This window comes from Juglans microcarpa x Juglans regia, chromosome 5S (genome assembly GCF_004785595.1).
Source record: "Juglans microcarpa x Juglans regia isolate MS1-56 chromosome 5S, Jm3101_v1.0, whole genome shotgun sequence".
NCBI classification, from domain to species: Eukaryota; Viridiplantae; Streptophyta; class Magnoliopsida; order Fagales; family Juglandaceae; genus Juglans; species Juglans microcarpa x Juglans regia.
This window is the reverse complement of record NC_054603.1, coordinates 6091536-6379893: the sequence shown is the minus strand read 5'-3', so window position 1 is coordinate 6379893 and position 288358 is coordinate 6091536. Positions and strand designations below refer to the sequence as shown.

Below are 288358 nucleotides of genomic sequence, written 5' to 3'. Positions count from 1 at the left end.
TTAAATTAAGAAAAAGTTAAAACTTACTTCAAGTAGTTCTCTATCTCAGGGCAATTGTTTAGCACGTACTACTGAGCTTTCTCGAACTCTCTTCCACACAAGTCATAACCACGCACTGCACCAATTGGACGAACTTGTTGGGAAAACACAGAAAACACATTCCATTGTCTTGCTCGGTCAACGTCAAAGTTTCTTTCTGGCCGATCAAACCGAGTGTCAACTCCGTGGAAATATTTGGAACAGAAGGTATGCCACTCATCGTCAATATATGATTCTGCAATTGATCCTTCTGGAAGGGCCTTGTTACCCACTGTACGTTTCAACTTTCCAAGAAATCGTTCAATGGGATACATTCATCTATATTGAACTGGTCCTGCAAGCTGAGCCTCACGTGGCAAATGAACGGCTAGGTGAACCATGACGTCGAAAAATGATGGTGGGTAAATACTTTCTAGCTTACACAATATTATGGCAATTTCTCGTTCGATTCGATCCAAAACTTCTACATTCAACGTCCTAGCACATAAGTCTTTAAAAAATGCACCCAACTCAGGGATACCAATAGGCAAGATACGCTGTAAGAAAACATGACAATCATGACTTTTTAATCCAGTTATTTTCCAATCATTTATTCTCACACACCTTGTTAGATTCGAGGCATAACCATCCAGTAATTTTATCTTCATTAGCCACTCACAAAATGTAACCCTTTCATTCCTTGACAATGTATACCACCCAATCGGCATGTAGACAGACGAACCATTTTCTTGCAATTGCATTTCCCGTCTTATTCCCAACCGCTTCAAATCCTTCCTTGAGTTTATTGTATCCTTTGTTTTTCCTTCAATTGACATCAATGTTCCCAATACGAATTCGCATATATTTTTTTCAATATGCATAACATCAAGGCTATGCCGCAATTTTAACTTCGACCAGTACGGGAGTTCAAAAAATATACTCTTCTTTGTCCAATTCAACTCATTCGTAGCTCGTTTTCTCTTTCGTTGTTTTTTACCAAATTCTTTACATCCAACATCTATAAATTGTGCAAGTACATCTTCGCCAGACAAATATGGTGGAGGTTGGCCCTGTTCAACAGTTCCATCAAACATTCTAGAATTTCCACGCCATCTATGGTCACCAGGTAAAAATCGACGATGACCCATGAAATATAATTTCCTCCCGTACGTAAGCCATTCAGATTTGGTATGTTTGTTACAAGTTGGACATGCAATTTTCCCCTTAGTACTCCAACTTGACAAATTTCCATAAGCAGGAAAATCATTTATTGTCCACAACACTACAACATGCATCTTGAACAACTTGCCTGTTGACGAATCAAATGTGACAACCCCATTCTCCCACAAATCTTTCAATTCTACAATCAATAGCTGTAAGTGTATGTCTATATCATTTCCCGGTGACCTTAGACCTGGGATGAGCAAACTCATCATGAAATATGGATCTTTCATACACTTCCACGGTGGTAGATTATACGACATAAGTACAACTGGCCAAGTACTATGACTAGTACTCATGTTTTCAAACAGATTAAATCCATCTGTTACCAACCCATGTCTTACATTACGCGATTCTTCAGCAAATCATGGGTGTTCCTGATCAAAATCCTTCCACACCTGGGAATCAACAGGATGTGGCAAAATATCATCGTTCCTTACTCTGTCTGATGAGTGCCATGTCATGTCTATAGCCATTGCGCGTGACATAAATAATCATTGTAATCTAGGTATCAATGGAAAGTGGCGTACGACCTTTTGCAAAACATTTGCCTTGTCCGATGTCCATTTTGACTCGTGGCATATAGGACACTCGTTCAACTACTCATTCTCTCGCCAAAATAATATGCAGTCATTTTTACATGCATGTATTACGTTGTAATCAAATCCGAGTCCTCGTTTCAACTTTTTTGCTTCATAGAAGTTACGAGGTAAAGTATTGTCTGTCGGCAGTGCCTCTTTAAACAGTTCAAGTAACATATTGACTGCCTTAATAGATAATTGACACATTGATTTTATGTTAAGCAATCTTACAGTAAATGACAACTTACTGTGTCTTCTGCATCCTGGATATAGCTCACGCTGTGAATCATTTCACAAGCGTGCAAAAGTGTTATGGCCCCCATCATTTGAGCTTGATGTGTCCATGTCACCTTCATACATAAACATTCCCGCACCGATGTCACCTAACATTTGTTCCATATCCTCATCGTATTCATCTCCAACAATCTCTGGTTGTACATCTTCATTGATCTCTTCTTCTTCATGTGGAGCCTTAAATGAAGTTGGATATGGTTCGCCGTGTAAGACCCAATCAGTATAACCCTTATCAATACCTTTGACAAACAGATGCTCTCTCACCAAGTTTATCTTATGAGAACGCAAATTCTTGCATTCTCTTCATGGGCATCTAATACGCCCATCACTATCACATGTACCCAATGCAAACTCCAAGAATTTCTTAACACCTTCAGCATATACATTGTAATTCTGACCCAATCGATCGCTAACTCTCATCCAACTCTTATCCATGCCGACTATATTCATTACAAACAATCACATGTGCATCAGCAAACAACCATATATCATGTACCAATCAATGAGTATGCCACCTTTCACCGAGTAGTTGGTCCTATGCCGTTCGGGATTGTATGATCATAGTCGCCAACCTATGATCTATTATCTGTCACGTCTAATAAAATTTCGGCAGCATCTCCCCATAGTTCTCCAAATATGCTCATTTGGTTGTGTGCACTGACGATTAACACGTCGTTGCACCATCATCGAAACTGCATATCCGGAGAACAATGGATGAATCTACCAAAATCATAATATTAGACGACAACAGATATAGTTCTTTAGTTTGCGAGAATGATCTTACAATTCCAAACTGTCCACTCTGGACAATTCAAGAGTTATCAATCAAGCATTCATTAGGATTGATAACTCTAGAACGGGTCTAAAGTTTTTTTTGATGAACAAACAATGCAAGATATGCTAACATATGTCAAATAATAACAACATATTATTTATACAACAATACAACAAAAACATAATTAGTAGGTATTATTTCAAGATTTATTTCAGATTTTAATTTAAATATTAGTTTTATTAATTTAGAATTAAGTATTTAAGTATTATTAAATGTTAACTATTTGTATTTTAATTTAAAGATTTAGTAGTATTTTAATTTAGAAACTTCATTTTATTAATTTAGAATTAAGTATTTAAGTATTATTAAATCTTAACTATTTGTATTTTAATTTAACTATTTAATAGTATTTTAATTTAAATATTAATTTTATTAATTTAGAATTAACTATTTAAATGATATTAAATCCTAATTATTTGTATTTTAATTTAAAGATTTAGTAGTACATATAATTTACAACTATCCGGAAATATTTAATTCTAAATGTAAATACATTGATGTAATGTTTACGTTCGAACGATTCTAACCTATATTCGAACATAATGAATACGTTCGAACGGTAATCCTAAACCGTTCAAACGTATTCATTCCAATTTTCAGTCGTCTTCAAAAACGTCGAAAACCCCATTAATCACAAACTCACAGCAATACAAACAACAATATCAAAGCATACAAATTTCTAACATTGCAAAATATTAAGTTCAAACCATGCATGAGAATATAAAAGGTATACCTGAATTTTTGGAGATGAAAAGGGAAGGAGATGGTGATATGCGGTGCGAAAAAACTCCACTACAAATAGTAATCCGAGAATAATTGAGTGAGATGGAAATTTTTTTGAGTTTGGGGGCTAGTTTGAGGAAGAATACCTCTGGTACGCGAAGGGGGTAAACTTCGGGCGACACTGAGAGGGCGCGCGGGAGGAGAGCGACAATATTGTGAGGTTCTGTCGTGTTTTTGCAGAAGATTTCATATTCGAACGGTTATTTACTAAACGTTCGAACGTGAAAATATTTAGCTGGAGAAAATTCCCTCCTAGATTTTCACGTTCGAACTTATAAATAATATGTTCGAACGTTATTAAATTATTCCCACTCGAAAATTATCCGTTCGAACTTTTATTTTTAACTGTTCGAACGGTATTGTAAATGTTTATTAATATTTTTTTTTCATTATACCTTTGAATAAAATAACAACATTAATATATATAGATATATTAGATCATACTATAGTTTAATTAGCGGGATATTTTCCCACCACTGCAATAATCCGTTCGAATTATAACAAATTACGTTCGAACGGTAGTCCATCAGTCTTTAATTGGCGGGATGTTTTCCCACCATAGCAATAATCCGTTCGAATGTTATTTTATACATTCAAACGCCAAATATGGGTTCGAACGGTTTACGAGTGCTGTTCGAAGACATCACCTTTATGTTTAAATATAATTTTTTTATCATTAAATGAAAAGTACTATAAGATCATATTTATTAGTTATATATACTATCATATATATAATAATCTATACTAAATATCTTCTGATATAGTATAGTATACTAGAGTATACTATAAACATGTAAGATGATATCTATTAATAATATATACTATGATATATATTAGTAATATATACTATAATATATATTATACTATACTAAATTAGTATAAAGGAAAATATATTAGTAATGATTACGATATGATATATAATAATCTATACTATATATGATATATATCGTATCATATATATTATCCTATATTAAAGTATAGTGAAAAATATTAGATCATATATATTAGTAATATATCCGGAGAACATATATATAGCCTCAAATATACTAAGGTCACATAATAAATTATAAAGAAATTTATAAGATAATAGTATATTAGTAACCTATACTCTATATATTACAGTATATATAATCTACTATAATAGTATATATATTATATTAATTTATAGGATTATAAATATAATATATATTTAATATAATTTTTACTAAACTTAAAACAAATTACTTTCGAACGTGAAATATTCACGGTCGAACGGTTTTATATTACCGTTCGAACGTAAAATATTAGGTTTTATAAGAGATTTCTCTCACGCCGCTGTCCCCACCGTTTGAAAAAGCGAGAAAACGTTTGAACGCACTACAATCGCCGCCGTCTGCCGCCTTAATCAGTACCTACGTCAAACACTCTTCCTCTCAAGTGAAGGTATGCATTTTAAAACTCATTTTACTGTTTATTTTATAATTTTATGGATTTATTCGTTTTTGTTTTTAAAAAATTAGATTTTTTCATCAATAGTCACCGTAGAACATCATAAATCTACCGTAGGATGTTTAGAAATGAAGAGTACTACGTATTTTGTCAAAAAAACCACGGAATCGATGCTATTTTAGGTGTTTTCATGGCCGCTGAGTAACTGAGTTGACTCAGCCATGGCCGAGTTAGATCTAGTTTCCGTTCGAATGCGTTCGAATGATTTAACCCTTACGTTCGAACCATATATTAAGCGTTCGAACGGTGTTCAGTTTCCGTTCGACCATATATTATATTCGTTCGAACGCTTTATATTAAATTCGAACTATTTTGTTTATATTATATTATTAAATTGTTTTAATCGTTTTATTGAATTATTCTATCAATTAATTTATTAAAGTAGATAATTTTGTAAATCTTTTCATCGTAATTAGATTTTATCACTAATGTTGAATATATATTTTATTTTTAAAATTTCAGGTTCATAATAATGTCTTATCGGGGCCGTAAACGTGGTAGATCAGGAGAACCTTCCATCCAAACAGTTCGAGAGAGAACTGTTTTACTTGAGCGACAGGTAATACTGATGGAGAGTCATTCCCTTCCATCAGTATTCAATGATCGTGGTTGGGCACCAATCTTAGATCAGCGAGAAGAAGGAATGGAGCTCGTTTCCTTCATTGATATCGTTACTGAGTTCTATAAAGAGCTCGGTCCTGCCAGCCCAGACGATGGAAGGGCATATAGGATCTGTGTCCGAGGAGCTCCTCTTATATTTTTAGCGGATGGACTCGCTGCATATCTGGGTATTCCTAGGCTTCTTGATGCCTATCCAAACCTGCCGCCTAGAGAGTCTGATCCTTCAGGTGATGCAGCTATGTCTTAGGACGAGGGACCAGATTATACAAATGAGATCGATACACTTGTTGATCATGAGGTCAGGGACTTGATTGTTGGTCCAGATGCTCCAGTGTACGATGGGACGAAGAGTATTTGGCAGGCAGATTTATCTTCTTTCTTCAAGATTATGAATTTAATCATTGCCAACAATATTGACCCACGGCAGCACAAGACCGAGGTCGGTATGGATCCAGCGAGATTTATGATACGGGTTGCTCGTGGCATCCCGATCGACCTCGTTGGTTATATATTTGAGAGGACCCGATTAGAGGCACGGTTCATTACGACAGATGTACTGCCATTTGGGATCCTCATCACTTATTTTTTACTACATGCCGGGGTCGTGTCCGAACCTGCCGAGCGTTCTCGATTTTCAATGGCACCGATCAACAGCACCACCCTGTCACGGAGTACGGGACACTCGAGATTTCGTTTTCTTGGGACTGTTCCTAACAGGGCTGAGATTAAGAGAGATGCACAGCTGAGAGATACTGGAGTATCGGCTGGTGAGATATCTACACAGGCTGAGGCATCAAGCACATCTATTCGCGAGGAGATGGCTGACATATTGCGTGTTGAGCTCGGCGCACACACATCAGCAGTGATTGATGCAATGCATACTGCAGTGCATACTGCCATGTCTGAGTTGCGTACAGAGATTATGGCTGACGTATCTGGGTTACGTACAGAGGTTACTGAGTTACGTACATCGATTAATGCCAATAATGCAACTCAGGTCACGCTCAGTACTCGACTGACACAAGTAGAGACACAATTAGCTGCAGTCGAGGATGTGTGTAGAGATCTCGCATCACAATAGTTTCTATTTTTTATTTATATTTTCTTTTATTATAGTTATGAACAATATATATGATGTTTTGATAATTTGTTTTATTTGTAAATTAAATATAAAATCTTTTCTGGAGTAATTATTGATTTATATTAAGTGGTGTATGATTGATAATATTTATTTAACTAAAAAATCTTATTTAACATAAAAGAAATCATTAAAATATTTTTAAATTAATTACATAAAATTAATTAATGAATTTGTATATATGATATATATTTTTTATATTTTGACTTTCATACTGAAATTAATATTATACCTTCGAATGTATAAATGTGGTGCTTGAATATGTTCTAACTAAATATATTCCGTTCGAACGATTTAGAAACCTTCCCGCCAAGATTTGCCACCAAATATTTTCTGTTCGAACGCAACAAATAATCGTTCGAACGTTTGTGAATTTTAACCGCCATAATAAATTAATTCTCAGCCAAATTTTACTGTTCGAACGTATTTTTTGATGTTCAAACGGGAAAAAGTTTTTGAGACGATTTAATTCCTCACAAAAAATTATGTTCGAACGGTTATTGTAACGTTCGAACGGTTTTGTAAAGTCATCAATTTTTTGGGACGAAATTTAAATTTCGTCCTAAGAAATGACTTTTAGGGACGAAATTTTTTTCATCCCTAAATAATTTCGTCCCAAAATCTCAAATTTGTTATAGTGAACACATTTGATTAACACGTGCTGATACGCATAAAATCATGGAGCTCCAAGTCCAAGATTGAGCATTATTGAAGGAAATCCTAAGCATAGAGTAGACACATCATATATACATGATATAAATGATAAATTAAAGATAATCAAGGAGGCCGACAAGAAGAGGACCAGGTGTCGAGCAGCACTGCTACATATAGGCAGAAATAGTGGGCACCCTTTTTTTTTTTCCATCTTGTATGCGCACCCTTTTTTTTAAACTTCGACTTTCATTCAACAAACATCACAATGGCCTCCGGCCATTACATTGTTAAGGTTAGGAATAGACACTACATTACAAGAGTACATAAAAAATATAGTATATTATATACTATATGAAAAATATACTATATTATAATTAACATATACTAAATAGCATATGCTAATATATATAGTCCTATATACTAATATACTATACTATATATATGATAATATACTATATATATTTTAATTAATTATATATACTAATATAGATTTTTACTATATTATACTATAATATATTTTAAATAACATATACTAATTATAAGATACTATAATATATTAAATAATATAGATATTTACTAAGTTTGGAACAAATACAATTCGAGCGGAAAGTCAAAACCATTCAAACATATAATTTAACGTTCGAACAGCTTTGTACATATAAGTTAATTATTGGGGGACGAAGGTTTTTAAACGCCAATGTCCCCTTTCGTAAAAATACAGTTCTCGAATATTTGAACGCTCTTCGTGCACCGCTGTCGCCGCCGTAATCACCACCCCCGTCGAAGCCTCTTCCTCTCAAGTATCGATACACTCCTCAAGAGTTATTTTACCATTTATTTTTATCATTTTGTTTTATTATTTGTTTGAATTAGAAAAGTTGTATTTTTCCATCAATATTTAGAAATGAAGTATAGTATGTGATTTGTTGAAGAACTCAAGGAATCGATTGATTCCATAGGTTTTCATGGCCGCTGAGTTGACTAAGTCATGACTGAGTACGATTCAGTTATCGTTCAAACGCAAACTTTCGAATGATATGAACCAAACACGATGGTTACTGTTCGAACACTATTGTATCCGTTAGAACAGTATGTCAAGCTGTACTTGACAAATGTTAATGCACATTATGTTATAAGTAAATTAATATTAATATTTATCACATTTATTAAATATTAAATTAGAATAATAATTATATTCTAATTAATATTAACTTATTAATTTATTTTTATCACATTTTATAGTTCTATCAATTAAATGTTAACGCACATTATATTATCATTAAATTAATATAAATATTTATCACATTTTTAAATATTAAATTAATATTAAATTACATATTATTAATTTATAATTAATATTAACTAATTAATTTATTTTTATCACATTTTGTTGTTCAATCAATTAATTTATTAAATTGCTATTAGTATATAATTTTGTGAATACTTATTTATTACATTTTATCACTAATGTTGCATATATATTTTAATTTTTTAAATTTAAGGTTGATAATGTCTTATAGGGGACATAAGTGTGGCAGACTAGACGAACCTTCTATCCAAACAGTTTGAGAGAGGATTGTTTTACTAGAGCGGAATGTGAACATTTCTGACTTCGTGACTCTTATCAAGGAGGGTCATTCCCTGTAATCAGTCTTCAACGATCATAGTTGGGTACTAATACTAGATCGGAGGAAAGAAGCATGGGAACTCGTATTTTATATTGACATCGTTGCTAGGTTCTATAAATAGCTCGGTGGTGCCAGCCGACAATCTCTGTCAGAGGAGCTCCAATTATATTTTCAGCAGACGGACTCGGTGAATTTCTCTGTATTCCTAGACTGAGCGATGCATATCCGAATGTGGTGCCTAAAGAGTCTGATCCTTCGGGTAATGCAGAGATGACTCAAGATGAGGAATCAATTTATATAGATGAGCTTGATGCCCTCGCTGATCGACTTGGTTGTTGGTCCAGATACTCCTCTGTATGATGGGACGAAGAGTATAAAGCAGGAAGATCTATCTTCTTTCTTCAAGATCATGAATTTGATAATCGCCAATAATATTGATCATCGGTAGCACAATACAGATGTTGGCATGGATGGAGCAAAATTTATGATACGCGTCGCTTGTGGAGTTCCTATCAACCTAGTGGGGTATATATTTGATAGGATTTGATCAGAGACTCGGTACATTACGACAGATAAACTATCATTCGGGATCATGATCAACCGATTTCTTCTATATGTCGAGGTCGTGCCAGATGTTGTCGAATGTAAATGGGAGCCGATATCAGGTGTTTTGTAAATTTGATTTAATTATGAATTAATTTTTTTTTGTGTTTTTTGAATTAATTATTAATTTATATTATTCCTATTATTTAATTGATAAATTTTATATAAATTATTAGTTAATATAAGAATAATTCTACTTATCATCCCAGTACACACCACACACTTCATCTATTTTATTTTTGTATTTTTCCTATAACAAGTATGTGATATATGTATGATAAGTAGAACAATTCAATAAATTTAACAAGAATAAAATAAAATTAAAATTATAAAAAATAAAAATTAATTTTAAAATATGTAAAGTAGCATTCCTTTAATCACCGTTCAAACATGTTATTTTACATTTGAACATTAATTAACTTACTATTCAAATGGTAAGTCAATGTACCGTCAAAATTTATTGACTTAACCCGCCAATTTACAGTTCAATCATAAATAATATATGTTCGAACATTGTTTAACATTAGAGTTCAAACGTTTTTGTATGTTGTTTGAATGTTAAGTCAATGTCCCGCTACATTGTTTCACTTAACATGCCATATTAGGGAAAAATATTGTCATCCCAAAATATACCGTTCGAACAGTAAACACCTTCAGTCATTTTTAGAAACGAAATTTGAAATTCGTCCCTACATCTCAATTTTAGAACGATTTTTCATTTCGTTCCAAACAAAAATCGTACTAGTAGCTTTTTTTGTTATTATGTGTAGAATCAAAGTTCAAACTCATAACCTGATCTACTTTGATACCTTGTGAAATCATCATTCTTAACACGAGTCTAATGCTCATTGTAAATTAATTGAAGTACTTTTGCTACGTGCAATATATAAGTAATTTAAAACAGGCCGAAGTTGAAAGAGGAGATGCTCCATCATCAATCATATACTATATGAGAGAGAAGAATGTTTCAGAGAAAATGGCTCGGAAGCATATCAAAGGCACGAGGGAATGGCCTGGCAACAAAGCGCAGCAACAATCAAAGATGTCCTCATCTCTGACACAGCTATTAGGATGGCATAGGCGGCCAAGCGAGCCTGCTCGAGCCACGCTGCATTTAATGATATGGGAACGAGCACGCATGGCAAGGACATGTTGCATTCAGGCATCCTAGGGTTAGTACAGAATGGCATGTCCACCTAGGTGTCAGCAACAACCTAGGGTGGACCTGACAAGTCTGACCGGATGCAGGAAGTTGACAGAGATGTGCAATCTGATACGAATCTACACAACCATCACAACCACTTTGGGACAGACTCATTTCAGGTATAAATACCCATCTTCCTACCAAGAAGGGGGTTACTCTCTCTCTCAGACTTGAACACTATTGCTATCTCATTTTAGTATCTGTTTTTTTTTTTTTTTTCCTTTTCCACAACCTTAGACTAACTTGAGCGTCGGAGGTACCATGGCCCCCGAGCTTCCCCATTCTCCTTTTTGCAAGAAAGAGCTCTAGCGCTGTCAGTGTGGAGTGGCACAGGCACACGAAACACAACATCAACATTGGCACCGTCTATGGGATTTCCTCCTACAAGTAACGTGTCATGCATATGCCGACCATGACGCGCTCTTAAGCCTCGTGGCGGGAAGAAGAGAGACCTGAGGCGATGGAAGGAAGAATCAATGAACAAGCTGCAATAATACAAAGGCTACAGGAAGAAATGGCGGCCCTCCGTCAGGAAAATGTCGCCTTGAAAGGGTCGGAGGGAGAACCAGAGAGAGCAGCAAAGCCACAACTTCGAGACCCACTGTCCACCCGAGGTGGAGGCAGCAGAAGAAGAGCGATGCAAGGCGGACCTTAGGTTCTAGAAACTAGAAACCAAGTACAACGGGGTGGTAAAATGGGTAGGCCCACCTTCAACTGTAGACCAATTGCTCACTAGCATTGAGTTGCCGTATAGTGTCGATGTTATGGCGGTCCCTCTACCGCCGAGGTTCAAAGTCCCATTGATAGACGCATACGACTGATTGAAGGATACCCTGGAACACCTAGAAACCATCAAGGTGAACATGACCCTACACGGGTTCCTGAACGAGGTTGCATGCAGGGCATTCCCCTTCACACTGAAAGGGGAAACGAGGGCATGGTTAGGGGCCTTGCTACTCGGGACTGTTACTAGCTTCATTGAGTTGACACGCCTCTTCTTAACACAGTTCATGGCTAGCTGGAAGAGGAGACTGCCTACTGCCTATCTCCTGACCATGAAACAAAGAGATGACAAGAGCCTGAATTCCTACCTCTCTCGTTTCAATAAGGAACGAATGAAGACAGATAACTAGAATGAGAAAATCACCCTGACCACACTACTTGGGGAATTTGGCCCTGCAAACCCTTCATGGTGGAGATAGCGAGAAAAATCCCAACTTCACTAAGGGAATTCATGGACCACGCCGATGGCTTCATTAACGCTGAGGACACGCTCCAGGCTTTGACTGCCTCACGCTGAACTGAGCTGGACAGAGCAGACAGGAAAGCAGCTAGCCAGAATGGCGAGGGGAGCCGAGAAGATTAAGAAGATGCAAAGCGCAAAGAAGAATAGCCCACACGGGGAAAGGCTGTACAACGCATCCACACCAACCTGGCTGTGGAAACCTAAGGGGACTCGAGCCGGCAAGATGAACGGCGACTGGACTCTAGCCACTCTAAATATTGTACCTATCACAAAACCAGCAGCCACCGGATGGAGGACTACGTCACGAGGAAGGGGAAGCTAGAAGAGATGGAAGCTCTGATAGACCAGCGAGGTGATGAAAGGCGAGGCCCGCGGTACAACAACCGAAGGCAGCCACAAAGAAGCGAATGCCCAGACAGGAGGAGTGCTGACAGGCGTAATAGGACAAGCCCGCGACGAAGGAGCTCAGACATTGAAGAAGGACCAATGGGCAAAATACGTACAATAGCAGGAGGATACGCAGGAGGAGGCGTCACCTTGTCGGCAAGAAGGGCCCACGCCAGAAGAGCTAGATACAAGGAAGTGTTTGCCACTTACAGGGCAGCCCTGTGCACGATGAATCATGTGAGGGAACCCATCATAACTTCCAGCGAAAAAGTCGAAGAAGGAGTTCTACATCGTGACCATACAGATCGCCAACTACTTAACCAGGAAGGTCCTAATAGACAATGGCAGCTCGATAAACATTTTGTACTGGGAAGCATTTGTCTGGATGGTGATCACACCTAGCCGGTTGCGCCCAGCTCCATCCCCGCCCATGGGTTTTACCAGAGATACGAATCAAACCAATCGGATCCATCACCTTATCCATTCTGGTAGGAGCAGCCCCGAGGACGACAATAGCTATTGTGGACTTCCTTGTGGTAAAAGCCCCATCTGCCTACAACGCAATCTTTGGGCAACCAACTTTGAACCGCCTCAGAGTGGTGACATCCACATATCACCTCAGGATAAAATTCCAACCCCATGGGAGTGAGGGAGATACGCGGCGAACAGAAGCTGGCAAGGAATTGTTACGCTCAGGAGCTGAAGCCGACCCTGCTGAGGTCCAAACCCTCAAAAAAGTACACGATGCCGCAGCTCTACCCCAAAGATAGGTAGAATGAAGGACCATGAGGGCCATGAGCCACCCCAATATAAGAGGGAACATTTTGTGTAAGAAAACATGAGTCCACCCAACCATGTAACCTGCGATTATTTAAATGAACCTATCATTTTGCCCCTATTCGCTCTTGTTGTTAGAATATCAAATGCCATAAGCCCAGTCCCTTGGCTGGCCCCAATGCATTGGCTAAGCACCAGAGCCTCCCGAGCTCCCCCCGAGTCACCTAACTTACCAACCTTCTCGCAATGCATGGTCGCGAAGCATTGGCTAAGGGGCAACGCCTCCCGAGGTTATCCTTCATAGCCTGTCGAGAACAAGTTCGTGGACTTGCCAACCTTCGCGCACCACAAGCCAAGTCCCATGGCTGGCCACGATGCATTGGCTAAGGGCCAGAGCCTCCCAGCCCTGCCCCTTCATAGCCAATCAGACACGAGTCACTTGACTCACTGACCTTCGTGCAATACATGGTCGCGATACATTGGCTAAGGGCTGAAGCCTCTCAAGTTGTCCCCTTCACAGTTAGTCGAACACAAGTCCCTTGACTTGCCGACTTTCATGCACCACAAACCCAGTCCCTTAGATGGTCGTGATGCATCGGCTAAGGGCCAGAGCGCCTCGAGCTCCCCCTTTACAGCCACTCGGGCACGCATCACCTAACTCACCGACCTTCGCACAATGCATGGTTGCGATGCATTGGTTAAGGGGAAAAATTTTTTCACTGTGAATTGCTGTTAACGTTTCCATTTTGCTATTAGTGTTGGAGTTCGTTTGTAGTGACCCACACAAAGTGGTCAGGGGACCTGTCAACCCCTTTGGTCCATCTTAGGCAATTGTTGAGCTCGTTGACTCATTCTCGAAAGTAATCCGTGCTAGGCAGTTGTGGAGCTCGGAGGCACGTTAACTTCGAAGACTCATTTTTTAAAGTAACCTGCTAGCATCGTTTATGGCACAAGTGCGGACACCAGACATTTTTCTAGTGGAGATGCCATCCAGGGAGTAACGTTAGCTAGTGCGTAAGACTGAACCAACCTTGTTGACATGTCGGAGGTCTAGTAGCTTGTAAGGCTGGACTCGCCTCGTTGACCTTTGTAGAAGTGAGGGAGGGTCGAGTAGTTTGTAAGACTGGAATCGCCTCGTTGACCCTCGTACACGTGAGGGAAGTCAAGTGGAGGTCAAGCAAATCATAAGACTGAACTCGCCTCGTTGACCCTTATAGGCATGAGGGAAGTCGAACGGAGGTTAGGGAGCTTGACTATGTTGTAGAAGCTAAACCGGTTAATGTAGACAACTTCCAATCACAAGTGTGAAATTTGCGAACCTGAATCATCTTGTTGGAATGTGGCGACGGTTTGAGGATGTAGGCGAAGCCTATGGACAGCCATATTTCAGCGATGACGAAGGTCCTAGGTGCCTGTGTGCATGTTAAAGCCAAGAAATTGATTCCAATGGAGAAATGTTGGGATGTCTGACCAATGCCTGAATGGGGCTATGTGTCCGATGTTTTGCGCCATAGGATCCAGTTTTGTTAGTAGAAATGGAATTCACAAAAATTTAGAGAGAGACAAACCAGGATGTTTTAGCTAAGGGTGTAACCGGTCCGGTTTTGAACAAAATCTAGGACCGAGCCGGTATGTACCGATTTTGTATTTTTCAAAACTGATTACGCACCAGTTACCCTCCTAAACCGGTACTTTCGGTTTTACCAGTTTCCGGTCCAGTTTTTCTATTTTTTTAAAATGTAAGTTTCATAATTTGTCATTAAAAATTTGTTTATAAAAAAAATGATTTAAAAAAAATCTGTTTTATACTTTTATTAATATATTAAACTATATAATAGTATTAATATTAGACTATTGGTATAGTTATAAGTTATATATTAGTATTAGTTATAAACTTTTAGTAAAAACTTGTAGTATTAATTATAAGTATAACTATAGTCATTAGTTTATATTAGACTATTAGTATTAGTTATAAACTTTTAGTGATTTAGTATTAACATTTTATGTAAAAATTTATAAATTATAATAAGAAAATATTTCATATATGAATATATATTATATATAAAAATTTCACATAAAAATTTATAATTATACATAATATATAAAACTTATATATACAATAATACAAATATTATTTTTTATATATATTTTTTATAAAAAAGGTCCGGTCCGGTCCGAAAAATCCTAAAACCGGAACCGGCCGATTTTCACATTCTAAGAATCGGTTCCTGACCGGACCGGTTCAAAACTGGTAAAACCGGTCCGGTCCAGTCCGGACCGGTTTTCCGGTTTGAATTTACACCCCTAGTTTTAGCTGTTGTAGCCAAATTTTGTTTGACTGAAAATTGCCCGCTACTAGTTGTCATTTCTTCTCTTCCTTACTCTTCTTTTCTCCTTGTTTTCCTTTCTTTTTTTTAAACAACTTGTATGGTATACACCGTGTAGCTTTGACCTCCTAGGTTGGCCGTTGCATGGGACATGTGACCATCGCTGGATCCCCTTGGCCGTATATTTCATTAGCGGGTAGTTTCGACAATGATGCTAAAGGACTTCTTGTTTGTGCTTCATTGCTTTGGAGATGTGGCAAGAGAACTTCCGAAGCCGAGGAAGTTCTGTCCAATCGATTCCTGTTCATGAAGCTGTTGTCGAAGATGTATATGGTTGTGCAATTCGTGGCCAAGCGGCTTGTGGCTGTGAGAGAATGATGGTCAAGCAACCAGTGATGGCCAAGGTGCATGGGCACTAGTGCTAGCGGGATGGTGCTGGCCGAGATGCTTGTGCAAGGTGGGATGGTGCTGGCCGAGTCTCGATGATGCAGGTGGCCAGGACGGGATGTGCCCATGGCCGAGTTGAGATGCGTTGGTTGTGCATTGCTGAGTTGGGTTGATGCAAGCGGTCGGGACGAGATGGTTGCATGGCCAGGACACAAGTGGCCGAGACGTGCATGGTCGAGATGCCGGCCCTTCACGGGTGGCCAAAAAACGAACACTCCTGGGTGTGGGGTGTTTGCCTGCCACTAGGTGGCTGAGCAGCTCACCATGTAGTCGTGTGTGAGCAGCGGCCGGGGACCACATGTCGGCAGCAGAAAACCCCGTTGGTGGCCACATTGTGCCTGCAGCTGCTTTTCATAAGTGCTTTGTGTTAGACAGAGCACAACAACCACATTTTGCCATGGGCAGCTCCGGTGGCAAGGAGCTTTTGCGGCTAAGGAGCCCCCGTTGAAGAGGGCCACCCTTGCTTAAACAGAAAACTCCGATGGACTATCTGGTGGCTGCCATTGGTCCTCTTGGCCAGTGCTTGGCCATCGCGGGATCAGAATTGTGCGCCAGCGGTTTTGCCTTGCATGACATACACATTTCTCGGCGGTGGATGGACTATGGATCACCTCGGGGGGAGGATAGAAACTACTGGTGAACCACATGGTGGTTGCTGGTGCTTCTCGCTGGCCCACGGTGGGGAAGCTGTGAGCCTCTCATATGCACTTTAAGTGCACGGGCTACATGGCTGAAGGCCACCGCGTGCCCACTGTGGTAGTCGAGGACCACAACGGTGGAGATAGATGACACTGGAGGGCTCTCCTGGTTGCGCCACGATTGGACAGAGCTATTGTCCCGTGTGCATATGGGTGCAGTGTTCATGACCCCTGCAGACAGAGGGCCTAACGGTGGCCATCAGGAACTGCTGGTAGGACGCCACAAGCCTTTGGGTGCATTGTAACGTGCACCCGTGGTGCATTGTGGTGGGACGTGCATGGCATTATTCAAGCCATGCACAGCCACCATGTTCCCCTTATGCACACTTGGTCTGTGCCCACGTGTGCATTCAAAGTGTATCCCGCCCTTGCTTTAAGTGTACAGTGTATTCAGAATGTATTTAAGTGTACACTATTCATCCATGTCCTCTTCCCTCTTTTTGCACAATGCAGTAAAAGTGCACTGAGCATTTTGAAACTCAAGTGGCTAAGAAACTTGGGTTCCCGACCTTACACGTTGGGTGCATAAAAAGCATGTACAGTGCACTTAGCAGCCTCGATGAGGGAAGGTTTAGTCGCCCAATTTTTATTAAAAATGTTATTCATAAAAAGACAAAAGGGGAGAAGCTGATAATACTTATATGGAGAAAACTTTATCTGCTCAGTTCGAGATGAATTTTCAAGCCAGAAAATAGTCATTCTCCCACTTTCGATGTAGAAAATTAGTCAAATCCCATAGACAGCGCCAACTGTTAACGCCTAAGAATGGAACAACAAGAAAGAATGGGAGAAAGAGACAATCTCGGCCAGCTAAGACTATTCAGGCCTTGATAGGTGTGGTTTGGAGCCCTCGACGGTAGTCCGATGTGGTTGTACGGTGTTAGTGGGTACATCTATGGTATTAAAGGGAAAATAAATGCAGGAAAAATAAAAGAGAGGGAGACACATAGATTTACGTGATTCGGCACTGGGCCTACGTCCACAGATTTTTTAGAAAGGAAAATCTAGTATAATATGAGTATTTTATAGTCTCTCGTCCTCACTGTACAATAGAGATCGAAACTCTATCTTCTGGAGGAGATGTAATAGCTGGAGTCCTTGCCGAGAGATTGAAGAACCTCCCTTGAGAAAGTTGAAGTCTAAACCCAAAGTCCTCTGGAAACCCACCTAAAGTCGTCTAGCTGTCCCCTTTATCCTCTACTCCTCCCTTACTTTATGTCACATCTTCCATTTTCTTCCTAATATCATTTTCCTTCCTTAGCCTTCTGTCCCCTCCCCCTTCCTTCCCTCTCTCTTCCCTCCTAAAGAGACCCGCCCCATCTTGTATTGGGCCTAGAATCCATTATGGACCAGAGATATTTTATCACCTCCACTTGCATAAAATCTTATAATATATATATATATATATATATATATTTGTACAAAAAACCAGTATCCATGGAGATATTAAGTGTTTCAATAGAGATAATGGACGATGTTTATGCACTCTATAACTGCAAATATCATTTCTTTTTATTTTATTATATGACCGCTTTGGGCTTACATTTTTCGACCTGATCGAGCAACTTATATATAACTGATCATCATCACGAATTTCAATTATTTTTTTTCTTTTGGGTTTGAAATAATTAACCCAAAGACCCAATTAATACTAGGTTATGTTTGGATATTTAGATAAGATATCACGATGAACTCATCTCATCTCAAAACTTTTCATAATTTCTTTCCTAAATATTACTCAAATACAAAACACTTTTCATTTTCAAAATTTTAACCTTTTAATTTAATCATTATATGATCTTTTCCAAACTTTTAAACAAAACATAAAAAATAATACAACTTTTTCAAATTTTAAAACGAAAATTATATTAAAAAATTATATTTAAATTTTTCTTAACTTTATAATATTTTTATTTAATTTTTTTCTCATTTCTCAAAATCTAATAAAATATCTCAACTCAAATTATTTCATTATTATTTACAAACTGTTTTACTTCTATTTACATAATTATCGTATCACCTTATTATCCAAACAATATGCCCTAAAAATCTGATAGGAAGAACAAAATAATTATGGGGTTTCACGCTCCCTATTGTCTAAGCTATTATTTGTGAAGTTTTAAATCGATCATTTGTTTTTCAACGCCCTCTTGTTAGTTGACCTCGATATCTCTATCTCTCTCTCACACACGCACAGACAGATAGACATATATATATATATATATATATATATATATATATATATATATATATATATCACCACCCAAAAATGTACAATACTCATGTATATCTAGATCATTAAGTAAGAGCTAGGCTTCCCATATATATGTAAAAATTGAATGAAGTTGATCATGGGAATTGGTCACCAAAGACAACTTGAATCTTCGGTCCTGCTTCTTATTTCAAACTTTGTTTTCTTTACCTATATATAAATAGAGAGCCTAGCCTATCACAATAATAAGATTTTGCATTATTGAATAATATAAAGTTAGAGATTACACAATACTGTCTTTACCGCGTAATCTATGATTACAAATAATTTTATTATTATTATTATTATTATTATTATATGGCCGCTTTGGGCTGACATTTTTCGAGTTGATCGAGCAGCTTATATATAACACAAAGTTAGAGATATAGAAACTGAGAAATATTATTTTACTTTTCTTCGATTTAGATCCCTTAAAATTTTTGTCCGAGCTCTAAAATAGGAGAGAAAAACAAATACACTATGCATATTTATCTCTAGCTCTTTCTCCAAGAGATCCAAATCCATTTTTTTCTTATATGCTAATTAATTAAGGGGAGACTCCAGATTCATTCATGCCGGCCGCCCATAAACGTAGACAATTTTATTGAACCAAAGTACTGAACTATTTTGAGGTCTAGTCTTTGACTTTTCTTAATTCGTTATTATATTATTAATGTGTGCGCGTTCAGAATTCTAACACAAAGTGAGAGAAAGAAACTCGGCCTCTTACGGTCAAGAAAAAAGTGCTCCTGAAATATTTTAAAATATGGTACGCGAATTAGGAAATTCTCGATCTGGATAGATTAGTTGGTTTACCTTTGAACATTCTTCAAGTTCAACTACATCACAATGTATTAACGAGTTCATAAGGCAATAAGACGTTGAACTCAAAAGGGATTTTCCTAACTAATGCAAGATGCTATATATCCAATATTATGTGTCTGTCAAAAATATATATATATATATATATTGGGATCGAGGTGGTGGGCGGGAGGGGGCACAAGTAAGAAATTTGCAGACTAATGAGAAATGCTTTAGTCACCAAAATATTATACAAAAATAACTTTATAAATTAACATAATTTGAAATGATATGTTAGATTTTAATTTGAGCCATGGCACCCCGTCCCTTTGACAAAATGAAAAACTGGAAAAAGAAAACTATATAATAGTTTGCATCCCTATTTTCGGACCTAGATAAGTTATGAACACGTTTTAAAAATGAGTTTTGCTACTCATCATTTTTAGTACACACAACATTTATTTTACTTTTATTTTAATTTTTTTGTTTAATTTTTTTAAAATTAATTAAATTCTTCTACTCATCATCCATACGTACAATACACATTTTGTAAGAAAAATAAAATAAAATGTAACGTGTTGTGTATCGAGATGATAAGTAAAATTTTACTTTAAAAATTACTTTTTTCTAGTATCAACACACACACACACACACACATATATATATATATATATAATATATCTACTTATATATAAAGTGCGAATGCTTGAAGAACAGTATTTTCGTCTAACATTTTCTCTTCCCATTTTACCCCTGCTTCTATCCTAAATTTTCATTCAGCCTAGATGTACTCCCTCCCTAGACGACAACCCCTCTCCCACCCAAAATAGCTTCCCTCTCTCATGGATTCACCCTCATCAACCCCGTGCCGCCGTGAGGTACCAGCGTCATCACGGACCACCACGGCAGCTCCCCCTCACGCCAGCAACACCATCCCACCGAACCCAGTCCCTCACGGCAGTCCCTCTTCCCCATGCAAGGCCCTCTCTCCTCTCGGGTTCCTCACTTTGCACTACCGTGGAGCCGCCGTCGTTAGCCTCCAGCTCCACCGAGCACCGCCACAGGTCTCCCCTGATCTTCCCCTTCCTCCTCCCCTTGACCCGGAGCCCGTAGCTCCTCCTTAGGCCACGCACGAAACCCACGGGTTTCTCCCCCAAGCGCCGCCCTCAGCCGTTCCCACGGCCACCGCACCACCACCAGAAGCTCCTCCTCCCACTGACGACTTCCCCTAGCCACCCCCATGCCTAGCCGAGCCACCCAGCTCCTCCACGCTCTCTCACTCTCTCATGGGTGTCCTCCACCTCCCAGCCATATCCAAAGTAAATGAATTTCGAAGTTTTTTTTTTTTTTTTTTAATTTGATCTATTATTTGACCAATAATAGATCAAATAAAGATAAATAATTTGCATGCATCTATCTTTCTCTTCTTCTAATGTCAATAATAGATCAAATAGAATAATTAAATTTGCAGTTTTAATGGATTTTTTTTCCATCTTTTAAGATATATTATCAAAATTTATTTATTTATTTTATTTATTAATTTTTACAATATACTATATATCAATTTATCTATTTTTTCCTCATATCATTTAAATATTATATTTTTTTAATAAAAAATCAATAATAAAAGAGAGAAATTAATTTAAAAATTTTATAATGATGAATAATTTCCTCTCCATAATTCATGTAAAAAATACAAAATAAGGAATCAAATATATATAAAAAAAAAAAAAGGTACATTTGAAGGAATCTCTTTATATTTTAAAAAAAATTACATTATAGAGGAGTGCTAAATTACACCATATCTAATACTTTATGAAAAATGCTAAACTCACCGAATGTGGGTCTCGAATTTCTGTTCCAATTCATTTTTTTTTACTTAGTGATTAAAGAAATATTTTTTAGTAATGTTGTGAATTTTTTCATTTTCAAAAAAATATTTTAGAATATAAAAAAATGAATAAAAAAATAAAAAAAAGATTAAAAAACTTTTTTCTAGCTTTCTCGGTTGGTTCTCGAGTTACATCCCTCGGGATGTACCACTACTCTTACTTTATTGGATTCATTTTTTTGGTTACCCAATTTTATCGAATGGTGAGTCCAAGACTTAGAGTTATTGGAATCATTTTCGTTTTTTATTTTTTTAAAAAAAAGAAATATCTGCTCCAAATCTTATATTCTTCACTTTGATTTTAATTCAACCTAAACATGCATACCCACATTAATTATTTCATACACTTAATTCATTTCAACGTATATTAGAAACTATTGTGATTTTGCTTCTTTTTTTTTCTTAAAAGAAATATAAGAAAAGAAAAGAAAAATAGAAAAATAGAATATATATATATATATATATATATATCTTTTAATTGTATTCGATGATTCATAATTTCATACAATAGAAGTGAAAAACCCCACCAGTTAACTTAAATAACATCTTAAGAAGTTGAGGGAAAGTATTTCCAAATGATTTATAAATATATATATACTTTTTTATTTTTTTATTTTTAAATAATAAATTTAACTTATTATATAAATTTATAAATTTATTTTTAAAAAACTTTCTACATGGTTGTCTTACTTCTCAGGAGCTATCATTTCTACGGCATAATCCCACCTACTTTAAGCAATTATGTATTGTAAAAAATAAAAAAATCATACCAAATAATACAATAAATACCCTAAAATAAATTTGACATATTAATATATCTGATTAAAGTCTGTAGAAATAATGGAATGTTATTTTCAATTTTTCAGCACGCAGACATTGAAGAGAGGGAGGGACAAAAAAATCAATAATAATTCATTTCTTTATTGAATTATTTGATTTTTGAGTGATAGCGATAATTTTTTTTAGCAGTGAGCAGGAAATTGATAATTGATAAATTTATTTGTATAAGTAAATAAATAAATAAAGCATGCAGGATTCAGGAGGGATTTGAGCTTTGATATAAAAGAGATAACTCACAGGACAACCCGCATTTGAAATTTAAGATACACAGTGAGCCACCGATGCATGTAGTCAATCTCAAGAGACGCCGGAGGCCTCCCGCAACCCAAATCGGCAACATCTCCTTCACCTTGAAGTTCCACTACATGTCCTGTGCAAATTGTAATAAAGCAACTAGATATGACTACAACGAAAAATTTGTGTGCTATAATTGTAAAAACATGAGCTTCTCATAGCCACGGTAAATCATTTTATCTCATCATTTTAAATGATCATTCCTTACATGATAAATATAACATAGTAATTGTTAAAATTATGCAATTACTAATATTCTCATTAATTTTAGCTAACGAGTCTATTTAGAAGTAGAGGAAGATACTGGATGTATATCGATTGTTATCTTTGCACTGATAGCAAAAGAAATATTGAATTGTACAACTATTGATCTTTTCAAACAAACAGGAGAGGTAGAATGTTTAATACATTATGTCTTTATATTTTTTCATTATTATAGGAGCACCTAACATATTTAGCAAATATTGTAGGTACAGTTTCAGAAAATGAATAGATTATGTACTTGCGTACAGAAATGAATCAACATGGACAACTGCGCTAGAATAAACTCAACGTATTCTCTGTCCATCCAATAAATCAAACTATGTCATAAACACTCAAAATCTCTTCTTCTTAAACTTCTCACTGTTGTAATTATATACGTAAATAATTAAGACACTAAATTGTATGTAAAGTCTATACTTCTTTATTTACTTTATATGTTTTGTTCAATTTTTGTTAAAAAAAAAAAAAAATTCACATTCTCATTTACTATTTTGTATTTTTTTTAATTTTTTCTTTATATTTATCAAGTGGGCATACGTTCAGCGCACGTTGCCCTTGCTAGTATATATAAAAGCGGCAATGCAAAAAGCAACAGTATTTTTTTGTCTCACTTTTTTTTTCCAATTTTGTCCTCTTTTTTTGCTGTTTTTCCGTTTTATCACTTTTTTTTAATATTTTCTTTGCGCTTTTACAGTTTTACCCCTCTTTTTTGTTTGTTTGCTTTTTTAGTCCCTCGGTTTATTTATTTCTTCTATTCGTGGTTTTACGTTTTTGCCAGTCAGTTCCATTAACAATGGCTTCTCAACCATTTTTCCTTCCCGTTCAAATGTAAAGAAAAAAAAACCCCGTTTAGAGGATTCGAGATATAAAAAGGATAGATATAATATCATACACATACATTAAATTAAATCAAACTCAAAACAATCTTCAAAAAATATGTTCAAATCTAAAAAAAGTTAATTCGTTCTGCAAATCCAAACAAAATGCCTTCAAATTTCTATAAATTCAGTAAATAAATCATACCCACACAGATTTGTACAAAAAAACCAATACAAAAAATATCACTCGGACCTTTCTCACACCATTACAAAAAATATCACTCGGATTTGTACAAAAATAAACAAACTCAGAAAGGAAATGATACCCATTTTGTCCCTTCTCTAATATTCCTTCGATGGGCTGTCATGAAAATGCCTATTTACAATATTAACGATAAATAAATAAATCCCTGCCATGAAAAGATTCAAATAAAAATGAAGAAGAATTAGGAGAAGGAGGAAGAAGAGAGCTTCTGATTATTCAAATTTCAAGTTAACAAACCAATGGTAGGCCGTGTGGCAGACAATCAAAAGTGCCATGTTCTCCAAGACAGCAAATTTCCATAATTTCTAGCCACCCAACAAAGCCTTTCACCGAAAAAACAAAGGAAAAAAAAACCCAAAAACCACTCCACAAGGCCACCATAGTCTCCCTTCCAACCAACTCATCTTGCCGAAATCAATCACCGAAGACACCAAGGAGAAGTCGGAACACCACTTGACAACTTCGAAATTATCGACTTTGAATCCAGCCAACCAGATCCACCACGCACGGTATCCCTTTCTTCTTCGTAAGACCTCGCCGATTCCTCCCTCTCTTTTCTTTATTGTGTTTCCTCAACCAAATGAGGAAAAAAAATTTGATATTTTTTTCACTAGAAACTGCTATCGCCATCGATCTCGGCTCAGCCACCAGGAATTCGCCATTCTCTGCCCATTCTCTGCCAGCCACCCACATCTGTCGTCACACCTCCATTTTCCCCTGGTGAGCTTTAAATCCCATTGTCGCACAACTTTCTCTTCTCTAGTCAAGGTGTTTTGGTTCTTTTAGTTTTTTGTCCCTTATATTTCGGATTTCCCTTTTTGATTTTCAGCTTTTCTAAAATGTGCATGCATGCTTTTTGTTATTACAAAAACACCCTTCAACCCATGGCTCTTAGAATTTCGTAAAAGCCTCTTGAAGAATCATTTTGTGTAATTATGTTTGTACCCTTAGGTGTACATGCAGGTCGTATGTTCTAACCCTGGGTCATTTACATGGGATGTGCTTAGATTTTAAATGGGACTTGTGTTTTTAAATTAGGTTTGGCCTTGATGTATGTTCATAAAACCGCTATGATATAGTTTATTATGGCTTTGTTAATTGAATAAATATTTAGCCTATGTATCTGTTTTTTTGCAGAAAATACGCAAGGGATTTAAAGTATATTTGAAAGTATAGTACTAAGCATTAAATTTATGATTAGCCTATAGTATTATGGAGTCTGTTTAATTCCATTGTTTATTTTTTCAGATTTTTGATAAAATTATTATGTTACACCTTAAATAGAAAATCAATGAATATGTTATGAACTTTAGATAATATTAGTATCTATTAATCTTAGTATAATTAAATATTTATTAGATTATTTCTATGGTATGATTTTAATTACTTAGAAAACCACGAAGCGCTTTCTTAGAAAGTAACAAACTGTGTTTAGTGTTTCGTATAAATTTAGAAACACTTCCTTATTTTCATGGTATGAATTTAGTGTTTCGTATAAATAACAAACTACGAAATGAAATTTTAGAAGCAGAGCTACGAGTTAAGTAATTTGCTTATCCACCAAACTTGTATGGACTGTCACTTCTCTTAATTTTGTATTAGGTTTATTTTAATTTATATAAATCTTTGATGTGTTTCAACTTTGTATGAATTTCAATTCTCATTTTGTTGTTCATTGTGGAGTGACAAATAACCACTTTATTCACTTTGATTAAGGATAACTCAATTTATCTCAAACTAATAATTGATAAAACTTAGGTCTTGTTTGGATAATAAGTTGATCTCATTTCATCTTATCTAATTCTTACAATTTTTCCTAACTTCCAAACAAAATATAATAAAAAATAAATTTTTATTTTTTAACCAAGTGCTATGTGCAAGGGGCATCTCCTCACTAGTGTGTGTGTGTGTATATATATAATTTTAATAGTTATCTTAAGAAACTAGGATTCGATATATCAACCACATATGAGACACCATATAACAGTACCAACGGATAAAAGAAGAACGCCGCTTATGGAACTGTAACACCCCGCTCCTCACGGTTAATAACAAAATCATTTTTAAAAATTCTAGGAAGCTAAAGTGCTACTACTAACCTTGACTTAAAAATATTTTCTTATACTTGTGCCAGATACAAAAATTCTATATAATAAATAAAGTTGTTTCGTATTAAAATATTGAAATTATAAATGAGAGTGCGCTGAAGTATTTATTAAAATTTCTCAAAGCCTGTGTTACAAAAATCATTATTTAAAATCGTTATACATGATCTAGGCCACTGTCACGCTTTCCTGGACTAAGTCTCGTCCTGCAATTCTACTCGAACAGTGAAATTATATGCTAAATTAATCTATTATTATTCATTATTATAATAATTCGCTATTATTATACTTGTTATTTATATTATTTATTATTATTTACAAATAATTCATTATTATTTAGTATTAACTTTTATTATTATTTACAAATTATTTTAGATAACTTCATCATCTAAACATAACTTAATTATATGCTAAATTAATCTCACTCGAACAGTAAAATTGGGTATCCTTTACTCTAGAGCCAGAGATATATATCTCTCCTGTGTTCTTTAAACGTTTCGAATAGATTCCAGCTTTAATGGAAGGTTTAGCACAAAATTGAGATGGGATAAGTTGAGATAAAAATTAAAAATTAAATAAAATATTAATAAAATATTATTTTTTAATATTATTATTATTTAAAATTTTTAAAAAAATTAAATTATTTATTATATTTTATATAAATAATTAAAAAATATATAATAGTAAAATAAAATAAAATAATTTTTGTATCAAACGTAACCTTATACAAAAAAAAAAAAAAGGGCCACTAATTAAATCGGGTTGACAAATAAACCCATGACATCATAAGTTGCCTACTTGATGGCTTTGTGTCTGTCCAAGCTGGGCGGAGACTTTGATTTTGGATGGCTGAAGCCTTCGTTTGATCATAAATTATTTTTAACTCATCTCAATTTATTATTATAATTTTTTCAAATTTTAATATAATATATAATAAATAATTCAACTTTTTTAAATTTTAAAATAATAATATTAAAAATTAATATTCTAACAATATTTTATCATATCAACTCAATTCAATTCAATTCATTTTAACATCCAAACTCAATCCTTAATTAAAAGAGTATTGGTAGAGAACGGTCCCGGTTCAGTAGCCCCGCGGCGCACCATTGATTTGACGTCCCTTTTTATTTTTTTTTCTTCTGACTTTGCATAGTCATGTTTTTTAGGAAAAATTTCTAATCCATACATTTAATGCAAAGTTATGTAAAGTTTCTAATTCTTTCAATTTTAGGAAAAAATTTAATTTTTTGTTTTATAACAACCTCTCTCTTTTATCTGATTTCCTGTTTTAGGAAAATGTTTTAGAATATGAACAGTAACTCTTTAAATATGAAGAGTTACTATTCATCTCTAAATCATTTATTTATAGATATTTTATTCTAATAAATAAAATAATTTTTTTCTTCCAATCATCTACATCACTTTCTTATCTCATGCTCATATTTATTATAGTTGTAAGTATTAATTTTAAAAATAATTTAAATAATTACAAAAATGTAAAAATAATTTTAAAAATATTATCGTACTAGCAAAAAATGAATTTAAATTTTTGTTTAAAATATTCGCTATATAGAGAGTAATAGTTCAAAAATAAGAAAAAATATATAATAGTAAATAGCTAAATTTGTAAATGAAAGTGAGAGAAAAAAGTAATAAAAAAATATTATTTTAATAGAATAGAGAAATGATAGGGAATGAGATGTAGAATGCTTTTGAAAGATGAATAAAATTTAAGAAAAAAATTAAAAATGTATTTTTTAGCTATATTTTCGAAAAATTTATAAAGAACTCAATATGAATAATCTAATAGCGCCAATTACATGAGTTAACGCCAAAACAAAATCTAATTCCATTATCCAAGTTGAACTTTACCATAAAAAGTAAGAGAATTGTCCAGTTGCACCAAAACAAAATCGTTTGCTCTTTCTTCCAAAAAGGCCCCTGAGTTTATCTCCAATAAAGACATCATTTTTTACTTCAAACTTGACATTTTTAGGTGCATCCCGTGCTAGCGTAACCGGTGCCGTTTCCCAGAGTTAATTCTAATTAAAAATTCTGGGAGATTTTGGCCGTGTTGGCCTATATAAAGCAGCTGGGCGAATTATTCGACCAAGTCCATCGTCAACTCAGCATTGCTTAAGCTAAACTCTCTCCATTATAAATAATATAAGCATTTCCTTCTGAAGCGTCAATTCATCTTCCCATTGATCCAGATATCATGAAGTCTGCAGCTTTTAATAAAATGCATCATGAGAGACGGTCTGCCAATTATAAGCCAAATATTTGGAAATACGATTTCCTGGAATCTCTTAATAGCATTTACGATGTGAGCATCATTCCCAGCCATATTTAATTTTATGCTAACAGTTCTTGTTACTATATAGTCTTAATTAACGTGCTTGTATAATTTGATGGTAGTTTCAGCAATTTCCATATTTGGAACGATAATGTTTTGCAGGGACCAGAACATAAAAGACGGGCAGAGAAGTTGATAGAGGACGTAAGAATTATATTTGGGGTAGCGGTTGACTCAGAGGCAAAGTTGGAGCTGATTGACAGCGTGCAGAAGTTAGGGTTAGCCACCCACTTTGACATGGAAATCAAGGCGGCGCTAGACACCATGGCATCCATCAACAAGAACAATCAGAGTCCAGGAGAAGAGGGTCCTTTATACGTTACTGCTCTGTGTTTTAAGCTTCTCCGGCAGCATGGCTATGGTGTTTCACAAGGTAATTATAAATGGTTATAATATTTTAGGTATGCAACTTCCACACATTTATTTAAAAAAATATGTAAAAATAGAGTCCACAGTAAAAATGTGATCAGTCTTCTCGTGTGGATACCAAATGCATTCCCAATTACTAATTATTATTCATTGAACTCCGATGCATTACGTGGAACCCACATCAGATATGTTTAGCGGCTTCATGGATGAAAAGACGGGAACGTTCAGGAAAAGCAAACACGAAGATATCAAAGGAATGCTGGAGCTTTTGGAGGCCTCGCATCTAGCTTTAGAAGGTGAGGACATTCTGGATGAGGCTAGAGAATTCTCAACCACAACTCTCGAAGAAGCCATTCCCAATTTAGACGGTCACCGTGCGAAGCAGGTGGCTCATGCTTTGGAGCTTCCCTCACAAAGGAGGGTGCAGTGGTTTGACGTCAAATGGCACATCTACGTCAAGGAGAAAGACCGGCACACGAACGCTATTTTACTTGAACTTGCTAAACTAAATTTCAACGTAAATCAAGCCACACTCCAAAAAGATCTGAAGGAATTGTCTAGGTAATTACAAAAGATATATACTTATATTAATGTACCAATTAAGGATTAGAACTTATTTGTTGGTTTTTTTTTTTTTTTTTGTCATTTAGGTGGTGGAGGAATCTGGGCCTCAGAGAGAGCTTGAGTTTTGCAAGAGACAGGCTGGTCGAAACGTTCATCTGCTCAGTGGGGTTTGCTTTTGAGCCTGAGAACAGATGTTTCAGAAAATGGCTTACTAAAGTCCTCATTCTAGTTGCGATAATTGATGATGTTTATGACGTTTATGGCACGTTGGAAGAATTAACACACTTCACCAATGCAGTAACTAGGTTAGTATCAATTAATGCAATCATGCATGCATGGTTGTTCTATAATCATGTAAAGAATTCTAATCTCAACATGTTAAATTCAGGTGGGATGTCAGGGAAACTCAACAGCTTCCAGAGTGCATGAAGACTTGCTTCCTAGCACTCTACAATACAGTCAATGAATTCGTTAATGAAGTTCGAAGAGAGAAGGGTTGGGACCCATTATTACCTCATCTAAAGAAAGTGGTACGTACTCACCTGTTCATTTCCTATACTTTGAACATCTTCCATGGATAATTTATTAAGATCATCGATATTGGAACAAGAATTTAAATCTCTTAATTAATATTCTTGCGTTTAATAGTGGGCAGGTTTTTGTAACGCATTATTTGTGGAAGCAAAGTGGTACAACACGGGCTACACTCCATCTCTAGAGGAATATCTTAGCAACGCATGGATTTCATCATCCGGCTCTGTGCTTTTGGCCCATGCTTTTTTCTGTCTAGAGCACAAGGTAACTGAGGAGTACGAAAACTTTATGGAGAAAAAGAAAGAACTTCTGTATAATTTGTCCATGATAATTCGGCTCTGCAATGATCTTGGAACATCATCGGTACGTAAGATCAACTGTTTCAATCCATTAAATTAAGGTTAAAGAGAAACTTAGAAATATATATGACTCCTTTCCTAATTGTTCATTCATTATTCTTTGGTACAATCTATGACTTTGGGACCAGGCTGAAGTGGAAAGAGGCGATGCTCCTTCATCAATCCTGTGTTATATGAGAGAAGAGAATGTTTTAGAAGAAATAGCTCGGAAGCATATCGAAGGAATGATAAACAGAACTTGGAAGAGATTAAATGGGCAATGCTTCACCCAATTGCCCACTTTGCAACCATTTATCAATATGGCAACGAATATTGCTCGTGTGGTGCACGGCCTTTATCGCCACGGAGATGGGTTTGGAGTTCAAGATGGAGAGACTCGGAACAACATCCAATCTTTACTTGTTGAGCCTCTACTCATGCTCTATTGAGTTGAGATTGCTTTAATTTTGAAAAGAATAATTCTACTTATCATCCTCAAACACCACACGCTACATTTATTTTAATTTTTTTTATTTATTTTTCTTATAATAAATATGTAGTGTATGGATGATAAGTAGAACAACTCAATTAGTTTAACAAGAATAAAATAAAATAAAAAATAATTTTAAAATATATAAATGTGTGGTGTGGGATGATGTATAGCATCCCTCTTTTGAAAAACATTAGTGGATCAACGAATAGCATTACCCCAAGAAAAATTTTACTTATCACCTTTTACACCACATATCAATATGTAATTTGTTATTTTTGTCATTTTATGTAAATACACATATATTGATATGTAAACATATATATTAATAAAGAAAAGATATTTACAATCGTGAATTATACAATCGAGACGTAATCACTTTAAAAAAAGTGAATAAAATATGAGATCTATGTAAAAAAATTTAATTTTTTAATATTAAATCTCACTCTTTTTTAAAATGATTACTCGTCGTTTATATAATTTATAATTATATAAAAAATTACTCATATTAATATATAATGTAAAAATGCTCATGAGTAGCATCTCTGTACCCCAAACCTCTAAAATTTTCTGTGAAGTACTCTACAATGTTTATTTAAAGTTTAATTAATGCTAGACGAAAAACAATAATTAATGCTACGGTTGACTTTGCCTTATCTCCCTACTATTTGAACTGCGATTTATACCGGCGAAGTGTAATGGGTCGATTCGCTCTGAGCGTAGAGAAGTTTTGGAACTTTAGGACTTTATCATTTTATCTAATTATTATAATTTTTTTAAATTTTACATAAAATAAAATATATAATTTAATTTTTTTTAATTTTAAAATAAAAATAATTTCAAAAAAAATATTTTAATAATATTTTATTTAAATTTTAATTTTAATTTCAACTCATATCATCTCATTTCATTTCATTTGTTAAAATAAACGAGACATTAATCGGTATAAATCAATTTTAAAAATTTAATAAACGATAGGAAACAATTCATCATCAAAATTAAAATTTTTAGTTGTTTCAATTTCAGTTCAATCCGATTTGAGTTTTCCGGTTTACTATTTACACATACATAAGATTAGTCTTATAATTTTTTTTCTAAATTTAATTATTAGAATTTAATATTTATTATTAACAATTAATAAACTCATAGTATCTAATTATATAACTAGTATGGTATAAGTACTTTCTAACTTATTAGTTATAAGATTAATAGACATTAATAATAAGATTTTTATCTTATATTAATTAGTAATTAGTATATAATATATAATATAACATAATATAAAAACCTATATAAATTTTTTTAAATATAATATAAAACATTAAAAGAATATATATATCCATTCAATTCAAACCGATTTTCAAGATATAAAAAGGGATACCAAACTGATTTAGTACCCATTTCAAACAGGTTTATTCAGCCGAATTTCAAGATTTTGTTATAAGTAATGTTAGATATAATCGTGGAATGCGTAAACGCTATACAATCTTTTTGAAAAAAAACATGGTCTACTATATTTAAAAAATTAGTTTTTGAGTAATACTAGATACAGTCGTAAGTTGTGCAAGCGCTGCACCCCCTTTTGAAAATGAGTAGAGTGCACTATTAAAAAATTAATTTTTTTCATGTGAATCTGATATTTATTCACTATTTTTAAAATGAGTGCATGACGTTTGCGCATTCTATAACTGTAAATATAATTTCTTTTAATTTTTTATGTCAATCCCATATTTAATCACTAATTTTTAAAAAAAATTTATAATATTTACATACTTCACAATTATAAATATCATTTCTTTCTTTTATATCCCAAATCTTGGGGAAATGGTGGGTCTCAAGAAATGCATTGTAATAGAAAGGGACATATGGAAAATGGGGACCATGACAATGAGCTGCCACATGACAGCAATGTGGAAATGCATGGCACAAAAGAGAAGCTGCATTGCAGCAGGCCACTCACAGTGGCAGTACAACCTATTCACAGCAACACTACATGATAGAGGAATTGATATGATTCACTACACACCTATAACATTCACACACATGTACATGAATTTATATATATATTCATGTATGTATATATATATATATATATATATTCATGTATGTATATATATATATACACTACTCCTTTGTATGTCGGGTACCTTGAATGAGAATCAGGACATCCTTTGCATTTCTTCTTCATTTCAGCTTCTTGTTTCTCTTCTAACATGGTCAGGGGTGTAACCGGTCTAGTTTGTTCTAATTTTATATTTTTAAGAACCAATTCTGCATCGATTATTCCCTTAAACCGATACTTTCAATTTTACTGGTTTAGGTCTAATTCGGTCCAATTTTTCAATTTTAATATACTATATTATATAATATATATATATATATATATAATAGTATATTATAGTATATAATACTATAGTGATAATATATTGTAATTGTTAAGAGCATCCCCATTAGGTTTCCTAAAACCACTTTTTTCCTATAATTTGAAGAAAAATCTAGAAAATACTCTCAAAACCTCTCTCCATCCGGATCCCTATTTTAGGGAAAAGATTAGGGAATGAATAGTGGTTCCCCAAATCACTATAGAGAACCACTATTCATTCTCTAAATCACTTTTATCAATATTTTATTCATTTCAATTAAATTAATTCTTCTTCCAATCATCTACACTTTCTCTCATACTTATATTTGTTATAGTTTTAAATAATAGTTTTAAAAATAATTTAAATAACTACGAAAATATAAAAAAAATTAAAAATATTAAAAATAATTTAAATTTTTATTTAAAATATTCACTAGAGTAATAGTTCAAAACATAAAAAAAAAAATATTAAGTAGTTAAATTTGTAAATGAAAGTGAGAGAAAAAAGTAATAAAGAAAGAATAGAGAAATATTATTTTAATAGAATAGGGAATGGATAGTGAATGAGATGTAGAAGGTTTTTGAAAGATGAGTAAAATTTAGGAAAAAATTTTAGGGAATGTACTTTTTAACTAAATTATAGGAAATTTTATAGGGAACCCAATGTGAATGCTCTTATAGACTATAGTGATATATTATATTATAGACTATAGTAATATATTATAATATATAATATAGTCTAGAAGATTTTAAAATTTAATATTATATTAATTAGTAATTTATTATATAATACAAAACTAATTTATATATAATTATATATTATATATAAAAATTATATACAATATAAAAAATTATAATATATATATATATGAACCGGTCCAATTCGGTTCAATTCAATTTTAGAAAAGGAAAAACCCACCGGTTCACTATTTTTTTTTACACCCCTAAACATGGTATCAGAGTAGGAATAGTTTACTACTATTCTTCTTCTCCTCTTCCTCTTCTTCTATAAGCCATGACCTCCTCTTCTTCCTCTTCTTCAATCTATAAGCCATAACCTCCTCTTCTTCCTCTTCCTCTTCTTCTTCTCCTACGTACTGAAGATCCAAACAGCCCATTCTTCTTGCATCACAGTGAAAATGCAAACAATGTCATTGTTTCACCACCCTTAACTGGCTCTAACTATATTTCTTGGAGCAGATCTTTTCCACTCTCTATTTCAATAAAAAACAAATTAGGTTTCTTGGATGGAACCATTCCCACTCCTAACCTATCAGACCCCTCATATGTGTCATGGTTGCGATGCAACAACATCCTCCTTGCTTGGATTTTAAATTCTGTTTCCAATGACATTGCCTCTAATGTGTTTTTCCTGACCTCAGCTAAACAGATATGGGACAAACTCAAGAAGCGTTTTGCACAACCTGATGAAGGTAGGATATATCACCTTCAACACAAGCTTAGTGGCATTGTTCAAGGGCATCTCTCAGTAAGTGACTACTTCACACAGCTTAATGTCATTTGGGAAGAACTGCATACCTATAGACCTCTCCCTTGTTGCTCTTGTGGTTTATGTACCTGTGATCAATGTTTTGAAATCGTACCGGTGACTAATTTGGTCAAGACATTAAACGAGATATTTGGGAACCGGTATAGTTTTAAATACTATTTCAGAATAGTCTATATATGAATAAATTATATATATAAATTATATTTCAAAATAAAAGTCTATATATGAATAAATTATATATAAATATATATAAATTATAAATAGTTTAGTATGAATTAGGGGTCAAAAAATGAGCTAGCAGTTTGAAGAAATGAAAAAAAAAAAAAAAGTAAAGGCCGAAATATAGGCCAGTACGGGCAGAAACGGCCGAAATTTTGACCAATACAAAACTATACCCTTCTCTGTACCAGCTATGCCACAGAAATGACATATTTCGACCGTATCGGTCGGTACATTACGAAATTCAAAACTTTGCCTGTGATGCTTTAAAGAATGTTGGTGAAGTTCAAAAAAAGGATTATGTGTTTAAGTTTTTGATAGGTTTAAACGATAACTATAATGTTGTTAGAGGACAAATTATTTTGTTGAGTCCCTTACCCTTTCTAGACAACATTTTCACTGATTTTACAAGAGGATAGGCAGAGGGAAGCAAGAAACATAGTCTTACCTACCACAGAACCCTCTACCCTACTTGTTTATCAAACTCCCTCAAAGAAAAATGAGAAAACATATTTAGTTTGTAACCATTGTGGGAAGATAGGACACACAAAGGATAAATGTTACAAACTAATAGGGTTCCCACCCAATTTCAAATTTACCAAATCCAAGTTTGGAAATGTTTCTGGAATTCCAGCTGCACCTTATTCTGCAAACCAGGCTGCTCTTAGTGGTTCTTGTGTGGTTCAAATTGCTGCTTCAGGTCATGAAACACCTGCTCCAAGTGCTTCTCAGTTGACCCTCTCTCAAGCACAAGCACAACACCTTATGGCTCTTGTCAATGCTCAATTCCCTCAACTAAACTTGGGACAGAGTAAACCACTGCTGCATACCCTTGCACCTCCTTCACCAGCCATTTCTGAACCTAATCCTCCAATTACATCTTACTCAAACTTAGCAGGAAATCATCACTGTTTCTCTAGTTTTAGCATACCTCATAACCCTTCTCTTTTCAATGTCAAAAATCATGACAAACTCACTTCATTTTCACAACATCAGCATGCTAATTTTCATAACACACCATGGATCATGGACACAGGAGCCACTAATCACATGGTGTAACACCCAAGCCCAACAACGAAACACGTGTTTGAATTTTTTTGGAGGAAAAGCCCATTTGAGTTTTAGCGAGCTTTAAAAAAAAAAAAAAAGGTTACGGGCCAAGATTTATATTGATGGAATATGGACTTTATTAGGTTTGATATTTAGGTTTAATTCAGTTAATATTTTATGGAACAAGTGAGATTCTTATTTTATTTGGTAACGAGCCCGACATAGTTATAGAGCGAATTAGACTAGTTTGAATGTTAAGTCAAGCCCAAATACTTTGAAACGAGCCCTAAAGCTCAAGCCGGTGAGATCACGCCATGCACGCTTCTTCCTTTTTTTATTTTTTTTCTCTAGGATTTCAACCACCTATTTAGGCATCATCTCATGCACTTAGAATCTCCCTCAACTAGGGTTACTCTTGTCGTCAGTTTTCTCCACGACATGCATGTTCCTATCCCCACGATATTCACGGAAATAGCGAGATTTACATTCAAGATTATGCAGTTTTTCTCCCTCACTTTTCCTCTAGGATTTTTCTTTTAATCAGCTATAAATATGCATGTTTTCCTCCCATGCATTGGTGAAACCACCACTGCCATAAACCACAGACCCACGTTGTCGTGACTTAAAGCCTCCCGCCGCTGCATCTGGACGGATAGAGAGAAAAGGGAGCAAAGCCACGGTTCACTACACGCGGTAGTCCACTGCCCAACCCCATGAAGGAACTACAACCACCACGTTATCTCTATTTCCACCCCAAAACTGCCAGCCTCCATCTCATGTAACTACCCTCTCCCCACCGCGAACCACCCCAGTGCATAGCTTCTCCTCCTACGGATCCCGTGAACCAACCACTCCCCACGCACGTTCAACGACTTTTAACCACCACGTCGCAGCCTCCTCCCTTTGATCAGCCATCGTGCAATGAAAACATCCTCCACAAAGTTCCCCACGCCTCTGTGCTTAGCCACCGAAAGGAAAATTTGGACTGTTGTGCTCTGCTTTTGCACACCCAAAACAGTGGAAGTGTTCCTCCCACCTTAAACCACTGCACTCACCCTCCACCGAGAGCTCCATCACGTTGAGGCCCACAGAAATCACCGTGGCCACTCATTTTCCGTCGCATGCCTATCGGTAAGCCACCAACAACACCTCCATGTCACTCTCTCTCGGCTTACTCTCTATCTCCCTCACGTTTTACTCTCTCACCGTGTTACTCTCTCCCTCTCTCTCTATCTCCCTCACTGTGTTACTCTCTATCTGATCTGGAAAAGATTGAATATGAGTTTTTTTCTTGAAAGTTTTGATGAAATAAAAATGTTCTGATGCATGAAATCTAAAAGTTTTTGTTGTGAATAAATGAAGATGTTTTGATTATGTTTATTCCGAACATGTGAAATTATCTGAAACTGTTCAGTATTTGGTTTTTTATATGATGTGGCATTAGAAAACTTGGCATGAGATTCTGATTAATTCTGATTCTGATGTTTCTATTCTATTCTGATATGGCCCAACCACGAGTGATAATAGTGGATACGGCTCAACCACGGGTTATAATAATGAGTATAGCTATTGCACAAGTTATAATTGTGGTTTATAACCCTATCACGGGGGTTAAACATGGTATATGTCCCGCTATGATACTCTGATATGATAAAGATGAGGTCTTAGATTCTGATATGCCAAAAGATTTTTGAATAAAAATGTTTTTTCTGAAAGTTTTGTTTTGATGTTTTCCTAATATGTTTTGATATTTGCATTCTGAAAGTAAATGTTTCTGTTTTTACATTCTGATAGTGAATATTTTGTTCCGCATTCTGAATTCTGAAAATGATAATGTTTACACACTGATATATATTCTCTGCTTACTGAGTTGTTGATAACTCACCCCTTATCTCCATAATATTTTTCAGATAATTTTGATGCCTCAGCTGGAAGTCAAGAGTAGGAAATATTAGCATGGTTTGATGATCATAAAGGAATAAATGCCAGAGGGTACAAGTTTTTATTGGAGAATCTTATTTAATAGGTTGATGATTTTATGTTATTTGGTATTTGGAGTTATGGATATTTCTGAATCTTTATGGAGTTTTTTTTAAATTATTTCATTGAATTACTTATTTGGTATTCTGGTGGAAGAACATATATATTTGGTTTGAATAAATGGATTTGTATTTTAATAGAGAATTTGGAGTTTATAAACATGTTATGAGAGATGGTTTTAGGTTACAAAAGCTAACTCTCCTGACTTCCGGAAACGGAACGTTACACATGGTGTGCTCTACATCATTCTTTACTAACTTTTCCTGTTGCATTCAAGCCTTTGTACAACTTCTTAATGGCACAAAGGCTCAAGTCACACACATAGGCACTATTAAGATTCCCTATTTCTTAATGATGTCCTATGTGTTGTTCTCTCATTCACATTCAATCTCATCTCAGCCAATAAACTCACTCAAAGACTAGATACATGTCTATTTTGCCTAAATGATCTTTGCTTCAATCAGGTCCTCTCTTCATGGATGACGATTAAACTTGCTAAATTTCATGCTGGTCTCTATTACCTACTGCATTCACCACCTGCCAGCACCAACATCCCATCTTCAAGTCTATCTAGTCCAACTCGAATCAATCAAGCTGTTGTACATCAAGATTTCAACCTATGGCACTTTAGATTAGGACATTTATCTTCACAAAGAATGAATTTAATTCATTCCCATGTACCTAATGTAAAGTCCAAGGACCAATCTCATTGTACAGTTTGTCATTTAGCTAAACAAAAACATCTTTCCTTTCCTTCAAGTGTTTTCAACAACTCATTTCTTTTTTATTTAATACATTGTGATATATGGGGCCCATACTCTCAAGTTTCCCTTCAAGGATTTCATTACTTTTTAACTATTGTTAATGACTATTCTAGAGTTACTTGGATTTTTTTAATGAAACTGAAATCATGCACAAGATCTCTCTTGCAATCTTTTTTTTATCTCATACAAACTCAATTCAATAGCAAGATTAAGAAAATCAGAACTGATAATGGACTTGAGTTTGATATGGCTGATTTTTACAAAACACATGGCATCATTCACCAAAAATCATGTGTATACCCCTCAACAAAATGGTGTTGTCGAGAGGAAACACCAACATCTCTTGAATGTTGCCCGAACTCTCCTTTTTCAAGCATCATTACCCACCCAATTCTAGGGAGATGCCATCTTAACTGTAACTTATATCATTAACAAAATTCCCACACCCCTCCTTTCCAACAAATCCCTATATGAAATGTTTTTTTCATCACCAACTTCCTACACTCACCTTAGGGTATTTGGCTGTCTATGTTATGCTAGCACTTCCAAACAAAACAGAAGCAAGTTTGAACCTAGAGCTAGACCTTGCCTTTTCTTGGGTTACCCTGCTAATGTCAAGGTTACAAACTCTATGACATTGAGACTCATTCCACCTTCATCTCTAGAAATGTCCTCTTTCATGAATCTGTTTTTCCTTTCAAATCTTCCACCTCTACTCCCTCTTCAGATAATAATATTCTTTCCTCCTTTCCGCTAAATTTGGTCCTACCTCCTGCACCACCAGATGACTTCTTTTCCACAAAATCTCCCCACATTCACTCCCCCACAATCTGAAACACCCTCTTCACCTGCTACCTCATCCACTCCTTCATCTCCTTCACCTAATCATAATATCATTGCTAATCCTCTCCCTCTTCAAAGGTCCACCTGAAATAGAAACCAACCTACTTATCTCCATCAATATCACTACCAAATTGCAGAATCTCAACCCTCACTCCCTCTTCAACAATTCATCCCCTCAATGATTACTTAACTTACACAAATCTCTCTCCATCTTACAAATCATTTTCTGTTTCCCTATCATTGCTCCATGAACCCAAGTCCTATAGTGAAGTTGTAAGATTTAAGCATTGGCAAGATGCCATGAAAGATGAACTCAATGCTTTAGAGGAAAACAACACTTGGACTATCACCAACTTATCCCCAACAAAACTACAATTGGTTGCAAATATGTCTACAAAGTCAAACTCAAATCAGATGGATCTTTTGGAAGGAACAAAGCAAGACTTGTGGCTAAAGGGTACACTCAAAAAGAAGATTTTGACTTCCAAGAAACTTTCAGTCCAGTTGCCAAACTCACCACAGTTCGTGTCTTCCTGCCCTAGTAGCTATGCAAAACTGGTCACTATTTCAAATAGATGTCCACAATGCTTTTCTACATAGAGATCTTGATGAGGATATTTATATGGAATTACCTCCAGGTTACCACATCAAGAGTGAGTAGATTGAGGGGGGAAACTGGTCTGCAAATTAAATAAGTCTTTCTATGGACTTAAACAAGCATCTAGGCAATGGTTCTCAAGATTTTCCAATTCACTCAATACCATTGGATTCTATCAATCCAAATTTGACTATTCTTTATTTACTAAAGTTAGTCACAGTGGATTTATAGCACTCTTAGTCTATGTAGATGACATCATAGTTGGTAGTGACTCTCAAGAAGAAGTTGATTCACTCAAGGCTTACATTCATAGCAAGTTCAAAATCAAAAACCTTGGACCTCTTAAGTATTTCCTAGGATTAGAGGTTGCTAGGTTCTCATCTGGAATTAATCTTTGCCGAAGGAAATACACCCTCGAAATACTAGAAGATGCAAGGTTACTTGGCACAAAGACAACTTCTACACCCATTGAACTGAACCACAAATTGAGCCACACCACAGATGAACTTCTCCAAGACCCTACAACTTATAAAAGACTCATTGGAGGGTTAATTTACTTAACCATCACTAGACCAGACATCACCTATGCTGTAAATGTTCTAAGCCAGTTCATGGACAGACCCTCACAATCTCATTTGCATTCAGCCTATAGGATTCTCAAGTACCTCAAAGAATCTATAGGTCAAGGCATTTTCTTGTCATCCAAATCATCTCTACATCTAAAGGCATATAGTGACTCTGATTGGGCTGCTTGCCCCAAGACTAGGAGATCTGTTACAGATTTTTGCATATTTATTGGAGACTCACTAATAAGTCGGAAATCTGAGAAACAAGTAACAGTTTCTAGATCTTCAGCTGGGGCAGAGTACAGGGCACTATCTTCTACAAGTTGTGAAATCATATGGCTCTTTGGTTTGTTAAAGGAATTCAATGTTGATCATGCACAATCTGCTCTCCTATTCTATGATAACCAGGCAGCCATTCACATTACAAAGAACCTAATTTTTCATGAGAGAATTAAGCATATAGAACTAGACTGCCATTTTGTTAGAGAGAAAGTCCTAGTTGGGATCATCACACCTATGCACACATCCTCAAAATTCCTGTTGGTAGATATCTTTACTAAGGCCTTACCAGTTTCTAATTTCTAATTTTTGTTCTCAAAATGAAAATTGTTAATATCTATGCCCATTTTAAAGGGGAGTCTCACGGAATGCTATATAATGGAGAGGGACATATGGAAAATGGGGACCATGATAGTGTGCTGCCACATGACAGCAATGTGGAAATGCATGGCACAAAAGAGAAGCTGCACTGCAGCAGGCCACTCAGAGCGGCAGTACAACCTATTAACAACAGCACTACATGATAGAGGAATAGATACAATGCACTACACACTTGTAACATTCATAAACGTGTACATGAATATTATTTGTAATTCTCTAGAGGATAAAACTAGCTAGCTTTCTGTTTATTTTCTGCAGTATGTATATATATACACTAGTCTTTTGTATGTAGGGTACCTTGAATGAGAATCAAAAAATCTGCTGCATTTCTTCTTCATTTTAGCTTCTTGTTCCTCTTCTAACAGGTGTCAAGCAGCACTGCTGCATACGGGCAGAAATAGTGCCTAAATGCGCATCCCTTTGTCATCAATCATTTACTTTATCTAAAAAAAATAAAGTTGGAAGGAAGACGAAGAAAGGAAAACACCCCAGACTTACCATTTTTCTCTTGGCTTCGTTTCTCTCTTGGTGTTGTCTCTCTTGGTTTCGTTTCTCTCCCGCTCTTATCGTAGCAGAGTCTCAGATCTGTGTAGCTCCATCATTGTTGATTAGTTGTAGCAACCCATGCCATCTTCGGCTGCTACCCACATTTTGGCTTCGAATCTGGTAAGAAGTTTAGAAGCTTCTTTTTTTTTTTATCTTTCTTTTCTCTGACTATGGGACTGTGTGAGTGTGAGTTGTGAAATTTGTCAAACGATTGGGTCCCCACCATGGGGTAGAGACGTAAGAAATTGGATACTGGGCATGGAGCTTGAAGCCCTGTTAACTTCTCCTTTTTGGTTGTTGAATGCATTCGAGCCCCTGAGAAAAAGCCAATTCATTGCAGGATTTTTGTTGATTATATACATATTACAATAAGAGAAAACAAATTCAACTCCGAACGGTTTGAAGTGAAAAGAGTGAAAAAATATAAAAGGAGAGAGCTTTTGGGCAACAAAAAAAGATAGAGACGAAATCGTTATCCCTTTTATTTGACTTCTCTTTTTTGGTTGTTGTACTCTTTGAGGATAAAATTGGATTGTATTGAATGCCTGCGTCTAGAATTCTTTATTAAAGAAAGACTTTTTGCTATATGAATAATTGCCCAACAATATTAAATGCAATATGGGGTTATAACTTATTAATCAAAAAGAAAAAAGAAAAAAGAGGATCATGGATGGGACACAATATTTTGCTAAAAATTTATGGGAAGTCAGGTAAAAGCTTGGTTGAGGATTGTCAACTACTTAGATCTAAGTGGACAATGCAAAATGTACAGGCTAGAGAAGACTGAGAATACAAGATGGTGATCAGACTTTGAGAAGGTTGAGACAAAAGGGTGAAAGTTTAGAGCAATGTGGATACATATATATACAAAGATTATGGATAGATAGATAGAGACTGAAAGAAATGTGGCATCTTTATTGGGATTTTTTTTTTTTTTTTAAATTGGCCTGCACTTCTACACTTTCAATTGCAATTTTAGGAAAAATCAGTGTATACCTACTGCTTGTACCCAAATTTTATCTCCTCTTAAAATAATTTATAGCTACATTTCTAGCAATGAATTTGAGGTGTTTCGAAATCCTTTTTTATTGGACATGATATTAATGAGATGATCTTAGATATACTCTCTGTAATTTGTTGAAGATAACAATGGAGACGTGAGATTGTTAAAATTGGTTTCTATGAGTTAATGAGCTGATCTTGAAGAAAGCTCAAAGGAAATTCATTTATGATACATTCGGATAGATGGATTGGGAAGGGTTTCATTTGATTTGAGCATTTAAAATCAAAATCTCTCCTTTGGTACATAAACTAAATAGTGGGTTTGGATTTCCAAGCAGGATTTTAATCACCCAAAATCTTGGATTTCAAATTCTATTTATTGAAAAGGAATTTCAAATCATTCTAAAAAATAAGTTACATTGAATTTCAAATCCAGTCATTTCTAAAATCCATCCAAACAAAGAATTTTAAAATCAAATAGATTTGGATATACAATTATTTGCCCTGTAGTTTGGTTTGTTTGTTCTTGTATTTGGTTTTTGGGTGGTGAGGAACAAGATGCTGGAGAGAATTATGGTTATAAAATTATATGTGCCTTTGCAATTGGGTTACCTTGTGTTTTGTTATATGGATGCAGGCTGAAATTGTTTTGACCAAATTTTGTGTGCCTTTGCAATCAGTCCAGCTGATGATGCTCACCACTACAAGTTCAAGACATGTGGAAGAAATAATAGAGGTCACGCCAAATTTGAGAGAAGTTTAATTGTTGTCTATTTGTGCACTTTGAGTGTCATTCTTGATGCTATGTACTGGTCCTTGTGTTAATTTAGGATACTGTTACTTTCGTGTATTTTTGTACTTTGGGTGTCATTCTTGATGCCATGTACAAGGAACTTATGTTAATTTGGGATACTGTTACTTTGATGTATTTGTACACTTTGGGTGTCATTGTTGATGCTATGTACAAGGAACAATGTGTGGATTGTTGTGTAATCTGAGTTAGATATAATTTGAATGCCCTGATTTATTTCTAAGTCTTGTATTTCTGCCTCTTTGTTGGGAAATAATAGAGCAGGTTGGTGGATGGTGAGGCACATGAATGTTCTTTTCTTGAAGTCACAAGTGCAAGTGTTCGTCAGTGGGAGTCTGGGACAAGTGGATCCAGATATGGTGGAACTTGTCAAAGCTGGTAGTCAAAAATGAGGATCCAGATATATAAATACATATTATTGTAGTTTTACATGCATCACCTCAATTGGAGGTCTCAACTTACAGGAGTTTTTTCTTTTTCGGGTAGCTTGGCAATCTGAAGTTTATTCTCTTTGGGAAATGGTTCTAGAGTAGTAACAAATAAAAAATCATAAAATAAAGTCTGCATTAGAAACTCAATAATCCCTGCCAAACATTCGACATTCCAAATTTAACACCAAGTCTATATCAATATACATAAAGTCCCTAACAACAAAGTCCCAATAATTGGCCCCCATTACAAAAACTAGGTCCCTGGCAACAAAGTGAGCGACTGTTGGTCAAGATTATATATAACAAAGTTCCCATTAATTGGGGCTTCACTTTGATCGTATTAAGTACAACGGTTGACAAATATGCAATGATCCTAATACCCATGAAGTAGTGTGCGTGAACGCCGCAGGTCTACTTCTTGCCTTCGCATCTCGACTTAATTGTTGTGGAGTCCCAACTCCCTCTTCCCAATTCCTTCCTCTTGTTTGAAGCTCTTCTTCATTCCTTAACAATTCAATCTCTCTGTCTTCACTACTATCCGTCCATTTGAATCAGTAACTTGACATGCTGCAAAAGCTGGATTAGTATTATCCAACACATTTATTAAAACAATAAATACTTTATTCTCATAGAAATTTAGAAGATATAGTGGAACACCATTATTCTAAAATAAGCCATTGTTGTAGGAAATAAAAACTTTACCAATGATTGGGAATGCATGGTATAGATGTAATAATCACCACATTCCAATAAGTCACAACTACAAGTACAAGCCAATACATTGCGATTATTAATATGCAAAAGTACCCTAGCAAAAACAACCAAGGCATGTATATACATCATGTTCATGAACAGGGTGTCAACAGGTAACATACAAGCCAAATAACAATTTGCTTCAGTCCAGATCCTATCATTCTCTCAGGATCTCACTGTTTCGGTTACTAAGCAAGACCCACCACACTGCTAGTTATTGCTTCCCATCCTTGTGCTTCAGCTCATGATGTTGATATCCCAATTCAATAAATAAAAATGAACAAGACATAGAACAACTACACCTCCTTTCCAGCAAAAGAACACTACTAGCATTCACAACAGAGCATGTATCAGTAAAACCCAAACTTTCCACATGCCCAAGTTCAGGACTAGACTCACTGAAAGGCAAGATGAGTTCAATATTCTTCAAGATTCAACTTTTATAAGTTTAAACCCCACAATCAAAAATAAATTAGTCAATCAACAAGAATATGATGCAGTGGCACAAAATAGTTGCAAATTTCCAACTACTTTTATCATTACAATACAACTACATAATCAGTATTGTTGGGAAAACTTTTCGAAAAGGAATAAAATGGAAGTAATACATAAGTTTATTAGAACCAAGTTTATCCTTTGTGATCCTCATAGTATTTTCATCACCAACATCCCATCATCCACATTTACGTTTTTCAGCTTGCAAGTATTTTGCAAGAGCTACAAACAAGAATAAATAAACCAAAAAAATGCCACCACCAGGAACGTGAAATCCACCAATGTATCAACCCAATGATTTAGATTCCTCTCTCTTTCAATCTGTTGCACATCATCGTCCTTGTCTTCACTCTATTACATTATATTGCCTAAGAGAATCACACGAAAGTGTTCAATCATATTACCCTGGCAGTCTCCTTCTACCCAAAAAACAAAAAAATGAAAAAAAAAAAATCATAGATTGCTTTTTAGGTACCTGAGATTTGAATGGGAAATAACAAAATCGTGCCCCATGCAACATATAATGGGTAAAACCCAAATCTGAGTCATGACAAGATAACTATCGGGAAATCAAAGTGTTACAGGGAAATCAAACTCATGAATGGTTTAAGACAGCCGAGATACCACATACATGGAAGAACAGGAACTAGGTAAACAAAGGGAAACATAAATCCACAATGAAGAAGGACCGTCTGTCACATGGAACAAGGAGGAGGGACTCACCGTGAGCTTTGTGAAATGGACTGGCAAGAGAAAAAAAGTCGAGCAGAGAAGAGGGGAGGGGAGTTAGGAACAAGGAAACGCACTTTTCATGGCTTGCGATTTTTTCATTCTTACCCATCCCAAATGTCGCGTTTCATTTAAGCCACGTGGGCTGTCGTGCACGAGGCCTGCACCCTTGTGATTGAGTTTAGAATTTTTCATATATTATATATTATACAATAATGTCTTGTATGGGGAGGAAAGACTGCTACTTTTGGTCATGTTGGTACCACCAACGGGAAATTCAATGGCTTTTTTTTTAAACAAACAATCTCGTATTATTGATAAAAGTTTGTCAAGCTATACATAATTTCTCTCTCAAGACAGTATTTAAGATTACATTAGGTTCTGCTTCCATCCAGACCCTTTCCCCCTCCCTTTCAAAGCTTAAAGCATACTTTGCTAATAACTATGTCGCTATATTACCCTCTCTAGGAATATAAACCACCTTCCAATCTTTCCTTCGATCTATATAAAACTTGATATCTTCTATAATATGTCCAAACCAAGATAAATCTTCAACATCTCTATATACAGCATTGACAATTGTTAAAGCATCTCCTTCTATAATCACCTTCCTTGTGTCTAACTCATTGCATACCTCTTATCGCCTTTTATAATGCATAGCTTTCAGCAAGAGTAGGTTACAAAACATGCTTCTTTTGGGCACAAATGGTGACTAAAACCTCTCTTCCTTCGTCTCTGATTATGATACCAATCCTCATTCTCTTGATTTTTGAATATAAACCTGCATCTCAATTTGCCTTCACAAATTCACTAGGTGGTTTCCTCCAGTTCTTTGTCAATCTCCCAATCACGTTGTGCTTTGAATCCCTTTCTTCTTTCATTTGATGATTGAAACTCTTCCATACTTATTCTTGCTAGTTCAGCCAGCTTACTTGGACTCTAGAATATAGCTTCATAAATGAACTCATTCCTTCTTAACCATATCCTGCACATGGTAGTAGCAACTCACTCCATCCCAGCCTTGCTTAACCTACCCATCAGCTTCACCCATAACTTCATAAAGTCTTCTTCATCATTGGACCAATTCTAGACTGGGCTCTGCTCCTCTACCCACACATCATTTGCTGTTGAGTAGTTCCCCAAAATATGGATCATAGTTTCCTCCCTGTTTTGACAAATAGGGCAGTAAGAGTTATCAACAATTTTCTTGTTAAAAAGGATTTTTCTTATAGGTAGGATGTTAGTTCCTACTTTCCAGAAAAAAAATTTTAACCACCCATTGAACTTTCATTCCCCATATAAATTTCCATATGTCGTCTTGTTCAGTTTCCTTTGGCTCTCCTTCTTCTGTTTAGATCCACATATTAAGCACTCCACACTGAAAACATCCCATCCTTTGTAAAGTCCCAGATTAATTTATCCCCAACCCCTAGCATGCTAATTGGGATACTACAAATTACATATGCTTCTTCCTCCACAAACAATTATTTAACTCTAACTTCTTTCCATTCCCTGGACTGATAGTTGATGAGATCACAAACCATAGATTCCCCATTAATAGCCTTACTAGGTGATTGTACACAGAAAGAAATAGGTGATGGGATCCTCCTATCTCACCATATTCTTATTTTATCCCATTCCCTACTCTTCATTTAAGACCTTTGAGAAGTCCAATCCCATTCCATACACTCCTCCATATCAGTTATGGTGCCCCCTAGCTTGGCCTTTAGTATATGTTGTTGCTTGAAATATTTATCTCTATAGACTTGAGTAGCAATCGAGCTTGGGTTTTTCAACATCCTCCAGCCTTGTTTTGCAAACAAGGCTAAATCGAAACTCTCCAAGTCTCTAAAGCTCAACTCTCATCTTGTTTTTTATACTCTCATCTTTTTCCAGCTTTTTCATTGTATTTTCTTGTCCCCATCTTTGTTCCCCCACCAGAATCTGAAAAATATTGAGTTTAGTTCCTTACATATCCTTTTCGGGAGCTTGACAACACTCATGATATGAGTTGGGATTGCATGTAGTGCTGCCTTTATGAGAACCTTTTTCCTAGCTTGAGATAAGAACTTATTCTTCCAGTTGTTTATTTTTTGCCACACTCTTTCCTTAACACACCTAAAGGTGTTATACTTTGATTTTCCTACATTATTGGTAAACCCAGGCCGTACCTCTCATAGCTGCCACAAGCTTTTGTCCCTGCTGCTCTCAACATGCATCTCCGTTCTGCTTCCCCAGTGTTTGAGCTAAAAAATATGGAGGTTTTAGCTTTATTAAGAACCTGGCTTGAAGCTCTTTCATAAGTATATAGAATGGACTGCAATCTCTCTCATTCATCCCCAGTTGCCCTTCCGAACAGCACACAGCTATCCGCAAACAACAAATAATTTATTCTAATACCACCCCTAGCCATGGACACTCCTCTTACCTCCTCCCTTCTGTCAACATTAGTAAGCATTGTACTAAGGCCCTCAACACACAACATAAATAGATAAGGAGATAGTAGGTCCCCTTGTCTCAAGCCTCTTAAATGTGCAAATTTTTTTCTCCTAAATTTTCATCGATCAATGCAGAGTAAGTAACTGAGGTAACACACCCCATTAGCATAGCAATCCATCTCTCGTTGAAGCCTATCTTCTTCATGACAGCTTCTAAGTAAGCCCATTCTATATGATCATAGGCTTTAGATATGTCTAAATTTAGAGCCATGCTTCCTTTTTTTCCTCTCTATCTAGTCTTCATTGTGTGGAGTGCTTCATAAGCTACCATTATGTTGTCTGAAATGAGCCTCCCAAGGATGAATGCACTCTGATTTAAAAACATTATGGCATCTAGCACACCCTTTAGCCTGTTAGCAATTACTTTTGAAACGATCTTCTACAAAACATTACATAGACTTATTAGTCGAAAGCCACTAACATATACAGGAGATTTAACTTTTGGAATCAAAACAATATAAGTGTAGTTTAGAGAATGAGATAATATACCACCATTTTAGAATACTCAGAACTGCATGACAAACCTCCTCTCCCACGATGCTTTAATGATTTTAGTAGAAACATGCCCCAAACTCATCTGGGCTGATGATTTTAGTGGGGCCATCTATTTTAATGTTTCTTCCACTTCCATTCTATTGAAAGGCTTGGAGATGCTCATTCATTTCTGTAGTTACTTTACTCTCCATGTTCTTCAAACACCTTGGAATTTCAACTGTGGTTGGCTTTGTTGTGGCAAACAAATCATTAAAGTAAGCCTTATACGCTTCCTCTATCTCCTTTGGCTTGTCTAAAGATCTGTTATTAAAGTCATTAATCTGTTGTATGGTGTTCTTCCTCCTCCTCTAGTAGGCACACGCATGGCAATATTTGGTGTTTCTATCTCCATGTTGATACCAGTTATTCTTTGCCCTTTGTCTCTATTTTAAGTCTTCCTTCTCCATAAGTTGTCCCAACTCCCTTTGTATCCTTTTGATCTCCTCTATGTTGTGACTCGCTTCCTCTAATTGTAACCTGTGAAGGCTTGTTGGTTTTTTTTTTTTTTTTTTTATATCTCTTTCTCCTTATCCTTCTCAAAATTTCTGCTCCACCTAATTAAAGCCCCACTACATTGACTGAGCATGTCTTGCACTTTTGAAACTGGATCCAACACCTCTGGCCATTTATTCCATTCTTCCTCTATTATGTTCTCACACTCTCCGTCAACTGCCCAACCTACTTCATATTTAAAGCCTTTCTTCCCGTGTAGAGTTCCTTTCTTGAATTTATCCATGGTTAATAGAATGGGTCTATGGTCTGAACTTCTAACTGTCAGGACCTCCAGGCTTCTTTCTCTATCAGTGTTAGACCAATATGTGTTGGCCACAACCTTATCTAATCATTCCTTTGTGAAAGTTTCATCAATGTGCCTATTACTCTAGGTAAATCTATCTCCCTTCCAGCCAATGTCATGCAACTCCCCCTTCTCCAAAACATCTCTAAAATTTGACATTAAGTATTCTTTCCTAAGCCAGCCCCTCTCCTTTTCTTTGTTTGTTACTATTTCATTAAAATCTCCCGAAACACATCATCCATAGGGAATAGTAGGTTTAAATGATAATAATATATCTGAGACTTATTTCCTTTTATTAGCATTTGGTTGTCCATAGAAACACATTAACAACCATTTGCCTTTTATTTCATAATCAAATATCCATACATTTATATAGTTTTATGAGTAGTTAATAAGTTCCACTTGCATCTCCATATTCCAAAAAAGTGCTAATCCTCCACCCCTGCCAGTTGGTTCTACCACAACACAATTTTTGAACCCCACATTCCTCTTTAACACCTCATACTTCTCAGCTTTTAACTTAGTCTCCATAACAAAAACTAGGTTAGGTCTCTTTTCCTTTACTAGTAAGCAAAGGTCTCAAACTGTTCGAGAGTTCCCAAGCCCCCAACAGTTCCAGTATAGGATTTTTATTGCAATAGGTGGGGTTGATTTACAGCCACCGCCAATTCCTTTGTCAGATTGTCCCCATCTTTCCTACTATCTGTTTTGCCTTTTTTCAACTTCCCCTTTTGTAAATCATTATTGTCTTCATCATTTATTCTTCGTTTGGAACTAGCCCAGTTAGACATCTCCTTAGGTGCTTTACCCATTCCCCTAGCTCCCTCATCTTCCATGTACCCCATTCCTTCTTCTGCCCTCTCCGTTTCTCCTCAGACTTCTTTAGTATACCTTTTGTTGAGATAATAGTAGATTCTAAACAAATAGGCCCCTGTATTTTTCCTTCAGTCATCACTAGTTTTTTACTCTACTCTCCTCTACCGCTCCTCTCAACCTCTATACTCTCTGCAGAATTCACAAATACTTTCTCCCGGGCACCATTATTACTTCTTTGCTTCTCCCCTCATTTTCATTTCTTCCATCTTCTCTCATCCCTTGTCATTCTTCTGTTTTTTATTCTCATCATCACACAAATTTTCTTTCATATTTGTGCCCTGTAACAGATCTGGACTAATAACCCTTAAACCTCCAACTACTGATTTACCTCCATAATCCTCCTTTGATGAATTTCCAGAGTTGGTATTGCTCTTGTATTTGGGTCTTCCTCCTCCCATTCTCCTTATAGTTGTTTCAACTCTAAGTCAAGGCCCAAATTGCTCTACCTTGTCTGTCCGTTTCTCCATTTATTTTTCACTAGCCATACAACCTTGGGAGCTATGGATTATTCTTCCACAAGTAAAACAACTACAAGGAAGTTTTTCGTACTTGAGGGAAACCCACTCATTCTGTTCTTGCACTGTTAATGTTCTTCCTCTTGCAACTGGCTTGGTTAAGTCCAGAATAATCTGCACCCTTAAGTAGTTCCCCCAACTACTCTCATCCTCTTGGACCACCACGTTTGTCACCCTTCCGATCGTATTGTCAATTTGTTCCCCACAGTTAAGGACTAAAAGGGTGTTATCGAATAACCAAGGCTTCACATCCCATAGTCTCTCTTTATCTTCCTTATTTGTAAAGGTAATCACAAAAGTGTTTCTCCTCAGTTCTTGGAATGATGCTTGTTTGCTTACTCTTCAAACCTTTGCCATGGTTGATCCAATAGCCTCCTGCCCGATCTTCTTGTCCGTAATTATCTTTCCCACCAAGCTCCCATCCCCCTTTTGTTTCACCTCCTCTAAAATACCATCGTCCACCTTGATGGACGTATATTCCTACTCCATCAATTGCAATCTGTCCCACTTATCACCTAGCTCCTCCATCTTGTCACCGCAGCCTGCCATATTGACTGATAACTTAAGGCGCCCTCACCCAAAAGGATAGGAAGTAACCACTTCCTTCAGCTCTGCCTTCTCATAGAGATGGTAGAGAGAAGAGAGATTATTTAATAGAAAGACTCATCTATGACTTTTCTTGATGTCATTAATTCATAGGTTCATGATTTTTGTTTTTCTTTTTTTTTTTTTTTTTTTTTTTGGGTATGATCATGATTCTATTTTTTTTTTCTTTTGTCGGCGTGGATCTTACCTTGAAAACAAAATATATGGTCCGGTACTTAATTTTAGTACTTTTGTTTCCACATTAAAAAAAAAAAAAAAAAGTTCATTCCATTATAAATCCGTTAGTATTACAAGCTTGTTTAATATTAACACACTACTTTATATTAAAAATATTAGTATTTTGAGTTTATTATACATATAATAGATTCCACGTTAACTAGTATGTTACACACTTGTATATAATAGAGCTAAAAAATAGGATTGACGTTTGAAGTGATGTCACATGTGGAGTAGTATCACGTATAAAAAGCTACAGAAAATTCTAAATAATAATAAATTAAAATAATTCTAAATAGGATAAATTAATTAAAAAAATAAAAAATTTTAAAAAAGGAAGTAGTATAATAGAAAAAATTTAAATAATATATCCTCAAGGACACATATATAGGTGTTGAAATTAAGCATTTCATAATTACTACATGAAGAAAACATGCAATAATTAAATGCATGGATCAAATCTATCGCCTTCATTAGCATATATGTAATCATATTCTGTGAGAAGAATGTTAAATTAAATACGTTGTTGATCAAATTTATATCATGTGTCTATCTATAGCTAGTTTAAATAAAAATTTCAAATAATGTTGATTTCTGATACAAAATTATCATCAAATTAAGTACTTTAATTATATATTTCTTTTTTTATTATTATTATTGTAATAAGTACCTATATATCTCGTTAGGTCTTTTAAAGTTGATTAAATGGAGAGTAATATGGTCAAGATTTTTTAGACTAAATGACATAAGTTCTGGTCGTATGAAATGCATATTTTCAAAATTTGACCCAGTTGCATGGCTATATATGTCTCGTGGCAATATAATGCTAATTTATTCATGCAGTAATTGCATGCCACGTACACAAGACGAAGATCTCGTGGTGAATTAATTAAACAAAGAGGCCCCATAAATCTTGAAAAATTGCCCACATATCCCGTGAATAAATGCGTCTTCGATAGTCACGAGGGGTCGCCATCCAAACGAGAAATAATATTATATATGCTTCCTAACGAGTAATGTTATTTATCATTTTAACTTCTATCATCTTTTTATTATCTTATACTATGGTATTAAGTGATTAAAAATTATTTATTATATTTTACTTATGAACTTATCATTTAATGACACATCATGAGATGATGAATAGATTTTTTCTTATAAAAATACTCCACTATTATTCATTATTTTATTATTATTTTTTATCTATTTTTTGCTATTATTTACTACTATTCAATATTCTATCATTATTTTTTTATTACTATTCAAAGAATATCTAAGATCACCTCACTATCTAAACGTAACCTAACGGAGAATATACATTTCATACTATTAATATTTAATTTTATATGAGAAATATATAAGTTCTAATTGTAGGAATTAAACAATGTTGATAGCGTATTTTTTTATACAAACTTGCCAATAGAATAATTGAAGATTTAGGCGTAGTTAGGAAAGTGAGGTAAATAACATTTGAGTTTGAAATAAGATTTGAGTTATTTGAGTTAGTATGTAGGATGAAGTTTTAATTTTCCAAAATTAGTGGGTCCGGCGCCGCCGGCCAGTGGCTAAGAACATTCACATGTTCCAAATTTCCTAGTCTTCTCAGACTCGTACCATTGATTGATTCTTTTGGTTGTAGAACATGGGTTAACCAAATTAAGCATCTTTTCAGCCACTTTAATAACCATGACAATATATATATATATATATATATATATATATATATATATATGATCGTGTTTTGTCCATATATACATATATATCTAACCCTTGACTTCCTGACTTTTCAATGATCTGATCTTTATAATGTTTAGACTTTTACAATAATGTTTTACTTTGTATGATTGTATTACATGATTAGGGTTTGCAATTACATATATGAAATATGTAAATCTTTCATAGGATGTTGCAGGTCATGATGATCGGGGTCAAGACGCAAGTCCTCCTCATAGTCATCGACCATGTTCTTTATGGCAAGAACCGGGTCCAGACATGTTGAAAAAACACTTTTTAATTAATGGAGAATGGCTTCAACAGTTTGAAAAAACATAGGAACCATTTTCTTGGCCTCATCGTTCATGTTTTTCCTTCGTCCCATTCTATTTCTTTTCATAGTTTGGCAAAATAAATATAAAAAGTTAAATCTATGTCCTTTTATCAATTTAAATTTTTTAAACAAAAAATGATTTTGGATTCTAAAAATTGATTTAGTTTATTTTTACAGATGAGATAAAATAATTTGAAACTAAAGTTAAAAAAGTACAATAAAATATTAATGTTAAAATATATTTTTTTAATATTATTTTTATTTTAAAATTTAAAAAAATTAAATTTTATTTTATTTTATTTAAAAATTTTAAAAAAATTATAAGGATGAGACGATAATAATTATAAAACAAACGATTTGTTAGTACTCAGTTCTCTTATTTAATGGTGAAGCTTTACAAACTCTCTTCCCTTTTCTCCAAAACCAAAGTCCAATATTTCATTACCAAGAAATGGCTTCCTTACAAGAACTGCTCGCCGAGGAAGGACTTGAGCTCCAACGCAGGAAACTTCCCAAGACTCGAAAGCCTGTGAATCCTAGCAAGAGAGCACAACCACACGAGTCAGTACCTGCGCTGCGTATGTACATCTGCCATGACCGAAATTCTCTGCATATCTCGAAACAGAAGATCGAGAAGACTAGTTCAAAAAAAGGGTCTTCGGTATTCTCGTCTCAAAGGGTGCTGTCGGAATCAGAGGGATCAAATGCCAAGTCATGGATGCCAGAGGGTTCAAGAAGAGATGATCTTGCAATTGATGAAGCAGCCATTAGAGCTGTGATTTCTATTCTCAGCGGATACATTGGAAGGTACGTAAAAGATGTGAAATTCCGGGAAACAGTTCGGGTGAAGTGCAAGTCTTGCTTGGTGAGAAAAAAGATGGAATCTGATAATGGAATTTTTATGAACATGGAACTCGGTATTGAGAGCGTACAGAAGTTGGTAGAAGATCAAGCGACCAGGAAGGAACTAAGGATGAAGACATTAAGAAACTCCATTCGGCTTCTAAGCATCGTCGATTCCTTAAATTCTAGAAAGTCAAAGAATGGTTCAACATGCGGAACACCCAATTCTCACATTTCTGCGTGTGCTCAGCTATACTTGGCAATTGTCTACAAGTTTGAGAAAAACAATCGGATTTCTGCTAGGCACCTACTTCAAGTTTTCTGCGATTCGCCCTTTTTAGCTCGAACCCACTTGCTTCCTGATCTTTGGGAGCATTTCTTTCTTCCCCATCTTCTCCATCTCAAGATATGGTACACTACCGAAGTCGAAACTCACTCGAACTTGGACTATGTTAAGAAGGAGAAGGTAATCACGGCCTTGAGCAAAGCATACAATGAACAAATGGACAAGGGAACTGCTGTCTTTGCTCTTTACTATAAAGAGTGGCTTAAAGTTGGGGTTATGGCCCCTCCAGTTCCTATTGTGCCTTTGCCATCAAAACCCAGCTATGGATCATCGAAAAGAAGATCATCAGATTCTTACACTTCACAGTCTTCCATGAACAGGAACTTGTAAGTTAATGAAGGAGATGGTTTAATCATTTCTATAAAATGTAAAAAAATTTGACATTTAGTTTTTTGCTAATAGTGAATTTTGCTTCCTGATTTCCTAATCAACGAAGATACCGAGATGTGCTCGTCCCAACACTTGAACGGAGATCTATGGACCTGGTTGATCCAGATGGACCTTCAATGGATACTTGGGATTTGAAGGAAGAGGTGAAACTTTGCACACACGAAGATAACTGCAGTTTTGTTAATGTGGGTTACTTTATTAATGTTTTAATTTAAAGTTGCATAAATAGTGACTGTTACGTTGCAGATGATCGCCTTTTTTCTGTTTTGTACAGAAAGGAGATAGGACTCATCGAAGGTCATCAAGCCAAAACTTAAGAGATTCGAGAGTTGAATTATGCACTGAGCCTAAAAATGCAGATTATATCCAATTCTCTGCTTGCCGAAGTCTGCCAACAGAACGCAATCACACGGCCAAGATAGGTTCGGTCAGAAATGAAGAAAATACCCATTCAAGTGAATTAAGCAGAGCCATTTACACTGTTTGCTCCTCGGATTCTCTATGCGAGTGTGAAATTTCCCTTCGTATAATCTGCAAAGCCTGGTTGGACTCACATGGTGATCCTGTCGTTGAAGCTGCATTATCAGAAGCCTCCATTATTGAGGGGATGCTAGAGGTTTTATTTGCTTCTAAAGATGATGAAATTTTAGAACTCATAATATCGATTTTTGCTGAATTTGTAGGAAGGAAGGAGGTGTTTAGGCAGATTATACTGAATTCAGATCCACGGCTAGACATTTTCTTGAGACTTCTGAGGAGCAGCAGTCTATTTTTAAAGGCTGCTGTTCTGCTTTACCTATTAAAGCCCAAGGCAAAACAGATGATATCATTTGAATGGGTGCCACTACTCCTTCGAGTATTAGAATTTGGAGATCATATGCAGATCCTATTTACAGTACGGTGCAGTCCTCAAGTGGCAGCAATATACCTTTTACACCAACTCCTTACAGGTTTTGATGAAGATAGAAACTTAGAGAATGCTAGACAGTTGGTTTCTCTGGGGCGAATAAACCTTCTGGCTCAAGGAATTGAGAGAGGGGATTCTCATGACAGGAGCAATGCTGCTTTGCTCATGTCGAGATGCATTCGAGCTGATGGAAGCTGCCGAAATTATTTGGCTGAAAATTTGAACAAAGCATCTCTCCTTGAACTTCTTGTTCTCGAGTGCAAGAATTCTAATAGCTGTGCTTTTGCTTTACTAACCGAGTTACTCTGCCTCAGTAGGTATGAATTTTTTACCTTTTGCAGTCTTTTCTCTTTCAGAAGCTCAATCCATTTTCTAATAATTCGAGGGGTTTTTACCAGAAGAACCCAGATGATAAAGTTCTTATGCGGACTGAAAGAAGCATGGAGTGGTATGAACGCCATGAACATTTTATTAGCCTATCTCAAGAGAGCCCCACCAGAAGAATATCCACTGGTCGCAGCAATGTTATTGCAGCTTCATCTTCTGGTAATTCTATACCATTCACTTTTGTTTTCAGAGTTTTATGATTCCCAAGAATTCAAAAGAGAATCTCTCCACCGTTTGTTACTCCATCTTCTGAGAATCCAAACTGGCCATTTGTATAAAAGAAGTTGGTTGTGCAGTCTTGAGCAGTAAGCATAACAAGTAGCACTCATGTGGCAGGGTGATACTATGAAGTACAGTGTATATAGAGAAGAAGCTGTTGAGGCAGTGATAACTTCTTTGGACTGTCGACTATGTAACAATAAGGTTCAAGAACAATCAGCGAGGGCTCTTCTGATGTTGGGAGGCCATTTTTTCTATAGTGGAGAGGCATCAGCAGAAAGTTGGCTTTTACAACGAGCAGGTTTCCATGAGAATGCAGGGGATTCATTTCGTAGCAAGGAAATTGTTATTGATGGTTTCATGCACTCAGTAAGCTTGCATACATTAAACTCGCAAATTATATAAAAATGAAATATTCAAGAGGAATAGAGATTGACAGTAATTTTTCTTGTATTCATATGTCCTAATCTAAACTTCTCTGTCCTAGTGGTTGGTTGATTTTTGTGGTTTCGGTTACTTGATTAGAATGAAGAGGAAGAGGCAACAGAAGATTGGCAAAGGAAAGCAGCCACTGTCTTGATCCGAAGTGGGAATAAGAGATTATTGGCTGCCCTTTCAGAATCCATAGCCAATGGCATCCCGAGTTTAGCACGAGCAAGTATCATTACTGTCACTTGGGTGACCAGCTTTCTCCATTCAGTTGGAGATGAAGATTTGCAGTCCATGGCATGCTCAATTCTCATGCCACAATTGCTTGAATCTCTGGATTGCAGGAAAGATCCCGAGGAAAGAGTGCTAGCTTCATACTCACTACTGAATCTCTTTAAGAACTCAGGTATAATGAAATCTTTCACCGTCTTCTGAAGTATTTCTATAAAGGATGACAGAATGGTATCTAAAAATACTGCTTAAAAATGTTGTTCTTCTAGAAAGCTCAGAGAAGATGCTTTCTCCGCACTAGAAAATACCGTCTTCTGATATCTGATGAGCTGAGTAGTTTCAGCTGTTTGCCTCTCTCTATACCAAAATTTTTCGTCTATTTTGTCTACAGAATGTGTTTCTATGCTCTCATCATGGGATAAAGAATTGCTGGGCAATCTCCAGAATATATCGCTAGTGACATGGACAGCTAGGGAGCTTTTTTCGATCATCACATGCAGCAGCTCGAGGCAATAGCTGGGAAATGGAAGCAAATCATCAACTTTAAACTCCTTTTTTTCTCGCTATTAACAGACCAGTGTTGGAATCTCTTTACCTGCAAGTTAAGGAAAGAATATCTGGAGAATGTTGTTAGGGTTGAGTGTATGTGTAATATTTCCTCCGTCGATTTTTTTTTCTTTTTCTTTTCCCTCCGTTTTTAAAGAGAATATATTTAGTGAAACATACTGATGAGTATAGTTTTAACGTATGCATGTTTCGTGTATTCGATTTAAAAAAATAACTAAATATGAAATATTTTTATTTTTAATGGTGAGCCTCCTTTCTTTCAAAGGGAGTACACGATATACCTTATAACTATATCTAATATTATTATAAAAAAAAATAAAAAATAAATAAATGTAAATACTCTTATCTTAATAAGTTTGCTTCTCATATTTCCTTCCAAAAACTAATGTCTTTGGTATAACTGAAACCGCCTAAGTTCATAACTGAAACCGCCTAAGTTGTGGCGCCTTCACCAACATTGGTAACTGTCCTCTGAAGTTTCCATTTGCAGAAGAGTAAGAAGTAATGATTGAGGGGTGATTAAGATCAGAAGATGGGTTTGAACAGCTATAGTTTCTTGATCCAATGATTTCTTTGATTCTTTGCTTTGTAGAGGTTAAAAGAACATATATTATTCACATAATCTTCTGGGGTTGCATCAGATATCAGACTGGGAACTAGTGGTCTGTTAGGATCAATGTGACCTGCTCCCATGGACAGGGGTGAACAAGTTTGGAAACCTATGTTGTACTCCCTTATCTGAGTGTCCAGTGTTGTCCCAGATGGCGGTTATATTGGTAGACATAATAGCAGTGGTTATAATGGTAAAAATGAAACATGAAGAACCCTCTATTCGGAGCATTTTGGTGTAAGTGCTCGTTCATGCAATGAGTTTCTTCGAGTAGCACCTCGAGTTATTTTGAAAATGAAAATAAAATAAAAAGTTTCTAAGACGACACCAGTTCTCAACTAGATCTTCAAATTGTGCTATCGAAGCCGTGACCCATTCCCACACATTTTAGATTACCAGATATTATTTGTTTTTTTAATCTAAATTTGAGAGCTCAAGTTCTTATTTTATAGAAGAGGACAATATCTCAATTTAATTGAAACTCTTGTGGCGAAGAACACCTTGGGATTACAAATCCATGTCGTCAACACACAAAAGCTTAACATAAGAGAGAATGAGATGGCAAGCACAGACAAGGAGAACGTAAGCAAAACACACCTATAAATAGACAGGGTCCGGTCCAGTCCACACAATCCCTGATTCTTTACAGCAAAACACAAGACACACAAGAGCATAACATTCAACCATCACAACTGTAAGAGCAAAAGAAACATGAACAAAATACTCTCAGACAAACTGAGACAGAACCCATTAGATTCACGCACAAACTCCTTCATCAATCCACACGAGAAAGGAGGACGTCGGGCATTGTCAACAAAAGTCGTCTATTTCTTACCCCTTTCTAAAAAGAGGAGAGAACAAATGGCAAACCATGCAGGCAGCCTTCTAAACAAAAAACATGATATTTTCCAAGGAAGCATGTAACTTGAAGAAATTCTGATCAAAAGATGCAAGTGACGATGATGACGACGACGATGATGCCGATGATGTTGAAACTGGAGACCGCCCCTCTATCATTGCCTCATAATAAAGTCGTCCCCTATAAGCAACAAGGTCAGCGTAGTACACTGGTGGGACTAGCGACACAGGTTTAGTGCACCGAGCAAAGGTAAAACACAGTTCGTATATGAGCTTTTGCAATTGGTCAGAAGTAAACCTATGGTCATCCCACAGGACATGGTAGTGCGTGGGCTTGCTTGTCCCAAGGCTTCCAAAGTGGCTACAGAGATAGAAGTCAAATTCAAAAGGGTGAACTATTATTGTGTCCACAACTGTGCCCGGAGACACATTTCCAGTAGAACACCCATCCCTTGCACTCTCCGGAAAGAAACGAGTCTGATGCCTCTTTTGGGCAACAATAAGTGTGATGCTTGGAGAGTATTTTATAGCTTGGAGTGCCCTCTTGAGATCTTGCAACTCTTCATTGAGAACCATATCAAATTGGCTCTCACTTACTCCATCACGGAAGATCACAATCTTGTCTGGCCTAACATTATTGAGCTGAGCATATCGTTCAACTAGTTCCAAACACATGTCTCCAAAATTCAGAATCGTCTCCTTCCTATGAACTTGTGGGCGGACACGTGCTACATAACGATTTGCAGCAGGCCAGTTCATGGTTGCAACAACAGCTGCTATGGATGGACTTATAGTGTTCCGTGCAGCAGGATGATTAACATCAGCCCCCACAAACATAACATGCCCTTTCCCTTCAAAACGGGGCAACGGATTATTGAGCTCTACATTGCTACCTCCAAGCTTGGCATTTATCTTGATAGCAAGATTTGCAAGATACTGGTCATTTGCTTTGTTGGCACAAGTGGACAGACAACACTGTGTCACAATACCAAGTTGGGTCTCGGAGATCCACTTGAGATATTTGTAACCAGGATCCCTCCTAGACATAACACAAAGAAGAATTTGTAGATTACCTTTACAAATCCTATAAGCCTCTTTCTTAATACTTTCAAGTAGTTCACACAGCATGTTAAGCCTTGAAAATTTCCACATTGTTGTGCACTCATATATAAGAGGCTCCTCCATGCGGATTCCCAGATTTCCACACCGGTTAATAAGCTTTGGAATGAAAAAATCAGGATTTAGTCCAGATCTTTCAGAAGAGCTGAAGTCGATAACACCCCACCTGTCAATTCTCTTGCCTTCCACCACTGACTTTCCGACAAGGTTCCACTGACATTTCTCTTTCTCAACCGTTACCTTGATCACTTTACCATTCGAAGCACCAAGCTTCAACTCAGGTGGCCCAATAATGCGTCCTGTAACTTTGGTCATGTTCATGTTCACTGCCATTCCAAAATTTTGAGCGATGCCTCCACTGCCAATAGATCAAGGACCAATTTAATAATTTTCAGATTGATATAATCTGTTAATGAATACAAAACCATGCGAAGTTATGTTAAGTTATCAAAAAAATTTACTTATAAAAAAAATTATGTATCATGAATTTGACAAACCAAAACTATCTACATCATAAGGTGAAGAATCAAAATGTCTCAGGTTCTTCTACATTTTATCTATGGACAACCAAATCAGCAAGATACAGGAGATGCAAGGTCTATATGTCCAACATTAGTTGATCAGCTATATAATCATAGCAGGATCCTACTAATGCCATGTAGCTAAAATAAAACATTTATGTTTCATGAATTTGACAAACCAAAACTATCTGCATCATAAGGTGAAGAATCAAAATTTCTAAGGTTATTCTACATTCTATCTATGGACAACCAAATCAGCAGGATACAGGAGATGCAAGGTCTACATGTCCAACATTAGTTGATCAGCTATATAATCATAACAGGCTCCTACATGTAACTAAAATCTTAGTTCTCTGGCCCTCAAATTTCATTATTTTTGCATGGCTATCATAGACATTGCAGTGACAACGTCAATGCCAAAAGAAAGTGATGCTGCTCATTGCATAGTGGTTACCGGAGGTGAAGAATTTCACAAATCATAAAGCATGAAATCCAAGTACACTATAATGAGATTTTTAGCATTTGTTTTCATAGACAAGCTACGGCCGATTGCAGCTACCAACAATATATACTCAATTTTCTGTAAGCAACATAAAGAACAATATTACTAAAACAGTTTAGCATGTATTTTCAAGTGCTTTCCTAAAAATTCATATAATTTTATTTTGATAGGAAAAATTCATAAAACAAATTATTAAACCAAAGAACTGTCTTTGCAGTAAGTGAGACAACCACCTGCAAATACTATCAGCACTCAATGACCAATTTGTTATTTCATGAAACAGTGAGAAGAAAAAATATAAGAAAGCAACAAAAGAACCAGCACAGGATAATTACATATTATTCTATAAATAGACTGAAGTGTCATATTTACATACCCCAGAGGTCCATCTTTTGAGCGTACCATACTGCATATCTCCCTCTCCCTATCATTTGGCCGTACAAGTGACATGTTCTTCAACATTATGGCTGCATTTCTATCCAAGTCTTCCTTAGGAAACCTTTGGCCCTCAAATAAGATACAGAACTCCATTGGCACATAGTTTTTCTTTTTTCCTTTCCCTAAATCCAAGCAGGGAATATCCTTATACCTAATATCTTTGCCATATTTGTCCAAAAAATAATCAACAATGCTCACTTTCTTGGTTGGATTCTTGCCCTCTGGGTCTTCCTCATCAAATGATATACGTCGTGTATTCTCAGAAGTTAAACCCTTGATGATGTATTTTTGTTTGGTTTTTCGGTGAGTCACAGTAACTTTCAGATCCTTCAATGCACCAACTACATCCGCCCTAAACTTTTGGAAATTAAGGATATCAAATTTATAGATATGCTCCCTGAGGAAATCTATAACCGGCAATCGCTTTCGAAATGCCAAAACCGAGTAGTCCAGACACATGGCCAAACCCTGGGAGGTTTGCTTCAGGCTATGTTGAAACCCTCTAGATGCCATGATGCCGCAACCAAGATCATCTCCTTCCCTAGGTTCTCTGGGGAAAAAACTTCGGCCAACTGAGATCATGTTCCTAGCTGGATTCTCCTTCATTACGAGATCCAATCCTTGTAATATATCTCGGGGGATTGATGAGAGATGCCCGCGTAAGTAATCCTCCAACTTGCAAAGCTTGAGCTCATTTACAAGCTTGATAGTAACTACATATGAACCACCCTTAGTGTCTTCTCCCTCAGCGATTTTCACATTAAATTTTCCTGTGGGCAATGATACCGCGCTGAAAATATTCTTCTCGCCATCATATGCAGTCTTTGTCATGGGAAATCGTACAGGATCATCAGAAGATAATTTGTTCCTGACCACAGAGAGATCAGCTTTTGATATTCTCACAGGCCGACGATTCTTGAGGGGCACCTCCAGTTTCACATCGAGATCATAGTGCATTATAACAGTCTCTGGAGTGAAGTTGACAGGAAAGTGATTGACACGGAGCCTACTCGTTCGGATAGCAAGTGCGCCCCCTTTATCGGGTCGTTTAACAGGAAGAATTCTGTTTGAATCTTCTGGAGGAGTTGTCAATTTTTCTGAAATACTCATTGCTTGCAGTTCTGAAACAACAGGATCTGTGAAGAAAAAAAGTTGTTAATCACTGAAGCTGCTCAAAATATAAATTAATATGGTTCTCTTTTATGCAACCACGGTAATTTCCCGGATTCCTCCCCCCCCCCCCCCCCCCCCCCCCCCGGCCTGGGAAAAAAATCGTAATCTCCATCGAAATCTGACTGTCGCGACGTATGTTTACGAAGAAAATGGAGGCAGAAAAATAAATAAATAAATAAAGCCTGATGAATAAATTTGATTATGCCGATCAACTCCGGCAAAAGCAACAGATATAGTCATTCAGGAATCCATATTCCCTCTCCTCTCCGTTTCCCCCTTATTATCAACAACCAATCAAAAAACATAGAGTGAAGAGATCAAATACCGGGGATAGGTTCAGGAGAAATCTGAGGCGGACGCTGAACGGGTGGAGCAGCAGCAGTAGGAGTAGTGGATCCTACTTCCCACTGAATCTGACCCGCCCCACCCCTCCAAGCTGGTCCTCTAACACCACGACCAGCCGCGCTGCTCGAACCCTCACCGGAACCGCCCAACGAAGCGGATTCCACCACCTGACCCATGGGAGGACCAGAAGCAACAATGTCATCGCCTTGCGGCTGTCGCGGTTGTCGATCCCACGGCCCCCCAGGCCGCGAACCCCTCCACTGCTGATGTTGTTGACGACCACCACGACCACCCCTTCCTCCTCCGTCTCTGCCTCTTCCTCTCCCTCTGTTCCCACCTCCTCTCTCCATTGGATCTCGGGAGCAAACTCTCAAGGACGCAGAACAATCAGACACGAAACAAAGTAGTAGAATTCAACAAGCAAAATTAGAGCAGAGGCAGAGCATGTGTTTGTTTGCGGGAGGAGGCCGGATGGGAGCTCAGCTAAATAAATAAATAAGAAAAATGACGAATCTTTCTTTTGCTTAGTACCCAAGGGCAAGTAAAGTCGAGCTAGGGAAATCGTCGTTCCAAGACCAGTCCGCTCCACTGCGAGTCAAAGAAGGCAAAGGTGCATGGGTGTGGTGATGGGCGAGGACAAAGGAGTTGGTGAAGCATCCGAGGAGGTTCCACTGTTCCAGAAGCTTCGATGTAACCGATACAAAGAAGATTTTTGTACCCGACAACGCTGTCTGTGGAATGATCTACCAAAAGCATGACTTTACTATATATTTTATTGAGACTAGTCAAGTTAACGTTATTCGTTTCAAAAGGATCATAATTTCTAGACCCTGAATAACGTATTGTCTAAAGAATACTGTCATGTATATATATCATTTTAAGCAAAATAGTACATTTATTGAATACTACAATATTATATGTATTGAGTTATAATTTTATTTTTTAATTTTTAATTTAATGTTTTCATCCTTTTAAGTAACTTACACATCATAACTAAAATTACAAGTATAGATAATTGTTTTTTAGAAAAATCAAAGTTATGTATAATATGAGATTTTATTCACTACATTCTTTATTTTGATTCAAAATAAATTTCACAAATTAATGTAATTAGATATAGTACACCATATTGTAAAACTCAAAACAAAAATATGTAACATATCACATTTAATTACCTCATTTTATCAGTTTTATTAAAAAGATTTACGTGTAAATCTAACTTATATTTAAAATTAGTGGATTGATCTCATTTTAAATTCTTATATCATTTATTTTTTAAATTTCATCCTAAATAATTAAAATCAAGAATTTTGCACTTTTCACCTCCCTTTAAGAATAGATAAATGTGATGAAACCTTAATTTTTTTGAGTGGATTATTTAAATATCATTGCTTAAAGCTTAAGTTAAAAAAAAAAAAAACACAAATAAAAAATAATTCTATAAAAATATTAACGATACAAAGAAAGAAAAAAAAGGCCACGGTCTCCCTCGACGGTGCTCACCGAAAGAGGCAACCTTGAACACTTATACAAAATTAAGAGGAAAAGAAAAAGGGCCACCGTCCCCTTACCGTGCCACGCACTGAGGCCATCTCTCTCTTCTTCTTTTTTCATTTTTTTTTTTTTAAGATTTTAATAATATTGTAAGTTTGCATCTTTAATGTCATCAAATGCCATGAAAATAATACAAATAGTCGTTGAGTAGATTCGTGTCTACTCCGACCCAACATGCTCATATAAACTACTTGTATATTTTTAATTTCCTCGATCCCCACTTTTGTTGACTCTATGAACTAATATTCTTATTCATCTTAGTAGGAGCTTCCCAAATAAATATATTAATGGATAACCAAAACGTGGAAGATGGGTGATTATCTTACTTATTTTTTAAAATCTGCTAATTATTAAAACACGATTTTTAAGGGAGATTTGGATAGTGAGTTAAGACGAAATGAGTTGATACAAAAGTTAAAAATTAAATAAAATATTATTAAAATATTATTTTTTTAATATTATTATTCTTTTGAGATTTAAACAAATTAAATTATTTATTATATTTTGTATAGTATTAAAAAAAGTTATAATAATTAAATGAGATAAATTTTGAGACTTTTATATCCAAACCGAAGCCATATTGGCACTACAAGAAACAGGGTTTTTTGCGGCGTTAAAATTCGATGCAAATAATCTCCAAAATCGCTGCAAATAACCTTTTGCAGCGATTCATCGCACTTTCATCGCAATTATTAACTCACTTAAAAGTTCAACCAGCGAAACCCAAAATTTTTTTAGAAAATTGTTTATTTACAACGATTTTTTTCACTACTAATATTGTAAAATACGCCGCAAATAACTAAAAATGCCGTGAATATTGTAAAATACGATGCAAAAGGTAAAACTAAAAACGTGCAGGTTCGAAGCCACATCGACCAAGAAAATCGCCGTGAATAATGACTTATTGCGGCAATATTATTTCTATCAGACAATAAATTGCCGCAATAAATCGCCTTAATAGAGCCATTTTCTTGTAGTGTGGGAGAAACAAAACTACGTTGTATTTTTAGTAACTTCTTATACATCATGAATCAGAAGCATATCAATTATCTCGTAGTTTTTATACAATTATTTATTATTTCATAATTCAAATCCATTCGAATTTAAATAAATCTAAAACTTAATATTTTGTTAAATGGTTTTGAATAAATTCTGTATATAATTCATATAGGAGATGGAAAGTGCCGCCTCCAAGACTCATGGAAAGTCCTTAGAAAAAAGAACATTATTATTTATTTATTTATTTATTAAAGTCAGGTAGTGCCACAACAGCTCACATAGGAACATTATTATTATTATTATTATTATTATTTATTTTGATAAGAAATAAAATAACTAAAAATTATTTGCAGGTATTCGGTGGTGTCTGTCTCCACAGTTAACGGAGGATAGTACGTTTGAAGATGATTCCATACATCAGTTAATATTCATTTTCAAACTTTATATTTATAATTTTTTTTCATAAAATGTGAATGTATTTTTCATAAGATGTTGAATATTTTTTATAAAAAAACTCTACTTGCAACCGGCTGGGAGAACCCTGTGCAATTGGTTGCATAAAAATTTTTATTTTTTCCCACTCTCTCATTTCGCTCCCTCTCTCTCACTCTTATCAGTGTTTTTTTGTTCACTCATAGCCAAGGAGACCGCCAAGGACTGGAAGGGCCTTCGCGTAACGGTCCAAAACCGTCAGGCCAACGTCTCTGTTGTTCCCTCCGTTGCCGCTCTCGTTATCAAAGCCTTTAAGGAGCCCGAGCGTGACCGTAAGAAGATGAAGAATATCAAGCACACTGAGAACATCTCCCTCGACGACGTCATCAAGATTGCGAAGGTCATGCGGCACAGGTCCATGGCCAAGGACCTCTTTGGGACCGTCAAGGAGATCCTCGGTATGTGCATGTCCATCGGTTGTATGGTCGATGGGAAAGACCCAAAGAACTTGCAGCAGGAGATCACCGATTTTGATGTCGAAATCCCTCTAGACTTAGTTCCCCATTGAGGATTTTTTTTTTCAAATATAGTTTTAATTTTTTTTTTTTTTGGGATAATTTGGAGATTGTATGGTTTCCTATGTTTTAGAAATTAGAATATTTGCAGGGATTTATATGCTAATTTAATTATGTTGATGGAGTTATGGTATTAGTGTGATTTCTTTCGCTGGGTGATTGATTATTGTTAAAAAAAAAAAAAAAAAATTTACTTGAATTTCACTACGATGGAGGTCAGCAGCAGGGTTGGGTCTTTTGTGAGTGACGACCTGCCATGGCTTGAGGCTGGCTGGTGGCGACAATGGAAGGGAAGAAATCAAGAGAGCGAGAGTAAGTGTTTGAAATTTGAGAAAATTTTGCTTCTATTCCAAGTAAAATTCTGAGAATATTGAAACAGGTTGCTAAACGGTAGGGGAATCGGTGGTTATAGAGAGTCAAAGGAAGATAGAGATGAAGGTGGCACAGTGTGGTTACGAAGGACTTGACCACAGAGAGAGAGAGAGAGGCTCGTGGAATTACCGCTAAACATTGATCAAGTTTTTAAGTTTTATTGACTGACGGAAAAAGGAAAAAGGGTGAGAAAGAAATAAGAGGAAGGAAGGGCTGAAGTGGGACCCAATTTGTCAATCGGTTATATAAAGGTTGTATGTAATATTTCTGTTTTTTATAAAATGTGAAATGTCGAATAATAAATAATTATTAATGAGATTATTTTTTAGAGAACTGGATTCGCTGTTGAAAGTCAATTATTCCTCGTTGAAGGGCTGTTGTCTTTTTCTTCCATCTGGTTGGATAGTGCAACCCATCCATCTCTTCTCTGTACATTTCTGATCTCAGACTCATTTTCACCCACTTTTAGGTTTTATTCTAGGAACCCAGAATCCTCACCGAAAGGCAAAACGTTCCTTTTTTCTTTTTCTTTTTTTCAATCATTTTTTTAAACACTTTAAATATTTTAAAAAAATATAAAAAATCATAAATTCATTTAAAAATATTTTCTTAATTATTAAGTAAAAATAAATAAAATGCAATTTGGTAAAATTTTTCGATAGAAAGTTTACGTGGAAATAGTATTTTCCTTTATTCTATTCTATCAAACTGTTCACAGCAGGTTCTACTTCCTTTATTTCCTTTCGGTTCTCCTTGTGCCTGTCTTCTTTGTCGTGTTTTCCTTTTCTTTTACATTTTTTAGTTTTTTTTGTTTTTTACAAGTAAAGCTGTCTTGATGTCGATGGTTTGGTCTCGTTGCTTTAATTGGCTTGCTGGAATTCAGACTTTTGTGATTGCTTTCCATCAAGCATGATCATCATCTTTCTTTTTTGGAAAAGGCTATTCCGCCGCTGAGGTGCATCGACGAAGTTGCTTCATAAGGTTGAACACGTAACGGTTCCGCGTTTTTTATTTTCTACTTTTCAAGAAAATAGTTTTGACGTGGCTGTCATCAAGATCATGTCAATGGTATAACTTCACCGATACACTTCGAGTAGCCCCATCTTTCTTGCTTGTTCCTTTGTGGGTTCTCTGCTCGGAAGACCCTTCGACTAGCAAGACCCATGGAGTCCGTGTCATTCATATAGTTTTCTATGTTAGAATTTTTTAATGTAACATGATTGTACGACGACGTCATTAATATGGTGTGTAGTTTGGACAGTGGTATCATTAATACGGTGTGATTTTCCGATTTCCTTCTCCCTACCAGTATCTTTAGTAGTCTGTCGATATCCTTCCTGTCAAAAGATCAAGAATTTTCCGTACATTACGTGCGCCCACTAAGCGGGCGAGCACTCGAGAGCAAGGCATTACCCGAGGGCCCTCCAAACTGACGAGTCTTATCTCTTACAACACACTTCCTCCTACAAGTTGCATCCAGAGGAGCCTACTCATAGACCGAGTTGGAGAATTTGTCCGTTCTGGACTAGGCCTTTGGTCTTAATTTCCTTAGTTGTTATTTTCAGGCCCGCTATGTCTGAAGGGAAGGAACATTAGATTGAGTTTGAAGAAATGTAATAAGCTGTTTACATTGCTCTGGAGAAAATGGAAAGTTTTAAGTTACAACTAAATCAGAAACAAATTGGCTAGCAGTGGCCTGATTGACCTTAGTGGATACATATAAATCTTGTAACATTTATCAACAATATGCCCTAATAAGCCACAGTGTGTACAGTTGGGTCGATCTTTCCAAGGAATAAAAGGCTTGTAGTTTCTTGATCCAGTAGATCCACAATTAGAATCACAACTAGGATTACGAGTAGAATCAAGATTAGAAAACATAGCATTAGAAGACAGAGTCAGTAACGATTAGAGGTGGGCAACGAGGCCCCGCACCCCACTGCACCGCCCCCTTCGCCTCTATTAAGGGTGGGCAGCGGGGCAGATTACCCCGTCCGCCAGATGCAAGGGCCAGTGGCTCTGCCTGCATCTGGCACAGCGGCGGCGGGATAGGGGTGACCCTTGCCCTGCAAATCCCCCCCTCCCCGTATACATAATATATAATTATATATATAAGTATATATATATATATATATGTAAAGGCATGAAATGACGTCGTTTCATGCCTGGGTTTGTTTACTTAATAACAAATAACGAAACGATACGGTGTTGTCAATGAAAAAATGGCATTGTTTCGTTATTTTTTAAGATCCCCCCCCCCCCCCGGCGAGCTCAGTTCACCCAATATCCACTTTGAATCTCTCTCTTTCTCTCTCTTTGAGTCTCGCTCCCTCTCTGCAATCTGCATCTCCGTCGCTGTCACGATAGTCTTCCGTGACTCCGTTTTCATCTCCGTCACCGTAGGTAAGAAACCCTAAATTAAGGTTTTATTTTTTGTTATTTATATTTTATGGAATGGAGATTGAAAGAATGATGGGGTTTAATCAGAGATGAAGGATGAGATTTTGTGAATTGTGTACTGTGAGACTTGATTGTGCATGTGGTTTGAATCGTTGATGATTGATGAACGATGTGTGACTGTGTGAATCTGTCCGTGTGTTTTTTATTTTTTTGAGTTTGTATTATGTAATGTGTGTGAATTTTGATCTTTGATGACTTGATTTGTGGCTAATTAATTCGGATTGGAACCCTAATTAATTTAGGATTCCAATCTGAAACCCTAAATTAATTTAAGGGTTTCAATATTTGAAACCCCTAAAATAATTTAGTATTTCAAAATACCCTAAATCTAATTTGGATTAAGTTTGAAAAATTTGCTTAAAAAGAAAAAAAGTGAAACCATACAAGCTGGCTTTTATGTTTAATGTTTTTAATTTGGGTATTTCATTTTTTTATGTTTGATGTTTGATGTTTTAACTGTTTCTTTTTTCTTTTCTTTTTTATCACAAAGCTTATTAATTTAGGGTATTTCGAAATACTCTAAATTTAATTTGGATTGAGTTTGAAAACTTTGCTTTAAAAAAAAAAAGTGAAATCATATAATCTGGCTCTTATGTTTGATGTTTTTAATTTGGGTATTTCATTATTTTATGTTTGATGTTTGAACTGTTTTTTTTCCTTTTTTTTCATTACAAAGCTGATTAATTTAGGGTATTTCGAAATACCCTAAATTTAATTTGGATTAAATTTGAAAACTTTGCTTAAAAAGAAAAAAAGTGAAACCATACAAGCTATCTGTTATGTTTGATGTTTTTAATTTGGGTATTTCATATTTTTATGTTTGATCTTTGATCTTTGATATTCCAACTTCCAATATATATGTTAATGTTTGGATATTAATTGTAATTTTCATAATTAATGTTTGGATGTTAATTATTTAGCATGTTGATATGTTTGTTATAATTTCATATTTCTTGTTTGCTTAAGTTCATGGATATGCCGGCAGATTCTAGTGCGAGCTCTCCTTTCTAGGCCCAGGGTACCCCTACCCCTACCCCTACACCAACCCCTACTCCTACTCCTACTCCTACCCCTAGCTCAACACCTACCCCTACGGCACATTGCCTCGCCCCCAAGCCCAGCAAGAAACCTACTTCCATAGTTTGGGTTCATTTCTCCAAACTAGAGGGTGGTGACGCCAATTACCCCCAAACCAAATGTAACTACTATAAAAAAATTTATGGATGCCACTAGAGGAAACATGGCATCTTACAATTAAAGATGTGCTTAGAAGAGCAATGCAAAAAAAATCTAATATTAAGATCATTACAATAGAAGAACCAATCTAGGCTAAAAATTGGACTTCAAAAAATGACGGATGGAACTTGTGGGGGTGTAACTTTGAGGGAGTATACTAAATATGATCCCAATGAGTGTAGAAGACACCTAACTCGTATGATCATCATGGATAAGCTACCTTTTCAAGTTGTTGATGGGAAAAGGTTCCAAGCGTATTCTCGCTACTTGGAACCAATGTTTAATATTCATTCTCGTCACACTGTGGCAAATGATGTAAAAAATTATTTTTTGGTTTGAAAAAGAGAAGTTGATGGGTCAATTTGGCAGGTTAATTTGTTTGCCTCACACTGATAGTTGGACATCAGTCCAAAATTTTAATTATATGTCTTTGATTGTGCATTTTGTTGATTGTCATTGGACATTACATAAGAAAATTATAAAATTTTGTCAAACCATAGATCACAAGAATGAGACAATTGGGAAGGTCATGGAGGCCGCAATAAAGGAGTGGGGGTTGACCCGAGTTGTTACAGTCACAGTTAATAATATCTCGTCTAATGATGTCATATTGTGACATCTGAATACCTATCTTAAAGAGACAAATGAGACATTCATGGGTAGTGAGTGTCTGCATGTGAGATGTGCGGCACTATTCTGAATCTTATTGTCACTAATAGTTTGAGGAATTTTCATGACGTGATTGCTCGAGTCAAGACTGCTGTGAGATTAGTGAGATCTTCTCCTTCGAGGTTAGAGAAATTCAAGGTTGCTGCGAGGTCTACGAGCCTAACATCCAAAAAGGGCTTTTGTACTAATATGCCTATACGATAGAACTCAACATTTTTTATGTTGAAGGCAGCCCAAGAATATAAGCTAGCATTTGTATTATTGAGTGACGAAGCCATCCAATATGTTAAATATTTTGATGATCACGAGAGATTGGAGAAACTCGTAGATGATAATTGGAAAATGTATCTATTTTTGTAAAGTCTTTTAGGCTTTTTTATGAGATCACCACGACTTTATCTGGAACTTTGTACCCTACATCTCATCTATTATGTCAGCAAATATGTAAGGGTAAAAGAATAATTAGATGACATGGTCGCAGATGATCACATTAGGTTGCAGGAGATGACATTGGTTATGAGGACAAAGTACAACAAGTATTGAGGAGATTTTACTAGGGCTAATATTTTGTTATATGTAGTTATCATCTTTAACCCTCGGTTTAAGGTAGATGGCATGGTATTTAGATTGGACATTGCGTACGGGCAAGCATGGGCGAAGCTTATTGCAACAAAGGTTTGGGAAACCCATAGTAGATTATTTGATGAGTTTATCGTCCTGCGGGGTGGTAATATTGCGGCACCTATACCTACCCCCTCCCAAAAGTTCCAGAAGCCGAGGTTGGGAAAAGACGTAGATTGGACTAAAGTGAGAGATTGGAGTAAACCCCCTTCATCTGGAGTTCAGTAGAGGCTCAATCAGAGACACAGATATTTAGTAGTAGAGCTTCTACTATTTTCACAAGACTTCGATATATTACGTTGGTGAAAGGTGAATACAGTGAAGTATCTCATTCTTGGAGAGATAGCCCGCAGTCTTTTGGCCATCCCTGTTAGCACCGTAGCCTCAGAGTCGGCATTTAGCACTGGAGGGCGTGTATTGGATTCATTTCGGAATTCATTAGCTCCCACCACTGTAAAAGCTTTGATTTGCACGCAAAAATTGATTAAGAAACTCCAATTCATGTTCCAGATGTTCTTAAATATAAGGGCCCGACATCAAGGAGGAAGGTGGTGGCCAGCCTGGATATGGTATTTATTTTAATTTTATTTTTTAATTTTTAATTTTAATTTATTTATTTTCATTTAATCGGTATTCATTAATTTCATTTCAAATTTAATTGTTATAATGATACATGAGACAGTGTCTACGGTTATCTCCAATGCAGTATGACTTTGTGTGTATTGGACTCATCATTGCCATGATTTGCACAATTTATCCCTTAATTTGTTTTTGTATTTATAATTTTATATAATATTTTAGTATCTAATTATTTTTCCAGTATGTTTTTTAACTTTTATATTCTCAATATACATATGTCGAATCCTAATGACTAATCTATGCTCATTTGCCTCATCTTCATCCCAAATTTCAATGGCCCAATCCCAATCTCATCTCGATTAGTACTTTTAATATTTTGTATTTTAAATTTTTGTTTCATCATTATAACTTTATAATTCTAATTTGTTTTATTTTTAACTTATTAATATTTCAAGTTTTATAACTTATTAACTTTTATGATCTTGATTTTCAGTCTCACAGCAGTCGACACAACTCACCACCACTCAGTCAACTCACCGCCATGGCACCACCCCAAATTGATCGAATTGAAATGTTATGATTTTATTAATTTACAATTAATTGTAATTTTGCTACAATAGTTAATAGTACAATTTGTAATATTTAATATTTTTAGAAGAGTTTGTAATATTGTAATAATTTATTAGTTTTCATAATTTGTATAATTATAAATTGTAATAGCTTAGTGTCTTACTGATAATTATTACTTAATTAGTTAATACTTAATAGTATTAGTTAAAACTTAGTATAGAGTTAATAGTTCTATCTATATATTTTTTTTCATTTTTTAAATATATATATTTTTTAGTTAAATTTTGGGCCCAAAGTGGCCCAAAAACATATTCTAGGCCATTTAAGGCCTAGATAACTGAACTGGGTTGAAGGCCCAGTAGGGGAGCGGACGGATGGAGGTCCACCCCAGCATCGTGGCAAGCGGACGGGGTACCCCGCCCCGCATAGATGGGGGCGGGGGGCGGGTAGCACCCATATGCCCCTCGCCCCCACCTCTGGAGGCCAGCAGAGGCGGGGGACGGAAGGTGCTAAGCCCCGCTCCGCTTTTCCTTGCCCCGCATAATCATTAAATTATAATTAATATTTAAATTATATATATATTAAAAAAAGTCCAAAAATGTAACGGCGTCGTTTCATTTTATCTTAAATCCCCCTCCCCGCGTCTTTTCGAACTCTCATCTCTCTCTCAGACTCACTCTCTTGTGCTCTCTCAGTCTTTCTCTCTTGATCTCTTCTCTCTCTCGCTCTCTCTCTCTCTCGTGCACGACTGCACAAGCACCACCATAGTTTGTTGCGCCAAACTCCAAAGGTAAGACTCCTAGTCCTTAATTCGGACCTAATTTTTATTTTTATTTTTAGTTTTGGATTGGAGATTGGATGAAGGATTGGTTGAATCGGAGATGGAGGATGGGAAGGATTGTGAATTTGTGTGCTGTGGATTCTGATTTGTGCATGTGTTTGAAATTGATGTTGCCTCCATCACTGTGTTTGATTTTTATTTTTATTTTTTGTAGTTTGTATTTTTTGGGTTTTCATATTTGGAACCCTAAATTAGTTTAGAGCCCAAATCCGAAACCCAAAATAAATTGATTTAGGGGTTTCAATTGAAACCCCTGAAATTTCAATCAATTTAGGGTTTCAATTGAAACCCCTAAATCAATTTATTTAGGGGTTTTGGATTGAATCCCTAAATTGATTTAGAGGTTCAATCTGAGACCCCTAAATAAATTGTTTTAGGGGTTTCAATTGAAACCTCTAAATCAAAAGGCTAAATCAATTTATTTATGGGTTTTGGATTGAACCTCTAAATCAATTTAGGGGTTCAATCCGAACCCTTAAATTGATTTAGGAGTTTCTAAATTGTGTTGGTTTTGCACTTTGCCTTATTTTTTCATGTGTGTTATCTTATTATGATTTTTTTATGTCTTGTATTGATTGATTTTATAATTTTTTATTGTGTTGTGGAATTATGAATGTCTTCTCAAAGAGATTTCAGTGATAGCTCTCCAACCCTTACCAGTACCCCTGCCCCTACCAGTACCGCCGCCCCTACCAGTACCCCTACCCCAGAACCTAACCCTACTCCAACCCCTGAGAGTGGGAGTACACCTTGCTCCGCCCCTAAACCCACATAGGGCAAGAAACAAGTTTCCATAGTTTGGTTTCACTTTACCAAACTAGAGGGTAATGACCCCAATAACCTCAAGCTAAATGTAATTATTGTGAGAAAATATATGGATGTCACTATAGGAAACATGGTATATCCCAGTTAGAGGTCCATTTAGAGGAACAATGCAAGAAGAGTCTAATATTAAGATTTTTACTGGAGAATAGTTAATTTAGACTAGATATTGGACTAATAAAATGACGGATGGGAGTAGTGGGGGTCCAATGTTGAATGGGTATACGAAGTATAATGTCGATAAGTGTAGAAGGAAGTTAACTCGTATGGTTATCATAAACGAGCTACCTTTTTAGTTTGTAAAGAGAAGAGGGTTCCAAGAACTTGTCCAAGAATTGGAACTAGATTTACATTTCATTCTCGTCGCACTGTGGCAAAGGATATTAAAAAGATGTACAGAAAAGATAAAGATGTTTTGAAGGGCCAATTGGTGGGTTTGGTAGTTTGCCTCACTACCGATACTTGGACTTCTGTCCAAAATTTCAATTACATATCTTTGACTGTTCATTTTGTTGATTCTGATTGAATTTTTCATAAAAAAATTTATTAAGTTTTGTCAAATAACTGATCATAAGGGTGAGACGATTGGGAAGGCTTTCGAGGCCTCAATAAATTTGTGGGGGTTGGCACGGGTTTTGACAATTTCGGTTGATAATGCCTCGTCTAATGATGTCGCTTTGAGATATCTGAAAACTTATTTTAGAGAGGCAAATAAGATATTTTTGGGTGGTAAATATTTGCATGTTAAATGTGCTGCACATATCTTGAATATAATTGTGACTGAAGAGTTAAAAGATGTTGATGACTCGATTACACGAGTTAGAATTTCTGTGAAATTTGTTAGGTCTTCTCCTTCTAGATTAGATAAATTCAAGGTTGCTGCGAAAATTGTGGACATAACATCGAAGAATGGTATTTGTACGGATGTTCGTACTGGATGGAACTCCTCAACCTTTTTTATGTTGGAGGCAGCCCAAGAGTATAAGGCGGCCTTTCAATTATTGGGTGATGAAGACATTCAATATATCAAATATTTTGATGAGCACAAGGGATTAGGAAAGCCTAATGATGATGATTGGGAGGTAGTTTCTACTTTTGTTGATTTTCTCGGACTTTTTTACGATATCACGTTGAAGTTATCTGGTTGTTTGTATCCTACATCTCATGAATTTTGTCTACAAATATGTAGGGTAAAAGAAGAATTAGACGACATATGTAGGAGTTCCAATCTAAGGATGAAAAGGATGACATTGACTATGAGGGTCAAATATGACAAGTATTGGGGAGATTTGAATATATTAAATATTTTGTTATATGCGGTTGTTATTCTTGATCCCAATCTGAAAATTTTAAGCATGTTATATGGTTTGGGACTTGCACACGATCAGGCACGGTTGATCTTATTGGTGATATGGCCCAAGATACTTTGGCTAAATTGTATGATGAGTTTAATGCTATTAAGGATAGTACTGCATCTACTACACCTACACCTATCTCAATGCCTCCTTTAGATACCGGGGCAACAAAGAAGTGTAGATTGGGGTGGACTAAGACCCTGGCATAGAATCTCACACTAGTCCGTCAATCTACAAATGTAGTTTTGGAGTTAGACAACTAATTGTCAGCGGATCTTATTGAAGATGATGATGATTTCGATATATTAGGATGGTGAAAAGCGGCAGCAAAGAAATATCACATCCTTTCTGAGATAGCCCGCTGTATTTTGGTCATCCTTATTAGCACCGTTGCCCGGAGTCAGCCTTTAGTACTGGAGGGCGTATATTGGATCATTTTCGTAGTTCATTATCTCCTACAACTATAGAGGCATTGATATGCACACAGAGTTAGACGATGGGAAATGATATTTATGTTCTGGATGTTTTAGATTTTAAGGAGACCGATGAAGAGAGCGGTGATCAGTCTGGATATGAACCATCTGGTAATTATTGTTTTTAGTTTATTATTTTGATTTATTTATATTCATTTCAATTTTATCGGTATTAATTTTAGTATTCATTGTTGTAGAAACACATGAGACGACTCAGACGACGTCTACCTCCACTGCAATATGAATATGTGCTCAAGCCTTAAAAGACTACATGCCCAGGCCACCCCAAATATCACAGTCAAAGACTCAAACAACTCTATCTTTAGATTCTCAGAATATTGAAATTTGAATCATTTGTACATATTATGTATTTAATGATTTGTAATGTTGATACAATCATACAATGTCCCTTGGACACTTTTATATTTGTAATTTTGTAATTGTTTAGCCTTTAATTTTTATTTTTGTAAATACCTTAGTTATTATTATTAGTTTATTAGATAGTAGACTTGTAGTATGTAATAGTACTTCATTTGCTCTAAATTAGTAAATTTGTATCATGTATATATTATTTTTATTCATGTGACTTTTTTTTTTAATCTAGTTTTTTAACTTCTAATTTATGGGCCCAAAATGGCCCAGAAGAAATGGGCAGAAAATGACCCAGAAATCGCTTCTGGATTGGCCCCCCCACCCGCGCCTCGTTATCCGGGACGAGGTACCCCACCCCCGCACTTCGAGGGCGGAGGATGAGGAGAAAAATGAATCTCCCGCCCATGCAGGGGCGAGGGGGGGTGGGGCTACCTCGCCTCGTAGAGGGCGGGTAGCACCCCTAGAAACGATTTCTCTCTGTTTTTCTTCTTGGAGAATGAGAGAAAAAACTTTATTAATTGGGAGAAACAAATCAGAAAGTAAGATCTAACTAAGTGTGCATACGTCTCATTGAGACCCATCAAAAACTATATAACATAATCTTCCTATTGAAAATCAATCATTTTCTTTATAGCTCCACATAAACATGGAGGCATAGGACAGAAATGAACCAATTCTTCCAGCAACTTTTCAAATGGGTAAAATAAAAACTTACGAATGAATTTCTTGAGTCAAAAAGGCAATATTATTTTGGATTTGAAAGATTCAGGGTCGTTTGCTCTAAGCAAACCTCTCGTTCAGGTCATTCCACATCTCCTCGGCAGAATCAATGTATATAACAGAGGCAGCTATCTCCTTCGACATGTCGTTAAGCAACCATGATAAAACAATCGTATTACACCGGATCCATGCGTTGTGCATTGGATCAGAGGTGGGAGGTGGTGGCAGAGCACCATTTACAAAGCAGAGTTTGTTCTTGGCAATAAGTGTCATAGACATGGATCGGTTCCACGTGAGGTAGTTGTCTCCGTTGAGCAATTGGGAGACAAGAATTGCTCCTAGATGATCACCATGCTGGAGATAGAACAGATTGGAATAATCCTCAAATGGATGGCGATGAGCAGCGGAAGAAGTGGAAGGTAAAGCATTGGAGGCATTAGCCATGAGAAACAGCGCTGAGAATGCTTAGGGTTAGGGTTTCTTTTCATCTAATACCATGATGAGAGAAAGAGAGTACTCGATGTAGAAGAATCCAGAAGAATAAAATATGTTATTGTATTTCATAAAAAAAGTAAAAGTATTGTATATATTACAATATGTAACACCTAAACTATGGTGCACGTGCTACAGGTGATCAAGAAGATTAAAAATAATCTTTATACACGAATACCAAGTTTCTGCATGGGCTGCCATTTCAATTCCATAGCATGTAAATGTGTTGTTTTGGTCGTGATTGCATTGGTTATTAGAGCTGTTCTGCTTCCTTCATTCTCTGGCTTTGGTGGGATTGAGGTGCAAAACTATGTCTTCATCCAGAACCGTTCTGTGTCATTCAATTCTGAATATGGAATTTGGAAAGATATATTCTTGGAGATTCCTCAAATTGCAAGAGGTCATTTTCTTTGTCCTTTGATAAGGTGTTCCAAATCTAGAAGTTCGATTCACTTTGCAATGGATTTGTACAATTGGGTCATTACTCCGATCTTTTGAATCAGACAGAGGTGTTTGGGCTTCAAAAAGGAAGTAGACAGTTGAGAGAGATATAGATCAACTGAGACAGCATATAAAGGACCTCAATATTGATGGCTAAGAGATAGATTTTATTATTTGTATTATAACTTTCACACTCTCCTTACGTGTGGGTCAATTTCTTCCTCAATGAGTAGGCCCAACACGTGAAATATTTAATTAAATAAAAAAAGGGTAGAGTCAGGGTTTGAACTGTTTAAACTAATGAAAAGAGGTAGATTTTATTATTTATATTCTTAACAGATATTAAACACAAACCAGATTTATAGCAGCAAAGAGAAGATACTATTGGCCCGAAAACTCCAACTGTTTACCTGGACGTGGCAAATGATCTATTTTTTTAAGGAAGGTGCTAGCGGACGACGAGCGTTTATGCTAGTTGAATTTTGGTGTTCTTTTTTTTATTCATTTTTTTTAAATATGTTTTTAACCTTAGGCCTCTGTTTTCACAAATGAGATTAGATGAGTTGATATTAAAGTAAAAAGTTGAATAAAATATTGTTAGAATATATTTTTTTAATATATATATTTTTTTAGAATTTAAAAAAGTAGAATTATTTATTTTATTTTATGTAGGAATTTAAGAAAATTGTAATGATTAGATAAGATGAGATAAGTTGAGAGGAGTTGTGGAAACAAACGAGGCTTTAGTTATTAAATAAATAAAAAATATATATATATAAATTCACTAATAGTCACTTTCTTAATCAATAAGTAAAAAAATAAAAAAAATTAAAATACTCGAGTGATAACTTTTAACAATAACATTGAAGAGATTAAGTAATAGTTTTTTTAATAGTTAAGAAATTAACTTTAGTAAATTTGTATATTTTTTAAAAAATATATTAAAAAAAATTACAAATGGTGATCAGTCTATTCTTGGAACCATCCAATGAACTGATGAAGTTATACTGTTATAGTGCAGGGGGATATGTACCATCTAGATATGTAACCATTCAAGATAGGAGCTGAAGATTTGACATTTATTTTATTGAGTTTTGTAATAAATTAAAAATTATTCACATCACACATTTTAAAGTGTGTAAATAGTAATTAATAAAAAGAATTTTTTAAAGATAAGAAGTTCAGATTAAAAAAATGTGTGACATATATTAATAGTGCTATTTGTCCCGACAAATAGATTTCGACATGGATTTCGATAATTTTATTTTTATTTTTTATTTAAGAATTAAAAAAATATTTTAATAATATTGTAAAATTTTAAAATATATATATAATGAAAAAAAAAAAGTCAAATATTCTTATCCTGACCGACCCTCGAGCTACACTGTCTCCAATTGAATGGACAGCTGCTGCGAAGTTGGGACTGCCAATTTTGTCTCTCACGAACTTCATGCTAACCATATATCTCCGCGTTATTGTTCTTCCCCCTGCTTTAAGTGCGGAAATAAAAAGTTGTCCTTTATTTTCTTGGTAAAAAATTAAAGAGAACCATTGCGTTAATTCAAGTATTAGTTTAACAAAATAAAATTAACTCGAAAATTATTTTTATAGATATCTATACAGACACGAAGTAGCTTCTCAAAAATAAATAACATCCCAAGAAAAAGTATAGTATTGCTATGACATACGAAAAATGTTAGATATAGTCCGTTTTAAAACTCTTAATACAATTGTGTTATGAGATATTTTTATATCTAACATTTTTATAAAAATATCTCATAACACAATTGTATTAAGAGTTTTAAAACGGAGTATATCTAACATTTTTATAAAAATAAAAATTAAAAATATTCTCAATTAAAAATATTGTTATATGGAAAAACTATAAAAATTGTGAGCATACAGATTTTCTAAGAACAGAAATTTAGTGGAATCTAGGGCAAACAAAATGTTGAATAAAACACCTCCAATCATCATAAAACAAAATGGGTAACGATACTTTTATAATTATTTTATTATCTAGTTTTTATTTTTCTTTTGGATTAAAAATCTCAGAACATAGTATACTTGCATAATTTAGAAGAAAATAAATTCAATCATTTTACATAATTATATATTTTAATTAAAAATAAATTTAATTTTATAAAAATAAATATTCTTTTGCTTTTTGAGTTAATTTGTATAAAATTAAATTTATTTTTAATTAAATTATATGATTTTGAATTTTTTTTTTTTAAATTATATTGAAAATTCATATTTTAAAATTTTTAATTTAAATTTAAATAAAAAAGATAACTAAATAATAAAAAAAAAAGAGTGGAATGATTATCCAAACAAAATAAAACAAATAGCATGCATGCCAAAAGAATCTTTGAATGTTACAGGTGCCGACACGGCGGCATATGAAAAGTAAGTGGGGAACATATATTATTCATTCATGATTGTATTTAGTTTGGAGGTGACAAGTGCGGGGACTGACTACACTTTATCTTATTCAGTTTGAAGAAAAGGGTAAAAATAAATAAATAAAAAGGAGACAGAAAAGGATAAGAAAGTGTCATGGCGTTATCTAGAACTTGAAACCAGTTCGGCGTTGCTTTCACGAAGGGCAAAGGGGGTGTTAATGACGGACTTTGAAAACTCATCTCGCTGCATAAGTATCATATTTAAGTTCTATATAATCACCCGGGGGCTTCTTTTACAGGACCCAAGAACAAAAAAGAGGGTGGAAGTAAAATCACATTCTCTCTTTTTAGAGAAGAGAGTGTAACCTAAAAACAGTTTTAGTAACATTCTCTAGTCGCATTCTGATTTAATGGTAGTCCGATTTCAAATTGAGTTTAGAAAAAATCTTGACTTCATAGAGTTCATCCATCAACTCATCCGCCACCAAAGTAGGATATTTATCCTTAATAGTAACATTGTTCAACGCCCTATGATCCACACATAATTGTCATGTCTCATCGGCCTTTCTCACCAAAAGGCATAGGGATTAGTCGAGGCTTTGGGTAGGGCGATGAACGCCTGATTCCATGAGTTCTTTCACATTTCTTTCAATTTCTTCATTTTGAAAATATGAGTAACAGTATGGCCTCATAGAAATGGGTTTTGTTCCTGGCTGTAATGTGATAAAGTAGTCATATGTACAGGTAGGAGATAGGCCTTTTGGGGTGGAGAAGATATCTTGGTAGAAAAATTCTTCTCATCAGCCACTTTTTACCACCTCATACCCTATGAAAAATATCTCTACACCCTATGAAAAATACATCTACACCCCATGAAATAAATAAATTTTCACATCATGTGTGGGGTGTATGATGTGAACAATGGCTGATTTGTAAAAAAAACTCATCTTGGTAATTGTTGAGTAGGTATTGTATAGGTTCAGGAATAAGGTGAGGTTAGTTTGTAGGTGAGTCTTCAATTAATTGCAATAACAGCAGCCCCTTAGTCTCCATATTATTAGCCCTGTGCATCGACCCTTCCTCAAGCAAGTGATGAGCGGTCCATTCCTGGAAGTTCCAAAGAATGGATCCTAATTTTTGCAGCCATTGGACCTCTAAAACCATGTCAGATCTAGCTAGGTCCAGCAAATATATGTTGACCTAGAACACAACTCCTTGAATGTTAACATTGACCCCCATCACCTTCCTTTCACTCTCAAGCTGATCTCCATTTGCTACTTTTACCTTCACTTTTTCATCAAATGAAACTGACAATGTAAGACGTAATATGATAGCAGCATCTAGGAAGTTGTGTACTTCTGGAGTCAATTAGGATAGTTACCTTGTGGCTGCCAATCCTTTAACCCTAATGGTCTTAGGATTAATGGAGCCAATAATGGCATGGAGTGATATTTTAGGCTCCTTCTCAGTTTTGGACAAATCTAAACATTCTGCCTATGATGTAAGACTATCTGGTGGTTCCTTCCGTAAAGTGTCATCCTCTAACACTTTCTCAATGAGATAGAGTTTAGGACTTTGGAATTTGGCACCTAGGGCCTGGGTGCTATTTGGAGTCACAATTATGGCATAGGCCTTTTTCACGCCTATCCATCATTTGGGTTGGGCTAATTTTGTGAACAAGTACAATAGCTTTGGGATTGTGTTTCTGCTGGTCATGTTGGGTGGGTTGGGTGGGGTTGAATTTTAAGGAGGCTGGTTCAAAGTGGTGGGGAGTATGGAATCTAGGAGTGAATTTTTTGTGTAAGGAGACCTTTTCCTCTTGAATCTTTGCAAGGCCATATGTAGATATTAGATTGTTTGGGTTAAACATACAAATTGTCAATCTTATATCATCTCGCAAACCACTCAAAAGAAGTTTAGTTTGTACTGTTCTGAGATTCCTCTTAATCTGTTTGATAAGGCCTCAAACTTAGCCTTATATTCCTCAATTGATCCTACTTGTCTGAGCCTAGTGAGTTGCTCCAAGGGGTCATCATAGCTACTTGGCCCAAATCGAAGGAATAAAAATTTGACAAATTCATCCCAAGATGTTAACAAGCCAAACTCATCAAGGTCTTGGAACTATACAAAGCCCCTGCCCTCCATATGGAATGAGGCAAATCTCAATGATGCTGCTATAATGTGTTATGAAATGAGAAAAACTGGCTCACCTTGTATAGTTGTCCATGTGGGTCTTCTCCCCTGAATGTGGGGAAATCCAACCTTATAGCTCTCAGGTGCACTTCCCTCGTGTGTAACACCACCTGCTCATTGTTACTAGAATTTCTATTATGAATTGCGCCTATTGATTTATGGGTATTCATGTTTTGCAAATCTAAGGCCATAGCAGCAAACTGGTTCATTATGGCCTCCATTTGGCGCCTTACAACCTACATTTCCACTCCGATAGTAGTAAACTGGGATTCAATTTGCTTCATGTGATTCTCAGTCAATTTCTTGAAGGAGTGAAATCCTTCCTGGAGCTGTGTGAACCGTGTGCCTTTCGCCATTGTAAAGAGAGGATCCTGGGCTCTGGATACCACCTTGGAACAACTAGATTAGGGTTGATGAATGTAATGAAGAAGATGATTGAGAAATGATACAGAAATTGTATAAATTTGTATATTGATAGTAATAAACTGAGGCCTGCTTCGAGGGAGTCACCTCCAAATTCAGAAAGCACAAGAATATTCTGGAAATTTTTCATAACTAACTCTATGTGTTAGAGACAAATCCTTAATACTACTAAAAGTAAAAGACTAAATTGCCCTTTTAAAAGTCTATGGGCTTCTAAACTATTACATCAGGGAAATGAAGACACAAATGAGCCTAGCTTGTTTGAAGTCCACGCCCACGTTCCTTGCTTTCTTCTATACGTAAGGCCCATGAGGGTCCAAACCAGTACTTAGTCACCTAGGGTTCCCTAGAACACATTTCTTCCCCAGTTCCCTTCTGCACTTCACATCCTTTCAACCGAACACCTTCACGCCGTTACCCTTCTTTCCCCTTCCAACCGTGGTCACCTACCACGTCGTGTAACAGAGAGGGAGGAAGGGTACCCCATTCTTTTATTAAAGGCCATCACTTCACTTGTGGCAGATGAAAACTGTGCTAGGATTTTCAAGCATGCATGGTCCTATCCCCTTGGTAACCATGACTGTATCATCCCCAAATTTACCAAAGCAGACTTACGGTCTTACACCACCAGTACCATCGGCATCATCCTCTTCTTAATCATCAATACATTGCTAATTTCTGTATCTGTTTTCTAGCCAAACAAAAGATTAGCAGAATGCACACCATCTGTAAATAAGCGAAGTATCATGGTTGAACAGATGGACGGACACAGAGAATTATCCCCCACACGAGATTGAAATCAGAACCCCACCCTTGACATCTGGAGAATTGGGGAGTAAAATGCCATTTGGTCTGAACATTGGCAATAACAAGCAGAATATCATATATTTGAACATTGCTCATGCCATTTACAGTGGGAAGAAGATATATTTCATTGGCTTAGCTTTAAGTGACATGGTAAAATGTTCTTTGAATATACTGATATAAGAATCTCTCTCCATTCTCTTTCCTTTTTTATAGAGAAGAAAGAAACTAACTGATCAAGTATGAATTCTTCCCCTCAATCTAATGCAACGACCATCGGGATCACAATTTCCCAGAGTGTCAAAGCTATAGTAGAATTACATAGAAGAAAAGAAGCCAATTTCTGAATGTTTTGCTGTAAATGAAAATGCGAGTGAATAGAGTGAGAGACTCTTTCCCTCCCTTGGAGCACTTTTGGGGAGAAAGCAACTTTATTTGCTGTGGAATCCTGTATTTGCTTTCATTGGATATAGTCTTCATAATAATTGTCGCTTATCACAGAAACAAACCTTTCAAGCCAAGGAAGCTGATGAAGATCCTTCATTGCGTCTACATAGGAGTCTGTACAGCGAGGTGGGGATTGGTAAGGGGGATGGTCACTCAGACTGAATCCTCCAGCAAGGAACCTTTGGATCAAAGCCAGCTGAGATCTTTCTTGGTCTGAGTACGCATCCATAATCATAGGGAGTGAATTGAAAGTCTCCCATGCCCATTGTTCCGACTCTTGCATGGAGTGGGTAAAATCTTCAGAGTTGTCCTCATCCCAAAAGGCACACTGACAGGTCTGTTGGCCATCCCTATATTCTGCTCCACAAGAATAACAGAACTCATGCCCACACCTGTAAATGAGTCATGTAAGCCAAAAATTGTCACAAGGAACTTAAAATCAACAGCCAAAGCCGAATATAAACCATTGAACTCTGCATATTGAGCATTGAAATCTGGTACACATTAGAAGAGCATAATATAGGGCTAAGCAAAAATCCAATAATCTGACTCCGAATCCGACTCCGCTCCAGCTTCGCACCAGCTCCGCTCCGACTCCCATTAGTTGGAGTTGGAGTCGGAGTTGGAGTTTTTTTCCTCTTGGAAGTCAGAGTCGGAGTCATTGATGAACCGACTCCGCTCCGATCCGACTCCAACCCTCCACCTCCGAATCCGACTCCGCCTCCGCCTCCGACTTGGCCCTCCGACTCCACCTCCGCCTCCGCCTCCGATTTTATACATATTTTATAAAAAAATGTGTTTTTCTATATATTAATCATTTAAATTTTATACAACTATATCTTATATAGTTAGTTAAACTCAATAATATACTAGTTAAATAATATATTTATACTATAATATATAGACTAAATTGACTAATAATAGTTTAGTATATGACTATATGTAAATATCATACTATTACAAATTTACAATATTACTAATTTACTACCATGTAACACTAAATTACTAATGTATAAATATAATAGCATGTAATACTAATGTATATATAATATACTATAAACACAAAGATGCATAATAACATCAACATGTAATACTAATGGATAAACACTAATCTATAAATTTATAATAACATATAATACTAATGTATAAACTATAATAACTGAAGTATTGTTCATATAAATTTTATATAACAATATCTTGTATTAATTATATTTTTTGACCTAATAAATTCTCAATATATTCCTTTTGATAAATATATTAGTAATACTATATTAGCAATACTAATACACACTATACATTAGTATAATAATTAGATTTATGGCCTAATACTAATACTATTAGTAATCCACTTTAAGTCTATATATAAATTACTATATAAATCACTATAGTATTACTTACTAATACTATATTACTATATGATACTATTAACTATAGTGAATCAGTGATATACTAGTATTAGACTATTAGTATACTAATACTATCAATGATATAGTTAGTATAATATTTATACTAATACTATTATATAGTTATACTAAATTAAAATCACTATAGCAAATACTAATATATAGTTATGCTAATCACTATAACTAATACTAATACTAATATAGACTATAGTTATAACTTATAATATTATACCTATACTAAATCACTATAACTTATACTAATATATTATATTAAATTTATATAGTTATACTAAATCACTAGAACTAATACTAATATAGTTATACTAATCACTATAACTATATATAGTATTAATATCACTATTAATATAATATATAGTATTAATATATATTACTTGTTTTATTTAGTTGTATTTTTTGTTATAATCAAAAGTTTAATAAGTTTAGATTGTAATTTTGAGAAAATTGAAATTTGAAAGCCAACAATTTTTTTTTTTTTAAAAAAAGTGGGTCAAATATGAAGTTAGAAAAGACAAAAAAAAAAAAAAAAAAAAAGAGTCCAAAAATCCGACTCCGCTCCGACAAGTCGGAGTCGGAGCGGATTCAGCACAGTTCGGAGTCGGAGTCAAAGGTCGGATTCGACCTCCGACACAGTCGGAGTCGGAGTCGGAGGATGGGCCCTCCGACTCCGAAAGGGTCGGTGCTCAGCCCTAGCATAATACAACAATACCAGGAACAAAGTGAAATAGCAATGGCAAGTCAGTCGTACAGCAAGAGAATCGAGTAAAAAAAAAAATTTGCTTTTACTCTTTTATCTCATCCTAAATTAAAGTAAGATTGAACTTTATCTTGCATCTAAAAATATTATTTTTTTGATAGGTACATCTAAAAGTATTATCAAAAGCTCACTCTCATATTAATCAAATTATCTAATGCAGACACTGAATGCACAGAAAATTTGATTATATTCTCCAAGAGCAAGAGTCTAAAGATGAAGGAAATTCAAAATATGTACACCACAATTTCAACTGCTCTGCTTACCCATAAAATATATCATAAGTAAGAGACTCTAATTCACTTATCCTTTTCATACACAATTAGATTAATCAATCTTTCAAAAATCCTCACCCCCAACTCCAAAAAACAATTGATCTTGGTTGTGTATGTAGAAATTAAGAAATGTTGTGTGTTTTTTTCGTGGAAAAATATCAGATGCACATAAACACAATTTAATTTAGAATCTAAATTTAATTAGTGCATTTGTGGATGACTAATTTAATTTTATACTTCTCATAGAATGCAACCATTCTGAAGAAAAAGTCTCCTCCAACAGTTAAACAGTTAGGCATATAGAAAATCCAACATAATGTATAGATAGTGCTATAGCAAAAACGTTATGATTACATGTGATCACATCATCTTCCATTAGTGTTGGACGTGGGCACAGAATCATCTGATTGGTCATCCAGTAATGTTTATATGGATAAATGGATTTGGACAGGTGAGTCTAATGGAACTTTCAGTGTTAAAAGTGCCCATCGTATGATCCAAAACTCAATTGTTAGTTGTGAGGGAGAAAGCTCAACTTGTATGCTTGATAAGAGACTGTGGAAGAGATAATGGCAGATGAAGGTTCCAAGAAAGATTAAGATCTTTGCTTGGAAAGCATGTAAAGATATTTTGCCTACTTTAAATAACTTGAGAAAGAAAAATATGGAAGTTGAAAATGCTAGCTGTTTTTGTAAAGATGCCAAGGAGGATGTGGCTCGTGCTTTATTCTTTTGTTCTCATGTGAGTAGTATATGGAAGAAGTTTTTACCTGATTTGCAGCAGGTCCATTCTGACATGAACTTTATGGACATTGTAAAATTTGTTTTGATTCAAGCAAATGAAACAGATTTTACTTCGTTGTTTGTGATAGGCTGGAGCTTATGGTTTAGGCGAAACAAGATGCAAATGGAGAAACTCTTGGTGGAACCATTACAGGCCGTGAATCATGCATTGTCTATCTATAAGGTGTTCAATGATTTAAGGTTTTCACATGCTACTGACAGAAGGAACATATGTGTATGGCACTTACCACCAACAGGGTTTTTCTAAAACTCAATGTGGATGGGGCAGTTTTTGTGGATAACAGAAAAGCGGGGGTTGGATTGGTTTTAAGAGATTATACCGGCAAGGTTGTTATGGCTGCTGGTAAAATAGAAGAGGAAGTGGATGGGGCTGCAACTATTGAGTTATTGGCTGTTTTAAGAGGTTTACAGCTTTGCATTCCTCTTGGGATACCAAAATTGATCATAGAGTCAGATTGCTTATTGCTAGTACAGGATCTGCAAGCTACACAGGAGTCATCTTCATGGAAAGGCAACTTGATTAAAGATGCAAAAGAATTGATGCAAAGGTTTTCAGAGGTCAAAATTCAACATGTACCTCGAGATGGAAATAGGGTGGCTCATAGTTTAGCTAGGTATGCTTGGAATGTAGTAGACATTCAAATGTGGTGGCATTATGTACCTGCTTGTGCTGATCAAGCTCTTTGGTTTGATCAAGCTGCTTTGTAATGTTTCTCTTCAATGAAAGTTTGGTTATCAAAAAAAAAAAAAAAAATCACAAGAATAATTTCTAAAGAAGGATGCACCAATACAATATTCGAAATCACTTCATATATCATAACATGCTCACTTTATATCATTCAATAAATGAGCCATGCTCAAAGAGAAAAGCAATATGTACAAAAAAGGTCTCTTACCAGCAGGTCATGTGATAGCAACCTTGAGTAAGCTCAATCATTCTACGGCACTGCTGACAACGCCTCCACCTTTTATTTTGTGCCAAGCGATGTAAAGTAATGTCTGCCGCATCCCTCTCCTCCAAAGGGAGGTTCTGGTACTCTTCACAACTAATTGAAGAATGCCAAGGAACGCCACATTCCACACAGATAAACCTCTGGCAGACTGGGCACTCAACGCAGCTATTATCTGATTGACTTGATGAGCTTGCTCCAGTTGACAAACATTCATGGGGTTCAAACAGGACAGAACAATTTGGGAATGGGCAGTAGATTCCATCGGAGTGGAGGACATTTGCTTCTTCAAGTGCTCTCTCTAAAGATTCATAGGAAGTAAATGGAAGAAAAGATTTGCACTCGGCGGTGGAGATGAAATATTTGCATCTCAACTGAGGGCATCTTATTGGAACTTGATAGGACTGCACTTTTCCATCAACATAGATTCTCATACAATTCGAGCAAAACTTGTGAGAACATTTCATAGTAACCATCATCAGTGATAACTTGTCCTCGCAACAGATGGAACAGTTTTCAAGTGATTTATCATCCTGGGAAGGAAAAGAGACAACCCCGATTGCCACTTGGGCTAATTGCAAAGGCCGTTCCAGATCAGCACTGGGGATAAGCTTCAAAACAAAAGCTTCAAGATTACTGGCATATTCTAGAATCCTTTCCCTAAGTGCTATCAGAAGTGGGACTTCAAGCTTTGCATCATGGGTTATCTGCGACAATTCACATCACATCACTAAAACACACTTGAACTCAAAACAACAAAAACATCCATTATTTCTTCTGCAAGAAGAACAGACACATGAAAAACAATAAAAATCATGCTATAAATATTAAATCCATTATAGTCATATTGTATTACTCACCATAACTATGGAGTTTTTTAAATGCTGAGGAGTTTTTTAATGCTTTACCTTCTTACATCAAAGTGTGAACCTAATACATTAATACACTTATCTTTTGATAGGTACATTAATACAATTATCATTGCATAAAAATATACTCCCATTTTCTGAAACTAAAAGCACCATAAAAAAAGTTGGTGCACCGTCTTCAACTATGTATTGATACAATTCCTTCTGTTTTCTTTTTCTTGATTACACATACCCACCAACTTCATATCCAGAGCAAATTAAAGAAACACTGGTTTAACACCAAAATTAATGACAGATTCCTGATTCATGTATCCAAGTCAGTCCAGAGAGAAATCACTTTTGATTATCAACTGTCATGGTTCTACAGGTTCAATTTTGCCTTCTCCACGAAAAATGATTTTTCCAGCTCAAATTTAATAATTGATTCAATTCTTTAAGCCACAAGGATATTTGAATACTTTTTATGAAAATCCTAGTCACCAAATTCCAAGCCCTTCTACGGGCTAATGCTGAGCTTCAATGGGAATCAAGTTGACCATACTATTTGTGCTCTCTGCTGCACCAAGCACAGGAGCTATGAAATAACAGAGCGTTTGACAACACTGCCATCTCTCCAGCAAACTAAACCCTTTGTTTTAACAAGGAAAAGAACAAAACTCAACCTTTAAGAATGAAAGAGATGAGAAAGACCACTTTTTCATAGTGAATAGAAAAAGAAAAGCTTTGATTCTGTTGTGTTGTCTTCTCTTTGTACTTTATCTTGGTATAAATCTTCATACTTGGCCTTCCTTTTAAAAATACTCAAAAGCTTAGACCAGAGGATTACTTGCTGAAAAGCCCAATGGCATGCTAGAGTTGAGAATTGATCCCAATCATTACATAACCAAAATATGAATTTTAAAGATCCATTTAGCCTTGTCATAATGAAAATCCATGAATACTAAACGTTTCTTTTACAAGTAATCGATTTTTGGGGGGGGGGGGGGGGGGGGAGGGAGTCTGTGCTTCCCGCAATTTTGAAAAGGAGATAGAACGCTTTAAGTTAAGGGGCAGCATCACTTGATGCTCACGCATGGGTTCTATCCTTATTGTTATGAATCTCCGTTTAACTGTTCCTTGTTAACTACCAAATACAATTACAGCATTACTGTCAGTTGATTCCACAAAAGGAAAAAAAGAAACTAATTCCTATTTATCACACCTCTTAAAGACCCCTTTTTTTTGGGGGGTCACCTTACCCTTAACCTCAGCGAAATATCCCTGATGACTTTTTTATGCATAAATATAAATTTGGAAAGCCACTGAACAGTAAAAAGAAGATAGGAAAATCTTGTGTTTTGCATCTAGAAAATCTTCAAAACTGACATACCATATAAAAGATGAAAAGAATGCAGCCTATTCAATTAAAAAATGACAATTACTATGACACGGCAAATTACCATCGTGGAGTTTATTCATTTTGTGGGAAGGAAATTACATGTAAAACCTTAAGCAAGGCTTATATCACGAGATTATTAGATGAAGAATTATCAAATGCTTTAGAATGGACGACTCACCTGGTCATACAACAGCTCAGAATCGGTGAACGCATATACCCGACGGATGCTATTTTGTGTAGCCTCCACCAGACCATCCATCAAAGCTAAGTAATCAGCGACAGATGCTTCAACATGAAAGTCGAGTTTTTTCTGCACCTGAATGAGAGGATTATTGGTTGATCTTTCCATAACCACCCCAATTCCAGAAAGCCCAGAACCAGATTCCCCAGCATCAGCTATTGAAATACCCTTGAAGAACATCTTCACTGAAAATTCATCAAGATCGTCTTTTGACTCTTCCTTCGCAAATTCTTCAGTCTCCTTCCAGACTTCCTCATCCTCGCAACAACTCCTGAAATCTTCCTCATCTTCTTCCCTGACCAAATTCGCAGAAGATCCGTCACCAAGAACTGTCCGATGCTCCATTTCCAATTCCACTTTCTCGAGTATCCCACAACAGCTCTGCAAGTCAAATACTCCGATATGTAATTTATATCAAAATCTACGCATGACCCACAAGAGAATCGATCTCAAACCCTGTGTTTCGGCGACTATACACCACAAAGTGACAAAAAAATCCATATCAAAAAGTGATCTTTCAGCCCTTATTTCTGGATCAGAATACCAGGAAAATCCACCATGGAGTTCATCCAAAACAATAAAATTGTTGCATCAACTCCTAAAAGCATAAAAGAAGGTTCATATCAAAACAGTGATCTTTAAGCTCCTGGTAAAAAATCAACATCTGAGAAAACAAACCCATCGAGGGATCAATTCAAAATTCCGTCTTCAAGCCTATATATTCCCAAAAAAAGCACAAAACGGACTAACAGAGATTTAAGGAGAAAAAAAACGACATAAAACAAAAAAATTAAATTATTTTGGATCTTTCACATAATCAAATTGAACCACAATTTACCAACAAAAAAAAAAAAAAAAAAAAAAAATTACAAGAAAATAATAATGTATATACAAGAGGAACAAATAGACAGACAGGGGTAGTCAATAGAAAGCCAAGAAGTGAAGCTTCCATACCAAGGCGGTTTTCACGCAATGTGGAAGGGGAATCAGATAAAATTGTCTTTCGGGTGGGGTGTTCTGAAAGACTGTCCGTAAGTGAGGGAGGGTATTTGTAAATAAAACCCTAATCTGACAACTGCTCCCTTTGTTCTCCTCACTATAACAGGGATGTGGAGAGAGAGTAATCCTTTACTATTGCTGTTTATTTAGACGTAAGGAACATCAACCTCTATCTCTGCTTTGCTGGCATTCTTCTGTTCTCTGAGTTCCATTGCATACAGTTGGGTTTGAACAATTTTCCAGATTCCAATAAATTAATGCCAATTAAAAAAAATTAATACCTCTGTTGCCTTAGGAAAATGAGAATATAGGACAAAAAAGAAGCAAATTTCAAGTTTTACCCTTTAGATAATATGACCTTCGGCAGGCCCCAACCTTTTTTATTGGATTTTTCTTTATTTATCTTTTAGGTCTTCGCTTTATAAATTTATTTTTATAAAAATTTTACATGCATTTATCATTTTTAATATAAAGAAAATCTATACATTTATCATTTATCACATTTTTATCTAAGATTTTTGGGTAATCTGCCCTACAAAAGAAATTAGAATTTAGATATTTTTACAGTTTTATAAGTTTTAAAGCCAGAGAAATATTGTAAAAGCAAGAGTAAAATAATTTTTCTTTTAAAAAATTCATTTATAAATATTATAGACTTATTTTATATAACTATCTCTTGTTGACTTTAGATCTTAAACCTTGGATAAAAGTTCTCTAACGCATGAATTAAAGAACTAAACTTGAAAGTTTTATTTTAAAAATAAAAAATAAAAACTAAATTTGAAAGAATATATTGGTAAGATGTGACTTGGGAGTTGGAACTAACTTTTCTACCGTGGAATCTAATTGTGAAGTACCATGATAACTTTAATAAACGAGCATTTCATTGACTTGCAAGGACATGTTGCATTAAGCTTCAATATAAAATAATGAAAAATGATAAGCGTTCCACTTCCGGCTCCCGTTGAGAGTTATCCCTTAGCATTTTTATGTATTTTTTTATATGTTTTTTTTAGTTTTTTTTATATAGATTTTTTAATAATTTTAAATATTTAAAAAATAAAAAAAATTATAATTTCATTAAAAAATACTTTTTTTAATTATTTTACTTCGTGATTAAAGAAATATTTTTTAATATTTTTTTATTTTATGATTAAAGAAGTATTTTTTAATAATATTTTTATTTTTTTTATTTTTTTTAAATATTTACAAGTATTAAAAAAATTTTATAAAAAATAATTAAAAAAAAACATCAAAAAACACATATTAAAATCAGTAATGACTCCCGTCACCAGCGGTTACTCTAGCAGTACTCTAAAATCATTATTCAAAATAATATTCTACTATATATATTGAGTCAGAAGGAGCTTGGTTTTAAGATTAGGTACCTATGCACATGCCAAAACAAAAAACTGTGCACATGATGGGATCTTTGTCAGTTCAATGAAGAAAATTGAGAGAAATAATGCATGATTACCCACGCACCTCGGCCTCCTATATTATGCAAGTGTTAGGAAAACAAGGGTATGAAATATATATACTGTGTTTAATTTAGGTTTTTCTCAGCCCTGTGAAGTGAACAAGCTGCTACATTTTCTCTCTCTGATTTTTTCTCCAACAAAACAACAAGACCACGATGGCATTAGCAGCTAGATTGCGACCATTTCGATCCATTTGTAAGTTAATTAATCGTTTACTTCGTAATTAAGTCTTTCGTTGAAACTTGCACGCAACTTTAATGAAATTAAAGAATATATTTGTTAATGTGTAGTGTGTACAATATTCTATTAATTGGAACTCATGAACATGAGAGAAATTATATTCCCTAATGATCCAAATTTCCTACTTCTATTTCTTTTATGTTTATCCAATTAACTGATAAATCTGTTAATTAATTGGATAAAGAAAAATTTGTTCTTTATTTCTTTTATGTTTATGCCACAGCTGGCACAGTGTAATTGGATTCACCTTCGAAAGGTAAACATTGAACTCCCTTCTCCGTGTATATATGTTGTACGTAGCTTGTCCTTTGGCAAATGAAGACATGAATTGCTACAATACTGAACATGCATGGCAAGTAAGGGAACAAAATACATATCTAATTTCTAAGTTTAATAGCTAGCTCCAAGAATATTGTGAATGCAGCTAGAGGAGTTTCGAATTCAGAGCATTCAGTTTTTTTTTTTAACTTATTCCAGGACCACTATGCCACTTCATAGGGTTGAAAGTACATCTTTCTTAGTGGGAATGAATGTCTAGTCTTTCACTTGTGAAAACTCGTTGAAGAAGGCCATCTCAAAGCTTCAAACAGATTGTTAGATCGACAGTTGATCAACATTCAGTTAGAGCGGGACCCTTATAGAGAGTTCGCTCGACTCTCACTCGATAGTCGGCTCGAGTGAGATCCAGGTAGAAAGTTCACTCAAGCGAGTTCCAGCCCTAATGTTCGCTTGAGCCTCGCTTGATATTTCGTTCGAGCGGATGTCCATAATTAGGGTTTCTACCCGTTTCAATATAAATACATGCTTAATTACATTGTATTTGACTTTTGAGCAGCCAAAATACATAAAGAGAGAGAAAAGTTATTTTCTGAGATTCCTGAGAGTTCATTGGATGTATTGGAGCTATGAGATTGATGATTTTGTGAATTTTGTGATTGATCTCTTGTACTCTACCTTTGTTGATAGTGAATTCATTGAAACTGACCCTGCCAATGGACATAGGCTTATTCTGAGCTGAACCACTTAAATTTTAGTGTTCCATATGTGATTGATGTTCTTTTCTTTTATTTTACTTCCACTTTTATACTTCAAATTAATTGTTGATAACCAGTTAATCCCAACACTTCCTCCTATTGGTTTGTTTTTAAGACTCCAAGTGATCATGATAGAGTCGCAAGATTTTTGGTACATCATATTATGCATTTACTATTCGCAGGACGGGAATATTGTCATTTATAGTTCTAAAACATGTATGCATGATTTACCACCTATAAGGTACGTAATAACTTGTAGTCATATTAGACAAAACTGTCATCCAAGGTGACTCTCCCTTTGATTGGACCAAGATCCATGGGAGTAGGCCGAGAGAACCCAAATTACATTTTTTGGTTTTGTTTTACCATACACTGTATTAACTATAGGAAAATGCTATGTCCACAGAAATTTTTTACTGAAACCCTCTACCGATTTTTTTTTTTTTACTTAATGATTAAAGAAGTATTTTTAAATAATATTGTAAATTTTTTAAAATATATATATATTTAAATATATGAAAAAAAAAACAAATTTACTCTTTTCAATGGCCACCTTCGGTGGAAGTCATCTGTGGACCTAGCAGCGTTCTTAACTATAATCTAATGGTGTTTGTTGAGACTAGCACCCAACTCTGACATCAATATAATACTTACGGAAAATGCTAGACCTCCCGCTGGAGCTTCTAGCTAGGAGCTTCCGCTGGGTCTAGCAGTATATTTTAATGTATTTTTTTAAGTTATTTTTTTATATAATTTTTTTAATAATTTTAAATATTTTAAAAAAATAAAAAAATATTATAATATTATTAAAAAATATTTTCTTAATCATGAAGTAAAATAAAAAATTATAAAAAAATATTTTTTATAATTTTTTATTTTACTTCGTGATTAAGGGAGTATTTTTTAATAATTTTTTTTTTTACTTTCTGACTAAGGAAATATTTTTTTAATGATGTTCTAAATTTATTTTATTTTTTTTAAATATTTAAAAATATTAAAAAAATCTATATAAAAAATTACTTTAAATAAACACATAAAATAATACTACACCCCCAGCGGGAAGCTCCAGCGAGGGCTGTAGCATGATCCAATACTTACATATTATAAAAAAGTTGTCTTTTTATTGTCAGTTATTTTTTATTAAAATGATTATTTATTGTCAAAATGAATATATTATCCTCACAAATAATTTTTTTAATCATAAATAATTTGTTATAAATGATTTTTTTGCAAGTGATATAAAAAAAAATATATATATATATAGATATATAGTGGGGGATTACAAACGTACGGTCGCTTTTAGGGAATGATTAATAATTTGAAGATTGGGGTGGGTGGGTGGGACGTGGATTGTGATGTTCCAATCTCTTATAAAAGCAACCGACACCCATCCTATAAGTAAGAGCAATAAAATTTGAAGAAAAAGGCAAACATGGTTAGTATAGTTGGTGATGCTATTTATCTCGCTTTTTTGGGCAGGGTGAGTATGGTTGGTAGTGTGGTTGGAACATCTTGAAATTCATAGAGATTTTAAGTATGGTGAAGAAGACAGAGACATGAGGATAGGACTCTATGATTGCCATGATCATCTTTATCTTTCATGACATTAAGGGGATCTTTGTTTTTAGTTGGATGTGGATAACCACCCAACATTTATGCAGAGAATGAGCAGATGCAAGACATTTAATATATTGAAAAGGAGATCGATGTGGTACGTTGTTGTGTAGCTAGCGGAATTAATGCCCATGATTATGGTCATTTGGCTGAATCATTAGCTGCTCTTAAAGCTGTTATTCTGTGTCAACAGCTGGGTTGTGTTGGATCTTAATGGTTCAAACCAGAAGTGGAACTCACAGCTGGGATGATTCTCAATGATGTCAAAGCTTTTTTTTGTTGAAAATGGAGCAGTGGTCAGTTCACTATGTCCCTAGCACTTTAAATACTGAGGCTCATGTATTAGCCAAAGATGCACATAAACTCTCTCTTTAATATGGCTTCATTAAATTTAAAAATAAAAAAATGGAGCAAGATTAAGATATTCATCAAATGAAAAACAGAAAATGTGCAAAAGAAAAAAAAAACCCGAAGGCAAATCAGATATATAGTTTATTTAAACAATCCTATACATGATCAGTCGTGACAACAAACAAAACATCATGGTTTATTCTACAAAGTCCAAAGTAGTTAACTTTCCAGTTTAATTATTACATTAATTAATTCCAAGATCCATATATAATTAATTACTAGCTAGCTGAGCTAGCTGGATAACTATGTTTCGATCATCAAGCCCATTTTGCCATCACAGACATGCCCCCAGCACCCAAAAGAACCGCCACGTAAGACTTAAGTTGGAGCTTGATGTTAGCCTGCATCTTTGGACCCATAAAATCTGCAGCAAGAAGATCGACCAAAGCCATGTAGATCAAGAGGCCAGCCGATGATGCATTCAGGAGCCCCACCGTGACCAAAGCGTTGGGGCTATTCTCTTTGTACGTCTTCGACAGCGCCATCCCCAAGCCAATTCCGAATGGAGTTGTCACGGAGAAGAAGAACACCATTAAAGCCTTTTTCAACAACTTGTACTCTGCCTGTTTCACAAAACAAACACATGTTAATTAAATAAGCTGATACTGATTTTGGATGTATAAAGTACGTGGGAGCTGCATGCATGCATGAAATTCGTGTTGTTATTGACCTGGAGAATGCAGCCCCCGAGACCCATCCCTTCAAACATTTGATGGAAGCAAAGGGCAGCCACGAGACCTTTTATTGAGCAGGTGTTGTTTGAGGCACCCAGTGATAGCCCTATCACTACTGAATGAACAACTATTCCCAATTCTAGTACCTGCCGGCCAGTATGTAGTGGTCAGAGTTTAAAAACACAACAGTACTACTATAATCAAATCGGAGATGCAATTATTCATGTAGGATCAATTAGTCTCACAACTCTAAACTTTTTTATATATATGATAAATGATTTAAATAGATAAATTTCACACAATTCTTTTGTAAAAGAGTAGACTCGATTCACCTTAAAAAATTATTAAAAAATTATTTTTTATTAGTAGAATCTACTTTTTAACAAAAGATTTACATGAGACTTGTTTATTTTTTTTCCTCCCTTTTTTCAAAATCTTATCATAACTAGTGGAAAGTTTGCAAAATGTGTAGAAAATAGCTAAAAGAGAAATTCTCTACACGTAACTAATTATAAGGATAGTGCTTTGAAACATTATGCAATAAATAAAATCATTATAAGATCAGTGTCAGTACTAGCGTTTTGATATCTATATATATATAATACTTTTGATTAAAAACTTGATCTAATTTTGCTTGAGTCATGATCAAGATATAGACAAAAAAGCATGTGTTAGAAAAATTGAAAGAGTACTACTGATTTAAAATTAGTAATTTAATCAAATATATTATCTTTTATCTTTCAAGTTTGACTCACTGAGATATATTGTTTAAAAAAGCACACAATTTAAGAAGTGGATGATGGTTCATGTGCTACTTGATCACTAGTTGTTATCTAATAATAATATATAGTACTATAGTAATAATACAGATTGAAGATATCTTAATTAATTAAATATCTGCTTGCTTATATATAGTGCTCAATATCCTTTTGTTTTTTTTCGAAAAAACAAAAAATCATCGTGACGTGGCATGATCTTACTGGGTCTCCAACATGTATAATACGCCAAAACCAAGCTATGAATGAAGATTTTTGGCAATACTGGACATGATGACACTAACAACAATTTAGAAAATAAAATTGCAATCGTATTTTAAATTCAATCACAACTGATCTATTATATATATATATATATATATATATATATATATATATATATGTCGTCATCTTATGATAAAGGACAAGTCTATTTTTTGGTAAATGTAAGTACGTACGGAACGTACGTGTACATAAAATTATAGATATATAAATATGCAAATCTGAAATATAAATATATATATATATATACACACACACACACACACACGTACACAAATATATTTCTATTGCACATCAATATATATCAAATTAAGCTTGAACAAATCCATGGATTTGAAGCCAAAAACTCATACCATGGCAACAACACGATAACGTAAAAGTTGAGAGTTATCTCCACTTTCAGCCTTCAGTACTCCATGATGAAGCTGGTGAGAATGGACATGCTGGCCGGAGCTCACCGCAGCCTGCATCTCTTGGTCTCCCTCGACAGAAATACTGCCATCCGGGATAACTCCGGTGTTACATTTCCTGGTGTAAAGACTGGTGGCGAGTGAATCCACCATGAGAGTCGCTATTGCAGACAACATAGCCAGAAAGCCTGAAAAAGGGAACTTATGCCATGGGTTTTCTTTCAAACAATCAGACCATAACATATCGAAAGAATCAGGTAAAACGTGCATGAACCCGGTAGCAAGTATGATGCCGGCAGCAAAGGACTTGACGATCAAAAACAGATTTCGATCGGGCTGTAAGGCTGGGATTGAACGTGTAAAAAGGGGTAAGCAGACGCCAATCATGCTGGTAACAAGGATGGAGACAATAGCTATGATCTTGAGGGGCAAGGCTTTTGCCTTGTCATTGCAAGAGCTGGACTGTGACAACTTGCATTCGTCGGAGGCTGAAAGAGCATGGGGTATGATGGTTGAAAGGAGGATGAAGCAGACGAAGATGAGCTTGAGATCAGTTGAAGTACTGGCCATTTGACTAGTCTGATCAGGATTGGGTCTTAGGTTTGGCTTAGAATTCCGTGGAGCTTGATGTACCTTCATATAGAGATACATAGATGATGTCACTTATGCTAATGTTAAAAAATAGTGGCAGTGTCTCTTTGTTTATATCCTGCATGGCTTAATTAATTTCTTCCTCTAACTTTTGAAACATTCAACCCTAAAAACTAAACTAATGGTATCTATCCATTGTCATCATCATCATATATTATAGCGACAAACAAACGAAGAAAAAAATAATACGATCTTAGTATTATTATACATTAGACATAATATTAAATTATTGATCGTCAAGAGCTTAAGATAAATATGAGAAATGGTGAATTTAATCATTCGCATAATATATATGTCAATGCTCAGCATGGCTTAAATATTATCTAACAAATTATTCAATAAATATTAATGATCATCCTCTTAGTCATCATTTTTTTTATATGTTATCAAAATGAAATCAGGTTAATAACATTTAACCGATAAACAAGATATATATTTAAGAAGCTGAGAATTCCTGTAAGTTAAGATAGTAAGTTCATATTCACAGATCATCTAAAATCACTTTAATATCTAAACATAGTCTTAGAGATCTTGGGAACTCTACTCGCGTATATATGAACAATCTTCAACCACTAGCTAGCTAGTTTCAGATTAAATAGTTTAGGATTTTTTATTTATGACTGCAACATTTTATCATAATCATCCTCTAGCACAGAAGGGACCAGACAACAATATTAATAAAGTAAGGAAAACAAAACACACCGTATTTATGAGATATGCCTCTTTAGTCTTTTATTTGGGAGGGAGCCACGGCTGGGCAAATTCCTAGTAAGGGGAAAAAAACAAAAAAAAAAAAACGAGGGAGTCGGTGGGAAACTTTTAAAAAAAAAATCTGTAAAATAAAAAATTTCAAGTTGTTTTCTTAATTCATTAATTTTGTGTTTCACAGAAAATCTCGACTCCGAATAATATTCTTTGGATCCAATTTCTAACTTTTTTTTTTGGGGGGGGGGGGGTTTTATTTAAGTTATACCATGCATATACCTTATGCTCATGTGTTGTATTTTTATTTTTATTTTTTGAAACCCATAATATGGTCCATAGAAAATTATGAGAGCTTCTAGATTTATCCAGAGATGCTACAATAATAAATTTACAAAATAATATGATTTTATGCACATCAGATTTTTTTTGCACAGCACTAAAAGTTTTAGATTAATTCCCAACAATACCAAAAATCTGTAGCCTGATTGACATAAACCCTCAAACTTCAAAATGGAGATCTTGGATTCGAGCGAAAGTATATATCCAAATCTATAAAGTAATTAGTAATAAGATGCCTATAATTATAAAACTTTTATAATTAAGAGAGATGGTTTAATAAGTAAATGGTGATCTTCAAATTATTACTTTTTAAATGTGCAAGATTTACACGACTCGAAATTACAAATATAATTTTTCATGTGAAAATGTAATTTAATTTGATTAAAAAAACAAAATATTATATTGTAAAATCACAAATTAATTAAGGATTCGTTTGGATAGTGAGATAAAATAAGATGATTTTAGATAAAAATTAACAGTTAAATAAAATATTATTAAAATATTATATTTTAAAATTATTATTTTAAAATTTAAAAAAATTAAATTATTTATTATATTTTATATAAAATTTTAAAAAAATTATAATAATAAGATAAAATAAAACCTTTTTTTATCATCAAATCTGTGTTAAAAAAAAAAAAAAAAAAAAAAAAAAAACGTCACACAAACACATTTGTCAATGCCTAAAATCCGTACGACTTGGGCAAACTGAAATATTTCAAATTAGAATATCATCAATGATCAAACCCATGCCACAATGCCAGCTTCTAATTCAGCCGTTGAATTGCAAATAAATTATACGTACGGCCATGTGCGGCAGACTCGCAGAGCCATGGATTTTGCCGTTCGATCAAAGTGCGTGTCTTATTCGTGTCTGTGCATGTGTTAAACGCAATTTAATGGATTATTAATAAGAAAAATGAATACTTGATCCTACGAATTTGTTCCCATAAATTTATGGTTCGGATATTTTATTTTATTTTCTATTTATTATTAACGGGTTAAGGAAATAATTATTAGTGAAATGTTTTATTTTTTTATTTTTAAAAAATATTTAAAGATATTTATAAAACCTTTTAAAAAATATCATGAATTTGAGAGGAGGGCTAAGCATCCTATTAATAATTACTCTCTTGCATGCATGCCATTTTAGAAATTAGTGGCATGGGAGATCATGCTGCAAAAATCCTTTTCTTTTTAGGTTTTATTGTTTTGGTTTGCTGAGAAAAGGTTGGTTTGGCATCTACATGAGTTAAACGGACACTATAATAAATAAAAATAAATAAAAAACTTTGTGACTAGTTATTTGTAATAAAAATAGCTATTTGTTATGGGAATATAATATTCATTTGCCAAGAAATTATTATTTTATAAAAAATAACTGACAACAATTAAATAATTTTCTTATAATAATACGGTAGGAAGAATAACTTTGTAAATTATGATAACTAAGTTTTGACTTGTGATAAAAAAAAAAAAAAAAAAAAGGATAGTGCTTGATACTGTATTTGCAATGCATGCATGTATCTATGTAATATGTACTATGTGGTGAGACAGAGACATTAATATTAAGTAATACTATATAAAGTTGTAAGATGTGCTGATGTCTTATAATTTTTTAAAAAGTGAATGGAATTTATGATTAAATAAATTTTATATTTATTTTTTTAAAAAAAAAAATTACGCCTTGCGCAGACTTCACAACGCAAATACCATTTTTTTTTTTAAATATTATAAATGGGGTTGTTAAAAAAGTGACATAATATTTGTCAACATCAATGTACCTGAAATTGTTAATGTTAAGTACTCTATAGGCCTTTCCAAATCAGTACGTGGTACTGCGTTATATACGGATTTGACTTTAAATCCCATGAATATTCCCATTAGCATCCATCAGCAAGGTCTCTCTCTCGCTCTCAAGGATTTTTTTTTTTTTTTTTTTTTTAAGTCTCTCTCTCAAGTTGATATTAAATATTCCATTATAAATCAATTAATTATGTTACATCATTTTAATTTAGTTGTGAATTTTATGTCTCTTCTCATGCCTCAAACATGCCCGACTCTTATATTTTTCTAAAGAGTTTCGAATATCTTGCAAAATGTTCACAAAATTCTAAGCCAATAATGTTCTATTGATATATATGACTCGTTGAGAGGCACAGAATTTTCTTGGTTGGCTAGGAAAGGCTTCCTTACCAAAAGGTTTTCTTACCGTGTGAATGTATTGATTGCCATGGCCCACAACTAGCAATGTTCACTCGACCTGACCCGAATTTCATTATTTCGACCCGATCTGATCTCATTGCTATTCTGTTACCAGATTACTCGATTTGGCCGATACCAATTACCCTACCCGAACATGATTTTCGGAATACCCGATTACCCGATTTTTTTTTTTTAATTTTAATTCTAGATAAATAGATTTGCTAGTCTCTTATAAGACTCTGAGTCCAAGAATTTACAAAAAATCTGTTTGTAAATATCCTAGCTACATCAATATCCTAATTTAAGTACCAATTGTAAAAATCTCTTGAACTTGCTTGATTTTCCTTTGTTGCACTACATTATTTGCTTCTGCAACTGTCGCTGTGGAGGAGGCTGCTATTGTTGCTTCCCCTTCATGGCTTCTTCTACTTTGGACACCATCTCTTCTTATTATTTTCCCTGAAATTTTTTATTAAAAATGGGATTTTTGATGTGCAGGTATTAATATAAAGGAATTTTCATCATATATATATATATATATATAGATCATGATCATAATAACTAGTAGAACTTGTCAGAACAATAAACAATTGATTTATGCCAAACTAAATTGTCTAATCCGGGAGAGTCATGAGAGTGATGCCAAGTACTCTAGTTGACATTTTTTTAATTAAAGATAAACTTCAAGAGTAACTTGGGCAAGGGATAAAACAGGAATATTCTTACCGGTTTAAAATAGCATAAGTACTTCAAGTAATCTTCAATCGACTTCATTTAAAATATTCTTTAAAGTTATCTCTACGTGAAAAAAAATTATGTTAAATATATAATTAATTGAAAAGACTATATGAAAATAATTTTCAAATGTGAATCTTACCGGTTTATAACTTGTAGCTTTCAGCCTCTTCCATTACATCTTGGGAGTCATAATTAATGGATTGAGCCATTAACCAGTTTTGTGTGTAGATAAGAGATTCAACTGTTGTTGGGAGTAATGAGCTATGAAATGAATCTAAGACACGACCTCCAACGGTAAATGCTGACTCAGAAGCAACAGTAGATATGGGAATAACTAACACATCTCGAGCCATATTAGCAAGGATTGGATATCTGATTGAGTTCACCTTCCGCCATAGTAGAATATCAAAGTCGGGTGTCGATCCTTCAACACTTTCCATGAAAAACTTATCCAATTCTGATTTAGACTCTACCACATCCTTTGATGCTTGATATTGTTCAAACATACTTAATATACCATCCACATTATCATAAGAAGTGTTGCTTTGGGTCTCACCAACACTTGATTGGCCCCTACTTGAACCTACACTGTATTTTGAATATTGCTTATACATCCATTCAATCATCCTCCTTAACCAATCAACAAGTTTAGACGCTCGCTCATTTCCAAGAAAATTTCTAAAACAAAATTCCAAAACTTCCAACTTGAAGCGCGGATCAAGCATAGATGCAATAAACAACATTTTGTTCAATTTCTCAAAATCTCCCCAATACTTGTCATATTTCAACAACATCCTCTCCGACATGGTTTTCAGCATATTACTCTCACTCATAGAAAATTTTTTCAAATAATTATAAATTGTAAATATTTCTCTAATGAACAAATTTGAAGTTGCATAAACTGAGCCTGAAACCCGCAAAGTCGTATCATATAAAAGCTTCAAAAATTGTACAAAAACCTTGATGGTTTCCCAATCATGTAAAGTTGGTATTCCTTGTCCAACCTCACGTAAATATGGGCCAAACTCGTTGTCTTCATCTTGCATCACCTCAAACGCTGGATAATATTTGAGAGCTGCACTCAACATTAGATATGTTGAGTTCCACCTAGTTGGAACGTCAAGACAAAGAAGCCCACCACCCAAAATATTTTGCTTCTCTGCGCATGACTTGAACTTATTAAGTCTTGCAAGGGAAGACTTCACATATTTAACTGCATTTCGAATCTTGACAATTGATTTATCAACTTCTTTCAATCCTTCCTGGACAATGAGATTCAAAATATGTGTACAACATCTTATATACATAAGTTCATTCTCTAATACCATACAATCCTTATGTTTGGCAATTTTCCTCAAATAATCGATGGCCGTAGTATTTGAGGATGCATTGTTGACTGTGATTGTAAATATCTTCTTTATGCCCCATCCAAGTACAGATAACTCAATCTCTTTTTCTATTGTTATTCCTTTGTGATCAGAAACTTTCTTAAAATCTATAATCCTCTTATGCAAGATCCAATTATCATCAATAAAATGGGTTGTTATGCACATATAGTTAAGATTTTGAATTGATATCCACATGTCAGTAGTGATGCAAATCTTATAATAAGATGCCATGAACATGTTTTTCAACTTATCTTTTTCTAACATGTATATCTTTATACAATCTCACATAACAGTAATGCGAGAGGGGATTGGAAATCTAGACTCAACTACGGCCATAAAGTCTTTAAAACCTTGTTTTTCTACAAATCTAAACGGTAGCTCGTCTATGATTATCATTTTAGCTACCGCCGATTGTATTTTCTATTCATTGTACTTAGCAAGTCTAATACTAGGACTGCTAGTTGTACCATCCACCCCCGTCTTCCTAGTCCCGATCATTTTTTATTGGGGGTTATCCCTTCCAACTCAATAGCATTAAAGACTATACATGTCTCATGATGGTACTTCAAAGATAAAGTACCTTGTTTTTTAGGATGATATAACAAAATTTTCTCACAATAATCGCACGTGGCTTTGGGCTCATTGGGATCATCGACATTATCAATCCTTGTAAAGTGTTGCCATACATATTATCTTCCCCGTTTTCTTGTGATAGGAGGGTGAACTTGAGGACTAGTTGTTGGGAGAGAGCTATCCAAAGTTTGAGACAGAGTACTATCTAAATGAATCGCATTGGGCATTGATTTAGACCCAGATGAAGGCATAGTAGCACTATGTTCCATAAAATTCAACTACAATTTGAGATAAATTATGTTACAGGTATACCAATATATTTAGATTAAAAAACTAATGAAAGCATAAGTCAATCAGTATCAAGAAACACAATTTTTTTTTAAGTAATACCTTGAATAGAAATAAAGAATTAGGTTGGTGGCAAATCAGCACCCAGATCACGCTGTAATTCTTCTTATCAAGCATCATTGAAGAAGTTTTTAATGGCTTTTGCAGGCCAAAAAGCAAAAAGTCATAAGCTTATACGAGTCCCAAGTGATGCCTTATCGTTTTACGTTCTTAGAAGAGTTGTTAGCATTATATATATATAGCATAAACCAAAAGTAGCGGAATAGTTTGCATTTCTTTAACATCAAAGAAAAATTTTGTGCCCCGAATAATCATGGCTTAAATTCCTGTTTAACTCAAGTCTCACTATTCTCTATATTTGAAACTTATAGATGGCAAAAAAAATAAGAAAAAGTATTTTCAAAAAATGGAAGCTTTCAAGTATAAGAATGATGAAGAAGATGTCAACCTCAAAAAGGAAGTGGAAGAGCGTATAAAACTTTAGAAGCATGAGGCCTTTCAGCTTCTGAAGAAAAAGGAGAAAACTGAGAATATAATCAAGGTACATTACCAAACAATCGTAAAAGTTTTTTTATATCTTTACATGTGAAGACATTTACTGTTGCAAATATAGTTCTCCAATGTGCATAAAATGAAAGAAAATTGGTAGAAGAAGTAGCAGCAGAAGGAAGACAAGAAGTCTAACACTGATTATATTTAATGAGATTTTCTCTAATGTTTTGTAGTTTTTAGGATTGATGCAAAGCACTTGTCTCTTTTATGTGGGCCACAACAAAGCTGGTTTATAGCATCACATTCCATACTCTAAAACACTACTTTTCTTATAATTTGAAGTTTATTTTAGGATTTTAATCAAAATACTCTCTACATTCCAATCCTCATTTTAGAGAAAAGGTTTGGAGGATGAACAGTGGTTCTCCAAATATAGGGAATCATTAATTATCCCTTAAACCATTTCTTATCAATATTTTATTCTAATACATAAAATAAATTCTTCTTCTAATCATCTATACTTTCTCTCATATTCATATTTGTTATAATTTTAAATAATAATTTTAAATAATAATTTAATTAATTACGAAAGTATAAAAAAATAATTTTAAAAATATTATCATATCCACAAAAAAATAATATAAATTTTTGTTTAAAATATTCAGAGTAATAGTTCAAAATATAAGAAAAAAATATTGAGTAGTTAAGTTTGTAAATGGAAGTGAGAGAAAAGTAATAAATAAAAAATAGAAAAATATTATTTTAATAAAATAAAAAAAATGATAGAAAATGAGATGTATGAGATTTTTTAAATATGAGTAAAATTTTAAAAAAAAAAATTAAGGAATGTACTTTTTAACTAAATTATTGGGAGTTTTATAGGAAATAGGATGTGAATGCTCTTAGTACGTACGTTGGTAAATGAGATCACCATTTGAAAAATTTTCATAATTTTTTTTAAATATCACTTAAATATAAAATATTTTTTAATTTCAAATTTTTAATTTTTTTATATGATTATTACCTAATCATTACAATTTTTATAAATTTCAAAACAAAACAAAAAAAATCAATACAACTTTTTTAAACTTCAGTAAAAAATAATATTAAAGAATTTTTCTGTTGTTTTCAAAAAATCAATATAAGATTTTAATTCAAATTGTTTTATAATTATTCAAAAATCATTTAATTACTGTTCATAAAATTAAAAAATACTTCAAGTCTCTGTACGTGTAGATTCTGTTTCCAACTAATAGAAAGCCTACTTCAAGACTCAACCAAAATGGGATTATTTTATTGCATGGACTGAGTTTATCTTCTTCAAGTCGGAGTTTGACGATCTTTCGCAAGCTACAGATGAAGTGGCCCCTAGTTTGAGCATTTGCAATGGTCTAGTTATTATTAAGTCTAAAGTTTGGCTAGAATCTTAACTTTTGGTTATAATATCAACTTTTGACTAGGTAAGTTCACATTAGACTAACCATTATAAAGTTAAAATAATAATATAATATAATTTTTTTTATTTTTATTTTTTACAAATACAATTTATATATTTTTTAGATCCTCATGTTTTGTAAAAATAATATGTCTACTCTATCAATCAGTAGAAATAATGTGCATACCATGTATGTTTTACCATTCAAACAGAGAGAGAAGTGATGAAATAATTAAATATTGCTTTCCATTGTGAATAGTAGCTAGCCATGTTTAGAGAGGATTTAAGATTTATCATTCATCAAGTTTTAAGCTTTGGACTATTGGCTAATCCAATGTGGAGGCTTTTTCTCATATCTAGCTAAAGTTTAGACTTGCATTGACATTTGACTAGTCCATTGCCAATGCTCTAATTATTGACAGAGTCTGTTGTCTCTGCAGATGGATAATTGAACAATAATTACAATACAATGATCTTGAACTTTGTGCGCTCATGGAATAAGAGAGTTTGCATAATCAGAGGAGATATGTTAAGATAGTCGAAATAATTTATAAATAGTAATAAAATTATTAATTAAAATTAGATGAGATGAGATGAAATAATGAATAAATATTACTGTAAGAAAACTATTTATTAATTTGTATCAATTATTTTTGGTTAAAATACTTATTTTAAAAAAAAAAATTGAGTCCATTCTCATTACAAATAATCATTTTTATAATAAATGGCTTATCATAAATATTCATTTATTTTTAGTGATATATATACCCTCCTCCCTCACATACTAGTTTTTGTTCTTTCTCCTTCAACGTCATTCCTTTCCTACCCTTAGAGCATTGGCAATGGGTTATGCAAATGTAAAGTCATAATTTACATAATATTACATGATTTTATTTTGGTTATTCCACTTAAAATCTATTCTCACATTGGATTATCCATATATTAGTTAAAATAATAATAAAATATTATTAATTTAATAATATTTTTTTTTTTCTAAATTATTTTCACTATTGACAAGAAATGCTCTACAATAGGATTCTAGTCTTTCTTTGAATAATTTTGTTAGTGATTATTTTTAACACCGTTAGAAAGAGGATTTTATTCGTGATAATAAAAACACTAACAATTACCCTTTTTTAACAAGATGATTTTATTAGTGATCAGACGTGGATTATTGAATTACAAGAGACTTGGAGCATATATCAGAATGATCAGAACGTTCCTGGGAGTATACATCAATATACATTGAGGAAGAGAGAGAGAGTTCACAGCTAAGAAAATATTTTTTTTCAAATTGATCTAGCTACCGTGACTACCGAATATGACCCACAACACTAATTTACTATAGCTATAAGTCATCTTCTTTTGTATTTGTGTAATGAATTCTATTGGCCAAACTCTTCATTTTATTTACATTTACATAATCGATCCGTTGCCAATACTCTTAGCCACTACCATTAATTCACCTATACTCACCTTTTTTGGCCGTAAGCCATTTTTGATGTTTTTTTCCATCTTTCTATATATGGAGTTTTAGCTTTTATTTTTCAAGGACTTTAGAGTTTAGATATATGTACAACGACCAAGAACCATCTACCATCTACATGCCGTGCTAAAGAACTACTCTGGCATGCCAAGCCAAAATCCATTTTGACCCATTGGTGGCCGGCCTCCATGCGGCGCCAAGCTCTAATGCAATTAATTGTCACACATCTGTAATAGAGATAGGAAGAACCAAAGTCATAGTAGGCTTGGGTTAAGTAATAAGAGTTTAGTAGTTGAATTTATTTGCATGAGTCTTGTTGAGTCAGGCCATGACCCATTTATTGTTAGTTATATTTTGATTGTGGTTTTATGTTACCGTTGGAGTAAGTGGCCTATGGCCCAAGAGAGAAGTGATATATGTAGTAGAACGAGGAACTTGTGAGGATATCCAGAATCATTAAAGAAAATATTTTCTTATTCTCTTTTCTCACTTTTTTCTTAGAGGCTAGGTCAACCTCGAATTTGACCTTTTTTTTTTGCATTTTCTCTTATATTTTCTAGTCATCCAAATACTATAAATCAGGTGTGTTGCAAGTGGTATCCAAAGCCAATCTTTCCATGGATCGGCTTCATCAATCAATGGAAATAGAAAAAATTATTTCATCATTACTCAACATCATTGACCAAGTCGAACAATCACAACAACGTTTAGATGTGATTTTACAGACATTTAAAGATGTCAAGAACAACCTTGAAGATTTTCAGAACAACTTCAATGAAGAGTTCTCAAGTCTAAAAAGGCAACTCTATACTCTACAAGAAGAAGAAAAATATACAGCAACGATGGAAGAAAATGAGGTATTCAACACCGCTCAGCTTACTCTTTCTCATGTTGCCCTAAATCCCGTTAAAAATCAGAAACTTTTTCCACCATTCTGAGATCATCCCTTCTAAATCTCGTGTCCCTTTCTTCCGCTCAGAAATTATTTTTCCTTTTTTTTTTTGTTCATTCGGTCATATCTAGCACCACCTATTCACTAATCGTCAGATGGGAGTTTGATCCCGATGGAATCATTGTTTTGATTCCTGACGCCTCACCCTTAACCAGAAAACCCAGCCAAACAATATTTCCACGCCTACCGATCTACACCCTCCCTCTCCATGCAAACCATTCTTCATTTTGGTAGAAGTTTTTGGACACAAGAAACTCTAGATTTTCTTATCTTCCAACCTTTTTTGGTCCTGCAATGGTCACCGAAGAGCAATCCACTATTCCTCTCAAGTCTGCTCCATAGCTGGAGTCCACCGAATCGGCAGAGGGTAAACCTGCCCCCAACAAAGTTAGCAAGTCGAGGAAACCAAAGGAACCCAAAGCCAAATAACCTCCATTTCATCCTCTATATGAAATGATGATTAAGGAAGCGATTGTGACGCTTCAGGAAAAGACCGGTTCGAGTTAGTACGCGATCGCAAAGCTCGAGGGCAAGCACAAGCAACTTCTGCAGAAATTCAAAAAGCTCGGGTTGTTTCATTTGAAGAAACTTGTGGCTTTTGGCAAGCTCTTCCATCTCCAAAGCCAACTGCAGCGGCAATCGAGAAGAAGAAACCGGCGAGGACTGTGAAACCAAAGCTGAAAGCTAGAGAGGTAGGTGCAAATGAAGCTCTGGTTGTTGCTATTACTAAAGTTTCAGAGTTTCAGCAGAAAGTTGTGATTGAAGAAAATGTTACAGAAGTAGAGGAATCCCAACACTGAGTTTTTTCTCTTAGGAGAGAATCGATGGGAAGAACCCACTAGAATAGTTGGGAGGAACAAACAAGTTGGTAATAGCGAGACAAAAGATGCCACAACAAAGTGCCATACCTGTCGTGGAGACGGCTGCTTATTGTGCACAGAAATGCAAGAGGCATCTAACGAAGGAACAGCTAAGGTCACAGTCCTTATTCCAATTACTTCTTTCGGAGGAAACACAAAACTATGTGCCAAACAAGTTGTTTCAATTCTAGAAGGTAAGAAGTTTCTCGCTTACCTTATGTTTGATATATTGCCCCTGAGGGATATTGAAATAGATGGTGGAGGAAATAGTGGGGTCCTGTGGGAAGTTTCTCATCATTCATCTATTGAGCATATTGATATTCGTCTATCGAGCGAGAAAATCACTTGGCAGTGGCTTCTTTGTACAAGTTCTTCTCGAAATGGTAGTTTGCTACTCTATCACTGGGTCCGAGTTGTAAATGTGAAAGAGTTGAGTGTAGCCCATAAAGTGTTTGAGGTAATGCCGATAAGAGATTTGCTCTCTTGGAGTGTCCTGATAACGGAACTGACATATGTTGCAGGCACTATGTGGTGGCTTGTGATTTTTATAAACATTCCTCTGTTGGTGGAAACTGACTGTGTAATTAGTGTTGCCATATTTTCTATCTTGGCCTCATGGGCTACACACCCTCTAACTAAGGAATTTAAGGTCTTGGGATTGCTATTTGTTGCAACTACAAGAGTTAATCTAGTCTTGGAGCTTTTGCAATGGATTGCCTGTGTCATTAAAGCCAACCTTGAAATTATTAATGAAGATTCATTGCGGAAAAATTTGGTGCTTTATACTGGACCAATTGTAACTAAGGATGGAAAGGAGAAGAAGGTCACAATCGATTTTGAGCCATTCAGGCCCACTAATGTGTCTTTTTATCTTTGTAACCAGATCTGGTTGTGTCTCCCTGGTTAATCGAATGTCAATTTTTTCCAGCTTGCAGGTGGAGCAGACATGTTTGGGGCAGACATGTTTGGGTCCACTTCAATGAGTGGCGTGGAGATACAAATGGGTGGCAATCATGAAAGAGCTAGTGTAGATGTTGCCCGAGAGATGTTTGATAAAATGCTTGGGATGGGTTTGGGGTATGCAGCAACACCCATTGATGGGATTCTTATTGTGAAACATGAAGTGGCTCTTGGTAAAAATAAAAATAAAATCTTATTTTTGACCCAGGTGGAGGGACAATGGTAGGCAAAGATAGCGCACCTTGTGGATGGTTTGTCGCACGTCTACAATAGAAATGGGAATGACCAAAGTCATAGTAGGCTTGGATTAAGTAATAAGAGTTTAGTAATTGAATTTATTTGCATGAGTCTTGTTGAGTCGGGCCATAGCCCATTTATTGTTAGTTATATTTTGATTGTGGCTTTATGTTACCGTTAGAGTAAGTGGCCTATGGCCCAAGAGAAAAGTGATATATGTAGTAGAATGAGGAACTTGTGAGGATATCCATAATTATTAATGAAAATATTTTCTTATTCTCTTTTCTCTCTTTTTCTTGGAGGCTAGGTCAACCTTGAATTTGACCTATTTTCTTGCATTTTCTCTTATATTTTTTATTCATCCAAACACTACCAATAAGGTGTGTTACATTAATATGCCTTTTTTGGTCTCGCGTTTCTAGAGGCTTTACTTTTCTTCCTTTGAAAGCATGAGACGAGATCAGGTCATGATGTCCATGCTACCGAGCATGGGGCGGCCTAATTTAAATTGAGGTATAAGGCAAAAGTTTTAGAAGATTTTTTTTTTTAATTCTGATATAATAGTATAATAAAATATAATACTACAAATTTTTACTTTATCTTCATAATTACACACTAACTATTGTAATTGCTTCCGTTCATAATTATCTACATTTAGTTTTTTAAACTAATAAGATTAATAATTAATAATTAATAATTAGAAGTTCTTATATCTTAATAGTTTTTCTATCTAATTTCTTTAATTTTTTAGAGAATTCGTTTTTTGGAGCCTTTTAATATTATCTCTTAAATAATTTTAATATGACTATAATATATATATATATAATTTTAATATGACTATAATATATATATATATATATATATTTTTAATGCAATCCATAGTTGGACTAGCAAGAGCTAGCAGGAGCGCTCTAGCTATATAAACACTGTCGAAACGGATGCTGCAGAAAACTCTACGACCATGCTACTGAGTACTGATCAAGAGTCCAGGCTAGGCGATGATTGATAGATCGTGGTATCAGGGCGAAGAGGCGCTACTGCAGGTGCATGCCGCGCGAGCGTTCAAATAGTAGTGGCAGGCACACGTACGTACACCAGTCACGGTACACGTACATTGTGACTTAAAATGGCACCATGCATGGCAATGAATCATGAGTATGAGCTCTAGCACTTTTAACTTTTAACTAATTAGAGTCTTGGCCTTTGACTTGGCAACCCCTGGCCTGATGATTTCTGTCTCCCCTCGTTTGGACTCGCCATAAACTCGTAAATGCGAAAGATAGTATAGGTGGAAAACGAAGGAAATGGAACAAAAAAAAAAAATTAAATTTTTTCACGTGAATTTTATGTTTTACTTTTTTTTTTCAAAGCGATTATAAAGCAGTTGCATAATTTACTATTATAAATATATTTTCTCATACAAATATATATATATATATATATATATAATACTGGTCTGAAAAAAAAATTATGTTGTGCCTTCTGCATGCCCCACTCTTATTTATCCCTAAGGTAATTTGGTAACTAGGTGACCCTGGGAACGACCCAGTCCATATGGCTCGACAATGAGCCAGGCCCATGCATGCTTTCACATAAGAGACATAAGATCTTGAAGTTCAAGATAATTTCAAAGTCCAATGCCTTCTTAGCCCAACATATTTTCCGACATATTGATGATGTCACTTTCAATGGCTTCGAAGTCTTGCTCTTCTAGTACAATAAAGGCCTAACATTACGGACCAATAATTCTTAATAGGCAAATTAAGCCTGGATTCGAGGGTTCGAGCTGGGAGTTGGCATCTAAGCATCCTTTGTGTGATTGATGATTCTCTCTTGGAATTCTTCTTAATATCCCACAGCTTTATGACAGAAATTGTGGATGGATCAACCATATTGAGGGGAATTCAAGGCTTTTGTTCATGTATTGATCAAATGAAAGATGAATCGAGTACTCCAAACGCTTCCTAGCTAGTTGCTAAGAATGCTTGAAATCTATATGCTTTCACAAACTGATCCATCTGATCAAACCCGAGTCCGATCATCTCGGTTAGCCGGCCGCCTACGCATTCCGATCTAGCATATCAACATACCCATGGCCTTCAATAATTGATACACAGTTTACTTTTTGTTTTTAGGGACATTTGTTTTGTAACAGGACATTCTAACAAATTCGTGTCGACCCTCCTTTAACAGGTCTAGTTCTAACTGAAATTTAATCCAAACCGTGTACTAGGTGCTCATATATAAAAGTTTTGTTTCAAAGCTATATAATCGGACATCATGATACATGAACATGATCACCTAATTCTCTAAAGAAGTCTGGCCTTTTCATAATGGAGGTAGCTTGTGTCCAGAATTAGTTGCCATTTAATGTGTTATTAAATATTGGTCGGGACGACTAGCTAGCTAGCTAGGAGCCTAGGGAAGATAAGGAATTAATAATTAATTAATAAACTAGCCCACATGATATAAAAGATGATTTGATGCTATATGCAGACACGACACGCTTCTGTTCTCTCCTTCCTCTCTTGCATACAGCTTGCTTCTATTATTTAATCGATATGAAAAAGACTTATGGCCGGAGAGGTGGTTGGCTTTCTTAGTTATCAGCTTAGAAATCATGGTCATTGAGTTGGTTTGCGATATGAAGAAAAGCATTGAAAATAGATTAGACCCATATGTACTAATCTTTCTTTTTCACAACCCCAATAATTAGATGATCTGCATGCATATCACAATGATCATGATATTTTTCTAACCATGGAAAATGAAACTTTGGGTTAGGGTGGCAATTGAGTATGTACTGGCACACACCAAGAACTTGAAGTGGCCGCCATGCGCGCGCGCAGTGCTTAATTGATCTGATAGAAGAATATAAATCAGTACGTACGTTAATTTGGGGGACAAACATATATACAACAAATTAAGATTGTTTGTTTCATGTCATGATCAAGTGGATGAGTAAAAGTTGAAAAGATCCATATCATTTTGTTCTCCCAAGTGGTCCACAGTACCGAGGGATTCGGGAAATAGACCAATGGAGAGTCATGATCAATGCCTAGCTCCACCATAATGTTTGTTGTCGTTGTTTAGAAAATGAGACGTAGATTTGGACCATGCATTTCGTCGTGCATCGTCCATTTGTCTTTATTCTAAAACGTTACAAACAACTTGCATGGAGATTATATATAAAAGCTGGAGTAGTAGGGCATACATCATGATCAGCTAATTTCAAAGACGTTGCAGCTTTGAATAATTGGATTCATTGGACCGATCTGGTGGCCAGGAGTTAGGATGGATAGAGTTTTCGGACTGTGGCATCAGCAGCATGCATGCATGCACCAAACACAACTTTGGAATTAATGGAGGCCGCTGGAGCGCCTAATTAAAACGACTCATGAATATGCTTGTGATTAGATTTGTTTGATGTTTTTTAATGGAGTTTTAAAAAACTCAAACACCTTAGTCCTTAATTAGATAAAGAGGTACGTACGTAGGAATTTATCGAACCAAGCACTCCTATGTATAAATAAAATAAAATCAAATAAAACAATTAAGGTAAAAACAAAATACAAGACCTGCATTAATACATGCACCTTGATTTTCAACGAGGAGTACGCATGCCAGATCATCAACGGATAAGTTAAAGATCAGTCCCCAATTATATGTCGTATCGATCACGTACTATTTTGTTTCTTTCATCTATCCGCATCATTATTTAATAATTGATCTAACTTCAATTTAATTTCCTCTCTTCCTTCAAGTTGCATAACGTACGTACGTGTGGCGCACTGATACATGAGACTAGACAACAGGCGGCCATGAGGTACCATAACTACAAATATATATATTAAATTATATTTTTAAATCGATAAAAAGAAGTAAATTGTTTAATTAATAATCTAACAATATATATACAAGAAATAAAAACAATATATATATATATATATATAACGTCCTTATGCAGGAGGAAATTCTTTTTTTTTTTTTTTCGGAGGGTGTAATATAAAAAATATATATATTATTCTTGCATGTATAGGGTGATTAGTCATAACTCATTGTATTATAGTGAGCGCATGTAACGTAATTTAAGATATATAGCCGTACGTCAACCTAAAATTAATATTCGAAAGTAAACGAATAAAACCAGTACTAGGACACATGCATGACTACTTTCAATATTCTCATGAGTGCACAATTTCGTGCCGGCCTTCCATGTGACAGCCATAGCAAACAAAATACGAATTAATCTCGATCGGATCTATTTGGTCATCAATAATAAATTAATTTATAAGCAAATTAATGGTACATGGGGCCGGCTACCTAGCTAAGGTTATAATGTTAATGGAGCCAAGATTTTCCACCAATTGTGTATATAATATATATATATATATATATCATGATAACATGCCATATATTCTATATAGAAATGCATCATGAGCTATCCCAATTAGATACTTAATTAATTTATACAAATTAATGTAGTAGTAGTACGTAGTAGTAGTGAATGCTTGGTCAAGTCGAACTCAGAATAGTTAACTCGATCGATTGTCTTTGTGTAATATATATATATAAAATATCATAGAGATTCGCCTTTGTTAATAAGTAGTAATTAAAGTGACCACCAATAGATAATCATCTTTAGATGTCATCACAAGTATTGATCGTTAGCCGGGCATCTTCTAATAATATATGCAATTCATGTTATTTCAACGCATGCTAAGTATAATGCTTTAGGCTGATGATAGAACCAAGTCAATATTAATATATATATATATATATATATATATATATATATATGTTGGCCGAGCTAAACCGTAAGATGAATTATTTTTCATAATAATAGTTAGTCATTCAAAGTAAAGTAATGAGTAATGTAGCTCTACCTTGCTAGGTCCGTATAACGCTACAAGTAATAGTATAGAATAAAAAATACAAGTTGATTATTTGAATGGTCCATTTGCCTCTATATTTCTGGGCCTAATAATTAAATATCATACCGCGTGCATGCTCAGGCGTAAGACTATATATTAAAGACTATTATATATATATATATATATATATATATAAAGAGAGAGATTGGACGTCATTTAAAAATTACTGATAATCTGGAAAATTTTGATGGTGTTTGTCTCAGAAATATGACTAAAGTAATCACAACTAATTATGCGTTTAATTAAATTGTTGATCAGATACGCTGGTACTTTTGATCCGATTCCTGCAAACGAATCACTTAGAAAATTCATAATTTCTTTTTCTTTTTCTTTGTTAAATGTAGAAACAGTCAGTACCCTCAAATCTTGTTAGTTGGAGTAAATTAATTATTTTAGAGCCAAAAACGTGCTTTAAGAAAAGATAATGCTTTGTTTAACATTAATTAATTAATGCACATTCTTGCCCACAAATACAAGGATATTAATGCTAATATTAATTAATTTTAAAGTAGTCTCTTTGCTGGTCACAAAAGGGACACAAAAGTACTTGATCTCGATTTAATTAAGGGTCCTAGCTAGCTACTTGCCTATAACACTTGATGATTTATTAATCATCATAGGTTGCTGTCTGTAACGCTATCGTATCATCATTTAAATATAACCTAGCTACCAAGCTTGCAAAAGTTTATTATTATTATTATTTATTTTATCCAGTCGAAGTATCTCAATTGTCAAGGCTAGCTGGCACGTTGATATCAACAAGAAGCATGCATAAAGTGATGCCCGGATGCCAGATGGACCGATATTGGCACTTTTCCTTTATTTATTTATTTATTTTTTTTCCGGTTTACACAGAGGATGCCACCAGAATATATAAGATATTATTGCTATATATCTGAATAAAAGTTGCAAAATTAAGATGCCTTTAGGTACGGTCCTCAATATAAATTACGTTTTTTTTTAATAAAAAAAAACAAGTCTCATATATGATATATTTAATAGGAATCATGTCATATTAATTTGTAAGGAAAAATAATTAATGTTGAGAAATATTAGCATTTTAATTTTACTTTTTGATTGACGTGATTTCATAATAATTATATAGCATTTTCTTGCATACCAATTTATAAATAATAAAAACCTTAAATATTTTTGGATGATAATTTATTTTTGAATTTGAGTTATGCTACATATATACAATTATTTTACTAATGTAATTGGTTAAAACAGTTATTTTATATTAAAAAAAATGACGTGAAGTGCGAGTACGCAAAAATAAATTCACATAAAATTTTTGAATTTATTAAACCTTTTTCAGATTTAGTGTATAAATTGCACAAAAGCTCTCTGATATATATTCACATGGGACTTGGTCAGTATAGGTTGGGGGTGACAGCAACCAACATACAAAAACCGACAATAAAATGAGAAAAAAATATAGAATTAAATAGAATGAAGAAATGGTTTTGGAAATGACTCCATTCTCAGTTCAATAAAACAAGTCTCCTAGAAATGAACCCAAAACAACATTACCCTCTTTTGTTAACAGGTCTCCAGCATATTAAATTATGCAGAAATAATGCTGCATGCCAAGGCTGCCATCTTTGTATGCGTATGCGTGAAGACAGGAAGGCTGGTAATTAAGACAAAAATGGCAATATTCCAGTCGCTGTGCTAGCTTATCTCTACTACTTGTCGCCCATTTTGTTCGATGTTTTTACCGATAGATAAAATAAGATTAAAAGAAACAAAAAATAGCCTACTTTTTTAGTCAGATCGAAGAACTAATTAACAACTCAATTTCATTTGGACAGAGAACATCGATACTTTCGAGAAAATGATGTTGATCAGGAAGGTAGTGCTAAACATCATTACCTTTGCTAGTGCAAACATGATATCTTTATCTCTAATTTAATTGTAGTTATAGAGGTTTTATATGTTAAATTTATATATAATAAAAATAATTTTATAATTTGACATATGTCAATTAATAATTTTTTTAAATTTTGAGATAATTATCTAGTCTTGAACTATACCTTATAATAAATTAGCAAGGAACGTTTCGAAGTTTGATGGATGCTTTGGTATAAACAAAGGGATGGAGGAATTAAAGGGATTAAGGAATTCAATTAACCTTAATTACCAATTAATATTTCCAGCTCCTTGATCAATAAATGCACAAAACCATGTGATGTGGTTGTCGGTTTCTATTCTTTTTATTTTGTTCTTTGTATTTGTAAACCGAATCTCCAAAAACAAAAAAGGAAAAAAAAAAAGAGACAAGTTTAATCTGTTCTCTCTCTTTTTATAACGTTTTATTTTGTTTCTTTGCCTTTGCATAACCAACTTGGGGAGATTTTCTGGGACTCATATCTCCACCATTTTTCCTTCTTTTTGGGGGTACTTGATTGATAATTACTTGTCTTTGTTCTCGAAAATATCAATGGATTCCAGAAAGCACCGAAAGATACCTCCCCATATCTCTCTCTCTCTCTCTCTCTCTCTCTCTCTCTTCCAGCGTTAAAAAAATGACATTTTCCGGCTGTAAAAAAAGCACAATCATAATTAATGTTTTGGTCTATACGGAAGGGGGCTGGAAAAGAACACAGAGAGACGAGATGGACCAGAAAATGCGATGCCAAACTTTAATTTTTATTTATTTATTTAGTTATTTTTCACGTACACCGACGCACAGTTTGTCTAATATCCAAAAGACAATTTCATGGGACAATCCGGGAACCATCCCCCACAAACTAAATCTACCAGAAAATTATGATATCATGGCCTCTGTCGTCAAGGGTCCCACCCCCCAAAAATAGGACCCCTCTCAGTACCATATGCAATTAACTAGCCCTTAATTTTGTCGGCATTGTACCCTCCAGCATCACCATCTCTTTGCAACTCTGGCATGTAGTGCAGTACGCACCACGATGTCCAGACCTGACACACCCACTAACCTACGCCTTCTTCTGCATATTTTTTGGGGGGTTCCTTTCTTCTCCTTGTTTTAGGTTTTAACCCTACCTTTGAGTGACAGATCTCCATGACAGTAAAAGCCAAGGTTGTGGGGCTAACCCTCATATCATAAGCCATCTGTACATGGCGTAATGCATACTAGCATAGAATAATACGTGTCTGTGCACGATCTGTATTTATCTCTAACATGATCTATAAATTAATTATTATCCGAATAAATTGGTTCTATACTGTTAATCCTTTCGTTGATAATTAAATATATGATTTTTTTAGGTAAGATTTTACGACCCAAAAAAATATATTATCAAGAGAGATACGATTCGATGTAAACTATATAGGTTCAAAAATCTCCATAAACAAACAAAAAAAGAAGTCAATTTTTTTTATAACCTCCCAAAACCAATTCCTAAAATAACTTTCGAAATTAATAAATATAAAAAAAAAATAATCTATGAAAGGCCTAGATTATAAGATATTTATAGCGTAGAAAAATGGATAATCGGAAGAGGTGAAGGGAGAAAAGTTCGGTAAAAAATAGAACGTTTAGATAATTTAGGTCCGCATTTAGACGTTGAATTGAATTTTTTATAAATAATAGTAGGTTTAGATGATAGAGTGAATTTTATGAAATTTATTTAAAATAAATTTATATGTATTTGAATATTAAAATGAAATTTTATGAAAAATTAAAAAAAATTATAGATCTCACATATAAAGAGATATTAAATTAAAAAAAATTATAAATCTTACGTATAAAAAAATTTTAAATTGAAATGAATTTAATAATTTAAAATTTAAATATTTAAATATCAAATTTAATTTAAAATTAAACTAAAATAAGTTGATATTAATTCAATCCAACTTACAAACGTGCCTTAATATCAAGTGAGAAGTACAAATCATAATCATTCTTTTAACTTTCTGATGATAGATGTGACCATTAGAAATGCAATGATTAATTATCCTTTAACTTAGAACGATTATTTCTAACATAAAAGGGTGAAAAAAAAGGTGGAAGAGAGATTCGTCCAATAGGGCTTTAGATTTTGCTATCACATCGCGGTGGACACTAGTACGATAAAAAGCTTTTTTCACAAAAGTCATTCAAACTTTATTTACTTTGAAGACTCGACACATTATTTTTGCGTCTCATATGGTAGGTAACGGGCATTTTTTTGGATAGTGGTCGAAAATTGGATGATTGATCCAATTTATTTATTAGGGTTGCTGAGACCGTGATGTATATATCTCAGATCACGATCTTCTAAAGTGGGAGTGTCATTTAGAGAGAAACTTATCACATAGTTGAAATAAGGAACTTAAAGAAAGAATAATGTTATATAAAGTTGTGGAGTGTATAAGTATCGTACAGTCGTTTTGAAAAAGAGTGGAGTCCATTATAAAAAAGTTATTATTTTTTTATCTGGGTCCTATATTTATTTATTTTTTTAAATAATTATACGGTGCTTGCACACTCACGATTGTATCTATCATTTCTTTAAAGAAATAAATATGATATATAAATTTATTTGTAAATTTAATTAAATGAAGGATTGGGTTATGCAGAAGCCGAAGAACTAGCTAAGAACCATTAGGCATAAAAACTTGGATCAGAATGTTGACTGTTGTTAAGGTTTCTCTTCACAATAGTCATTGATCTCAAGAAAACAGAAAAAGGAGTGATGATTTTTAACATTTTAACCTTCGGGCATGATGACACCATTTTCTACCAGTTTCCACCAAACCAAAACTCAGTACCCTTTATTATTATTATTATCATTAAAAGCTGAGAAGGAACCACAGTCCTTTGTAAAAAGTTACAAAAGTCATGGGTCCTCCTCAGTTGCAACTTTTTAGGTCACTGGTGGCCGAAAGATAGAAAGAAAGAAACCACTCGATCGATCGGCCATTGTTGGAGACCATATGCGTCGTATTCCTCGTGTTCTTTCATAATTTCATTCACCTCCACCACCCAAGATAACTTTTACATAGCATGGTGAGGGTCACCACGGCCTAGAAAAAGACTCATCTTCTGCCCCCCGGAACAGACAATGTAAATATACATGCATGACACTAGTGGGGCTTAATATTTCATTTCCTTCTTTTTTTTCCCTTACCCATTTTGGATGGCATGGATTTGACTTATGGGTTTTAGGAAAAAATAAAAATTAATTAATAACCCATTTTGATTATCAAAAGTTTCCTTTGCAACACGGAAGAACTCCTAATTACCAACATTGCCAAATCCAACGGTCAAGAAAATATATGGCCAATTAGCTCCAGAAGCAATTCACAAAAAAGATTTAAAAAAATATCTACCAAATTAGTCAGAAACAAAAATAGAAACAATCTCTGTAAGTTTTTTTTTTTTTTTTTTTTTTTTCATCTAACAGGTATTTTCAAAACCCTAATTGAGTTTTTTTTTTCTCCCCACTAGGAGAAATCCACATGCACGCTAGCATTGATGACAGAATGACATACTGGACAACTGCGGAGATTGGACCCGCAAGTGGTACAGAGGCATAGATGCCTGCACAGCAGTAACAACACCCTTGACTCCCTCACCCCACACTGCCTACACATTCTGTCCCCGACGCCGCCAATCACCGCCTTATCCTTCATCGTCTCCGCCTCCTCTCCGCCTTCATCCGCCACACCGCACTGCCCCCCCATATCGTTGCTGCCGCAGCTAGACTCCGCGTCGCTGTCCTTGCTCACGTGCGCTAGCACTTGCTCTAGATCGTTTCGTAGACTGTTGGCCATGGCCTCGTTCGTCTGCGCCAAGTCCCTCCAAATCTGGTTCTCCACCCACAGGCTTTCCACTCTTTCCTGAAGGACCCAATTCAGCTTTCCCATTCTCTGAATCTCTTCCTCCTTTTCTTTCAGTTTCTTCGTGAAGTTTTCCTGGAATGCCGACACCAACATTCTTTTTTGCTCCTCAAGTTTCGAACTTAACTTTTCTGCCTGTTAAGATATCAACAGAGAATTTATTAGATCATTGAATATCACGACTAAAATCCGAAAAAGAAAATCATAGTTTACACATGAAGAACGTTTCTGTTGCTTGCCTAACAATGAAAACTGAAACGCCCGATTCAGAACAAAATCTTATTTGGTTTTTCACTGTCTTCGCATAAAAACCACGCAAAATTATTTAAATTGCAAATACTTCTTCCTTTTTTTTTTTTTTTCCTTTCTTTTCAGACCATAGAATCGGAAAAACTAAAAAAATAACATAAAAATAGTAAAGATTAGATAATTACATATTGGGCAAAGAAGCAATCGATCTCTCCTTGTTGTTGTTGTTGAGCCTGGAAGATAATGTCCCGGTCGACAAAAGATGGCAACCCGGATAATTTGGTTCTCTTTTGAGGGACTGTCAGAGCACTGAGCTCATTGATCGAATCAGTGGGACGCTTTCTATGATCAGGGATACTGTAGGAGAGCCCGCTATCAGCCTTATTGATGAACGTTTTAGCCGAACCCAGATTGTAATCTACGGATTGGGTAAAAGGAGGGAGCGCTTCAGGCATTGTGCCAGCCAAAGGCAGCCCAGAATACATCTGGGCACTGTATATAACGGCGTTTCCTTGATTAGGCTTGATAAAACCTCTGCAAAAATCCAACCAACATCAGGAAACTAATCAAGCCATATATTACCCAAAAAAGGAAAAAAGAATCACTGAAAGGGGGATATGGAGACTTAAGGTACCTATTTGTGAGTGACTGAGAAGGAAATCGATACATATGCCGAGCTTCAACTGCCATGAACGTTGGTATTCTTTCGCTTTTCTGTGACTTGTGAAATCAGTTTCTTCTCGTTCACAGAGAGAGAGAGAGAGAGGGGATGAGGCAGAGCATGCAAATAGAAGAGGCTGAACGAAATAATGAAGTTTATTATAGGCTTTGGTTTGTGTTGTTTTTAGACACAGGGAAAAGTCGAAGACTTCCGGAGAGAGAGAGAGAGAGAGAGAGGGAACTTTGTTCTTAGATTCGCTTTAAAACAAACAAGAAAAGAGAAAAGAAATAAAAATTTAATATTTTTCTGTCTGGCGTTTCCGAAATTGCACCGAACATTTAGGGACTTTCACGGAAATTCAAACGTTACTGTCCCTGTCCGGGATCACATTTACAGGCTAGTGACAACGTTCGGTCAATGACGTGCGGCGCATCCGCCACGTAATGACACAAGTGGTGTCTCCTCCAAGGTACGCCACGTCGGCAGATGCTGAGGTCCAATCCACTTTAGTCAGATTTGGAAACCTTTTTAATTTTTATTTAATTTATCATTTAAAAAAAAAAAAAAAGAAGAACGGGACTCGTTGCGAACGTGACCTTTGGTGGGACTGTAGGGGCCCACTTTTGTCGCACGTGGGAGGGTTTCGGCTCTTGTTGCGAACGGTGGGACCCGTTACGGTTTCATTGCAGTTTCCCCGTATAATAATTGTCCCCTTCCCTTCTGTAACCGGTGCCTCTGTGTACGGACAACTAGCCAGGTATTAATATATTTATTATTATTATTATTATTTTTGTTTTTTTATATGGGGACACGAACACCGCATGTGGGTGTGAGGGCCTAAACATTAATGCTTTATCTACGAAGCCTATAGTTGCATCGCATAGTTTAATGTAGTCTATGATTTCTATGTTCTGTTGTTACCTAGGTAGCTATATATCATCCAAACAAGCCATATGCTAGGTTCGGTTTTTTAAATTAGTTTTGCAAGCACTAGATTGACTGATCAACGTTACGTTTGGTTATACAGACACATAGATGAAATTTTATTTTAAAATTTTTAAAAAAATTTATTTTTTGAATTTAAACTTTGATTCCCTCAAACTCACCAAAGTTAGGAGTCTTATTGAATAGTACACACACATATATATATATATATATATCCCACATGAGTACTGTCCGAGACTGTGTGACATCTTCTTAATTAAATTCCCCCACAAATAAAAAGCAAAGGAAGAAGATGAAAGTAATAAAAGGAGTTTCCACCAAAAAGAAAAGTGAGCAAATAAATGTAGATCACGGATGGATTCCCACGTCCACCACCCCCATCATCATCATCTCTCTCTCTCTCTCTCTCTCTCTCTCTCTCTCCTATTATTGCTTTTATTGCTTGCTTTCATCATCACAATTATCTATACATATATCCTTCAGAGCTATATACACTTTAACCACCTCAAAAGAAAACAAAAGTAGCGAAGCAAACAAACCATGGATCGACCAAATGACTTGATCATAAATAAAAGCAAATAATAAAACCTAGATGAAGCTAAGGAGCTAGATCGATCATCATAGCCCAAATCAAATATGAATCGACTTTACATTAGATTCTCACTTTATGATCATGTGTTGGAACAGATCATCAGACTTTTAAGAGTTTGGTAGCTTATTGTTCATGCAGTACTACTACTTCCTTATTATTTTATATCGATTATTCAAACAGTTTGGCTGAAAATTTCACGGGACTTTGAATTACTTGAGAATTCAAACATTTAAAGCTGGACTTTGATAAATTGGTGGTGCACATGACATGATCATGCAATGGGTGGAGATCGATCTACTTATTAATTAATATCCTAAGGAAGCCATGATACATGATACATGATCAATACTTTGCATATGAAAAGTAGACATGATGATTTTGGTTGCGTTAGCAGCTTGGAACATCGATCATTAGTTAACAAATGAATCTTCTTCAAAGCATGATTTATATATATATATATATATATATATATATATATATATGATCACCACATGTCCAAGAGATCGAGCAGCTGCTGGATGCCGCCCCCATTAAAAAAATATTCTCATGCAGGAGTTCCGAACAAAATAAAATGCATGGAAATGCCGATCTTCCTTTTGAAAGTAGTGTTTCTAGCATCAATAGCCCACTATAAACGGCCAGTCTTTTGTTAGTTTCTCCTTTCTTATCTTCAAAGGTGGTTGCTTTTGAAATTAAGCCACTTGGAAAGATTTTTTGATGGTTTTAAAAAGTAGTTGTCACATGCGATAAGGCCGTGCCGTGGCCTCCTAATGTGGTTCTTGACAGCCTAGAAAGAAAACACCTTGCAGTCCTGCCCTTATGATGTTAACTTCAAGGGATGGCCTGAACAAACAATACAAAGGCAAAAGAAAAGCAACTTCTCTCACAAGATTTTCATTAAACTAGGTAATAGATCATCATTTGATCCTTGTCACTTTAATAGGTTTGATCATATCTCTCATGAAAACATGATAATCTTGTAAACATGTTTGATTGAGATTGAAATAAAAACCACTCTCTACTCCAAGTTTGTAGAACCCTTTTTTTTTTTTTTTTCATGAAGTGGGTACCTAAATGATAGTTAAACGGAAGTCACTGACATAAAGTTCTTATGCTTTGGTTTGAAAGTGAAAGAAAGAGAAGTTGGGTCCCTCCAGAAACCTTAAATTTAGGATATACAGGACATGATATGCTTTAGTTGTGATTATGGACCTAATTTCTACTTTCTTTTTTTTTTTAAAAAAAAAAAAACAAAAGACAGAAGAAAAAGGTCCGTCATTGAGATCAAAATGATTTGACACCACCATTTTGTGTTCGTGGATGCCAACTACCTTAGGCAACAGTATCTGTCGTTGATATGTTAAAGAATCACCTTAAAATATAAGCTCAAGCTGTTTCTAGATGGAAAACCAACATTGCCAGTACTTCATTTGCTTTTGTCATTTCACTGGATTTTCTTCGAAATTTATCAGTCTAGAAGTATTTGAAAAGTATGAAATATCACTGATCTTTGTATTTTCCTACCGATGGAGGAATTTGTCTTCTTTTCATTTTTTATTTTTAATTCCCCATGCAGTGCACGCATGTTGTTGAATTTAATCCGTCATAACATGAGTGGAATTGAAAGCTCCTAGCTGCTTCTCTTCGATGATCTGTGCAAGACATGAACAAAAATGACAAGACACGTGATAGCTAGTCAATTCCCACTGCTTTTATTTATTTATTTATTTTTCTGCTGCTCATGCGAATGCTAGCGAATCTCGATCGATCGATCTAATTGATCACCATCAACAAGCTGTAGATTATAGCGAGCGAACACAATAATGCAGAGCTAGCTGAAGCGTGGTAGTGAGTCATGTGCTTTAATTTCCACGAAATTCTATTTTTTTATAATTAAAATGGTCATGTAGTACGTACGTCTGACAAATTATAATGATTCGCTGGAGCAAGATCAAAGCTAGCAGCTCGCTCTTGGCAACGCACACATCACACACACAATAAATATGCCAGAAACCCAACCGATCGATCGATATCATTGGACACTCGCAATTTCTTTGGATATTTTCTTCTCTCTTTTTGGAGGCTGCTCGACAAACACGACAGTACTGAAAATTTTTGTTCCTGTTATAGAGCACTAGTTGGGTGTTGTCATCAGTCATGTAGTTTAGCGAAATGTTTTTTTTTTCAAGCTTTGATGATCAGTCGGTCGGCTAGCTGAATGATGTGGATGTGTAATGATTTTTGTCGCCATTTTACTTGAAAACAAAATTCAGGCGATAAGAGATAGGATGTCCTTCTGAGGGCATCTATCTATTTTTTTTCCAAATGGAAGCCAAAGAAAAATTTGCACTAACATACATTGATTTTTTTTTTCAAATGCTTGCTTCAATTTGAAGGTCCCTTTCTTTGACTAAACACAAAACTAATAATCTCTCCTTTTTGTTTGTTCCAATGTCTCCTCCTCTTTCTCTATTAAGAGATAGTTTATTATGAAGTTAAAATAATATCTGCCATAAAAAAATTTGTATATAAAAAAACACTAAAATTGATACGTAATTAACTTATAGTCTGAATTTTTTATATATTTATAAGTCGCGATTGTAATTTTAAATCATTAATGAAATAAGTTTGTTTTCTTCAAAAATAAAAATAAAAATATCTCCTCCCCTATACATATCTTAATAAATTTTGGTGGCACATCCTAGCTAGCTAGTTTATAGCTAGGCCACTGAATTTAAGACGGTCCAAATTAACTCATAATAATGACATGATGATCTTATGGATATATATATATATATATTAATAATATCCAATAATAATATTCATGTTTAAGATCATGTCATCATGTCTATCATATATAATGAAAGGGGTTTGGTGATTGGTGTAAAGATGCCAGCTTGCTTGCCACCAGAATTATATATATAGTCTGAAAGCGATTTGACTGAAACGTGAATTTGAATAATGCCAATTAGGTCTAAAGTCTGAGGCACGCCAGGAGGAGGAGTAGTTCTGATGGATGGATAGATGCATGCATGTGAGCCTAGCTAGGAAAGGGACACCCAAGTCAATTTTTTTTACAGGCCCTGCAGATCGATGCCGCCTGTAGGTTGCAATATGCATGGCCTTTCTTCTTGTTTTCTTTTCTATCCGCATATATAATGTTAATTTGGAAATCATGTCCGTACGTTCTAAAATTAAATAATTTAATACATTATATTATAAAAATATTTTTATTATAAATAGATTTAATATATTAAATATTAATGTCACGTCAATTTTATAAAAAAAATTTATAATTTTTTTTTTTTTTTACTTATAGCATTTTTGTAGTTTTGTTTTGAACCAGTTTGTGGGCGGAATTGCTGTCAAAATCAGCAGCTACGTACAGCCTATGTCATAATTATATTCGTGTGGAAATCCTTTCTTGCAAGTTTGGAAAGATAGGGAGAAAGAAAAAGCAAAAAAATCAGATTTTCCACCAGAAAATGCGATATTTGTCATAAATATAAGGGACAGTACCGTCCTTTCCTAAAAAAATAATAAAGAAGAAACAGCAACATAATTCCTAATTAGGTTGATTATTTCTGCATGAGGAATATATATAGCTCTATATATAGACCCGTCACTTTCGTCGTTGTAAATCAAGGCAGGCAGGTATGCCCAATTAATAGTAGTCTAAAAAGTATGCCTACGGATGTAAATTTAAATTGAAAAATCGGATTAGATTGAACTAGATCAGATCGGTTGATCCGGTTTTAAATCTATCCGATTCGGAACCGATTCTTATATTATAAAAATTGGTCAGAATCGGTCTGGTTTCGATTTCATAATTTCTAAAACTAGACCAGAATGTTATTAATATATTTATATCCAAGATAATGTTATTATAATTTATAAAATAAAAGTTTAATCTTAAAGATAAAAATTTAAAATTGATCATATATTTTAAGCATAATATATATATTAAATTATTAATAATATTTTATCATAAAAAGTAACATTTTATTATATATTTTTATATTTTAAAAAAAATAAAAAACCGGACTGGAAACCGGTCAAAATCGGATGTACCGATTTAGAAGGATAACCGGGACATAATAAGTTTTAAAAAATAAAAAATCGGTTCATACCAATTCGATCCTAAATTTTGTCTAAAATCAGACTGAACTGGACCGGACCGATTACATCCCTAAGTATGCCTAATTAACGACCCCGTGGCTTCGAAAAATACACCATTTTTTCTTTTCTTTTTTTAATAAAAATATATATTTTAAAAAAAAATTGGAGCAGTATTTTTAAAATAATAAAAAAAAGAAAATAAGAAATTAGTTGAAGAAATAAATAAAAGTAGTAAAATGCCATTGCTTCCACTGATTAAAGTCCTACAAAGATAAAGCTCCTCCACCCTTTAACACATGCAGAAATAATTGGAGGGTAGGGTAGTCTGCTGCCTACGTGGCGAGTGGGCCGAATTTACAAAAAGTACTGCTATAAATTAATTTATTATTATTTACAAATAATCTAAAATATTCTGAATATAAAAACCAAATCCAAAAGAGAGGACTCGAGAACCGGCGAGGGACCAGCGGCACAACTGCAGCCTTGTACTAGCTAGACTTACGTACGTTAACCCCACGTTAACGTAGTAGGAAATTCATTTGTAGGGTAATGTAACTCTCCGTATATTTAAAAAAAAAATTCGAGCACATATTATAAAATATAAATAATCTTTTTATATTTTTTTTATATTTAAAGATATTATAAATTTTACAATTAAGGGCCGAATGTCAATAATTGTTAATCTTTTTTATAGTTATAAAGAGATTTGAATATGTTAAAATTATGCTGTATTTATTGACTTAATAATAATAATAATAATAAATAGAGGATAAAATATACTTTAAGAAATTTTTATTTAATTAAAAATTTTTATTTATACAGTATTAAATATTTACTAAAGAAAAATAATTTGTTAAAATTTTAAATAAATAAATTCTATATATTTTTTTTTATAAAAAGTGAACCTCACATTTTTAGACTCACATTTTTATAAAAACCTACACAAAATTTATCAATTTAAAATCTGTTACTTACATTACTCTTTGATAAATATTATAAAAATTTATTTAATGTCTAATTTGTGTGGTGGCATTAATTTATAGATCACTAGACTGCGAGTGCGAACTACGTACGAACGTGCCGACAAAATTAAAAGTATTTGGGGTTGGGAAATTTAAGTTACGTACGTACGTACATAATGCATAACTCCACTAAAATCCAAAATCCAAGTCTATCTTTCCCTGCTGCTGGCTATATATAGATTAAAAAAATAAATCTTTCTTCACACTCATCACTCTATATTTTTTTTAATTTTTATTTTTTTTTTCTTTTATCAATTTTTTATTATATGAATAATAAATAAATAATTAAAAATAATTAAAAAAAACTCAAAAAATATTTAAAAAAATTAAAAAATTTTAAAAAAATATGAAATGTAGAGTGTGATGCAGGTTGTATACCTAGTAAAACTAATATAAACATCCATTATTTTTCACAATATATTTTATAATTATATTTTAAAATAAAAAATATTATTATAAAATATCATATAAAAATAACATCATTTTATAAAAATATCTTCATTTTACATCATATATTATAAAAAATATTATGAAAAATGTTGTATGTCATTACTCATAGTTTTGTGCTCGTTAATTTGTTGGGCGTTTCGTAAAAAGAAATGAATAATGGTTCCATTTTGTCTCTATATATTTATTTTTTTATTATTTATTTATTAATTAAGAAATTAATTATTATAATATTGGTTTTTTTTATTGTTAAAAATATTAAAAAAATATAAATAAAAAAAATTTACCTGGGGGAACGAGGTACGTAGTACATTATATAATCCTACGTGAATGGCATACATGCATGACCCCCCGTCCATCTATATAGACACAATACATTTGTGGCCATAATTACTACTGTATAAATGCAATTCTCAGATGTCGTTTAGAGTACATTAAGATTGGATGCACGCGTTAATTGTTGAGTCATAAATGGTAGCTAGACCCAAGATAATTTTTATAAGGAAAATGATAGGATTACTATTTATTTACTATTTATTTTATATTTAATTTTTTAATTAATTTTTTTTATTTTCCTACTCATTTATAATGTTTTATATAAATATATTTTAAATAATGGAGATTATAAAATAATTTATAAAAATAAGATCACTTAATTAAACAAATATATTCTTATTGTAAAATATTATTGTATAAAATGCTATAAAGAATGTACTCTTGTTAATCAGTATAATCATCTGATCATGATCAGATGGTCTGTCATCAATTGTGCCTAATTTCGTTTATAGGTGGATCGAGAGCTTGATGCATTTAACTCAAAGGGCCATCCTACGTACCTCATTCCATGCACCTATACTGTTTTCTTTCAGCTTATATTAATTCATGTATTGTATAACATCTTTTTTTTTTTTTTAAATTTCCTGAGAAGCTGTATTATCTATTGTACGTGTAGTAATTAATATTATTGCATTGTGGTTATAAGTAATGCTACATCAATAAATGTTAAAAGGATGATGATAAAAATGATGATAAATAGATTTTTTTCAATTAATTATCTTGTGCTCGGAGTATATCTATCGGTTAGAGATTTTCTTTCGTCGTCGTGATCGTTTCTTTTTATATAAAAATTAATATAGGAATTAAGCATCGATGTCAAATTATTTGTCATAATATTAATTAGGTGGTCATGAGTGTCTAAATATTAGGTCATAAGAAAGAAAACGAAAATTATTCAGTTAGGTCCAAAACCAATAAGCCTAATTTCATGCGTATATATAGTCGTGATCATTAATGTCTCTATTCCATAATAATTCAAATATGCATGCAAGAAAAGCCTAGCTAATAACAATATGCACGTACGTCAAGCAAGTGATCGTTCGATATCGATCGGCCGGCTTGAGCTAGACAGCGCCCTAGCTAATTCAAATAACCTAATTAATGGCGTGATATCCTACACATTGCGTATGTGATCACTCTACCTTGCCTGCATTAATATCGATCGTTTGAAGGGATTATAAATTTTGGGGAAAAAAAAACTAAATTTAAATTATGATAATAAAATAAAATAAAATAATTTGTTTTCTACTCGGACATTTGGCCATGTTTATTTATTATTATGTGTACACATGATCTTTGTTTTTATGATCAGTATCATGTAGATTTAATAATCTGATTAGGTACATGATTTGTATAATTTAATTAGCCAATTAATTAGACTTCTTTTTCTTTCTTCGTTTTTGGGTCAAGATAATTAAAGTAGTTTAAGGAGCAAGTAACGTACGTTGTTAAGAAATCGGAATCATTTCACTCTCTGGACACTACAAGAAAAATGGATTTTTATGATCATTTAATTGCGACGAAAAGACCATTTGTGATAAAAATAGACTCATTTTGACTGTAAATAGTCATTTTGTTAGAATTAACTAGTCACAAATAAGCAGTTTTCTTGTAGTAAAATGATCAAATTAATCTCAACAATAAAAGATATCATTTAACTTAAGTACGCAGTCAACCTAAATAAACATTTTTTTTTAGTTCCCTGAGTGATCAGACATCATATTCCTTTTTTTTTTTTTTTTAAAGATGACGATATCTCAATTTTATTAACTGATTAGACATTATATATATATATATATATATATTTCTCTGTTAGAATATTTCGTATTGAAATTTTTATCCTTAATTCAAAATTTGATATAACTGAGGTACTCATGCTATGCTTTCTATTTTTTAATTTGATTTATTTAACTCGAAAAATAATAGTTGCAGTCGTAAGTGCGTATATACTATATAATCACTTTGAAAAAAGTGAAAAAATAGAAACATACATGAAAAAATAATAATTTTTTAATAGTAAATTTTACTCTTTTTCAAAGCGATTGCACGACATTTTCATATTCTACGACTGTATGTAACATTACTCATTTAACTCACATGATAATTACAGTTGCTTTAGGCCTTGTTTGAATTCAAAACCCACTTTAATTCATCTCATCTCATCATATCATTACAACTTTCTCAAATTTCCACACAAAATATAATAAACAATTTAAATTTTTCAAATCCCAAAACAACTTTCTCAAATTTCTACATAACATATAATAAACAGTTTAATTTTTATTCTACTATTCATAAACCATCTTAACTTATCTCAATTCATTTCTAATCCAAACCACTCCTTAATGTGAATTAGGGTTTTTCATATATAAAGTTTCTCATTTCACCTTGCACACCGCCGGCTCTATGCGAAGAAAATATAGGCTTAATTGCAGGGATCATACTCTGCTAGCTTTTTCGGTGAACATCCGAGCAATCTGAGTAATTATATAAGATTACATTTATTATATATAAATAAAATAGATAAGTAGGTTTGGGTTACATGCAACTTACCCAAAAAAGAAGTTTTTATTATTATTATTATTATTTTTTTAAGATTCCAAAAAAGATCTAATAATTATTACGATGATGTTTAATTTCCTAATTATAATTATATTACTTTTGACTAAGAAAACTAATAATTATAGTGCCACAGTCGTTGTTATATAGTTTGATATTGACAACGTGCCTTAGTTGGGGTCCACCTATTTATTTATATATATAGATGAAAGAGAGAAAATTATTATTATTATTATTATAATAATTAATATTGTTTGAAAAAAATGAAGATTTTGGGGTTATTTGCTTGAAAGTGACAATATTTGGATGAAAGACTGTCGTGTGATTTATGCCTTATGGCTTCGATCGAATAATTGAGACATTTTGTCCGTCTGTGACTTTCATAATTGACCTAATTAATTAATTTGACTAATTATGAATTTTCTTATGTTTTCTAACCTTAATTGACAATTAATTATTCATTGAAATTCGTAGTCAAACCGATCATGATATTTCAACTACATACATACCATCCTTTTTTTTCCCTCTAATATTGATTCCAGTTTCGACTGCCCAACAAACGTACTATATATTATTATTTTAATCATAATCTTTTTTATGTATAAATCTCAAATATTAATTAATGTCGCATATCTACCCATTTTGTTTACTATTATTATTTTATGTCACCAATGCTTATCCACACAACCATCATCTAATAGATAAGATTCATGATCAAATTGAAAACAGTCGAATTGCTCTTATTATTTTACAGTGCTGAATGGTTATTTTAGATATATACTCGATAAATATCGAGTATATTATAATATGTTCGCGAAGATTAATTGAGATAATATCCTGAATATTCTCATAAGAAAAAAAATATATAGTAACTCTAATTGAAAAAAGGGTATGGCGATTTCATATAGTATTGAGGGTTTGTCCTCGAACCTGAAAAAAGGGTCAAAATATAATGGCCAACACAATCAATAGGACTTGGTCATGATTAGGTTGGCCATGTAAGGGAAAAAATTCAATAATTTTTAGCAATTTTTTTGGTAATGTATCTGGAATAATTTTAGCAATGAATCTTGAATTTTTTGCACAAGATGATACTGACCCATCTCTGAATTGTCATCTAAAAGAGATAAGCATAGCCATTAGAGCCACAAAGTACTGCTTCATCTCTTAAATACAAGGTAGTTGTTTATAGTTTTGGAGCAATTGTAGAAATGGGACCTTCTTGTTGCTGTTATGTTAACTTCAGAGAAGATGGTGATAATTTTGAGAAGTAGTGTCACAATGATGATGGGGCCAAGGAATTTTTTTTTTTTTTTTTTAATTTGAAAATATGACAAAATATAAAAGAGAACAAAGACACAACTGACTCATAGTTCATGCTATATTACATCTTTCCACATGCTATAATACCAACCAAGTCTCCACCATGAAAACAAGTGGGTTTTGTCTACTTATTTGTATCTGTTTTTCCATTGGAATGGGACCCATCTGGCTCAAAATGGAGGATCCCAGCATCTAGGCCCATGTCTGTGCCCTTAATCTTTTCGATTTTGATTAGACTTTTTGGCCCCACTTAAATGAAAGGGATGGAAAAGTGTGTCATAAAAGTTGTCAACTTTTGTAGATTTATCCATATTCATTCCATGCAATTGGGTGGGGCTTGATGGGGTGGAGACAGAGCCATTGGCATTTTATGGATCCAATTAAAACTGCTATGCAGTCTGGGCCCCAAAATATGCAATCGAGTTACAACTACTAGTCCATCACCTTAATTACGATGTTGCATCGCTTTGTCCTCCCACAACATATTCTTTCTTTCAGGAAGGTCCCACACTCACATCACATACACAGAGACACAGAGAGAGAGAGAGAGAGCGCATCATTATACCTCCACATTGCAGAAGATCTCTATATATGTGGAAGTTTGGTGACTGCAACTTGATTTTTCAGAGAGATGGAATTGGTCAGATTGGATAGTGGAGGAGACCCAAAAAGCTAGGGGGATTATGAAGCATTTACTAAAATCTCAAAATCGAATAAAACCCCACTCAAGACGAACTAATGGAAAGCAAGCAAGAAAAAGGGAAATTCAAACCATTCTTCATTAGATTTTGACAAATGGTATGTATAGTTTGTGCACATAATATACTTCCACTACCCAAAAAAAAAAAAAAAAAAAATCCATGCTCCTGCAATACTTTTGTTTCTTATTTTATCCCATCTAAATGCTGGACAGTCTAAATGGGGACCCCCAATCTTGTTAAGAATTTTGCTTTCTAAAGTTTTAGAACCAGCTTATTGTGCTAGTAGCCAAGTACCCAATGTTATTGAATTGCCCAACATGCATGTTTTTAGTGGGCGGCGGCTTCATACACATAAGAGTGATTGTGATTTTATTTTGGTGCGATGCATATGAATAATTAAATTTACCCAATAAACGCGATATATGCAATTAAATTAGCAAATTTTAACCAAATGCATATGGTCTGATTGACATAACCTCCAACCTTCGAAATGAAGGTCTGGAGTTTGAAACCCCCTCTCCCAACGCAAATAAAAAAAAAAAAAAGAGAAAAAAAAAAAAACAAATTCTGAACCATTATACAATAAATATAACATTTGAAAGAATGTCAATGTTAAGCCATATTCCTTAGAATTTGGGCTGTGACCTTTTTATATGTAATATAACGCATAGTTTTTTTTTTTTTTTTTTTTAATTCAATAACTTTTATGAATTTAAAAAGGCAGAAGAAGCCGAGAAAACGAAAAAGACATGCCTAAGAAATAGTAAAACATTTTACTAACTTTAATTGAAATCACTAAATTAACTAAATATATTATTTTCTATTATATAATCTTTAACTTTGTTATACATTTTCGTTTATTTTCATTTAACTTATAATGGTGGAGCGAATAAGTAGAACCTGTTTGCTTTCAAAAATCAAAATTATATTTTTGTAATAGATAGGCCTAGTGATTGTGTGGTTGTGACCATGATTCCACTTTAATAGGCCTAGTGGACTCCCATGACACCTAGAATAAATGGTTATTATATAAGGAAGGATGAATTTTGTAGCTGACTAACTGACTAAATAAACTGATTTCTTTCTAATAATAAAAAAAAAAGACTTGTTCTAGTATCATTTCTTCAATCAGATGGAATCAAATTTGGCCACAACCTCTTGGGAGGGAAAGAGCAGTGTGGCCCAATACCTTGTGGGCCGGGCCGATAGACCGGATTTTACAACAGAACCGGATATCAAACAGCTATATTTTAAAGAAAAATTCTATTTATCATCACTTTTACTATCAACCTCTTGACACTTCTTACTTCTTAGAGCACCAGTTATTTCTTACTTCTTAGAGCACCAGTTATGGGCTCAACAAAACTAAATTATAACCAAAGAATAGCTAAAGTGCAAGATAATGTGCTACAATTGGCTCAACAAATCAATAGTAATTTTAACTTCAAGTTAAATCATTAGCCAAATTTGTTGAGCCAAAGGAGCTAGCCAAATAATTTTTTTAGACTAAAATATTCATTTGAGTTGAAGTGAATAAAATTGTTGAAGAAATTTTATGTTTTATAGTGGAATAATATAGCCGTTGGAGAAATATAGTTGTTAGAGAAATATATCTGTTGAAGAAATATAAGTTAAAAAAATATATCCATTGAAGAAATATAGCCATTGGAATAATATGAACGTTAGAAAATTAATAGGTAGTTTTTTAATAACGAATAAATATTCAAATTACAATTATAACTAAAATAAATGAAAAGTTCAAAATCAATATTTTATTAAAATAGTGAAAGATTTGTTGAGCCTGTTATTTGATGATGTTGAAAAGTGGCTAGCTAAATTTGTAAAAGTGAATTTCTTAGTCAAATTTTGGCTAAAGTTTGTTGAGCCCATAACTAGTGCTCTTAATCTCTTGATGTGGCTTCAAATGATTGGCCTATAAGTAGAACATAAGAAATGATCTCCAATCATTTAATGCCACATCACGAAATGGTAAGTAGAATTATTCATCTTATTGACAAATTTCAAACCATCAATCTCTACTCTCGCGGTTTTTGAAATGGAATTAATGGAAATGAGAAGGCATACCCTCGAGGGAACTCCGACCCAGAAAGTTTGGAGGAAGTGGTCCTTGCAACAAGATTTCTGCACATTACATTGTCTCTCTGAATGTGGCAGAGGCATAAGTGTATGTGATGTTAAATATGAAAATGAGGTTTGGAGAGTTGCACAGAAGAAAAAAATGAATGGATGATCAAACTTACTGTAAGAACAGATAAGATGTCTGTCTGGCACCAAGTGATATATGATGCCCTCGTATTGGACCCCCGAAGCCTGAAACAAACCTGCATGCTCGCGCGCCAATGTACTTGTGACAAGTCTTGTAGAAAAGAACATTTTGGTAAGTAAAAAATCACCACCAAAGTCATATCCCATCATAGTGGAATGAACTATAAACAATCCATTTTGGTATTTGGACGTTGCCAATCAGTCTGTACATTGCAGTTTCGACAAAATATGAGTCTTGCTAGGGACACGGACCCTTGTACATGGGTTGTGTCCCTAACCTTTTTGACAAAATATTATACCTAGCGCCTAGAGGCTGTCACAAGTCTGATTTCCAATCATGTAGAACAACATTTATAATAAGCTAGCGCTGTAAAAAACAAAGCTGTTTACAGTATTCTACTTCACTGATGCCTTAAATTGACCAACTCAATATCAAATATGAGAGTCCCCAATGTTGAGCCTTCTCCATTGGCAAGACGAGTTGGATTGAAAATGGTAGTAAACAGCCTCTGCCTGTCAAAATACTGAAAAGCAAAGGGGGAAAAAAGCAGGCACATTTCAATAAAATATCAGAAAATAGAGTTCATGCAAAGCCTATCTGTGATACCTCATATGATATGGATAAGGGTGGGTGGTGTATGGGATCCCACATTGCTTGGAAATGAGAAGTTCTTACTCTTTATAAGTTTTAAATGGGGCTCCAATTGTATCATTGACTAATCCTTTTGGAGTATAGGCCATGTGGTTTGAGTTTTCCATTGGGGCGTTACAGTTGGTATCAGAGCCAAGTTTGAGGTTCTGCAAACTATAAATACTTGAGGTGTGGATACCTGTGGGTTTAGGAAGGAATTTCAGATTAGAGGTATAGAAATTTGAGGATTTAGATTTTGCAGAATCTAAGAAATGATTTTTTACAATATTTTAGGTTTTAGATTCGGTAAGCTTATTTTATAGGGTGTAGGACATGACTTGGATATGATTTAAGGTTTAGATTTTGTAGTTGACATAAGTTTGACCGAAAGATAGGTTTGAAGTTCTATAGACTATAGTATATGGGGTTTTTGGTTATCAGGAACTTTAGGAAATAATTTTCAGTTTTGATGTTTAGAATTTTGCGGGCTGCAAGGAAAAATTTTGTTGGTATTAGAGGTATTCAAATCTTTTGGCTTTAGGAAAGATGTTTTATGGAATTTGAGGTGTTGGATTTTGTAGATTTTTAGAACTGATTTCATGACGATTGAGATTTTAAATTCTGTAGACTCATGTTGTGGACTTTACAAATTGACTTGGATAATATTGAAGGTTTAGATTTTAAAAATATATTGTTACTGCGGTTGCGTGTACATTTATATATATATAGGTGTTTTTATAAATTCAAAATATTTTATACATATTTATTTTTGTGGTTAAAACCATTTGCATATTGTTTATATGAACTTTATTTTTTGAAACGTTTATTAAAATGCAAGTTTTTCAGATCCCACCTCGACGTCAGTTATGAAACATTTCGGATCTGAACGCGACTGTAAATGAAAGAGTGTTCAAGAGTATAAATGAGTGTGGTGAAATTCAAGGTGTGAGATTCTACAGACTATAATGAGAAGTGTGATGATATTTAAAGTTTGTGATTCTGCATACTATAATAAGGTGTTTGATGGCATTTAAGGTTTTAGAATTTTGTAGGCACCAGTATATGATTTTGAAGATATTTGGTTTGAGCATTTGCTAACTCATGGTGGGTAGCCTATGAAATTTGAGGTTCTGTAGACTTTAAAATATGACGTTTTAATATCAGTGAGCTTTAGGCAATAATTTTTTTTTTTCCAGATTCAGTGTTTAGAAATCTGCGGACTGCAAGAGATGATTATGTTATTATTTAAAGTTTTAGAATCGGTAGGCTTTAGGGAGTTTGTTTTATAAAAAGTGAGGTCTTAGATTCTCTGAATCTTAAGAATTGGTTCCATGACAAGTTTTGGATTTCAGCAGACTATAAGATTGATTTTTTTGTTTTATGAGAGTAAACATTTTAGATTTTGTAGACTCTAGCATATGAGTTGCTCAATTGATTATTTTCAGACTTGGATATAGACTATGTAGAATTTGGGGCAAATGATTATTATTGGATCTAAGGATATAAGTATAGCAAACTATTGGAAAGGATATCTTTATTTGATGGTATAGAATATGATCAAGCGGTCGTTAAGATTGATTTGGCTGCCATAAGAGCAAGTACTATTTGGAATTGGAGTAATGTGCTTGTATACCTATGTTGTCGGGTTGAAATTTATTAGTGCTTTTAATTTTTGATTGGGATGAGTTCAAACCTTTGGAGCTGGTTGCCTAGTTTAGACAGGACGCGTGGAGTCTTGACTTGACAAGGATGTTTTTGGGTGAAGCTTGGGTTTGAGGACACTTAATCTATAGGCTGATTTTGGTATTTAAGTAAGTATATGTAGTTCTGTGAAGCAAATCTGGAAAATATCCAATCTTTGAGGGCCCTACTTCTTTGCTTCGAAGTGGTTTCAGGCTTGAAAGTTAACTTGTCAAAGTCTGAGATGGTGCCGGTGGGGAATGTTCCTGAAGTGGCAACTCTAGCCTCTCTTTTGGGATGTAAGGTATCCTCTTTACCTCTTCAGTATCTTGGACTACCATTGGGTGCCTCCTTCAAATCAAAGCAGATTTGGAATCCTGTGGTTGAAAAGGTAGAGCGTAGGCTGGCATCTTGGAAGAGGATGTATTTATCCAAAGGTGGCAGGCTTACATTGATCAAAAGTACTCTCTCTAATCTCCCCACCTACTTTTTGTCTCTATTCCCACTCCCAGCAAAGATTGCCAACCGTATTGAGAAGCTACAACGTGATTTCTTGTGGAGTGGTTTGGAGGACGAGTTCAAGTTCCATTTGGTCAATTGGAACATGGTATGTACTCCAGTTTCTGGGGGTGGATTGGGTATTCATAACTTGACTAAATTCAATCAAGCGTTATTGGGTAAATGGTTGTGGCGGTACCAACAAGAAAGGGGGGCTTTGTGGAAGTCGGTCATTGATGCACAAGTTGGGGAAGCATGGGGCGGTTGGTGCTCGAAAGAGGTACGGGGTTCATATGGGGTAGGGTTGTGGAAAAACATTAGGAAGGGTTGGGAGATTTTCAGGAGACATATACATATTGGGGTGGGCGATGGCTCTCGCATTAGATTTTGATATGATAAATGGTGTGGTGAACGCTGTCTTAAAGACACTTTCCCTGCCATTTTTGAGTTAGCACGAGTAAAGGATGCAGCGATAGCAGACATTTTGGCCTTTTCTAATGGCTCCCCTCAATGGAACGTAGATTTCATTAGGGCAGCCAATGATTGGGAGATGGAGGTCATTTCAGAATTCTATGCGTCTTTATATTCAGTACGTTTGACAGAGGGTATAATGGATAGGATGCTTTGGAGCCCTTCTAAAAAAGGTAGATTCACGGTCCATTCATTTCACAGAGTTTTATCAAATCAGGGCAGGCTCTCATTCCCATGGAAGAGCATATGGCAGACCAAAGCCCCTTCAAAAGCAGCTTTGGACAAAATTCTTACCATGAATAATCTAAGGAAACGTCAACTAGTGGTATTAGACTGGTGTTATATGTGCAAGAAAGATGGCGAATCTGCTGATCATTTGTTTCTACATTGCGAGGTGGCCAGGACCTTGTGGGCTGATTTTTTTACAGGACTTGGTTTATCATGGGTTATGCCCAGTCGATTGGTGGATATTTTAGCATGCTGGAGAGGTCTTCGTGGAAACACACAAGTTGCAGCAATATGGAAAATGGTCCCTATATGTATGTGTTGGTGTATTTGGCGGGAGCGAAATGTTAGAAGCTTCGAAAACCAAGAGAGAACAATGGAGGAGCTCAAACGTTTTTTCTTTAAAACTTTGTTTTCTTGGGTGGGGGCTATTGTTTGTAATGGACTCAATGTCCATGACTTTCTTCTTTCTGTTGTACATTATAGATAGGTATTTCACATGTATACTTCCTGTATACTTGGGCTTTGCCTATTAATATGAATAAAACTTCTTGATTACTTATCAAAAAAAATATATATATGTAGAGTTGACGAACCAATTCCAACCCTCTTCATCACGAATGCTTTAATCATCGCTATCTTTGGGTTTCGTTCATCTAATTTCAAGTGGTTTCTTCTTAAATTTTCAGTTCTCCTTACACTCATACTCATTTTATCTCTTTAAATATATATATATATATATATTTTGGTCTATTTATTGTATTTTTTTTTTTTTTTTTTGGTGAAGTCCTTCTCTTTGTCCAACTTAGTGAAATATTTGTGGTAACCTAGTTAGGGTTTCGACATTTTGGGGTTTTTGATCCGGTAAACTTTTCTATAGACAATAGGAAATGATTTTGATAAGATTTGAGGTTTAGATGTAATGGACATTAAGCCATAATTATTTTCAGATTTAAGATTTTAGACCTTGCAGATGTTAGTCAATTGACTATTATTCGGATTTGTGGTTATAGTTTCAACAGATTCTAAGAAATCATTCATTCAGCTTTAAGGTTATTAATTGCAGCTGAGAATGAAAGAGGGAATTTACAAGTATAAGTGGGTGTGCATGAACTTTGGGAGACAAGAAGTCGGGTTGCTAACAAAGTTATCAGAGTGCGCATCGGAAGCGTAATATTATTATTATTGTTTTTAAAAAGACGATGGTTTGTGAGTAAACTTGGTGATCATTGGGAAATGAGTTACGACACGAGATCATGTAGGTTTTTAATATTGTGGCTTTAGATTTCGAGTTTGAGGAGTTATAAGAAGGAGATATTTTTTTTGGGATCTTGAGCTAGTTGGGTTTCTTTGTAAATTGAGTGTTGGATTTCGGACCTTGGACTTTGGAGAATTCTTATAGCTACCCATTTCAGGATAATAGTTCTATGTGCTATTTTAGATGAAGTTAGGCTAAGAAGTTGGGTGAAAATCTTAATAGGCTTTTAATCGAACTGGTGTGGAAGTTTATACTTCGAGTTGGTTCGCACACTTAAATGTTGGTAACCGATACAATGTGCATGAGCGTCTATGTCTAAAAGGAATTATTATTGAGCTTGTAATTCTATTGTTGAGATTTATACTTTAGGCTTGAATTGGTTCTTGAGTTATATGAAACTCGACACTAAGGCCTTGTTTGGATTCCCAACCCATCTCAACTCATCTCACTACTATTCATCAATTTTAACTCACAAATCTCACTACTATTCACAACCCATCTCACTATTATTCACAGCTCATCTCAACTCATATTCGAATCCAAACGAGGTCTAAGTGCATGAATGAGTATGCCAAGAGGATTAAAAAGGTACGTAAGGCACCGGGCGAAACTTTTTGAAAAAGGGTTTAATTTAGGTTTGACAAGAATGATCAAGGATTAAAATAGGCGTGCATTGGATGTGACGGTCAAGTGTGTAGGTTTCGCTTGGGATACTAACAAATTTCGAGGACGAAATTTTTTTTAAGGAGGGGAGGATGTAACACCTCGGCCCTTTGGACTTTTTTTTTTTCATTTGTAATGCCCCAATGGAAGTCCCAAACCACATGGCCTATACTCCAAAAGGACTAGTCAATGATACAATTGGAGTCCCATTAGAACCTTATAAAGAGCAAGAACTTCTCCTTCCCAAGCAATGTGGGATCCCATACACCACCCACCCTTATCCATATCATATGGGGTATCACACTATCCCCATTGCGTAGTGTACCGTTGTGTATATATAAATAACTTGTACACTAGGTCATGTCATGAAAAATATTAATTCATCCTCTCAGTTTTTTCTACTGTGCCTCCAAACCTCATTTTTCATATTTAACATCATATACACTGTCCTAAATCCAACTCTGAGAATCAATTTCATAATGTTTTTACATTTTATACTTTTTAAGAAAGGACACTTAATAGTTTGGGGATGAAAACCAAGATAACATGTGGATATGATAACAAGCAAATAAGAAATAAGCATTCCCCCCAAAGGAAAAGTTTGAGCCACTTTATGTACAAACATAGGAAAAGAAAAACATCTGCCAGAACAACCAATCAGCAAAAATAAAAGTGTTAAACAGAGAATTTGGCAGAGAATAGAGGAAATACATTAGGTGGTATCGGCTCCTGTGAGGTGCTCTGATACCCTTGGGATGGAGGGATGACGACTCTACGAATACCACCTACTTTCATTGATCTCACAGCTGCTTCTATCCCTGAAATTACCTGCATATATATTAGATATATTGGTATAGAGAGCTTCTCTGTTTGCAAAATAATCCGTTCAACCAAAATAGTCTAGAAGACAGAAAAGAAGGAAGTTACCGACAGTTTCACCAATCATGAATGTCCTATTACTTTAGAATGGCTACATGTCATAAACTACATTTTTTTAACAACTCATTCTAAGGCCTCTACACCACACACCATCCAAAGCAACTCTCTCTCTCTCTCTCTCTCTCTCTCTCTCTCTCTCTCTCTTATTTTTTATATCGGTACATATCATAAACTACTTGTATATACCATTCTTTTTAAAACCAATATACAAAGCAACTTCTTCTCCACACATGCACACACACATATAGAGAGCAGGAATCCAGCCCTAGGCAAACAAGAAAGCGTGACAGGGTCTTCCAGTGGTTTTCACTAGTGTCATACAATTATACCAACTCCTGTCACAATTTAACATCCACAATAGTGATATGCACACAAAAAAGGCAGAGTTTCTCTCAAATAAAGGCAATATTGGCTTAAGTTTATTTTATTCAGCAAATATACATAGAGAATATGAATGCTGATTTAACAGACAGCAATATCATTTAAGCATTCAGGGAGACAGCTACAAAAGTATGACGGCAAAAGCAGAATAATTGTTATGGAAATTCTTGTAGTGGAAATTGAATGACATTCCTAGATTTTTGTACAGACCTGTACAACTAATAAACAAATTGGAAGTCGTCTTAAAATACCTCCTTCCCAGCTACAACAGCTGTGAGGCCCATCATCAGTTTCACCAATGATTAATAGTTTCTCCCAAAAGATTTAACTAACGGATAAAAGCACTTTACAAATTAAAAACATCATAAGCAAATAAAAATCAATAGAAAAAAATGAAAATTACTCTTGGATATGAGAAACTATGAAAATGGAAAAAAACACCAACTCTTAAGCATTTAAATTGAAATGGGCCTGTGCATGAGGCATGCTCAGCAACAATGAGTAGGGTCGGTGGTGGTGAGGTATTGAGTAAAATGAGATGCCTTTGTGAGTGGGTGTGTGTGTGTGTGCCAGTGGAGAAACAATGATAGAAGGAGTGAGTACTTTGGCTTCCCTTTTCGGCTCTAAAGATTTATTTTCAATTAATGCTCTGATGACCATTTAGTAACAGGAAAAGAGAGGAGTACTTGCCTTTTGAAGTCATATCATGTTTTATAGCCTTCCTTGCAATCAAAAGATATATAAACAAATGGTAAGACAAAAGAAGAAATAATGCTGCAGCCATATGCAACCATTTTATCAAGATTGCCACGAAAAAACAGAAGTCATAATGCATGTTACCATTCCTTTTCACTCACTGGGAAACTTTTACGAGGAACAAAAAGGTAAAAAGGTGCAAAAAAACAAACTTTGCCTAGTATGTTACCGGATTCACCATAATCATATCTTACAATTATTAGATAAATGTCTCTACAAATGATAACTAATTTGAGCAATGATATCAGGACTTACTTTCCCAGAGCCAAGGAAAAACACAAATGGAATCGGTTCACCATTTTCATCTTTGTGATCATATGTTGAATCAAAGCGCCAACCTTGTTTTGCTGCCAATCTTCCATAGTAATGGACTGCAACCTTCACATTCAAACTCAAAAAGTGATGGATTAATGGATGGTCTGGCATATCCTAATTCTCGATTTTACAGAAGATATATCTGAAGTCATAAAGATAAATACTCTACCTCTTGCATATCATACTATCTAAAAAATGCTGCAAAATGCAGGACTTCCGTTGTTGGAGGTATGAAAAAATAGATAGCAGTCATCATCCAATGGTTTTGGTCATAGGCTGCAATAGTCATGAGTCCGAATACACGTACTGATTTACTTGTCAATTAAGTGCAGCATTGTAAGTCACATAGAGCCACAGTTCCAAAACACATTGAAAGCCATGCGGCTCATGTAGGAGCCAGATAAAAACAGATCAATGAGCTTGTAACTACATGTATACATGTAAGGTAAATAATCACGGTGAGAAGGACGGTATGTGGTGAATTAATATTATTATTCTTTTCTACTGTAAATTGCTAGCTGACATTGGCTAAAGTCGGCACTAGAAAGTTCTGTAGCAGTCTCACTGATTGTATCCATTTCCTGCCCCTTGTCAATTTCACAATTTTCCTTCCCATTTTACCACACAAATCTTACATTTAATGTTTTAAGGTAACACAGCACAAAGTTAGTTGTTAGAGTGATGAGTCGCAACAAAACTTTCTTATCACTTCGGCAGCGGATTTAGAAGATTTCAACATTTTCTATCACTTCAATCAGAGCCTTAGAATGAGAGAAAAATTGAATCAATATTATGTAAGAGGTTTAAATTCAATATGTAATGTATAATTGGCATTATTAGAGAGAATAATGACCTGGTCGCCATCCAGCGGTACATCTCCGGAACCAAAGCGGAGGTCCAATACCTTAACGCCGCCTGAATTGGGCAGCTCGGAGAACTCCGATACGGCGGACTTTGAAGAAGAAGCAGAAGACGAGAAAACAAGTGTTGGGAAAGCAGTGGAGAATAGAGAGAGAGATAGAGCTGCTCTTCTACTTGTTGTTGGCGAAGATGAAAATGAAGAGGAAGAAACCAAGGTTGTAGCCGAGACCGCATTGGAGGGTGATTTCGGATGGTGGGGGAGAGGGGGTGATTGTACTGCCGCGGAACACTGAATCACAGTCATATCTTCAGCAGACAGCTGCCTCTTAAATGAGTAAGCCGAGGAGGAAGCGTAGTGGATAATGTGGATATATAAACAAATAGACGTTTAAACTTCAAAACGCCGTCTGTGGGATTCGAACCCACGACCACGTGGTTAAAAGCCACGCGCTCTACCGACTGAGCTAAGACGGCTTCTTTGTATTGGTTAGACCTCACTAATATCTTAACAAAAGGTACTAGAACGTTGGACTTTTTTGAAAGCATCATTCCCTTCGGTTTAGTGTCATATCAGCCATTAACACAAAATGTTCAAAAATGATTTACAGTCAAGAGTCTCTCGTAATTATTTTAAAAAAAAAAAAATAAATATAAAATTTGTATGAAAAGAAATTAATTTTTTAATAATAAATTTTATTTTTTTTTAAAACGACTGCAGGCATTTGTGTACTCTACATCTATATGTAATATTACTCAAATATTTTTTTTTAACAAATAGAAATATGAAAAAATTACAAAAAATAAAAGTTTTTAGTTTGATGTAGTATATGATATTACGAATTTCTTTTCATTTTTTTGTGTCACTAATTTCCTAACTTTATATTCTCCTTCCACGCCAATAATTTTTAGAAGAAATTACGTACCATTGATTGGATTAAGCTTATTATAATTAGAGTGTTGTGATCATATACATTTTTTTTCTCAAATAAATAGTAGTTATTCAATAAATATTGCAAGGCATTAGAATACAAGAGTTGAAGCTCTGTAATCATCCCCAAGGACCAAAACATTCATATTACTTTAATTTACTGTATTTAAATTAAAAATATTAATATTTTATTGTAAAACAAATGATAAATTTATTATTATTTTATAATACTATTTAAATGAAGGGTGATCTTATAAAATCAAAATTATTTTTTAATAAATTGTATGATTATATTAATTGATTTAAAATGAATTGTAAAATAAATAAATAAATAAAAATTAGAGATGTATAATTGTCCTTGTAAAGTTTTTTAAAAAAGAGTTAAAAATGGTCGTGTCGGTTGGACCGTTGCCGTTCTCTATAACAACATAGGACAAGTTCACAAGTCCAGAGAGCCCCAAACTCGCCAGCTACTAAAGGGACAAACCGTGCTCGTTCCTCTCCCCCTCCCTCTCACTTGAAAATTGAAATCAGTGACTGAGGATTGGGTAACCGTTGAGAAGAAGACGAAGGAGAGGAAAGGCAGACGGTGTTTAAAAATGGAGAGCAGTGAAGAAGAAGAAGACTTCCCCTCAATTGAAAGAATCGTCCCACAGTCGAAGGTCGATTCCCTTTACCAATCCCACACTGAGAAGGTCTACTCGTCTCCCCTCTTTCCCTTCTCATTTCCAACCTCCATGTTCAGTAACATCCATGATGTCTCGAATCACTGTTGTTGGTTTTTGGCTGTATGAGAATTACCCATTCCCAATTTAGTCGTTGAGTTATGTTGTTTCTTTATTGGCGTGTGTGCTTGAACAAAGTTCTTTGCTTTCTTTTGATCTGGGTTCCAAGTTTCAGTTTTCGGCCTATGGGTAAATACTATTTCAAGTTACTTCTGCTCATGAAGTGAATGGATTGGACTTCTTGTGCCTTTCGATTCATAGTTTTACGCTGCACCGTCTCCAATTAACGATTATAGCGCGATAATAACATTGGAAACTCTGCCCTGAGAAAGTTCATAGCTCTCCTTAGTCTTGATTTTCATCATTTTTGGATCAAAGATTGCTTTCTTTTATCTGGGTCTTTAATATTTTAATGTAAGTTGTCCAGAAAGCACGTATATTTTCTCATGGGTTGTCTTTCAATCCATTAACACTCTTTTGAATTACACGCGTTTGAGAATGATGCATAAGTAGATATTTTTTTGTTTCTGATTAAAGTAACTGGTGCATTTTACTTCTTTCTTCAAGAAGTGAATATATACTCATTTTATTGATATTATGCTCTGCCGGTTTGATATAATTGTATGTCTGCTTTCAGTTTGATGCTTCTGTAACTTAAAATAAGTATTGTATACGTTTTATGGGTAAGCAAGGATGCTGATGTGAAATCATGCTCTTTATTTTGAGAGTTTAGTTGGGATAACAATTTCTAGAGTGTTTTCTTCCCCCACTTTCTACGATGAACTTTGTTGGTTTCAAGCACTAGAATTATTGTATTACTTTGGGGGTTGTACTAACTTAGTTTATTGTTTATCTGTCCAGGGGATAAGAAATCTTTGTTGTGAGCTCTTGGATTTAAAGGATGCCGTGGAGAACTTATGTGGCAATATGCACACAAAGTACTTAGCTTTCTTGAGGTAATATAAATACCTGTTTCCATCTCAAAACACCGCATCATGAGCAAGTAGATAGATGAAGAGTAAATCGTCCCGACCCACCTGCAGCATTGAAACACACTACGCTCCTTTTATTTATGTCTTACATATTTTCTAAAAGTGTTTTCTGTATTTTTCTATGTTTGGCACAACTGAAAATTGCTAGTCAAAGGAAAATATTTTTATTTTCATTTTACAATTATACCAGAAAAGGCAGAAAAGGGCCGACACTTTGCTCAAACATGTCATTGTGCTCTAACACCACCTTCTTCCTCCTCTTCTCCGCACTGCTGCCACCACCTTCCTTACTTCTGAAGATGAGTAGAGCTTATTAGGAAGAATAAGAAACTCATATTGTAAATTCATAACTCACCTTTATCTGGTAATAAATGGAAGCCATGTTACTCATTTGATATGGGTAATTTAATGAGTGAGAGAATTATGCTTTGGTCCCTGTGGCAACATTCTTGACAGATAGCACTGATAGGATTCTGAATCCACTATAAGGACCTTGGGGTTGTCACCTTAGTGGCCCTGTCAATGGTATGAGAAAATGTCCTTTCGTCAGACCACAGGAAAAGGTTGTGCCTTATTGCTGAGGTGCTGGAATCTGTTCTTAAGTTTAACGGTATGAGCCGGAGCATGGGTGTGAGATTTCAAGCAATTTCAAATATGGAAGTTAAAACATAAATTTTATTTTCTTTAATCATTTGGGTTTGTAACATTATGTAAGATCCATGTACATGTGATCTCATTATAATGATAAATTGTAGGATATTTGAAGAGGCTGTTGAAATGGAACATGAATTAATTGAGCTGCGAAAGCATATTTCAGCTCAAGGGATCCTTGTGCAGGATTTAATGACTGGTGTATGCCATGAATTGGAAGAGTGGAAGCAATCTATTGGTGACAACCATGAATCTCATCATGACCCAGAAATTCCTGAACTCCAAGATCCCTTGCCAAGTGAAAAAGATGATGGGAAGATAATATTATTGGAGAATGTTGATGTTCTTTTGGCTGAACATAAAGTTGAAGAAGCATTAGAGGCTCTGGATGCTGAAGAGAGAAATTCTTCAGAGTTGAAAGACTCAGGGGATACTTCAACCGGTGAAGTGTCAGAGTTCAAATCTGCTTTTTTGATAAGAAAAACAATGCTTGAAGATCAATTAGTTCATATTATTGAACAGCCTTCTTCTGGTGTTCTGGAAATGAAGAAGGCCTTTTCTGGATTGATAAAACTTGGAAAAGGTCCTTTGGCACATCAGTTACTGCTAGAATCTTATGGGTTACGCCTCCAAAAGAACATTGAGGTTCTTCTTCCCTCATGTTGTGTCTGTCCAAAAACATTTTCTGCTACATTATCTAAACTTGTATTTTCTATAATTTCAATGACAACAAAGGAGTCTGCTTCAATATTTGGGGACGATCCTATTTATAATAACAAAATCGTTCAATGGGCTGAGAGGGAAATTGAATATTTTGTACGCTTGGTGAAAGAGAAAGCACCCTCTTCTGAGACAGTTTCTGCACTACGAGCTGCAAGCATTTGTGTTCAGTCTAGTCTCAACTACTGCTTAATGTTGGAATCACAAGGCCTGAAACTGTCAAAATTACTTTTGGTGGTTTTACGGACATACATTGAAGAAGTCCTAGAGTTGAATTTCAGACGGGCTAGAAGACTGCTCTTCAATTTGGTAGAACTTGATGAGAGCTTGCTATTCTCACCTCTCTTTGCAGATTCATTGTCTGCATTTGCAACATCATCAGAGTCAGAGAGCAGCATTATTGTTGATAGTGGAACGAGATTTATGTACATTGTTGAAGTAAGTTGCTCTCTTTCACTATGATTTGGCAATCATTAAAGTAATTAATTTTATCTTTGTTCTCTCACCACAACAAGCACTTAATAAATTAGCTTATGCATGGTGCCAACAAGTTTTACTCATATAAATAACCTGAAACATTACTTGTCAAAAGGATAACCTGAAAATTAAGATCATTAAACTTGGATCATATGTTTTTTTTTTTTTTCCTTTTGAGAGAACAAGTGAGACATACATTGACCTGGAAAGAGCACAATCCAATGAGTAGACCATGTGATTTTATCTTTCTCCCTTGGGAAAAAATTAATGGAAAAGGAAAGTGCTAGAGAAAATATAAATTATCTCGAATTGATTCATTGAAGCCTTACTTTCTACACCTCTTAGGAAATGGGGCCTTCCTGACCCTGATTATTTGATCATATTGTGATACCAGTAACTGGGTATTGGCATGGTGAGGTTTGGCATCACTATGGTTCAACTGGAGTTCATTAAATCTCTAGAGGTGTTCTTGATCTGCTGCAGTTCATGGTGGTACTTGTGAAACTGTGTTTCCACCCTAAGGCTTTGATGCCGAATATTTAGTTACATTAATTCAATAATAATCCAAGCATTTCAAATTATATATTTAAACTTATGAACACTTGAATTTCTAATTTGTATCTCTTCAGTAAAGCATGGGTATCTATGACAATGTGTCCAATTTTGTTCACTTGAGAATTGAATTTTAGTCAGTACTCATTGTTGTATGTTCAGAATTCAAAGGTTGCACTTGCTCTCTCTCTCTCTCTCTCTCTCTCTCCCCCTCTCTACACACAAGCGCGCACACGTCTGGAAGTGCTTTCTTGCATAAGAAGTACATTTACAGCATCAATGTCAATAAGTCTTTGGATACTTACAACTCCGTTTTTAGTGTCCCAGTTCTCAATTTATAGTGTGATATAAATTTCATTTCAGGATATACTGGAACAGCTAACCCCCTTGGCCATTATGCATTTTGGAGGAAGTGTATTAAGTAGAATATCACAGCTGTTTGATAAATACATGGATGCTTTGATCAAAGCTCTACCAGGCCCCTCTGATGATGATAATCTTACAGAGCTGAAAGAAACTATACCCTTTAGAGCTGAAACAGATTCAGAACAACTCGCAATATTGACAATAGCATTCACCATTTTTGACGAACTATTACCAAATGCTGTAATGATTACTTGGAAGCGGCAAAATGAAAACAGCAAACCAAAAAATGGACCCACTGAAAACACTGTGCCTAGTGCAAGCACTACAATAGAATTAAAGGATTGGAAGCGCCATCTTCAGCACTTGTTTGACAAGCTGAGAGATCACTTTTGCCGGCAGTATGTTGTAAGTTTCATCTATGCAAGCGAAGGGAAAACACGATTAAATGCACGGTTTTACTTGAACACTGGAGAGGATCTGTATTGGGGTTCTGATCCTCTGCCTTCACTTCCATTTCAGGTTATCCCTGTGTCTTATGTTGTAGTGTTTTTCTGTGGTCCTTTGACGCTGAACTTTGTGTGTCCAAGGTTTCCATTTGATGATTTTTTCCTTCGTTTTAATGGTTTTATACATTATTGTTACTGCCCTATATCAAAATTCAAAACTCTTGTAATAACAATAGCATTTCCTTGCAAGATAATTAGTAAATCATTTGGTTTTGTGTTATTTCTATAATCTTATCTGTATTGAATAATTAAAACATCTCCACTAGTTCTACAAATAAAAAATTAAATCTCCATCAGTTATTTTAAATGGATATTTGAATATTAATCTGTAGTTGTGCGCGCGGTGAAAGTAAATACTTGTTGCCAACTCTAATTAATTGATGAGGATCAATGTTTGTTGAGTTTAGTTGAGTCAATCTATAATCGTGTGCGTGCATTTGCTCCTTTCCTCATGTTAAAGCCCAATCCGAAATAGGAAGATACCAATAATGGAAAAATATATGCTCTTGAACTCCAACAGTAATTTTGTTTCAGCATGTTCCTTCAATTTTAAAACAGGCAGAGCAGGAATATACTGGCTGGGGTTGAGTATATTTCTCTTTACATGCTGGTTGGATCACATTCCGAGAAACTTACTTAAATGTGTACTTTTAAATGGTCTAGTGGTATGATTCTCACTTAGGGTGCGAGAGGTCCCGAGTTCAATTCTCAGAATGCCCCATCTTTTATTTCTCTTCCATACACAATGCTCTTGTTTATGTTCCGTATACTTGGGCCTTTGTCTATTTTATAATCAATAAATTTTGTTTACCGATAAAAAAAAAATACATTATCTTGTATACCTCCTATGTACTTGTATTGTGCCCCTTCTACGCTTCTAATAAGTTTTATGTACTTATCAAAGAAAAAGGTTAGAAATGTTGTCATGTCACCATTTTCTTGCTTTTAGGCATATAACTTTATGGAATTGTACATGTGTCTTGCCACCAAATATCTTGTGCAGTGGTAATACTGAGATTTATGCTGCTATTGCAGGCATTATTTGCTAAGCTTCAGCAGTTAGCAACTTTGGCTGGTGATGTGCTACCGGAAAAAGAGAAACTGCAGAAAATTTTGCTAGCCAGGCTAACAGAGACAGTTATAATATGGTTGTCTGATGAGCAAGAATTTTGGGCGGTGTTTGAGGATGATTCCACTCCCCTTCAACCACTTGGTTTGCAGCAGGTACTTGCTTCCTTCCAAATTGTACTTTTTTCAATCAAACTTTTTAAATACAAGTAAAAATAGAACTCATTTTTCTTATGCATAAATAAGATGTTCTATTGAATCTCATTCAAAGGCCTCCTAACTATGATTTGAGCTCTGACACTGTTTGGAATACAAGTAGAGGATCATATGGATTTGTTGACACGTCAATGTTCAAATAGCTAGGATATAGTATGAGAGGGATATGTCAATTGATTAATTAGTATCTTTTTAGATATCTTTAATGTTGATCTTATGTTTTAAAAATTAAATGACAAGCTTCAAAACATTTTGAAAAAACACCTATGCTTTAAAAGCAATATCGAATAGCAAAGAACCACGATCAAGCTCCATAAAAATGATACTTGGGATACAAAAAAACCATCACCGATATGTGGAAAGAACAGTTTCAATTTTTATAGTCCATCAAGTGAAACACTTACAGTCTCAGTAGTTCACCAAGTAGCCCCTCTAGTAATGCCCCACATCTTGCTTGCTCATTTTAGTCTTCACTATTCCTTGTTAAAATGTGAGAATGATATGTACAACCACTAAGGGGATGCTTGGGGAATAAGATGAGATGAGAAATATGTGAATAGTAGTGAAATGGTTTGTGAATAGTAGTGAAATGGTTTGAGTTGTGATGTTTTATGAGGGTTTTGGAAAAAGAGAGAGAAAAAGTTGAATAAAAATATTATAAAGTTAAAATATTGTTAGAATATAATTTTTTAATATTATTTTTGTTTTGGGATTTGAAAAAGTTTTGAATTGTTTTTGTCTTTTGTTTGAAAGTTTAGGAAAGTTGTAATGATTAGGTAATGATTAGATGAAAAGTTGATGATTTGAAATTAAAAAGTATTTGTGTTTGAGTGATGTTTTAGAAAGAAATGAGATGAGATGGGATGATGACACCATCCCATCTTCCAAACAACCCCTAATTCTTCAGCACATATAAAAGACACTCTTCCTCAATTGTGAAAAAGGAACACATGTGCCAAATTCTCTCGCAAAATGATGTTGAAAAAAGTTGTTTCAAAACTTGAAGGCTAAAACTTTGAAGCATAGGTGCTGAAGAGCCATGGACATACCACCAAACCTTTGCTCCAAGATCCACCTATCTCATAAGGAGTCAAAAGGTATCAAACACACCCGTAGATCCTGAAAAACCATCATACTCTACATTCACAATCTTTGGGATTTAGGAAGTATCTTCTTATAAATACATTCCTCATTTTGCTCATCCCTGTGTGGAGGAACACAATTTTGAGCCTCTTAAAGCCCTTGGTATCTGTAATGCATAGATGGATGAGAGAGAGTTTCGTGGTAGTGCAGCTGAGATGAGAGAAACAAAAAGTGTCCATGCTGACTATGTCTGAAATTTGGAGTTATTTTTTAATTGATGATATTCAGAGACATCACATATATCTGGTTGTGTCCGAGTCATACCCATACCTGATGTGTCGGAAAATGACATTCTAGAGGCTTGAAAGTGTCGATGCTTCCTAGCATTCTATGAATAATGCTTCCTAGCATTCGATTCACCCTCTGTAGTTATTAATCAAATCTTATCTTATAAAAAAAAAAGGAGTAGTGTATGAGTATTTGCTATTGTTTCTGGTGCTCCATGGTGCATTTTACCTGCGTGTTGACTCAGTATGTTATTAATTAATGTCATCTAAATTTACCTTTGATAGTGTGAGTGGTCCTAGAGGTGGCTGAGTGATGTCTTCCTTTCTCTCTCTGAAATTTGACTTTGTCTTGGCAGTTAATTCTTGATATGCACTTCACCGTTGAAATTGCACGTTATGCTGGTTACCCATCTCGTCATGTGCACCAGAGTGCATCAGCCATAATTGCTCATGCAATCAGGACCTTCTCTGCTAGGGGCATAGACCCACAAAGGTACCTTCTGGAATCTCTCTCTGATTTCCTGTCCAGTCTTCCCCTGTTGTTTTCACTAGAAACTAAAAGTGCTGTGTCTCAATAGTGCACTCCCTGAGGACGAGTGGTTTGTTGAAACTGCTAAATTGGCAATAAACACACTGCTATCAGTAGCACCTGGGTCAGATACATCTGAAGTCGATCAAAATCACATAATTCTGCCTGATGAGATTGTTACAGATTCAGATGACACGGCTTCTTCCCTCTCAACGCTGGAATCGTTTGAGTCTTTTGCTTCTGCAATTATGGGTGAACTTGATAGCCCTATCTTCACTGATCCTGAAAGCTGAAATTTTCTCATATATAAATGGAGGAAAAAACCGGGGACTCAAGTTTCAGCTGTTAACCACTCTGACAGTGATGTTTCAGAAGGTTAGCTTCAGAGTCGTACATGTTGGTAGATTGATCTTTCTGGATCAAGATTTTGACACGGTAGATTCGGGTTTTACACAATTCTTCACAATATAGCCTCAGTGATTTGATGGAAGTATGTTCATTGATGTTGTTCTTGGTCACATTTACATGTATCATGATATCAATAGTTGATACTTTTGAAATGTTACATATAAGCATGATTAGGCTGTTTTCCTCCCCTTTTGATTATTTGACATTTTGTACATCAAAATATATTTCTGGATTTTTCTATAAGCTATCATTCATAGCTTATAGAAAAAAAAAAGGGTTACCATGATTTACATTCATAGCCCTTTTGAGCCATGTTATTGTACGTTGTGAGTAATTGGTCGAATCAAGAGTTGAGAACTGGTCTGAATTGTATTTGGATAGAACACAGGAAATAATTTGCGAGGAACGGTTCGATTATGCCAACTTTGAATGAGTATCTGGTTCAATATATCAGGAATTTCAGGCAGTACTTCAATTTGGTGAATAAAGGGTAATGCCAATGCAGTAACGAAATCAAATACTCAAGTAATATCTGCAGGTTTCTCAAGTCATACAGTGTGGTTAAGGAAAATCCAAGTTTCATTTTGAAACATTGCGTGCTTAACCTTGACGTATTAGCTACTGAAAATAGAAAGCCATAGAATATTTTGCCTTTTCTTTTTCTTTTTCTTTCATTCGTTTGCATAAAACCATGTTTTTCTTATCTTTGGATGAGAAATTTGAAAGGCGGTGAGGAAGAGATTGAGTAGCTTGACAAAAGCCGAAGCCGATTGAGATCCCAAGCGATTAGGATACCAATAAATAATGGTTAATTGGTTTCAAGGGAGGAGAAAGTCATGTGAAAAGAATGGGAAAATCAAAATTAGTGGTGGTTAAGATGAGATAAGATGTTTTGTTGAAAGTTGAATAAAATATTATTATAATATTATTTTCGTTTTGAAATTTGAAAAAGTTGAATTATTTATTATATTTTGTGTGAGAGTTTAGAAAAATTATAATTATTATATGAGATGAGATAGTTTAGTTTTGTGTAACCAAACCAGTCGATCGAGATGCTATTATTTATTTTTTATTTTATTATTTTCAGTCATATTTATTGAAAGACATGAGTGACATATAAAACTATTTTATTATGAGCCTTATAAACAACGACTGGGGATGAGAGAAATCAACGATGAAGAACACCATTTTCCCATGCTAATTTCCCCTCCCATTTCAAACAAGATCGGAATTCACATTTATATGTTTGGAAAATCTCATTAGAAGAGAGGTCGAAGAGAGAAGGGTATTTTAGAAAGTGTAAAATGTAAACGGCAAATGATGAGGGTTCAATAATATAGAATAAAATATACATATGCAAGACCACTTATTGACATACTAAATACGTCGTTAATATAAAACTCTATTGCATCAATTCGTCCAGAATAACGGCCAACAAAGATTGTAATTACATAGATAAATATTTAATTTCTATTTTTCTTTTTATCTGTTTAATTGATGGTACATTGGAAACTAGTTTTACTAGCGATTAGGTTGTGTCCAGTTTTTACTATCAAGAGCAGAGAGTTTCTCGTACTAAATAATAGTAGTAAATAGTAGTGAGATAGATTGTGAATTGTAATAAAATTTGTGAGTTAAAATTGATGAATAGTAGTGAATAGTAGTGAGATGAGTTGAGATAGGTTGTGAATCCAAACCGGGACTAGGGGTGAGATCCGGCTAGTCTGGACCGGAGAAATTGACTGGACCGGACCTAATTCTAGTCCAGTCCAGTCTGGTCCAAATTATATAGGACCGAATGAATTCGGTCCAATCCCCGGTCCAAGGGTTTTTCATCCCAGACCGGACTGAATGAAAATTAAAAAATATATAAATATATTTTATTATTTATATAAATAATTATTAATATATCACAATATATTATAAGAGTTATAGTATAAATTATAGTATACGTATAAATTTATAATAATATTATTATAGTTAACTTAATTTGTTAGTATTAAATCACTATATCTGCATAAAGTATTATTTAATATAGTATTAGTAGTGTATTACCAATTTATCACTAACATATACTATATTAGTAATACTATTAGTTATAGTATTGGTACTAAGTCTATAACTAGATATATTTAGATCAATGTATTATTATATTCTTTAATATATAACTATAATATATAATACTAGTATATATTAACAATTGTACAACTTATTATGTAATTTTCATTTAATAAGTCACTTAATTTTAATTTAGTATTTTAAACAAAAATTTTTTATTAATAGATTTTAAAAAAAAAAAAAAAACTTAGACCAACCTGATCGACCGGACCGGTCTTTAGGCTGTTCGGTCCGGTCTAGGGTGAGAAAACCCTAGACTGAATAGGTCTAATCTAGTCCACAAAACCTCCCAAGACCGGACCAGACCGAACTCCCCTAATTTTTTTTTTTTTTTGATAAGTAATAAGATATTTTATTTATGAAAAGTAGGCATAGCCCAGATATACTGGAAGCATACATATGAATACACCTATTTAGGAACTAAAAACAGTTACAAGAAAATCATGGAAATTGAGACCATTCAACTCTAAAGCAATGGCCCACATAAAACTCATAAACTCTTCCAATGAGCATTCATGATCCTCAAAGTGTCTATCATTTCTTTCACACCAAACGCACCGAATAATACATAAAGGAGCCATTTTTCACACAGCTGCTATCTGTGATGTCCCAGTAATCCCTCTCCAACTAGCTAGAAGTTCCACCACCCTTCCCGGCATTACCCATGCCATTCCCATTCTATTGAAGAAATAATTCCATATTTCTCTTGCAAACTTGCAATGTAAGAGTAAATGGTCCACCGATTCACCATTATTTCTACACATACATCACCAGTCTGTGATAATAAAACCACGTCTTCTAAGATTATCCATAGTCAGAATCTTCTCTAAAGCTACTGTCCAGACAAAGAAAGCAACCTTTGTAGGTGCTTTACTTCTCCAAATGTTTTTCCAAGGAAAGGAAAGTTTTGTCGATGTTGCATGGTAGATGCTTCATAGAAGCCTAGAAGGAGTGTACCAAAAAAATCCATTCCATCTCATCTTCATTTGTGGCAGCAATAGTAGCATTATACAGCAGATTAAGAAACTCCGTCAGCTCCGCCACTTCCCAATCATGTGCATCTTGAGTAAGGCTAATGATCCATTCTTGTGTGCCATGAGTTAAAACCCACAAGTCAGCCACCATAGCTTATTTGACCCGTGCAATTCTGAAAATAGTGGGATAAGCCTCATTCAACGACATGTCTCCCACCCACACATCATACCAAAAACTAATCCTATTGCCATTCCCCAAATGCAGCCGAGTATGATGAACAAAAGAGCACCAACCTTTCCGTATATACTTCCATAATCCCACACCATATGCCCCCCTCCCATCTCTAGAACACCACCCCCCCAGTGTACTTCCATACTTCATATCGATCACCCCTTTCTACAAAGCTTCCCTCTCATTATTATATCGTCACAACCATTTTCCTAATAGAGCCTTATTAAAAGCCCTCATGTTGCGAACTCCTAATCCTACATCTCTCAAAGGAATACACACCTTATCCCACCCAACTAAGTGAAATTTAAACTCATCTCCTATTCCACCCCAAAGAAAGTCACGATGAAATTTCTCAATCCTATTTGCAATGCTAGCAAGGAGAGGAAAAAGAGACAAGTAGTATGTGAGAAGGTTGGATAAAGTGCTCTTTATAAGAGTGATACGCCCCCCTTTAGTTAAATATAATATTTTCCATCCAGCTAACCTACGCTCTATTTTCTCCACCACCTCTTCTCAAATTGTTTTAGCCTTAAAATAAACCCCTAATGGAAGACCAATATACCTCAATGGCAACGAAGAAACCACACATCCCAATATATTCGCCAACCCCATAATGTTACTTACCTCACCCACCGCAATCATCTCCGTTTTAGCAAGATTAATCTTCAACCCTGATACCGCTTCAAAATAAAGTAAGATAACCTTCAAGGATTGTACATGTCCAGCACTTGCCTCGCAAAACAGCAATGTGTCATCAGTAAACAAAAGGTGAGAAATAATGATGGACCCATAATTACTAGCTCCCGCTGAAAATCCTGAGAAAAATCCCCCTACTACTGCAGCCGACACCATTCTACTTAGTGCCTCCATGACTAGAACAAATAAAAGGGGTGGTAATGGATTCCCTTGTCTTAGACCCCTCGAACTATTAAAGAAGCCCACAGGGTCACCATTAACCAATACCGAGAAACGGGCCGTTGACACACAATGTTTCATCCACTTTCTTCATCTTTCCCCAAACCCACATCTATTCAACATATAAAACAAAAAGTCTCAATTAACATGATCATAGATTTATAGGCCTTCTCCATATTTAATTTGCATAAGATGTCTGGTTCTCCCAACTTGATTCTGCTATCCAAACACTCATTTGCTAAAAGGACCGAATCCAAGATTTGTCTCCCTCTCACAAATGCATTTTGAGACGTAGAGATAATCTTGTCCATAACCATGCTCATCCTATTAGCAAGGGCTTTGGAAAGTATCTTGTATATGCTGCCCACTAAGCTGATAGGCCTAAAATCTTGTACCTCTATTGCACCCGGTTTTTTAGGGATTAGTGCAATAAAAGTAGCATTCAAGCTCTTCTCAAATTTGCCAAAATTGTAAAATTCCTAAAAAACTAGCATGACATCCTCCCTTACCACTCTCAACAAATTTGAAAAAATGCCATAGTAAAATCATCCAGTCCCGGAGATTTATCTTTGTTCATCTTTCTGATTACCAGCTGAACCTCTTCCTCTTCAAATGGTCTCTCTAACCAATCCATACTACCATGGTCAATGGACTCAAAAGCTAGTCCATCTAAAGTTGGCCTTCATGCATGAGGTTCCGACAGCAAATGTTCAAAATATCCAGCCATATGATCCTCTATCTCAGCTTGATTTGTAGATGTGCCTCCATCAAAGTTCATGGACTTAATAATATTAAGGAAAACACTAGTCTGCTGCCCCAACTTGACCGCTCCTTTTGACCGCTTAGCAAATTTTTTTTTTACTTAGTGATTAAGGAAGTGTTTTTAAGTGTATTGGTGTATTTTTTTATTTTTTAAAAATATTTAAATGTATTAACAAAATGTGAAAAAAAAAATTAACGCTGGGTGGTAAGCTCAGCGGTAAGAGTGGGGCAGCAAAGTAGCCCCACTCTAGTATTAAACCTCCTGTGTGAGTTCGCAACACGATGAAAAAACTTTATGCACTTGTTCCCCTCCCTTAACCACAATGCCCTTGACTTTTATCGCCACGAAATTTCCTCCATTAGGATCAACCTTTCTAGTTCAGAAACCACTTGCCCTTTTCGATTATGCTCATCTCCTACACCCTCCAAGCTTTGTAACTCTTGGAATAAACTTTTCTTTTGTAAAGTTACATCACCAAATACTTGCTCATTCTATGTCTTCAATTCCTTCTTCAAAGTCTTTACACCCATATATAATTATCGTTTGGTATCTTCATTGTAATTACCCAAATAACTTTTTTGTAGAACTTCAAGGCTAATTATTAGTTTAACAATAGAGTTATAGATGTAAAAGTTTGGCTACGACTAGGTGAGCGGCCTCGTTTGCATTCAAAATCCACCTCAACTCAACTCATCTCATATCATCATTACAATTTTTTCAAATTCTCACACAAAATATAATAAATAATTCAACTTTTTCAAATCTCAAAACAACTTTATCAAATTCTCACACAAAATATAATAAATAATTCAACTTTTATTCTACTATTCATAAACCATCTCAACTCATCCCCAAATCCAAATTACTCCTTAAGTTGATAAGTTTTGATAGGATTAGGTGACTAAAATGATAGAGTTTATCCTATCATTAAGTTGATAATTTTGGATGAATGTAAATTATTTATTGACTTTATCTATAACAATATTAAGTTTATCTAGGAGGTATTAGAGGTTGTTTAGATAAGTCATAAGTGGAAAAATCGAGTCCCAAGAAATCTGCACTTATTCAGAGAAGAGGCTGATCTGAAATCTGTTATTGCAGTGAAGAGTTATCGTGAAATGTCAGCATTCCATTAAGAGAAGACTTCGCGACCGTCATCAGAATCCTACTAAAACTAAAACTGCTTTCAGATTGTTTATTTAAGGATCTTACTGGTTAGGATCTGTAAAGATTTAGATATGCATATTTTTTAAAATATTTTTCAGTACATATTTTGGTGAGAAAATTCCTTAGAGAAATTTCATACTGTTTATCTCAATTAATAGTACTTGAGTGTGAGATCTAGTGTTTTATATCTCTTGTTGAGTGCGTGCATACTCTGTGTCAGAGTTGAGGTGATCGAGTTCAGCCACTGGAGTTTCATAAAAGAAGTCAATAGTTTGAAAATCATCAGAGGTTCTAGCTGCTACTACGGTAGAAGACAAATGGGTTATTAGTCTGATCAAGTAAGAGAGTCAAGTTATAAAAATTTTGTAATTGTGATTTACTTGTAATTGATTTTCAAATAATAAGATTGATTTTTCTCGGTTTGATTGCCCCGTAGGGTTTTATCTTTGAGGAGTTCTTCAAATGGTTTTCTTTCATAATCAAAATTGGTGTTACACACTTTTTTATTTTATGTATTTGATTGTTTATCAAATTAATTGCATACTTGACGACTAACCAATTTGTTGAGTGAATTGGTGAATATTTTCACTGCATTATAGGGGTATTTGGGTTATTTTAAGAGTAATGTTATATACAATCTTAAAGTATACAAACATCACGCACGAGCACCCGCGCACCCACATATATATATTTCTTTACTGGTTAAATTTTTTTAAAGTTAATACTTATTATCAAAATGAAATTTATGAGTCTATAAAATAAATATATTTTTTTATTTATCATTTGAAAAATATGTTGAAAGTTAGAATTTGAAAATAGGGTCTTTATCTAGATCCAGATCTAGATATTTGGAAAGAGAATATCTTATAATCGAGTCCGACCGTTTACCTCCAAAAAACAGCCTTCCAATAGATTAGTGCCACGTAGGCTTTCCAATTAAGCTACAATGTGATTGCACCTTACTTCAAATCTCATTGTCCCCTTCGTTCCCCTCTCAACCCCTCGGCCATCTCTTGGCAAAACTCTTCAAATACCCTCACCCACACTCATCTCCGCAGCCCACCTTTGAGCTCTGTAATTTCTTGTTCTTCTAAACCACATTGAAGACAGCACATTCTAAGAGGTAATATCGCGTTAAGGCATCCAAGTTGAATTTGTTACATCCACAATGCAAACCATGCACTCTATTTTTGCATCGTGTACGTATGAAAGACTGAGAGTGGATCTATTTTTGCATTGATGGCTTCATATAAGGGAATGCTTTGTTTTAATAAGGGAATGCAAGGAACGTAATAAGTTGTTGTGTTGATAGTTTGTATTCAGGAATTGCAATGGCTGAGAAGAAGGTACGATGATGAATTAAAAGGAAAGCATAACATGTGTTTGAAGAAAAGCTCAAATGAGGTATTGGATGAAAAGTTAGAGCTTTTTAATCTTGAAAAGGAACTATCAATATTTACCCAAAATGCTTATGAGTTGTATGTCCCCTTATTTGAAGAAGATGACCCACTTTACACTCTATTGTGACACTTTACATGACCTATGACATAGAAACCCGCCACAATAGACTTTCTAATATGTATTAGTATTTTGATTCTTTTTTATAAATATAATGCAAGGGTCCAAGAACGAATTAGTGATGCATATAAAATTTGTAAACTAACATAACTCATGTATATTTTATTGGACATGTGTCTTCTGAAGTTTATGTTTGCTTTTAAATAGAAGTCCCAGCTTTTATGATTAAAAGTCTCAACTTTTACTAATCGAGATAACTACTGCCTACAAACATAATGTTTGTTTGTCTTATTATGCGTGCAAGATACAAAATAGTCCTTAGCAATCTTGTAAGCACCTTGAACAATATTTTGAATTGATCATTATCATTTATATCTTTCTAATTACTAGCTTTGCAAACTAGGGGGAGCAATGCAGATTTTTTTTTTTTTTTTTGTGGGAAGAAGTTGTTTTTTCGTTGGGGTGCTTAAGTTTTTATGTTCAAATGAAGTTCTACCACATGATAATTGTTTTTTGTGTTTGAAAAATGACCATTTAGATCTAGCTTTAGTTCAGTCATGTTTTGACTTCAATCAGCTTTTCTTGGTCCCTAGTGTGCTCACCCGCCAGCCATATACAACCTATGTCAATGTATTAACGTGCTTAAAAGAGGATGAAGAATGAAACATTTCAGCTCCCTATTGTGGGGCAAATTTACCATTCATCCAATTCACTTCAGTCAGATCTTTCCATTATGTCATATTGCTGTAAGATGACGTTGGAGTTAGCGCAACGAATGAAAAAGATGGTACTTCATGAACGTGTTGCGATTGAGCAAGTCAAATTTTAAGCAATGGAGAAGAAGTATAGTAGAACCTAGAAAGTATTGTTGTTGTCATGGGTTATTTTTATTGTAATGAATATGTGGTAGTGAATGTAATGAATGTAATAGACATGTGGTGACTGATGTGGGAATGTAATGGACATATGGTGAATGTTGTAATTTTTTTTTTCCAGCTAAATGTAATGAAAATATTGAATGTTAATCTTTTTTCCAGTTGAATGTAATGAAAATGTTGAATGTTTTTCTTTTTATGTAAATGGTGAATCTATATTCTTTTTGTACATGTTATGAAAATGTTAGCTATAGATATTTCGAACACAATATGGATAGCAAAAATTCCAACCATAAAAAATATAAGATCAAGACAATCACATAAAAAGTAGGGGTGTAACCGGTCCGGTCCGGTTTTAGACAAAATCTAGGACCGAACCGGTATGTACCGGTTTTGTATTTTTCAAAACTGATTATGCACCGGTTACCCTCCTAAACCGGTACTTCCAGTTTTACAGGTTTCCGGTCCGGTCCGGTCCGGTTTTCTGATTTTTTTTAAATGTAAGTTTCACAATTTGTCATTCAAAATTTGTTTATAAAAAAAATTTGTCTATGGCAATTAGTTAATCACTAACTCTATGCAAATTATAATTGCATACATGCTTGGAGAAGAGAAGTATTACCAAAACGTCAGCTAAGAGGCCGTAACCTAATCGAAAAAAATAAGATAAGTTATTTCTATGGTAAAAACTAGATGAAGAACCAGTTATATATATATATACACACACACACACACACACACACACACATTCACCTCTCGTATAGCCTAGCTGCTTGCATCTCTCATGCATCAAGCATTACAAATTCACAAAAAGAGCTAGAGCTGGATGATAGATGTAAAGGCAAATTTAGAAATGGAAACAGTGATTTTAGCAGCAGCCATATTGACAATTACGGATTCACAAAACCCAATCAATCCAATCGGCAATCACATATTCACAAAAATCTCAATATCACAAAACCCAATCACAAAAATCATAGTAGGCTAGTATGTAATTTCAAAAAAAAAAAATACTTACCGTGGGGGGCCGGGGGCAGATCGACAAAGAGACTGAGATAGGGGCCGAGAGAGTTGAGAGAACAGAGAAGAGAGATTGAGAGCGACGACGAAAGAGTTGAGAGATGAGAGAGTGAGAGGCGGGAGAGTTGAGAGTGAGAGACAGGACGAGAGATGGAGAGGGCGAGCTATGAGAGGGGAGGGGCGAGGCTGCGAGAGCAGAGGGCTGAGAAGTGAGAGACGAGCGGCTGAGAGGCGAGAAAGTTGAGAGTGAGAGACGAGAAGAGAGACGGAGAGAGCTGTGGGGGAAAGTGAAATCAGTGAAGTGAGAGACGAGCGGGGCTGCAGGGGAAAGTGAAATTCGTGAATCACGGATTCACGAAGGCGGAAGGAGATGAAGTTTTCAGATAGACACATTTAGGGTTTTCAAATAGATGAAAACGGCGCTGTTTCCTTTGGCCCTTTCCTATTTAATTCAAATTTAATTCTTTTCAATGTGTTTTTATTTTAAATGATAATTAAAATTTATATATATTTCATATTTGTAATACATTTAATAGATTATACTGATTTAATATAACTATATATATATTTGTAATACATTTAATATACTATAGTCAAATATTTTATATATTAGACTATATAATATATATATATATTTGTAATACATTTAATATACCATAGTCTAATAGTATTAAAATTAGCATATTACTATAGTTATATATTAGTATTAGTTATAGTGATTTAGTATAACTATATTAGTATAACTATAACTATAGTCTATAGTCTATATTAAAGTATTAGTATTAATTAAACAGTTATAGACATATATTAGTATAATTATAACTATATAATATATTAAACTATTAATATTAGTTAAATAGTTATAGACTTGTATATTAGTATAGCTATATAATATATTAGTATAAGTATAATTATAGTCTATATCAGACTATTAGTATAGTTATATATTAATATTAGTTATAAAATATATATTTAATATTGGTATTAGTTATAAACTTTTAGTAAAAACTTTTAGTATTAATAATAAGTATAACTATAATCTATAGTCTACATTAGACTATTAGTATTAGTTAAATAGTTAAATAGTCTATAACTACTAGTTATATACTTATATATTAGCATAGCTAAATAATATATTAGACTATATAATAGTATTAATATTAGACTATTGGTATAGTTATAAGTTATATATTAGTATAATAGTATTAGTTATAACGATTTAGTATAACTATATTAGTATAACTATAACTATAGTCTACATTAAACTATTAGTATTAGCTAAATAGCTATAGACTTATATATTAGTATAGCTATATAATATATTAGACTAGTCTAATAGTATTAATATTAGCCTATTAGTATAGTTATATATTAGTATTAATTATGGTGATTTAGACTATTAGTATTACTGTATTAGTTAAATAGTCTATAACTATTAGTTATAGACTTATATATTAGTATAGCTAAATAATATATTAGACTATATAATAGTATTAATATTAGACTATTGGTATAGTTATAAGTTATAAGTTATATATAGGTATTAGTTATAAACTATATATTTAATATTAGTATTAGTTATAAACTTTTAGTAAAAACTTGTAGTATTAATTATAAGTATAACTATAGTCATTAGTCTATATTAGATTATTAGTATTAGTTATAAACTTTTAGTGATTTAGTATTAACATTTTATGTAATAATTTATAAATTATAATAACAAATTATTTCATATATGATATTATGAATATATATAATTTTATATATTATATAAAAATTTCACATAAAAATTTATAATTATACATAATATATAAAACCTATATATATTAATTATTAATATATATATATAATATTTTGTATAAAACTTATATATACAATAATATAAATATTATTATTTTTATATATATTTTTAATAAACCGGTCCGGTCCGGTCTGGAAAATTCCAAAACCAGAACCGGACTGGAACCGGCCGGTTTTTACATTATAAGAACCGGTCCCGGACCGGACCGGACCGGTTTTCCGATTCGAAATTACACTCCTAATAAAAAGATAGCTTCAAAACATTCGGCATTACATAGAATAATAAACAAAAGCTCTTAATCGTTTCAGTATATTTAGATTTACATAAAGCACCAAGGCATTCACTCTCAGTTACATCCACTCTCAATTAAAGACTGAAAGAAAAGCAACAAAGCTTCAATCCACTCCACTCTTAAAAGCTCACAATTTACTGCATTATTCCCTGTCATATCAAAATAAAGAGGGGTTAAATTAACTTTGTATTAAAAAGTGGTTAAACTAACTATCCATAACAAAATAAAGGATAACAAAAAATTTCATGCTATACTTAAGCAACTTCACTAAAATTTCAAATTTTGCGATATGTTGTCGGACAAAAAAATAACAAAAGGGATTGAAAAACTAAAACAGAGCATTTCTTGGCGTTAGTTTAATTATTATCAAGCATTCAATGGTAGAGACTTTCTCTACTTTTCATTTATCAAGTAAAATGAAACTGAAGCTGAATGAACTTTCTGATTAGGGACATGCCACTATTATATATTTCTCTCTTTCACATAAATTGACAGACCCAAACAATTTTATTTTTTTATGTACTTTTATTATCATTTTGACACCAACCTTAAACAATAACTTTTCTTATATTTCTCTCGTTCACATAAAATGACAGACCCAAAAGAACTTTTTTTTTTCCATTTTGTCAGACCCAAACGTAATCAAGTAAACCGACAGACCCAAACGAAATCAAGGCAGGGATGGACACTTCAAATTTTGCGATATACAGACCCATATGAAATCATGGTAGGGATGGGCACTTCAAATTTTGCAATATACAAACCCATACGAAAAAATGGAAATTAGAAGATTACCATGTAAGTGGCTAAGGGGATGGCAAACGACGGTGATAACCAACTCCCAACCAGCAGAATTTGGGTGTGATAAGAGATGCGGCGGCTTGATGAACGAAATAGAACAATGAAGTTTGTGTGATAAGAGAAACTCGTTGGGTTCATGAATATTATTATGGTGTGATAAGCTTCATCCAACTTTTGCTAGAGTTGCTTACGTGTCAGAGTTTAATTGAGGGTTGTTAAATATAGAACACTAGCCCGACCGCTCCAAAGCAGTACTGATTTGGAAAAGTTTAGATTCAAATCCAGACAAAAATTGAATGTGAATATCCATATCCGAATATAGAATAGATTTGGATATGAATTCGTATCCATATATGAATTTAAATGTTTGTCTGGATTTCTGAATTTTTTTCTTTTAAAAATCATAATTTTAAAAATTTGAAAAATAAAAATAAACTATCATTTCAATTTGCAGAAAAAAAATTAAAAAAAAAAAAGAGCAAAAATGCCAAAAACCACTCTAGAGAGTGGAGTAGATGTCTTTGACACGATCTGAACAAAAATAATTGCGAGGGAGCTTTGGTGTTGGCTGTAACAATTAAGTCGAGTGAAAGAAATTCTCACTTAGAGGGTGAGAAGCCTCCAGAGGTAGAAGAAGAAGAAATTGTAATTTTGATTAAGATTTTCGACACCCCTTACAACATCTGCATGCAACTTATACTATACACCTTATAACAGGACATAGTGGGAAATTAAAATAAAGTAAAAGAGACAAAAAGGCAACAGCTCTCTGCCATGCCCAACAACCCATTGAGCCGTCTGACCCCTCCCCGTTTTGAAAATCTTTAATCCTAGTCGTTCCTTCAATCAACGATGTCTTCCCTTTTGCTCCTACGTTTTACTTCATTTCTCAGAACCCCATCTCCATCTCTAATCCGACGTGCAACATTGGCAAAGAGGATGCCCACGTTTTAGCACTCTTTGACGAGTCTTTTGATGCCATTTCCCAATTTCTCAATCCGCTTTCTGGAAGCGGCCGCAAAATGGTATCCCAACGCTCTTGAAAGTCTCAATCAATGACAACAACAAAAAGCTTGTTGCCATAAACCCTAGTAGCGATTTCTCCACTCATGGAAGCATTGAGATCATGCACCATGAAGACAAGGACCAACGCTGTAGCAACCATTTTCACTCTGTCAGGTCTTGATTCAAACATGGTGCTTATTTGTAATTCTGGTGCCCTGAAACCACTCATTGACCTATTAGAAGGACCTCCAAAAGAGCCACCCTCGTGGGTGGTTTTCTTTTTTTCCCCTTTAAAATACATATTTATTTTTATTATTTTTAAGTTGGATCTTACCCACTGCCTGTTAATTGGACCCGATATCTACGATTCTGTCCGGGTCAGTAGGGTGGATAACCTCTTCCCGAGTTATAGTGTGGATAATTGAGTTACCTAATTGGATATGCCTGAATTTGAAAAGAAAAAAAACTTTATATGGTTACCCAACTACAACCCGGGCGAAGATCCTATTATCCACCTGGGTGTAAGGCGGATAACTGGGCAACACTAACAAATAATTAGAGCACTCCCGATGTTGTATAATACATTTTTTTCTAAAAGTATAAAGAAATGCTCTCAAAACACCATCTATTGGATCTTCTATTTTAAAGCTATTTTTACATTTTGTTATAGGACATTGCTAGATGTAGTGGATTCTATTCATCAATATAAACATATTTAATTAATTTCTCACTCCTCCTCTTCCTTAGTACATTAGCATGTTGGAAATATTCATGTCCACCCTTATGTTTGAAAGAGACACAAACATTCTTATTTGTGATGTACGCAACTATAATTATTCAATTAGGTTTGACTACAAAACAAAATAAAACAAGAATATTTTCATTATATAATTTTTTTTTTGAATTTTTAAATCAATTCATATTTTAATTTAGATTATAAATTTAGATTAATTTAAAATAGAATATAATTATATGACATTGTATATGGGAAGATATTGTAAATATCAAAAGATATGAGGATATTATTAATAGTTAGAAAAAATATTTGAAATGAATAAAAAGGATTAAAAAGTATAATATTTAAATGATATAAAGAAAAAATAGATAAGCTGATATATGATATATTGTAAAAATTAATATATAAAATAGAAAAAATGAGTTTTAATTATGTATTTTAAATGATAGGATGAAGAAACCATTAAGAGTTCTATTAGATCCTGCCTGGTTGAAGGCGTGGATGACATTTTTCGGCTTCTAGAAAACGAGCCGGATATCCGGACCGAGCATCCGGTTATCCGCCCGGAAACCGGATCAACAGATTACCTGCCCGCTTTTTTGAAGTCCAGATCACTGGTTAACCGGTTCACGCCCAGGTTGTAGTGCGGATAACCGGATCCCGCCAGGCTATGACTCCGGATAAAATCCGGCCCGAGCTGGAAATATGTGACACGGCTAGTCCCGCTAGGGTGCACTTGAGACGGAATGTAATTGCGCGGGGAAATTGGAAGATCAGAAAGGGTGTTAGGGTTTGTTTTATGGGGTCAAGTGGCAAGGTGTACTGAAGAGTAGAGGTGTGAGGTGATATCGAGAAAGGAAGCCTGATGATGTCCGAAGGGAGCACAATAGTATATCTAACGCAAAGGGAAGGCGGAGACGACTCTGAGTTGGTGGATCTGAGCGGTAAGGTCCACCAGCTTCCTTGTGCCATCAAGTACAACGGACCTTGCTCTGTTTCCAACTTTTTCAAGCCCAGATCCACTGGTAAAACAAGACTCCAAACGCTCCCTCCCTTTCTCTCTGTTGGCATTCCTTTTTTTTTTTTTAGCACTGTACTGGGTGTTCTTGGTGATACAGGGATTGAGGTTGAAGGCTTGAAGGTGGAGGAAGCTTATTTCAGAGGAAGGAAGTTGCAGGGAACAACGATTCCACTTTCAACAGGGTATTGCGGTATGCAATTCTTTTTCTCTTTCTATTCCTTTCTTCTTATTCGTTTTCATGATTTTCTTGCTTTTTTTTCCTTCTCTCTCTTGGTGTATTTCTTGTATACCCAACGGGTACTTCGACTATGCTATCTCTTTTTTCTCAACTTGATCATTAATGAAACTCATCGTATTTATCGAAAATTATATTTCATATATTTGTTGTATAAATTTTTCGATATCTTCAGTTTCAATGTGCACATTTTTGGGTAGTGATTTTCGCTACAGTTGCTGTTGACAAAGCTCGGAAATTGGACCATTTATGTTTACGGTGTGGTAACTTCAAGGTGAAGATTGTATACATGGTTTTCATCCGGTTACAAGTGAGGATTTTTCAATAAAAATATAGAATGCCGTCCTCTTAAAAAAAATGGTTACGGTGTGGGTAATATAATTTGAAGACGAAATGCTCAAGTCTTTGTAATGCGAAGCGGGTGAGAGGAAACACATATGTGTACATGATGTTAATATTAAACTTCATAACGCGTGGCAGAAGTCTTTTTGATAAGAGAAGTATGTCAGAAGTTAAAACAAGCTTATTAGACTTCATACGCATTATTGATGTTCTTTTTTCTTTCTTTTAATTTGGTTTTGAATTTACGCACCTATTGTCTAGGTTATGATGGCTCAAGCTCGTGGCATTTATTTGTTAGAGATCCCTTGTGCTTGTCTATGAGTGTGCCAGGATATGCCCTTGAAGTTTGTGCACATGGAATTGATTAATATATGTAATTGACTCTGCAGCTGAGATGAAACGTGATATTGGGACTGACTTTGCAGTCAGGATACATAGGAAACCCATAACTTCCCTTTCAAAAGGATCTAAAAGAAATAATTGACTCTCATAGACTTCTAAGAAGTTTTGTCTCCAACCCTTCAAATCCATTGCTTACTTGTTAAGGGATTGGTTCATTTGAGCCGATCAAATCTTGGTTGGATCTATACTGGTGAAATATTTGCCATTTACTCAGATTCCACCAATATTCTTTTGGCTTACTTTCGGATCTAGCACATTTATGGTTGGTATTTACAGTAATATTTCCTGGTGGGATTATTAAAATCCCAACTTAAGTTGTGAGCCTAATGATTAGGGAGTTTAGGATATCATTCACCCATGATTGGTTTTGGTAATTGACTCCTCTTTATACATCAGTGCTGCGGTGAGCTCTCTTTCCTTGCCAAACCAATATGATGGTCCAAGACTAAGACACTAATTTGGGTCATTGCCCTTGATAGTCTTTAAATGTGACTAATAGTAAAATATAATACAACAAAACCTTCATCCTTGAGCATATGCATCATGTTCCGCACTGATGGTTATACTGTTGGCAGCCTTTTCCATGCTTATCCACCGCATAAATAGTTTGGACCTTCAATGGAGGTGATCTCAGTTCGTTGCGCCCGAACATAGTCACGCAGTGACTCTTTTCAGCCCAAATTTATGAATTTGTAGATTTTGGACACCTTTTTTCTTTAATGTCAGGTGTAGCATTATATGATTATTTAATCAGAAAAGGGAAAAGAAATCCTGACCATGGCTAAGTTTCTGTGAAAATTTCTCACTTTACTTTTATAATATGTGTTTCGCTTGACTAGATTTATATGATTAGTTTAAATAGATTTCTAATTTTTTTGTTTGTTGCTGTTGTTTCTATTATTTTGTTTAATTGCTCCTCCAAGTTATATTTGAGCTTAATTTTTCTTTAGAAAGGAGTTCCTCTTTCTAAACTAGTCGTCTTCAGGCTTTGTCCTAGGAAAGAAGAATCTTGTTGAGAAAAAAGCTTCTGACATGTCTGATGGGAACTCAAACCATTGGGAGGTGAATGCAAAATTTGAAAATGTAACATATTGGAATCATGACAGCCTCCCTTCAAGTGACGATGCTTTATTGCGTTCTTTTCACTGGCTCACTGTTGCAAAAGCAGTAAGTTTCTGCTTCATCCCTGTTGTAAAGATGGAAAAGCTCAATACCCAGAAAATGCCACATGTCATTTGTAGAATTATTTGAGTGATATATATGAACTGAGATATAGAATTCAACACAGAAAACAGATATGAAAATAAAATCTTGAGATACCAAGCCGGAGTAAATATTCATGGAAACAAATATGATACTTGGGTCAATTTAAACGGCATGCTACTTATAAAAAATTGAGTGGCATTTTGTTCACAATTTTATTCTCACTATAAGCAGATAAGCTGTGATTAAAATGCATGGGAACTAACATGTTTGCTTAGGTTTGTTTGGATGGTAAGTTAACTTTGTACTAGTTACAGGATGATGGAAAGGGCCTGATTTTTTAATCTGAAAACCAGGCTTGGAAATTAAACGATATTGATTATTTTTGCTGTTAGTATGGGTGAGAATCAGACCAGGGTCGTCTCAATTACATTCATGGAAGCCTCTGCGCTTTTGTAATGAAATTATATCACTTGCAAAAGAAACTTATATTCATGTAAAGATGGGTGTTTGGGAAGCATTTTTCATGACAGCTTTCTCATATCTTTGTAACCGGACTGTTTTGGAGTAGTCTGAAAGCAATTGATTGGATTCCTAAATATTCTTTGCTTGTGATTTATGTAGATGACTATGCATAAAAGATACAATTTCTGTCTAAATCTTAAACCAATTTGTGGCTATTGCCAGTAATGTTCGTTAACATGATTAAAGGGATTCCAGAGGCTTTCCAGCCACCTTTTTTCTTTTTGCTGGATACTCTTCTAGCCACCTTATATGTGTCGTTTGTGCATGACTGCAGCTACACAAGCCGGTGACAGCCGAAGATTTAGTTTCTGCATCCATTGCTCTGCAGAAGATGGACTGATTAATAAACTGCGGGGAGTGTGTTCACTGTGTTGTCATCTTCAGCCACTGTTGTTTTGCTTATTCTGAAAAATAGTTCTTTCTACTGAAAGTAAAGTAGTTTAAGTCCCCCTTCTCTTTGTTTCTATTTGACTTTTTGTGTATCCATTTCTGAGATCGGAATCCTCTAGGTTTCTTAAGGTTAATATATTGTATGGATTTCTATCAATTTCAGGAATTTCTTTCAAATTCAAATTCAAATTCAATGATAGAAATTTTACCACATTTATTTCTTATTTTGCAATTCAGATTAATCTGTTGTGTGGTAGAAATGCTAATGTGGCAAACTCTCTGTCACTGTGTTTGAACTTTGAATGCCATGATTGAGAAAGAAATACAATCACTTCTGTCAAGTAATATATTTATTACCCGCTTAAATCTTAAAATGGTTAATTTATAAAATCATTTAAAATCTATTCATATCTAACACGAAAAGTAATATTGTTCTTAAATAAATTGTTCTTGTTAAACTTAATTATAAAAAATTTTATAAAAATAAATTTATAAACTGACGTGATTTGATATGATATTTGATATTATAAAATTATTTTTATTGTAAAATAGATTTAACTTATCTTATAAAATCATGTTAACTTGGATTTGTTTTTATGAAAACTGTTTGTGGTGGTAGAACTTCGCTTTGTTCTTATTTTATTTTTTATTAATTCTTTTCATAATTCTGTATAAGATAGCAGTCGATTATAAAGAATTTAAAATTCAAATCATAGAAAAAATTTAAAATTTAAAATATTTTTTTATGAAATAATACTATCAAATTAATCAATAGGTTATATGATAATTTTATCCATGTGCTTATTAATTGCACGGAAAACTTTATTGTGAATCAAACGCAGCGCTATAGGCATTTAGGTAAATTCGGACCTTGGATCTGGACTAAACAAGGGGTCGATGACTCGATCTTCGATTCAATCCGACCCAAATGTTGGTCGGATCTTGTCCCTTCTACTGGTAGTTTCGACAGAGCATCTTCTTGTTTCTCTTTCTTCGTCGCCACTCTCCAGCGCCCTCGCTCTCTGCTCGTAGACATGCCCGAGCCCAGGGCTCGAACCGTCCTCGAACCCTTAGCTCAGTTTGACCTCTCCAGCCACTCTGGGAGCCCGACCCGATCCCTTGCCATCTCCACCGTCTCCGACTCCCAGACCCTTATTTACGTCGGAACTCAATCCGGAATCCTAATTCTTCTCTCTACAAACCCTGACAATCCAAGCACCAGTACCACCCCCGAAACACCTCCCAAAGTCACTTCGTTTTTGCAGCAAAACGTTTCGCTTCTGCGAAGTGTTTTGGTCGGCGATGATTCCCCCGTTGATCGGATACTGTTTCTCGGTGAGATTGGGAAGGTTCTAGTACTTTCAGGTGGGGCTTTGTTCTTGGTTGATTCCCTTTTATTACAACCCGTGAGGACGTTGAGTTTCTTCAAGGGAGTGTCTGTCATAACCAGGCGATTTCGGAGCAGTAATCAAGCGGAGGGTACGAATTTTTCGGAGAATAGTGCTAACACAAATGCTTCTTCTTCGGAATACACGAGCACGAGTCAACGGATTTTGCAGAGATTGGGTGGTGGGATTAGAGCTAATGGTCTGAGAGTCAAAGAATCCGAACTGAACCACCGGACTGAAGGTGATTTTCTTTTTGCTGTTGTGATTGGTAAAAGATTGATACTGGTGGAGCTTGTGTTAGATGGTATAGCAAGTAAAAGTGACAGAGATGTCGATGGCGTAAATGGATCCTTTGTAGTTTTAAAAGAAATTCAGTGTCTTGATGGGGTTATGACCATGGTGTGGCTTGATAATTCCATAATTGTCGGAACGGTTAATGGATATAGTTTGTTTTCGTGTGTTACGGGGCAAAGTGGTATTATATTTACTTTGCCGGATGTGTCTAGCCTGCCGCAGCTTAAATTGTTGTGGAGAGACTGGAACGTGCTTTTGTTGGTCGACAATGTGGGTGTTCTTGTCAACACGCACGGCCAGCCAGTTGGTGGGAGTTTGGTGTTCAGGCGTGGTGGACCGGACTCTATTGGGGAGATATCTTCCCATGTGGGTGTTGTGAAGGATGGGAACATGGAGTTGTATCATAAGAAATCGGGAGGTTGTATTCAGAAAGTTACTTTTGGTGGGGAAGGGGTTGGACCTTGCATTGTTGCAAATGAGGAAGTTCGGGGTGGGAAAATTTTGGCTGTTGCAACACCCAATAAGGTATGTAACATGCTGAAAAAGAAATTTCTATTAGAACTTTGTTGAGCTTTATAGTACGTCTATGCACTTTGGTTTTCAGTCTTATCTGGACTTGATTTCTACTTTCCTGATTATGGGTTTACATACTGATAAAAGAAGTTGGGCTAAGAGAACACACTTGCACGGTAAAGCAAAATATCAGGGCTCTCGGCTTCAATGGTAGCGAGAGAAAGTGCTGCCCCATAAACAAAAATTATTCTGAAAAGGCCAATTGTTTTGGCGATAATTTTTTTAAAGTAATCGGTTTAATTAGAAAGTGCAAAAGGTGCAATCCATGTACACAAGATGTATGCATGAGAAACACCTATCTAGAAATATAAAGACGATACAAGAAAATAATGAAGGCTAAACCCATTTTAGTTTATAGCAGCTAACCAAATACAACTAGGTTATTGAAAGAGGGAGTTTTGAGCTCCTCTAACGTCCATTCTCAATTTTCAACATTTCTATTATTCATTTCCCTCCAAATACAACAAGAGGGAAGTAGGGACTATCTTCCTCTGTAATACTCCATTCCCACATTGGGAATATGAATAGCTCACATAGAGCAGGTAAGTTATATGGGTGGTCATAGATGCTATGTCCTGCATTGACTACATACTAGGTGAAACTATATCAATAAAAGGTTTTAGATGCAACTATATAAAATGTTAGGAAACTTCATGCAATTGTAAAAAGAAGGCAATATGAGTCAAAAAGGATTCTTTGATTTGGCATCTTTTTGTATTTAAAGACTATAACAATGAAAGCAATAACCCCTAGGGGTTGGCTCAAGTGGTACAGGCCTCGGGCTTGGGATATGCTCACCCCATGTGTAAGTTTCAAATCCCCTTGAGTGCAAACAATCTCTAGGGGCCATTGGACTGGGTGATTTTTTCCTTGAATTACCTGAGGTGCACTTGTGGGAAACTTCTTGCCGTGGTTCTGTGCACCCTCAAGATTAGTCGGGATGTTGTTTCCAGACACCCGGTGCCAAATAAAAAAAAAAACAATGAAAACAATGATTATGAATCTGAATTAGTACTTTTAGCATGTTATGCTTGGTTTCACTCACTGTTTATTGTATCTGCTGTAAGTGGAACTTGTGAATGGGCGATTCTAAAGTAATCCATATACATATTAAATTATCTTTTAGTTATAGCTAATAACTTCGTAAAGACTGTTCTGGAGGCATCGTGATAAATTCTCCTGTTTCGTGTTCAATTTTCTAGGTTATTTGCTTCCGGAAATTATCTTCTGAAGACCAAATCAAAGATTTGTTGAGAAAGAAAAGCTTTAAAGAAGCAATCACCTTGGCGGAGGAGCTTGAGTATGATGGTGAAATGTCAAAGGATATGCTATCCTTTGTTCATGCTCAAGTGGGATTCCTATTGCTTTTTGACCTGCACTTTGAGGAAGCTGTAAATCACTTTTTGCATTCAGAGACAATGCAGCCTTCTGAAGTATTTCCATTTATAATGCAAGATCCAAATCGCTGGTCACTACTGGTATTGTTTTTCTCATGTCTATGGTGGTTATATTCATACGTAACATCGGACATTTCTTTAACCTCATGCTATTTATTATTCTCGACTTTGAGCTCGGTTAAAGAAACTAAATTAAAAAAGGAAACGAAAAAATATAAAATATAAAGTAAGATGAAGCTCTTGGATAGTGAGATGAGATGAGATGGTTTTAGATAAAAGTTAAGAGTTGAATAAAATATTGTTAGAATATGATTTTTAATATTATTATTGTTTTGAGATTTGATAAAGTTTAATTGAGATTTGAAAAAGTTGAATTGTTTATTGTATTTTGTGTGGGAATTTGATAAAGTTGTAATGATAAGATGAGTTGAGATGGTTTTTCAATCCAAATGGGGCCAAAAACTTCTATTTTTGGAAACATCACAATAAACATATTTCCACTCTCTCTCTCTCTCTCTCTCTCCCCCTCTATATGTTTATGCATATTTGCTTTCATTATTTACTTTCTCTATTTAGGTATATCTGATGTATACTTCTTGTGTATTGGGATTTTGCCTTTTTGCTTATTAATTACTTTTTGATAAGTAAGAACCTTTTTGCTCATTAATAAAGCTTATCTTACTTCTAAAATGTTGTACTTCCAATAAGTTTCCAAAAACATGTATGAGAAGGTTCTTTATCGGTCTATGAAGTTTATGTTTGGTCCCATGTGATTTCCTTAATTTGTTTGTGCCTCGTATTTGCTAATAGTATGTGTCCATGGGTCTGCATCTGTTGTTTCTTGCTTTCTTGAATGACATCTCTTGCTTATCTATGTAATTATGAATTGGTTAAGTTTTTGTAAGGTGCTTTGCAACTGAAATATTGCGAAGGATGGATGGTTGCACAGTGAACCTATTTATTGGTATAGTTTGTTGATTCAGAACAAGTTGTGTGTTGACATGGACATCAGAAGCTGTAGAACAATAAGAAGAACCCCCTTTTTTGGCAAATATTTCCGCAACCTATATTTTTGTTTGTGAACAACACATTGAGTTGTAGAAGCTTATTTACATTTACTGAAGGCACAACTCATTCTTGCCAACCACCCTCACTGATCACTGGGAAATCCCCCTCTCTGAGGATTCTTTCTGAAAAGAAAGAAAGCTCAAGTTTTCTTAAACTTGTATGGTATTTAAACTTGCCTTTTCAGGTTCCTAGAAACCGTTATTGGGGTTTGCATCCACCCCCTAAACCTCTTGAAGATGTTGTAGATGATGGGTTGATGGCCATCCAGAGAGCTACCTTCCTGATAAAAGCAGGTGTAGAAACTTTAATAGATGATGGTTTTCTTTCAAATCCACCAAGCAGGGCTGATTTATTGGAGTCGGCAATCAAGAACATCACCAGGTGCTCTCTCTCTCTCTCACACACACACTTTCTAATTTCATTCAATTATTGTGCATTGCCCTGCTCTCCAATTCTTTTTTTTTAGGTAATCATATAAATTATATTCATAGAAATAGACAAAGCCCAGGTACACAAGAAGTATACATGAAGAATGCCTACTAGAGGTTTTTTTTTTTTTGATAAGTACGCCTAGCTAGAGGTTACAATAGAAAGAAGAAGATCATGGACACTAAGTCCATTACAAACTATGGCCCCTGCCCATAAGAACAATGACTTAAAAATAGCTCATCCATTGTTCTCTCTTGATCTTCGAAACTTCTAGCATTTCTCTCCCTCCAAATACACCAACACATACATATTGGTACCAATCTCCAAATTGCCGCAACCTGAGAATCGCCGTGTAGTCCTCTCCAGCTAGTGAGGAAATCCACCAATCTACAAGGCATTACCCAAGACAATCCAACTCTTGTGAAAAAATCATCCCACATGACCTTGGCCACCTCACAATGTAAAAGCAAATGATCAACTGACTCCCCATGCTTCTTACTCATACAACACCAATCTAGGACAATTACCCGTCATTTCCTCAAATATCAACTGACTCCAATTCTCCCCTGTGCAGCAACAGGATTTGGGGTTATCCAGTTTCTAGTGTAAAATTGTACAAGCCTATTAGATTGAATGACCCACATGTTTTTCATTCTTTTCTTTTCTTTCTGTTTCAGTACTTAGTTCAATGTTTATGTGGCATGTGGCTGCTTAGTGGTTTTGTTGAATACTCCAATGCTATCTTTTTCTTTTTCTAGATGGGTGTCTCTCTTTTAATAATTCCTGTGTACTTGGGTTGCAACTTTGGTGCTCTTTTAATAAAGATGATTTTACTTATCAAGAAAATTGAGTATTCTATTGCTCTTATTTACTACAGGTATTTGGAAAACTGTCGGGAGAAAGAGTTAGCATTGCCAGTGAGAGAGGGAGTTGACACACTATTAATGTACCTTTATAGAGCTTTAAATCGTGTTAATGACATGGAGAAGCTGGCATCTTCGGCAAACAGCTGTATCGTGGTATGTGCCATATAGACAAATATCTATGCATGAGCACGCACACACACGCACGTATTTATTTTGTATATTCTTTGCATACTTCACTTAATATATCTATTTATTTGTCCTAGGGGACTTGTGCAATGTTTTTGAATCTGGACTAATAAGGGACTTGTCAAATGGACTGGTTCCCATTACCTATAAGAAACGGATTGGATCAGTCTAAAATTGTTCAGGGGATTCCAAATAAAACCAGAAAATGTGAGTAATAACGAGTTGAGAAAAACCAAATTGCGGTTTCTAATAAAATAGAATTTTTAGAGGAAAATGGATGAGAAAAATGCTTTGAAATTCCTTATCAAGGAAAAAAAGGTTCTTAAAAATTTTGGTTACCTTATAGGGGCACAAGAACGAAAGAAAAACCAGAAAAAGTCATTTTTATTATATTTCTAGAAAGGCCTAGGAACTTACCAAACGTATTCTTTACTAATCCAAAATAAAACCACCCAAAAAAGGAAAAGGAAAAGCCTAGGGAGAAGGCGCTAAAGCAACATTAAGATCATGAATGTGAAATCATTTTGTCACTCTAGATCCTTGCCTTCTTACCCTTTTATATTTCTGCCACTATTCAAGCAATGCATGGACTTTCTATAATTTTTTTTCTATAAAAATATTAAAATTTAATTTAATAAGATTCTATATGAATAAGAACAACATTAAGCATTAATGCATCTGAAATTCTGCTCAGATAACCAGTCTGGTAGAGTCTCAACTGCTTGGTCCGTGTAGCCTGAATTTGATATCTGATTTCATGCCATTGTTCTTAAAATGAACAATTAAACGAGAGAGAAGCTATATATATATATATAAATATATATTTTAAATGAGACAGTTTGGGATTTTGAACTGGAAAGGGATATGGACCATTTGAACCTGTAAATTTGTTCTGGATTTAGGAATGTTGCATTCGTTTTTAGTTGTTGGGTCAGGATCAAGTTATCTTAGGGGCCTCGAGACAATGCAATATGTGAGGATGTTGGTAAACTGAGGAATCTTAGTATTCCAATGCATTGCAAAACAGAGAGGCTGTTGTCTGGAGCCTGCTTGAAGGATGACCGTGCAACTTGCATGGACGGTGCAGGAGGAGTTGGAAACTTTATTAGATGAATCTGGGCACTTGCGGACGCTTGCCTTCCTCTATGCAAGTAAAGGGATGAGCTCCAAGGCTCTTGCTATTTGGCGTATTTTGGCAAGGAATTATTCAAGTGGCCTATGGAAAGATCCCACTCTGGAAAATGGCTCACAGGATTCCAATAATAATAGTATATCTGGTAAGGAGATTGCTGCAACTGAGGCATCAAAGATTCTTGAGGAATCATCCGATCAAGAGTTAATTCTACTGCATCTTGGATGGGTATGTGCAATTCTTCTCAAGACTGGTGTTTTTTGTGGAGCTCAAAGAATTGTGGTCCACATATTTAATGGCTAATCAAGATCTTCTTGATGACTCCTATTAGATTGCCGATATCAACCAGGTGCTTGCCGTTCAAGTTTTAACCTCAGAGAAAAGATCGAATCAACTTTCACCAGGTGGGTCTCTGTCCTATAAGAATCATCATATCTTGCTAAACTTTGGCTCTAATCCCCCCTCCCAAATGAGTTCCAATCTATCTATATGGAACTTATAATTTGAGCATATTTGGGTTTTTAGTGAAGTATTTTGGTTTTCTTGTGGGGACCAGATATCTCAGGTAGTTCACGCCATCGAATTCTGAGATTTTTCAGAATTAATCTCATGTTTCAGAAGTTTTTCTGTGTATTTATAACCTTTTAATTGGAAAATTTGGTTAAGATGACTTATCGATGTATAATCGTTGCCTATATTTAAGGGTCTAGATAAAATATTAATATAATTTCTATAGGTTTATTGGCGAGCTGCTAAATATTTGGATTCAAAAACTTTATTCTAGTGGAAATTAAAAGCCACTACTCATACCAAAAATAATAAGATGTGAACCATATCCATTTTATCAATATTTATAGTTAGTAGAAAGGCTTAGACTGGTATTGATTGAAATGTTTGGAGATTTGCAAATTGTGTTTTGGATTAGAGCCACTGTAACGCCCCAAGGCCGGCCCAATCCATATTTGGGCCTATACTCCAAAAGGAGTAGTCAATAGTACAATTGGAGCTCCATTGGATCATTATAAAGAGCAAGAACTTCTCCCTCCCAGGTAATGTGGGATTCTATACACCACCTACTCTCATCCATAGGGGAGGGGTATCACAATCTCCCCCCTTAAATTCCCAACATCCTAATCGGGCCATTCCTTCAAAGGTGGCATGACTCAAGTCCCACATTTTCAGTTGGGATAAACTCTAATACCATTTGTAACCCCCTAAGGGAAGGCCCAAGCCACATTTGCGCTATACTTCAAAAGAACTAGTCAATGGTATAATTAGAGCCCCACTAGAATCAATACAAAGAGCAAGAATTTCTCTCTCCCAAACAATGTGGGATACCATACATCACCCATACTCGCCTACACTCATCAGTAGGTATGGGGTATCACAACCACTCACCAGTATAAGATTATATGAATTGATGATGGTTTTTGTTCATTTAGTTTTTCTCTTTTCTTTGGGCAGGGGGTTGTTTGAACTATGATTTGGACAAGGAGGGGCCCATATTTAATGTCATTAGAAAGGCTATAAGGCAAAAACAATCCTTCAAGTTTAGGTTGCTTGACAATGACTTCTCAAAATTTTAGTAGCAAAAGTTTTTTTTTTTTTTATAATTAATAAGAATTTTATTACCAAGAATATGCACAACCCAAGTACACAGAAGTATATAAAGAAAATACCTACTACACACTAGAAAGCAGGAAACGACAACAGAAACAAATTCAGTACATTATCATCATTCCTTACAAAGATCCTAGCCCACAAACTCAAGGTAGAAAAAGAAAAAATAACGAAGATCTTCAAAAGAACGCTCTTTATCTTCAAAACATCTCCCATTTCTTTCCAACTATAAACACCACATTAAACACAAAGGAATCATTCTCCATCTGGCAGCAGCACATTTCCTTGCCTTGAAACCATGCCAACATGCAAGGAGGTCCACAATATCCTTAGGCATCACCCAATAAAAACCTGTCCAACCAATAACCTCATTCCACAAAGACTTTGCCACCTCACAATTTAAAAAAAGATGATTTACAGATTCACCATCCTTCTTGCACATGACACACCAATCAACTATACACCATCCACGTTTTCTAAGGTTATCCGTGGTCAATACTTTCCCTAGAGCAACCACCCAACTAAAGAACGCCACCTTAGAGCATTGGCATTGGATTGGCTATTTTATTCTTCAAATTTTGACTAATATGTAACTTTTCACTTTTAGCTAATCATTCAAAACTTAAAGTTTACATTGGATTAGTCATCACACTCTCTATAATAATAAAATATTATTATTTTATATTTTTATAATTAATTAATTCTATTTTCATAACCTCCTATAATCTCTAATAATCATATTCATTTTCATTTTCACAATCCAATAAATAAAATTTCATCACACGATATCAAGGAAAAGAGCCGCAGGAGAGAGAAGGAGCCGAAATATAATAAACAATGGGTTTAGACTTGCTATAGGACTTTTCATATTTGAAAAGAAAAATGAAATTACTGTAGCTCATATTTGAGATGAAAAGTCTTTGGCTAATTCAATGTGGGCCAGTTATTGTTAAAATTAGTCAAATATAAAGATGAAAAGGCATTTGGCCAATCCAATGCCAATGCTCTTAGTAGGTACTTTCACCCTCCAAATGCTTTTCCAGGAGAATACATAGCCAGAATGACAATTAAGCGCCTTATAAAAATAACTGATTGAAAACCTTAAATTTCTAGCATGATCCCACAATAGCCTGTCCTCTCTTCCCTGCATCACATTTGAGTTATAAATTCTTCCCAGAAAATCTGAAACAACATTCACTTCCCAGTCATTTGCATCTCTAATAAAGTCAACGTTCCATAGAATATTAGTTGCAAAAGTTGTCTTTGAATTTTGATAATTTTTCCACTGTATCTATTGCCTCATTGCCATTACTAGAATTAAGAAAAATAGGCCACATGGAATATGGATGACCATCTATAAGTGCTCACTTTTGTCCGAAAAGGAACATTGAGCTTACAACTGAATGCCAGTGGAAAATAAATGAATAAAGACGGGGAAAACTCACACCATAGATAACGGCAGTGGGAAGAAGATAACAAACAACTTTCACCGTAAATAATGGCAGGGGAAGAGTTTACCTCCCTCATTTGAATCATCATGTTATTTCTTTGTAAATAATTTTCTTTTGACTTTAAAACTTGTCCTTTTTTTGTTGTATTTGTTGTAATTAGCCTTTCATATTATTTCATTTCCTATTGCAGATGAAGTTGTTGCTGCTATTGATCCTAGAAAGGTAGAAATTCTTCAGAGGTATGTCCATCACTGTTAGAGCACCAAGATGCTCCATAAATTGCCTCTGATGTCACTGTCAGAGCAGTAAAAAAATGTAGGTCTTGAAAAGTTCACAAACTGGCTCTGGTTTCACTGTCAGGGCACCAAGATGTTGGTCAAGAGTGCTTTTTATGTTTCTTAAAAAAAATATACTTAGGAAAAATCATTGAAACTAGTTTTATGTATAAGTAGTATGTATTGGTTATGTTGTAACCGATACTTGATGAATATACCCAATCTTCAAAATAAAATTATAATTTTGCAAATGTATACGACACTCCTTGGATATTCCTGGACACACCTTGAACTCTAAAGATGACACATTCAATTTTAAAAGGCGCATAATTTAAGGTTGTGGAAAGGCTTAAAGACACTTCCCATGAAGTACAAATAAGGTCAAGGAATGTATCCTTGTCATGATATATTTTACTTTCAAAAAGTGTTGTTCCCCGCCTGTTTACTGATAAAAAAAACAAAAGTGTTGTTCCCTGCATTACTATGATTGCAGTTTGCCCTCAAGGAGATTTGTCAATTTAAGGATAAAGAGATGACAACGACAGAGCTTTTTAGAACCCTTTAACATTGGATATATACTCATTGTAGTTCTTGTGTTTCAAGTTTCAAGTTTCAAGATTTATTTAATTTTCCTTTTCTTGATTGCTGTTTTTCATGCATACACCTCATATACCCGAGCAACCCTGTACAATCACAAATAAAGTTTTAACATTTACAACCAAAAAAAAAAAAAAAAAAAAGCTCAACGTTTTATATCTTACTATCTTGCATCACACAATCAGGTGGAATCTCTTGTTTTTATCACTTTATTCCTCATGTTTTTCTTCTCTTATTTCATGTGATTTTCAAAGCACAAATTTGTTTTCACCTTCTTTTAACTGCACAGGTACATCCAGTGGTTGATTGAAGATCAGGACTGTGATGATACTCGTTTCCACACATTGTATTCTCTATCACTTGCCAAATCAGCCATCGAAGCCTTTGAAGCACAGAATAGATATCAAAATGCTGATGTTGGAAAGGAAGATGATACAGAAATTTCTGCTAACAGAATGAACTCAATCTTTGAAAGTCCTGTTCGAGAAAGACTGCAGAGATTTTTACAATCTTCTGACTTGTATGATTCAGAAGAAGTTCTCGACTTGATTGAACAATCAGAGTTATGGTTAGAAAAGGTCTACCAGAACTCTTATAATAGTCTTGTCCTTAATTCTGTTTTTTTTTTTTTTTTTTTTTTTTTTCCTGTACTTGTTATTAGCTGAGTATGCTGATTTCGTTCTATCAAAAACCTTTACAGCTTAATGATTTGAACCGTTTCTTTTATTCTTAGCTTGGGTTAGACTTGGATGGCATTGATACTTTTTTTCTACTAAATGATTGGTCTTTCCTTTTGCTTACCACCCAATGTTATTCCTGAACTTATGAACAGGCGATTCTCTACAGAAAACTTGGGCAAGAGGCATCAGTTCTACAGATCTTGGCCTTGTGAGTTTCAAATAACTTTCTAAAGCATTCTTGATAACAAATGGTCCGCATTCTAGTTTACCCATTTAATTCTATAGTAGTAGTCCAAAGGAAAAGGGTATTGCTAAAAAAGTTTTTGAGCCCTCAGGTCCTCAAAGATTCTATCATTATTTCCTTTTACATACACCAAATGTGACAAGTAGGACCGTATTTCACCCTGGTGTAATATGCAGGCTGCCACCTAACCCTCTTAATGCACAATACTTGTGGGCTATCCCATTATGTATTCTGTGGAGCCAGTAGAAGGAGAAACCCGAGGGCATTTAAGCGCACTGGACAGTCCGTTATTAGGATGAATTGTTCCGATTATGGCTAGTAGTGGATTTTTGCATACAACATCCTAGACTATTGGATCTTACCAATTTTAGGGTTAAGTTATTTTTATCTAAAATCTATTACTTAGGAAATAATAATATCTATCATATACAGGAAAAAGGAGGAAAAGGTTTTTGTATTGGGATCTTGCATTTGTTTTCTCATTTTGGTGCGTGGAATTTACATGTCCCATAAGTAGAAATTTTATTGTAAAAAATTATTGCTATTGCCTATCCCTATTATCAATAAAATCATATCTAATGCTGCTGTTAATAGTCCTTCAATCTTTGAGGAAGTGGGACAGAAAAGACCGCAACATTATTTCTGTGGATGTCATTCCAAATATTTTAGCACAGAATCAAATTCTGTGTGCCCGTGCATGTTTTCCTTCTATACAGATATTTATATGTAATTTTAGCTGACAAATTGTGTTCTATCATTTTTAATCATACACATCAAAATATCTAAGCTTTTAGTCCTCTAACATGCTCAGTCACACTCAAGCATTTCCTCCTATTTGGATGGGGGAAATGGTTTTGGATTTTCAATGCACACTGGGTGCCTGTCACTTACCAAGTTTAAAGAGAGAGAAAAGTAAAAAAGATATCAATGAGAAGTGATTTGATGGATGTATCCAATTAATATACACTTTGTCTCTCAGGAAACTGGAAGACAGTGAAGCTGCTGAGCAGTATTGTGCTGAGATTGGCAGACCAGATGCCTATATGCAGTTGGTTTCCTGTCTTCTTCCTTTCATAAATTATTCATGTATTATACATACATAACATTTTTGTAAGACACCTGTTCCTTTCCTTTCTTATGATGACTAGGTTACTTGATATGTATTTGGATCCGCAAGATGGCAAGGAGCCAATGTTTAAGGCTGCGGTTCGCCTTCTACACAATCATGGAGAATCATTGGATCCTTTGCAAGTTTTGGAGGTATAAATCCCTTTCATTCACTCATGCACACGTCTTGTTTGTCCATTACATGCTGCTTAGTCCGAGAATAGTTTTTTTTATATGTAAAAATTTATTAATATCAGTAGGTGTAGCCAAGTACGCCGGATGTATACAAGAGAAAACACCTAGCTAGGAAAAAAGAATTAGATACAAGGAAATCATGAACATTGAGCCCATTAAAATCTAAAGTTATTGTCTAGAAAAAAAAAGTGTTGAAATGTATTTTTTAAGTTCCTCTAGCGAGTGTTCCTTATCTTCGAAGTTATGATCGTTTTTCTCCCTCCAAATGTACCACAAAAGGCATATGGGAACCATCTTCCATATTGCAGGTATTTGTGGGATACCATGGAGACTTGTCCAGCTGGCAAGAAGATCTGTCACCCTCCTAGGCATAACCCATGCTAACCCAATTCTGCCAAAAATGTTATCCCATAGGGCTCTGGCAACCTCATTATGTGTAATTCCCCGGTCCCATAGGATATAGATGTTACTAACATTCATAACATAATGCCCGGTAAAGATATTCATATCCTGAAATACCTCATTTATTGAAAAGCGATAAAATTTTAAAACTTATTTGAACATAATCGTCTCGAAAACTGAACGTAAAGTAAAATAACATAAACTAATCCTATGAATGACGTAAAAGAGATCTAATTCTTGTGTGAATATCACTTATTCCTTCCTAATTCTTTGTACTAAATCTACTCCTGGCCATCCAGCTCTGCATCGTCATAAACATCATCTGTAAAAATTAGACATGAAAGAAAACAGGAAGACAAACAAAAATGAGTCGAATACTCAATAAATAGCACATCATACTGTAAAACTTAATCTGGCCTAGCATGGATTTAGTTTCTGAAGACTCTTAACAAAATACATATAGCATCACAAATTCCCAATCATACACGTAATATATCTTTCTGAAAAACTTCACATATATACATATTTCGTCATATATCCACATAGCACATATATATTCATCATCATGAGCGGAAGCATACATAATCAGGGCAAACATGTATCATGAATGCATAATAACTTGTTTATCTTGTCTTAACATAGAGTGAAACACGCTTGAGTTCGTGTTTCACTTAACTGGGTAACATAGAGTGAAACACGCTTGAGTCCGTGTTTCACTTAACTTGTGGTTAACCACGCTTGAGTCCGTGGCACCGTAACATTTCCTATCTTTCTTAATGCATGAGAATTTATTAGACTTTATGAACATTTCTAACATGGCATATTCTTGTACATGGCATAGCATAACATGACGTATTCTTGTACATGGCATAGCATAGTGTAGCGTATTCTTGTACATGATATAGCATGACATATCATAACATGGCATTTTCTTATACATGGCATAGCATAACATGACCTGACATAACATGCTCTGAACGTTTTATGACATTCCATGGCATACATGATCAAAGTACTACCTGAACATGACATACATGATCTAAGTACTATATGAACATGGCATACATAATCTATGTATTATATGGACATGGCTTGTATAATCTGACTATTCCATTACATGGCATACTTGAATTACTACATGAACATCTCATGGCTTTCATATGATTTTAGTAACATTCAATCAATTGAACAACAGATTCATTCATTCAAGCATAATCTCATATTTCATCAAAGATCGTAAGAGGAATCTAACCTTGACTTGCCTCTTAGCGTAGCATAGTCAACCATCATAAGCACATCATATTTTCATACAAAACAATAATAATCACAGTATGCATGCATTAATATGATCATACTATTTACCTCTTAGCACTGCTTCCTGATTTCCAACTTGTAGCGCATTACCTATACGAGGTACTAATCGTCACTAACCTTTCTAGAAAGATGTGTCATAGCATTCTAAATACTTAAAATCATATATAATAATATTATTCAAAACTCATAACATGTTCCTTAACTTCTATTTAAAATATAACTTAATAATTTTATAAAAATCTTAGTTAAAAGTCGATTGGAATATTAACTAAATAATGGACTCAAAAGATACTTTAAAATTATACTTTAAAATCCCTTAAATACTTATCTATAAAAATAAGTCTATGACTAATATATTTATTCAATTAAAAGCTTCGGCCTACTTAATTATCAGCCCAGTTTAAACCTCAGGCTCGCATGAAATCAACGCACTTAACCTAGTACTATAGTTTCTGAAATACTTCAAGTCCAACCAGATTTATAAACCAGTCAAGTTACAACTAAGCCCAGCCCCAATAAAACTCAGCCTAGTAGAAAGGGTATTTTGGGAAAACTGAAGCAAAAGAAATAAAAAGAGAAAACAGGCTTACGGGAGAGGGGGCTGTGCGATGCTCACCGAGAGAGAGCTAAGTGCGACGGTGGCTCTGGGTGGCTGGGAGTGACCAGCGACGTGACTGGGGGGTCCCTATGGTGGTGCGACACCGAGAGAGGGAGAGAGAGAGTTTAGAGAGAGAACCATCAAACCAAAAAAACTAGGGAAAGAAGTTAGTGGCCGACGGCGATGGGCTTACCGGAAGGGAGTGGGTGCGACGGGACTAGGTTGGCCAGCATTTTCTGTGGTGGTGTGGGAGGTGGTCCGTCAAGGTGACTGTTGGTTGCCGAGAGGGGCTACGGTGGTGCTTGTGGGAGGAGTTTCCTTTCTCTGCGTGAACGAGTTTTCTCCAGGAATTTTTGTGTGTAATTCAGAGGCTTTGTGGGTTTCTTATAGGCGATGGGAGGGAACAACGTGAAACTTCAGGAGATTGGCTGAAATTTGAAGTTGCCTAGACTTTAGGAACCTATTCCTACGAGGATACAGATTCTGAAAGGATTTGAGTAGTTTGAGTTGGAGTTAGTCTCAAACTGGAAACCGAATCTAATATGGGAACTTAATGGATAAAGTATACGAAGGTTTTGATAGGGAAGGAATCACTAATTTAATCTATCTGTTAGCACATTTTCTAAAATGATAATAAAAATATAAAGATAATAAAAATAAATAAATAAAATACTAGTTTTAAGCCCTAAATTTGGACCCATATGTTACATTACGAAGCAGCAAGTGGTCCACAGTTTCACCACTTTTCCTATTAATTGGATGTATCCAGTTAATATACACTTTGTCTCTCTAGTGTGAATCGTTGATGAACCTTGTATTGCAATTTTTTTTACTAAGTAAAAGGAGGGGTGCAACACAACCTTGTATTGCTATTATTCTTTACATTAAGCCTTTGTAATTGGGCTATGCCTCCTTTTCGTATGAACAAAATTCTTGATTACCTATAAAAAAAAAAAAAGAAAAAAAAAATCTTTAGATTAACTTATGGGGGGGGGGGGGGGGGGGGGGGGACTATTTTGATTTTCTATTTTTTCCGCACTAATTTTCCTTCTTTTTTTTCACCCCTCAGTTAGTTGAATTGTTTGCTGCTGCTCAAACATTAGGGAATGCTTTCATAAAATCTTGTTCTTTTAGAAAATGAGGCAAGTCTTTAGGGAATTATGTAACTTTCTTGTAGAGTTTCAGGTGTAAATAGTGGAAGGAATAAATGCATTTTGGGATGGGCCCATATGAGTCTGTCTAAGATTTAGTAATGCAAATGCATGCCCAGTAAAGAAAATTGGTTCGCATTGACACAAACTAGAATCTGATGTCTAGCAACATGTTGCACTGTTGTGGAGTTCCTAATCTGTACCTCGTGTGGAATTGGGCTATTGGAATATAGTGCAAACTCTAAACTATATTAACTAGTGTAACAATGGATTGAGAATTGAACACTTTAATGCCAAACCCAAAGCCCATCCACTAATCTAGGGATCTAACCAGAACCTAAATCTTCTTTAGGCTTTTTATTGGGAGTTTGAAGGTATTATGTTCCAACCAAAAACAATGGGTTTCTATATTGCAGAAATTGTCCCCGGATATACCCCTACAACTAGCATCCGAGACAATATTAAGAATGTTCAGAGCTCGCCTTCATCATCATCGTCAAGGGCAGGTAAATATAATTTGAATGTGATATTTCTCAAAATTAGACTACAGAATTATGAACTACTATCACAAACGCATCTCTTTAATGAATCTTCAGTTTAGTTACTGTCCAAGTCATAGTTGCAGTTGTTGATCCTTAAGTTTTATGGAGATCGCTCAACAAATGCAACATCATGCTTTTATCGCTCCACAAATGCAACATCATCCTTTTATTGCCCCACAAATGCAACATCATCCTTGCTCTACAAATGCAGCTTCATTCTTTATCTTCATCCGTTGATCTTGAGGCTTTATGGCGATCCGTTCAGTCTGGTTCCTCTCCAAATCATAGTTTGTTATGTTTGCATGATTGCTCCCCTTTTCCTTTGAAGACGATTTGGCTTAATTAGGTACCCCCAAGAGCAAACGTTTTTGTATAAACAACTGCTTTAGGAAAGTTTCTCAGTTCTCACCTTGCACGATGCAAGGAAGCAGTAACTTCTAGTAATAGATTGGTGTTTTATGTGCATTAAGTGTGGAAATGATGTGTTACCTTTAACTTCACTGTGAGGTAACTAGCACTTTATGGACTTTTTTTACCTTTTGGGGGTAGTTTGGGTCATGTCTTCCCAAGTGGTGGATTTTCTAGCTTGTTGGAAGGGGTAGTTTGGTAGTCATCAACGTGCATTATTGTGGAAAATTATCCTGTTTGTTTAATTTGATGTATTTGGAGAGAGAAAGATGATCATAAGTTTGAAGATTGGGAGAAGTTGGAGATGGACCTCAAGACATTGTTTCCAAACACCTTGTGCAATTGAATGGCGGTCCACAATAATGTGTTGCCTCTTCTAATTATAGTTTCCAATACTTACAGATATATTCCTTTCTTAATTTAGGTGCATCTCTTATATACTTTTTGTACTGGGGCAACAGCCTTTTATTCAATGAAACTCATCTTCTTTATCAAGAAAATTCATGGCTGTCTCAGTTCTATAGTTTGCCAAACATCCAGAGGTTCTCCTGAATCATAGTGATAGGTTTATCTGTTTTCTCTAAACCAGACCTATTATAGTGCCGAAAATTTGATCTCTACTATGTTTTTATAGATTGTGCATAATCTATCCCTTGCCGTAGACGTTGATGCAAAGTTAGCGAGATTAGAGGAAAGATCGAGACATGTTCAGATCAACGATGAAAGCCTTTGCGATTCTTGTCATGCCCGCCTAGGAACTAAACTGTTTGCAATGTACCCAGATGATACCATTGTCTGCTACAAGGTTTGTGATATTGATCTTTCTTATATTATTTTAATGGGGATAAATTCTGGAATGGTGTGGGCAATTTTATTTCAGGGCTTATGAGTTATGTGTCTCCAGAATTCAAAGTTTATTTTTCCAAGACAATGGGTTACCAATGGGAGAAAGCAAAGGAGTTTTACTTTGGACTCTTAAACCATCACCTTAACCCCTACACTCACTAATCACGGGAGTCAAGATTGTCTTCCGTGGCTGTTGATTTATAGAAAATTGAAGTGCACTAAAAAAGGAAAAATCTAAACCTATTCTATTCATACATCTTTATAAACATAAAATGAAAGCAAGCTAATTAAGTTAGCTTGGAGCAACAAGGTCCTAAAACAGTTGGGACTTTTCAGTATCTCATGAGTTTTTGCCTGAAATGAAAGAGGTAGAGTGGTGAATACATGCATGGATAGAAACACGGAAATTCACTGTCCAACAGTAATTTTTTTTTTTTTTTTTGCCCTTTCCGTGCTTCTGTCCATAGCCCAATTATTTCTCAAATAGGTATTAGTCAAATTTCAAGTGCTTGTACTTGGGGTATGTATGCTATTTAATTGATGATAAGCACCTACATCCTTTATGCAGTGTTTTCGTCGCCAGGGCGAGTCCACTTCTGTCACAGGTCGCAACTTCAAGCAAGATGTTCTTATCAAATTGGGTTGGCTTGTGACCCAATGATCTAGTGGACATCACGAAAATTTTGGATGTTCCAGGACTGGCTATTTCTGCTTTATGGTTCTATAGCTCGGGGTTTGGAGTGATTTCTCCAGATTTTTGACAAATCGGTGGTGTCAAAGTAACCAAATGTTCTCTTGAAGTGTACTAATGTAATTCAGTGGAGGTCAAGCCCCATGCGTTCTCTTGTTTAGAAGAGGCCTACAGCCAGGTACCAACTCTGTAGGGTAAATAGCATGCCATCTGATGATTGGCACACTGAATATGTATGTATTGCTTACACATTGTAAACGCCATATTGATTTAGTGTGATGACTATGCTTTTTTGGAAACCCTGTTTGTTGTGTAAAAAATAATTCGGCAATAATGTTGTTGCAGAGGCCTGTGCCTCTCTTCCAGCTCAGAAACCACCCTACTCTGCTTCCGATTTCTTTTTATTTAAACATTCCCATCTTCCCTTGTTTATGTAGAGTTACAATGTCGTACCAGAAACTGTTTAAACGGCCAGACACATCACGCAAATCTAGTGAGATGAATATATGTTCCTGTTGGTTTTGTTCGTACTCACAGATATCCAGAGCAATCGCATGAGCGCCACAAAATGAATCGCCCCACCTTGTGCTTCGAAAAGGTCATAGTGAGTGCCTGTATTGAGATTTTAGATGATGAACAAAGGCACCAGATGATTAAACTCGGTGTAAACAACTTTGATCAGCAAAACTTGTGAATTTTGCGAGGTCTTGTATGCAATGGGGGCCTAGGACTACAAAGACATTGAACTAAACATGTCCATCTTTTTATGCATATCATCGTACATATCTTGTATGCAAGTTCTTGATATTCCAGATCTTAACTACACAGGAGATATATGGGAGACTTTCAACCTTTTTCAGTATTTGATGGAAGTGATTTAGGCATGCATGATCAACTGACACACTTATGGCATTCAGCTAGCACGACATGCTGCCTCCCTCGCCTTGTCATTTTGAAAGTGACCAGTGACAGTAGAACGTGCCTCAGCCTGTGAAGAATGATCGTCTCCCCCTTGAGAACCTGATATATATGGAGCTCGCCAAAGGCTTTGGATCAGCCACACTGTCTTGGTCATCGATCTACTGGATGATTTCCCAATATTCTTCCTTTCGCGATGTTACTTTGAAGCCTTGGCCTTTCTCCCCCGTTTAAATGCATTGGGCATAGACGTCACGTAATCATTTTATTTTTTAATCCTCCTTTTATAAAAAAAAATATATATATATATATATATATTCTTTATCACAACAAGATATATACTTAAAAATTATTTACATATGTACGGTAACATTCTATGATACATATAATGAGAGTATCAGGTATCATCTCTATTCAGTGACTATTTTCGATCACAAAAAACTCCTTGATGTTCGCATGCAAAGGGTAAAAAAGTCCAATTAATTTGTGGTAGTAGGCAATCATAGCACTATATCTATCTCAGGAATGCATCTTAATCACTCAGATTAGTGCATCTTAAATTTGGCATAACATGTTTGGCATGTTCATAGACCCAAGTATCATGTACCCTTTATTTTGGTGCATGGCATGCAACATAGGAAACATAGAAACATAATCACATTGGATGGACCCTACTGGTTGTTAAACGTAGAAAACTTGATGATTTTAATTACACCTGCCAAAACTCATGGACTTCCATCAACAACCATCTCTCATTTTCGAGTTGATAAGATGCTAATTAAGATAATTTCTAGACTAGGGTTCCATTAACCAATTAGCTAGGCGGAGTTATTTTTTACTTAGATTGTTAAGGTCTCCTGCCATTAACCACTAAATATATCCCTATTTGTAGTTTCTCATACTTTTCAATGCAGGGCAAAGAAAAAGATTCCATGACCAATGTTCCAAAGAAATGAGGCAGATGGGACAACTACACATCCATTTCCCCAATGAATAAATGAATGTAAAGGTCAAAAGACAGACAAATCCCGAGCAAATGCAGGCACACGTTGTCCCCCCACCCTTCTTGTTCCCATGTATGCATGTGGCCATGCCACTTGATCTTGTTTCCACAAAAGTTTCGTAAGGCCAAAGATCAACTTGGAAAATGAAACCTTCAGACCAACCACAAGAAATCACATATATCTAGGCATATATATATATATATATATATGGATCAGATCAGCTTAGCAGCAATTTTCCTTTGCAACTTGCATAAACCAGAAAGTACAGTTGCCTTTCCAGTGCATCAGGTTGTCTAGGAAAGTAGTACACTTTCTTCTTTTTTTAAGAAATATATATATATATATATATATATATATAAGCTTTTCCTATATAGATATATACATGGTTAGAATCTCCATTAATTTAACAACTAAATTATTAGCTATTTCTTATTAATGTGAGGATCAGTATAGTAGTTCATATATACTAAGTGCAGGATTAAGACAATTGGTCATGATCTTCAGCAAAACATAGTTGAAACTAGAATTAACTTTAATTGATTTTCTTCAGAGCCTCAATATATAGTTGTTCTGCTCTGAATATTGGTATGTTCACCATTAACTCTTATTAGAGATCGATGATGCAATCCACTGAATGAATCTGCATCAATACCCTTGAAAAGAAACCGAAAAGTTGGGACAAAATAAAAGCAACCTCGCAAACCCTATCAATACGGCATCAGGATAGGTGAGTAATGAAACATAAGTGGGGCCAAATGTAAAGGAAAATATAAGGGGAAAAAAAAAAAAAAAAAGAAAAGAGAAGGCTCTAGATTTGAACTTATTTATTCATAACCATTGCCACACCTACCTTGATCAATTGAGATCATTCAATTCACTGAGCTAACTTACAAAGAAATCACGTGATAATATCCATCAATAATCAAGCCCTACTATTCAAAAAAGGTGCATGTGGTCCTTTTCCCTTCCATTAGGGTTGGTCGATATGCCATCGTTTGTCATCCAAAAGCACCAAAGACAGAAGAACCACCAAAGCAAAGGACAAAAGAGAGCGACACCCTCAACCGATTCCACCAGGCAATTACCAACGTATAAAGCTGATTCATGATGCCCTTCATATAAATAATGAAACAGTAATGCTTGTGAGAAAAAAAATAATGGCATGATATTATTGGACTTGTAAAGCTAGCTAGCTGTAGTAGTACCGACCAAGCTGGCGTCTTGACTGAGCTCATGGAAACCGGCCGCCCGCTAGTTTCCCCAGCTGCATTTTGCAAATGTAATTAATGACCCGCGCGAGAAACCCACCCTACTACTTCATCACCAAGTACTCTTATTCTGGGCTAAAACCTTTCTAAGCTTTGGATCATAAAGTGCAGTACACGAATTTAAAGCAATCACCAAAAGGTTACTATTTGCAATTGGTTGGGGTTACTAGTTTGGGTGGAGGACATAAATACAAAGCTGGGAAGCCGTACGTGTACCAAGATATAAATCATTTTCAGCAAACAAAACTAGAAGTTGGCCAAGATATCAAGCGAATCAGTTTGATATATAGTTAGTGATGCTCAAGATTAAAGTGATCCAAGTTATATATATCAAATGGTGGATAACTTATTGGTAAGTTTTAGGTATACCTAGTAGCATATATTTATTGCTTATATATAATAACGTCCACTAAAAAAAAAAAAAAAAAGAATAAAAACAACTTTTTATTATAAACCCCATGTATATATATATTTATACACATGCCACCTTGCGCAGGATGCAAATACTTTGATCAGTACTATTAAATTTTTTTGTTTTTTAAAGAAAACGACACCCCGTAATTTATTAAAGAACCCTCAGTACTTAAAAACTTGATTACAACTAAGGACTCCATCTTTATGGTAACATTAAACCCAACAGTAATGTTGTTGGTTTTTGATATGTAAAGCAGTACTAACCCATTTATTCAAGTATTTGCCTTTTAGTTTCGGACCAAGCTGCTGACAGCACACACTGGTCTCCGTTCATTTCATTTATAATTGCAAACTACAAACCAGAGAGGGAGAGAGAGAGATAGAGAGAGAGGTCAGTGTCAATAGCTGTAAAGACCAAACCCACCATTGAATACTTCATCTATAGCACGGTACAAGAAGAGGAAGAGAGATCTAGCCCGAGACGTACTGCATAACAAAAGCATTTATTTATTTATATATAGATGGAGATCTAGGTTTGAGTCACGAGAAGCGCCCCTAAAGCATGCATATCTCGTGCCTCCTTTCGACAATATTTATGGGAGAGTCAAGCTTCTTAGTTCTTCCAGTGTTCCTTACAGGTGGTTTCCAACAAAGTCCAGATGCTATTCATCGTTCTGGTTCTTGGATCTCACTTGTCCGGTTTGTTGGTTTGAGAGGTTGAAGCTGCCAGCATGATCTGGTAAGAACCAATCAGTCTAGACAATAGCGTGAATCTTGCACCAACAAATTCAGATATGTAGCCACTTAGGTGCGGAGAATATATTTGGCGGAACCCATATGGTTTATATGTCCTCGAAAAAAATATATGAACTATATATATATATATATATATATATATATATATATATCACCTGGCCTGCTTCATCTAGATCAATTTTGCTTGATTTTATTCGATGAATATGTGAGTAATATTAATATTGATTCTATAGCTAAACAGATAAGTTTTTAAAGGGGTTTTCGAGGAAGCCAAGGATTATTAACTAGAATCAACGAGAAATTAAATCTCGTTCCACTTCAACTTCGTAGATAATATGGTTCCATCAGGTCATCCTGCAGCTTCAATCACTCACTTCCGACAAAGGAAGAAACCTTCGCATCTTTTTAAGGATGTATACTAGTACTGGTTCATACTCTACAAATGCATTCCAGCAGGTATTGATCATCCAATATTCTATATTTGTTTTATTTCTTGTATCTTCTGATCTCATGGAGAAGTTTTGTTGTTGATTTTGATCAAGAACTAGACCAATTCATTTTTCTGTAGTGATTTTGCATTCAGAAGCTAGCTATAATTATTTGGCTTTCCACAGACATATAGTAGTACTTATGAATACATACATACATGACATGAAAGATGCCACGCACCTGCTTGTCCATGCTAGCTGTCATGGCTTCTTGAGTTTTCAACTCACCCAGAACCAGCCATGCCTCGTAATAATATTTTGAAAACGAAAACGAAAATCTCTGATCTCTGTCTCTCGCTAGGCATGTGCATTTTTGTCTTGATTTTTGTGGTAGTATCTGGAAGACTAGAACCATAATGTAAAACAAATTCTCAAGACAAGCCAACGAGGCAGTTATCAAAGCGTAGTTGCACTTTTGGCCGCTGGTACTTTACATGTATATCATGCACAGATAGATAGCTGTTGCTCTCTGATCATATATATGTGTGTGTGGTCTCTCAAATCTCAATATCTATATATTCATCTCATTTACCATCTCATGCTTTCATTCATCTTTCAGAAAAAGGGACTGAAAAGGTACGACTACTATTGTTTTACCTTTGTCACATGATCTACTGCTATTACGTGTCCAGTACGTTTTGATGTTCATATTGATCTAGCAGTTTATATAATATATATATATATATATATATATATATATATATAGTCTAACAAGACATGAACATGGTATACATGCAACGGATCAAGGACGTATAATATATCTAATTAAAGTCAGACACCCAATCAATATATTTGTTAATTGCAATTGATCTATTTTGGTACTGTTCAATCGCTGATCATCAGTACGTACTTTATGTTTAAATACTCATTTTCGAAACCCGAAGTATGAATACGTAAATTTAAGATCATATAGTGGTCGCATGCATGTATTTAATTGATGACATCTTCGGATACGTCCGACAAAGCCCAAAATTTTATTGATAAACTCTCACTTCACTTGTGACAAAGGAATACATAATAACAATCAACACCTCAGACGATACAAAACCCAAAAACAACCCAAAGAGATCAGCATGCACCAGCACCTAGCTATTAGCAGCAGGTTCCAGCAAGTAGTAGCAGTGGCAGCAGATGATAGTCAGATGGTGAATATATATCGTGTGCGAATTACAATTAACACTGGCACTACAGACTTTCCAGCAATCCGGCCAAAGCAACACGTACAATAATATGACAGGAGGAGTTCCAACACGAGCAAGCATGCATGCAGCAGTTACCTTAGTAAAAACAGTACTAGTACTCAAACAGCAGTACTTCAACGGCAAGCAGGGATAGCATGGAAAGCATCAGCACCAATAAAGCCACTTCACCTGAAAAGATCGAGCATGTAGACAACCAAGCAAGAGACAGCTAGCTAGCTAGACCAGTAGATCTTAATCCCCCCACTTCCTTGCAAGACTAATATTATGCGGAGATGGTCGAAACCTTGATAAAGAGATCAACTTGGTTTTAATACAGAAGTACTTGATCATCTCTCATGCAGCACATAATTCTCCAATTAGTTGCTAAATAATTTTGATTCCATAGAGTCTGTTGTTCCTTTCCTTCCAAATGATATATATAGACCGAATTGTGGCTATATTTCATGTGTATTATGTATATACAAATAAATAAATACATATATTATATAATATGCATACATACATACATGGACCATTCATATGAAATTGGAAGGTGCGTGGAACTTGCAGCTGTAATATAAATTGTAATCATAGCCGAACTAGAATTAATATATATATTAGGAAGAGTCATGTGTGTGTATGTGTATATATATATAGAAGAGTACAACATCTCATCGATCATGCAATCGGCCATATTGTATGTTGTCATGATCTAGCTCTAGGCCCCAAGCAGGTAAATAAAAGTGGTTGAATTAAAATAAAATAAATTATAAAGTTACGATGTCCTAATTATTAATCATATCACCAACCAACCAGAGGATCAAAACAGTGTCATCCGTTATGATCACTGATATCGTCTTTGTCATAATAAGTCAGAGAGGACTGATAGCACAAAGTTAATGGGGAAAAAAAAAATGGAATTATATATATCTAGTTATTTTTGTTAACTAGATATTTTGTAAAAATATCGCCGTGACAAATTATATATATACATCACTGATTACAAACTAATGTTAGAACCACCCGGGCCATTAATAGTACCCAACCTACAGCACTACTAATGATGGGGAGACTTGATTTTAGGTATTTTTATTTTATTTATAAGCCAATGAGACACTTCACCCATGATGTAAATAAGTTAGCCCCCTTTACAATACGAGAACTGCTATATACAATCACCTTTACAATACGAGAACTGCTATATACAATCACTTTTGTACTCTTTGAGCACTCCACAATAACAAAGAATACACAACAGATTTGTTATAAAATAAAAAAATAAAACAATTAAAAACTTTTTGGAAACATTAACTGACAACCTTCGGCGAGGAAATGCAAGTCTGCTGCTTTATTGACAGTAAAGACATATACATGCTGTTTTACAACAAACGTGGAATAAAAAAAAATGTTGGGGTACACATGATCTATGTGGTACTCAATAAACCAGGCGGCTAGCCAAAAATAACATTTTCGATGCTTGACTATCAATAGCTGTTCATACTCCCACCTCAAGGAGTGCTCATGGTACAATGACGTCAAATGATACACAGATCAAAGACCAACTAACAAAAGTACCATCTACACGTTTATCTTTGAAATATTGCATGACTCACATATGTAACCTATAGTGTAACCCTTGACCAAAACAAGCTCAGATGAACGGCAATTGACCCCAAAGTTGATGAACCCTCATATTTTCGTTTAGGTTTTGACACTGGAGATGATTGCAATTTGGAATATTTCGAAGCCCCACGATTCAAATACCAGAATGGAGGAACAATTGTGTGAGAGAACTCATTCATTCCTCATAAGACATGCAGTTCCCTTAAGAGAAATGAGCCAATTTTCTTGTCCCCACTTCATTATGGTTCTTCGATGTTGAAGGAACAATTGGAATGCTTCCTTCTCTTTGATTCGGGCTGATCACCTAACTGCAATGAAACACAAATCTCTTCATCACTGCCATTCCTTAATGCTGAGAGATTTTTACATTCTAGATGATTGTTTTGGTTGATTTGAACTGGAGATCTTGCAGCAAAACTTGGAATGAACTGGTGTTCTACATTTGGAACTGTTTCAATTTCGTTTTCTATGTGAAACTCGGTGTGTATGTGTATGGATGGTGCATTCCTTTCTGGATAGGACTCGCCTTGAACTGGAATGTGATGGAAACCAAGTGGCTCAAAGTTCTCTTCATGTTTATCTTTTGATGGCATGCGGGAAGCAGGAGATGACTCAGCAACTGTAGAACCAATACCTGCTGCTGAAGCATTCCTCTGCTCTTGCAACGCAGCTATATTCCCATAAAACAACAAAGAAAGAATCACGCGTCAGGGATCAACATATCTCTCTCAGCTTATAAAAACTAACCAATCATGCTACACTTTCTTATCTCACAATCATCGTCATTAAACCTAAAATGAGCCTACTTAGCAGTATCTGAGAACATGTCATCCATGCTTGTATTTTCCTATGAATGAGTGTTTCTACTAATAAAAGAAATATTAAACCAATTGCTTGGCCCTTTTTTTGGGACCTTGATGTCTAGTCCTAGATAAGGAAAGAGACATGCTCTTCAAAAATTCTGTGCAGAAGGAAGCCAGGTGACTAAGGAAAATAAATATGTAGAATGGTCCAGAAGCACAAACCTTGAAGCCCTTCACTGGTTATGATGAGATCAAGTTCAAGGAGGTCAAGAAGGCGCCCAAGATCAACTCCACTAGTCCAATTTTCTGGGGATTGTCCAACTTTTAGTTTCAACCGACCCCGATTAGCCGTCCCACCCCAAATGATCCCAACAGCTCGCGGCTTCTCCCCATTCTGGCCTGTTAAGAGAATAAGGCTTCCACTATCACCTTCAAGGTCAAATGTCTGCTGGTTCTCTCCAACAACAAGAAAATCAGTAAAGAAACATATCCCTTTTTCGTCATTGTATTCCAGGGCATAAGCCATTATGGTCCCAGTAGTCAACCCAGAACTTCTTCCAACTTTGACTACTTGCCGTCCAATGAGACTGTTAATAGGAGACTGCAAATCTATGATGTTGATGTCACCTATCTCACCCACACCTTTTACAGATGTAGTCACATTGTTCATATTAAAATCTTCTGCAAAAGGTATGAAGGCCCCATCAGCTCGTACGAATGTTTCTGCATGATTATCAATTATAATGGGCATGTGTGGGGGTTAGAACGCAGTGAGAAAATCATTATCACATGCATGAAATTACAAATAATCTTGCTTTGGTAAGATATTCAAATACAAAAGGGGCAGAAATCTAGGGAAGACTACCACTAATCAAGGATACTTCTAAAATTTTAACTAAGCTTGATAGGTTAAATCAGCACAAAGCAAAAAGATACACGAGAAAGAGTATTATTTGATAAATTTAACCTATTCTTCTTCATTAAATTCAACTCAAAAATATTTCCTGCATCAACGACTCTACACACTTGCAAGACTTTGAAAGTATTATCATTAAACATCTACCATTATCCGAGAAATCAGCAATATTCAACTTATTAAGGTTACAAGGCTGCACATTGGTTACAAATGTAAACAGGCACAAAACCAAGTTTGTTTGGGGCTGATGTAGAGAGCATGTGAATGCTTCTGGGTTGAAAAATAATAGAACTTTAATTGTTGTTTCAGTAAAGGGAGAGAGAGAGAGAGAGAGAGAGAGAGATTTGTGTAACAGAAATTTAAGGTTGGGACAGAAATTTGTGATGACTGTTGACTCTGTTCTGATCCAAAGAATGGCCCCATGATATACTAATTAACTGATATTATAGTGAGCCTAGGATTATATTATAAATATTGAAAGACAGGATGCGTGCTGGAAGTCAAAAAATGTCGGTTTAAACCAATTGATAATCACAGTTTCTTGATCTGATTATAATATTTTTTGGGGAAATTTCCTTTTGCACCCCCAAACTAACATGAAGTTTTTCAATTGCACCCAAACTATAGAAACCAACATTTTGGTACCCCCCCCCCCCCCCCCCCCCAAAAAAAAAAAAAAAACAAAAGAAAACTACCACTTTCTTTCAATTTGCATTCTCTATCCCATAAATCCGATATTACGGAACCCTAAGATTCTGAATGATTGTCTAAAATGCCCTCCCTGTAATTTAATATAAAAAAAACAAATATAATATTGGAATAAAAATAAATAAAGAAATGATAAAATAAGAAATGTTTGTTTTACTAGAGCTGTATAGGACTAGGAAATTGATGAAGTTTCAGCTTTTTTCAGTTTTTTATACTCTTTGAGGCTTGGTGGTAATGATGGGGATAGGATGTTGTGGAGGTCCAAGGGGAGCAAAAAGTTCTAAAGTTTTTTTTTTTTAAAAAAAAAATGATAAGTAAGAACCTTTATTGAATCGAATGAAACTAGGTGAAACCCATATACACAGGAAGTATACAAAATGAGACACCTAATTACATTCTAGAAAGCTGAAAAGAAAACAAAAACTCATGAGCATTCCCTCCCTTTAGTACAATAGCAGAAAACCACTGAAAAAGAAGACACAAAGAAATTCCAGATTTCTCCCACTGCTCTCTCCTTGTTGTTAAAGCACCTATCATTCCTTTCCATCCATAAACACCACATTAAGCACAAGGTATCATCCTCCACGCCGCTACCAGTTGAGAGCTATTGTGATGCCTATTCTAGCATGCTAGTGGATCCACCACACTCTTAGGCATAACCCAACTCAGCCCGGCTCTACTAAGAATGCCAACCCATAACTCCCTAGCCACTTCACAATGTAAAAGTAAATGATCAATCGATTTCTCATTCTTCTTACACATGAAGCACCACTCCATAACAACCATACCACGTTTCTTTAGATTATCAACTGTCAAAATCTTCCCAAATGCAGCTGTCCATGTAAAAAAGGCAACTTTAGACGGCACAAAAACCTTCCAGATGCTCTTCCACGGAAAAGAGATATGTTGTTGGACTGTCAAAACCTTGTAAAAAGATTTAACTGAAAACTTATTACTCCCCATATGTTTCCACAGCATACAATCTCTCCTATTTCCTCCCATCTTCACTGAATACAAAAAGATGAAAAAAACCTGCAATCTCATCAAGTTCCCAATCCTGAGCATTTCTAGTGAAAATAACATTTCAAAGCACAGTCCCATTAGCACGACACAACACCTCTGAAACAGCAGCCTGCTGGTTTCCAACCAAGCTGAAGACAACCGGAAAAACAGTATTAAGAGGTCTCTCACCACACCATTCATCAAATCAAAAACGGATTCTTGCACCATCTCCAAACCATCTCCAACCACAAACTTAAGATGTTCACTCCTTTCTAATAAATTTCCATAGGCATACACCATAACACCCCCTACCTTCCTTAGAACACCATTCCCCCCCACTCACTTCTAAACTTCCGAACAATAACCTCTCTCCACAATGAATCCCTTTCCATTTGATACCTCCACAACTACTTTCCTAATAATGACTTATTAAAAATACTCAAATTTCGCACCCCCAAACCATCATTCACAATCGGCCAGCTCACCATTTGCCAACTCACATGATGAAATTTATTCACCTCCCCCATACCACCATACAAAAATGCTCAAAACAATTTTTCATCCAATTTACCACACCCACCAGTAAAGGAAACAAAGAAAGATAATATGTAGGAAGATTAGAAATGGTACTTTTGATAAAGGTTAATCTCCCCCCTTTTGATAGATATAGCCGCTTTCAACCCGACAATCTTTTTTCAACCTTCTCTAAAACACTGTCCCAAATATTTTTTCCTTTGAAGGACACCCCCAAGAGAAGCCCAAGATATTTCATAGGAAGAGAAGCAACTTTGTAGCCCAACAAATCGGCAAAGAAGTTAATATTCCTCACGTCCCCTCACCAGTACCAATTTCGACTTTTCCAAGTTCACCTCGAGGCCTAAAACAGCTTCAAAACACAATAAAACAGCCCTTAAAGCTTGAATCTGACCACTTTCAGCATTACAAAAAATAATTGTATCATCCGCAAATAATAAGTGAGAAATTGAAATAACACGATTACTATTGTTTCCCACCAAAAAACCAGCAAGAACTCTCCTACTGCAGCCTCCACCATGCGACTCAATGCCTCCATAACAATAACAAAAAGAAAAGGGGATAACGGATCCCCTTGTCTCAAAATCCTCAAGGTCTGAAAAAACCCACGTGAGTTACCATTAACTAAAACAAAAAACCGAGCGGTCGAAACACAATGTTTAACCCATCCACACCGCCTATCCCCAAAGCCACATCTTCTAAGCATATAAAAAAGAAAATCCCAACACACGTGGTCGTATGGCTTTTCCATATCCAGCTTGCAAAGAACCCTCGGAATGCCTTCTCTCATCCGGCTGTCCAAACACTCGTTCACAATCAGAACTGAATCCAGTATTTGCCGACCCCGAATGAAAGCATTTTAAGGTTTAGAAATGATTTTATCCATCACCATACTCATACGGTTAGCTAACACCTTCGAAACAATTTTATAAATCCCGCCCACCAAACTAACAGGATGGAAATCTTTCAACTCATAGGCACCAGCTATCTTCGGAATGAGGGCAATAAAAGTAACATTTAGGGACTTCTCAAACCTATGACAAGAATGAAAATCATGGAAAACCTGCATCACTTCTTCCTTCACTATATCACAACACTTCTGAAAAAAAGCCATAGAAAAGCCATCCAGACCCGGGGCTTTATCTTTGCACATACCTCTCAGCACCTGATGCACCTCTGCTCCTTCAAACGGCCTCTCCAACCAGCTGGTCAAAATTTCAAACCATCAAGTTTAGGAAGCCATTTTGTTGTCTCAGAAAGGAGATCTTCATAATACTTCACTATATGATCTTGAAATCTCCTCCATCAACAGAACCCTCTCCAAATCCGTCACTACTGAATTCTTCCTCAATTTCGTCTCCTCCGATGTATCTCCCATCAACTCCCTTCCCTCCAAATCCTATAGTTCCTCCATAAGGGACTCTTTTTGGTTGACAACATTACCAAAAACTTCCGAGTTCCACTTTTTTATATCTTGTTTCAATGCCTTAAGCTTACCTGCTAAAATGAAACTGGGGGGACCTTCAAAATGATAAGAGGCCCACCAAAGTCGCACCTTCTCCACAAAACCATCATCTGCTAACCACATATTTTCAAACTTGAAGTACCGTCGTCCCCCATGAATACCTCCACAATCTAATAGGATAGAAAAATGATCCGAGCAAACATGGGTTAGCCCCTTTTGGCACAAATCCGGATAATGAGCCTCCCATGACGAAAAGGCTAGAAATCTATCCAATCTCGGCCATCCCCGACTATTAGACCATGTGAATTCACTACCGACCATAGGAAAATCCATGAGATCTAGATCAAAAATGAATTCCGAGAACTCTTCCATAGTGAGAGAGAGTCTACAATCCCCCGATCTCTCGCTAGGAAAACAAACGATGTTAAAATCCCCACCCATACACCATGGCACCTCCCAAGAAAAGTATAAGCCCACCAAATCCTCCCAAAGTCTTCTCCTATCTCTACTCGAGTTAGGCCCTTATATACCCGCGAAAGCCTACTCCCACCCATCTACCACATTTTTAAAGCAGCTCGCAACCAAAAAGGAGCCAACACCCTCCTCTACCGCCTCCACCACCCTTTTATCCCACATAAGTAGAATACCACCTGACGCTTCAGACGAAGCCAAGTATGACCAACCCATATATGAACACCCCCACAAAGTACGAATAATTCTTCTATCAATGACCCGTAACTTTGTTTCTTGTAAACACACCACATCAACATTCGAAGCTCGCAATAAAGAGTTAATGCGAAGGCGCTTATTGCGATCATTAAGCCCTCGCACGTTCCAAGAGAGGATCTTAGGCTTCATAAGCAAGAGTGGCCTCCCTCCCCTTGAGTCTACCCCTTCCACCACTCCCTTCCCCCCTCCCCTTAAGTCTATCCCTTCCACCACTCTCTTCCTTTGCCGCATATTTGATAGTACATTCAAGCCTTTTGAGTTCCCGATCTCTCTTAATAGCTGATTTCAAACTATTGTCTTCAATGGCCACTAGAAGAGCTCTAAACTGTTCTTCATAACCTACATGGGACACCCCAATAATATCTTGAATATCTTCAACTTTCTTAAAGACCCATTCCGAAATGGCTAGGATGAACCATACATATGGGATCAGCAACCCCCCCCCTTCAAGACAGTCCCCTTCAGTGCCTTCACAGATGGCCAACTGTAAGTTTCCCCCGTCAGACCCCCCCCCCAAGGAGCACTTCACAGTGATCCCCTCCAATGTTCGATAAGTATTCCAGCTCACGAACTCCAATGAGAGAGTTACAAATACTCTGCCCAGCCAAAGACATAGGGGATCCCGAGGGGATTAAATTCACCTCTTCAATTTCCGACGTGCTAATCACCTGGGTTAAAAGCGTGGGATCACCAGAAGTCACCGGCGAGAGGTTCTGTGCAGATTCCGACATTGAAGGATCGTCGACGCCCGCAACAGAGTTGTTTAGAGAGACGCGACAACTGAGGTTCGCGTTTCCGTTCTCCATAACGGCACTCGACGCCGGCAGGGACTCGAACGGAACGTCAGCCGACTTCGGCGAGGTCGCTTGACCCTCCGCCTGCGACGGTGGCTCAGCTACAGTCACCGAGCCCATGCCCCGCTGCAACTTCTTCCTCCATACCCAGCCTTGCTGCTTACACGATGGAGGCCTCCCCATGGGCTTAGGCCCAGCATCAGAGCCAATGGCCCTGTCAACTTCCTTCGGCTGGCCAGAGACCTTGCAACCCATGGGCCCTTTATCTCGGCCCGAGTAGGAGCCCAAAATGCCACAAGCCTGGCCCAGGCCATCCTGCATAAGTCCCTTACCCTTTATGCACCGTTTTAGTCCCTTCACTTCCTCAACTATATCACTCAGACGCTTCTCCAACTCGTTCAAAGCCATCAATAAACTTTCTTCTTTCAGACCAACCAATTCTCTGCCTTCCCCCTGTCGATTCTGAGCCCCTGCCGAAAGAGTGGTGCCCCCCTAAACCTGACCTGCTATCCCTAGCACTACACTGCACGTCTCGAGGCGACCTCTTCTGTGTTTGAAGCACCTCCATGTACGACCGAGAAGTTGACATGTGTCCCATCGTTGTTGATGGAGGCAGACGCAGACAGCCACCTCCAGCTTCCAACAGCTCCTTTGCAAGTTTCCTCCATCCCGCTCCATTCCTATCTTCAGGAATAAAGATGCAACTCCGGCGACCTCCCCCTCCATACTCCACTAACGCCATGAAGAAACCTCTGGCGTTCGAACACCACTGGGCTATATACCCTCTATCTCCATCTCAATATGCAGAGTAGAACTCCTTCCCAACCTCCAGGCTATCGTCTAATACTTTAGAGAACCAACGAGCTGTCACTAGACCCAAACTCATCTCTATTGCAACTTTCCAACCCTTCTCAAACAGAGTGACCTGACGTCCATTTCTTGCAACCACAAACATTTTCTGTTCTATTGCAATGCCCTTCGGAAGGTTCATCCTGCTTGGTCCCATCGCAGTAACCAAAACTCATAAAAAACAAAAAAAGAACAACTAAGAAAGTTGATCAGCCCAGGAATTTTCTGTCGAAACAGTAAAATTTCAGCATCAAAATGAAAGCACACATTTTTTTTCCTGGGTGTACGGAGAGAAAAATTTTTTGTATAACACTCGTATTAAAAAAAAAAGGGCGACCAAATTCTCATAGGTGTAACAATGCCATTGACTCTTTATTCAGGTACTCAAATGATCACTTCCCCCTCTGAATTAGAAAATCATATTGTACATACTATGAGGACCTCCTCACAGAACCGGCATGTTGGAGGTCGAAGCTTGATAACTTGTTGTTTGAGTCCATTGACTCACAGTGTGCGAGTTGGCTGGAAAGAATTTTTGAAGAAGATGAAGCTCATAAGGTTATTATTAGCATGGCCAAGGATAAAGCACCGGGCCCGGATGGCTTCTCGATGGGATTTTTTCAAACATGTTGGGATATTATCAAATGTGACGTTATGAAGGTTTTTGGGGAATTTCACTCTTTTAGAAAGTTTGAAAAATGCCTCAATGCGACTTTCATTGCTCTTATTCCAAAGAAACATGGGGCCACGACAATTGAGGAGTTTCGTCCCATAAGCCTAGTAAGTGGACTTTATAAGATCATTGCGAAGGTCTTGGCCAATCGCCTAAGTCAGGTGTTGGAACAAATTATTTCTAAGCCTCAAAATGCATTTGTTCGTGGGAGACAAATCCTAGACTCGGTTCTAATAGTCAATGAATGCCTGGATCATAGGTTGCGGGAGGGAGTCCCCGGTATTTTATGTAAGGTTGACATAGAAAAGGCATATGATCATGTGAACTGGGATTTTCTCATATACCTACTTGGGAGATGTGGCTTTGGTAATAAATGGATTTCTTGGATTCAATAGTGTCTCCACCGCCCGTTTCTCAGTGCTAGTGAATGGCACCCCGGTTGGCTTCTTTAACAGTTCTCGTGTGTTGAGGCAAAGGGATCCACTATCCCCTCTTCTCTTTGTTATAGTCATGGAGGCACTTGGCCGGATGGTTAAGGCAGCGGTGGAAGGCGGTTTTCTATCAGGTTTCTCGGTGGGTAATGGCAATAATGGCTCAATCATAATTTCCCATCTCTTGTTTGCAGATGATACTCTTCTTTTTTGTGAAGTGGATCATGGCCATATTCAAACTATACGAGCTCTTTTATTATGTTTTGAAGCTATATCGGGGCTTAAGGTGAACCTGAGTAAATCTGAGATGGCTACAGTGGGTGAAGTGCCCAATATCAACAATTTGGCTAGTCTCCTGGATTGTAAAGTATCCTCGTTGCCAATGAAATATTTGGGCCTCCCGCTGGGGGCGACTTTTAAGGCTAGAGCCATTTGGGATGGGGTCGTGGAGAAGATAGAGAAAAGGCTGGCTGGTTGGAAACGGATGTATTTATCGAAAGGGGGTCGGCTCACATTACTTGAGAGTACTCTAACTAACCTTCCCACCTACTTTTTATCTTTTCCCTTTGCCTGCAGGAGTGACGAACAGGATTGAAAAACTATTTCGGGCCTTCTTATGGGGGGGAGTGGGGAGGAAAAGAAAACTCATCTCGTTAATTGGTCCCAAGTTTGTTCTCCAATTTCGAATGGGGGATTGGGAGTATGCAACCTGAGGACCTTTAATAAAGCTTTACTAGGAAAATGGTTGTGGAGGTATCCCTCGGAGGGGGAGTCGTTGTGGAGAGAAATTATTATTTGTAGACACGGAAGTGAGTGGGGGGGTTGGTGCTCAAAGGAAGTGCGGGTAGGGTATGGTGTGGGCTTATGGAAATTCATTAGGAAGGGGTGGTCGAGTGTTGTAAGCCATATCAGGTTTGTGGTTGGAGAGGGTACAAGAATTAGATTCTAGCAAGACATTTGGTGTAGTGATCGGGCTCTTAACACGATGTTTCCAGCCCTATATAGTATTGCAACGAAGAAGGAAGCTTCTGTGGCAGATGTGCGGGGATCCCCTCACGGCCCTCTTCAATGGAATGTCCGTTTCAACCGGGATCTTCATGATTGGAAATTGCCCACTGTTTCGGATTTCTTAAGCTTGATATATGCCACGAGAAACACTACGGCACAGGGGGATAAGATGCAGTGGAGGATTAATGGCAACAAGAAATGTACAGTCAGGGCGTACTACAAAATATTATTATCACAAGCTGATGCACATTTCCCTTGGAAGGCTATCTGGAGGTCTCGTGTGCCCTCTAAAGTAGCATTCTTTGTATAGACAACTGCTCTTGGGAAGATATTGGCCACGGATAACCTGAGAAAGAGGGGCTGCGTTGTGATGAATTGGTGTTATTATGCAAAAAGGATGGAGAATCAGTAGATCACTTACTTTTACATTGTGAGGTGACAAAGGTGTTATGGGATGAGATCTTTCAAAGAGTCGACGTTGCTTGAGTGATGCCTTCGAGGGTGGTGGATTTATTGGCTTGTTGGAGGAAGATTCAGGGCCATCCTCAAGTGGCAGCAGCGTGGAGAATGATTCCATTATGTATCATGTGGTGTATTTGGTCAGAAAGAAATGAGCGGTGTTTTAAAGATAGGGAGCGCACAATGGCGGAACTACAGAATTTTTTCTTTCACACTTTAATGCTATGGTTTTCAGTCATTGTGCTAAATGGAAACAATATGCATGACTTCCTCTCTTTATTCTCTTGATCTTAGAATGTATTTAGGTGTTCTTTTGTATATTTCCTGTATACTCAGGCTATGTCTATTTCATTCGTATTAATATATATACTCTTACTTATCAAAAAAATGATCTTGGATCTCATCGGGAGATTGAAACACATTAGAGCCGGAATGAAGAACCTCAATAGCATTATTGCGCCTATGAGAATTAGTCATCTTGTGAAAAAACTTAGTGCATTTGTCCCCCTTCTTCAACCAAAGCACCCTTGATTTTGCCCCCAAGATATTTCTTCCATCAACAAAACCTTCTCAATTTTGGCCACAACCTCATTCTTTCTTAACAAGGACTCCTCGTTATCTTCTCCATCCTCCAATGCATGCAACTCATCCCAAAGAAGATTTTTCTGCACTTCCATATGTCTAAAGACTTCATCATTCCACTTCTTTAAATCAGTCTTAAGGGCTTTAAGTTTACCTGCCACAATAAAACTAAGGGTACCATTAAAGGGATAAGAAGCCCACCAATTCCTTACCTTCTCCACAAATCCATCAAGTTCAAGCCACATATTCTCAAATTTGAAATAACGCCTACCCTTATGAATGCCACCACAATCAAACAAATTGAAAAATGATCAAAACAGACGCGTGGCTACCTCTTCTGACATAAATCCAGATAATGCGTCTCCCAAGGAGAAGAGACAAGAAACCTATCCAACCTTGACCACCCTCTACTGTTAGACCAAGTATAAGCCCCCCTACCAAAGGGAGATCCACGAGATTGAGATCAAAAATCAACTCCAAGAAGTCTTTCATAGCCCCTGTCAACGTAGATGCCCCCGCCCTCTCACTAGGGAACCGAACAATATTAAAATCTCCACACAAACACCATGGTAAATCCCATAAGAAATACAAACCCACCAATTCCTTCCACAAAAAACTTCTATCACCATCCACATTAGGCCCATACATGCCCGCAAAAGCCCACCTCCACCAATCCTCAATATTCTTGAAAGAAACAGCCACTGAGTAATACCCAATGCAATCCTCTACCAACTCCACCACTCTCTTGTCCCACATCAACAACACACCTCCTGAAGCGCCCAACGAAGCTAGATAACACCACCCCACAAAAGAATAACCCTACAAACTACGAATAATATTTCTATCAATAAAACTCAACTTAGTCTCTTGAGTTTATAAAACTCAATAAAGTTCTAAGTTCAATCGTATTATAAGCTGTTGACATTTCAGAATAGTCATTTTCCTTGGAAGTGTATTTGGAGGTCTCATGTGCCTTCCAAAGTAGCCTTTTTCATATGGGTTGCTTCTCTTGGGAAAATTTTGACGACGGACAATTTGAGGAAGTTTGGCCTTATTGTTATGGACTGGTGTTTCACATGTAAGGAGTATGGGGAATCAGTGGATCATTTACTTTTGCATTGTGAGGTGGCAAGGGCATTGAGGGATGGAATTTTTTGTAGAACCGGTTTGGCCTGGGTGATGCCTTTGAGAGTGGTAGATCTTCTTGCGTGTTGGAATGGACTTCATGGTTGCTCTCAAGTCGATGCAATTTGGAAGATGGTTCATTTGTGTCTTAAGTGGTGTATCTGGATGAAAAGGAATAATCGGTGTTTCAATGATAAAGAGTGCACTTTGGACGAACTTTGGAACTTTTTTGAGCACACATTACTGCTCTGGTTTTCTGCTTTAGTGATTAACAGACCTTCTGCTCATTATTTTCTGTTGTCGTTTTCTACTTCTTAGAATGTATTTAGGTGTTTCTTTTGTATACTCTCTGTGTACAAGGGCATCGCCTATTTCCTTCGTATTAATAAAAGTCTTTCGTACTAATAATAATAATAATAATAATAAAGTAATGATTAAAAATTGGAGTGGCCAATGGTTGCAGCCCCTGTGGTGGCCTGGTTTTGGCCACCCAAAGTGGGGGGTCATCCCCTTCTTTGATAATTATTTTGTTCTACTTTCCTATTTTAAATTAAGGATAAATGTGTGATTTTAACTTTGCAGCAAGGGTACTTTTGATAATTTATTCGACCTAGGGTTTTGTTATATCTAACGATTTAGTTGGACTGAAGGTGCAAACTGAAAAAAAATTGGTAGTTAAGAGTGCCAAATTGTAGGTTTTTGTAGTTTGGGGTGCATTTTTTAAAGAAATGGTAGTTTGGGGATGCAAAATAAATTTACCCCTAACTTTTTTCTTTGTTTAGTTTTCCACTATCTTCTTCAAGAAGCATTTTCCAATAAATGATGTCAACCAGTCTTTTTAAGCAGCAAGATAGCACACCTTTCTGGATATTGTGAAACCGGTCTACAATATCATTCATAATAACTAACAACTGCAACTTGGAACTGCATTACCTGGGTTTGTTCCAGCAAAGATGCCATACCAAAGATCATCTGTGATAAATGATGTTGCCCTTTCTACAGCACCAAGATACACCCCAGGTCCAAGGCTGGGTGGCAATGGATGAAACATTTTTTGGTTTGGGTAGTCCAAATCAACTGCCACATGTCGATTTGTGAGGAAACCAACCTGTCTATTTCCGGTTCGGCTTTTAACAATAGCACCCAAGGTTCCATATGTCTCTTGGCTAGCAACCTGCACAAGCAAAAAGCACATAGGTAAGTTCAAGGGAGAAGGGGAAGATGCAAATCAGCAGGGCGTTACAGGTCTCTTAAACAAAATTGTCTCTTAAGCAAAATTGTGATTCATGCATAAGAGATAATAGGAATCTGGCAAAAGGAGTGTAACTGGTTTCATTAAAAGAAGAGCTAAATTTGATCAAACATTGTAGTAAAATTAACATTGAATTCAAAAAATTTAATTGAGGGACAAAAAATTTATTTTTGTACTTTTTTTTTTTTGGGGGGGGGGGGGGGTGGGGGGGCTGCATGCATACCAGAATATTGCACACCAAATTCCAGTAGTTCATTTTTTTTTCTTGAAAACTGGATTTAACAACCCAATCCCAGATAGTAATATTAAGTTCAGAAAAGAACTTTCAAGCAGCTATATAGTTACAATTTTTCCGACATATACTGATTGTAAATATGTATACTATTATTAATAACTGGATTCAATAACATTATATATATGGATTTTATTGCTTCCACTCCATCAAGATTTCACCAGAGAATGAGAGAGAGAGACGCTCTCATTATTGGTTTTTGTTCGACACATACTCATGTCCCAAAATATTGTAGCTCTCCATTTAGTTGATCTTGATTCTTCCTAGCAAAAAGAAAAAAAGAAAAAGTTCAATCTTAATTCTTGCTTTAACACGGACTGAGAGATCACTGAATATGGAGTGTGGTGGGGAGGATAGGTTGCTTTGGATTCATCCTGGGAATAAAAACTTCTCGGTCAAATCATTGTACAAGGTTATGTCGACCCAATCATCTAATGATTTTCAGTGCATTTGAAGAAGTAAAGTGCCTCTCAAGGTTGCTTTTTTTGGTTGGTTGGCCTCTCATGGGAAGATTTTGACTATTGATAAACTGAGAAAGCATGATATATTAATTATGGACTGGTGCTTTATGTGCAAAAGGAATGGTGACTCGGTGGACCACCTCGTTGTTGTGATGTGGTAAAGGTTTTATGGTATTACCTGGGCTAGGAGGGCAGTGGATCTATTGGCTTGTTGGACAGGAATTGCGGCTGTTTGGAAGATGGTACCATTATGTCTTATGTGGTGTATATGGAATGAGAGGAATGGATGCTGTTTCGAGAATAGAGAACGTTCGTTGGGAGGGATTAGAGATTTTTTCTTCCATATGTTGTTACTTTGGGCATCGGCTATTGTATTAGTTTTAATGCTTTTTCCAGCTCTAAGTTTTTAATTAGGTGTTTTCTCTTGTATACTTCCTGTATACTTGAGCTATGCCTAATTATGTGGACCAATAAAGTTTCTTACTTATAAAAAAAAATCACTGAAGAACTGTCTAAAAACTCCAATCCAGCATTGTGATTAGTTTGGATTAACCAACCTGAGCAGTACTCTACTGGCCACTAATTAGCATTGTTTTCCACATAATTTAACAAGCAAATAAAACAGGAGTTCTCTTGAAGAGAAGCTAACTACCTGGGAGCCAGAACCAATACATGGATCGCTTCCTCTCAAACCATCTACAAGTTCTGTATATAACTGTTCTTTAGGAGTTGGAGCAGGTGCGCCAAAATAAGAGAATTCCACAACATCCACGTCACACCACACACCTCCTGGCCCCTGCCACAAATATTGAAAAGGCCCTTCAACTTCCAAAGCAAAAAATAAGAGCTCAGTCCATGCCATCAAGAGCTTGAAATCTCAGCAAAATTTAGGTACTTAAAAATCCAGTTTCATCCGTAGAAAGCTAGAAATTTGTAACAGATAATATTTCTTTTCCCAACCCTCTAGCTATTTTCTGGCTTCCAACCAAGCCTTTAGTTTCCAAAATCTTGTTATTTGGAGCAGAATAGACTTCTTTGTTGTAGGTTATTTGGACAAGAATACAATTGATGTGACAACCAATCAAATTAACCTATGGTTGAAAAGATTATAAACATTATCAACAAACATATGAACAAAGATTATGAGCATATATTTGGAAGGACTCGGCACTGCTGGATCTTCTTGGAAGAGTATACGTGGGTGTATGTTGGAGGGCTCGAATGTTGAAAGTGAACAAAATTTGTAGGAGAGGAATAACCATAATGGATTTGTATTGTATAAGTTTCTAGTGGTTAGTTACCATATGAACTTTCTTAAATTCAGTGGTTAACGAGTTGGGGTATAATTGTGAAAGGGTTTGGAAGAGGAAGCATTTTCTTTGTTTTCTATCAAATCAGAGTAGAAATGTATATCCTACATCACCTCAGGAGAAGGGATTTACATTAATTTATAAAAGCAATATACAAGGAAGCATTAATTTTTAATTTAAGATTTAGATTTCAAAACATCAAGATCGGATAACAGTTTGAAATGAAATTGAAGCGTGTCTTATGTGGACAATCAAAGACAAAGGGACAATTGGACTTTCGAAGGGTTGGGCATAATCTAGTTTCAGTTAAATCTTTATTCTTCAGATCTTTGTATAACCGGATGACTGCTTTAGACAGTGTTCATTTACTTTTATATTTAGATTTTATAAATCCTTGAAATTCCATTGAAATCTTATGAGATGTTATCATATACTTCTGGTGTACTTGAACATTCTCCTTTTATTGATAAAGAGATTTTTTTTTTTTTTTTTTCCTTTCTTCATGAGAAGGCAACAGACATATAAAGAAATCATTTGAACACCCAAAGCAAAGCCAGAAGTATCAAATTCCCCCACCTCAAGGGCAGCAGGTAAACACTGGACATGGTTGAGGCATTGCCTATGAACCTTGCGTGCAACAAATACAAGAATTGCAGGAATATCTGTCAGCACACCCTTGCGAATTCGAAAACCAATTGCCGTGCCAAGACTAACCAGGCGCAAGATCTTGCTATGAAATGCCCTAATGGTCATCAGCTCAAGCAATGAGGTAGCTTGCAGCCCTGTTGGCAACTGCCCCAGGGTTTCAGGCAGCACCCCCTTTTGAAGGTTTCCAAAGTAATTTGCCCTATCTTCTGCCGCGTCATTTAATCGACTTGAAGTGGGCCATGAGAAGTAGGCAGCATTGCTTTCAGAGTGCTGAGCACCTGATGCAAAAGGCTGCTGGGGTGATGGACATGACGAAGGCAGATTAGAATAATAGCAGCAGCTCCTTTCCAAGTCTAGAGCTGATTCATCTGATTGTGTTGACCCCGAGTGATGAAATCTTAAATGTAGTCGGTTCCTGTCCATCTTTCAGCTCTCCTACATAATATTCAAAGCCTCTAAGAAATCCAAATTTATAGTCATGGAACTCCATGAAATAACAAGGTTCAATTTCAAATCTAGGCAGCAAGTTTAGATCATTCATTAATCAATATTGTCCATCAACATTACAATTTACTTATCAAAAAATCTAGGCATCAAGTCCGTCAAACAATACTTTTGAGCAAGAACCATTTAACAGATGATAAAGACAGCAAATAGATGATATAGACAGCAAGAAGCAAGATTACCATACACTAAATTACCAACCATAAAACAAATGGAAGACTACAACATAAAATTAAAAAATCCATTTAATCTATAAACCCTTTTTTTTTCCGCAAAGCAGATAGAGACATTAAAACAAAATCCCAATTTAGAATATAATAAGTTAATGAAGCCCAAATCAAGAGCACGTGAGAGAACCTACAGGCTCTTCCGGCACAAAGAAGCTTTATGGTCTTCTTTGAGTACTAAAACAAGCTGTGAAACTCAATAAAAATACGAATCTTCCACGCATTTAATGGAAGTAGGAGGCCAACAATATTTGATCACAAGTCCAAAAAAACCAAATATATATACATATATAAATATATATAATAATTACCACCTCCACCATCTTCAAAGCTCAGAGAGTAAAGAAAATTTGTCGAAAGGAACGTGAGAAGAGAACTCATAAGAAGAATGGAGATTTAATGCTGACCAAGATACGAAAATCATCGCCTTTTCATTCGAAAATATAAAATGAAGAAAAGGGGACAAGTGAGGTAACCACAAAGATGGAGAGAGAGAGAGAGAGTAAACAGAGAAAAACCCAGATAAAATATTTAAAAAAATATGAACTTGAAGACTGATCCGGACAGAACTCACCGGTCAACAATGGTGGGGCTATGATGGAGGAGGAATCGGAGCTAAGGCTCTTGACGACTTTCATGCCCTAGTAAAGATTTAGCACCGCACACATCATCTACCAGATCAAGATGGCAGCACAGAAACCCTTCATCAACGGAAGTAATTTACCCACCGCATAGGGATTAGTATGGTATGCCTTGGGAGTGATAGAGTGAGAGGCAGAGCCATGAAGGAGAGAGCCACAAATTCTAGTGAGAGAGCGCTGCTCTATTTAGAGAGAGAAACAAACAAAAATAAGTAAATCCAAAGTATCTGTTACTTTCGAATCATAGAAAAAAACAAATTGTCGGAGAACCAAAAAACATCAACCGCTCTAGTATATGTATATAAATTCACGCTTTCTTTACTTTCTTCCTTTGCTGTTGCCTTTAATCTTTTCCTTTTCTTTTTGCCTTTTCGGCCGTTCATATGCATCAAAACAATTCTGGGTGGAGGATTTTAACGGAGGAGAAATGGGCCTGGAGCCATGGAATATATAAAAGAGAATTTCTTGAATCCCATTGATATTTTGTTTGGTGGGGATATAAGGCCCCTTCACGTTTGCTCCCCAAAAGTACCATACCATTCACCTCGAATAACTCAACTCTCCCGATTGGGGGTGGGATATGGGAAAAGAGAGGGTTGTACCCTTATGCTCTTGAGCATTTCAATTCACACCCAATTATTTCAAAGATAATAGATATGGGATCCCATGCTTGCTGTATGCTCTTTTCCAATTTCCATTGGATGTTTTGAGGTTGAAAAATTTTATATATGGTCTCATACTTCTACACACTGTTTAAAAATATGTAAATTTATTTTTTTTCTTTCATGTTTTATGAAATATGAAACACGAAGATAAAAAAGTAAAATCATATATTTTTTAAGTGGTGTACAGAGTGTAAAGCTTCTGTGTATCACAACTCTTTGAGGTTATGAAAGAGAGGCTCGGAAACAATGGTAGGATGAATTTAGAAGTGGGACACAAAGACAAGAGCTCGACAAATGCCTCCATATCTCATAAAATCTCATAAAATAAGAGTAATATTATATATCACACTCTCATTCTATTTTGATCATATTAAGTAGTATGTGGCACATTTATCACTATTAAATGATAAAGAAACATGCATTAAATGATCATTTAATGGTGATAAATAAGTCACATCTTATTTAATATGATGAAAGTAAAATGATAATATAATGTATAAAATTTTTCATAAAATATTATTTACTTGTCTACTCCAATGGGTTTTATCTCAATAGTGAAGTTAAGAGAGGCCCTCCTCTCTCGGTGTGCTAATGTTTTGTTTTCGTTTATAAAGTTGAATAGGCGTTTTATGTAAGGCTTATTCCATTTCTAAGTGGAGTATATATTCATATTATTTAAATGATAATATTTAATTTATAAGACATCTCAAATCACATATGTGATTGGTTATTTTTATCATTTTATTTAAACACATAAATTTATATAAAGAAAAATTCTACTTATCATCTTCTACTCTATACACCAACATGTAATTTGTCATTTTTATTCTTCTATTCTAAACACGCATATATTGATATATAAATATACGTGCTTAAACAAAAAAATAAAAAAGATAAATCACATGTTGATGTGTGGTGTAAGGATGATAAGTAGTATTTAAATAAATAGTTTTGCTACTCCTCATCCCACACACCACACTTTTTTTATTTTTTTATTCCTCCTAAACTACTTGAGTTCTTTTACTCATCATTCATACACTATATATTTGAAAAGGGAAAAAATAATATATTGTGTGTGGTGTAGAAATGATAAATAAAATTTTCTTAAATAAAATGATAAATAACATATTGATGTGTGGTGTAGAGAATGATAAATAAAATTTTTTTAAATTTTATTATTATAATGCATTTTACTATCTACACAGTAACTTGAGAATGTAACTTTTGTTTATATGATTGTTTGATTGAGGTTAATGATCTAATTTTAAATAAATACGTCATTACGTGGACTCCACGACTTTAAATGTTGACCCTATATATTTTTTTGACAAAATAGATCAAACGTATAAACCTTGTCACAATAAACTCTCTCTCTCACACAGAATTTCTCTCTAAATGCTATCCCAAACATTCTCTCAAAGGTTTTGCTATATATTAGTTATTATTTATCTTCACATTTCACACTTAATAGTTCTTTTATATAGAGTGTAGGGTGTAGGCTGTGGAGTAGTAAATAGTAACTGATGAGAAGAGTTATTATCATCTTAAACTTTTATCATCAGTTTTATCTTCTAATGATCTTTAAATAGTGATGACCTTATTTTATTGTATGCCTTTTACATAGAGATGGGTAGCGGAGCCCACACCCCGCTGCTCCGCCTCGCATCTGGCCCCCTAGCGAGGGCAAGGGCTGGTAAGGCCCAACCCTGCCCCGCACCTCTTTTTTGTAATATAAATATATAAATGTTTATTATTTTTACCATATATAAATATAATAATATGCATTAAGTAGAATTTTTACTTAATACTTTATATAAGTTGTAATGTACTAGAGTGACCCTTTTATAGATTACCTTGATAATACAAGTATCACACTTAAGCAATATGAAACTTTTGTATTATACTACAACTTACACAATATATGTATTAATAAATTTAAAAATTACATAATTTTTAAATTACAGTCATATTTACAAATTTGAATTTACAATTTAAATTTTTAAATGTGTTTTTGATCACTTTTAGACCTATGAATAATTTTTTGGTATAATAAAATGTAGTCCATTATTAAAGTTATTAAAGTGGGCGGAGAGCGGGGAGGATTGAGGGTCCACCTTGGCCCCGACATGCAGGGCGGGAGTGAAAACCCCACCCTGCGGCCCATGCGACTAAAATTATAAAATTTTATTTATAATTTTAAAATGACTAAATTTATCACATGTAACACTTAAAAAAAATGGTGCATTTAGAAGCATAATATATCATATATCGTGAGATTGGATTCATGGAATGTTTATACGTTTCAAGGATCTTTCAATTTGATGATATTTATTCTCGCTCTCATGAACGATATCTGTTGAATTTCTATTCTACTTTGGGTGAAAGAGATCAAAGATTCAAAAGGCTTCGAGCCAAAAAGTCATCCCATGGCACAAACTCAACAAAGCAATTATTGGAGAGATGTCATTTGCAAACTATACAGTATGGACCTTTAAAAACAACGGTGATTTTGCACGAGCCCTCACAATAAGCACAATCAAAATTCCGCAACTGAAAAAATGTTTCGTCTACATAGAAATAAAAATTTTATATAAGTAACTTTAAGCACTGACGTAGTTTAATATGATCCATCAGATTATATAATTATTTTCTATTATAAATAAAAACAAATGTATTACAATTGGTTAGGTTTGGATTGAGAAACACTCACAACCCATCTCATCTCATCATTATAATTTTTATAAATTTATACATAAAATATAATAAAAAATTCAATTATTCTAAATCCTAAAATAATAATAATAATATTAAAAAATAATATTCTAACAATATTTTATTCAATTTATAATTTTCATCTCAACTCATATCACTACTATTCACAAATTTTAACTCATAAATTTTACTATTATTCACAAATTATTTTAACTCATCTCTAAATCTAAATGGACGTGTATCTATTTAAATTTCATTATGCAAGATTTATGTGTAGACCTAACTCTTTTTAAAAAAGAAATATACGAATAAGATTTAATATTTTTCTTTCATAAGATACACGTAAGCTTTCAATAAACTACCTTAAGAGATTGTAATATTTGAAACGGGATTAGACAACATAATTTTGACACAGATGTCCAAATCAAATTTAAGAGGAAAACACATTTGCAACCTCACATTGTATTCTCTTAAACCAACGTGTCAAGAAACTAAAGATATAAAAGGAGAAATGATATATGCACAACTCTTTTTTTAATTATTTATATAATTATATTTTAAAATGAGGATATTAATATAAAATGATGTTACTTTTATGAGTTGTCTTACAAAAATATCCCTCATTTAAAATATAATTATATAAAATATTATAAAAAGAATTGTAAGTCTATCGTTTTCTATTTTTGTATTGGGTTATATTAGAACATTAATAGTGGACTCAATAAAGTTTAGCTAAAATTTGATTAAAGAATTCACTTTTATAAATTTAACTAGTCACTTTTCAACAACACAAAATAACAAACTCTCCAAATCTATCATTATTTTATTAAAATATTGATTTTGACATTTTCATTTATTTTAATTCTAATTATAATTTGAAGATTTATTTGTTATTTAAAAAGTACGTATTAATTTTCTAATGTTAATATTAGATTTTAAAAGAAAAAATTGGTATCAACTATCATAATAATATAGAATTAGAACTTGAAACACTCTAACAAGATGATGTAACGTCATTGAAATAATGACTGATAGAGACTAACTTCCTTTTGTGGTTAAGTTGGGATGTGGGCGCTTCGTGCTTTTGAGACACAGGAATTTTTTAGAGTTGTGAGCTCGCACGAAACGAATAGCACGCGAGAGATGAAATTTTTTATACTAAAATAATATTTGGACAGTATCTTGAACTCAACAAATTTGACCAGTAAAAATGACCAAAATTAAAAGTTCTGTAGCTTTGTTGAGTCTATTACAGTGAATTTTTATGCAATATAGTTAAATTTCAACCAAAATATAACTTTGTTGAGTTTGCTACTAGTGCTCTAAGTGTAAAAAAGTATTCATCGTGTATCTATTAAGTCATGTGAATTCATAAAATAATTTTTATAATTTTTCTTTAATCAAACATCTTTTGGATTTTTAGTATTTTTCTTTAACCAAAAATAATATCTTTCTAAAAAAAAATTAATAATATCTTTTGGATTACTGAATTAATAATCAAAACATACTAAAAAAAGGTCCAAAATAAGCAAAAAGCATGGAGGTCGATGAGGATTGAGGAGGTGAAGGAGTCTGTGTCGGTGAGGAAGTACGATATGCTGGAATCTGAAAAAAAAAAAAAAAAAAAAAAAAAAAAAAAAAAAAAAAAAAAAAAACCTAAATCCGGAGGACCAACAAGAGGAGAAGTAGAAGAAGATGGTGTCGGACGGGTGCGAGCGGCTCCAGCGGGCGCTGGAGGAGTGCCACAGGAAGGTGCCTCTCGGTCCGGCTCGGGATGCGGCGTGTAAGCACCTTAACCGGGCGCTGGCGCAGTGCCTGGTCTCGCTGGCCTGTCCGGACGAGATGGAGGCCGTCCGGAGTTTCTGCTCGAGCGGTGGGACCGCGACAAAGCGGGCCCAGTGCCAACAGGCACAGCTGTCCCTCTCTGTGTGTCTCAGCTCCCTTCAACAACCATGACGCAAACGCAGCCCTTCAGTCGTAGATTACCATTAGATTTTGTGTTTGTGCTGTATATGGAGATGAATTCGTACAACGAATAACAGAACTGCAAAATCAGGAAGGAAACTTTTTTTCTGATATTGAAAATATCATGTTCCTGAGTCTTTGCAAATTTTCAATGATGTTCAAACGATGCTTGCTAGAGTGACTGAAAATGTTCGGATCCCCATGATATCAACTTTTCTTTTCTTTTTTCCCCCTGTGCTCATCTGTGGCCGCAATTTCAATTACTTGGGTTTAGACCCAAAAAAAGAAGGAAAAGAATCAGAAGAATCCTCACGACAAGATTAAGCAGTGGTTGTATATTATCCATTACTGGGGTGTTTTCTATTGAAATTTTCCTAAAAAATTTCTTGAGACTGTTATGATTTATGTGCCACTTTCCTAATCATATATCTACCATTACATCCATAATGGCAAAATATCATATGAGAGAGCACAAATGTAACTATCACAGTAATCTGCATGGAGGACACTCATACACGCTTGGAGGATATCACAGTCATATACTCATCATCGCATTTATCTAAAATTATTACTACCACACAAACTTCTAAAGATTCTATTTTCCCTTTGGATAGATGAAGCCTCGAGGTGTTTATTCCAAGTGAAAATCTTGTGACTTCAAGATACAGACATTTCATCTTATTGACTGCAATTACACAAAATCTATGCAGAAAACTTCTCTCTGTCGTGAGGGGAAGAGTAGTCAATACTTGGGCCAACAGGAATTATGCCTAATGGATTGATGGTAGGAAGATTTCCATAGTAATTCCGCTTGATGAGTTCCATGTTGACTGTACTACTGATGCCAGGGATCTGGAAAATGTCCTTGATGTAATTGAACAGATTCGGGTACTCACGTATCAGTTTCTTGTTACACTTGAAGTGGATAGCATAAACCTGTCAATTGTCATAACAAAAATACTCAAATTTCTAAGATGCTTGAAGAATCTGGTATAGAAAAATGCCAGAGTTTCATACAAGACAAATAATGCAAAATTCTAGCTTGGATGGCATAAAGTTAGTATCGTCTTGAAGTGTTGGTTCTCCAGTGTAATTTCTTTAATTATATTAGCAAAAGCTTCTAAGATGTCCTCTAAATTTAGAAACATAAAACGACTTTTAATGACCCGGACCACACCACTAATCAAATGATGCTAATTCCAAAAAGAAGCAGCACGGTTAAGAAATATCTGTTCGTTGAGCAGTAATTTCTACAAAATACCTGTCTCTCAAACTCCAATCCAAAAGGATACATTTTCAGTAGAGGACTACAAATTTAAGAAGATATTCTAGAACTTTAACATGCCTCGCTGCCTAGAGGATGAGGAATAAGGAAAACTTCTGACATTGAGACTACTGTGTCCCCATCTGAAAATCCACTTATACTTGAAGTTACTCGAAGACAAACCCTTGGACGAATATGATGGTTTCTTTGAATAATAGATGTTTATCAAGCAAGGAGAAAGGAAAGGGACAACTACTAAAGGACACTCTTAAGATTACAAACTTAGAGTAAAAACAATCCAAAAAAGAAAGCTCGATGGTGCCATCAGTAGACTTCCAATTATGATATTTCCTCACAGCTTTTTTTTTTTTTTTTTTCAAATGATTCAGACAATGACAAGATTTACTTATTTTTCTGACAGGCATCAATTGTAGCTTGAAATACATAGATTACCTCATCAAATCTTATGAGGGTGACAAACAATCGAATATCTGCTTCACACACTGAGTTCCCACATATGTAACGTTGCGTGCCAAGTAACTCCTCACATTTGTCCAATGCTTCATACAGCTGTTTCACGGCCTGCCAAAAGAAGGATCAATTAGAACACTTAAAATAGTAAAGCTATTGCAAGAATCCTTTCAGAATGTAAACAATACAACAATTCGCCCATATAACCTAAATGACCATGCCATGAAACAATACATACCTCATCATAAGGGCCCTGCTTCCTCGCAAACCCACATTTATAGACTCCATTATTTATCCCATGGTATATCCATTCGTTAGTCTCATCAATTTGGGCTTGCAGGTGAGGAGGATAAAGGTCCAAAGCTGCATTCTCTGCTATATCATTGAATTCAGTATTAAACATGCGGATTATCTCCGAACTCTCGTTATTAACAATAGTTTTAAGTTTCTTATCCCATAGTACCTGTCATAGAGCAAAAACCAATAAAACGGTAGAGTTTAAACATCTATTAGCACCTCCCACAAAAAGTAAAAGATAGCAGATGAGAGAAGGGGCACTTCATGTTGGTAACATACAGGAACCGTGTACTTTCCAGTGTAGCTTTTACTAGCAAGCTCATAAAGCTCTCTAATACTTTTTGCTCCGTTCAAAGGGTCAGGTTCAGCTCCTGGTTCCTCTGTCTTTGAAGCAGGAAAAGCCCATCCCATATGCTCATCAGTTTCCTTTGTTCTTTCCCACTTGGGTTTGACAGACTGAGCATAAGCATATAGACAAGATTGATTTAGTCATTAAAATTTGAAGCCTCCCCTAGAAACTTATCATAAAGTGCACTGACCGTGAAACCAATGGCTTTGTCAAGTCCTTTGATCTTCAAGTATGCAAGGCATCTGCAAGCCCATGGGCAAGCATATGATATGTAAAGATGATACCTTCCAAATTCTGCTGGAAATTGGGATTTTGGATCTCGTGAAATAAAATTACGGAATGTTGAAGCAGTTCTCGTGAAAGCACCAGAATCTGATATCTCATTTAGTGAAGATCGAGCCATTTGAACAAAGTGCTGGAAAATATGCAATTGAAAATTATCATTACTTCAAACATTTTAAAAATTCATGGGGTTTAGGTTCCATGGGTGAGTCTTAAGGGCTCTGCCGTGGGGTGGTTCCCCCGTCATAAAAAACAAAAAAAAAAAAAAAAAAAAAAAAATCAAAACCATACAAACATATCATTTTGTGTTTTTTTCTTGCCTTGGCAAATGGAACATATAAATCAGTTCAAAGACTTGTCAACTTATCTTTGAAGTAGCATAACAAACCAGCAACTTTTATATACTGTTATAGCAGAAAAGTCATTATCTTCGGGAAAGTATAAATTCAATATACAAAACTAAAGTAACACGCAGACACAAGGAAAGTATAAACTCAAAATACAAAATTACGGTAACACATAATTGTATAATGACTCTGGTTTGATCGATTTGACACATCTCTGTCTAGATTCAGTAATTTTCAACACCAAATCACTTCATAGTTAAGATCTCATTTAAAACTCAAAAGATTCCTTTTCACATAAATAGTAAGTAGCTGCCGGATGGGGATACATTAAGCAAACTCAACCCACAGGCATGCCTCACTTTTCTGAAATGCTAAACATACAACTCATTGTAATTGCCAGATTTCCGAATCCTGGAGGCAAAATTGGAATTCTGAAATTCTGGAAAGGAACCGATACCCCAAATATCTTGTTCAAGATAAAAACAATAGATAACTTTAACCAAAAAAATATAATAACAATAGATTGCGACATGAAAACTTGAAAATCATTTAAAAACAGTTGCATGCTTCGCCAACAGAAGTATAAGAATTATCAATACTCTGCGGACATCAAAATCCAATAAAAACAAATTTATACAGTGTACAAGAAACTAAAATGGAAAAATCAAATGTTCAATATAACTTTTATTTAGTTAAAATAAGTACAATTTCATGTCATAAGAGATGTTTTCAGCAGCAAACCAAATGTTACAACAGCATTAACCCATTATTTATAATGGAAAACGATATATGGGTTCTTAAATCATATTCGTGTCAAACTTCTCCGCAAAAGAAATTTCCAATGGAACAACCAGATCAGACCAAAATTTACCCTTTATCAACTCCCCTCATTTAGTTTGTAATCCTCATTTAGTTTGTAATGAGGTTTTGTGGCCAGAAGACAGAAAACAGATCCTGAAGGAGTAGTCAATGAAAGAATTCAAAGTCAAAAATTATTCTGAGAACAAAATAATTCATAAAAAGAAAGCTGTAATCACAGTACTGGTGCTAGTAAACCTAGTTTAAAGAACTTCATGAAAAGGCATTCGGTTTCTTTAATAGCAGCTAGTGTCTTTAGCAGTTCAACAAAATCCCAGAAATCATAACACGTCAATGTAAGCCAACACGAGAGAGAGAGACAATAAAGTATACCGTATACCTGGACGAGCTGCTTCTTTGTGGCAAATGTTGAGAGGGGTTTGTTGAAGTCGTCGATCAGAGTATCAGAGAGAGTGGGCTTATTTATTTCAGTCAACGCGATAACACTTCAGTTGACTTCTCGGCCCCCCCACCTACCTTTCTTCAACTTCGAGAGGCTAACCGACCGAGGTCATGGTCCGCAAGGACATGGTATCGGAGGTAGTTGTTAGAATATTACGATTGTCATTCTTTCAGTAGTGAACTCGTTTATTCATGGTATCACAGTTGTCTAAACCAACGTCACTCTCCTTTCCAAAATTTGTCCACTCATGGTATACCTCAATCAAATTTTCTAAAGATAATAATCAGGAAGATATGTATAGCTTGAAAAAAAAATCTTTTAGACATTTCTCCTGTAATTTGAAAAAGAAGAGTGGATCGATGGAAAGTATGAAAACAAAAACCTCAAAGATATTTTAGGCCGTGGATGTTGAGTTGAGTTTAATTTAATTGAGTTTTTTATAAATAATAGTGAGTTAAAGATAGTAGAGCGAGTTTTGTGAGATCCACCTTAAATGAATTTAAATGTATTTGAATGTTAAGATAAATTTATATATATTTATGAAAAATTGAAAAAACTTGAAATCCCACGTGTAAAAAAATTTTGCATTGAGTATTTGGATGTTAGACTTAACTTAAAATTAGACTGAACTGAATCAAACTCAAATGAGTTTAACATCAAAACGGAGTAGTTTAGTTTTTATTAATCCAGAAATGAAGATCAAATGTTTTAAAGAAGTATTTTTGTTTTTTAGATTGTTTTGGTGTAAGAGATGCATAGATTAAAGACAGAATTTTTTGGGGGAAAAAAAAGAGTGCTTCTGTTTACAAACATAGATTGCAGCCATTATTTGTCTTCTCTTGGGTCTTAGGTTCAGAGATTATTGCTACGCCTCAAGACTGTCAACCTAAGAAGAACATCAACAAAAAATCAGAAGTCCAAGGAGATGGTATGTGTATCATCAAAAAAGAAACCTTCACGAAACATCTTTCCACATTTCCATATTCATCTGTGAAATATTCTCTTTGATATCAACGGAAAAAAAATCTTTCAATCAATGGAATAAAAATATAAATCGCATACAAATTTAGCTCGATGAAACATTGTATCAACCAAATAGAAGGCTGCTGTTTGATTCTAGATAAGGTTGATTGAGCTTGTATCAGCACAAGGCAGAGCCAATTTTTCCACATAATGAGCATCAAAGTTATAAAATCGTACATGTACATGAGTATGGCTGCTGTTCACCTTCCCAACCAAGGCTCAGACGACTGATACAACTCAGCCTCAGATTTCTCAAGAAACAGCTGGGAAATGGATGCTTCAATGAGTTTGGTTGCTATTTGCTGCATTCTATTTTGACCAGATTCTAGGCAAATAGAGTCTTGAGTGAATTTCACAATACATCAGAACATCGAATACAGGGTTGATCAATAAGCCTAATTGCAAGGCTGTCGGGCCTTGGAATGAGGGCAGATGTCAAGCTGTTCCAAAAATGAAAAGTCAACGACTCATTCATAATCTTTTTGAACAAAGCATCCTGTTGAGCTTTCTCGGTCTCAGTTTCCGGTGTAGCAAAGTATCTGTTTGCAGCTCAAATAGGTTAAGCAATAAACAAGGAAGAATTAGAGATCCAGGTGAACATGCTGCACAACTTGTTTAAAAATGGACAAACGCACATGGCCACTACGCTGTTCTGGAGAGCCAAAATCATCGACACAAGGCACTGTTTCAGAGTTTCTATGTAAAGTATTAACATATGCCAGTTAGCCTGATTTATACAAGGGATGATATGTCAACGAGATAGTCTCAATCAAATGCCATAATTATTGAAGAGAACAGCAGTAAAAATGGAGTCCATAGTGCTTCTTTATCAGCAATTGGGAACTTCCATTCTGCTCAAACTTCATCATCAAGCATACGAAGGTTCTATTCTGGTTAAGCAGGACTACTTGGGATTATCATTATTAAGCACATCAGTAGCCATCATCAAAGTAAAGAAAACGCCATAGTTAGTAGACTAAACAAAGGGGGTAAGACTTTAAATTTCTTAAACCCTCTCCCTAGGATCCACTCTCCAATATACCCAGGGACCTTACAAACTGGGCAAACTTCGAAGTACAAACTAGGCAAACTGTCACCTTCAACATCTTGCATAAATATAACATATTTGACATGACACCACCAGAGCTGTACAAAAAAAAGTAAGGAAACTGTAATTTTATTTTTCCCATGAAGGCTTCAATGGTCAGAATAAAATCGATTACAAACAATAAGAAAATTTTTGCTGTGTACACATTTTAAGTAAGGTTCTATCAATAAGTATTGATACTGAATTTGCCTTTACTAATTAAGGATAGTGAAATTATGGAGTTTACCCATTGCACATCAGCCTAACAACTTCCACAGCATTATGTAACTCCCAACTCCATCCAATTTGCATCACATAGACAAGTATAATTTATTCGTGGAGTTCAACAAGATCCTCTATGATTCCCACCCGGAGGTGCTATTTTTAACTTTATTTTTTAGCTTTTAAAAACATATATAGTAATTAACAGCTCCAAATTTACCAACTTTTAAATATATAGTGCAAAACTTCAAAATATAGTGCAAAGCAGCTTTGCCCCACTTTCAGTATTGTAGGGAAACAGCATAGGACATATAGCCCGTACCAGGATGTCACTTTGGCATGTCTATAGATTCAGCTGAAACTTACAAGCAATTATGTTACCCAAAGTAATAGTAATTGTAATAGTTAAAACTTTCTCAACCATTAACCAAGAGACTAATAAAGCTCTTATTTGATAAAAAAATTAACCAAGAGATGTTAGACAGGGAGTGGGGAGGGGTAGCAGGGGAGAAAGTTTTAAAAATTAAGCAGAAAATTGTGCAGCAAGCAACAACAATGCAGCATTCTCTTACCCAATTCAAACATCTAACAGGCCAGCTGCACGATTTAAGATTTGGCCCCGTTTGGATAGTGAAAGTGTTTCATTTCATCTCATCTTATTATTACAACTTTCTCAAATTCCCACACAAAATATAATAAAAAATTTAAAATTTTCAAATCCCAAAACAATAATAATATTAAAAAATAATATTCTAACAATATTTTATTCAATTCAACTTTCATCTCAACTCACTATCCAAACGGCACCTTAGGGCTAAGGGTGTAGGTGCCCATATCATCTAAAAGAATACAAGTATTTAATGAATAGATTATCTAGAAACTCAATTTTTTAGAGGCTACAACTAAAAAAATTTCTTTTGATTTGCCTTTTCTCTTAAAAGTATTGCCATGCTTACACTCAAAAGTTGTCTGGATTGTAAATTTCCTCACCTTATATGCACTAAAACGTATAAGTAGGTATGGAATTCAGAAATATACCTTAAGATATTCTGAGAACTGATAGGGAAGAAAATGAAAGAATCTTGCAAATTCAATTCCAGCCATTTAGTGGATACATTCTCTTCACCCAAAAACTTCCTTGTAACTCTTGTCAAAAGATCAGCCCCATTCCATCTTGGACGTGTATCATCATATGTCATATAAAATTCTCTCAAGCACTCCATTATGAAGGGACTACATGGAAAGGGGAGGAAATATCATATACAAACTTCCAAAGTATAATCCAAAGAAACAAACTATCATATACAAAATGCTGTTAAAATATATGAAGAAAACATCAGTTCCATGTCTGACACCTCAAACTTAAGTCTTTCTTTTTATTCATATACGAATTATTTCCCAATAGCCCTAAGCTCTTTCTCATCAACCTTTTTCACAAAGCTATTGCAACTAAATGGGATGCTGAGAAACAGAATAGAATAAGAACAGAATGCAACACAAAACAAACCTGAAACCATGCACAGAAGAAAACTTTAGGAATGAAAGCAATCCTATAAATCTTCCGATTCAATGCTTTCTTTCCCCCCAAACTTAAAAGGCAGATTTCAGTGCAAAGCAACATTAATATACAAAACATAGAAAGTATCATGGTTTCTGATCATTAACCCAATCCACCTGATAGTGAAGAAGGGGAAGAAACAAACACAAGTGCAATAAAATATTATTTCAACTAAACAATCAAATGAATTCATATCACTGGAGAATGTGTTTTGAATCTTTTGATAGTACCTGTGCTTTCTAAATGCCATCACAGCACCATTCAAAGAACTTCCAGCGAGATGATCCTCCATACCAACAGAATTATTAAGCACAGATAACGGCTTCAAAACAATGATATCAGAATCAAGATATATTCCACCATATCTGGACAACAAAGCAAAAGAGAAATAATTGTTTAACTTGAAAAAAAAAACTTGGCAACATAAATGCTAAAGTTACAAATGAATGAAACAGTCTATTTCAACCAAGAACAGATGGACAAAAACCAGCATCAAGAAAATTAGAAAGGATATCACAAAGATCTGACAAGAATAACTTGTTCAGTATTAGCAGATAAAATTTGACACCACCTAAGCATTCAACAACCACGAATAATTTCCTCAACATGCAGTAGGGAAAACTATGTCTTCTTGCATCTCAGAAAGCAGTAAAAAAAAGCAGTCTCCAAAAAAGCACACATAATATGAAACTCATTTATTGTCAAAAACTTCTTAGAGGAAAGTGACATGAAAGCCTCTTTTCCATAATTGCTGGTGGGAATGGTATCTTTTACTGACAACCAAACACATAAAATGAAGGAAAACATTTCCATTTCCTCTCTCCTGACAATAAAGGAGAAAATTACGAAGAAACTTTGTTGCCTCAAAAGTTATTTAATCAACCTCGGTTTAAATTTCATTTTTATTTGAAACACAAATATATATAAACTATATATATAAGGTTGAATTCTTTTTTTTTTTTTTTTTTGAAAAGTTAAAAATTTTATTAAGCATAATGTAATAGGCGAAGCCCAAGTACACATGAAATATACAAAAAAAACACCTAATTACATTTAAAACTAGAAAAACGAAGACAAAAACTCGTTTACAGCCCCACCCTCGAGTACAATAGCAGAGAACCAGCTAAGTAGAGTGCTTATAAAAAACTTCCAAAATGCATCTCTATTGCGTTCCCGATCATTAAAGCACCTCTCATTTCTCTCCAACCAAATACACCACATAATACACAGAGGCATCATTTTCCATGCAGCTGTCACTTGGGAACAAGTATGCATTTGAAAGTTGGTCTAGCTTGCTAGAAAATCGACCACTGCTTCTGGCATAACCTAGCTCAGCCCGACCCTTCCAAACACTCCATCCCACAGCACTTTAGCCATTTCACAATGGAGTAGTAGATGGTTCACTGATTCCGCTTCTTTCTTGCACATAAAGCACCAATCCAAAACAATCATTCCGCGCTTCCTCAAGTTATCTATAGTCTGAATATTCCCTATTGCTGCTGTCCATACGAAAAAAGCCACCCTTGACGGAACATGAGCCTTCCAAATCCTCTTCCAAGGAAAGCCAATATGGTGCTGATTTAGTATCACCTTATAATAAGACCGAACTGTAAACTTTTTAGAGGCTGTTTGTCTCCAGCATAGTTGGTCCCTGCCCTGTCTTCTTATCTCCACTGAATACAATAGTCTAAAAAAATCAGAAACCTCCTCTACTTCCCAATCCTGGGCAGATCTGGAGAAGCCTACATCCCAAAGCACCACTCCATTGGAAAAACCCATCACCTCAGAAACTGAAGCTTGCTTATTAGTCGCCAATCTGAAAACAACCGGAAATGCTCAAGACAATTCAATATCCCCACACCAAACATCAGACCAAAATCTGATTTTTGAACCATCACCAACCGAGAAGTTAACTTGTTTCAGGAAGCAACCCCAACCTTTCCTAATAAACTTCCATAGACTCACTCCATACGAATCCCTACACTCCTTGGTACACCATCCTCCCCAATCACTACCATACTTTCGATTGATCACCCCCCTCTACAATGCTTCCTCTCCCCATGGTATCTCCATAGCCACTTCCCCAACAACGCCTTATTAAAACTACATAAACTATGAATACCCAAACATCCATCAGCAATCGGGCAACAAACTTTTTTCCAACTCACTAAGGGAGTTTTAGTCTCCTCTCCCAGTCCTCCCCATAAAAAATATCTATACAATTTTTTAATACGGTTGGTCACACCAACTGGTAAAGGGAATAAAGAAAGGAAGTAGGTAGGGATATTAGAGAGAGTACTCTTTATAAGAGTAATCCTACCTCCTTTAGATAAGTATGTCATTTTCCAAGCTGCCAACTTCCTCTCTATCTTCTCTACCACCCCGTCCCAAATGTGTTTGGCCTTAAAAGATGCCCCTAGCGGTAGTCCCAAATATTTTATGGGCAGAAAAGCAACTTTGCACCCCAGAAATTCTGCCAAGTGATGAATGTCATGGACCTCTCCCACCGGTACCAACTCTGATTTACTTAAATTCACTTTTAATCCCAAGATGGCTTGAAAACACAGCGGGACAGCCCTCAAAACTTGAATTTGTTCCCCAACAGCCTCGCAAAAAATGAGGGTATCATCAGCGAAAAGCAAGTGTGATATTGTAGAAGGGCCATTAGAATTAGTTCCCACTGAAGAACCCGAGATAAATCCTGCTTCTACCACTGCCTCCACCATGCGACTCAAGGCCTCCATAACAATATCAAATAGGAAGAGAGATAAGGGATCCCCCTGCCAAAAACCTCTAGAACTCGGAAAATACCCACAAGGCTGCCCATTAACAAGCACAAAAAAGCAGACAGTTGAAATACAATGGCTTATCCAGCCACACCACTTATCTCCAAAGTCGCATCTTCTAAGTATATACAAAAGAAAATTCCAGTTTACATGATCATATGCTTTTGCCATGTCCACCTTAAAAAGGACCCCCGGAGCCCCTTCCCGCATGCGGCTATCTACACATTCATTTGCAATCAACACCGAACCTATAATTTGTCATCCTCTAACAAATGCATTTTGAGATTTAGAAATGATCTTCTCCATCACTTTGCTCATTCTATTTGCTAACACCTTTGAAATAATCTTATAGACACTACTTACCAAACTAATTGGGCGAAACTCCTTCAACTCCGAAGCACCCACTCTCTTTGGAATCAAGGCAATAAAAGCGGCATTCGAAGTCTTCTCAAACTTTTGAAACTCATAAAATTCATGAAATACCTTCATCACATCCTCCCGCACAATCTCCCAACAATCCTGAAAGAATGCCATAGAAAATCCATCCGGCCCTGGAGCTTTGTCTCTCCTCATTCCACACACCACCCGATGCACCTCAAGCTCTTCAAACGGCCTCTCTATCCAACTTGCTGAAAAATCATCCACCGCTGCAAAGTTCAATCCCTCAATCTTAGGTCTCCAAGCTTCCGTCTCACTTAGGAGGGAACTAAAAAACTGCACAGCATGCTCCTGGATCTCGGCAGGTAAGGATAGCAGATTATTTTCAGTTTTTAACATCTCAATAGCATTGTTACGTCTATGAGAATTAGCCATTTTATGGAAGAAGCTAGTGCACTTATCTCCCTCTTTAAGCCAAAGAACTCTCGACTTTTGCCTCCATGATGGCATTTAAGAATGGCATTTATTTTAAGAATGGCATTTAACCCAATGAACCAGCATTCACCTTTAGCACCGGTGAAGTTAATTAACAGCATCAGTTTCTTGATAAGGATATATGCTTTTATTCTTCTTCTTTTTTTTTTTGACAGGTACATATATACTTTTATTCTGATACCAATTTATAATAAAAAAAAAAATGGACATTTTAAACAAATATCCTTGGGAAGTGTCTAGCCTGAGCACAATCAAGTCTCAATTGAAATCACATTACTTTTATCAAAGTATGTTCATTCCTAAACAAACTTATAAAATGATTTTTTTAATCTAAGTATATACATCCCGCTTCTGACAAAAATGTACCTTAAACTGGAAATCTGACTCAGATGTCCAAGGGAATGTGGTTTATCAGTAATGAAATTATCTAGATACTTCTACATAGTGAGTTCCAAGTAGAACATAATGAATCGACAACCATAAAACTAGTATTGTTCTAATGTCCAAATCATAGCCCTTAGTTCCAAACCTTCAACCTCAAGGTAGAATTATTCACATGAACTTCCCTTTTTTCCCAGTAAAAGCAATTATATTACAGGCAATTACATCGATGAAAGTTCATTAAGGAAAGTTTATTCACATGAACTTTCCTAAATGTGATTATGTAATGTGTATCCGGCAGTTCATAATTTGTTCTGCATTATTTTTTCACTTAACCTTCGTTTTTCGTTGCAGGAACTAGAAGACTTAATATTCAAGTGCCTTTTGTGAACTGTTCCGATTTTCTCATTTAACCTCTTTTTTTCTACTAATGAGAAACTGGAAATAAACTCAAAGACTCACTCACTGGATAACCAACCCTGCCACGGTATGCCTCTGCTTCTCATATCAATACACTTCAATGGGTTATGAAAATAGTTTAAGATGGTTCTTCATGTAAAACACATGTTTTAATCTAAGGTGCTCTTCTGGATGGGCTACGTTTGTGTCACTCACTTGGGTTGAGAGATTTATTGGTGGAATTAGATTCAAGTGTTGTGATGGGTTGGTTAGCTTCCGGGGTATGCAAATATTGGTTTCTTTGGGATTTTTGGGAGGAGGTAAAAAGCTTGTTCATTTGCTTAATAATCGGTTTTGACATAATTTTAGAGAGGCTAATATGGCAGCAGATTTTTTGGCAAAAGAATTTCAGATTTTATTGGTGATGCGTTTGTGCAAGGACATTTTCGGGGCATTGTTCGGCTAGATAAATTGGGCATTCCTTATATTTGACATTGATTTATTTTATTGTGCAGACTATTGTAAGCATGGTTTTCCTCCACCTCATTGAGGATTTTTAATAATAAGAGGCTAGACCTCGTTTTTTATTAAAAATAATAATAATACATAAATAAATAAAAATCTGAGGTGCTCTCTCCAGAATTACATTAAATTTAGCAGATTCAGAGATTATTCAGTTTTACGATGACTATAAGGTTGTATTCATCTAATCATCATATGCATGACCCCCCCTGTTTTTTTCCCTACCGTTTTACATTATTCCTTTCCCAAGTCACAATGCATCAATATTTCCACACACTCGCGATTGATAGGGTCATGCCCTAACTGGTGGTGGACATGTTGGCATGTTGGCAAAATAATATGGTCAGTGCAACTCCAAGGCTTGGAAGATTGCCTCCTTGTGTCTGATCTGGTGTATTTGGTGGAAACGAATGCTTGGACATTTCAAGATTGGAAGAAGATGGCAATAGAATTAAGATTGCAAGAAGATGGCAATAGAATTAATGTACCTGGGCTTTGCCTATTTCTATGAATATAACATCTTTGATTACCTATCAAAAAAAAAAAAGAATTAAGAGTTGGGTGTTACGTATTGCATATTTCCAGTTAACTTGGGTAGCACCACTTTGGGCTTTAAACAAAATTTTCCATACATAATTTTTCAAAAAAGGGGTCATACTACATTTCCCATGTATATGTTCATCTGATCTTCATGTTAACTAAAATAGAAATCAACCAACCAACCAAAGCCTTCATGGTAGATACTCCAAAATGGACTGAAGAAACTCAATAAACAAAATTACTGACGATTCAGTACCTGATATGAAAATATATATGCAACGAAGCATGCTTACTTGTAGAGAGCGGCAAGACGGACAAGCTCACTGTAGTGAGTACCATAAAACTTTGTCTTTCTCCATTCAAACCAGACAGAAGCAAATACATGGGTCGGTGTATCCTTCAGCAATTCATCAAGATTTGGCATGGCAACAGCAACTTTGTAACTTATTAAAAAAAAAAAAAAAAAGACTTTTAGGTTGGAAACCAAACCAACAGAGAGATGTAAGGAAAACAGCAATTTGGAAAAAATACCCATCATTCACAAAGCTGTATTTGAAAAAATCAAGCTCAATGGTCTCTGAGAACACCACAACACAGGCATCTTGATGCTGAGAAAGCAAACTCTCAAGTCCCGCTGGTGCCGCACACCATACATCCAAGGCGGCGAATTCCACACCATAAAAACTCTCATATCACACTTCCCCTTCCTGAAAAACGCATCCATGAAATCTGAAAACGAAAGACGTGGATGCAAACCAGGAAAATAACCCCATCTTTTTCCGTCTGCATATATATGACCCGAAAACTCAGTCTTACCCCCAACCTCATCATCATCCACGTTATCCAACCTACCAATCTTATTGGATGAACTCAAATATCTATCATTAGAATCAATCATTCTATTAGCATCCAATCCATTTCCTATATTTTCAACTAAAATCCTATGCTCTGCTCTCTTACTTTTTCTCTTATCAGAAAGATTCGAAAGCACATCGTTTGTATTGATAATTTTCCTAACATTCAATCCATTATCTACATTTACATTTTCCTCTAAAGCCCTACGCTCCGCCCTCTTCATCTCACTTCTTAGTCCCGATTCTCCACCATCATCATTTAGACTGCCATCATTCTCCTTATTCGCCACGTTAACACCAATGTGGTTTTCTTTGGATTTCGATTTCCTATTCCCCTCCGGAACACTCAACGGCTTCTTCGCCAGAAACGGGACTCTCCTGAACTCATTCAGCCACAATTTCTGGACCAACCGGTCGCCTCTTGTCAGCGTGGTGACCCCAAGACCATCGGGGTCTTGAAGCATCGGATTGTTCAAAGGGTTCAATGCCTCCAAGTTGGACTTGAACATTTTGTCCCTCCTCAGGAAGTCGCTCTTCTTCTCGAACCAATCCCCCCATCCTTCCCTCAAGGGCGAGGCGGTCCCACGGCCAGTCGCTTTCACCAACAGCGCGTCCTCGATAGAAACCACCTCGGTTACCTTCCGCCGCACCGTCTCGTCCACCGGCACGTCGTCGGAGCCAAACGCGGCCTTACTCCGATCATCCACGCTCGATCCTATCACCAACCCCAAACGATCGTCGTCCCACTCGTCGATGGAGCGCTTGTTGATAGCCCTCCTGATGGCCCCACTGAGATGGTCGAAGAAATATCCGGAAACCCTAATTTGATCCGATTGGTCGTTTTCTTCATCCTCCGCATCGTCCTGCTGTCCTTGATCTTCCTCGACGAAATCGAGCTCGTCGATTTTGTCCTCAGAGGTGGCAACCCCATCTTCTTGTGTGTCGGCGACAAGGGGGTCTGAGTCGACATCGATGTCGTCTTGGGAGTCGGGGAAGTAGCGGCGGTGGTCGGGTTGAGATCGGGAGTGAGAGAGGCGGCTGTGGAGGAGAGAGACCGAGAGGAGGAGGAGAAGAGCTGAGATGACGGCGCAAATGTGGACGCCGTACCGTGGCCGCCGACGTGTCCGGAGGTTTCGTAGCATTTCTCGACGTTGGAATTAACTAGCAACGGACTTCATCCGCATGCAATGAGAGCGAGCGGAACGGTAGGGATTGTTCAGGTTCGAGATTCTGTCTTACCGTGGATTTTAGTGGGATCCGTGATCGGCCAGAGTCTGAACCAGCCCAAGGCACCGAGGTGTTACTCTGTGAATAGAGGCAACGGGTACAAGCCTTGGCCCGCATCCCTACGTTGTTCTCGTCGTACTCACCCATGACATCCAAAAACATGCGCACGAGGTTGTTGCCATTGCCTTGTCGGGAAGAGATTAAAAAAAAAAAAAAAAAAAAAAAAAAAAAAAAAAAAAAAAAACTTAAAATTATTCACTTAACCGTAAGACAGTCCTTGTCTACCAAATGTATGTATTAATTTCTATTAAAGCAAGGTTTTGTGAAAAGAAAAATTATTCTCTATTTACCACATTAAAATACTTTCACATTCCATAAAAAATCTTATAAGTATGAGATGTAAGAATGAATAATAACTAATACATAACATTTTTTTGAAAATTATGGTCTTTAATATTTTTAATATAAGTAAATAATAAATAATTTTTTTTATATAACTTAAGCATAATAATGTAAATGCAATGATCAATAATTTTTTTTCTTTTTTATAGTAGAAGGAACAATGCTACTCTTGTTTATTATTTTATAATTTTTAATCATATTAATAGATAAATGATTTTATCAACGGTTAATATTTGAACCCACCCAGAGCTAGAACCGTCCATCAGGTAATCCAAATGAAAAAAAAAAAAAAAAAGAGTAGAAATAGAATAATCATCGGGCTTAGAATCAAATCCCTTCATCAATCAAAAATTTCTAGAAAGAAAAGGGAAATCATCAGTATCTGAAACTGTAGGATTAACCAAAAAGAATCTCTGAAACCTAAAAAGAAAAGGTCCGACCAGCAGTAAGGCTACAAAAGTAACAGCCCAACTACAAAGTGAGCAACCGCTGGATATGCTTTACAGCTGCAGAGATGACTTTGTTAGTTCAAGCCACATACGAAACCACAGTCTTATATACATAAACAGCAGCATCTCTTCCTTTAATATTCAGCATTGTAGTTTAAAGCCCCAGTCAAAAACATTTCAGATGATGCTTCAATTTGAATGATAGAATATTCCATAAACAGCTTTACTTCCCCATTGCTTTCATCATTTGCACCAATATCTGCAAACTCGTGTTGTGATGCCTTGAATCTGGTGACTATGCTGGGGAGAACTAAAATTTTGATGAAATTCCATTTCACAGTCTTTGCCTCTGTCAAGAGTAGGCCAATATCTATCCACACAAACTTTCCCACAAAAAAAAATGTTGATGATTCTACCAATATTGAAGCACCTGAAACTTTCACAAGACGCTTAAGACTGTTTGGCAATGGATCCCAAAGCCAATTGCTGGTTTTTTCTCTTACCTTCGTCTGGACTGATGTATATTGATTCTTCTGGTGCCCTTTGCATCGTAGAAATCCGACTGCTTAAGCTGTTCATTGTGTTACCAGAGGCAATGCCACCAGTGACAGGACAAAGTTCGTGGGCATTTCTTACTATTAGATAAACTTCTTCTTTTCTTCCTATAAATGACTCTGTAGATGAAGTGGCAGGTATCAGACAACCTAGTGACAACTGATGTGCAATGGGATCCTTAATTCCCAAGCCATCCTCATCGTTATGACTCTTGCCTTCACAAGCACCGTGGATGCCAGCCTCTTGAGAAGACTCCTTTTTGTCTTCACATTCAAAAGCATCTTGTGAAGGCCCTTTTCCATTTTCACATTCAAGTCTAAAGAATCCCTCACAATTTCCTGCTTTTGGTTCTCCTACACAGTTTGAACCTCTTTCAACATCAGTATCAATATTCTTATTCTCACCACTGATTGGACCAATCACATGTGACTTTTTGACACTTCGGGATAACTTGTTTTCCTTATCCTCACTTCCAACCAACTCCTCACAACTTCTGGTTTTATCCTTACTTTTTACTGAATTTTCTTGTTGTAATACATCCGTACTCTTTCTGAAGTTTGGCCTAATCAATTTTCTTCTTTTGCACTGCTCACCTGACAAGCCATCACTCCCAGCATTTTCATCACAGACTCTACCCTTTGAATCATTATGAATTTCCCGAACTTCACTCCGACGTTTGAAATCCCTATATGGTGTCCCTCCAGCACTCGGATTCTTGAAATCCACAGGAGTACCCTCAACATTAGTTTGGTTGACATTCTCGGTTGAAGAAATATTCATTTTCATCTCCTTTAAGTTCATTTCCTGGCAATCCCTTTCCAACTTGGGGTTAAAGGTTGATTGTTTTTTATTTCCAAAGTTTTCGACATCATATCGCTTGACCGACAATCTAGGCTTTCCAGGCTTTGCCCATTGGCAGGGACTTTGAGGTAGCATTGTCATGATTTCATCTGCTGATTTATCCCCATCCTTGTGGCCAACGTCAGCATTTTCCTTTACATATACATCTGAGGCCAAAGCTAAACGAGAAAACACACTATTCCTGCTCTTTTTGCCACCAGAAGACACATTTTCAGAATACTGATAACAGTTGACATCATGATTTAGTGATTTTGAATCATGGTAGTACATGCCCCAATGCTTGAGAGAATAATCATGTCCATTCAACTGGACTTGACCCTCGTTTGACAAGGGTATATTACCAGCAAACGCTTTGTTCTTCTCTTCATGCTGCAAACCTTCATGCTCAAGCTTCCCTTGTGACTCTACAGGAAAGCTGTAATCAAAGTTAGGGGAAGGGTAGATACCATACTTTTTTATCTTTGCCCATCGGCAGTGATTCTGACGAAGCATTGCCATGACATCATCTGCTGATTTATCCCCGTGACATTCCTCATGGCCAACGTCATCACCATTTCCCTGTTCACATACATACGATGACGAAGCTAAACGAGAAAACACACTATTCCTGCTCTTCTCACAGATAGAAGGCATGTTTTCAGAATAAGAATAAGAGTTGTGATCATGATTTAGTGATTTTGGTTCATGGTGGCGCAAACTCTTATGTTCAGGAGAGCAATCAAAACCATGCAACAGGACCTGACCATCGTTCAACAAGGGAATATTACTAGTATACCGTTTGTTCTTCTCTTCCCGTCTGACACCTTCATGTTCAAGCTTCCCCCGTGACTCTACAGGAAAGCTGTAATCAAAAGGGTAGATACTGGGACTGGAAGAATAAGATGGAGGAACCTTGTTTTCACTCCCATTATTCCCAGTCTCTGATAAAGTCAAAGCAGCTGGACACCATGAAAAAGAAAGGCCCTCGAAACTTTGATTTCCAGAAAATTCTGTGGCCAAGCTTTCAGAATAAGAAGCCCCAGAGAAAGGCAGACTGATCCTGTAGTTAAAATCCTCATTACGTTTGGGGGTAGAAAAAGAAGCATGGTTCCCAAAACCAGAACTATCGTCTGGACATCTCTTCATACAATTTGCCCCTATAGATAAAAAATAGGATTGGTTTTTCGGGGAAGGAATGAGATTCCCAGCATGCATCCTGTAAGGGGGGGGAGCACATTCTTGAAATGAATGAGAGCTGCGATCAATTGCAGAAGATGATGAGTAACTTGAGTTAATGCCAGGAAGGTCAGGGTAAAAAGGGTGTGTACTCGTACCAATTGCATCTCCACCCAATGTTGAAGGTAAAGGGTAAGAAATTTGTGGCTCACTTGAGCCAGAGAACGTGGAATGTGTACTGATTTTATCTTGAACCCCAGAGTCTGTTTCCCAAATGACCTTGTTGGAGTAGATGGATCTATGAAGGTTAGGTTGAGATACAGTACGGCGCTCAGTTGGAAAGGGTGGCACAAATTCTTTGTCCATATCATGCTCACATTCTAGTCTGTTACTCTTTGCAAACCTGCCATGATCAGGAACTTGTCCATGCTCAATAGACAAGGTACATTCACTCCCAGTTCTCTCACACATGGCAAATCTGCCTCCATCCCTTCCAACATTAGCCAAAGAGTCCCCAAAAGACTCATCCAAGGTAACTGGTCCAAGCTCAGTGTAAACTTCAGGTTTATTCTCCACTCCACGAATCTTTGCAAACCTGCCTTCGTCATGTTCTCTTCCAATGCGTCCAGAAGATTTCCGAGTGTCATCAGTCGAAACAACCAGTCTGTGATAATCATCAGAATAATCCTGATCTTTTATCTTATCACTCATTACAACCCCACCATCATCATATCTCATGACTTTACCCATAGTACATGCACCTGCAACTTTAATTTTGTTTGTTCTCCTTTGAGGTAGGTCATCTGTTACCTTTCTCAAACTAAACAAGCATAGAAGCCTATGAACCTAAAAAAACACATAGTAAAAGGCATCAATAAAATACTTCGGAAATTGATTTCATTGAATTCTGAATTTGATAGGAAGGGAGCAGACCTGCTCTTCAGACAGCCCAAAGTTAAACTTCTTAGCTGAAAAGTAGTTTTCCTTTATCGCATCACGAAATTCAGCTTCAATAAGTGGTCTACAACTCCAAATAGGAGTGAATCTTACCTGAGAAAATAATAAAAACAGTTTAGAACTAAAATTCGGGGCACAAAACAACTCCTAAAATCCTGCTCCCTACTAATACTTTAAAAGGAGAAATGAAAAAACTATTGGCCCTAAAAGAAATGTACTCAAGAAAGATATCGATGTCCACACCTGTGCTGGGAATTGCTTCCTGGATGATTGGAATGCATGGGGCACAATATTCTCTGCACCATCGGAGCATGCCCGGAAAACACCATGAAGTTTTCTCTTCTCATATTCAAACAAGAACAAAATCATTCCAGCTTTAACATGCTTTACAAAGTGACCTAGAAAAGCTGGAACGCCAACTAGTCTCTGTCTGAAACACTCACTTTTGGTAGCACTGCTCAACATAAAAATTGCACCATATTGAGGAACACTTCCAGGGACACCATGCTGCTCTTTATCAAAATCCATCGATTTCCTTGATGTGCTGTAAAATTCAATAATGATGATAATGGAAAAATAAACAATATCAGGGTACTATGGATTAGAGCCCTAAAAGAAATTTCCCTGTTTTGTTAAGAATCCTTTACTTTAAAGTCCCCATGTCCTGTCAAGAACCACATTACTTATAGATACCCTGGGGAAAACTTTATTGCCACTACTAACTCTAACCTTCTGAGGCCTGAGCACACACACACAGAGGGTTATGTGGGCACAGACCTAGTGACCAAGGGTAAAAAGGAAAAAAATGTAAGAAAGTAGAACGTGGAAAAGTAAAAATCATAGCAGCACCTTTTGCAGCCCGATATTTATCTTTGAGCAATTTAATGAGATCTCTTGCTAGTTTAAAAAATCCACATCCTAGAGTAAACTCCCTGAACTCCTCGATAAAGAACAAATCGATCAACCGAGGCTCAAGAATTGAACCATAATTTGAGTTTATGATAATACTTTGATAATATGAAGAAGCACGATAAACCTTCCTTCAGCAATATACGTAACAATAAATTGAAAGTTTTTTTTTATAAGTAAGAGGTACCAATAAATTGAAAGTTATATGAACCAGAAGGACTTCTTGTTCTTCTTTTTTAGTTCTTTTAAGTAGGCATACGAGAATTACTTAATGGAAAGCTGTATAAGAGACTTAAAAAGATGAAACATTTAACCATATCACATTTTTTAGCAACATAAACAGAATATATGCGTTTCACCATCATATTCTTCACAAGACAAAGAAACATGGATTTCCTCTTCAAAGTGGCAACCTGTTAGAATTGAAATATCAGATTATTCACAGAAACCAGCTTCCCATTTAACTATCAACTTTTCTGGTTAATCAATTGTGTCAACCAAACCTATTGACAAATGCGATCCTAATCTGATAGAATTAACATAACTGCCTCCATATCTGTTGCAACTTCTGGACCATAGAAGCAGTAGAGTACCAAGAGTTAATATAGATGTCAATTTAGTAATGATGCTCGTATTCTGACTTCAAAAACCGACACTATAAGCTAGACCAAGCCAACCAAGCGACCAAAGAAATCAAACAAAACGAAAAGCACGGAGATCTATAACTTGAGGACTGACCAATGGGTTTGTCAAAATTTTATGATCTTTGTAATTAGTATAGCATCGGTATTAGCCAAAAGCAATATCAACAGCAAAAGAACGATTGATTCATGAATCTAATGGAAACTTTTGCGAATTAAAATTCAGACACTCTCGTGCAGGAACAAAATAAATACATAATATCGATATTGTAGCCATTCCACACCAACTAATAATGATGACAAGTTCTTTCGAAATGATAAGTAAAACTAACAATGAGATTTGAGCATGAATGGTCTTGGCTTATATTCAGATTTTCTTCATGCAAAGATATGAGAACCAATCTCAGAACAGTAACAATTTCAGAAACAGAAATCCGGCCTTCACTGACTCTGTTTGTTTCGACTGAAAATACTCGAAGGAAAAATCTCCCAAAAATACATACATACATACATATATAGGTGCACATAAAATGCATGTTGAAACGCTGATAATTAAACAAATAAAAGGGTCGGCACAGTTAATGGCAGAAACACCATACTAACCAGCTTTTACAATCCCTTTTCATAAACGGAAACCAAGGGCAAAAAAAAAAAAAGGAAAACCAAAAAAACAAGGAAAAAAAAAAGGTGAGAGTGAGGGAGAGACCTGTAGTGTAGTTGCAAAATATATCTGTTTGGCTCTCTCCGGTCCCAGAATGGGGACTTCGAAGAAAGACAAAAGGATCAACGATTGATTTACAAAAACAGGCAGCGGTTAACTCTGCATGAAAGTGCTGAATACGAAGGAAACCGAAAGGACGTGTGCGCGAGAGAGAGAGAGAGAGAGAGAGAGTGAGAGAGAGATCACGTGAAGAGGTATTTATATCCGAGAAAAAGTAGTCTTATAGCGTAATATTAGGGTATAGGGTGGGCTATGCTAAAGAATTTGCTAATGGTAATGGGACGCGATATGCGATGCGATCCGATGCGACAGTTGGGTGTGCTACCCACGAATTTGGATCAATATCCTTTTAAAGGGCTGCCTTTTTAATTTTGAGATTAAATTTCTATTTTCAAACATTATTTAGGCCTACTTTATTTTCACGATTTATCTCTACTTATTTTATTTCATTTTATCTAATTATTATAATATTTTTAAATTTTTATACAAAATAAAATAAAAAATTTAATTTTTCTAAATTTTAAAATAAAAATAATATTAAAAAATATATTCTAACGATATTTTATTTGACTTTTTAACTTTAATCTCAACTCATATATTCTCATCTCATTTGTAAAAACAAACAAGGTCTTAATTTTTTAAAATTAAAAGTTGAATAATATATTATTATAATATATTTTAATATTATTTTTTATTTTAGTATTTAAAAAAATTGAATTATTTATTTTATTTTGTGTAAAAATTTAAGAAACTTTTAATGATTAGATGAGATGAAATGAAATGAGTTGACTTGAAGGAGTTGTGAATGAGGCTACGTTTGGATGTTGAGTTGAGTTACGTTCTTTATGAATAATAGTGAGTTGAAATTGCGGAGTAAGTATTATGAAGGCTATTTAATATGAGTTTAGATGTATTTAAATGTTAAAATGAGTTTATATATATTTATGGAAATTTAAAAAAGGTTGTGACTCCCACGTGTAAAGTAGTGTTGAATTGAAAAATGTTGTGAGTTACATGTATAAAGAAGTTTTAAGTTGAAATAAGTTTAGTAATTTAAGAGTTGGGTGTTTAGATGTTGGACTCAGTTTAAAATTAGACTAACCTGAGTTGATCTCAGTACAGTCCAACAACCAAATCTTTGTTTTTCAAATAGAATGTACGATACTTGCGCACTCTAAAATTATATCTAGTATTACTTTACAAATCATTCTCCTATCAAACTACATCAATTTATTTACTTCGTTTTATAAAATTTTCTTATAAACCAAACGTTCTCATAGATGAATGAACTTGTTAATCAATAATTATTATTTTATTAGATGCAATCTTGTTAATTCCTCTTTTCAAGATATTATTATAATTTGTTAAAATATTATTATTCGCCTTAGATTTTATTACTTGAATCGATAGAACATTTTAAGTAGTTGAGTAGTTTACATTTGAAATAATTTAAAAAACATATCATATCAACCTTAAAAATAATAATATCTAAAATGAAGAATATCATTATTATAAAGAAATTATTATTGATATATTTTAATTAAAAATGATAAACTAATGACTATTTTACAATTCTATTTAAATGAAAGATAACTTTGTAAAATTAAACTTGTTCTGAACAAAATGACAAAACTACCATTGTAAAATGAGTAGGACAGTTGTAAAATAAATATAGTAAGTAATTATCTAAAAAAATACTAATTAAAATAAGAAAATGATAATATGACTTTTAAATATGTTTATTAAATGTGTCTACTCATATATTTTTTATTTTTTATGAATGATTACAAAAATAATTATTAATGAATTTATATATTTTTTTCTTAATAATTAAGTATGCTTAAAAAATATTTACAAAAAATCTTTTACATTAATGTGCAGCCTAACATTATCTATTAAACAAATATCTTTTATATAAATTCTTTAAATTCCATTACGTGTTCACGTCATTTCAAAGTCAATCCAATTGTCTTTTTTTGGCCAAGGCTCCTTTGTTTTTTAAAAAATAACTTAGTAAAATAATTTGAGATTAAAATTAAAAATTAAATAAAATATTATTAAAATATCTAATTTTAATATAATTTTTTTTAAGATTTAAAAATTTTAATTATTTATTTTATTTTATATAAAAATTAAAAAAATTGTAATAATTTTATAAATAGTAGTAAGATAGTTTGTGTATAGTAGTAAGATAATTTGAGTTAAGTATTTATTGAATTTTGGGAAATGAGAGATAAAAAATTGAATAAAAAATATTATAAAATTAAAATATTGTTATAATATAATTTTTGTTTTATAATTTGAAAAAGTTAAATTATTTTTTATTTTTTATTTGAAAGTTTAAGAAAATTGTAATGTTTAGTTTGAAAATATTGTAATGATTAGGTTGAGAATGTTTGTGTTTGAATGATATTTGAGAAGGAAATGAGATGAGATAAAATTATATGAGATGAAAAACTTTTCTAAACATCTCCTCTCTAATCGCGATTTCTACTGCCGTAGTTGAACAAGAAACTCAGGGAATGCTTAGTGAATGATATGAGATAAGAATTTTGTGAATAATAGTAAGATGGTTTTTGAATAACAGTGAGATAGTTTACTTAAGTATTTATTGGGTTTTAAAAAATGAGAGATAAAAAAGTTGAAAAATATTATACAATTAAAATATTATTAGAATATATTTATTGTTTTGGGATTTAAAAAAGTTGAATTATTATTTTTTTAAAAATTTAAAAAAATTGTAATGATTATTAGTTTAATCAAAGTCCCCCCCCTCCCCCTCCAAGTCCCCTGCTTCCTGGTCCTTTAATGCCAGCAAAAAAAAAACCCTATTGCAAGAAAAATCCAAGTCCCCTACTTTCTCCTCTTCACTATACTAAGAACTTGGACTTGGACATATTCCGATCGGCAACACAGAAAGGAGTTATAAGGTAACTGTAGCCCCCCTCTCTCTCTCTCTCCCTCATTTTTTGTAATCTCACTGTAAATCAGTCGGCTGTAATCTCTAGAGGGGTTAGAGCTAAGAAGTTAGGTTAGAGCTGGACATTAATATAACTAGCAATAGTGTTAGCGATTGTCTAGGAGAGGAACCATATAATCCAAAACAAGTCCCTTTCCTCATGTATATAATCCAAAACAAGTCCAACCATCTAAGATTTTCTCTTTTTGTGCATTACTCGATCAGTGTTCTTATGTAAGCGTTCTTATGTACTGTACCAAGGATATCCATCAAATCTATGCTTGAGTATTTGTTCTCTCTCGCTCAGATATTAGTTAGAAACTAAAGTGCGCTTTACACGGCCTATTAGTTAGAAACATTTATCAGTCTTTTCAGGATTAACAGGAAATCATGTATAGCAAGAAACTTGGATTTGTAGAAATTTAAAGAACTCCAAAAACAAAAAAAATGGCTTTAATTGGCAGACTGGCCTATGTTTGGAATTACCGAATGGTTGATGAAGGAGGAGACAGAATCTGGAACTTTTTAATTAAAATGAGGATAAAAATGTAAAATGATTCCAGATATGTTTTTAAGTAAAATAAGGGTAAAAATATAAAATAACATGTTTTTAAATGGGTGTGCAAGATGTGAAACTTATGGATAGCACGGCTCTTATTCATAAATTATTTCACTACTATTTAAAGAGCTTTTACAGACTTCTTATCCCATCTCATCTCCGACATATCTCCTAAATGTTGGTCCATTTTAAGGGGCTTGTAATACTCGCACACGTCATAGTTTGTATATGACGCAGGAGCTCAGCCAAATAATTATTAAAAATTTGAGAGAATTAACTTAAGGCTCGGAGGCACTCTTGCAGATGTTCCAAGTAAAAATGTGCAACACTTTTGCAAGTGTTTTTTTAAGAGAGGGAGAGCAATTATAGATGACCCAAAACCAAATGAAAATTACGAACTTGAATCCTAAAAGCAAAAACAAATACAATATTTTCTTCCCCATCAAACTAATTAAACACAGTATTGCAACAATAGGAGATGGAGGATGATTTGCCATGCAAGGGAGGGCCTGTACTCATAGGCGATTAATGACGGCTTCTACCTCAGAAGGTGTATATAGATGGTATGTTGGAGACACCTTTGCAATGTCAACATTATTGGGAGTCACCTGAGTTCAATAACATAGTTCATCCATGTGATTAAGATGAGTAAAATTAACTAGCAACGAGTTATTCCTAATCCTTTTTAACAATCACCATTTTATCATCTTCTAACATGACATTAACTTACTGGAAGATTACGTGTTGTTATTCCATTCGTCTTACAATCATTTGATATCACATTTGTGGATGTTGATTAAAAGGCTTCTAAATATCATTTCTCAATTAACTAGAGACAAACTTTATAGCCAACATTAAAGCTACAAATCCAAGAAAGTCTTTACCTTTTCTTCCATGACCTGCCTCAGAATGGAAAGAGCAATAGTTTCGGCTTCTTGAAGAGTTATGTCCTGTAAACAATTAACAATACAATATACCCCTTCAATTCTTCAGGTCATAAGCATCAGAAAAAATGGAATATGGTCATCTTGACATGTATTGGACCCCACTTCGGTAACTTGAATACCATTGAACCATCAAAATAAAAAGATTTTTTTTTTTTAATATATAAGTAGGAGTAGATGACAAGTTAGAATAGGTCTTAAAATTATAAAGCTAATGTAATTTCGCCTATAGAGGTGTAAAAAACTATTTGCACGAAAATCATGCAAACATGAACACAAGGAGAAATACTTTTTATTTCAGAGTACGTGCATGCATGTGAACACGCAAAAAGATACCTTGTTGTATTGCTCTTGCAAAGAGCTGTCTGCACCCTCTGAACCTGAACCAATAGCTTTTGCATTGCATTGCCAAAATGTGCCAGATGGATCAGTATAGTATCTGCAATTCCATGAGTTTAGGGCAAAAGATTGAGCACAACTGCAGGATATGTGAAGCTGGTACTTTTAATTAATACAGAGAACTTCACCAGTTATCATCTACATTCACACTTAAACTAGCTTGATATTCAAACATTGTACACTTCTTTTTTTTTTTTTTTTTTTTTTTTTTTTTTTTTTTAATAAGAAGATATTTTATTGATATAGAAATAGATGTATACATGTGATTACACCTAATTAGGAACTAGAAACAGTTACAAGGAATTCATGAAAGTTGAGACCATTAAAGTCTATAACAATGGCCTACATAAATAAAGTCTTCCAGAAAAAACTCTTAGGCTGGGTTTGGATACACAAACCTCCTCATCTCATCATCTCATCATTACAACTTTTCCAAATTCTCATACAAAAATATAATAAACAATTCAACTTTTTCAAATCTCATTATCCCAAAATAAAAATAATACTAAAAAATTATATCTAATAATATTTTATTCAACTGCTATTCAAAATATCTCATCTCATCTCATTTCATTTAAACTGTGTATCCAAACCCAACCTTAAACTCTTCTAAGGAGCGCTCTTGGTCCTCAAAATTTTCCTTTCACTCCAAATGCACCATAGTAGACAAATGAGATCCATCTTCCACACAACTGCAATCTGTGGTATCCTTGTGATCCATTTCCAACTAGCTAGTAGGTCAACCACCCTCCCTGGCATAACCCATGCTAATCCCACTTTGCTGAAAAAGTAATTCCACAAGGCCCTCGAAAACTCACAATGTAGAAGTAAATGTTCCACTGTTTCGCCACTATTTCTGAACATACAATACCAGCCAACAAGGATAAGCCCACGTTTCCTTAGATGGTCAATGATCAGAATCTTTTCTAAGGATGCAGTCCCAAAAAAATCAGCCTTAAGAGGTGCTTTATTCTTCCAAATGCTCTTCCAAAGAAAGTGATTACTAGCCTGAGTAGTGAGAACCTCATAGATGGAGCATACATAAAATTTTCCTTTGCTGGAAGGCGACCAAACCAACTTATCCACTACTGTATCAATAGGTCCAATGGCGTACAACAAGTTAAAGAACTCAACAAGGACACCCACCTCTCAATTATGTGCCTCCCTAGTGAACCTGACATTCCACTGTTGTGAGCCATTAGTAATTTCCCTCAAGTCTGCCACCAAAGCATCTTGTTCCTGTGCAATTATGAAAATAGAGGGATAGGCATCCTTAAGAGCCGTATCTCCAACCCAAACATCATGCCAAAAACTGATTTGATTACCATCCCCCAAACACGGCCTAGTGTGGCTAGAGAAAGACCGCCAACCTTTTCGAATATGCTTCCATAACCCCACTCCATATGCCCCCCCCTAAATTCATTAGAGCACCAACCCCTCCTTATACTCCTGTATTTAGTATCAATCACCACCTTCCATAATGCTTTCCTCTCATAATTATATCTCCACAGTCATTTCCCAAAAGAGCCTTATTGAAGACTCTCAAATTACGAACCCCCCAACCTGCCACCCCTCGTTGGAGAGCACACCTTCTCCCAACTAACTGAAGCTTAACCTCGTTGCCAAGTCCACTCCACAGAAAATCTCATTGGAGATTCTTAATCTATAAGGCGGCATTAGCTGGGAGAGGAAATAAAGATAAGAAATATGTGGGAAGGTTTGAGAGGGTACTCTTTATTAAGGTAATATGACCCCTTTAGACAAATATAACATTTTCCACTCACCCAACCTTCACTCTATATTCTCTAACACCTCATCCCGAATAGGCTTTGAATGGTGCTTCCAATGGAAGGCCAAGATACTTCATAGGCAACGAAGATACCACACAGTCCAATATGTTGGCCTGCCCCCAAACATTGTGCATGTTACCCACAACAACCAACTCAGATTTAGAAAGATTTACTTTTAAACCGGAGACCGCTTCAAAGCAAAGCAAGATAGTCTTCAGAGATTGGACATGACCTTGATCTACCTCAGAAAATAACATGTCACCTGCAAACAAAAGATGTGAAACAATGGTAGAGCCATGGTTAGTATCCCCTACCCAGTAACCTGAGAAAAAACCACCCTCAACTGAAGCTGACAACATTTTGCTTAGATCCTCCATGACAATAACAAATAAGAGGAGTGATAATGGATTGCCGTGTCGCACCCTCCGTGAACTGTTAAAGAATCCCACAAGGTCACCATTTACCAAAATCGAGAATCGAACCATTGACACACAATACCTCATCCACAACCTCCATCTCTCCCCAAAACCACATCTCCTCAACAAATAAAAAAGAAATTCCCAGTTAACGTGGTCATAGGCCTTCTCCATGTCTAATTTGCATAAAATACCCAGAACTCCTGACTTCGGCCTTGTTTGCATTCAAAACCTACATCAACTCATCTTATCTCATCATTACAACTTTCTCAAATTCACACACAAAATACAATAAACAATTCAACTTTTTCAAATATCAAAACAACTTTCTCAAATTTTCATACAAAATATAATAAATAATGCAACTTTTATTCTACTATTTACAAACCATCTCAACTCATCTCTGAATCCAAACCACTCCTTAATCCTGCTGGCCAAGCATTCATTAATGATAAGGATTGAGTCCAATACTTGTCTTCCCTAACAAATGGTTGGAATGATGAGATGGCAGACTTTTACAGCTACTTGTATTCAGCAAAGTTAGGAGGAAATGTGGGTGACCGTATGTTGTGGATTCACATGGAGAGAAAAAAGTTTACAGTTAAATCTTTTTACAAGGCTTTGACAGCCGAGCAGCCCACATTCTTTCCGTGGAGGAGTATTTGGAAAGTCTTAGTGCTGTCTAAAGTTGTGTTTTTTACTTGGACAGTTGCACTTGGGAAGATCTTGACGGTTGACAATTTAAGGAAGTGGGGTATGGTGGTCACAGAGTGGTGCTACATGTAGAAAGAATGGAGAATCGATAGATCACTTTCTTTTACATTGTGAGGTGGCTAGGGATTTATGGGATGGTATCCTTAAAAGAGCCAGGCTGAGTTGGGTCATGCCTAAGAGTGTGGTGAAACTACTAGCGTGCTGGAACAGGAGGCATAATAGCGCTCAACTAGCAATAGTGTGGCGAATGATACCTTTGTGCTTAATGTGGTGTCTATAGTCGGAAATGAATGATAGGTGTTTTAACAACAAGGAGCGTGCAGTGGGGGAAATCTGGAATTTTTTTATATTTTCTCTTTTACAGTGGTTTTCTGCTACTGTATTGAAGGGTCCTAATGTCCATGAGTTTCTATCTTCTTTTCAGCTTACTAGAATGTAATTAGGTGTCTCACTTTGTATACTTCCTGTGTACTTGGGCATTGCCTAGTTTCATTCTATTCAATAAAGATATTTATTTGCTTATAAAAAAAAACAAATGCTTGGACAATGTCCAATATTTTTCTTCCACTCCAAATCCAGATTGCCGATTCACCATCCGTTTAATTTTACCACCCTCCAGTTGCAGATTGTCACTTACAAGTATGTTGGTTAAATCCACTTTTCACTGCTAAACTACAAGTGTTTTATACTCTGCACCCCAAACTAACAAAACTTACACATTAGCCATCAAAATGTAAAACAATAAGTGCATTTAAGTTTTTAACCCATATATTTATTTAATACACATCAATGGGGTTGATTAAGCGACCATGGTGAGTGTAACATTAACTTGGAATGCATTCCATACTTTATGAGTCCCAAAGCTTTCTCAATTTATGCCGCCACCCCCCCCCCCCAACCAAACACCAAAAAAAGAAAAAAAAAAACCCCAAAAAAAAAAAACATTTAGGGTTGATCTACATTCACATATTATGAATCAGTAGGAGTCTGAAAATCCTAAAAATTGAACATACATAACTCAACCATTTAACCATTTTAGGTTGATATTAATCCACAGAAAGTATCTATGCAAATCAGACAAGTACTTACAAGCAGGGCCCATTCTCATCATGACCAGCAATGAGAAGAGAAACTCCAAAAGGTCGAGACTGCACAAAAGAATACGATATGCCAGAGAACATTTAAGAATGACAAATATACGATCTACTATCAAATCATAAGGGAATCCAATTTCAAACAAGGACATTTCAATTGCAACAGAAGTGAAGAGCACTCTATACACACTGTGCTGTCGTCTCTTTACCAAAAATGAAAGAGGTGTCTGGCATTACACAAAATCCCACAAAAAAAGATCCTATGAATATAGGATGAACACTGTGCTGTTGTCTCTTTATAGTGTGAACATTCACCACCTTCCCTAATTGGAACCCCTCAAGCAAAAAAAGGCATCCAGCTCCTCCAAAAGAATAGCATGAATTTTATGCAGATTGTCATTAAAAAAACACCCACAAAAATTGGAGATTTTAGCATCAATTTTCTCTTGATTTACAACCATCCGAAAATTCCCTATGAATATATGGGGAAAAATTTAAATGACTGAAAATGTTTTCAACAAGCCATATTGGATAATTGGGCTCCTAGAGAAGCTGACAGCTAACATAAAGACAGTTGATGGACAAATAAAAATGAACTCCTAGAACAACCAAAAGTTATGTCAAATGCATATTAACGAGAGGGGGGGGGGGATAGAATACAAAATATATAAAACCAAGCATAATCATGCTGTTAGATCTGGTATATACATGTGGACATATCAGATCTATGTATCTTGAGCTGGAAACAAACAAAAAAAAGCGAAAAGGGGGCTATATATAAAGACAGTGCAGGTTATCATTTGCATCTTAAAATCCTACCCGCCGTGTTTCTTCTTTGGTATTATATGTTTCATTATAACATTATAAACATGCGAATGAGTTAGTACCAGAACCATCCCAAGGTCAAGTGGTTATTACCATAGATTCTTCATCACCTTCGCCAAATCGTAGGGCCAGATCGCAAATAGCTTGTGTTGTAGACTCCACAGTCATTGGCTCACCGTAGGAGAACCTGTGGTTCTGAAAAGTATGAATGTAACTATATTAGCATGGAGCTATAGTTTTATCACTTGCATGCAAGTAACAAAAACCATACTTGAGTTTCCACACGTGCGTGCTCAACAAGTGTTCGGGCATCAGCAATCAACCCACTCATGGCACATCCAATATGATCATCAATTTCCATAATTTTCTCCACACTACTGGGTTCCTGAAAGATAGAGAAAGAGTAAATGAGGTCTCAATCAAGTGGCGGTCCTCTATATAATAGCAACAAATGTGGTTACATCTAAACAAGAGAAGAGTTTCCCATTCAGATAGAACTACTATTTTTCTTTTCTTTTATTTTATTTCTTTGGGCAAGTTTTCAGATCCACTCTTACTTTTCAAGTGACGAGGTTGGGTTAAATGACAATGTTTGAAAATAATTGACAAGGAAAAATATCCTATTTAAATCTGATAGCAAGTTCCATTGATCCTGAAGTCGATCTATGAGTCTTGATTTTCATATTAACTTAGCGTGTTCCTTACTAATTACAATTATACGAATTAAACCTTATCAAAATTATATGCATTTATTATACCTTGACCACAGAAGGAATGGCATTTTAGTCTCTATGCTGGTTATGAACATATAGATATATATCCCTCATTATACTTAAATAAAACAAATGTAATGGGACACTTATAACTTATTCTCTTAATGTTAATGCAATTCAATAGGTTATTATCATGATACTATAAAGTAAAACATTAAGTTTTCACAATGTAGACTGAGTTATAATGAATAGCCCTTAAAACTTAGTGCTTGGCTTTGACCCAATGGTTGAGGCTGTGTGAGGCTTCAATAGGCCTTCGTTTCAAATCTGGTCAAGTGTACACATACGCACACATATAGATATCATCGATAATCCAATTGCCTACTACTACACATTTACAGTTTCTACATATGCAGCAAAATCATGACACCCATTTATCTTTTGAGCAGTATTCCTATAGTAGTGTGCTCGTGTACAAAAGCATACATCTCGGAACTGGTCCAAGAAGAAAATTTTGTCAGAATTTACATTTAGTTAAGAAAAATCTTCCCTGGTCTAAAAGTTAGGACAAAACTCATTTGACACCGCTGGACAACAATTATGTTCCAGACTATCTAAACCCTAGACCACTTTTAGCATCCACTTATACCATGTTTGATAAGATGTACTGTAACATATGGGTCTTAGATTAGGATTTAGAATTAAGATTATTATTATTATTAGTTTTAGTATTTATAGTATTTTAAATAAAATCTGTGTTTTATTTTTAATCTCTGATGGTGATTTTGATTGGGATTTTCCTCTATACACGCCCATATATCCCTCCCTTTTGATTTCCTAGTTTGAATAGTTTCGTAGTTGGAAACCAATTCACACATCAAAAACCCTACCATAAATCCTCTCTTTCTCCTCATAATATTCTCCCTTCAGCAAACCCACAGTACCCCTTACGGCCAGAACCTTCCCACAGTAAAATCACCACCATATTTAGAGGGATCCTCCAGTTCCCACCATCGAACTCGACTCACCTCCACCGCCGCCCTCTCCTTCTCTCTCAGTGAGTCCCAAATCCCCTCGTCGAGGATGCTCCTCTTCCGTAGCCTCTGTGCTTCTTTCCTTTCATTGTAGTCTTCAGCCTTCTCAAAATGCCCATGCCCATGCCCATTTATGATGTTTTCCCAAAATGCCCTTTTTATTAGGCTGCGTTTTGCTGGGACTGGGCTTAGTTTTAAATGGGACTTGTGTGTGTGTGTGTGTGTGTGTCGCACCACCATATTTAGAGGGATCCTCCAGTTCCCACCATCGAACTCGACTCACCTCCACCGCCGCCCTCTCCTTCTCTCTCAGTGAGTCCCAAATCCCCTTGTCGAGGATGCTCCTCTTCCGTAGCCTCTGTGCTTCTTTCCTTTCATTGTAGTCTTCAGCCTTCTCAAAATGCCCATGCCCATGCCCATTTATGATGTTTTCCCAAAACGCCCTTTTTATTAGGCTGCGTTTTGCTGGGACTGGGCTTAGTTTTAAATGGGACTTGTGTTTAAAATTAGTTTGGGCCTGGTTATATTAGTCCAAAAACCTTATTTTTCCAGAACATACTTAAGAGTTAAATTATGTTATTAAGTATTAATCTTTTTATAAAGCATGTTACAGCAGTAAGTTATTAGGAATTTAAATTATACTATTGAGCCTATTATTTTAGTTAATATTCCAATTGTCTATTTAATTGGATTTTTAATAAAATTATTATGTTATATTTAAATAGAAAATCAAGGAATATGTTATGAGCTTTAAATAATATTACTATCTATTTTTTTTTATAAGAAATATGTTAATCTTTTTTTTTTTTTTTTTTATGTCGGGGAACCTCTCCAAGACAGGGCCTTTCGGACCCACCCCTGCAGAGTAAACCCCAGTCCCATGCACCGCACCCTCGGATGTTTCCCTACACGGAACTGGTTGAATCGCTGGCTTTTTACCAGGTGGTGTGGTCCCAAAGGATTGTTTGCACCCATGAGGTGTTGAACCTTGGACCTTGAAAGGAGTGATGCCCCAAGACTAAGGTCTTCACCACTTGGGCCAACCTCTTAGGGTTAAGAAATATATTAATCTTACTATCTATTAATCATAGTATAACTGAATATTTATTAAATTATATCTAAGGTATGATTCCAAGTAATTAGAATTCGATGACACGTTGTTCTAAGAAATGTTAGTGACGATTAGTGCCTCGTATAGGTCACAAACTACGACATGAGATTGTGGAAGCAACGCTAAGAGGTAAGTAGCGTGATCATAATTATATGTGTGCTGTAATTATTCTGATTGTGCATTAAAAATGTGATGTTTACCTACGCTACGCTACGAGCCAAGTCAAGGTTAGGCCTCTTTTCACAAATCTTGATGAATTACGATGATATGCTTGTGATGCTATGTTGGTATGGATTGGTAGATGGATGGGATGTTCTGCAAATCACATGTATGCCATGTAATGTTTAGATCATGTTATGCCATGCCTATGTTATGCTATGTGGTGTAAAACTCATATTAATATGCCATGCACAAGAATATGCCATGCTACGTAAATTCATGAAGTCAAACATGTTCTCATGCATTATGAAAGTTAGTAAGAAAACACATGAATGACAAGTGAACTTTAAAATTGGTCTTATGTTATAGGTGGATGGGTAACACACGGACTCAAGCATGATCCACCACATGAAAGATACAATGTTTTGAGGTGACACGGACCCAAGTGTGCTTCACCACAGGTTATGTTATGTGGTGCCACGGACTCAGGCGTAGTTCACCATATGATATGTGATAACACGGACCCAAGCGTATTTCACTACATATTATGATACGTTATGGGGTGCCACAGTCTTAGGCATGGTTCACCATATCATATGCGATAACACAGACTCAAGTGTGTTTCACCAGACGTTAAGTGATAACATGGACCCAAGCGTGGTTCACCAGACGTTAAGTGATAACATAGACCCAAGCGTGTTTCACTACGTGATATGATATGTTATATATGGTCAACGACAATTGGACCGATGTACACATGTAATGATTGCCACTAAATAAGTGAAAGACAAGATGAACAAGTCATTTATGATTGTTAGGAAATGCATGGAGTCAGTCACTCGTGCATCATGTTACATGCAATTCCACGATTTTGTTAATTCCGCATATGTCATGATACATTAAAAAAATCAAGCCTAATGTTAAGCTAAGTTAAGTTTACATTATGATGTGCTATTACTGAGTCTTCATGTTTTAATGTCTCAGATGTTGAATGCAAGGACGCAGAGCTGGAGAGCCAAGAGTATATTAGTTCAGAGACTTAGATTGGAATAAGTGTTACTTCCACAATGATTTAGTCTATGATTATTTTTTTTATAAGTATTTAGTCTATGATTATGATATTTGAATGAATGATCACCACATAGAACTAGTTTATGCTTTTTCATTATGTTTTCAGCTTTATGTTATCAAAGACTGTTTTGTTAAGTTAGTTTGATGATTCAATAAATGATGTATTTTCATGACTTCGAATCTCTTTACCGGGCATGATGTTATGAATGTTCACAAGATTCCTGACTTACAGGAAGAGGTGTTACATGTACCAAAAAGGAAAGCGGATTACACAGAAACTTGTCCATCGGGAACAAAAACATGGAGGACACAAAAGAATAAGAGCTAACCAGTAGTGGTGAAGTGATACGTTTCTCAACTGCGAGAACAACACCTTCTTTTGTCTTCAACCCAATTGCAGTTGAACCAAGCTGACATTAGACGACAGCAATATTAAATTTACAATCAGAACCACTTGACCACCAAATGAAAAGATAGAAAAATAAACAAAGACAGCGAGTAAACAAGACCTTGTTCTTATCCCAACAACAATTAGCTACTGAAAATATTTTGGATGAACCTACGCTTTCTGTACGGCTTTTATTTTTTGTGTTCTACTTCCCTTAGTATACTTCATTTCTCACCACTACGTACCTTGATGGCCTCAATGGCATATTCAACCTGAAACAATCGCCCTTCCGGAGAGAATGTGTTCACTCCTCTGTCATACTCAGTCCTTCACACACGATCAAAAATATATTAAATGAGAATAACACACACAGGCACTCGGATATACAGAATAAGCAATAAAAATGCAGTTCACCTTGTGAGAAACATCTTCGATGAAACTCGATAAGAAAAACCTACGATCTGAAGATGAAAAACCCTAGATCAGTACCAAAGGAGACAAAATGCTGCGGTTTCATACAAATATTTTACTAAATAAATGAGCATATGAAAAACGCGTTGATTCTATCGGGAACCGAATAGAAAACTGGATATAAGTAGCTGAATTTTTTTTGCAAAACCAATAAGAAATCTGAAATACATATAAGCAGATAGAGACTAACGGATCTCCATTTTTTCAGTAGTAGGGAATAGTTTTATAACCAGACAGCGTGCGTGCGTGTGTGCGTGTGTGAGAGAGAGAGAGAGAGAGAGATACCGGTTTGAATGATGAGAGTGAGAGCAGAGAGCGTTTCGAGTCCGACGGAGAACACAGGAGTAAAAAGGTTCAGGTTTCTTGTTGGGGAAGAAGGCTTTTCTCATGGGCTTGGGCCTTTGCTTCATCGCTGGGACCGGGAAAGTCGGACTTTGGACCTGATTTAGGCTAAATCCACTTTTATATTTGCTGATATTGGGTTTAATTCCCTTCTTTATATGGAAACTAATAACGTTCAACGTTGTTTGCAACACCGCCAATGTACCATAAAAGTGTATATCTAAACAGTCCTGAACGATTTTTGTTTTTTTTTTTTCAAAAGAACTTAAAAACGTCTTCTCCCGCAAGCAATCGGTTGTTGACACTGAATAAAGAAGGAAAAGCCCCAAGAAATCTCTGCGAAACCATTCTCTCAGACTATACACTCTTTTTCTTTAGGGACAGAATGGGAGCAGTCAGTACTCATTCTCTCTTACTACCTTCAGGTTAGTATAGCATCTATTCATTTTCATATTATTTCAATACCATTTTTATATGTAGTTATATTTTCTATTTTATGTATGTTCTTTTTGTTTTGTTATTGGGTAGCCCTTCAGGGAAGCTAGTGCAGATCGAACACGCCTTGACAGCGATCGGATCCGGCCAAACCTCTCTTGGGATTAAAGGTATGTTACGTAATTTTTTTTATAAGAAAGCCCACATAATTTCTTACCAATTTTTTTTTTCTTTTGTTGAATTTTTTCGCGGCATTTTGGGTTTAGTAATTTCTTCGCCAAATATTTGCAAAACTTGTTAGAATGATTGATGTTGAGTAGTTTTAGGAGTACCCATTTGATCGTTTTCTATTTCAAGATAAAAAAATTTCATGTTTATGCAAGTTTACTTTGATGGTCATCTTCACTTGCGTCAACAGTGAAGTCTGAGGTGCGATTTTTTGTTCATGATTTGTTTATCAACCATATATTTGGTATTGCAGCTGCTAATGGTGTTGTTATTGCGACTGAGAAGAAACTCCCTTCTATCTTGGTTGATGAATCATCTGTGAGTAGCTCCCTAAGTTTGTTATCACCACATTTATATTTTTCACCATTATTTTCACATATTGGTTTATGGTAGGCAGTTTTAGGCATAAAGTTTTTGGAGACCTGGGCTTATATCATTTGCTCTCTTCTTGGTCTATACTAGGTGATTCTAGTTATATAATTTTTAGAGACATGAGCTTATAGCGCTTCCCAGAAGTGGTGTTAAGTTTGTAGTTCTTTTACCAACGATGTGTTATATGACTGATGGACATATAACAATATGCGAGGTGGTCAAGGCTATATGGGATGATGTCTTCTTAAGAGTCGGATTGTCTTGGGTTATGCCTTGTAGATTGGTGGACTTTCTAGCAAGTTGGAGAGGCCTTCATGGTGATTCTCAGGTAGCGGCAATTTGGAGATTGGTTCCAATATGCATGTGTTGGTGTATTTGGAGTGAGAGAAATGGTAGATGTTTTGATGATCATGAGAGAACTTTGGCTGAGCTTAAAGCTTTCTTTTTTAAGTCATTGTTCCTATGGGCGGGGGCTATAGTTTGTAACGGATCTAGTGTCCATGATCTTCTCCTTTCTATTGTAACCTCTAGCTAGGTGTTTTTCATGTATACTTCCTGTGTACCTAGGCCTTGCCTAGTTCTATGAATACAATATCTTTGATTACTTATCAAAAAAAAAAAATGACTGATGGACATACTATGCACTCAGGCCAACTTCACTTCAAGGGCCCCCATTTCTTCTTGCATTTAAAATAGTTAATCACAGATAATCTTTTCAGTAAATAGAGGAAAGTAGATGTTTTTGGGTACTTTGGTTAAGAGAAAATTTGAGAATTTTTTTAAATACATATAATATTAGGATTTGTGAAAGTGGATAGGTAAAGTTGAAAAGCTGTTTGAATATAGTTTTTTAGGGTAGTTTTTGTTTTTGTAAAAGTTGTTTTTATCAATAAAATTTTGTTTACCGATTAAAAAAAAGTTGTTTTGATTTTTGTGTTTTTAAATTTTTACTGAAATCTAGGCAAATGATTGGATAAAAAGTTTATATAGAAATTTTTTTGGAGATTGTAAGATTATTTTTTTCAACTGGGTAAATCTTCCCACAGTTTTGAAGACACATACACCTGAAATGTTAATATTGAATGCCTACCGATCAAAGAAAATATTGAATAGCATTAAAGTAAGAAAGGATTTCCAAAACTTCATCCGGACCATGTCATGTGCAGGAGCGATATAGATTATAGACTGGGTCTCCAAGGTATGGGAATCCATGTAAGTACGTACAAAAAAAAGTTACTGAGACCCATGTAACTTTTTGGCCATTATTATGTTCATGGTGTGGCCATGTGCGTATCCTTCAAAAACTTGTGGCAATCTTTGGTATTGATAGATATTCTTCTGCATTTAAAATGATTATAGTTAGTGCATAACTTTATCTGACAGAATTTCCATTGGAGATTAAATAATTTGAAAATTATATATATAAAAAAAAAAAAAAAAAAAAAAAAAAAAAAAAAAAAAGAAGAAGAAGAAGAAGTTGCAACCAACAGTTCATAAAGAAAGAGATAGGAACTGGTAGATGCATGTTTTAAACAGATCCTCTCTTGCTCTCTCCCAATACTTGAATTATCTCAATAATTTTCTGCAATAATGTGGCTGCTTGGTTTCAGAACCTTCCCTTCTGCTCTCTAAATGTTCTCAAATCACCTAAGATTTTTCAGTGTCCATACCATTTCATTTGTCTTATGTCAGGTTCAAAAGATACAAACTCTCACACCAAATATTGGAGTGGTTTACAGGTTCGTCATCTGATTGTTTCTTTGTAATAAGCTAAATTCTTCATAGAGTATTCCTTATATAATACAAACTCCTGTATGTTTTTTATTTATTGAGAGGGAACATTATTTTGCTTAACAAGGGTATTAGGTTACTTATAAAAAAAAGGTATTAGATCTTACCACAGTGCCAAAATAATAATCAAATTGGAGCTGGATGATTAGGTATTTTAGATATAAATGCTCGCTATTTGGTAATGGTCTAGTGTGCTTTTTACTTTATGACTTCTACAAATCATTCAACAACTTGATCTGGCTTTATTTTGTAACATGAACATCTCCTTTTTCTATTTCCAATGAGGTGTTCTTCTTGCATACATCCTGTGTACTTGGGTTATGCTCTTTGCATTTCTTAATAAAATATTTGTTCACTTATCAAAAACTTTGTAGCATGGACACCTCAAAAGGGTAAAGTATCTGTGTTGGCTGCCAAACTGTAATATTACAGGAACATGGCAATTGGCACATACAATACGGCCAGTAATCGTCCAGTAAAGGAGGATCAGAACATACATTCAGTCAACTACAATGTGGAAGACAAGAAAATTTAGCTTTTTTTCGTTACTAATATATTTTGGCTCCAAAAAAGCATCCACATTATTAACACTTCCACCCAAGTCCATGTAGTAGTGGTTTGAGGCATATTGATTCATATCCCTCTTTGTTATTTGGTTTCTCTTACCTAATTTTGAAGCCATGAATCTTCATGTCAATTTTTTTCTCTTCCAGTGGTATGGGTCCAGATTTTTGAGTTTTGGTTCGAAAAAGTAGGAAGCAGGCTGAACAATATCATAGATTGTACAAGGTATTTTTTTCCATCTTCTCTCATTCTTTTTCTTTTACAGTATTTTGATGATAAGTTGTGACACAGCCGATGTTTATCATCTTGATACAAGTTCGTAAATCACCAATCTATTCCTTTCCTTTTTAATGTACTGCTTTACCCATATAGTTAACTTTGGTTGGGGCCGCCTTGATCAAAAGACTGACTAGCCAAAATGCTTTTCAACTGGTATTTTTTTAAAGGGAAAATCACATTTAACCCCCCCCCCCCCCCCAAACTTTGAAACATTTGTTGCAATAATAGGTGATGTGTTATAATCTTAACAGCTGGATCTTAGAGGATGGGAAAATTGCATAATGAATGGTAGTTTGAAGGAAAAAGTGTAACTTTACCTTTTTAAATATACTCCTTACCCATGTATGCTGCTAAGGTGATCACATGGCTGACTTGTATTCAGGCTTTTCAAATCGTAATAGTCTAGCCATATACAAATTATGTATTGTTTGGGTCATGATGATATGTCTTTGAAGAGTTTTCTTAAATGTAATTATCATGGTTCTAGTTTCAATTATTGCTGGTTGGCAGTTAGTTGGGTTATTGACTTACCACATCCCTTTTTTAATTAATGCACATTTTGGACTTTATATGATGAAGGTTGTAACTCCTGTGCAAATGTCATAATTGTAGGAACCAATTCCTGTCACTCAACTTGTAAGGGAAATTGCAGCTGTTATGCAGGAGTTCACTCAGTCTGGGTAATCAAAATATCTTTCAGTGTGATATCAGATGTGTTACAATCACTATCAAAATTGGAAGGGAAAATAAATATATGAGTATTGAGAATCTGGAAAACTGGTTGAACCCAATCAGGTTACTGTTAGACTCTTCGTTATCTTAATTGTCTCTAAAGCAGCAATTTTAGTGGAGGTGCTCTGGGGTCGCCTCACTTAAGGCCTCGTTTGTTTTTACAAACCATCTCATCTCATCTCATATAATCATTACATTTTCCCAAACTTCTACACAAAATATAATAAACAATTCAACTTTTTCAAATCTCAAAACAAAAATAATATTAAAAAATTATATTCTAACAATATTTTATTCAACTTTCAACTTTTATCTCATCCTATCTCATCTCATCTGTGTAAGCAAACAAGATCTAAAAATCAGTGCTTCATCTGAAGTAAAAGGTGAGATAAAAGGTCCTGCAATCCAGGTCCCCACCGAGAAGCCTGATATTAGACCCCCATTAACCAATGTTGGCCCGAGATCATTCTGCTAAAGGCATTCATACAAATAACAAAAAACAAATGAAACAATGGTGACCCTAATCTCCACCTACATGAGCTATAAAAGAATCCCATGGGAGTGAGCTTTACTAAGATTGAGAAGCACACAATGGATATGCAGTGATCCATCCAACTACAATACTTCTCTTCAAACCAGACCTTAACATGTACAGCAAAAACTCTCAATCCACATGATCGTGCACTTCTCTAGGTCCAACTTCTAACAACAACATTTATCATGTAAAATTAGTTATTTCAAGAGGAAAGAAAAAAAAAATGCAAGGTTTAGGCAATATGATTTTTTTATTAAAAAAGGGGCAAACTAATAGAAAGCGAATGCTTAAGAAAAGCCTGCATTATGTGATGCTTTTGAAATTGAGAAATTTTTTTGGCCAACTTCTTATCCCTGACTTTCTCATTCGGTATGTCAAGGAAACAACTAGCCTTGTTTTTGTTGGTGGAAATGGGGGTATGGTTAATAAACTTGAGCTAAAATTTGTTCCAGCATCTGAACTAGGGAGCCATATCAATCCTTTTTTCAATAATTTTTGAAGTTCAATATGGTTGACTCTTTCCTTTTATTGTCAGTGGTGTAAGGCCCTTTGGAGTATCTTTACTGGGTTTGATGACAATGGACCGCAATTGTATCAGGTAATTTTTTACCGACATGCATTAAAATGTTGTCTAATGAATGGATGCAATTTTGAAGTATCATTTTGATGTCTATTTTACCATAAGGCTGGTTTAGCTTGAATTTGGTTGTAGTTGGATTGCCAGTATTAATAAATACTTTTTTCGTTTTCTTTTTTTTCCCTTTTTTTTTTTTTTTTGGTTTTTAAATTTAGATTGAAGTAATTATAGTGTGTTTTCATTTTCTTCTCAAATCCTGCATTCTGGTAAGCTGGAATTGTGAAAATTTTCATTCAGGTTGTAGCATTAAACTTGAAAGAGATAGTCTAATTGTGATGAATGTAAAGTCAGTTATAAAGTAAATTATATCCTTTCTTCTTTTACTTTGGCATGTGAGAGTTAATTTTGGAAATATTAATTATTATTCTGTATTCTTCCTAGGTATACCCATTGGGTTCATATTTCTCATGGAAAGCCTCAGCATTGGGAAAGAATGTCTCGAATGCAAAAACATTCCTAGAGAAGAGGTATTTGATTAGAATTTGGTCGCTGCTTTGTTGTTTAAACCTTTTAAGTTTTTTTTTTTTTACATGGTCTGGATAAAGGAGCAAATAATGGGCAGTGCTTACACAGGGCCTCGATACATTCTGAAATCGAGAAATTGGACAAAGTACATCATCTAGAAACATAGCATTCTCAGTATAGAGATATCATGACCTGTTCTATTTTGCTGTTGGTCCATCTAGTGTGAATATGCAGTGGTGAATTGGTGTTTTTATCTGACACTCATTGCACATTTTATTTCCTTAACACTCTTTGGATGTGCTGATTGCACTGCTTTGCCATGTTTTCTTTTCATATTCATTATTGCTAGTATAGGTGAAATAAGCTCCACATGGCAAAGGAAAATTTTGTGAAAGGTTGGCTGAAATCAAGTGCTACGCCTTGGGCAGAACTTAGAGACGATCTTGTGAAGGCTTTGATCCAAATATATGAGTTTACAGGGATTTATTCTTGTTATGAGTCGGATCCTTTACAATGAAAAGAATTCATGTCGATAGCAATACTTGAAACATTTATGAAGTTTCATTTCTATTCACTTGGATCCATATTCTGCATTTTCTTGATATCTAATGTTGGATATTTTCCCTCAACTTTCATTATATATCACCCCCTCCCCCAATTCCATTCAGCATGAGCATTCTTTTAACTATTACTTGCTTATGAGGTTGACCATGTTTCCTTTTCCTATTTAGGTATACTGATGATACAGAGCTTGATGATGCTGTACATACATCTATCCTGACACTGAAGGAGAGGTAAATATCTGTACTTTTTTTATTATTATTGGTACTGGGTTTCATGAATAAAGTCCCGACTAATTCCGGGGCTGCACAAATCTTCGGTAAGGAGTTTTCCGCAAGTGCATGTCAGGTAATTCAATGGGAAATTGTCCCAGTTTGATGGCCCCTAGAAATTGTTTGCACCCCAAGGTTCAAACCTTGGACCTGGAAGGAGTATACCCTTTTTTTTTTTTTATCAATAACCTGGAAGGAGTATACCACCAAGACCAAGGCTCTTATTACTTGAGCTGGTTACTTTTTTTTTTTTTTTTTTACTATGAGCCAGCTTTAGTGATAAAATTAGTTGCTTATATTTTTGGACAGATTTGAAGGACAAATTTCGGGCAAAAACATTGAGATTGGAATAATTGGCGCTGACAAACAGTTCAGGTAAGCTTTGCATTTCTTCCTCGCTAGGTATGTAGATGGTCTTCCTCTGATCTTGGACCTGGTGTCGGTTGATATCCTGAGCAACTTGCTTCAAGTGTAAATTTCAAGAGCATTTTTAAAATGGTTATAAGCTGTGGGTACATTTTTAAATTTTTTTTTGGAAAAATGGATCAACATCACCTTCTCCTCTCCCCCCCCCAACAAAAAAAAAAAAAAAAAGAATTCTACCATCTATTCCCTTTTCTGATGCTTGGGCTTCTCATTCTATATAAATTCACTACTCACTCTAGGTAGCTTATATCTAATCAAATGAGATGTTCATGTTCTCTTTTTTATTTGATATTTTTCACATAAAATTTGACGTCCCCCTAACAATTATTGACCAACCATCAGTTTTTGTTGTGACTCATTTAGCTTGCCTTTGCTTCTTTTGGTGGGTGAAAAAATGTTGAATACAAGTTTAGGCTTTTTTCCTGACTTGCAAATGTGGTTGACATGGTGCGTGTATGCCTAAGTTCAGCAAAGATGTGCTGCTCATTTCTTCTTCTTCATTACGCATAAAATTTGCGTTCCATTGGGGGTGATCACCTGATCTAGTTCTGTGATTTGATCAGATCCCTGGCTAGAATAGTCTTACGGTTTACTTGGCTGGGACTTTTGACGTAAGCTAATATAAGTCATCTGTTGTGCTCTCAAAATAGTAAACTGTTTCTGCTGTTCGCATGAAGAAGTTCACAAACTCTGTTTAAGTTCCAGATCATTCATATTTTGTGTTGGTATATGATTTGGGCGTGGCTTTTAAGAGGAAAAAAATGATTTGGACATGACAAGTAATTCCCAAATCATTTGTTAATTAGCATACTGACTAATTTCCGAATTGTGATGTATGCAGCTGCTTTGTAATGACTAATTTATCTTCCTTTTTCTCCCTTTCATTTGCTTTCCACCACCCGTACCATGGACATTTTCACTCCCTATTTATTGTACTGACCTGCTTGTTTGGATATACAAACCATCTCACTTCATCTCATCTCATCATTACAACTTCTCCAAATTCCCACACAAAATATAATAAACAATTCAATTTTTTCAAATCTCAAAATAATAATAATATTAAAAAATAATATTCTAACAATATTTTATTCAACTCATCTAAAATCATTTCATCTCATCTTATCTCGTCTCATCTCACTATCCAAACGAGTCAGTCTAATTTTCTAATCAGTCCAAGTCCTTAAAATGATTCTCTTGTATTGACATTCCTTCTTTTTTTTTTTTTTTTTTTTAAATAAAAAAAAGGCTGTTGCTGAAGTGCTCGTGTGCTTGCTTTTTTGCAGAGTACTAACCCCAGCTGAGATAGAGGATTATCTAGCTGAAGTGGAGTAGCTAACTGCATACTATTACCAGACAACTACGAAAGAGATTATTAATCCAATTTGTGTTGCATTCCTTTGCATTTTAACTGGAGCGATCAATTTGATTGATGTACATTAAAATTGCTGTGAACCGATTGGAGTAAATGGCTAGTAGCCTATTTGAATTGGAGCAGCAAGGCGTTGGGCCCTTAGATTGTTGCCCCCTTTTTTTTCAGTCTGGCAAATACCTTGTCACCTTAAGCTCTCCCAAAGAAGATCGTTTAATATTTTTACTACTTGCAGCCCCAAAACCAGAAAAGGAAATGAGAAAAGTTGTTTTCTAGAATTTAACAGTGCATTTGCAGGATCAAGTTATTATTATTACCTTCTATACTAAGTTCGAACGGAACCGGACCCGAACCGGCTCCGAGCCAAAGTTTGTTTCTGGAGTGTAGATTGGTTTGTATACCCAATGACTTGAGTATTGAGGGAGAGAACCCGTCGAAATTGGCATTGAAAAGCTTACTACTTGCATCTAACAGACCATGCTTCTTTTCTTCATTTCTGGTAGTAACTGGCGTGACAGTGTCTGCCCCCTCACAGAGCGTTGAGAATCACACACACACATACAGGGATGTCTGATTCATCCCAAATCAGTACAATCTTTCGTATTTAATACTAAATAGTGACATTTTAAGTGAGATGGATATAGACGGTTCTGCTCTTTTAAATGGATCAGCCATTTCTTAACTTTTCTTTCGATTATTTTTAATTATTACTGTGAACGATTCTGTATATACGTGATTTTAGAAATAGTATGTTTTTTTTTTTTCAACTGAATAGAAAAAGAATAGGAGGAAGTAATCGATGGTGACGTCTCTATATGGGACGTTAACATTAATAGCATCTACTCATTGAAAATTAGATAGGAGAGATCTAAAGTATAAAAATTAAGCGCTTTCTTGGATCGAATTTGAGCTATACCATGTTTAGATATAATAAGTGTTTCATCTCATTTTGTTATTATAATTTTTTTAAATTTTTACAAAAAATATAATAGAAATTTAATTTTTTCAAATTTTAAAATAATAATAATATTTTATTTAATTTCTAACTTTCATTTCATCTCAACTTATTATCTAAACGGTAAGCTCCATTACAAAGTTTAATAAATTATATGCGGCTAATACTAAAAGCAATGATCCACCACCTCTTAGGGCTGGTTAGGATTCATAGATGAGATGATGAGATGAGATGATTTTAGAAAATGAAAGTTAAAAAAAATATTGTTAGAATATTAATTTTTAATATTATTATTGTTTTAGAATTTCAAAAAGTTGAATTAGGATTTTAAAAAGTTGAATTGAGATTTGAAAAAATTGAATTGTTTATTATATTTTGTATAAAAATTTAAAAAAGTTATAATGATGAGATGAAATACTTTTTCGAATCCAAACGAGACCTTAGCCTTGTTGTTTTTTCAGATGAGATAAGTTGAGATAAAAGTTGAATGATGAATAAAATATTGTTAAAATATATTTTTTTAATATTATTTTTATTTTAAAATTTAAAAAGTTTGAATTGTTTATTTTATTTTGAGTGAAAATTTAAAAAGAATTGAAATTATTATATGAGAAATTTTGTAAAAGCGAGGGGCTTAAAACAAGACACCCCGTTGTCTGTACGTGAAAAGATATTTTTTTAGTCTTCTTATTCCGTTGTTCTCAACCCTGCTGTACATTATCGCTTATCATCTTTCGTGTCTCGCATGCTGAGAAGCTCCTACACATTGCCAACCCGAAACTTCTCCTCCATGCATTCATGTAAGTCTAATCCTCTTCTCTTAATTCTCACACTGTCTCCATGGGTTATAAGGTTCCTCGTTTGTATTGTCGTCTTACTTCTCTGTTTTTCATTTTATTCTGATTCTTTGTAGGCAGCTTCTTCTTCTTTTTTTTTTTTTTTTTTTTTTTCCTTATTTTATTGGATTTATTCGTTAGTCTTGCTCTGTTTTTCGGTATTGACGCCATTTTCTCAATTCTGGGAAATGGGTTTTTTTGCAAAGTAGTAAGCAACACGAGCAGGAAAGAGTTGCTACAGACACATGTATTATATCTAGTGGGTTTTATACTTATCCATCACGAGGTTTAAGTAACAAACTTACCCACTTAAAGCTGCATAATACCGTATTTCACGGAAACTTCACATATTTAATACATTGTATTCATTTTTACAGCATTTTGATTCATGTCAGGACATGGTGTTTTGTATGATTGTACTGTTGTGCCTCCTCCGAGGTAGTGGCTCTGGTAGAAGCTCTATGCTACGAGGAACAAGTTTAGAAAATAATATGGGATAGTGACAATTGTATTGACTGTGTAGGTTGATCGCTGATTGCATACTGAATTATATATTCATAGAACCAAGAAGCTATAACAGTAGTTTCAGATGCCAAGCCAAGAATTCAAGTGGTGAGGCTGTTGAGAAGAGCAAACGTGAAGGTCTTTACATTGACAAACGGGGCAAATGGAGAAGCTTTAATTCCAAGAAGTTGTCTAGGAAACGATGTAATACAAAGCTTTATACTCACATCATGTGTCTTAAAGCATTAATATCTTCAAGTGTTTGATTCATCTTCTTTGTACAGGCGGTTCTTTAAGAGGGCGAGGATGGAAATATGGATCTGGTTTTGTTGATGGAATTTTTCCAGTGCTGAGCCCCATTGCTCTGCAAATTTTGGAATTTGCACAGAATGACCCGGATTTCAATAAACTATGGAGTTCTCTAGACACTCTCCCAGCCTCTCATACCACTTGGGATGATGTCATCAATGTAGTTGTTCAACTGCGGCTCAATAAACAGTGGGATTCGATTGTGTTGGTGAGAACGTAGAACCTCTTCCCCCCCCCCCCCCCCCCCCCCCCCCCCCCCCCTACTTATTAATGCAAAGACCCAAAAATAATGTCCGTAGTTGATTTGTTTTTTCTTGGGTTTGGATGTGCTCGAATTCAAAAGCTTTTGATTTATCAAACTGCTTACACAATGAATTGATGGTATTTCTTTAATGTCAGGAAGTCTGCATTTTAGTTTGTTTCTCTTAGCTCTTTATACTAGGCTACTAGCCACGTATTCTCAACCTCAGTACTTCCAACTAAAAACACATTGAAATCTTCAAGTTTTTCCAATACACGTACACAAGGCCTATAAAAAGAAGAAGAAGGAAAGAAATATCTGTATATATATATATTATATATATATATATATAGATCTGTGTGCGCGCACCTGAGAAAGTATATGAAGCACACATAGGAATTCAATTTTCATAATACAACTGACAACTGAGCATGCCCCCTCCCTTTTCTTACAATTCTTGACTTCTTGAAATGTTTCACCATAAAATAGAAAGCATCTTTTTCAGATATGCGAATGGGTACTGCACAAGAGCTCCTTCGAACCAGATGTTATCTGCTACAATTTGCTTATAGATGCTTATGGGCAGAAATCACTGTATAAGGACGCAGAATCTGCATATTTAGAACTTCTTGAAAGCAGATGCATTCCTACTGAAGATACTTATGCCCTTCTTATAAAAGCCTACTGCAAATCTGGGCTGCTAGTGAAAGCTGAAGCTGTATTTGCTGAAATGCGAAAGTATAGCCTTTCCCCAAGTATGTTTCTGTATCAACATATAGCCATTTATACATTGAAAGCTTGATTAATGAGTTAAAATATTTTCTTTTCTTTTTCTAATTATAAGAAATCAGTATTCTTTTAGTTTACCTACAGCAGCTATAAAGATGCCCTCAAACGGATATATCCTTAGAAGTCTCAAAAGTTCCTCAGGAATTTCATCTCCATTTTAATCCTAATGTATAGTGCACTCACACTTACATATGCTTGTCTGTATCAATACTGCTCAGCAAAGCCATTTAATTTCATATCAATTGGCCTGATCCTTGAAGCATTTGGTTGCGGAATGTTGAGAGGTTTTTACCTAAAGACTTTGTATATACTACAGTATTACAATTAACAGCTGCTCTTTATCTTAGCCAAAAGTCTTGCATGAGGTATATAAATATACTGGTTAGCCACTTAATTTTGAGACTTTGATTAGTTTTTTTATTATCAGTAAATGAGATTTTGATTAGTTACTTCATCACAAAGTCTTATTGGAGTTTGATGTAGACCATGGGTATGGGTCAGTGGTGGAACCAAGAATTTATCTTTGAAGGGTCCAAACTAAAGGAGTGATGATATTTTTTTTTTAATATTTGAAAGGAATTCTTTTTTTTTTTTTTGGATAAGTTTTGAAAGGAATTCTTGCAAAAGATGTCTTGCATTTACATATTCATGAAGGCTGTAATCTACACTTCTGCCCTACCTTCAAGTTCGGCAACACAATCTGTTGAGTCAGGTTTCTTGGGGCGGGGCTTTTCTCGGTGACAAAGCCCAGATCAATAGAGCTGTAATCATAGTTGCTGAGGAATCCGAACTACTTCATTCTTTGTCTTTTAGGCATTTATCTGTTGGGCATTGATTTGGGTAAAAGAAAACTAAAGGAGGGGATCCCCTCCTCTCTGCGGCCTTGTGTATTTAGAGAACAGATAAGAGAATACTTGGAATCTTATGCAGGCTAGGTACACTGCCAAGTCCTGTTATCTTTACTTAATTTATTCACTTTCTTTGCAGCTCCTGGGTACTTTATCTCAAAATCCTGAATTATATTTTTATGTTCTTTCATTGGGCATGTTACACTTATATCTATGGTAAACAGATGTGAAATTTACACAGAAATATATTTATATGTCCTCAGGTGCAGTTGTCTATGATGCTTATATTGATGGATTGATGAAAGGAGGAAATCCTCAAAAAGCAGAAGAGATCTTCCAGAGGATGAAGAAAGATTGCTGCCAGCCATCTGTTAATACTTATACAATGTTGATCAATTTATATGGAAAGGTGAGTTCAATTGTATTTACCATCAACTTATACAATTTCTTTTCATTTTCATTCAAAAAATGTATTCAAATTTCTATGTGAGATTGTATGTTTAATCTTGACCACCCCAAGACAGAAAGTGATGTTCCAGATTTCTTAGGGGTCAGCATTTCTTAGAGTCGTGTTTCTCAACCCAAGCTTGGTTCAGATTCACCAAGGCTGGGGATTTTTTTTTTTTTTTTTTTGGCAATATACATTAGAGCACCTTTTGCTACAATTGAAGTGTAGTTTAAGGCTGCAATTGAAGTGTAGTCTGTATTCCAAGTATTTTAAAGTATATGCTGCTGATAGCATACTATGGTTGTTTTAGTGCATATGCAGTTTTAGTTGCCTAAGGAGTCAGCTTGGAAAGGTTGAACTGTCCAATTCCTCAAGTCAAGTCTAAAACGACCTTAGATCAGATTGGGATCTAAAATGCATACAGTCGAAAATCAGCATCTAGAATTCTCCGGCCAAGTTTTACCAATAGTCCCGTTGGACTTGGATTGGGTCAGATTCAATCTACCCATGTTCCTTCAAAACCTCATACCTAAAGAATTAATTCTCAAGCACCTTGATAATAAGGACCAGTTAAGTTCTAGTTACCTAAAGGGACCAACTCGTGAGGCTCCAGTGCCAGCAATATAAGGATCCGATGTATTGGATGTTGTTATATGAAGATTGGCGATTTGAACTTGGAAAAATTATATGGTCATCATATTATCTATTTTTAAAAATGGAAATTTATTGGGTCAGATGTTTTGTTGTTTGGTTTGAATATTTTACTTAGCTTGTTTGGTGGACGAAGGGTGCTAAAAAATCTTGGAGCAGATTTGACTGTGTTTTACGTAGGAAAATCATGTTCAACCATTTTGATGGCTACATCGGATTATTATACCTGATTATTTCTATTTATGCATTAACAGTTTCCTTCTAATCTTCTCAATTTAGATTGTAATTGAAGAAATCATATAAAGACAATCTCAAATTGAAATAAATTACTTCTAGTGTCTCCTCTGATTTAATTTTTATGGATATTTTTCCTCGACATGAGGTTTGTGCAGGCAAGTAAATCATATATGGCCTTGAAGGTGTTTGATGAAATGAGAAGTAAAAAATGTAAACCTAATATCTGCACATATACTGCTTTGGTCAATGCATTTGCTAGGGAAGGACTTTGTGAGAAAGCGGAAGAGATATTTGAGCAGCTGCAAGAGGCTGGGCACGAGCCAGATGTGTATGCTTATAATGCTCTGATGGAAGCGTACAGGTAATATCCGTTAACTGGATGCTCTACCAATATGTGCCATTTTCATTAATGTACCATACCTACTTGCATACGATAGAACAAAATCCAATCTATTGATCAGTTGGTTTGGGTTGTTGGAAGAGTTGTAGAAACTGTCCATTTTATAAAGTGTATGTTTGGTTTTATTAGTGCATATACTCCAATTGTGAACTTTTACTTACCTATACCATCATAAACCCTAACCTTGGCTCTTCCTAGATCCTGACATCAGTTTCTCCAGTAAATCCTTCATTAGATTTGGTATCATGGCCCTTTCTTCTTCATCAGTTCAAGTATGCTCGGTGTCCCCCTGAAGAATAACCTTTAATGTCAACAAGAGAGGTGTTCTTCTGATGGAGCTAAGAGTCTGCATCATTGTTCTCAGAGATCCTGTTGAAACGCATTCCTTAGAAAACCATGTCTTAGCCACTAAAAGTAAATTTCTCTTGAAGTCTGTTCTAGATGCAGAAAAATTTCTGACTTTCTTCTCTTACCAGTCGTGCAGGTTTTCCTTATGGGGCTGCAGAGATTTTTTCACTCATGCAGCACATGGGATGTGAACCAGATAGAGCTTCATATAATATCATGGTAGATGCGTATGGGAGAGCTGGTCTTCATGAGGGTATACACTTAATAGTGAGAATTGATTAGCTGAAGTTCTATTTTGAATTTATCCAATTGTCACTGTTATACATCAATTGAAAACTTACAAATATTAAGAAGCTACACGCATCTGGTAAAGTAACTTTTAACAATTGCAAAACCTGACTTAGAACTAAGGACATGTTTTCTGTTTTTACAGTTTTGATTTCAATTATATTTGAGATAAAGGATGGATATTGCAATGTTTGGATGATCATGTGCAGCAAAATGCGATTTTGGTGCATGAAAATAATTTATCATGACCATATCTTCTGATATTACTTAATTTGTTCAGTTTTATGTTGTCTATTATTTCCAGAGAAAGGATATGTTCCTTAAAATCTTAAGGGAAAGATGATGAATTGATGTCTTGGTCATGGTGCAGTCTTTATGTCAAGAGCCTCATTTTCTTTGCTAACTCAAACATATGTCTAGGCTGTTTTGTGAGAGAAAATTTAAAAGCCTTCTAATAGATTTTTCATTATATAATAGAAGGTCCTAGAGCTGGTTACCAGACCAAAGACTTGAGGTCTCATCCATATTTAAAAGAGTCGGAAAATAAATAAATAGAGGCGATAAGGGAGGGATTAGAGAAGGATACCACGTGTTGTGTAGCCACTAGGCACCATAACAATGGACCAAAGAAACGAGGGGAAATTAAAATTAAAAAAAAAAAAAAAGTAACCATTTCTACTTTTCAACACTTGGCAAACTTATCTAGGATTCCACCCAATATTGCAGTGGTAGCTTGTTTTTAACTTCATCTTATCTGTACATACTCTTCCCAAACATCATAGCTCAAATCTGGACAGCTTGAATGGGCAAGGATGATGCAAATCGTTGACGAAAGTTTATTGCACTCAAAGCTGACCTTGTTATCATTTTGTAGAGGCCTTAAAATCCCCACCCCCCATGAATCTAGTTGTCCTTGTTTATCTGAATTTTCTTTCCACGTATTTAGATGCAGAAGCGATGTTTGAAGAGATGATGCGACTGGGAATAACTCCAACTATGAAATCCCACATGCTACTTTTATCTGCCCACTCAAGAGTTCGCAATGTAGCTAAGTGTGAAGATATTGTGAACCAAATGCATAAATCCGGGCTTCAACCTGACACTTTTGTTCTTAACAGCATGCTGAACCTGTATGGCCGGTTAGGCCAATTTGAAAAGATGGAGGAAGTTTTAATTGCAATGAGTAAAGGACCATATGCAGCTGATATCAGTACATATAACATTTTAATAAATGTATATGGACGGGCAGGGTTTTTGGAAAGAATGGAAGAGCTCTTTCAGTCACTTCCCACCAAGAGTTTAAGACCTGATGTGGTGACTTGGACTTCTCGGCTTGGAGCATATTCTAGAAAGAAACTATACAAAAGGTGCTTTGAAATTTTTGAAGAAATGGTTGATTCTGGTTGTTATCCAGATGGTGGAACTGTTAAAGTACTCCTCTCAGCATGTTCAAGCCAGGAACAGATTGACCAGGTTACTACTGTAATTAGAACAATGCACAAGGATACGAGGGTTTTGCCTCTTTGATAGTGCCTTTTTTTTCTTTATTTCAAAGAAGTATGCCATCTATGTATCCAGCTGGTTCCAACAAAACTACTGCAGGATTACATTTTTATCTAAGTTATTATCATCCACGTTATATCTCAGTGATCTTTCCATAAACATGAAGTTTACAGGAAGAAACCCTCCTACCTGTTGACTACTGCCGGTGAAAGTAACCACACATTGCATGATCGCACTTCCATACTGCAAAAATTGACATGGTCCTTGTAAATGTTCTGCTGTCCTTGCAGGCCAAAAGGCACTCTCTCTCACCTTTGTTATTAACTTTCATCAAGTATTTCTGCTCCATTGTGACTGAGTAAGAATCCAAAATGGTCCAAGGAACTGGATTTTATGTGAATTCATCCTTACCAAAGTTTTCATGTGAAAAACCGACAGAACACTGAACATTGACCAAGTGTCTGGGAACTCTTTTACATGAATATTAAGGTAGAAGATTAAAAAAAAAAAAGATTGTCTTTTGATAAAGATCCAGTCTATTATGAGGAGGACTTTAAAATAGAAAGGTTGGGCATATAGGCGTAGTCGGTAGTTTTATTTCAGTTTGTTCCCAAGTTTAAGAAGTTAGGATTCATGTATATGAATTTCAAGTAACTGTCGATCGCCATAGATCTCTACAGTTAAATTTACCTGTGCACTTGGTACGAGATGTGGTCCTGACTCCTGTATAAGAGGGAACATGGACGTATACACAGAATGTGTACTAATAATAGTTTTTAATCAACAATTAAATTAAAAAAAAAAAAAACTTCAAATTTATTTTTTTCGATGATTTTGTTATTGTTTAAGGGATTTATTATACATTAATCACTATTCACTCTCACACTCCACATTTATAACTTTTTCATAGGGTATGAGAATATTTTTCATAAGGTATGAGATGTTTTTTATAGAATTTGAGATATGGAGTGATGAATAGTAGTTGATGAGAAAAAATTTTAATTACTTAAAAGATTATTTTTATATAAAAGTTCTCCAAGCTTGAACTTATAAAATAAAAAATTAATATATCATATTAAATTACTAATAGTAAAAAATATTAAATAAAAAAATTTAATTACTTTACCAACTTATATAAAATTAATTATATTTTAGTTTTCCTATTGCGTACTTGTTTATTTTTTGGCACACTGTATGAACAACTTTTCATCTATTTTTTTCATCAAGACATAATAAGAGATAGAAGTCGAAGTTCATCAGTTAAAATTTTAGAGATCAAAATGTTAACTTTTTTAAAAATCTTACATATTACATAATGCCTTAAAGTAAAGTATTATATTTAATTATTCCCGTTCGAGTGAAGAAGAGTTGGGTACCATGAAAATTCCATAAAACTGTCGTATAACGCGTGACATCGCCGTCATGGGCCACCACACTCCACACTCTTTCCCCCGCCAACTTCTGTCATGGGTTTGTTGACACATTGACCCACCACCTTGTATGGCATTTATAATTTTGTCCAAGATTTCCGCCTGTCATGTTTTTTCTCTCATTTTTAGATACCAATAACATAAGAAATATACTAGTTCACCCCCCGAAAATATATAAGAAAATTGAAACGATCGACTAGTACTAGTGCGTTGGGAAAAGGAAAGTAGGTTTTTTTTTTGGTTGTTGGGTTCACCTATGGCTTCAAGGTTGTTGTGGGCTTCGAGGGCCGCCTCATACCTCAGGATCTCAGTCTTCCACAGAGGCTTTTCTTCTGGTATATGAGAATTTTGATTTCGTGTTGTTCTTTTTGTGTGATTGGTCGTTCTTTATTAGCTTTTCAACTGTGTTTATTGATCGCTATGAGGATTAATATTTCTAGGTATGTCGTTGGCTTGGATGTGGATATGTATCTCCTGTTTGCGTGTCTGTTGAAATGCTTGATCTATAGTTCTTCCAGCGGAATATGTTTTTCTTTTTCGAATTGGGGTTGGTTTGTTTTTGTCACTGTTATCATATTTGCCAAGTTTTGGATTTTATTGCAGTAGAGATCAATGGGCTTTTGAATCTCTATCTGAAAGAAAGCAACTTGTCTCTGTAATGGTTGTAGATATACTTTTTATAGTGTGGCCAGTCTCTCGATCGTGCTGCACAATTTGCGATTAATCTCAGTTCTCCATTATTTCTATAACGTCTTTATTTCTTTTTAATGAAGAAAGACATTGTAGCCATTGTCTGTCACATTTTATTTTGTTCAAAATGTAACTTCTGAAGTAGTTGATGTAGGTACGGAATGATCTAGGCTGTAATGGGGAAAGAATGGAATCTCATTGGATTTTCTCTCTTGCATTCCTCGACCTGGGTGTGCTTGGCCTCTTTAATCTACCATTAGAACCAGAAAAAAAAAACAACCAAAACAAAACAAAAGCATAAAAAACAATATTTCCGAATTTCAAACGAAAAAAAAGGCTAGTGTACCTACTTCAAGAAGCCACTAGCTATCCAATTGCTTAGGGGTTGCACTCTGTCCCGCTTGGTGGACCAAATCTTCTTGCCTTTTAGGATTCTTCCTCCCACACATCTTTAACCTGGGAAGGCTTCAATAAATAAATTGAGAACGACTATTTGAATTGGTTGCATTGGTGTGTTAGTTGGATGGTCATAAAAGTCTTATGCGCTTGGTTATTATTCATAATGTTTGCTTGATTTCACACGCTAGTACATATAAATGTAGAAGCATGCAGGATAACCTTTATGTGTACTGCCATAAGAGTGGGAATTATATCCATTCGATATTGTGGTAATTGCTTATTCATCACCGTTGGTAAAGGTTTAAAATATTTTAGTGGGAATAAAAGCTCTCCCCCTAAATTCTAGCATTTTACAATTCTAAATATCATACCGGAGATGTAACTTCGTTTATTTTATACTCGGTTGAGAGTTTCAAGTTGCTTAGATGTTGTATGAAATAACCACCTAGAAATGCCATGGGGTTCTAAATTGAATATCTGTAATTACCTTGAGAGGAAGTGTACAAATAAGATGTAGGTACAATCATAAACTTTGTCTCAAAATAATGCATTTTTATAGTGTATACTATTGTCCAAAGAAAACCGAATAAAATTTCTGAATGTGGGCACAATGATGAACCATCTTGTGCTCAGGTGACCATCTTGCTTGTAATAGGGTTCATCTTGTGCGCATGTGCATGAAGCTAAAAAACTTGTGTACAAAGTTTAATAAAGACAATAGGCTATTATTCTTTTTGGGCATACTTCAATTTCAAGGATTCAAGGAATTTCACATAACAATAGAAGCACTTATTGCCGACAACGTGAGAAGAGTCACATAACAATAGAAGCACTTATCACCGACAACGTGAGAAGAGTCACATAACAATAGAAGCACTTATCACCGACAACGTGAGAAGAGTCGAGAATACTGAATGTTTACTCTTTGTTTTGGATTTATTTGATCGAATCAAATGAAAAGAGCATTGATAAAGTCACTAATATACTTTGATTGTTAAGCATTCTAATAATGACTCCTCTTGACTAATTGAACATGCTTGTTGAGATTTAAAATTGCCACAACACAGAAAGATAGATGAAGTTCATTGACTTATATAAAAAAAAGATACATGAGGTTCATTTTCAGAAAGTTTCTGAGAACAAGGCATCTTACAGAGAACTATGAATGCTGCACAATAAGCGAGAATCTTATTTTGTTTCTGTGCTCTTTCTCTCTCTCTCAATGCTTTTGTTGAAGCTTTTGCTTCTCATATAAAGTCATCTGATCAAATGTCTAATCTATAAGATACATGCAGATTAAAGATGTTGCTCACATACAAATCATGGTCTAGTTCATTGGTTTTTCTGTATGCTGCAATATTTCTTTATATTTCGAGATATAGAACACTTGAGTCAAATCTTAATTTTGAGAAATGTGGAGATGCTTTCTCTCTTGGATTTCTAGAAATTGACCTGTCCATGCTGCTTATACTTGTCTTCCGCAATTTACATGCAGTTTTGAAGGATCTTAAGTATGCAGACTCTCATGAGTGGGTGAAAGTGGAGGGGAATTCTGCTACTGTTGGTATCACTGATCATGCTCAAGATCATTTAGGGGATGTTGTGTATGTTGAATTACCGGAAGTGGGGGCTCCTGTGGAACAGGGCAGCGGCTTTGGTGCAGTTGAAAGTGTCAAGGCTACTAGTGATATTAATTCTCCTGTTTCAGGGAAAATTGTTGAAGTTAATGAAGAGCTCAGCAGCTCCCCTGGTCTTGTGAGTCTCAGTTCCTTGTTTTTGTTTTTGTTTTTTTTGTTTTTTCGTTATATCTGGATAAACTCAATTAAACTCATATATTGGAACTGGCAAGAAAACAAGGCCAGATTTTTTTTTTTCTTCAGTATAGTGCCGGCCAAACATTTCTGAACTTGGTTTTTGGGTTTGTCAAGGATGTAGCAGCGGTCCTGCAGCTTCTGTTGGTTGTTGAATGAAATTCCAAACACGTGTACTTTAGCTTTACTTTTTGGTGTTACTGTTTTTTCTTTTTTGGGGGTTGGGGTGTTCAAGATTTAGGCATTTGTCCAAAGTATTGGGGTCGTGGGCAGTCAGGAAAGAGAAGGAAAGAGCTTAGTGGGCCCATCTGCCCATAAACCACTCGGGCAGCTGGGTCCCACACATCTTTCTTTTTCTTTGCTGAATGTGTCTTATTTCCTGCAGTGGACTTACCTACCCACCTTTGGGGGAATAGTCAGCTGCAAATGCTGTTGTAGGCCATTCAAGCACTGTATTTGCTCTTAACTTTGACTGCTGCCCCCTGAAATGTAACGAATCAGAACGATTCTCAAGTGTTCTGAGTTCCTTATCTGGCCTTTCCAATTTCTCTTATAGTTAATTACTAGTAATTAAGTGGTGGTGATAAAATTCCTTCCTTGTGGACATTTAACAGATAATGTCCATCATGGTAGAAATTCTAGTTTCCTCGTTGGTGTAGTTTTGACTTCTGCCGTCAAGAACATGTTTTCCCCGCAGTTTTCAGTTTCCTTTATGGTTGTCTGATCAAAGCTTTCTTGCCGTGTAGGTTAACTCAAGCCCATATGAGAAAGGATGGATAATTAAGGTCGAGGTGAGTGACAGTGGTGAATTGAAGAACTTGATGGATGCTGATAAGTACTCCAAGTTCTGCGAAGAAGAAGATGCAAAACACTGAGCAACTCTGTTGGGAGTTCTTTCGTGGATAACGATGATAAATCAACGAATCTGAAGAGTGCAAAGTGCACATTTTTTTTTTTCTCTTTTTGTTTCTACCCAAACATGTGCTTTTACTGCTCGTCTTTTGTCTTTAGAGCTATAAAATTTAATACATTTTCTATCTTAATTAAGAAAATAATGAATTTGGGTTTTGCTCATTCTGTGTTGCTGCTCTGGCAGGTATGAGATCTTAAAGAAAAATCGAACACGCTACTTTTCATAACATGTTACAAAACTATATTTTAAGATGAGAGATATTTTTGTAAAATATTTTATAAAAATATTCTCATTTTAAAATATGTGTTGTGAAATATGTCATATAGATATAATTATTCGTAAGTATTTTATTAGGTGCACTCTATACACTAACTTGAAGATATATTTTTTCTAAATTATAATGGCTGATGCTGCACTGACCTTAAAGGTGCAAGTTGGGTAGAGTTAAGTAGTTAACAGCGATTTCTTGAAATGGAAGTTCTTTTTAAAAAAATTATGATATAATTCCTTAAGTCTCTATTGAAATTTTTTTTAAAACTAAGAACAATGTCATCTGGTGCCACTATTATTTTTTACATGTTTTTATACCAACTAAAATCATTCAACAAAATTGATTGTCCATTATTCAAGAAATAACGATGCACGAAAAATTTCTGAAACCCTCACACAGGTATTAATTCAGCTAGTTCGCATACTTGAGGATGTAACGGATCTGGTTTTAGACAAATTTTGAGACCGAAGTACACTGATTTTACATTTTCAATAACTGATACCATACTGGTTACCTTCCGAAACCAATACTTTCAATTTTACCTGTTCGGTTTTGTTCGGTTTTCCGGTTTTTAATATATATTAAATCTCTAATATCTTATACTTATATATATTAATATATATAAATATTAATAATACACTATATACTAATACTATTGGTATAGTACTATTACTATATGTTAGTGATAATATTATTATTAATATACTAATATATGTTAGTATCACTAATATATTTATCAAAAGGAATATGTTGAGAATTTATTAAGTCATAAAATGTAATTAATATATATATTTTATATTTAAAACATATGATCAAATAGATATTCATGTTTACGATTAAAATTTTATGTTATAAATTATAATATAACATTATTTCATATATAATTATAATTTAGAAAAATTATAAATATATAAATATGCGAATCGATCCGGTCCAGTTCGGTCCTAGAAAAAATTAAACTGAGACCAGACCTATTATGACCGATTTTTAAAATGGAAGAACCAATCTCGGACTGAACCAACCGGTTCAGGCTGGTTTTCCAATTTATTTTTATAGCCCTACGCATACTCGTCGTCAACTCCTGTAGGCTGCAATTCGTTCTCCCTTAATTTGCAAAGTTCTTAAACCCCTCAAAACCTTTTGTAAAAAGGGGTACCCATAGTGGTCACCCATTCACATTCTCTTGGAGGTTATGAAGTGGTTTTTAAACAACTTCATGAGACTTGATGGCTGGCTCGTAATGGCCAACCAGGGGTTACGCTTAGAGGGGTTATTTACATAGCCTCTCCCCCCTTTAGATGTATTACTTACATCAAGAACAATCTATTTCTCAAATGGTTCTCTCTAGTCACGACATCTAGGCTATGAAATGTGTAAGTATTGCTCTGGTATTACCACGTAGCACACTCCACCATCGATACGGAAGATCGTGGACAAACAATGACGCTGGAGAATTTGTGGAATAACCGCAATAGATCTACGATTTACTGACGAGGTAATATCGCTTCCGCTATATATGTATTTTTTCCCACAAACAATTTTCATGTCATCAGCACATTATTTGCCACGATCATATATCGTGGGAAAAGAATTGGTGGGAAAAACCCACATTTGTTGTAGTGATATTCTGATATAATATTTCTAACGTTGGTATCAGAGCATAAGATTGGTTGTTCCAGATTTGTGTTTTTGACATGGGCATTATAAGGGCCAATTTGGATCTTAAACCTATCTCAATTCATCTCAACTCAACTCTTTTTTTTAATAAAGAGTCG

At 35.2% G+C, this 288358-nt stretch overlaps 19 protein-coding genes, 1 long non-coding RNA gene, 1 other non-coding gene and 1 pseudogene across 36 annotated transcripts; 11 read left to right on the top strand and 11 right to left on the bottom strand.

Annotated features, from left to right (window-relative positions):
- The first annotated feature begins 28700 nt into the window (after positions 1-28700).
- On the top strand, positions 28701-31092 carry LOC121267029 (alpha-farnesene synthase-like). The gene is made up of 7 exons (XM_041170913.1): positions 28701-28808; positions 28941-29211; positions 29393-29768; positions 29858-30076; positions 30160-30301; positions 30420-30668; positions 30793-31092. The coding sequence occupies exons 1-7, from the start codon at positions 28701-28703 to the stop codon at positions 31090-31092; spliced, it is 1665 nt and encodes a 554-aa protein (XP_041026847.1).
- A 23895-nt stretch (positions 31093-54987) lies between these two features.
- LOC121268684 (putative E3 ubiquitin-protein ligase LIN-1) lies at positions 54988-59013 on the top strand. 2 transcript variants are annotated; one of them, XM_041173024.1, is made up of 7 exons: positions 54988-56115; positions 56226-56322; positions 56454-57403; positions 57485-57632; positions 57810-58061; positions 58218-58527; positions 58744-59013. In XM_041173024.1, exons 1-7 carry the CDS (start codon positions 55052-55054, stop codon positions 58866-58868), a joined length of 2946 nt encoding a protein of 981 aa, XP_041028958.1. In that variant the 5' UTR covers positions 54988-55051; the 3' UTR covers positions 58869-59013. The 2 variants fall into 2 exon arrangements, with proteins under 2 accessions (XP_041028958.1, XP_041028957.1); XM_041173023.1 differs by having other exon boundaries at positions 56226-56364.
- A 1099-nt stretch (positions 59014-60112) lies between these two features.
- LOC121267866 (protein argonaute 2-like) lies at positions 60113-65221 on the bottom strand. The gene is made up of 3 exons (XM_041171960.1): positions 64466-65221; positions 62906-64103; positions 60113-61864 (listed from the first exon to the last, which is right to left on the bottom strand). The coding sequence occupies exons 1-3, from the start codon at positions 64833-64835 to the stop codon at positions 60415-60417; spliced, it is 3018 nt and encodes a 1005-aa protein (XP_041027894.1). The 5' UTR covers positions 64836-65221; the 3' UTR covers positions 60113-60414.
- LOC121267028 (60S ribosomal protein L12-like) lies at positions 65100-68165 on the top strand. Its single transcript, XM_041170911.1, has 2 exons — positions 65100-65175; positions 67677-68165. The coding sequence occupies exons 1-2, from the start codon at positions 65100-65102 to the stop codon at positions 68036-68038; spliced, it is 438 nt and encodes a 145-aa protein (XP_041026845.1). The 3' UTR covers positions 68039-68165.
- Positions 68166-85996: 17831 nt separating this feature from the next.
- LOC121267697 (E3 ubiquitin-protein ligase arih1-like) lies at positions 85997-94284 on the bottom strand. Of its 4 annotated transcripts, none has more exons than XM_041171699.1 (4): positions 94164-94284; positions 92969-93412; positions 90490-91250; positions 85997-86732 (listed from the first exon to the last, which is right to left on the bottom strand). In XM_041171699.1, exons 2-4 carry the CDS (start codon positions 93374-93376, stop codon positions 86354-86356), a joined length of 1548 nt encoding a protein of 515 aa, XP_041027633.1. In that variant the 5' UTR covers positions 93377-93412; positions 94164-94284; the 3' UTR covers positions 85997-86353. The 4 variants fall into 4 exon arrangements, with proteins under 4 accessions (XP_041027633.1, XP_041027632.1, XP_041027631.1 ...); XM_041171698.1 differs by having other exon boundaries at positions 92969-93629; positions 93986-94273; XM_041171697.1 differs by having other exon boundaries at positions 92969-93695; positions 93986-94272.
- Positions 94285-98875: 4591 nt separating this feature from the next.
- Positions 98876-101534, bottom strand: LOC121268037 (probable zinc transporter 10). Its single transcript, XM_041172143.1, has 3 exons — positions 100875-101534; positions 99481-99630; positions 98876-99373 (listed from the first exon to the last, which is right to left on the bottom strand). The coding sequence occupies exons 1-3, from the start codon at positions 101499-101501 to the stop codon at positions 99068-99070; spliced, it is 1083 nt and encodes a 360-aa protein (XP_041028077.1). The 5' UTR covers positions 101502-101534; the 3' UTR covers positions 98876-99067.
- Positions 101535-124550: 23016 nt separating this feature from the next.
- Positions 124551-126180, bottom strand: LOC121268165 (BOI-related E3 ubiquitin-protein ligase 1-like). The gene is made up of 3 exons (XM_041172298.1): positions 125923-126180; positions 125474-125822; positions 124551-125174 (listed from the first exon to the last, which is right to left on the bottom strand). The coding sequence occupies exons 1-3, from the start codon at positions 125976-125978 to the stop codon at positions 124644-124646; spliced, it is 936 nt and encodes a 311-aa protein (XP_041028232.1). The 5' UTR covers positions 125979-126180; the 3' UTR covers positions 124551-124643.
- Positions 126181-140438: 14258 nt separating this feature from the next.
- LOC121267896 (peptidyl-prolyl cis-trans isomerase FKBP17-1, chloroplastic) lies at positions 140439-149307 on the bottom strand. Of its 2 annotated transcripts, XM_041172002.1 has the most exons (5): positions 148950-149307; positions 148037-148159; positions 147716-147743; positions 146417-146523; positions 140439-140803 (listed from the first exon to the last, which is right to left on the bottom strand). In XM_041172002.1, the coding sequence occupies exons 1-5, from the start codon at positions 149259-149261 to the stop codon at positions 140681-140683; spliced, it is 693 nt and encodes a 230-aa protein (XP_041027936.1). In that variant the 5' UTR covers positions 149262-149307; the 3' UTR covers positions 140439-140680. The 2 variants fall into 2 exon arrangements, with proteins under 2 accessions (XP_041027936.1, XP_041027937.1); XM_041172003.1 differs by lacking the exon at positions 147716-147743 and having other exon boundaries at positions 146417-146533; positions 148950-149305.
- Positions 149308-149358: 51 nt separating this feature from the next.
- TRNAK-UUU lies at positions 149359-149431 on the bottom strand. Its single transcript has one exon. It is a non-coding gene; the product is annotated as a tRNA-Lys (tRNA).
- Positions 149432-150318: 887 nt separating this feature from the next.
- LOC121268082 (exocyst complex component EXO84C-like) lies at positions 150319-173305 on the top strand. Of its 3 annotated transcripts, XR_005941108.1 has the most exons (8): positions 150322-150580; positions 151472-151566; positions 152358-153411; positions 154366-154887; positions 155910-156098; positions 157885-158021; positions 158107-158432; positions 173178-173305. XR_005941108.1 is itself a non-coding variant. In XM_041172208.1 (7 exons), the coding sequence occupies exons 1-7, from the start codon at positions 150485-150487 to the stop codon at positions 158348-158350; spliced, it is 2223 nt and encodes a 740-aa protein (XP_041028142.1). In that variant the 5' UTR covers positions 150319-150484; the 3' UTR covers positions 158351-158705. The 3 variants fall into 3 exon arrangements, 2 of the variants coding, with proteins under 2 accessions (XP_041028142.1, XP_041028141.1); XM_041172208.1 differs by lacking the exon at positions 173178-173305 and having other exon boundaries at positions 150319-150580; positions 154366-154773; positions 158107-158705; XM_041172207.1 differs by lacking the exon at positions 173178-173305 and having other exon boundaries at positions 158107-158705.
- A 237-nt stretch (positions 173306-173542) lies between these two features.
- LOC121268084 (ribonuclease H2 subunit C) lies at positions 173543-176957 on the top strand. Its single transcript, XM_041172209.1, has 4 exons — positions 173543-173707; positions 173801-173893; positions 175668-175849; positions 176685-176957. The coding sequence occupies exons 1-4, from the start codon at positions 173548-173550 to the stop codon at positions 176748-176750; spliced, it is 501 nt and encodes a 166-aa protein (XP_041028143.1). The 5' UTR covers positions 173543-173547; the 3' UTR covers positions 176751-176957.
- A 729-nt stretch (positions 176958-177686) lies between these two features.
- On the top strand, positions 177687-196553 carry LOC121268081 (vacuolar sorting protein 3). The gene is made up of 14 exons (XM_041172206.1): positions 177687-179007; positions 180258-180533; positions 181705-181901; positions 182827-182968; positions 184089-184361; positions 184465-184537; positions 187395-187443; positions 188366-188654; positions 188909-188964; positions 189980-190048; positions 190149-190260; positions 194184-194273; positions 195352-195522; positions 196132-196553. Exons 1-14 carry the CDS (start codon positions 177835-177837, stop codon positions 196222-196224), a joined length of 3063 nt encoding a protein of 1020 aa, XP_041028140.1. The 5' UTR covers positions 177687-177834; the 3' UTR covers positions 196225-196553.
- Positions 196554-199871: 3318 nt separating this feature from the next.
- On the top strand, positions 199872-202805 carry LOC121267762. 2 transcript variants are annotated; one of them, XR_005941075.1, is made up of 3 exons: positions 200120-200341; positions 200497-201070; positions 202111-202805. It is a non-coding gene; the product is annotated as an uncharacterized LOC121267762 (long non-coding RNA). The 2 variants fall into 2 exon arrangements; XR_005941074.1 differs by lacking the exon at positions 202111-202805 and having other exon boundaries at positions 199872-200341; positions 200497-201771.
- An 803-nt stretch (positions 202806-203608) lies between these two features.
- LOC121267759 (protein NARROW LEAF 1) lies at positions 203609-222000 on the bottom strand. Of its 4 annotated transcripts, XM_041171799.1 has the most exons (7): positions 221642-222000; positions 221253-221501; positions 219876-220382; positions 218642-218785; positions 216918-217158; positions 204932-205432; positions 203609-204576 (listed from the first exon to the last, which is right to left on the bottom strand). In XM_041171799.1, the coding sequence occupies exons 3-7, from the start codon at positions 220368-220370 to the stop codon at positions 204146-204148; spliced, it is 1812 nt and encodes a 603-aa protein (XP_041027733.1). In that variant the 5' UTR covers positions 220371-220382; positions 221253-221501; positions 221642-222000; the 3' UTR covers positions 203609-204145. The 4 variants fall into 4 exon arrangements, with proteins under 4 accessions (XP_041027733.1, XP_041027734.1, XP_041027732.1 ...); XM_041171800.1 differs by having other exon boundaries at positions 204932-205390; positions 221253-221991; XM_041171798.1 differs by having other exon boundaries at positions 221253-221989.
- Positions 222001-226193: 4193 nt separating this feature from the next.
- On the top strand, positions 226194-226868 carry LOC121267761. Its single transcript, XM_041171806.1, has one exon. It carries the CDS (start codon positions 226392-226394, stop codon positions 226650-226652), a length of 261 nt encoding a protein of 86 aa, XP_041027740.1. The 5' UTR covers positions 226194-226391; the 3' UTR covers positions 226653-226868.
- A 320-nt stretch (positions 226869-227188) lies between these two features.
- Positions 227189-231140, bottom strand: LOC121267760 (glutathionyl-hydroquinone reductase YqjG-like). 3 transcript variants are annotated; one of them, XM_041171804.1, is made up of 7 exons: positions 230870-231140; positions 230543-230625; positions 229233-229457; positions 228973-229149; positions 228635-228859; positions 228379-228507; positions 227189-227597 (listed from the first exon to the last, which is right to left on the bottom strand). In XM_041171804.1, exons 3-7 carry the CDS (start codon positions 229443-229445, stop codon positions 227364-227366), a joined length of 978 nt encoding a protein of 325 aa, XP_041027738.1. In that variant the 5' UTR covers positions 229446-229457; positions 230543-230625; positions 230870-231140; the 3' UTR covers positions 227189-227363. The 3 variants fall into 3 exon arrangements, with proteins under 3 accessions (XP_041027738.1, XP_041027737.1, XP_041027736.1); XM_041171803.1 differs by lacking the exon at positions 230543-230625 and having other exon boundaries at positions 230863-231140; XM_041171802.1 differs by lacking the exon at positions 230543-230625 and having other exon boundaries at positions 230870-231138.
- Positions 231141-232253: 1113 nt separating this feature from the next.
- LOC121267758 (uncharacterized protein At4g19900-like) lies at positions 232254-242592 on the bottom strand. The gene is given in 6 exon segments (XM_041171797.1): positions 232254-232494; positions 234303-234497; positions 235053-235187; positions 240617-240766; positions 240855-240957; positions 240960-242592. Coding segments are annotated over 6 exon segments (2130 nt in total). The 5' UTR covers positions 242320-242592; the 3' UTR covers positions 232254-232307.
- Positions 242593-243183: 591 nt separating this feature from the next.
- Positions 243184-249220, bottom strand: LOC121268124. The gene is made up of 4 exons (XM_041172252.1): positions 249040-249220; positions 247027-247327; positions 246760-246876; positions 243184-246672 (listed from the first exon to the last, which is right to left on the bottom strand). Exons 2-4 carry the CDS (start codon positions 247309-247311, stop codon positions 243706-243708), a joined length of 3369 nt encoding a protein of 1122 aa, XP_041028186.1. The 5' UTR covers positions 247312-247327; positions 249040-249220; the 3' UTR covers positions 243184-243705.
- Positions 249221-252942: 3722 nt separating this feature from the next.
- On the bottom strand, positions 252943-264151 carry LOC121268160 (proteasome subunit alpha type-5-like). The gene is made up of 10 exons (XM_041172290.1): positions 263987-264151; positions 263645-263691; positions 263476-263557; positions 263172-263252; positions 259026-259139; positions 258848-258949; positions 257925-257983; positions 253853-253955; positions 253457-253522; positions 252943-253180 (listed from the first exon to the last, which is right to left on the bottom strand). The coding sequence occupies exons 2-10, from the start codon at positions 263656-263658 to the stop codon at positions 253088-253090; spliced, it is 714 nt and encodes a 237-aa protein (XP_041028224.1). The 5' UTR covers positions 263659-263691; positions 263987-264151; the 3' UTR covers positions 252943-253087.
- A 277-nt stretch (positions 264152-264428) lies between these two features.
- LOC121268003 lies at positions 264429-272990 on the top strand (annotated as a pseudogene).
- A 1348-nt stretch (positions 272991-274338) lies between these two features.
- Positions 274339-281212, top strand: LOC121268007 (pentatricopeptide repeat-containing protein At2g35130). 3 transcript variants are annotated; one of them, XM_041172105.1, is made up of 8 exons: positions 274339-274467; positions 275027-275211; positions 275292-275524; positions 276063-276312; positions 277458-277603; positions 278686-278891; positions 279407-279531; positions 280513-281212. In XM_041172105.1, coding segments are annotated over exons 1-8 (1728 nt in total). In that variant the 5' UTR covers positions 274339-274465; the 3' UTR covers positions 281094-281212. The 3 variants fall into 3 exon arrangements, with proteins under 3 accessions (XP_041028039.1, XP_041028038.1, XP_041028037.1); XM_041172104.1 differs by lacking the exon at positions 274339-274467 and adding an exon at positions 274573-274941 and having other exon boundaries at positions 280519-281212; XM_041172103.1 differs by lacking the exon at positions 274339-274467 and adding an exon at positions 274581-274941.
- A 1324-nt stretch (positions 281213-282536) lies between these two features.
- LOC121268523 (glycine cleavage system H protein 2, mitochondrial) lies at positions 282537-286442 on the top strand. The gene is made up of 3 exons (XM_041172837.1): positions 282537-282834; positions 285084-285343; positions 286146-286442. The coding sequence occupies exons 1-3, from the start codon at positions 282756-282758 to the stop codon at positions 286272-286274; spliced, it is 468 nt and encodes a 155-aa protein (XP_041028771.1). The 5' UTR covers positions 282537-282755; the 3' UTR covers positions 286275-286442.
- The last annotated feature ends 1916 nt before the right edge of the window (positions 286443-288358 follow it).

Excerpts from the sequence above, each read along its gene's own strand:
- LOC121267760 (XM_041171803.1), bottom strand. The coding sequence starts at position 229,445 with ATGGCTCGATCTTCACTAAATGAGATATCAGATTCTGGTGCTTTCACG. Across the intron at positions 228,860-228,972 it reads CTGGAAAGTACACGGTTCCT|GTACTATGGGATAAGAAACT; the intron begins GTATGTTACCAA and ends GCTCTATGACAG. Across the intron at positions 228,508-228,634 it reads AGCAGGGCCCTTATGATGAG|GCCGTGAAACAGCTGTATGA; the intron begins GTATGTATTGTT and ends TTCTTTTGGCAG.
- LOC121267761 (XM_041171806.1), top strand. The coding sequence starts at position 226,392 with ATGGTGTCGGACGGGTGCGAGCGGCTCCAGCGGGCGCTGGAGGAGTGC.
- LOC121267866 (XM_041171960.1), bottom strand. The coding sequence starts at position 64,835 with ATGGAGAGAGGAGGTGGGAACAGAGGGAGAGGAAGAGGCAGAGACGGA. Across the intron at positions 64,104-64,465 it reads TTCTCCTGAACCTATCCCCG|ATCCTGTTGTTTCAGAACTG; the intron begins GTATTTGATCTC and ends TTTTCTTCACAG. Across the intron at positions 61,865-62,905 it reads TCAAAAGATGGACCTCTGGG|TGGAGGCATCGCTCAAAATT; the intron begins GTATGTAAATAT and ends ATCTATTGGCAG.
- LOC121268007 (XM_041172103.1), top strand. The coding sequence starts at position 274,892 with ATGTCAGGACATGGTGTTTTGTATGATTGTACTGTTGTGCCTCCTCCG. Across the intron at positions 274,942-275,026 it reads ACTGTTGTGCCTCCTCCGAG|GTTGATCGCTGATTGCATAC; the intron begins GTAGTGGCTCTG and ends TTGACTGTGTAG. Across the intron at positions 275,212-275,291 it reads GAAGTTGTCTAGGAAACGAT|GCGGTTCTTTAAGAGGGCGA; the intron begins GTAATACAAAGC and ends TTCTTTGTACAG.
- LOC121267759 (XM_041171799.1), bottom strand. The coding sequence starts at position 220,370 with ATGGACAGGAACCGACTACATTTAAGATTTCATCACTCGGGGTCAACA. Across the intron at positions 218,786-219,875 it reads GTTTACCTGCTGCCCTTGAG|GGGCCAGGAGGTGTGTGGTG; the intron begins GTGGGGGAATTT and ends TATTTGTGGCAG. Across the intron at positions 204,577-204,931 it reads AACCAGTGAAGGGCTTCAAG|CTGCGTTGCAAGAGCAGAGG; the intron begins GTTTGTGCTTCT and ends ATGGGAATATAG.
- LOC121268037 (XM_041172143.1), bottom strand. The coding sequence starts at position 101,501 with ATGGCCAGTACTTCAACTGATCTCAAGCTCATCTTCGTCTGCTTCATC. Across the intron at positions 99,631-100,874 it reads GTTATCGTGTTGTTGCCATG|GTACTAGAATTGGGAATAGT; the intron begins GTATGAGTTTTT and ends ACTGGCCGGCAG. Across the intron at positions 99,374-99,480 it reads TCGGGGGCTGCATTCTCCAG|GCAGAGTACAAGTTGTTGAA; the intron begins GTCAATAACAAC and ends TTTGTGAAACAG.
- LOC121268165 (XM_041172298.1), bottom strand. The coding sequence starts at position 125,978 with ATGGCAGTTGAAGCTCGGCATATGTATCGATTTCCTTCTCAGTCACTC. Across the intron at positions 125,823-125,922 it reads TCTCAGTCACTCACAAATAG|AGGTTTTATCAAGCCTAATC; the intron begins GTACCTTAAGTC and ends GGATTTTTGCAG. Across the intron at positions 125,175-125,473 it reads ATTGCTTCTTTGCCCAATAT|GCAGAAAAGTTAAGTTCGAA; the intron begins GTAATTATCTAA and ends ATATCTTAACAG.
- LOC121268684 (XM_041173023.1), top strand. The coding sequence starts at position 55,052 with ATGGCTTCCTTACAAGAACTGCTCGCCGAGGAAGGACTTGAGCTCCAA. Across the intron at positions 56,365-56,453 it reads ATAACTGCAGTTTTGTTAAT|AAAGGAGATAGGACTCATCG; the intron begins GTGGGTTACTTT and ends TGTTTTGTACAG. Across the intron at positions 57,633-57,809 it reads TATTGCAGCTTCATCTTCTG|GGTGATACTATGAAGTACAG; the intron begins GTAATTCTATAC and ends CTCATGTGGCAG.
- LOC121267028 (XM_041170911.1), top strand. The coding sequence starts at position 65,100 with ATGGGTGTGGTGATGGGCGAGGACAAAGGAGTTGGTGAAGCATCCGAG. Across the intron at positions 65,176-67,676 it reads ACTGTTCCAGAAGCTTCGAT|CCAAGGAGACCGCCAAGGAC; the intron begins GTAACCGATACA and ends GTTCACTCATAG.
- LOC121267896 (XM_041172002.1), bottom strand. The coding sequence starts at position 149,261 with ATGACTGTGATTCAGTGTTCCGCGGCAGTACAATCACCCCCTCTCCCC. Across the intron at positions 148,160-148,949 it reads TACCGCTGGATGGCGACCAG|GTTGCAGTCCATTACTATGG; the intron begins GTCATTATTCTC and ends TTGAATGTGAAG. Across the intron at positions 147,744-148,036 it reads TTTTCCTTGGCTCTGGGAAA|GCTATAAAACATGATATGAC; the intron begins GTAAGTCCTGAT and ends ATTGCAAGGAAG.
- LOC121268082 (XM_041172207.1), top strand. The coding sequence starts at position 150,485 with ATGGAGAGCAGTGAAGAAGAAGAAGACTTCCCCTCAATTGAAAGAATC. Across the intron at positions 151,567-152,357 it reads AAGTACTTAGCTTTCTTGAG|GATATTTGAAGAGGCTGTTG; the intron begins GTAATATAAATA and ends GATAAATTGTAG. Across the intron at positions 154,888-155,909 it reads TGCCTTCACTTCCATTTCAG|GCATTATTTGCTAAGCTTCA; the intron begins GTTATCCCTGTG and ends CTGCTATTGCAG.
- LOC121268084 (XM_041172209.1), top strand. The coding sequence starts at position 173,548 with ATGATGTCCGAAGGGAGCACAATAGTATATCTAACGCAAAGGGAAGGC. Across the intron at positions 173,708-173,800 it reads TTTCAAGCCCAGATCCACTG|GGATTGAGGTTGAAGGCTTG; the intron begins GTAAAACAAGAC and ends TTGGTGATACAG. Across the intron at positions 175,850-176,684 it reads GGCTCACTGTTGCAAAAGCA|CTACACAAGCCGGTGACAGC; the intron begins GTAAGTTTCTGC and ends GCATGACTGCAG.
- LOC121268523 (XM_041172837.1), top strand. The coding sequence starts at position 282,756 with ATGGCTTCAAGGTTGTTGTGGGCTTCGAGGGCCGCCTCATACCTCAGG. Across the intron at positions 282,835-285,083 it reads CCACAGAGGCTTTTCTTCTG|TTTTGAAGGATCTTAAGTAT; the intron begins GTATATGAGAAT and ends ATTTACATGCAG. Across the intron at positions 285,344-286,145 it reads TCAGCAGCTCCCCTGGTCTT|GTTAACTCAAGCCCATATGA; the intron begins GTGAGTCTCAGT and ends CTTGCCGTGTAG.
- LOC121267029 (XM_041170913.1), top strand. The coding sequence starts at position 28,701 with ATGAAGTCTGCAGCTTTTAATAAAATGCATCATGAGAGACGGTCTGCC. Across the intron at positions 29,769-29,857 it reads GATCTGAAGGAATTGTCTAG|GTGGTGGAGGAATCTGGGCC; the intron begins GTAATTACAAAA and ends TTTGTCATTTAG. Across the intron at positions 30,669-30,792 it reads ATGATCTTGGAACATCATCG|GCTGAAGTGGAAAGAGGCGA; the intron begins GTACGTAAGATC and ends CTTTGGGACCAG.
- LOC121267697 (XM_041171699.1), bottom strand. The coding sequence starts at position 93,376 with ATGGAGCATCGGACAGTTCTTGGTGACGGATCTTCTGCGAATTTGGTC. Across the intron at positions 91,251-92,968 it reads CTGAGCTGTTGTATGACCAG|ATAACCCATGATGCAAAGCT; the intron begins GTGAGTCGTCCA and ends GAATTGTCGCAG. Across the intron at positions 86,733-90,489 it reads TGCTATCACATGACCTGCTG|GTGTGGGCATGAGTTCTGTT; the intron begins GTAAGAGACCTT and ends ACTCATTTACAG.
- LOC121268160 (XM_041172290.1), bottom strand. Across the intron at positions 263,253-263,475 it reads ATGCCATTGAGGCCATCAAG|CTTGGTTCAACTGCAATTGG; the intron begins GTACGTAGTGGT and ends GTCTAATGTCAG. Across the intron at positions 253,523-253,852 it reads TGCAAGAGCAATACAACAAG|GACATAACTCTTCAAGAAGC; the intron begins GTATCTTTTTGC and ends AATTGTTTACAG.
- LOC121268124 (XM_041172252.1), bottom strand. The coding sequence starts at position 247,311 with ATGGATTTTGATAAAGAGCAGCATGGTGTCCCTGGAAGTGTTCCTCAA. Across the intron at positions 246,877-247,026 it reads GGAAGCAATTCCCAGCACAG|GTAAGATTCACTCCTATTTG; the intron begins GTGTGGACATCG and ends TTATTTTCTCAG. Across the intron at positions 246,673-246,759 it reads TTGGGCTGTCTGAAGAGCAG|GTTCATAGGCTTCTATGCTT; the intron begins GTCTGCTCCCTT and ends GTGTTTTTTTAG.
- LOC121268081 (XM_041172206.1), top strand. The coding sequence starts at position 177,835 with ATGCCCGAGCCCAGGGCTCGAACCGTCCTCGAACCCTTAGCTCAGTTT. Across the intron at positions 184,538-187,394 it reads ATCGAATCAACTTTCACCAG|ATGAAGTTGTTGCTGCTATT; the intron begins GTGGGTCTCTGT and ends TTCCTATTGCAG. Across the intron at positions 188,965-189,979 it reads GTTCTACAGATCTTGGCCTT|GAAACTGGAAGACAGTGAAG; the intron begins GTGAGTTTCAAA and ends TTTGTCTCTCAG.